General features: G+C 44.0%; 6 protein-coding genes and 1 non-coding gene across 11 annotated transcripts; 3 read left to right on the top strand and 4 right to left on the bottom strand.

The window, feature by feature from the left end:
* The first annotated feature begins 70,443 nt into the window (after window positions 1-70,443).
* Window positions 70,444-132,733, top strand: srrm4 (serine/arginine repetitive matrix 4). Its single transcript, XM_010876031.4, has 12 exons — window positions 70,444-71,554; window positions 113,528-113,674; window positions 119,824-119,916; window positions 120,173-120,259; window positions 120,488-120,565; window positions 121,200-121,289; window positions 124,274-124,445; window positions 127,409-127,731; window positions 128,063-128,266; window positions 128,375-128,476; window positions 128,609-128,767; window positions 129,545-132,733. Exons 4-12 carry the CDS (start codon window positions 120,189-120,191, stop codon window positions 129,831-129,833), a joined length of 1,488 nt encoding a protein of 495 aa, XP_010874333.2. The 5' UTR covers window positions 70,444-71,554; window positions 113,528-113,674; window positions 119,824-119,916; window positions 120,173-120,188; the 3' UTR covers window positions 129,834-132,733.
* A 374-nt stretch (window positions 132,734-133,107) lies between these two features.
* On the top strand, window positions 133,108-140,643 carry hspb8 (heat shock protein b8). The gene is made up of 3 exons (XM_013136582.4): window positions 133,108-133,886; window positions 135,931-135,994; window positions 139,466-140,643. The coding sequence occupies exons 1-3, from the start codon at window positions 133,490-133,492 to the stop codon at window positions 139,641-139,643; spliced, it is 639 nt and encodes a 212-aa protein (XP_012992036.1). The 5' UTR covers window positions 133,108-133,489; the 3' UTR covers window positions 139,644-140,643.
* A 1,001-nt stretch (window positions 140,644-141,644) lies between these two features.
* On the bottom strand, window positions 141,645-145,789 carry si:dkey-1k23.3 (heat shock protein 67B1). The gene is made up of 4 exons (XM_010876047.4): window positions 145,080-145,789; window positions 144,437-144,500; window positions 144,010-144,130; window positions 141,645-142,648 (listed from the first exon to the last, which is right to left on the bottom strand). Exons 1-4 carry the CDS (start codon window positions 145,540-145,542, stop codon window positions 141,977-141,979), a joined length of 1,320 nt encoding a protein of 439 aa, XP_010874349.1. The 5' UTR covers window positions 145,543-145,789; the 3' UTR covers window positions 141,645-141,976.
* A 903-nt stretch (window positions 145,790-146,692) lies between these two features.
* Window positions 146,693-195,017, top strand: LOC105014064 (coiled-coil domain-containing protein 60). 5 transcript variants are annotated; one of them, XM_020052208.3, is made up of 13 exons: window positions 146,693-148,358; window positions 159,861-159,938; window positions 160,427-160,503; window positions 167,798-168,037; window positions 171,778-171,882; window positions 177,546-177,636; window positions 179,770-180,022; window positions 182,652-182,751; window positions 183,657-183,734; window positions 184,100-184,240; window positions 185,592-185,735; window positions 186,218-186,407; window positions 189,521-195,017. In XM_020052208.3, exons 1-13 carry the CDS (start codon window positions 148,065-148,067, stop codon window positions 189,617-189,619), a joined length of 1,890 nt encoding a protein of 629 aa, XP_019907767.3. In that variant the 5' UTR covers window positions 146,693-148,064; the 3' UTR covers window positions 189,620-195,017. The 5 variants fall into 5 exon arrangements, with proteins under 5 accessions (XP_019907767.3, XP_019907768.3, XP_019907769.3 ...); XM_020052209.3 differs by having other exon boundaries at window positions 183,654-183,734; window positions 186,218-186,323; window positions 189,525-195,017; XM_020052210.3 differs by having other exon boundaries at window positions 183,654-183,734; window positions 186,218-186,323.
* trnaw-cca lies at window positions 185,818-185,889 on the bottom strand. Its single transcript has one exon. It is a non-coding gene; the product is annotated as a tRNA-Trp (tRNA).
* A 6,420-nt stretch (window positions 195,018-201,437) lies between the features above and the next one.
* On the bottom strand, window positions 201,438-204,319 carry xbp1 (X-box binding protein 1). The gene is given in 6 exon segments (XM_010876034.5): window positions 201,438-202,676; window positions 202,895-203,002; window positions 203,005-203,061; window positions 203,190-203,309; window positions 203,447-203,543; window positions 203,981-204,319. Coding segments are annotated over 6 exon segments (1,230 nt in total). The 5' UTR covers window positions 204,214-204,319; the 3' UTR covers window positions 201,438-202,061.
* A 12,671-nt stretch (window positions 204,320-216,990) lies between these two features.
* On the bottom strand, window positions 216,991-281,834 carry znrf3 (zinc and ring finger 3). The gene is made up of 8 exons (XM_010876035.5): window positions 281,348-281,834; window positions 242,208-242,330; window positions 225,065-225,139; window positions 223,385-223,516; window positions 222,721-222,831; window positions 221,927-222,094; window positions 220,755-220,857; window positions 216,991-220,534 (listed from the first exon to the last, which is right to left on the bottom strand). Exons 1-8 carry the CDS (start codon window positions 281,576-281,578, stop codon window positions 218,694-218,696), a joined length of 2,784 nt encoding a protein of 927 aa, XP_010874337.2. The 5' UTR covers window positions 281,579-281,834; the 3' UTR covers window positions 216,991-218,693.
* Window positions 281,835-288,358: the final 6,524 nt, after the last annotated feature.

Raw genomic sequence — 288,358 nt, 5'->3', positions numbered from 1 at the left:
GGCCTGATGGGACGTCTGCCGGGTGAGAGGTGGTGCCCGGGATGGGACGAGGTCCGAGCGTATACGGGACAGTGGCAGCCCGGACTCCCGTGGGGACCGAATGCCACTATGTGGAGCTCGTTTAAGTTCCAACGAGATTTCAGCTCCTCCCAGAATCCACTTACCTTGTCTGTTGGAGGTTGGGATACCTCTCCATACAGAGGCGCGGACAAGACATATTTGGTTCTCGGAGTGGAGCATGCAGGGACTGACACCAAAGCGTTTATTAAGATTAACATTAGGGCGCCGACCACTAGCTCTCCAGCTGTGGCAGTCACGGGGACTGTGGACACCTCAGCGGGTAAGGTGCAACCGGGGGAAGTGGTAGGGGTCAACTATACCAAATTGAAACCGTTAGAGGTGATCGAGAAAGCCACGGGGTATCACGAGAGTAATATTTGGCTTGATTGGATATTGCAAAATGCCAAAGAACAAGATTTAGGGGACTGTGTGGCCTGTGCTGCCGCCCGACCTCAGCTATACACTGAGCCGGCTCCTTTGTATTCAGAGGACCCTTGGGGATATCAGTGTATGTTAGCTCTTACACATAGCGCTTCCCCTGTGAATTGCATCACCCTGGCAAGGGTGTTTCCTCCAATAGCTAACGACACCAGGGCGGGACCGTTCACTCCCCATAAAGGGGGAGGGGGATATACCTGTTTCCGCTTCACCAGTCAGAAACCCGTGGTAAACGTTGGCGAGATCCCCTTGCAGTGGTGTAATGTTACGATTCAGAGCAGATCTATTATCGGACCCTGGGCCCGGTCTGGCCTTTATTACTATTGTGGTGGCACCCGACTCCTGGTAAGAATCCCAACAGGCACCCAGGGGGTATGTGCGATGGTACGGTTAGCAGCACCCTTAGTGCTCATAGGTGACCGAGTTAAAGCACTCCAGGCAAAAAGGAGCGATGCCCTTACTCAGCGCCGGCATAGACATGTAACAGGCCGTCGTTCACGTGATACATTCGACCTCACTGTGGACTCCCCAACTTATATAGATGCGATAGAGGGGTCCCCAAAGAATTTAAACTCGCAGACCAAGTCGCGGCAGGATTTGAAAATATTCCTATGCTGTCCGCTTTGTTCCCCGTCACTCCAAACAAGAATGTAGACCGCATTAACTATGTACATTATAATGTCTTACGTCTCTCTAATTTGACCCGTGATGCGGTTGAGGGCCTGTCAGAACAGCTGGGCCCCACCTCGTTGATGGCGGTGCAAAATCGCATAGCCCTCGATATGTTATTGGCAGAGAAGGGCGGGGTGTGTGCGATGTTTGGGGACATGTGTTGTACTTTCATTCCTAACAATACAGCTCCGGACGGGTCGGTTGCTAAGGCGCTGCAGGGCCTTAGGACTCTCTCGCGAACTATGCATGAGCATTCTGGGATAGATAATCCGCTGGAGGAACGGATGATCTCGATGTTCGGCCAGTGGAGAGGTTTGATAATGTCTGTTCTTTTATCGCTTGCTACATTTGGTGCTATAATGGTTACTTGTGGGTGTTGTTGTATCCCATGCATAAGAGGGCTTGCCATGAGAGTGATCTCTACAGCCATTGAGAAGGCTCCAGGATCGCCACCAGGGATGCTGATGCCTCTACTGGAGCAGCATGACCCGGGAGAACTGGAGCTTGGTGAATAGGGGTGATCTCTCTGGGAAGAGATCAAAAGGGGGAATTGTAGATGTAGTGATTGTATGAGTTAGTGAACTGTTGTAAGCTGTTGTTACCAATGTAGAAGTATTGATTGTATAAGTTAGTGAACTGTTATAAGCTGTTGTAACCAATGAAACAAAATATTAAATGTTTGTAGTATGAGCTGAAACTGAAGGAGCAAGTAGGATAAAATAGGAAACCCTGTTCAAGCGGTTGCCGGGGAGAGAAAGATTTAGTACGTCTGTCTTTGGAGAAACAGGACACGGTTAGAGACACACACACATAGTCAGACAGACAAGACAGAAACCAGATGGGGGGGCAAGAAGATGTTTGCATTTACCCTTATAAGGAATAGAACTGGAACTGGACCAATAGCATACTTGCTTTGTGAATTTAACGACTCTACCTTTTGGGGCGTAGTAGAAGTATAAAATGATCTGTTGAATGTTGATCCTTAGACATTGTGCGGCGACACTTGTCTCCAAAAGCTTTTGTAATAAACGGAATATGCGGTATGATAATTGACCTGACTCCTGGTGTTTTATTCTCCTTTCCAACAAACCAAGTTGGGGAAGTGTTAGACTTCAACACCAGGAAGGCGTTCCGGAGGCATCCGAAACAGATGCCCAAGCCACCTCAGCTGACCCCTCTCGATGTGGAGGAGCAGCGGCTCTACTCTGAGCTCCTCCCGGGTGACCGAGCTTCTCACCCTATCTCTAAGGGATCGCCCAGCCACCCTGCGGAGAAAGCTCATTTCGGCCGCCTGTATCCGGGATCTTGTCCTTTCGGTCATGACCCAAAGCTCATGACCATAGGTGAGAGTAGGAACGTAGATTGACTGGTAAATCAAGAGCTTCGCCTTGCGGCTCAGCTCTTTCTTCACCACGACAGACCGATACATCGACTGCATTACTGCAGAAGCTGCACCGATCCGTCTGTCAATCTCCCGTTCCATCCTTCCCTCACTCGTGAAGACCCCTAGATACTTAAACTCCTCCACTTGAGGCAGGCACTCTCCAACAACCTGAAGTGGGCAAGCCTCCCTTTTCCGACTGAGGACCATGGCCTCGGATTTGGAGGTGCTGATTTTCATCCCCACCGCTTCACACTCGGCTGCAAACCGTCCCAGTGCATGCTGAAGGTCCTGGTTAGAAGGGGCCAACACGACAACATCATCTGCAAAGAGCAGAGATGAAATTGTGGGGTCCCCAAACCTGACACCCTCCGGCACCTGGCTGCGCCTAGAAATTCTGTCCATAAAAATTACGAACAGAACCGGCAACAAAGGGCAGCCCTGCCGGAGTCCAACATGCACTGGGAACAAGTCTGACTTACTGCCGGCAATGCGGACCAAGCTCCTGCTTCGGTTGTACAGGGACCTGACAGCCCTTAGTAAAGGACCCAGGACCCCATATTCCCGAAGCACCCTCCACAAGATGCCGCGAGGGACACAGTCGAATGCCTTCTCCAAATCCACAAAACACATATGGATTGGTTGGGCAAACTCCCATGAACCCTCCAACACCCCGTAGAGGGTATAGAGCTGGTCCAGTGTTCCACGGCCCGGACGAAAACCACACTGTTCCTCCTGAATCCGAGGTTCTACTATGCTTAAGATTTTGAGTTCCGTCACGTCGCCCGGTATGGCGCAGCCGGGGCCCCACCCTGGTGCCAGGCCCGGGGTTGGGGCTCGTATGCGAGCGCCTGGTGGCCGGGCCTTTCCCCATGGGGCCCGGCCAGGCTCAGCCCGAAGGGGCCGGTGCGAAGAGGATCGGGCGGCAGTCGAAGGCAGGGGCCTAGACAACCTGATCTCTGGACACGGAAACTGGCTCTAGGGACGTGGAATGTCACCTTCTCCTCTGTGTTTCATGAAACTATTTTGGTTTTATTATTTTTCGTGGCAATCTAAGCTTTACGTATATGGGGTGCCGAATGTAAAAGTTCGGTTACAATTTTTTTGCTGATAGATTTTCAACATTTAGCTCCCTTTCCTCACATTGGCCCTCATTTATCATTCTTGCGTAGAAACGGGCGTATATGTTGGCGTAAGATTTTGCTTACACTCCTCTCATCGCCTGATTTATGAAACTGTGCGTACCTTTAAAATCCAGGTGTACGCAATACCTTCCCTTGATAAATGCCGCGGCTGAAAACGATCGTCATTAGAATAACACGCCCCTATATATTCAAGTCTCCGCTTCCCCCACGCCCTCATTTTACGCCATGGACACACGGAAGACGGCAAAAAAGAGAAACTTCTCTGACGTGGAGATTGAGACGATCACCAGGGAGGTAGAAAGAAATAAAATTGTTTCATTTGGCAGTTTAAAAAGCGGAATAAAAGATGATGATGTGATGTGGAGTACCATTCATTCACATTAATAACTGCATGACAATTTGTAATATTCGTCTTATTATTTCATGATAATTATCAATGACGTTTATTGTTATTTAGAAGAAGAATGTCGTTATTATTATTATTTCTATTATTGTCTAAAAGAAGAAGAATGTCATTTTTATTATTTTGTCAGTCTGAATTATATTTTGGTAATTCAAAGCCTTTTATTACTGAACCCAGTCCATGCGCAACTGCCGGGCCTAACCCTGAAACGTCATGTAAAGCGCACAGGCTCGCATCTGAAGGAATACATATAAGTCAAATGCTTTGGTAAAGTCACACAAATGAAATCTTGAAGTCCATGTTGCACAAAAATAAACACTGAAGTTTGTAATTATGTTGTTGTGTTTTTTTACAGTAGGTCATAATATATCACATCTTTTAGTTTGTCAGTGCGTTAGGATTTTCTTTTCTGCGCTGTTAAGGTTTCATTTCTCTCCGCCATGTCCATGTGCAATATGTTGTTGTCATCCATCCACCAAAGATCACTCCAAATATAACTATTTATACTGTTTTATTTTCAGTTTACATCTCAATGCACTTGCATAACATCTGTGCACGAGGGAACAGCAGCAGCGGCTGAGTATACGGCGACCAATATTTTGCTTGAGACAGGTCAAAATAAAAGTCCCGTCTCTTCACACATGCGCACAATTAACTCTTGCACAATTTTGGGTATACAACAGTCAGTATCATAATTAAACAACATAATATAAATGATGAGAACATATAACTCAACATGCGCATTTCCGCACTAACTCAAAACGTGCGTACACCACCTCCTGAGCTGGCGTAGGTTTTGAGAGTGCCATACGCCAACGTCCATATTGATAAATCTCAAAGTCACCGTGGTTTTGGGTGTACGCCAGGTGTACGCTGGAAATTTGGTGTACGCACTTTTGATAAATGAGGGCCATTTAGCCCATTTTCCTCACATTTGAGACAGAAATTATATATATAATATCTAAATGTTATATCTAAATCTAAATGATAAATATATATCCAAATGTTCAATTTATATCTAAATGTTAAATTTTAAATCTAAATGTGTAAAAGTGTAAAGCTAAATATTTAGAAACCACGCCCTTCAAGGAAACCACGCGGCTTCAAATCGCGCTGCACCACCCCCACCCCATCCCCCTAGAGAACCGTTGCTTTCACCACAGCGTCTTTGTGTGGGAGTGGGAGCGGGGGTGGTGCAGCACAGCACAATTTGAAGCCACTGTAGTGGGCATGGTTTCCTTGGGTTTTCCTGCTCCAACTTTTGTTTACCTGCTCCAACTTTTGTTTACCTGCTCCAACTGTTCCACCAACTCTTAAATGTGCACAATACCTTTCAGCAGGGTTCCACACTGACGTTTAGTTTCACAGTGAGGTATTATGTATAAATATTATAGATTTATTTTATCAACCACTTCCCACACATAATAATGGCAATGCTGTTGGATCATCAGTCCAGACATTTTCTCCTAGTACATAACATATCTTGTAATATACAAGAGCCCCACAAAATATATGTAGCAAAACATTTATACATTTACAGACAAACAAGAAGACTTATGTAATTTAAAAAATATTTTGTTTATCACCCACCTCACACTCCCAAGTTGGTCAACAGCACAGAAATTAAAATCAGAACTATGTGGAACATGATAAAAAGTTATTTTTCTACTAGTAGAGTTCGATCCTTCAATCATTGACAATTTTGTTCCAGCTATCAACTGATCAAATTTAGAAATATCATCAAACTGGCCATTTTACAAATAATTAAAACATAAGAACACAAGCCAATATGAATGCTTTGCTTTCCGTTGGGTTATTTCCTTCTCAAATGGTGAAGAATTGTGAAATGATGAAAATAAGAAAAATGAACGTTAAATTGAAACAAACAATTAATATTATCCAACTGACAAAATACAATCACACAAGCAGATGGACACTTTACTCTTCCTTGTTGTCAGAAATGAGTCAGAGTGGTCTTCAATTCTATCTTCACCTTCCTCTGCCATTGGACTCGCTGCTGCACCTGGACATGAACAATGAAAACGAGTTAAACCAGTATAAAGCATAGCTATCCATCTGCTTTGTGAAAAAGCTAAATACGCTTACCTGAGATTCCTTGTCCAGAAATGCTGTCGGCTTAACGAACAAAACTGATGTTTGTTGAACGTAGTCGTACAGTACCATTTGCTAGCTGAAGTAGCTAGTTAGCCAGGTGTACCTTCAAAGAAAACTTGCCTGCATATACCTGCAGTTAGCTAGGTATATTACAATACTATAATATAGGCTACATGACTAAATTAGAGAATAACTACATTGGAAATTTGCTAGATATGAAAATTAAAGTATGATTATCATCAATGATTATAACATTTCTAAATAGCAATAACCACTAATGTAGGCTAACCACAGTAGCAGAAGAATACTGGTGAAAACTCACAGACATGACTAAATCAGAACATAAATCAGAATTATCTTACACTGGAGTAAAATAAACGTGCTATAGCAACCGACTATGTCTGCTGAGATACTGTAAACATCTGACGACTATTTAGGAGTACAAACTATAACAAACAAGAAATGGCGGGACGCTCAAGCTGTGGCAAATCTGCACGTGCACAGTTTCCAATTTGTGTACGCATTCCTTCTGTGTTGTGGGAGATTATATAGAACTATTTGAATCGGTCTGAATTGCACTGATTGGGGAATTCTTTTGACTCTAAAGATCTTCAGGTGAACTTTGACATATATGGAATACGTGGTTTCCGATTTGGTGGCAGTAATGACATTGTAAGCTAAGTACGTTGTAGCAACAAAAACAAGAGTTAATATTTCCCGGTTATAGTTACGTAAGATCGTTACTGGTACGAAAGTAGTTATATTGACCAATTATGTTGTCATTAATTTCTTTCAGATAACGTTGGAGTTACGTAGGATCGTTACCAAACCGGTACATGAGTAGTTTCCTTGTCAGCAGTATTGTCCAACTCCTCAGTAAGGAAAGTGGCTATTGGCTGTCCTAAAAGTCGCTAGAAGTCGCTAAATGGCATCATCACCTAATTTGCATAATTTCCCATCAGCATCATGATTGGATTATTTATTTTTTTTAACATTCAAAACACTTGTTGGGGAAAAGAATATACATGCGTATTTACAAATGTTGTCCATGTACAAAAAATAATCACCCGAGCAAAAAAACAAAGAACAAATCAAAAAAGGGGGCGCTATTTAAGTCAGAATCAAAAGGCTCTAAACATTAAGAGTGACACACAAGGGGAGATATCATCAGGGTCATGGATTAAGAGAACTGCACCAACTGCATGTGATGGACGCTGCCTGTAGGAGAGGAATAACGTTGTAGAAGAGACAAAAAGTGAGTAAAAACATCCTAAATATGTTTCTTTCTTCTGTCGATTCTTTAAAAAAATAATTAAACCAACCCTCCGTCTTTATCCGGGCTTGGGACCGGCAAAAGTTACCCAAAAGAGACACTCTGGCGGAGCCCATGCGCGATTCATTTTCAGTCTGTATGCGGAGGAGTTAACATCTCCTGCTCTGACTGCAGCTCGTAGGAACTGCTGTGCGAGGACTGGGCCGCCTGTGAGTGCTTTCAGATGGGGGAGGGGCCCACGGCGGCACCCGCTGCTCGTTGAGAAGTGTAAGAACAAGTCTCCAATAACACCACAAAAAGTCGCTAGATTTGAAAAAAAGTCGCTAAGGGGATCTGAAAAGTCTCAAAATCTAGCAACAAAGTCAATAAGTTGGCAACACTGCTTGTCAGTACATCGTGTAATTACGCTCCTGCAACGTGCTAAGGAGGTAAGTAAGATTACCAATTATGTGGTCATGCAATTACCTTCAGATAACGTAGCCACAACATTTTGAGAATCCATTACCAATCAATTACGTGACTTTTGGTCGTGGTTACGTAACGTGTTAGCTGGGCAACTACTGAAAATACAAAAATACACCTCCAAAATAGCTCTAAACATCAATAATAATTATCAATATATGTTATTGATTATTATTGGCTGCCATTCATGAAAATATCTAATATAAGTATACAGTATATAATTAAAAATGTTGAATACATAATATTAAATACAACCCCATTTCCAAAAAAGTAGGGATGCTATGTAAACTGCAAATAAAAACAGAATGCAGTGATGTGCAAACTATTTATTCCTATATTTAATAGAAAATAGTACAAAGACATCTTAGCAAATGTTGAAACTGAGAAAATGTATTGTTTTTAGAAAAATACATTTTGAATTTGAGACCAGCAAAATGTTTCAAATAATTTGGGACAGGACCATGCTTACCTCTGTGTTGCATCACCACTTCTTTTAACCATACTCTGTAAGCGTTAGGGAACTGAGAAGATAAATTGCTGTAGTTTAAAAAGTTTTCTCAGTTTTGCGTGATATAGGATTTCAGCTGCTCAACAGTTAGGGGTCTCATTTGTCTACTTTTCTTTTCATAATGCACCAAATGTTTTCAACGGTTGATAGGTTTGGACTGCAGTCAGTCTCTGTCCCCCCACCTGTTGGCGGTGCAGATTTGGGAATGGGCGCACATGCACCTAAGGGCCTTCACATTCCCAGAGAGCTCAATGTGGGCGTGGACTTGCTGTCCTGGGGAGGTCCCTGGCACGACGAGTGGTGTCTTCATCCCGACATTGTGGCCGTCGCCTGGAGATGCTTCGGGAAGGTGCACGTTGATCCGTTCTCGTCCCGGGAGGACGCGCACTGCCCCCTGTGGTATTCTCTTCGAGCGCAGGACAGGCCCCCGTTGGGCGTGGATGCGTTGGCTCACCGGCCGTGGCTGAGAGTACTGTTGTACGCATTTCCCCCTCTACAGTGCAATCTCCCTGTCATGTCTCGGGTGCGATCAGAGGGGCTGTCGCTCATACTGATCGCCCCTTTTCGCCCGGGTGCCCTGTGGTTTGCAGAGGCGGCCCAGATGGCGGTGGGGACACTGTGGCCGATCCCTTACTGCCACCGGGCGTTGTCACAGGCGAACGGCTCGATCGGGATGTTCCCTGTGCTGGGTCAGCCGATGCGGGCCTGGCTCCTGAGAGGGCCAGGCTGCTGCGCCGGGGACTGACTGAGGAGGTGGTTGCGACCATTCAGGGGACGAGGGCGGCCTTCACATCTGCTAGCTATACTAGTCGTTGGGGTATCTTTGCCTGCTGGTGTGAGGACGTGGGGGTTGACCCCCTCTTTTGTGACGTGGGCAGTGTCCTGTCGTCTATTTGAGCAGCAAAGGTCCCCTGGCACGCTCAAGGTGTACGCATGTGAGATCTCAGCGTGTCATGAGGGGTTCAATGGAGTGTCTGTGTTTAGTCATCCCTTGGTAAAACGGTTTCTGGCCGGGTCCCGCCATCTCTGGCCGGTGTCCCGGCAGACGTTGCCACAGTGGGATTTGGCTTTGGTTCTGGAGGCGCTGTGTGACGTGTCGTTCGAACCGATTAATCAGATACCGTTAAAGATGCTGTCCCTTAAAACTGTACTTTTGTTGGCTCTGACCTCGGCTAATAGGGTCAGTGACCTTTGCACGCTGTCGACGCAGCCTGGCTGTCTCGCCATCAACGGCGATGGTAGCAGGGCTGTGTTGCTCCCTAACCCGGCCTTTCTGCCCAAGGTGATCAAGGCATCGTTTCGTTCCATGAAGATGGTGTTGTGGGCATTTTCTCCTCCTCCCCATGCGGGTGTGAGGGAGGAGAGATTGCTGCATACACGTTGGCTCACTCTGTGCTCAGTGTGGCTGAGTCTGGGGTGTAAGTTGGGTCCGTTGATCTACTAGGACGGTGTATTTGACTTGGGTCTGTCCGATGCTCCGGTGTGCCTGTGCGATTTTGTGTATGACGCTCGCATTGTATGTGCTTGAGCGTCTACTTGTGCGCCAAGTCCGGGTCTCTGTGTGTTTTCTGGGCTGTCCTCGGACGCTCCAATTCAGTCAACGTTGATTGAGGAGGTACCGGTTGGGTTGGTGCCGAAAGTGCATTCGTTTGGGGCTGTTGTCAGTGCGCAAATGTATGTGCTTGGTGTGAGCGGGATGGAAGTGGCTAGGTGTCGTGGTCGGTCCACGCCTGAGCCGTCCTGTTGGCTCTTATCTCGTTAGTGAGGTAGGGGACCGGCAGGGAGTACATCTTGGGCTCGCTCGCTTTGCCCTAAACCAATAGGAGCAAAGCCCCTATGGGCAAAGCTTCACGATATAGAACAATGGTTACTTTCGTAACTCCAGTTCTATGAGTGGAGCGTCGCCACTCATGCCCTGACCGGTCATGCCCTGACTGGTCACTGACTGCTTTTCTCGTGAAGAAAGGTATGTCGGGAGACAGAACAGAGTATGACGACCTCTTTTATAGCCATGGGGCAGATGGCCATGAGAGGTGAGATTTGCATATTTAAATTTTCAGGGCCTGCCTATTGGCAGAGGGGTAAACCAATAGGCGTGAAGTCCCTATGGGCGACGCTCCACTCATAGAACTGAAGTTATGAAAGTAACCATCGATCCCATGGCATGAGGATGCAAAATATGAAATATGACCCTCATAACAACATTGGTAGCTATCATCCCCACCCTCCAATTGGTTCCTTCATCCCCTCCCTTTTTCCCCAGGTCACTGTTCTAAAGGAGAATGTGTTCTCAGTCAACTTACCTAGTAAAACAACAGGTTAAATTACAATCTATTGGCTAATGAAAAAACCTTTCTATTCATTTGTGTTAATTCATCTATATGCCTTTACTGTAGCTTTCCCTCCCATCAGTGACCATATCTATTTGTTTATTCAGATCTCGGATGCTGGAGACTTCCACAGCTGGGTCTTAAAGGAGTTCATATATCTGGGGTGGTGGAAACTATGGATGCATCTATCTTTGAAAGATCTCTGCTCATATAATCTAGTCATGAAGGGTAACAGAGTGTTAGGCTGGTAACTGAGATGTCATTGTTTCAAATTCCCTAGATGATAGGTTCTTAGTTTACCCTTGAGCAAGGCCTGACCTTTATTGCTCCTGTTGGTCTCTCTGTCTCTGAGCACCTGGTAACTCACAAAAATGTAAACATTTGTGAAGAAAGAGGTTATTGAAAGTTGTATGACAGCTAGCGACTTGCAGAAAATCTTGATTAAAGCCCTGAACTACCCAATTTACAATTTAAGGGCTAGACATTTTTAACTCTTCATTTGTGATTGTTGATTTCTTTCTTTGGCAATGTTCATTTAATTGGATCAGGTATGTAAGCAGTTGAGGTCTCCAGACAGACAGGAAAAAACAAGATTTTCTGCACGCCAGTGTATGCAGCGAATCGTCTGCTCAGTATTGTGTTTGCTGTTGCTTTGTTTTCATGTATTTGTTGTTGTAATGTCTCTGCATTATCATTTATGATCACCAAGCTCTTTTTAGCTTCCAAGAGACAGATTACAGATCTCCCGCCCTTCTCATCTAATTTACTTGTAGACCTGTGTCACCTACCCTGTGCTTACTCTCGTAAAAAATATTTTTAGAAATGCCAGAAGAGACTGGAAAAGCGGGGAGGTGTGCTGCCAAGACTAAAAGCTTACCCAATGTCCTCATATGCGACTGATCCTGGCGATGGATGGTACCATATTCCTGCAGTCAGGTGTCTACTGGATTCCAGAGGTCGCTGGATCCGATCTGTCATTCCGTGTCTACTGGCTGAGGCTCCCCCATTACGGCGAACATGGGCCAGCAGAGGTGGCGTGAATCACAGGAACCTTCATCCTCTGAACCGTGCCCCTTTTACTGATCAGTGGGGAGTGTGTGCTGCGCATGGCTCTGATTAATGCTAGATCGCTAGCAAATAAGCTGTTCCTGCTCAATAACTTTTTTACTACTCGTGAGCTGGACTTCTTGTTTTTGACGGAGACCTGACTTCTTCCTCAGGAGTGTAATTTCCTCAGCTCCCCTGGGATTACTGGCAGGGGAGGAGGGCTAGCATCTGTATTAAATTCCACTTCCAAATGCCGGCAGACTCCTTCTGACAGTTAGTTTTGTTAGTTTTGAACTGCAACTGTTTGAATTCAACCATCCTTTTCCCGTACTGTGCGCAGTGTTTTATCATCCACCTAAAGTCAATAAGGACATTTTGGCGGTGATTATGTTGGATTACGATTGTTTTTAATTGTTGGTGATTTTAATATACATGTTTGTCATGAAAATAGGCCTTTGGTCGAGTCTTACAGACTCCTTCAATCTCGTTCAGACAGTGATTAGTCCAACACATGAAAAAGGGCACACACTGGACCTTGTGTTGTCTTACGGTTTGTGTCCATGTGACTGAAATGTATGATATTTGTATATCAGATCACCTGCCTGTTTTGTTCACTGTCACAGTTCTCTGCTCTAAGGCAAAAAATTGTGTTCCGGCACGTAAATTGCGTGCGATAACCCCTTCACTTCGTTGCATTTTTCTAATGCTTTTAATGAGTCTGTTGAGTAATCTAGATGACAGCTGTGCTCTTAGCGCTGATGATTTTACTACTCTCATACATTCCACTTGCACTGATTACTTAAACTCTGTTGCGCCATTCACATCTAAACGTGCAAAGCCATCTTTAGAGCCTTGGCTAAACGACACTTCCTGCAGACTCAAATGTTCACTTAGACGAGCTGAAAGAAAATGCAAGAAGGATAAACTCCAGGTTTCCCTAGGAATGCTACGTGATTGCTGTACTAACTATCAGAGAGCTGCAAAAGCACAATTTATATCAAACCTTGTTTCCAACAATAATTGTAGGCCTCAGGTTCTCTTCAACTCTCTTTACTCTCTGATAAACCCCAGTATTGCAGCTTTTATTGTTCCATCAGCCAAACTGTGTGAGGATTAAAAAAAAATATAATATTGGAAAGATTGCTGCTCTAAAAAAATGACCGTCTTCCTCTGCCCTAGACCCTTCTGCTCCCTCTACTTTTTTAGCCATCTTTGATCAGTTTGAGCCTGTATCACTTTCTTTATTAACAAAGGTAGTTTGTACAATGCACCCCACAAACTGTTCCCTGGATACCATTCCTGCTCATCTTTTAAAATATGTTTTTGATACGGTTCTGATTAATACTTGCCTTATTTCTGGGTGCGTTCTTAGCTGCTTTAAATATGCTGTAGTACAGCCTCTTATTAAAAAAATAAACCTCGTTCCTAATTTTCTTTCAAATTTTAGGCCCATTTCTAAGCTACCTTTTCTCTCTATAGTACAAGAGAGAGTAGTTCTTAACCAATTGACAATGGTTTTAGAAAATCATGATATCCAGGAAAAGTTTCAGTCTGGCTTCAAGCCACGTCATAGTACTGAAACGGCACTCTTAAGAGTTTTTAATGATCTCCTTGTTCTATATCGTGAAGCTTTGCCCATAGGGGCTTCGCTCCTATTGGTTTACCCTCTCTGCCAATCGGCAGTCACTGAAAATTTAAATATGCAAATAGCATTGCTCTAAGCCACCTGCCCCATGGCTATAAAAGCAGTGCACAGACCCCAATCAGCCTCCCTTCTTTCTTCACATGAAAGTTTGATTTATGCATTCCGGTGATTTACTACAGTCTAGGATGACTTCACCGTCTTCCGCCGCTGGAGCGGCTTCTTCTAGGGTGGCACCCCAGCCTCTGACTTCCATGTCTGCCTGCGGCTGTGACGTGTTGGACCCGGCCTTGGACACGCACACTCTGTGTTGTGAGTGTCTGGGGCCGCACCACGCTCGAGAGGGTGCTAAAGAGGAGCCGATATGCACCGCCTGCGCCATTCTCCTGTTGCCGGTGAGGATGGAGCGGCTTGCATTTTTTGCCGAGGAGGTCCCGCTCGCCGACGTCCTCTCTCTCCTCGATGAGGAGGACTCCTTTCAGGAGTTGGGGGCGTCGGCTGAGGGGACCGGCCTGGTGATGGCTCCGCCCACCCCTGGAACTGCTCCCTCCCGCTCGGTTGAGCGGGAGCGTTCCAGTTCCTCCTCTGACTCTTCCTACTCTGAGGAGGAAGAGGAGGTCACCGTCCCTGTGGACAGGGGTACCGACCCCCTGGCGGTGAGGGAAGATTTCTTCGCCGCCATCTCTGCTGCTGCACGGCGCCTGCGCATACCCATGCCGGTGCCCGCGCCAGAGGAGGGGGACAACCTTTTCGAGGCGACACGGGCCCGCCCCCCCGCCCCGGCTGCTGCACCTGAGGTTCCTTCGCTGCGTAAGTACGCAGAGGAGGCATGGAGCGCGCCTTTCACGACCAGAGGGACTGTGAAGTCCCATCTCCCCTTCACTACCATGGAGAGGCGGTTGGAGGCCCTGAATAAGGGCATCCCGCCTCTGGAGACCTCTCTGGCGTCGTCGCTGGTTCCGGGCCTGTGCACCTGGTCGGACAAGCGCCCTGCCCTGCCGTCAGTGAGGGACCGTCTCTCCGCCAGCCTGGCAGAGAAACAGTATGCATTGTCAGTGCAGTCCCTTGCGGCCTGCAACAACGTGGGCCTCCTGGCTGCGGCTGTAGCCAGGATGACGGAGGGCCGCACCTCTCTGTCCGCGGCTGAGGTCAGCGAGGTGGCGCGCACTTCTGCAGCCATACTCAAGCTAACCCAGGCCAACTCCCTATCGGCTGGCAGGGTGATGGCAACTTCTGTGGTGCAGGTCCGGCACCTGTGGCTGGCCCTGACGTCGTTGAAGGAACCAGAGAAGGTGCCCTTCCTGAATGCTCCGCTTCAGGAGGACGCCCTGTTTGGTGCTTCTGTCACCGAGGCCTTGATGCGACAGAAGACGGAGGAGCGTCTCCGTTTGGGGCCCCTCCTGCCCGTCCCCTCCACATCGACGGCCTTCCGGAAGCCGGGGGGGTCGCTTACGTCGCCGAGCTCAGCATCACCGTGCCAAAGCGGCGGGGTCGACTGAGAAGGACGCGACTCGCCCTGCTCAATGAGAGGTGAGGGAGCCTCGCCCCCAGAGGGCGTCCCCTCCTCCTCCTCCACGCAGACAGGCTGATGGGGGTCGTAAGGCGCCGCCGTTCAAGAAGCGGCGAGCATGACTTCTTGAGTGGGAGTGTCCCTCGGATGCTTCCCCACCCTCTGTGTGTTTGGTGGGGTGCTCCTCTGTTTGCGTAAATAAAGCTGTTTGTTCAACTTATTTACCTTTGAGTGAGCCTTCATTGCAGACGGCCGCTGTAGGCCTGGGCATGGTTAGCGAGCGGGCTTCCCCCCCTCAGTCTCTGCCTGGGGACGGGGATGTCCGACTCCATAAGTCTGTGGCCTCTCTCCCGGTCGACCCTGGTGGGACAGACCGGAATGGGGGTCCGGGCAGCCTTCCTTTGAACTGGGCAGACCTCTCTGTCCGTCCTTCGGTTAGGTTGGGTCAACTTGGCTAAGGTACGCCGCCTGCTGGAGCCTCTGTCTCTTTGGTTATGGCTGTAACCGGTGGGAAGACGGACGGCTCGCCTCAGGTGGCGCGTGTGTCGTCCTCTCCCTTTCAAGGTGGCCCCGCCTTGGGCGGGTTGGCTGTTCATGGACGGCCCTCCCGCGGCGGTCGGGGCAGATGACGCGTACAATCAATGGTTGGCTACGGCCCCTCAGCTGCATGCTCGCCCGCTCTCTCTGTTCTACTCAGAGTGGTGTCGGCTATGCACTCTGTCGGGGTGGTTGGACGTGACGCTGAGGAAGGGGTACGCGCTGCAGTTTCACTGTCAGCCTCCCCCGTTCTCGGGGGTCTTGGAGACCGTCATGTGGTCTCCTGTGAAGGTCGCAGCCCTGCAGGGGGAGATTGCGGACCTTCTGGAGAAGGGGGCGGTATCCCTAGTCCCGTTGGGGCAGAGGGAGAGGGGGTTTTACTCCCCATACTTCCTGGTTCCCAAGAAGACGGGAGGCATGCGGCCGATTTTGGACTTGCGCGTTTTGAACAAATGCGTGTCAAAGCGGCCTTTTCGCATGCTCACGACGAAACATCTCCTGGAGTGCGTGCACCCCGGGGATTTTTGCGTCAGCATCGATCTGAAGGATGCTTACTTCCATGTCCCTGTCCTGCCGCGCCAAAGGAAGTTCCTGCGGTTTGCCTTTCAGGGTCAGGCATACGAGTACACAAGGATTCCGTTCAGGTACGCGTTGGCCCCCGCACTTTCACCAAGTGCGTGGAAGCTGCCCTGGGACCATTGAGGGGTCAGGGGGTTAGGGTTCTTTCCTACCTGGACGACCTGTTGGTTCTGGCGCACTCGGCGGAACAGGCCAGGGTTCACACGTTCCGGCTAGTGTCTCAGCTCACTCGCCTGGGCTTTGCGGTGAACAGGGGGAAGAGTGCTCCCCAGCCCTGCCGACTGGTGGTGTTTCTGGGGCTCCAGTTGTCCACAGTATCTATGAGGGCTCGGGTGTCCGAGGCTCGCAGAGAGGCCACTCTGCGGGCCTTGGCACATGTCCAGCCGTCCCACATGGTATCGGTGTTCGCCATCATGTCTCTCTTGGGTCTGATGTCGTCAGCTCACGCGGTGGTCCCGCTGGGGTTGCTGCACATGAGGGATCTTCAACGTTGGTTCGCATCGGTTGGTCAGGGTCCCGGCCCCCTTGGGGCGGGACCTGGCTTTTTGGAGGGACCCACCCACTCTGCTCCGGGGGGTTCCCATGGGCAGGGTGTCGGTTCGGGTTCCAGTCTTCACAGACGCTTCTCTGACAGGCCGGAGCGCCACATCAACTGGCTGGAGTTGGACACGATCCGGCGCGTGTTACTGCACTTCGCGCCGGCCCTATGGGGACGGGACGTGCTAGTGTGGTCAGACAATCGCACGGCGGTCGCCTACGTGAACAGGCAGGGCGGGGTCAGGTCTCTGCCCCTCCACCTGTTGGTGGTGCAGATTTGGGAATGGGCTCACGTGCACCTCAGGTCTCTGAGGGCTCTGCACATTCCCAGAGAGCTCAATGTGGGCGCAGATCTGTTGTCCCGGGGGGGCCCCCGGGACGACGAGTGGCGTCTTCATCCCGACATTGTGGCCGAGCTCTGGAGGCTCTTCGGGAGAGCGCAGGTGGACTTGTTCACGTTCCAGGAGGACGCTCATTGCCCCCTGTGGTACTCTCTTCGAGCGCAGGACAGGCCCCCGTTGGGCGTGGATGCATTGGCTCGCCGGCCGTGGCCGAGAGCCCTATTATACGCTTTTCCCCCTCTGCAGTGCATTCTCCCAGTCATGTCTCGGGTGCGGTCGGAAGGGCTGTCGCTCATCTTGATCGCCCCTTTTCGCCCGGGGGCCCTGTGGTTTGCGGAGGCGGCTCAGATGGCGGTGGGGACGCCGTGGCCGATCCCTTACCGCCACGGGGTGTTGTCACAGGCGAACGGCTCGATAGGGGCATTCCCTGTACTGGGCCAGCTGCTGCGGGCTTGGCTCCTGAGAGGGCCAGACTGCGGCGTCAGGTACTGACTGCGGAGGTGGTCGCGACTATTTAGGGCGTGAGGGCTGCCTTGACGCTGGCTAGTTACTCTAGCCGCTGGGGTGTCTTTGCCCGCTGGTGTGAGGACAGGGGTGTGGATCCCCTCTGTTGTGACATCGGCAGTGTCCTGTCGTTCCTGCAGAGTCTCTTTGAGCAGCAAAGGTCCCCTGGCACGCTGAAGGTGTACCCTTGTGCCATTTCGGCGTGTCATGAGGGTTTCCATGGCGTGTCTGTGTTTAGCCACCCCTTGGTTAAACGGTTTCTGGCCGGGTCCCGCCGTCTTCGGCCAGTGGCCCGGCGGACGTTGCCTCAGTGGGATTTGGCGTTGGTTCTGGAGGCGCTGTGTGACACGCCTTTCGAACCTGTTGACCGGATACCTTTGAAGATGCTTTCGCTTAAGACGGCCCTTTTGTTGGCCCTGACCTCTGCTAAGCGGTTCAGTGACCTTTGTGCGCTGTCGACGCACCCTGACTGTCTCACCATCAATGGTGATGGCAGCAGGGCGGTGTTGCTCCCTAACCCGGCATTTCTGCCCAAGGTGATCAAGGTATCGTTTCATTCCATGAAGATGGTCTTGTGGGCGTTCTCTCCCCCTCCCCATGCGAGTGCGAGGGAGGAGAGGTTGCACCGTCTGTGCCCGGTCCGCGCTTTGGCACAGTATGTGCTACGCACGGCCGCGGTGCGGACCGCGCCACAACTCTTTGTGTGTCACGGTGGCCCTAAGGTGGGTCAGCCGTTGTCGAAACAGCGTCTGTCTCATTGGTTGTGTGAGGTGATTGATCTTGCCTATTTGTCACGTGGTGTCCCTACGCCTGTTGGGTACGGGGCCCACTCCACGCGTGGGGTGGCGGCCTCGGCCGCACTGTTTAAGGGCGTGGGGGTGGAGGACATCTGTGCTGCTGCGTCCTGGGGGACGCCATCGCCGTTTGTCCGATTCTACTTGCGTGACATGGCCACAGGCACGTTGGCCCACTCTGTGCTCAGCGTGGCTGAGTCAGGGGTGTGAGCTGGGGCCGTAGAGCTACTGGGACGGCTCATGGGTATGGGTCCGTTCGCAGCTCCAGTATGCCTGTGCACTTGTGTGTGGGACGCCCGCCTTTGTGGTGCTTGAGCGTCTACTTGGGCGCCAAGTTCGGGTCTCGGCGTGTTCTCTGGGCTGGCCTCGGACGCTCCGATTCAGTAGGGACTGATTGAGGAGGTACCGGTAGGGTTGGTGTTGTGTGTGCATTTGGTTGAGGGCTGTGGTCAGCGCGCAACCGTATGTGCTTAGTGTGGGTCGGATGGAAGCGGCTCCGTGGCGTGGTGTCCACACCTGGGCCGTCTCGTTTGGTACTTATCTCTTAGTGGGGTGGGTGTCAGACAGGGAGTACATCTTGGGCTCGCTCGCTTTGCCCTAAACCAATAGGAGCAAAGCCCCTATGGGCAAAGCTTCACGATATAGAACGATGGTTACTTTTGTAACCCCAGTTCTATGAGTGGAGCGTCGCCCATAGGGTTCGGACCTTGATCTGTCACTGACTGCTTTTCTCGTGAAGAAAGGTATGTCGGGATGCTGATTGGGGTCTGTGCACTGCTTTTATAGCCATGGGGCAGGTGGCTTAGAGCAATGCTATTTGCATATTTAAATTTTCAGTGACTGCCGATTGGCAGAGAGGGTAAACCAATAGGAGCGAATAGAATTGGGGTTACGAAAGTAACCATCGAAACTGTTGACCCAGGGAGCCCCGCTATTCTGGGACTTCTGGACATGTCTGCAGCCTTTGACACAGTGGATCATAGGATTCTCTTGAAACGCCTTGAACAGTCCATGGGAGTTTTTCGGTCCACCTAGCCCAGACTATACACACTTAAGTAATTGCTAAAGACGCACTTTTCTACTCTGCCTTTTAATCTTAGCTGAGTTGGCATTAAATGTCTGTGCTGCTATTTTGTCTGTCTGATGTGTAGCTACAGAATTTCTTACCTGTAAATTTCATATATTTTGTATACTTTGATATTTTGTCCTGTACAGCACTTGGTCAATGACAGTTGTTTTAAATGTGTTTTATAAATAAAGTTGACATTGACAGAGGAGTTTTGACAACCGCTGCTAAAATCCACCCAACATGTAATCTCTAGTCCAGAATCCAAACCAGTAAATCCACAGTATCTTGACTCTGGTAGTAGCTACACGGACATCTGTTAAGACTGAACATTTTATTCCTTGCTGACTTTCTTTTAGTCCTAGACACATGAGGGTGCAGAGGGAAACACACAAGATACCATGAGAGCGGAGGGCCAGACCACTTTCAGAGCATGTCCTCCTGAGTCAGTTTACTGGTCCCAATACCTCTATAGTTCATGCCAATTTCACACAATCTGAAAAATAACTCATTAGTTTGGCACCAAGCTTCACTGGATTCCATAATAGCTAATATTGGCCTTTTTTATCCTTTTTATGAAACAATAACTGTTTTTCCAGTCTGGACGGATGCTGTCCTGTGGTTGGATACAGCTTTCACATATCCACTCAGTCATTACCATAGGCCTTATGGTCTTTGTGTTTGACATACATTTAATGCGTTCCCATATTTAACCAACTTATTATCATTATCAGTGATTCAATATTCATACTAAAATTGTCTCTGAATAATAAATGGTAATGTAAGATATTTCAGGAATTAGACAGGAAGATGTGTAGTATATGACCAATATACAACAAACTAAGGTCTGTTCTTAGGCACAATGTGATGTAGAACGCCTGGATACAGTTCTTTACATTGTACATCAGCCATACACCTGAAACATTCTGCTATACTACTGTTATAAACCTATTACTAACTTGCACCAGATCTTACAGCTAATCAACATTTAGTGTTTGAACAAACCAGTTTATAATTCTATACTTCTACTCAGGTGATATAGAGTGAACAACATTAAGATCTTAATTTCATCACTAATGTAAATAACACATTTCACACTAAGTACTAGTGTTTCATAGATTTTTGCCCGAACCGAGTAAGCGGAGCCGGTCTAGAAGAGCGAATGTCTTACTGAATGACTGACTGACTACCCCTTGGTAAATAGTGTAGTGGTTAGAGACAACAAGTCTCGTGTTTGACTCCTGTCACAGCCCAAACACATAATCCCTTAGGATTTGTTCAGGACAGACAAAAACTTAGCTAGCTACACAATTCTCTCATCTTTTCACTTGACGAAAATGTCAGTTATCGTCACCTATGTTGAAAATTACTGTATCAATGTAATTCACGAATTTGTTCAGGATGGTCAAAAACTTTGCAGGCTACAACCTTCAATAGCTATGTTATAGACCAGACCTGGGCAAGACGGCCCCCGGACCGGATCCGGCCCGTTGAGTCATTATATCCGGCCCACGATTCATCCAAAACGTAAAAAATTATACTAAATAAAACTACTTGACGAGCTCTGCAGATTACTTTACTTTATTTACTCCTGCTATTTATTTTATTTCAAATTCCCGTGCCACTTCCAGTAATAAGTACAGTATATCATACTGTCTATTTTAAATACTTTTAAGTAGAAACAAGCTATTTGCGTTGCTATGATACATAGCTATGGACCAGCACCACAATCCACGTGCGTAAATTATTTGTTCATATACGCAATTGATGGCTAGCGATCTGTGAATGGAAATGAATAGAAATGAGCCTTTCTATGAAAAGTTGATTACAATAGCAGGGTATTTAAAAAGAATGGACAGAAAAATATTTATTTGCAGATGTCACAGTTAAAGCAACATACTTAATATGTAAAGCTAGCGTTGCAGTTTTTAAAGAGTACAATTTGCAGAGGCACTTCCAGGGCAAGCGTGTGGCCAAATACAAAAAACTCACCAGAGGCAAAAATTCAACAAGTCCAAGCACAGATCCAGCCTCATTGACGCACGTTTTGCAGCAGTACTGCATACTGCTTCAACAGAAATGGGTCTGGGCTGCCATTAAAATCATGTAGTACAATATACTGTATGAAGATAGATAACGGCAATTATACCAACATTTGCATTGAGTGAACATCTTAAAAAGGAATTTCATAGACTTATGGCTGCCTTAATAACTGTTGTTAACAATATACCTCATATAATATAGCCTACTCTGTTAAGCTGAAAGTTACGATGCTCTCTGGCATTTTCAGTGTGGCCCCCCAGTGAAGAATACTGCCCACCCCTGTTATAGACCCATTTGGAGTGGACATCATGGTTCTGTCACTGAAGTTTGATGGTTGCAGACAATTGCAGGAACAAGTGTAGGGAAATGGGCAAGATCCTCGGACTAAAGAAAAAAATAATCTTGTTGTGCCGTTGGATGTCAGAATAGGAATGCAAAAAAACATGGCCTTCATTTTTATAGAATACCGTTGTCGAAGCCAACCTTTGAAGCTAAATGCAGACGTTTATGGTTGCAAGCCATTAAACAGACAGACTGGATTGATCTGGTATGCTCGTCTATGCCCTGCTCATTTCATATCAGGCAAAGTTTTGTCCACTGTTTATCACACACAGGCAAAATCAATGATGTACTTATAATAATAACAATGTTAAGCATTGTGTTAAACTGACAAACGCTTCTTATTAAGTTTAACTCCACCACAAATAGCGTCTATGACCTGTATGGCTTTTGCCACTGGCCATTTTAACTGCTTATTAGCCAGTAATAGGCATACTAGTATCTACTTACTTCCCAGGAATAGTCATAAGAATTGCTAGCAAGACTGAAGATGAACTTTTCCCTGCCAAAGCTATTTCATTTCATGGCACAAAAACATTTGTTTTTCTTTCATTCGTGAATGACATTGATACAATAACTATTAATACAGGTGACGATAACTGACTTTCTAGTCAAGTGAAAAGACGAGAGAATCGTGGAAAACCCTACTCATTTACTCCCCAAGGAGTTTTGATAAAGCCTTTCTTACCCTCAAAAGCATGCACACATGCATACTTAAAAAATCCACCAGAATGTCACAATACTGTATAACCATAAACAGTTTTAGTTTACTACAACGTAGCTACTGAATGTTGTAGCCAGCTAAGTTTTTGTCTATCCTGACCCAAAAAGCATTCAGGGATGCGTACTTCTAAAATCCACCAGAAACGGTCGCAATATAACCGTAAACAGTTTTATTTTAAGCTTACTGTTACGTACATCCTGAAGGTTATAACAGCGAAGCTTTTGTCTATCCGGACCAAATCCTAATGCATAATTTGTTTTGACTGTGAGGAGATTCGAATGCGGGACCTATAGTTTGCAGTCCGCTTCACTAACCACAACGCTATTTAACAGAACCTGTATACCACACACTCAAAATGAGTGTGTGGTATACAGGTCCAGGCATTCATGTGGTTGTCATATATAAACAATCTGGACTAGAACATAAAACATTTTGCGGGTTGTGGAGGGCCTGGCTGGTCTTCTGTTTCATCAGACATTCTGACAGGCTGTTGTTGAAGTCTAACACTTCCCCGAGTTGGTTTGTTGGAAAGGAGAATAAAACACCAGGAGTCATGTCAAATACCGTACCGCATATTCTGTTTATTACAAAAGCTTTTGGAGAGAAGTGTCGCCGCACAATGTCTAAACATGAACTGTCATAACAGCATTATTTATACTTCAAACACACCTAAAAAGTGGGGGCGTTAAGGTAGCCAAGCAGTGTGCCATTGATCCAATTTATGTTCTATACCTTATACGTGTACATGCAGCACAAGCGTCATATTTGGGCTTTGTCTTCAGCTTGAAGTTCCTCAGTATGTGTGCGTTGTCAATCTGTATCCTGTTTGCCTAAGACACCCAAGCTAAATCTACTTCCTCTTCCTAGCAACTGTCTAAATAAGATTTCCTGTTTTTCTACTTGCATCTTTCAGTTTCATCATTTTGCTACAGACATTCAACATTTGGCCTTAATGCTTACAAAAGTTTAACAGCTTATACATTCAGTATATCCACAATTCCCCCTTTTGATCTCTCCCCAGAGAAATCACCCCTATTCGCCCAGCTCCAGTTCTCCCGGGTCGTGCTGTTCCAGTAGAGGCAACAGCATCCCCGGTGGCGGTCCTGGAGCCTTCTCAATGGCTGTAGAGATCACTCTCATGGCGAGCCCTCTTATGCATGGGATACAACAACACCCACAAGTAACCATTAAAGCACAAAATGTAGCAAGTGATAAAAGAACAGACATTATCAAACCTTTCCACTGGCCAAACATCGAGGTCATCCATTCATCCAGCGGATTATCTGCCCCAGAATGCTCGTGCAACCCCTTGACATAGTCCAATTCAATGCCCCCAAATTTCCTCAAGCAGGTGTCCTCAGGTGGGGTTGCGAACCTCTTCGCTGGGGGAATGAAGACCCAATGCCAACCTGGGAAACCTGTAACAACATACAACACACATCATTCCACCAATGTCCATGTACCACTTCATTCTATTATCATCTCCCCAGCCCTTTCTCTGTAACCCGGTCATCTTGGTACGAGTGGTAGGACCCACTCGTTGTCCTAAACCCCCTTTTGTTACAGTATTCTTTCGGTTCCTTCCCCTAAAAGTCGATTCCCCTGGCGCCGTCCTTTGTCTCCTTCTCTCGCTCGTAGTCCTGCAGTATCCTGGGGTCCGCTCCAGGCACCGGTCCGGCTGGTTTCGGTCCTCCTTCCGTCCCCACTGGGGCAAGCTCCTCCTTCCCGGTTTGGATGAGGTCCGTCAGTGATCTCACTGGCTCCTGCACTGGTGTACACTTGCTCCAATGGTACCACGTCTCTCCTTTGTCCCTCAGGCGGACCGCATGGCTTGTTCTCTCCACCACCTGATGAGGACCCGTCCACCTTGGCTCCGACCACTTTCATTTGATGACGCTCAGCAGCACCCACCCCGCCTGGGGCAGGTTCTGGTCCAGCGGGTGCAGGTTCCTCCGTTTTCCAACTCTGTTGGTGAATTCTGAAACAAGAGCTTGCAATTCATCAAAATACACTCTGTGATCTTTGGGCCACTTTTCCCCTTCCGGAACCGCAGGCCCAGCGGCTGGTCCTGGAAACTGTCTCCCCGTCAACAGCTCGCCTGAGTGCCTCTATCACTGCTCTTACTTCTGCTCTCTGGGCTGACTGCAGCCCTTGAAGTCTCTCCGCTTTGACTGTGACTAAACCCTCTGGTGTTAGTCTCACTACCGCAAAGGCCGCCCTCAGCCCATCTTGTTCGTGTCTGAAACAACACCCATCAGTAAGGAGGTCCCCTGCCCCTTCTGCCTCCAGATCGGTTTGTGTCTTACTCTCCCTCACTACCTCTCATGTGGTAGCCCCGTCCCCATCCGGTCTGCCATATTTATCCCCTCGTGTGTGAAAGTCAAATTTGGAGCCCTGAGAATTTTGCTTAAGTATTGTTGCCTTAGCGAAGTCATAGTGAACATCTGTGGATTTACATACACCAATACACTGTGTGTTGTAAGTATCGGAAATTGATGTCCCATTACTATGTGTGCGCATTTTTGAATGAGTCTCGCCACCCCCGCTGCATGCTGTGTGCAGGTGGGGTGCCTTTTTTCCCCATTCATGTCTTGTCCTGTTTCAGAAACATCTAGAAAAAAGGGTTTTGTGTAGTCGGGAATTGCCAAATCAGCTGCGGTGGCTAGTTGTTGTTTCAGCATAATGAAGGCCTGGTCGGTCGGGCAAGTCCAATTTAGTGTGGCTTTAAGTTTACGCATTCCCTGCTTATTAACTAGCGCTCTAAGTGGCCCTGTGAGCCCTGAGTAGTTTGGGATGTAATTGCAGCTGTACCCCGTGAGCCCCAAGAATGATAGCATTTCCTGCACTGAAGTGTGCTTGGGATGGTGGAGAATGGTTGTGTGGTGTGCCGGTGAAAGCCCCGCTCCCTTCTGCGAGATTACTGCCCAGAAAGGAGACCTGTGTTCTTACCAGCTGTAGCTTTTCTTTCGACACCTTGAACCCTTTCTCAGCCAGTTTGGTGAGGACCATCATTGTAGCTTGAATGCAGGCGGCCACCGTCGTCTACATACTGGACCAAAGTTACCCCTGTAGGCAGGCAGCATCCCTGCAGCGCTTCTCTCAGTACCTGGTTAAATATGCCAGGGGAAAGCGCAAACCCCTGTGGTAGTCTTGTGTATCGCCATTATCAACCCCTATGTGTGAAAGAAAATATATCACAAAGTTCCTCTGGAGACAGAAAAAAGCATTAGCCAGGTCAATGCAGGTGAACCATTTTTGATCAGGGGTCAAATTAGTGAGTGCTACATACGGGTTAGGTACCGGTATGGTGGGTGTGAGTAAAATGTCATTAATGGCTCTGAGATCATGGGCCATACGGTATTTCCCTGTCCCTTTCTTTTCTACCGGGAGGATAGGTGTGTTCCACACGGAACATGACTCCTCCAACACCCCTGTGGGCCACAAACCATTCAGTGTTACATCCAACCCTTCCTCCGCCTCTGGTTTGTGTGGGTATTGGGGCAGCCATATGGGTTTTCCAGGGCTGATTTTAAAGGTGACTGGTGGGCAATCGGTGAGCCCCACGTCCGTTGGGCCCTTGGACCACAGTGAGTCCGGCAACTCATTAAGTCTTGCCGTGGCTACAGGGTGATCCATCTTTTCCCTCCCATGATCCCAAGTTATCTCCCTTTCGCTCTAAATATACCCAATCAGTCCCTGGTGCCTCTAACCGATACGTCTTACAGCTGGGTGAGTACCACACGTTTGGCACCTGAGTGAGTGTCCAATTAGTGCATTCGACCGCCCTTTTAACCATGGGCCCCAGGTCTTTTGCTTGATGTTTAGGATGCAGGGCCAGTGACACATGCGGGACGGACTCCTCCGCCATCATGTACCACTGTTCCTTCTCGTCTGTCAACTGTACATCTGCCGCAACCCCTTCAGGGCCTACATATATGAATTTAGACCCGACCTGCCACGTGTCCCCACACACTACATCCACAAACCGTTATCGTTTTAAGAGGAAATGTCACTGGCAAAGTCTGTCCCACCCCTTCAAACCCCACACCCTCCACTGTCTGGGAGGATAGTAGTCCTGTGGCGGGAGGGGCGGTGATGGTGGAAAAAGTGCCACCTGTGTCAACCAGAAAGGGGAAGTCCCTCCCGTCGACATTCAGGGACAGCATAGGGTCTACCTTTCCCCCGCTGTCCCCTCCCCTCCCTGTAGACCGTCATTCCTGGTCCCACCCTCCGTCATAAGAGAGTGGGTACTGGCCAGACGCACTAGGTGGTGGGACGGCGTGTGGGTTGGGAACTGGAGCTGCCCCTTGGTTTTGGTATCCTCTGCCTCTTCCGGCATTCTGTTGGCACTCCCTGGACCAGTGGTTCGGGTCCCCACACGTAAAACAGGCTCCGTATGGGACTTGGGCTCCTGGAGCCCCTCTGCCTCTGCCTGTACCCCGCCCCCTCCCCCTACCGTAACCTCCCCTCGGAGTCCCTGGTTGATAGGGCGCGGTGAATGCCCTCCGGCCACCATGAGGTTGGGGTGCCCATGGGGGAACAGGGTATAAATCGGGTATGTCAGGTTCTCCCGAACCTAGGGCTGCCATTTGTCTATCTTTCTTTTTAAACTTGTTTGCCTTTACCTTGGCCTCCCCCAGCTGTAAGCACAGCAGTTTTTTTTTCCGTTCATCTATCTGTTTCTCTTTCTCTATCTCCTCATCTTTAGCCCTCTGTAAATGATGCACTATGTGTCTTTCCCATACGTGTGATTCACTGCCCGGCAAGTCAGGATTTGCCATCATTGCCTCTTTTATTTTCTCTGGAAGTCCCTCTAAGACCGCCCTTCTTAACCACTCCTGCTACAAACCCCCCTTCCCCGGGTGGTGCCCTGTGTGTTTGGCCCATGTGTCTTTACATACTTCTAGATACTGTCTAGGGTGTTGGTCTTTTTCCCAAGGTAACTTGGGCATCGGGGCCCCAGCCGGCAAGGGAAATTGTTTCCTCAGGGCTGTGGCTATACGGCCGACCACCTGATTGAAAGGGGTGTCGTCAGGGCTCCGCCCCTTTTTCTATCTCAGTCATAGCCTGGGCGGACACGGCTCGGGCAGCTACTGCGCTCCAGTCCCCCAATGCCAACATTTGACCAGCTGTGAGTTTATCAAATTGTGCCAACCATAGTCCACCTCCCTCTCCCATCGGGGGTAATTTATCTACCAGCGCTTGTACGTCTCCCAGCCCCAGTGGTTTATACTGTGCCTCGCCGCCTCCCACTCTAAAGAGAGGCATCTGAAACCCAGTGCAACTAGTTTCCCCTGCTTGTGTTTGCGTATACATTTTATGTTGAGTCCTTTGGGCCGATTCTACTGCGTCATGGTGTAGTTTTTGTTCTGGTGGGGGCGAACGCGGCAGAGGTTCTACATCTACGTCTACCTTCCCCCAGTCTCTACTACTGTCCGAGTTGGTGTCTTCGTCTGAGTCAGTCCATCTCCCTACTGATTTCCCCGTGAGTAACACCCTTCCTCTATGTGAATTTCCCTTTTCCTGCTTATTTTTTGTCTTTCTCACTGTGTCACTCCCATCAGACCCCGACCCCGTGTCCTCACCTAACCTGCCTTTAGCACTGCCTAGCCTTTTCTTCCTGATTCTTTGAACCTCACTCTGTTTGTTAAGTTTCTTACTCCTCTCCTGATACGCTCCGTATTCCCTCTCTGCCCTTGCCTTAAACGGTTTCACCTCCTCCTCAGTGTCTGTCTCGCTCTCTAACTCAGCCTTCCTACTCAACTTCCTCTTGTCTTGCTTCCTAGTGAACTGAGGTACAGGCTCGCTGCTCTGTGTGTCTAGGCTTAACGTTCCTTGTTCTATGCGCAGCACTGGATACAGTGGTGCGGGCGGTGCACTAGGCGACACCGGGTCGTCTTCATATGCTGGGGGTTCTATCTCTCCTTCCTTCCTCTCCTCCTTTTTCTCCTTGTTCAAATGCTCTACTCCCTGACACCACACTGCTAACTTACACCATTCTTTTCTATAATTTTCCCATGCCTTTTCCTCATTTTAAATCTCCCTCTCTTGACCAAATTTGCTGTTTCTCTCTTGTCCCTGACTCTATCTCGATTCTTAGTACAATCCTTCTCTTTATCCCACAAAATTACATTTAATGGTCTCCTTTCATCCATCCTTAGTCTTGCCTCACTCACCACTTGTCGCAATTTCTCTTCTATCTTTCCCTTTTCTTTCTGAGTTGGGTTTATCCTGCCTACAACTGTCATTACATTTGCCACCTGTATTCCCAATTTCGTCCATCTCCCAGAACCTGGACCCCACCCATCTTCATCTACTTCTCTCTCAAACTCCCTGTCCATTTCCTTACTAGTGTTTATTTATATGTGAGATCCTATCTCTACCCGTTATGTTCGAGGTGTCCCTATCTCCTCAGGCCGTTCACCCGACTGATTGTCAAGTCCTTTACTTACAATCTCCACCGACCCCGTCGGGAAGTGGTCTGGGATAGTCAACCGGAGAACAAATACCAATTGCCTCAGCCTCCTGAATTTAAACCAGTACCCCACTACGTTTTCATAGCCAATATGCAGATTTAGATATAACAGGCTCTGCTTACCTTTATCATGAGCCGGCTCGGAACCTGTGAATCTCGTATAGGTTGTCTGGACCGGGTCAAATTCCTTCTCCTTTTTCCAATCCCGGACGAGCCCCCAAAATTGTTGAAGTCTAACACTTCCCCGAGTTGGTTTGTTGGAAAGGAGAATAAAACACCAGGAGTCAGGTCAATTATCGTACCACATATTCCGTTTATTACAAAAGCTTTTGGAGACAAGTGTCGCCGCACAATGTCTAAACATGAATTGTCATAACAGCATTATTTATACTTCAAACACACCTAAAAAGTGGGGGCGTTAAGGTAGCCAAGCAGTGTGCCATTGGTCCAATTTATGTTCTACACCTTATATGTGTACATGCAGCACAAGCGTCATATTTGGGCTTTATGTCTTCAGCTTGAAGTTCCTCAGTATGTGTGCGTTGTCAATATGTGTCCTGTTTGCCTAAGACACCCAAGCTAAATCTACTTCCTCTTCCTAGCAACCGTCTAAATAAGATTTCCTGTTTTTCTACTTGCATCTTTCAGTTTCATCATTTTGCTACAGACATTCAACATTTGGCCTTAATGCTTACAAAAGTTTAACAGCTTATACATTCAGTATATCCACACTGTCCACCCAATGGGTGGGTAATAAGTTGTTCCACTCATCCACTGGTGTTTTCTGGTCATCAGATTCATTTTATAGAACCCTTTTTGCATTGGCAGCTGTCTGAGAGTGCATATAAACAAAAATAGATGGTGCACAGTGACTATGAAAAAAACACTAGTAGGAATAGGACCTAGGAAGAAACTTAAAGAGTTACCAGACTTTGAGGGGTCATCTTCGGCTGTGCTGGGTGATATTTATAAGAATACATTACCTTTTTGGGCCAATATTCTGGCATGTTCCAATTACTGGCTGGTCAGTAAATACAGGTGGGCTGAGTCTTTAGGCAGAATCCAGATCAGCTGCACAACCAGGTGGACAAAGACAGTGGTGACCAGGTGGCCTATCATCACTGTGTAGGTCTGCAACACAACCAGGTGGACTTTGAGCAGGGACAACTAGGAGACATCAGGCCAGGTAATCCTAAAACACAGTCCAAGGTTCTCTTAAGATTTAATAGGACACCACAGTTAGCATGGTCATTCCGTAGATCCAAAATAATTCCGACTGACCCTTATTATTATAATTATTATAATTATTATAACTATTGCAGCATAAAAACAAAAGACTGAGACGGGGGTGGTGTTGGGTACTATGTGGTATGCAGTATCCAAATAATATTATGGAATATTTGAATGCACAGATGCATGTTTGGTATTAGTAGAAGGATAAGTGGCATGCTTCTTTGGGGATGTTTAGCCCAGTAATGTTCTTAGCAGTCAGGGCCCACAGTGAAACGACATGATCCAGAACACTGATATACCAGAATTGGACAGAGGGTTGGGCTCCAGGCCAACCTGGAAAGAGGTTGAGATGAAAAATGGCAAAGATTGAGACAGTTGAGTGACAACAAAACTGAAACTGATACTGTACTGTTTGTCTGGTTATTACTTGTTTGTCTGGTTATTACCAAATTTCCTTAAGCAGCAAGGCCCTTTTTATTTGGTGTTCCTCATCCCACCCACCGTTAATCCGTACAAATATTTAAATGTGATTAATTATTCTAGTATACAGAGCAATTTACAATATAATTTAGGATTAGGTACCTTGCTTAAAGGCAGAGACATTTATACCATGACACCTGGAGAATCTTACCTAGCAGACGACTCAAAAAGCCAGCCTACTCTCCTGTTTCCCCCAATTACTAGGAGATGTAAGCTTTCAGTCTGAGTACCAATGCAATGGGCCTTGTCTGTCCTTTGGTAGTCGGCAACATCAGAGCTCTGAAAAAACGAGATAAGACATTTGTGGAGACTGATGTGATGGACAAAAACAGTAAAGAGAAATAGAGCAATTAAGACAGATAAACTAAAGACGTTTTGATAAGTCGGTGAGATTTTTATTATATCTAGCCAGATAAATTGCCTGAGAACAAATTCTAATTTAGAGAATCAACCTGGGAAATAGTTACAAGAGGAGAGAAGATCAACCAGTTGGAAGCTGGGGATGGTTAGGTGGCCATGCAGTTATGAGATGACATTTTGCAATCACACCTCTTCTCTTTTAATCAGTGACATGGGACCTATGGTGACCACAAACAGCAGGGCTGGCGCAAGGATGACATGACTAAGGGTGCATTTTGTATAAATGTTGTGGACATTTCTCTAACCAATGTATTCTCACTGATTAAAGGACTGAGAGCCTAGGGGGCATCTATTGTCTGTCCGGGTTCGGTTGGAACTCTTAGAACTGAAGAAGTTACCTATGGGGGGAAGGAGAGCTTGTCCTTTGTGTGAAGCTTAGGTAGTAACATAACAAAGGGAATGTGTTTTATTGACATAGGACAGCTGGGCAACAACTTACCGCACCTCTTTATACTGTAATAAATACGGACTGTTCATGTGTTAAGTCAGTGACTTATGTTAGTAACGATTATGTTTGTAAGCATTTGACGCGTCTCTCTTATTTGCAAATAATTAATAAACTGTTAAATTGTGCCAATTTCGTCTCTGTACTTCCTTATCAAAGAGTTCTGATCGATGGAATTGCCATCACAATAAATGAGGGGGCATTTCTAATCACCGCATGCAACCCCCCCCCCCCCCCCCTGAGAAGAACAGTTTAGAAACATATCCACATGTAAAGTTGAAACACGTTGATCTGTGATTGTAACGTGTTGACTATGATGATCGAACCGGGTAGAATTCATATACGACCGGCTATGTATATTGGGAAACAAAACTTAGGGGGCACGACTGTCTACCTGAGGTGGTAATGCCCCCTTTTGACCCCTGTGAAACAAGGCCTGACAAACAGTCTGGGCACCCATTTAACCTCCAATCCAAATCACAGCACTCTGTGCAGGACACTTAAGCGACATTTAGTCTTCCACCCCAGGACCGACCAGGCCCGACCTTGTAGTCTCCCATCCCAGGACTGACCAGGCCCGACCTTGTAGTCTCCCATCCCAGGACTGACCAGGCCCGACCTTGTAGTCTCAAATCCCGGGACTGACCAGGCCCGACCTTGTAGTCTCCCATCCCAGGACCGACCAGACCCGACCTTGCTTAGCTTCAGAGGCAAAAGCCAGCAGTGGGATGCAGAGAACTTCCATAGACATATAGACAGTACTTCTTCAGTTTGCCATGCTTGTCATTCTGACTAATATTCACAGAATCATATATTCTACAGTTATTGGTAAAGGAGAATCCAAAACAATGCACTTCTTTACTTCTGCATTACAAACACACCAGTCGAAAGAGGAATTGGAGTCTGGCCTGACATTCTGATCTCTCCCACGAGGCAAACTTTATAATAAAAGCGGTACATATAGTGTAAATTAAGCATACAGGGTCAGCCTCAATTCCTTATACAGAAGGGTTGGTGGTTAAGCAACCTGCTCTGCTGGACATTATTGCCTGTCACAACTCCAACAGTGCCTGTAGACCAGCTGTATTCAAGCAATTAGCTAACCAAGAATCAAGGCAAATTCGTCAATTTAGGCTATATCAGTATCTGAAGCAACTACTGTATGGACTGAATTTAATAAATACATGATTTATTGGTGGCTATGGACCTGTTGCACTTGTTGACCTTGATTAACTACCAAGATACACGTTACTGGTAGCATTTGTTATTAATAACGATTAGGTATGAGACTAACTTAGCAAACATGAGGTTACTGTACTTTTATTTAGCAAAAACAATTGCTAACACACACAAGTAGTAGCTACATTAGGACTGTAGCTAGTTACTGTATCAAACATTCAGCTGTCATTCGTAGCCACACAGTGTCGTCATGTTAATTTGGTTTACATACAACAAACATCTATATAGCTAACATACATATAATACGAAAGTAATGATGTTCACTTTACAAAGCCACTTAACCTAAAGCTCTTACCAGAATGTGCAAGCCAGGATATCTTGGATGAGTCCATACCGCGGCGCCGTCCCATCGAGGCGGTGGGCAGCCTCTCTCAATAATTCTGAGAATCTTTTTTGGGGAATCAGACCTTGCTCGCATCTGAACAATGAGCAACAACGATATTTTATAGCCTACAGTCCTTTCCATCCGTTAGAATTGTTCACTCCCTTCTTGTTTATTAAAATTCAGTGATTCAGTGCTGCTGTTGCTTTGGTCTGAAACTGTGAGATAACCACGCCTCATTAATTTGAATATACCAAATGGAAATGTGTAATTATGAAATAAATGTGTCATTATAAAATAAAAGTACTCTAGAAATAAATAAATTTGGAATTATGATATAAAAGTCCCTTGAAATAAATAAAAGTAGTCTTTTGAAATACATAATTTTGAAACAAAAACCTATTCATTGACATATTCGCTCATTAATATTGATTGCCTCATTTCTTTATTTCAGGATATATTTCATAGCCAAATGTATTTATTTAATAATGACTTAAATGGCATTCCATAAAATCTGACCAGAACACAATAGGAGGGTTATTCATAACAGGCACTTTACTGTTTTTGTGAAATAGCGCCTCACTCAACATGCGAGGAGTGATGCAAAAAGTTTATATTAAGGCAATAGAATGAATACAAATTTTGATTTAGACCAATTTATTTAGACAAATTGTATATTAAGTGTGTGAGTGGAAGTGAATGTAATGTAATGCAATTGTCAAAGGAAGATAAAGAAAAATCAATCAATCAATCAAATGTATTTATAAAGCCCTTTTTAAATCAGCAGTTGTCACAAAGTGCTTTTACAGCATGCAACAATAAAAAAATGCACAACAACAAGCAATGTTCTGGGTATTTATGAAAAGCAGGGTTAACATACTGAGTTTAAATCACAGCTCTGGGTTGACTGACTGAGCTGTCAAACTCATGAGTTGACGGTTTCAGAACAGGTGGTAACTATCAGTTATGTCTACTGTGAGTTTAATCTGAATAAAGCAGTTGCATGAGGAGATCAATAAATCTAATGAATTTATAAAGCCCTTTTTACATCAGCACTTGTCACAAAGAGTTCACAGTGAAGTTCACAGATGATATTCACAATAATGGGCCTGCTAGAGAAACTCACATCATGTAGCTTCTGGAGGTTAAAGTTCACTCCCACCCTGATGACATCATCGCCAAAGCACACAAGCTGTGTGAATGGCTGTAGGAAATAGTTTGCCTAGTGCTGGTTTGGATTGACCAAATTCCGCGGGTTGTTTGGTCACTGTACAGTTTTTAAAAAATCAATGCTACTGCGACCGATTACAAAATGTAGTTTGAAGTGTTTTGGAGTAGTTTATTTTTTTACAGCTTTGCTGTAGTGGGACACACAGTTTGCATTCATGCATATGGACAATGCTAAGAATGCTACGTAAAGCAGGGGACAGAGCTGAATAATGGATGGTTGGAAAAATGACTATGTCCATTCTGGACAAACTTTTGGTAAACAATTTTTTTGGGATTTGATTTTTAGACAAACTATTCCTTTAAGAAGCCAATAGGAAGCTTTATGGACAAAAAAGAGAAGAGAGAAGAAAAAAACTATTGATTATTTGATACACCTTCCTTTTGTCTCTTTGTATCTTTTCCACCTCCACTACAAACACCCATTGAGAACGAGGGTGCTAACCTCTTAGTTTTGTTAATACAGTGCACAGTTATCCATAGAGAGCTTTGAAAAAGAAAGCCTTTCATAATGATTCCTGAATGCAATTACAAAGGATCTCTCAAATCATAAAAAAGCAATACTTCATTGTCATCTGACATTTAAAGATAAGTTTAATTGTGGTTTCAGTTGAGGAATGCACCTTGATGGCTAACCGTTAGTCAGGAGAGCACTATCTAAAGTGAGGTACTGGGTCCCAAATGGCACTGTTTTTCCTGACTAGTGAATTACTTTTGAACAGACCTTTAATACATGGGGCCTGGTCAAAAATAGAGCACTATATGGGGAATAGCCTGACTTTAGGGATGTGTTTTAATGAGTCTGTTCAGCCTCAGGGGGCTATGACCTCTGGACTCACTTGACCCTGTGCCGGTTAACAGGGTCAGTCAATAGCAGCCAACAGTTTTAGTTGGTGAGGTGTATGTGTTTTTACATTTTGATTAAGCAGCTTCTAACCTTAAGCAAATAACTTGTAGATATTACACCAACAATACTAATTCAGGTACAAGGCTCACGCTACCTTTTGTTCAACCTGCCAATATACCATTTGGTCATGCATGCTCTTTTAACGGACTGCAGGCTTTGGACCTAATCCTTAAAAGCCTAGAATGAATAATTTAATTGAAATGGTATCGAGTCATTACCAGTGAATAGGATCACTGCCAACATGAAACCAAAATCTATACCAATGGCCACTCAGTCTAAAATCATTGGTATTCCACTGCTCCTTCCTCTTTCATCAATCGCGTTGATGCAGAGCGGGCGTGACAGGTGGCATGTGGTTTCCCTGTGTCTTACAACTCCACCGGGAGATCCCTGAATGAGCGGATGTTCATTCTGCATGCCGAGGTGTCGGAAAAGTGTGGGATGAGTGGTCCCTATACACTGTTCTTAGTGGCACTTAACCCAGGGAGAATGTCCCCATTGTACTGCAGCGTGACAGAAAGTGTGACAGTGAAAATAAGCCCTCGGAAATACCACCCTATCCTTGCTATAGTGTACGCATTTCAACCGGGTCTCATCATGATCCGAATGTCATTTACAGTGTGATCTGTGGGAGGAGGACTAGCTTTGATTGACATATTGGCAAGCGAAGGCCTGTTTTGTGATTTTGGTAATCGGATAATGCTTATTGCTGTATAATAGACAGTATAAAATAAAATATAAAATATAGCTCTGGATTTTTTTTTTATCACTGCACTTTTTCTTTCCTTTCCAAAAATGTTGAAAAGGAAAGTTCTGAGTGAGGAACAGAAGCGTTCAATTTGCAGTGGTCTCTTAATTTTAACCCTTCTGTTCCTCACTCAAAACATTCTTTTTCGACTTTTCTGTAAAGGAAAGAAAAAGGTGCAGTGGTCAACATTTTTTCCAGAGTTGTACACAAAAGCTTAGCAGGAATAGCAACTAAGTCAGAAAGCTGTAGTATAAAATGGTTTTAAATTAGTTTCACTTTGGAGGGAAGGTTCTTTAAGATGATGGTTGGTAGCCTGATGCAGTGCTGCTGGCTTTGAAACCTCATCGCTGGGCAACTCAGTCGCTCATATGGCATATGTATAGGCTACTATGCAGAAATAAATGTTGAACCGTGTGCAATCCATAGGCCGAAATCATGAGGGCACAGTACGCACTACACTCTTCATGAGTGTAGAACTTCCTGCCTGTTTGGCCCTGTCCGGGGCTTCCCTCAGATAGGGCCACAGTGTCACTGGTCCGTCCTGTCTCAGCCCCAAGGTTTTTACGCTGCTATATTGTTGTGTTGGGGGAGTAGAGTAAGTTCTCCTTCTCCACGGAAAGTTCTTGTAAGCCTAAGGAATGCACTCCTTGTCCCCTGCTCCGTTTAAATTTAGGAGGACATGAGGTCTTGGCCCACATCTCCCGAGTACCAGGCTCTAAAGACTCACTGCTGCCCCTGTCCAAAATCTTCCTGGTTGTACTGCAGATCAATATGATCCCTGACAATTGCAGATGCCACTCTGCTGACCACCCCCTCCTCCCCGGTTGTCCATGTCCATCTAGTCATGCTTCTGATCTGGATTAGGTTTTATAGACTCTGGACACATCCCCAATGCATTTATTTATCACAACTTCTCTTAAAATGTTCACCCGGCACAGCCAGAAGAGGACTGGTCACCCCCCTGAGCATGGTTCCTCTTTAGGTTTCTTCCTAAATTTTGCCCCCTCTTAGGGAGTTTTTCCTAGCCACTGTGTTTCAACACTGTTATTGCTTGCAAGCCAGCCAGCCACATTCACTCTTCTTCGCTGGCTTTTGCTTACGAGGTCTGGCAAAAAGGGCTTTATAAATACATTTGATTGAATTTGATTGATGAAATGGACGGTCAAATTTGGGTTTGTGCTGTTGGTGACGTTGACGCCCAAATTCCGATGTAGTTGTAGGGAAGCGACCAACAATGGTTAAGGGTTAAGATTAAGTAATACTCAAGTAGGGTTGTGGTTAGGGTTAAGGTTAGGTGTTAGACTAAAGAACAAAAACAGTTAAGGTTTGGTATAACCCCAGTGTGGTTAAGAAAAACTAAATAATTTGTACTGTATATCTTGTAATTTGAACTTGCAAGCATTGGGGTATGGGTCAATGGCGTTAGCAAAACTTTACTTCATTTAAAGCTACATGCATGTACCGTAGGCATGAAAAAGACACGGTTTGCACACAGTTTATTTCTGTGCAGTATACATAGCCATATGAGCGACAGCTGCGCTGGGAGAAAAGAGCTCCAATGACAAGTTTTAGCTGGTGTTGGTGAGGAGGTGGATGGTTTGAAAGTAACATTTGCAGTAGGCTACCACTTCAAATAAGAAAACAATTCACAGGTTTGACATATTATACATCCTGAGATTTATGACCATAGGTTGATAGTGTGAGACAACTCATAAATACAGTATATCCATAAGTTATAAAACAGCAATGGTTATAAAAATGCCATGCCTTCTGATATAACATCATGAATAACTTGACAACTTGTTTTGGATAAGAACATAGTTAACTTCAAATATAAATTCCTGCTGTAGACATACAAAAGGAAACACACATTTTATTGTGTCCTACTAAATGAAATGACGCATGCAATCCAGTCAGGCCATCCATATTGATTTAACCTAAGTTGTGTACTACAACAGCTACATAAACGTTTTGAAACTTTCAAGGGAGCCCTGCTCGGCAAAAGCCTGTTAAAGTCTGAAGAAAAGTATCCCTCAAAGAAGAAACTTCAAACAACATTAAACCACTCGTCTGCCTACTTAAAAAGAAAAATTGGAATCAAGATCCAGTTATGATGAACAGCGGGTAACAATGATTATCTTATACATCTGCAAACTGAAATAGCTGCTGTATTATTAATTCCTAAGCAACCATTGGAATCGCTTAAGCGACAAGTACAATTTAATTAGGCTGTCGCCTCAGCAGTGTTCCACCTACACGACAGTCTCAAATCTACAGTGTCATTGTTATTTGATGGAAAAATACAGTATTTTCCTCTGACTGTTTTGATTGATACATTAGACTATAACTCCCGACCAACCAGTTGCCTAATGCCATAACCAACGTGACATTTTAATCGACCAGTGAAAAATTATTATATTTAAGTCATCAATTGTCGTTGGTAATCACATTCTCAAGTGCTGCCAAAATAGATTCATGGATGCAGCCTATTCCTCTTGAAAGCATTCAGAAGGATGCATAAAAACCTTATGTCCTTTGTGAAATATTGTATGAGAACAGTAGTTGTGCTCCATCCAAAAAGGCAGTGAGAGAGAACTGCTCTATTATTCCTGATACATTTGGGTGAAAAGCCTGAGTGATCAGATAGAAGCAGTTTGCCCCTCAGCCAATATTTGAAAAAGACCGTCCTCTGTCAGTATAATACACTTCCGGAGAGCAATTGTCTCCTGCTCTTCTCTTTCTTCCAACCCCCCCCCCCCCCCTTCACCCGCCCCCCCCTCTCTTGCCCTTATTCGTGGTAATGATGAGCTATGGCACACACCGCTGCAGGCTCGGAGATTCGTGAATTAGAGCCGAGTCCCGGTCAAGTTACCCTCCTCAATCTCCCCACTCGTCTGTTGTCTCCACAACGTAACACAGAAAACTGGCACAATGTGTCCTCATAGCCTTACAGGCTGAACTGGAGCACTTGCGTAAGTCTTCTTGGTAAAATCACTTAAGCATGACTGACGTTTATTTTTGAGAAATCTGGTTTGTCTTTTCAGTAGTAGGTGACAAATAGTGGTCAGACTACAGCATTGGGCCAGCAAGCATTGGACAAGTCAAAAATGTAATAAAATCGGTTATTGTGCCCTTCAGCAAAGAACACTCCTGCTTGGAACTTGTGGCTCTAATACACACGACTGTATCTCCTTGGCTACTCCCTGCAATCAAAAAAATGCACAAATCATGTCATAAAAAAAGCGATGTAAACATTTAATTAGTAAAGCATCGTAGCTCAAAACAAACTATTTTATAACCGCCTTCTAAAACCATTTCGGAAGCCACATGTAGTTCATTTTTTTCCTTTCCTTTGCTGGTAGGTATTGGTAATTTAAATGAAACCGTTATTTCTCAGACAAATCTGTACATTCAATTCTCTCTGCATCTTCAGCAGATAGCCGCTCTGTCCCAGTCCACTGTCCATGACCCTGAACATCAGATTTTGTGGTAATTTGTTCTGACTGCTATCTGCAGTGGTGAATATCAGATGGTAACTCTACTGCGCTTGAAAGTCTCTAAATTGTTTTACGGCACCTTCAATACCATCTTTTTATTTAAAAAAGGCTTTTCCAGTCACAATAATTTGCTAATCACTGCTTTAAGGTGTATAAAATTGTATTTTATGCAGTACCTGTGAACAGACACACTTGCATGGTTGCCAAATATTACTTTGTGGAGACACCTTTTATATGCTGCTAGTTGGCATTATTAAATAGTTTAGATTCACATTTAAGTCATTTATCAGACACTCTTATCCGGAGCTTCTTATATTTACTGCATTAATTTAAAGATAGCGAGGGGAGACAACATCATGAAGTCTAAAAGAGGTTTTTAACAATATCAGTTTCGTTTTGTCAGGACATGTTGGTATGAGAAATTCACATTGAGTCATGTATGTTCAAATTATGGCTAGCTAGTTACTTTATACACTGACCACCAAATTTAGGAGTATAAATAGTTAAAGAATAGTTGAGTCGATTGCAGTCTAACACAGATTGAAGAAATGCATGTCACACACCAAAAGATTTCTCAGAAACTGTGACTTGTGAGAAGTTACTTAGTGTAACAAAAATCACAAAAAAAAAAGAAAAAGCACAAAAATCTGTAGAGTTGTGGTAGGCCAAATGTGAGAACGAATGTGACTGATATAGGACTTCAGACATGTCATTATTTAATAAATGTACTCTACGGATGTTCAATCATAAACCTGCAAGTATGAGTCACTGCTTTGATGTTTGCAGAAAAAGAACAAGGTGATTTGCACTATGGGAGGTGGAAACAGGTCAAATGATCTTCCTATGCTGATTAATCATTTGAAAAAGCGTTCCAAATAGTTCAGTGAAAAAGAACTAGTCCCCTGTCAGATCGTTTTGATATTGTTGGCATTGAATGTTAGTAGATTTTCTTTTAACAAAACCTAATATTAGAAAGAAAGGGAACCTGAGTAAACAAACAAAATCAAAAAAGATTCATTTGTTAAAGGAAGTTGTACCACACTCAATGCCCCCATGTGACAAATGAATTGCCCCTGATTTTTGCCTGGGGGTGATTTTATTCATTAGGGAATTCCCAAATTAATTTAAGATAAAAGTAACTGACATTAGCTATGTAGCTATTTAAATTAGCGAAAGTTACTAATATCGTCCAAAGTAAGCTAGCTAGTAGTAACACTTCTCCAAGGATAACTACTAACTAGATAAACTATGAATTCATCACATTACCTCTGTCCGGGATGGGGGCAGTGTTGGGGCAGCCCAGCCCAGAGGGAGAGAGAGTGGTGTCCTACTTCAGTAGGGCTGGAATCAAACTCACAGCAAAAATCTAAGTAAACAGTTAAAATCACAGGCTGTTCCAACTTGTGAATGTTACCATGGCAACTTATTATGTGACTCAGTGTGTATGGCCCCCACGTGCCTGTAAGAACTCCTGACAATGTTTGGACCTGCACCTGATGAGACAGCAGATGGTGTCCCGGTGGAGCTCCTCCCAGACCTGGATAAAGGCATTAGTGAACTCCTGGACAGTCTGTGGTGTTGGATGTTCCCATACGTAACGTCCCAGAGGTTCTCAATTGGATTCAAGACTGGGGAACGTGAGGGCCTGTCAATGGCATTAATACCTTCGTCATCCAGGAAGTGCCTACACACTCTGGCCACATGAGGCCGGGCATTGTTAAGCACCATGAGGAACCCAGGGCCCACTGCACCAGCATACGGTCTGACGATGGGTCTGAGGCTGTACTGGGTGACACAGCAAACATTCTTGCTACGTCACGTATGGATGTGCCATCCTTGAGGAGTTGGACTACCTGTACAACCAGAGTGGGCAGCAGGTCCCACCTCATTCTATCAGTAGTGACAATGATACTAGCAAAACACAAAACTAGAGAATTATCACTCAGGAAGAATAAGGAGAGAGCAATTGTCTGTGGCCACCACCTGCAAAACCATTCCCTTTTTGGGGGTTGTCTTGCTGTTGCCTCTCAGGTGCACCTGTTGTCACTTTCATTTGCACCAAAACACAAAAACATGTATTCACAATCATTTATGCTTCCTAACTGTACAGATTGATATCCCTGACGTTTGATTTGGTGTTATACTGTGATGATTACATGTTCCCAGTGTATGTTACCTAATCAGCTACTAGGTGTTAGTTCACTGAAAAATATTACTGCAAATGAAATGACCCTATCCAGGCCTAGATTTAATAAATATATACAAAATGTCTTTCAGAATATGACCAAAAAGGCTGTGAAGAAATGTAACTGTTTTAGCTTGATCTTACACAAAATAAATCTGTAATGGTTCCAGCCTAACGGGACTATTTCCTTTTAGTCCTGCTCCTTATCCTGTCCTGCCCCACTCTCTTTTGGTCTTCTGTTGTGGTTCATATCCTTATTTGCTTTTTTCCTATTCATTTTATTTGATTAGATTTATTCCATTCACCTGTGTTTCCACTCACCTGAGTCCCGTTTCTTTATTTTCCTGTGTATTTTATTTCTGTCGTTGGTTGGGTTCATGTTCGGTTATTGTTGCTGTATGTGGCACTGTAGTGTGTTTCTGTTTCATTTTCTCATTAGGAAGTCTATGGGTTCATTTTGCCCGGCTGTGAGTTAGGTTTAGCATTGTGTATGCTGTTTAAGTACTTATTGGATTAAACTTACCTATTTTTGGGCATCTCCATTCTGCCTGCACCTATGGAGGACTAAATGTGCCATAATAGGGAATAAATAAATATATAAATAAATAAATGCACATTGCATTTGCATTGTGTACATTTATGCATCGGGTGAAGTTGTGTGTAGTCCAAATGCAATGGGGTGGGACCTCACCCATTTCATAGAGCTGTTCACATTGGACTGCATGTTTTATGCCTGGAACACTGATCAGACATGTGAAAACAAACTAACAGATAAGCGCTGTCAATCAAGTAGCACACGAACGGGTTTCAATGTCTCCTTGTCCATTATGGATACATAATTGAGTAGCTCTGAGAACTATTTAACCAGATAATTTATGTTGTTAGCACGTGGCCTGTTTTCAGTTACTTTCATTGTGGCAACCGCATGATCAGGAGGACCTGAGAAGTGTGTATTGGTTGTGCCAGGCTTTAGCTCAACAGTAGGTGTATGCCTTTACAAGTTATGTAAAGGCATACATTTAACATTCCTAACAACACATTACTACCAACAACCATTAAAACACTGAATAGGCCTGAATGTAGCAGGCAGACTACGCATTGATTTAAGCAATCTGACATGCTGTATCCAAAGCAGCCCTGATGAGATATTAAAATCGTATTTTTCCTTTCTCCATAAGTTGGGCTATGGGTTTGTTGTATTTATTTTGCCATTTATGCAGGGAAAACAAGTGTGCCTGGTTGCCACAATAAGTGTGGTGTGCAGTTCAAATATCATTATCTATTGACAGGTTCCTGCTGATGGTCAGTGGTCAGTGTTGGAAGACAAGGAAAGCTGCCTAATGGATGAGCAACATGCATTATTTTAAGCCTACTGTATTAGGTTCATATGCACCCTTTCTCTAATTGTGTAGCCTCCTAGAAATGGAATGGGCGTAATATTGCAAATGTTTTCTTTCAAATCTCAAAACTAGCCCAATATATAACATTAATTTGTTTAGAAACAGAGCAAGATGTGATTTTTGATTTTAGAAAACTGCCTAGCACTTTTTACTTAGAATTTAATATCAATCATGGCATAATATTGAGTAGGATGAAATTGACCAGTATTTAATATACAGCTCTGGAAAAAATTAAGAGACCACTGCACCTTTTTCTTTCCCTTCCAAAAATGTTGAAAAGGAAGGTTTTGAGTGAGGAACAGAAGCGTTTAATTTGCAGTGGTCTCTTAATTTAAACCCTTCCATTCCTCAATCAAAATCTTCCTTTTCGACTTTTAAGGAAAGGAAAGAAAAAGGTGCAGTTGTCTCTTAATTTTTTCCAGAGCTGTATTTTCATCCAAGTTTATGTTGCCTACAAATTGTACCTAAAACATCATCAATTAAAGTTTTTCTTCCAAAGGAACTGAAAAATTGAGGAAATGTCTTTGTGAGCTCATTGACTAGTGGTAAACTTGAGTTCCAGGTCAGACCATATTGATTTTGCTGTTGATACAGATGGTGTCAAGCAGAGGCACTTCTTAGCCTCCACTGTTGGGATGGAAAGAGATCTAGCTTTGTAGATCGTTGTGGTCTGTCTATCTTTCTGCCTGTCCTCACTCCCATTCTCTCGCTCTCTCTCTCCTTTGTGGGGAACAGATTTACTTAAATCATAAAGTATTATGAAATTAACTTTCTTTTAGGATATAAAAGTGCGATGAATCCCTGACAGGTTGATAATTAATGCTATTAAATATAACTGACTGTATACTCTGGAACATGGAGGATTATTTATTCACACTGAAAACTAATTAAGGCTTTGTTAAACAGCTCTCGTTCGTTGACTTCATATAATATGCATATTTCATTATCTCATATTATTATGTGCATTTGTGAAGGTCATTAGGTGATTTCTGAGAATATGCATACATTTATGCATGCACTTTATATTATACAGTATCAATCTTTCACTGGACACTTGACAATAAAAGAGACTTTGAAACTTGGGAATGTATCCAGCCCAGCATCTTATTTTGAAAGAAAGTGATATTCTATGATGACATACCTATCTAATACAGAGGCATTTTCATTCAGTTCAATACATTATTAAAAACTCAAAGTAGTTTCATGCTCTACAATTGTTTTATCAGGTTGAGTTGAACACTAATCAAGTTCAGTTGATCTTACTTAATAAAGATAAGGAGTAATTCTAATAAAGTGATGGCCTGCTCTAGTCTAAAATCTGCAAGCTATATTTTAATAGTTGTTTTAATTGGAAGGGGCCACACACATTATTATATTTTGCAAAGAGAGGTGATATTTTATTGGACATAATGTTCATATAACCAAGGTACGCTGTACCATTGACAGATATAAGACAATATGTAAAATATTTGTCACATCAGGCCTGACTCAGACTTGAGACTTGTGTAATAAAGGGCCTAGACAGTAATTATCAACTACTTACTCATAGCGATATCAGTTTCAAAAGGTTTGAAATACTTCAAAGGACATTTCAGCCTGGGATGACCTTAGGTGGTGTGTGTAATGTTTGATAGATGTATATGGCAGTGATCAGAAAAATAAATGTTAGAATGATCTGGCTACAAATATGTGTAACCACGGTTGTGCTTGATCAATTGATCCATTGGATGTCTTTCAGCAATGTTTCTATTAGCAGATATGTTGATAAATATTTATGATAAGATATTTGATATACACACAAAACATTTTTTTTCTTTGGCCCAGTCCCTCCCCATGCCTAAGGCGATCTTGGTGATATTGAACCATACATGGAGAATCTACTTACAATATTCTGGTGAAACATGCTCAAATGCAGACTGAAAAATGTATTTACTAATTGCATTTGTACAGTTTTACCAAGACCCAGAAGGAAAACAAGATCATTCTGATTTGTGCCTTGCTTCCTGCAAAACTAACAGTGGCTGTGGGAATTGATTAACTGCTTATATGGGTACTGCAGGTTTAGAAGTTCCAGTTACTACTGAGATCAGTAGCTATCAGTCCTTATGTAAAACACTCTTTATAGATATGGCTATTGCTAAAACTGCACGTTTACTACAAGATTGGATTGTAACTGTGATTAATAGAAATCTGACTGCCTGGATGAAATTAATTTTATTCTAACTAGTTTAACTTTTCATAGAACAAACAGTGGCATTGTTTACAGAACCAACAACCGGATTCAGTGAACAGTTGAGAAAGCATGAATTCTTCTTTCTACTGCTAAAGGTGCGTTAATTGTATTGTTTTTGCCAAGCGTAGGGCACAACCTAAAAACCTTGCTTGCAGGAATTAACTATTGAGATCTGTCGGTAGTAATCTACTGTAAAATGTATAGCATACTATTTTTTAGATGCCGATACTGTTTTTCTGGCTACTGTCTTTTTAGTAGAAAAAATGATGGTATCATTCATAGAATTAACAGGTTTATTTAAGAAAACATGAATTCACTTGTTAAAGCTACACTAGGTAGGATATTACAGCATTTTGCAATTACTCACCAGTCAGAAAGCGGTTCCACACCAATCCCCAATAGAGAATGACGTTCCAAATAATAACATGAAAAATAGAATTACCTGTTCCAAAAAAAAGCCTTGCTAATGTTAGCTTAGGGTTCCTGGATGCTAACTCTTCTTTCACTTCTTTGCAGTTTTCATAGTGTATGCTTTAGTAGACAAGGGAGGAATTGGCAGTTTGTCACCCTGGTCTCTAGCTGCCATTATAGTTGTTCATAGTTTGCTCCCTATGGTGTACTTATGCTATATATATACCAGCGGCTGCTGGTCTTTCAAAGAGGGGAAGCTCATTTTTGGCCTACATTATAACCCTCTGATGGTCTTCATTTGTAGTGACACTCGGGGTCTTTGGGGTCTTTTGGATCCCAGACAATAACAATGAATTATGTAACAGAACAATATTTATTTTATTTTTTTCCAAATATAATTTTACTCTGTTTATTAATGGCTTGGCTAAAATCAGGTCGACAATATTAGCACTGTCTGCCATCGTACGCAGTTTCACCCGCGTACGACGCTAGTCTAGCCTACTACTGTATATGAATTAATGAATGAATGAATTAACTATCTAAAAAAAATATATTAAGCTTTGTAAAACTGAAACAAGGATTGTGGTGTAGCCTATAATTGTGTGAAATGTATGATGCAAATCAGCTAGCAATTTCGCCAAACAAATATCAAGAAATATTGCAGCAGTTTGTCTTTCGAATACACTTGAGAAATCCGTGATGGGACTGAGCGCGAAATAGCTTCTGTGACTTCTTATAGTACAGACTGCTGTCAGTCAAAAGGAGATGCAGTTTGACAGATCGTCAGATTCTCCAATCATCACGCGGAAGCCCGGAGTCCGGGCCAGCCCACTCCTCATTCACCCCCAGAGACGCTGAGCGTCCGTGGGCGGGACATTATCGCAGCATTTATCCAATCACTGTCTACTTTCGGAGCACTGAAAAAAACTGTTCTAAGCAGCCCCATTGAAGTCAATGGACGCTCGGCTTCAACGGGGAAATGCACTGTGACGCTGCGGGATTGTATGAGAAGAAAATCGAGTCAGCCTACCTGTAGCTGATTCTGAACTACTAGTTTTAGAGATGAACGTGTTTTAACACATTTTTTGTCATTAAAATGTTTACACAATAGTACATATTTGACCATTATTTTCATTATAGGAGAAGCCGAGCTTCCCTTGCAGTCTTAAAGAAATCCCCACTGATATATACACTCACCTAAAGGATTATTAGGAACACCATACTAATACTGTGTTTGACCCCCTTTCGCCTTCAGAACTGCCTTAATTCTAAGTGGCATTGATTCAACAAGGTGCTGAAAACATTCTCTAGAAATGTTGGCCCATATTAATAGGATAGCATCTTGCAGTTGATGGAGATTTGTGGGATGCACATCCAGGGCACGAAGCTCCCGTTCCACCACATCCCAAAGATGCTCTATTGGGTTGAGATCTGGTGACTGTGGGGGCCATTTCAGTAGAGTGAACTCATTGTCATGTTCAAGAAACCAATTTGAAATGATTCGAGCTTTGTGACATGGTGCATTATCCTGCTGGAAGTAGCCATCAGAGGATGGGTACATAAAGGGATGGACATGGTCAGAAACAATGCTCAGGTAGGCCGTGGCATTTAAACGATGCCCAGTTGGCACCATCTGAATGTCTCAACAGAAATCGAGACTCATCAGACCAGGCAACATTCTTCCAGTCTTCAACTGTCCAATTTTGGTGAGCTCGTGTAAATTGTAGCCTCTTTTTCCTATTTGTAGTGGAGATGAGTGGTACCCGGTGGGGTCTTCTGCTGTTGTAGCCCATCCGCCTCAAAGTTGTGTGTGTTGTGGCTTCACAAATGCTTTGCTGCATACCTCGGTTGTAACGAGTGGTTATTTCAGTCATTTTCGCCCACAGGACTGCCGCATACTGGATGTTTTTCACTTTTCACACCATTCTTTGTAAACCCTAGAAATGGTTGTGCGTGAAAATCCCAGTAACTGAGTAGGTTGTGAAATACTCAGACCGGCCCGTCTGGCACCAACAACCATGCCACGCTCAAAATTGCTTAAATCACCTTTCCCATTCTGACATTCAGTTTGGAGTTCAGGAGATTGTCTTGACCAGGACCACACCCCTAAATGCATTGAAGCAACTGCCATATGATTGGTTGATTAGATAATTGCATTAATGGGAAATTGAACAGGTGTTCCTAATAATCCTTTAGGTGAGTGTATATATATATATACACAGTACAGGCCAAAAGTTTGGACACAACTTCTTATTCAATGCGTTTCCTTTATTTTCATGACTATTTACATTGTAGATTCTCACTGAAGGCATCAAAACTATGAATGAACACATGTGGAATTATGTACTTAACAAAAAAGTGTGAAATAACTGAAAACATGTCTTATATTCTAGTTTCTTCAAAGTAGCCACCCTTTGCTCTGATTACTGCTTTGCACACTCTTGGCATTCTCTTGATAAGCTTCAAGAGGTAGTCACCTGAAATGGTTTTCCAACAGTCTTGAAGGAGTTCCCAGAGATGCTTAGCACTTGTTGGCCCTTTTGCCTTCACTCTGCGGTCCAGCTCACCCCAAACCATCTCGATTGGGTTTGTAGGGATATTTTCATAAAATGTTATTTCACATTAACCTGATGAAGAGTAGACAGAACGTCTCATGTGATCACTTGCATATTAATTGAGTGTTAATTGATAAAACATTTAACCAGGGCTCATATTATTTTCCCAAACAGTTTAATAGTTAAGAGAGAGTGATGAACTATTGTTCCCATGGTCAGTGCAACGAGTGGTTGTTGTTATCTCATATTGAGGACAGAAGGACCTGTAGCTTGTCCTTGACTGTCTTGGCAAAATCTTGGGAGGATGATTGAGCCCATAGATAAGGAAATCTTCCCATTTCAGAGAATATGCTGAGTCATGAGGAGTAGTGGCTGGGGGAGCGAATCCCAGAGGGTTGTGAAAAACATGATGGAAAATTCGAGAAGGATCCATCCAGAAATTAGCATAATGGGAGGACCTAATATCATTGTATAACCATACTGTATAAAAATGTGCGTTTAAGGTTTGGAAGTCGGTTGTTCTGCAGACCAACATGGCTTGGTTGCTCTGCAGATCAGCACGGCTTTATGACGTCAATAAAGTCTACTTTTGGATTCGAAGGCTCCTGAGTCTTTGCATCTTTTATTGTCTGGAAATCTGAAGTGTTTTCCACGACAGGTTCAGGTCCGGTGACTGTGGAGGCCAGGTCATCTGGCGCAGCACTCCATCACTCTCCTTCTGGGTCAAATAGCCCTTACATAGCCTGGAGGTGTTTTGGGGTCATTGTCCTGTTGAAAAATAAATTATGGTCCAACTAAACGCAAACTGGATGGGATGGCATGTCGCTGCAGGATGCTGTGGTAGCCATGCTGGTTCAGTATACCTTCAATTTTGAATAAATCCCCAACAGTATCACCAGCAAAGCACCCCCACACCATCACACCTCCTCCTCTGTGCTTCACGGTGGGAACCAGGCATGTAGGATCCATCCGTTCACCATGACACAGCGGTTGGAACCTACGATCTCAAATTTTGACTCATCAGACCAAAGCACAGATTTCCACTGGTCTAATGTCCATTCCTTGTGTTTCTTGGCCAAAAACAAATCTCTTCTGCTTGTTGCCTCTCCTTATCAATGGTTTCCTAGCTACTTGACCATGATGGCCTGATTCGCGCAGTCTCCTCTTAACAGTTGTTCTAGAGATGTGTCTGCTGCTAGAACTCTGTGTGGCATTCAGCTGGTCTCTAATCTGAGCTGCTGTTAACCTGCGATTTCTGAGGCTGGTGACACGGATTAACTTAACCTCAGCAGCAGAGGTGACTCTTGGTCTTCCTTTCCTGGTGCGGTCCTCGTGTGAGCCAGTTTTGTTGTAGTGCTTAATGGTTTTTGCGACTGCACTTGGGGAGACATGCAACGTTTTTGCAATTTTCCAGACTGACTGACCTTCATTTGTCAAAGTAATGATGGCCACTCGTTTCTCTTTACTTAGCTGATTGGTTCTTGCCATAATATGAATTCTAACAGTTGTCCAATAGGGCTGTCGCCTGTGTATCAACCTGACTTCTGCACAACACAACTGATGGTCCCAATCCCATTAATAAGGGAAAGAATTCCACTAATTAACCCTAACCCACTAAAGGCACACCTGTGAAGTGAAAACAATTTCAGGTGACAACCTCATGAAGCTCACTGAGAACACCAAGGGTTTGCAGCGCTATCAAAAAAGCAAAAAGTGGCTACTTTGAGGAATCTAAAATATAAGACATCTTTTCAGTTATTTCACACTTTTTTGTTAAGTACATAATTCCATATGTGCTAATTCATAGTTTTGATACCTTCAGTGAGAATCTACAATGTAAACAGTAATGAAAATAAAGAAAATGCATTGAATGAGAATGTGTCCAAACTTTTAGCCTGTACTATATATATATATGTGTGTGTGTGTGTGTATATGTATATGCATATGTATATGTCTACCAGGTAAAATGCACTTTCCCAAAATAGGCCAAAGACGAAGGCCCATCTGACAGAAGGCAGTTGGTTGGAAGGCCCGTCTCACAGAAGGCGATATGCTGTAACGGGATTGCTTTAACAGAATTGACTGGAAAGTAGTGGCACACTTAAAAAAACTTTTGTTAGGGTCAAAACCTTTTTTTTCTGAAAAAATCCTACATATAGAAGTGCAGCTTTAAAATGTAACAAGCACCGAACACCACATAGACATGATCAACTTTCTTGGTTAAAAAATAAGTATTGTTCTAAAAAGAGTTCTATTTTCATCTTCTAAACGTGTCACGGTTGTGGGATGAAGAGGACACAGGCGCAGAGTAGAGGTAGGTAAGGTAATCCATTTAATACAAAATAAAGAATGCAGGACTCCAACAAAACAAAAAGCAGCAACCAGTGACGTGGGTATTCCTTACACAGGATAAACAAAACCAAAATGAACCACGCCTTGGGGCCTACAAACTAAACTTAAATAGGGTCCCCAATTGGAGGCAATGACTAACACCTGCCTCCAATTGGGGAAACCAAAAAAAGGAGTAGAGGTGGCTAAAGGCCACCTCCTGTCCTGTCCTGGCTATGCCCCGAGCCCAGCGCAGAGATGGCTAGGGGCACAGCCAGGACGTGACAGTACCCCCCCCCAAAGGCGCGGGCTCCCGACCGCAAGACCGGGACGACCACACCCGGACCGGCGGAGGCTCAGCGCCCGGAGCCGCCGGCACAGGCCGGGGAGGCGGAGCCGCAGGGACAGGCCAGGGAGGCAGAGGGTCAGGAGACGGGAGAGCCGGCGGAGGGACAGGAACCGGCAGGAGAGCCGGCGGCGGGTCGACAGCCGGCGGAGAAGCAGGAGCCGGGGGAACCGGCGGAGGGTCGACAGCCGGCGGAGGAGCAGGAGCCGGGAGAGCCGGCGGAGGAGCAGGAGATGGGGAAACCGGCGGAGGGTCAGGAGCCGGCGGAAGAGCCGGCGGAGGAGTAGGAGCCGGCGGAGGCGGCGGAGGGTCCGGAGCCGGCGGGAGAGCCGGCGGAGGAGTAGGAGACGGGGGAGCCGGCGGGGGAATAGGAGCCGGCGGAGGAGCAGGAGCCGGGGGAGGCGGCGGAGGGTCCAGAGCCGGCGGAAGAGCCGGCGGAGGAGCAGGAGATGGGGAAACCGGCGGAGGGTCAGGAGCCGGCGGAAGAGCCGGCGGAGGAGTAGGAGCCGGCGGAGGAGCAGGAGACGGGGGAGCCGGCGGGGGAATAGGAGCCGGTGGAGGAGCAGGAGCCGGGGGAGCCGGCGGAGGGTCCGGAGCCGGCGGAAGAGCCGGCGGAGGAGTAGGAGCCGGGGGAGCCGGCGGAGGAGTAGGAGCCGGGGGAGCCGGCGGAGGAATAGGAGACGGGGAAACCGGTGGAGGGTCAGGAGCCGGCGGAAGAGCCGGCGGAGGAGTAGGAGCCGGCGGAGGAGCAGGAGCCGGTGGAGGAGCAGGAGCCGCGGGAGCCGGCGGAGGGTCCGGAACCGGCGGAAGGGCCGGCGGTGGGTCCGGAGCCGGCGGAAGAGTCGGCGGAAGAGCCGGCGGAGGGTCCGGAGCCGGCGGAAGAGCCGGCAGAGGAGTAGGAGCCGGGGGAGCTGGCGGAGGAATAGGAGCAGGCAGAGGAATAGGAGACGGGGGAGCCGGCGGGGGAATAGGAGCCGGTGGAGGAGCAGGAGCCGGGAAAGCCGGCGGAGGGTCCGGAGCCGGCGGGAGAGCCGGCGGAGGAGTAGGAGCCGGTGGAGCCGGCGGAGGAATAGGAGCCGGCAGAGGAATAGGAGACGGGGGAGCCGGCGGAGGAATAGGAGCCGGCGGCAGGTCGGCAGCCGGCGGAGGAGCAGGAGCCGGGGGAGCCGGCGGAGGGTCCGGAGCCGGCGGAAGAGCCGGCGGAGGAGTAGGAGCCGGGGGAGCCGGCGGAGGCATAGGAGACAGGGGAGCCGGCGGAGGAATAGGAGCCGGCAGCAGGTCGGCAGCCGGCGGAGGAGCAGGAGCCGGGGGAGCCGGCGGAGGGTTGACGGCCGGCGGGGGAGCAGGAGCCGGCGGAGGAGCAGGAGACGGGGGAGCCGGCGGGGGAATAGGAGCCGGTGGAGGAGCAGGAGCCGGGGGAGCCGGCGGAGGGTCAGAACCCTGTGGGAGAGCCGGCGAAGGAGCCGGAGACAGGGAAGCCGGCGGAGGTTCAGGGAGAGCCGGGACAGGCGAGGGCGCCGCTGAGGCCGGGACAGGCGAGGGCGCCGCTGAGGCCGGGACAGGCGAGGGCGCCGCTGAGGCCGGGACAGGCGAGGGCGCCGTAGGACGATGCGGGGGCTCCTGGGCAGGTGAAGGCGCTGCGGGACAAGGCGGCCAGTCCACCGCGGGCTCGGGCGGCGGCCAGTCATCCGCGGCCTCGTGCGGCGGCGGCCAGTCATTCGCGGCCTCGGGCGGCCAGTCAACCGCTGGCTCGGGTGGCGGCGGCCAGTCATCCACGGCCCCGGGCGGCGGCGACCAGTCATCCGCTGGCTCGGGCGGCGGCGGCCAGTCATCCGCGGACCCGGGCGGCGGCGGCCAGTCATCCGCGGGCCCGGGCCGCGGCGGCCAGTCATCCGGGCAGCAGGGGGCGCTGGCTGCGGCTCCCAGGCAGCGGGGGGCGCTGGCTGCGGCTCCCAGGCAGCGGGGGGGCGCTGGCGGCGCTGGCTGCGGCTCCCAGGGAGCGGGGAGCGCTGGCTGCGGCTCCCGGGCAGCGGGGGGCGCAGGCTGCGGCTTCCGGGCAGCGGGGGGCGCAGGCTGCGGCTCCCGGGCAGCGGGGGGCGCAGGCTGCGGCTCCCGGGCAGCGGGGGGCGCAGGCTGCGGCTCCCGGGCAGCGGGGGGCGCTGGCTGCGGCTCCCGGGCAGTGTGGGGCGCTGGCGGCGCCGGCTGCGGCTCCCGGGCAGCAGGGGGCGCTGGCTGCGAGAACCGGTACGGCGGGTCCCGATAGCCCCACCAGTCCTCACATCTCCCAACATCAGGGAAAGCCCTCATAGGCCCCCCCGGCGTTGTTGCCCGACGCCTAGGAGCTGGCACCGGGCAGGGCTGGGGCACCTGGACTACCCCACACGTGAGTACGGGTGGCACGGCTGCGTCCTTCCATTCCGCCTGCCCCCACAGCACCCCGCCAAGAAATTCTTGGGGCGGACACACGGAGGTTTGCTTACGTCGCCTCCGTCGACGTCTCCTCCGGGGTGGATGCTGTGGAGGCCCGGTGTGCCGCAGAGGACAGTAGGGGTTCTCCTCCTCCTCGGTGTCGCTGTCCGGCCAACCGAGGAGTTCCCCTACCGTCCATTTCTGCTGTGTCTCTTGGTGGTGGTTCATTCTGTCACGGTTGTGGGATGAAGAGGACACAGGCGCAGAGTAGAGGTAGGTAAGGTAATCCATTTAATACAAAATAAAGAATGCAGGACTCCAACAAAACAAAAAGCAGCAACCAGTGACGTGGGTATTCCTTACACAGGATAAACAAAACCAAAATGAACCACGCCTTGGGGCCTACAAACTAAACTTAAATAGGGTCCCCAATTGGAGGCAATGACTAACACCTGCCTCCAATTGGGGAAACCAAAAAAAGGAGTAGAGGTGGCTAAAGGCCACCTCCTGTCCTGTCCTGGCTATGCCCCGAGCCCAGCGCAGAGATGGCTAGGGGCACAGCCAGGACGTGACAAAACGTTTGTTATGATTTCTTGAAATTGTGGTATTTTATGAAAAGACCAATTCAGAGAAAGTAGATTCTACCACAAAATTTGAATGTGCTTGTATTGGATTGTTTTGAGAATAGTTTTTATGACACAAATGTTACGTTGCTAACATTGGTGATTTGTACCTTAATAATCTACCCGTCATGAACTGTCCATGCTGATCAGCATTGATACAAAAGCTGTTCAGTGTCTGTAAAATCAGTATATTGGAACATACAGAAAATAGTGGCATTCTTCCTGACAAAGAATAACTGTAGTCTGCCAATGTTGCTCAGACCAACCGGTAGCTGTCCATGAAGTGGGCAATGCACAAAGGTTGCACAATGCCTGGGTACAAAGTAAAAAGGCTGAATCTCTCAGAGGAGACGAAGCGGCAGGGAGAGAGCACTGACAGGCAGAATCAATTTCGCCAAAATAAGTGTGGCTGAGGTCAATTACCTTCAACCCAGCTACATGCACTCAAGCACGCGGACAAATGCGCACACACACACACACACACACACATATACACACACGTCCCTTCCTTCCTGAGAATCACAGACAGTCTCATCCCCACAATAGGGAGCAGGTTGTACAGGCTAATGCCAACAGTATATAACTTGAACTCTCATGATGGTGCCTCAGCTCCAAATGAATTGCCGTCAGCAGTTTTTTAAATAAGGACCACAGTGATGCTGAAGTCGATGCCACCGCTGTATAATCAGGATCTGTCCCTTAAAACACTGGCATTCAATTATAGTTCCAAACTTTTTATCCTTACAACATTTGAAATCTGATTTCTTTGACCATAAATACCCAGATGGAATAGAGTTTGTTTGGTTCCTATCGCACATATAGAGGCCAGCATACGCCGCCGTGCCAAAACATTTCCCTGACGATGATGAGCAATAGCCAGTATCTGTCTAGAATGCTGTCCCCTCCGATGACAATGTTTGGAGTGATCATCAGTGCATCTTCAGGGTTGCTGCTCGGCTGCATGGCGTAGTGATCACTGTAGATGAGCATTACTCTGAGTTCCCTGCTCTCTTTCTGTCTTGCTCTTCCCCATCAGCACAGTTAGGCATGACGTATATTCTATCCATCGTCTCATCTGAGCTGATTCATTCTTTCGACTCCTCGTCTCTTCCACCTTGTAGGGAGTTTGTTGCACTTGACTGGCAGTCGCAGATTTAATTTAGGGAGAAGGGAGTTCCCAGGTCTGGTGCCCAGAGAACACTGCCCGTCTGACCCTTTGCTGACCTGACTGCCCGCCTGACCTGGGTTGTAGTGCCATTTGAAAAGGTCCACATTCTTTGATCTTTTGTATGAGCCCAGGTCGGTGAGGTTAGCGGTTTTGAGATTATTTTGACTGGTTCCTTTGCAGCAGTCAAGCTCAATCTAAGGATTCCACTGGTCAAGCTGAACATTTTCAAAAAAAATATCCATTTGGTGATGAAAATATTCCAAGTGGCGCTGAGGTAGATTTATGTACCCTGACTTTTTTTATTGGGAGTCTTTATTGGGATTTTTTAGTTCAGTCTTATAATATTTATACATGGACCTAACAAAGATTAGGCCCTGGAGGGCTGTTGCAGCCATCATGCAATATTTCATGGAGGTAGATTTTTGTCACTTAAAGTTTTGGATAGGATGTCACCTCAGATTTTGCCCCTGGCTACCACTGTTTTATTTATGTTTAATCCAAAGAAAGTCAAATATTTAACTGTAAAAACCCATGACCAATATTTCTTGCCCAGAATCTCCTGAAAACTAATAGGTTTAACACACAGTGTAATGAAGGGAGTACAGAACGAAGCAGGAGAACATGGTTTATGTACCAGTTATGAGTATGCTACATTACATTTCAGTCACTTAGCAGACACTCTTATTCATGGTAATGTGTTCGTATTTTTATACTGGCCCCCTATGGAAATCAGAAGCACAAACACACAGCGCCATCCACTACCAACTGAGCCACATAGGACATAAAATGGGTACTAGAGCTACTTTGCAATGCACACATCAAGAAAAAATTCTCTCCTGCTACAGCTGAACCAGGGGAAATGTCCCAGTCATTGAGGTCAAATGGTTTACAATTGCTGTGGACAATTCTCTCAGGCAGTCAGAACTGTGCCTAGCTCAGGACCTGAAGCTATCAACCGGTTTCATGAACAAACGTGTGACACTTTTGATTTCCGAATTTAAGCTGAATATAATGTTCTGCAATTTGTTTAAATGACATCAGGATGCCTTGGACGTTTGGTTATCACTCTTGATCTAAGAAGGTATACTTCCTACAGCTTACGTCAGTGGAGCCAGTCACAGTAAGACAAAATATTCTCCCTCCTAAAGACATTGTTATAGCATCAAAAGCCCTGGATGTGTACAGGATCAAAAGCTAAATTAAATTAACTTCATAAGGTGAACTGTATATGAAGGGCAGGCAGAAATGGGCCCATGAGCCAGCTCCGTCTGATACTGCACTTGACATATCAGCGTCGCACCAACGCTCCCAACAGTAACAGCAGGTACCTTCCAGAAGATTCTGGAAGCTACTGTACCAGCAGGCCCAGGCCTGTCCCTACACACCTGCCTCCTCTTGGGTTTTCGTCAGAGAAGGCTTTTAAGGCCTCCAAAGTAGCAAAGGGCAGAGGGCAGAAGCAAAGAAAATGCACCAGAGAAGGCTGAACGATAGAGTTGGGGGAAGATAGCCAGGAGACGACGAGTGGCCCACCGGGAAAACATCCCGGAATCGATGCTGCCTCTCCCAAAATGGTTTTCATTTATCCCTCACATCCCTCACACTACTTATTTTTTAATAAAACACCCTCCAGGGCATTGAACATACCCTCCCTTCCCTGTATCTCTCCCTGTTAAAATATATGTATAAGATCTGTAAACATCTATTACCAACTGTGGCCAGTTTGTACAATGACTGCAACAACCTAGAAGAACCATTTCTGCTGTGGCTGACTATAACATTCTGCATTTGGTTATTATGCTAGCTTTTATTGCACATTTTGAAATGGAGGAAATAGCTTATTCCGGTGAGTGTTCTCAATCGACGAATGAATCACAAGGTTGGATAGATGGGCCCAAAACTTCGGGCAGAAAGTGTGCCCAAGCAAAATCAAGTTCCAGCGGAAAGGCAGTGATGTCACTTAAATTCCACTACCAAATATTTTTACAAATTCCTGTTTTCATAGTTCATTTTTTAGACTATAAAATGTGTTGAATTACTGTGGCAATTCAACGATTGCGGTGGTAGCCCTATGGCTTGAGATACTTGCATTTGGTAAATCTGCATTAGGTCCAGATTTTTGGTGGGTTGTATTTTTTCAGTGTACACAAATCTTCTCTCTCTTAATTTAGTGATCTAGGCCTTCTTGTCTTCTGTGTTAAAGTATGTAGGCGTTCTGTTAAACAAGGGACATTTTAGCAGATTTAATTAAGCTATTCTCATTCCCTTGGTATAAAAGTTGTGCTTGCTTACAAAGCAATGGTACATTTGATGTCTTTGTTTGGTCAATGACTATATAGACTGACCAATCCCCAGCTAAATCAGACCATTCCCACTTATTGTGTGTTGCATTTTGGGACGCGTGTAACCGCTGTGTGGTTTCTATGGCAATGAGTGTGGAAAATGTACTCAGGTTGTCTTGTGAGTAAGGTACTCAGGTTGTCTTGTGAGTAAGGTACTCAGGTTGTCTTGTGAGTAAGGTACTCAGGTTGTCTTGTGAGTAAGGGATGATCTGTTTTTATCCCTCTTCAGTAGCTTGAGAGAAGAGAGGGAGGAGGGACAGGGATAAGCTGCAGGGTAATTACGCTGGGAGACTGACTGCTTGGCTGGTTTAACCCAATCATTACACAGGAGTTAAGATACTCTTTTCTCCTCCTCCCCTTGTCCCAATGCCAGTTTCCTTCTGTCCGTATCTCCTCTCCCCATATCTGTGAATGGTGGACACCCTAGGAATGAAAACTGAAGCGGAGAGGATTTTATCATTCATATTATATCTTTCTGAAAACAATGTTAGTACAATCATGTCATGGCTTATATATTACCTGCACTGTACTCTATTTTACTCTGTTCTGATGTACGCTAGTGTACTTTACTGTAATCTAATTTACTGTACTCTGCTCTACTGGGTTCTGCTACCACTGAAGGTATTACATCATGATTGGTCTGATTCTCTTATGATATAGTTACTGGACTCCCCAGAATTGCCAATATTCTGAAATTGTAATTTTTACCTTCTGTACATAAACTGTTTATTAAATACATTTAAAACAGTAAGAGTGAAGACGCACCTGACTTCCTTCAAGGGCCTGAGGTGTTGATCATAATTCTCACAGCTTTCAGACTCGCCAACACCAAATATTCAACACAAAAAATGGAATGTCTTATCATGTCTCTGCGGCTAAAACTGGTGTTCAGCCCAGATTTTCAGTTTGCATTTTAATGGAGGAAAGGAGTAAAACATTAAACCAATTGAAAAGCAGTCGTCCCCTGCCGCTGGCACACCATATAAATAACTCGAGGATGTGTCTATCTAAAATAAATGCATGCTATATGTAGTGTACTATTTTGATCACAGCCCCATGACCTTGGTCAAAAGTAGTGCACTTTATAGGCAATAGGGGGGAATTTGGGATGCTTATAATACTCATGCTGCTGTTTCTCCTGCATCTTGTGCAGGTAATTTATGCATCATAGATTGAAGCTGTATTCTGGTGCTACTTTAAAAGTCATTGCTAGCGCATAATTGAAAGGAGAGCTTTGAAGTTCAGTAGAGGGAATTATTCGACGAGCTGTCAGAAATCTTTAACTTGTCAGGAGAAACGGCTCATAATGAAGTGCATTAGCGATAGGTGAAGGAAATCATGTAGAAAAAATACAGATCCTTATTAAGTAACTTTTTCATTAAAAAAGTTTCACATGGACATTATTTAGCATAATGCTTGTTGACAGTGATCATAAGTGGACATGTTTAAAAGTGTCAAAACTATTGACAGATACACGCAAGAAGAGATTATTGAAATGTAAAAAGAAAATCTATAACTATCTCATTTTGTGTGATTACTGGATTTATGAACACGTTATTCAATATGGTGCACAGGATCTTTATCTGCCTGATGGTGGTCTTTGAAAGCATACAGTATATGATTTTAGACTTCACTGTATAGTAATGTTATGTATGTATAGTTATATGCACCCCATTAATGATGCATTCTGTGACTTTTGCGAAAAACAACAAATTTTTTTAAGCATCCCATTTTGGGCTGGATGTGACATGTGTTGTTTATATATGCATAATATATAAGTAGAATCACTTTGATACCTCAGTTAGCATGGAAATTCCAAGTTCAAAGCTTTTGATGACATGGGGCACAGATCGGCACATACATGACATGGTACTATATTTTCAAGGGCCCGTTTTGGCTTTCCAGTGCCACTTTGACAACCAGTGGCCAAAAGGCCCTGAATACGTCTTAAATTCACTGAATGAGACAATTCAAACAGAATAGCTTTTTGTAGAATGGGACCCTTAGACAGGCCAATTATGTACTTTACTGAAGTCACATTACATGCTAATAGTTTGTTGCTGAAATGCCCTCATGTATATTCAAACAACCATCTCTATAACATGAAATGTTATCAAAATGTGTTGTTAAGAAATTGATCAAATTAGTGAACTACAGTGTAGGTGGGATGGGCCAGGAAGTCTTAGACAATTAATTTACCTGGATTTTGAAACTAATATTCATATGACTAATATTATTGAAACCTGTTTTGTAAGGATAGCATAAGGCCAAAAACATTTGTTATATAAACATGGAAAATGTAAGTCATCCTTTTTGTAAAAAAAAAACTAACATTTGCAGATAGTGTGAAATAATAAATACAATGAAATATAATGAAATAATAAATACAATTAAATATAATGAAACCATGTCACTTCTATATGAAACACCTTTTTTAAGATTTTAGCAGAGTTGCCAAATACTTCTCACTTAATATGAAAATGTGAGGCAGTGTACCACAAAAGCAGTGTACCACAATTGAAACATGCAGCAGGGATTCAGCTAGACATCTGTGATTTGACTTGGGTACAAATACTATTTCCTATGATTTTACTTGGGTTCGATTGAGCTTGTCTACTGTACCAGAAGTAATAGGAAAGTCATACCACTGCCAGATTTACCACCTGGCACTCAAAGAATACAATCAAAGTGTTGAAAGACAGTGAATACCACTTGAACCCAGCTCTGTGGTTTAATTTGACATGGTTGGGTGATTCAGATCCTGCATCCTAAATGTCACCATGTACCCTGCATGAGTGATCTATATGAGCCCTGGTCAGAAGTAGTGCACTATATAGGGAACAGGTGGCTATTTGGGATGCGGCATGCATCTATATCTTTATTCAAAGCACCCTTCATCCTTAAGTGTCTGGTGTTGTCCAACATCAACTTTCATGTTAACGGCTAATGTATGCATTAATCTAACTTAGCATGGCTTTAGTGTGGAGTACCCCATTTCATTCCTATTAGACCAGGCCAGGTCAGGAGATTATGTCCACTTATGACTGAGCCAAAGGGATTCTAGAAAGTAAATACCTGGGGAAAGTCATAGCTAACACCTGTATATGCTAAAAAACGACACACGAAAACGACTGCCCTGCCATTGTGTTTATAGAACTATTTTGTAGACAAGCACAGATCAGGAGATTGTAAGGATGAGATTGTGCTTCACCAAACACTTGTGAGTCATAAAGGGTGGTGAATGTAATGGGTACATGGATTGGGTAATATACTGCTTCTGAATTATTGCATTAATCTCTCATTCCCTTTGTGTAGTTTTGTAGAGGTGTTAAATTCCAGCCTCTAAACCATGTACTGAGAATCTGCAATCTGACGAATCTGCTGCAAATACACAGAAGGGCATTTTTTAAGCCAAATCCAGGAGTAGAAACACATTTAAAATAAAGATTTTCCATTGAGCTTGACTTTTAATTGAGGACTGCGCTTAATCTGTAACTGGAAAACTATAGGCAGAAGTCTAATGACATTTAGTACAGTGGCTGAGCTACCATTAGGACAACAACACTGCTTTCTGAATTGATTCATCCACTGCTCTATACTCTCTCTCAGCCAAAAAGAGAGAGTATACTGGTAAAAGATCACATTTTAAATGAATATACTTCTTGCTTAACTACACACAGAACATTTTCTTTTCAGCAGTAAGTACTTGTTTTTCTGAAAAAATAATTCTGTGATTGCACTCCAATATATTGTGAAAGCCTATTCCAGCTGATGATAAATGATGTGCTAGTCAAGAATTTATCTATATTCTGCATCACACATTTTCACTGTTGTGTTCTCAATTCAACCTGCTTTATTCAGAAATAAGACTCCATGACCAGAAGAACAAAATTATGCATAATATCTGTTGATTAGCTGATTAAATTTTCATCACCCAAATTTGATCCCTGGTCATATACAAATCTTCCATTGTGTGCATAGAATAGCCTCTGATGATAAATGTGAGCAGTAGATTTGTGCTGCAGATCTGAAATTAATTGGTTTCAGTTTTACCTAGTGTTTATCTTCCTGTGAAACATTTCTTGTTTTGATTCAGAAGTTACATTTATTTAAAAAACTGTATAAAATGGTCCCTTTTATTCTCCCTTCCCTAAGATCCATTCTCTTTAAACACTCCCTCTAATGGGTTTTGAGCTGGGTAAACAGGAGGGAGGTGGAAAGGAGTTCTGTGCTTCCCACAAAGTATCACTGCTACAGGGGCTCTCAAAAGTATTTAACCCCCTTGGGCTTAAATACATGAAATCAAATTGGAGTTTTCTGATCAACACACAAAAAGTCCATAATGACAAAGTGGAAAATAAAATATACTAATTGTTCTAAATTAATTACATATACAAAACAGACAATAATTAATTGCATAAGCATTCATCCACTTGAGTCGATATTTGGAAGGGGGACCATTGGTTGCATTTCTCTTCCCACATGTATTCCCATTGTATTCTCAATTGATTTGAGGTCCAGGCTCCAGGACATTGACCGTTTTAAGCCATTCCAGTGCAGCTTTGGCTGTATGTTTGGAGTTATTGTCCTGCTGGAAGATTAATCTTCTCTCAAGTCCCAGATCTCTTGCAGATTTTAGCAGGTTTTCTTCCAGGATTTCTCTGCACTTTGAACAATCTATTTTGCCTGCTGTCTTTACAAGCTTTCCAGGCCCTGATGGAGAGAAACATCCCCACAGAGTGGTGCTGCCACCACCATGCTAGGGATGGTGTTCTCAGGATGATGTGAGGTATTAAGCTTCCGCCAAACATATCACATAGTGTTGAGGCCAGAAGGCTCTATTTTGGTCTCATTGTACAGGGAAAACCAGCTAAGACCGAGGTCTCATTTACAGTGGTGCCCTGTATTACAACAACAAACAATAAAAACATGAATATATTTTAAAACTGATATAAAACAATTAAAAAACAGGTCTCAGAGTCTCCCAGGTGCCTTCTGGCAAACTGAACCGAGAATACATGTGTCATTTTCTTTTTGCCACTCTCCCTGAGTGCTTTGGAATAACCTTAGTACAACCTAGTTTTTTTTAGACTAACCAACTGTGTGACCTCCCAGAGACAGGTGTGTTTTACTTGCAGTCACCTTGATTCCACACAGGTTTTTCATTGTAAAATTATGGAATTTATTTTGTGTTGCTCAGTTGCAAAAACTCCATTGATGTCATGTATTAACAAAATTCCAAAGGGGGTGAATACTTTTGAGAGTGACTGTGGCCAGGGACGACGACAGAAATGACAGGGCCCGAGACAGAATGTAACGATTAGGACCCAAACCACGGGCCATAAAAATATATATATATTAATAGTAATTATATTACTGTCCAAAAAACTGGTCATAAACATTTTATTGTTTCATGTTTTAATTCATAACTAGGCCACATTCAAATCCTTTTGTTTTCAACACAGGTAATTAATTGTCACATCTTTTCAATTCATAACCTATTCAGTCCCAATGAGCCATTACTTAACTGCTACACATATTTAGATGTTCTCTTTTAGATTTGTCCTTCCATTTATGTGCTCCTAATTTTGGTTACATGGTGGCAATGTTTTATCCAGATAACTAGAGTACGGTAGTTAGACAAATGTATTGGTTAAATTCGATTTTTTTTTTATGAGCTGGTCCAGTGTTCCACGGCCTGGACGAAAACCACACTGTTACTCCTGAATCCGAGGTTCTACTATCGGCCGTATTCTCCTCTCCAGAACCCTGGCATAGACTTTCCCGGGGAGGCTGAGAAGTGTGATCCCCCTATAGTTGGAACACACCCTCCGGTCCCCCTTCTTAAAAAGGGGGACCTCTACGGGGTGTTGGAGGGTTCATGGGAGTTTTCCTAACCAATCCACATGTGTTTTGTGGATTTGGAGAAGGCATTCGACTGTGTCCCTCGCAGCATCCTGTGGAGAGTGCTTCATGAATATGGGGTCCTGGGTCCTTTGCTAAGGGCTGTCAGGTCCCTGTACGACCGAAGCAGGAGCTTGGTCCGCATTGCCGGCAGTAAGTCAGACTTGTTCCCAGTGCATGTTGGACTCCGGCAGGGCTGCCCTTTGTCGCCGGTTCTGTTCGTAATTTTTATGGACAGAATTTCTAGGCGCAGCCAGGGGCCGGAGGGTGTCAGGTTTGGGGACCACACGATTTCGTCTCTGCTCTTTGCGGATGATGTTGTCGTGTTGGCCCCTTCAAACCAGGACCTTCAGCATGCACTGGGACGGTTTGCAGCCGAGTGTGAAGCGGTGGGGATGAAAATTAGTACCTCCAAATCCAAGGCCATGGTCCTCAGTCGGGAAAAGGGTGGCTTGCCCACTTCAGGTTGGTGGAGAGTGCCTGCCTCAAGTGGAGGAGTTTAAGTATCTAGGGGTCTTGTTCACGAGTGAGGGAAGGATGGAACGGGAGATTGACAGACGGATCGATGCAGCTTCTGAAGTAATGTGGTCGATGTATCGGTCGGTCGTGGTGAAGAAAGAGCTGAGCCGCAAAGCGAGGCTCTCGATTTACCGGTCAATCTACGTTCCTACTCTCACCTATGGTCATGAGCTTTGGGTCATGACCGAAAGGACAAGATCCCGGATACAGGCGGCCGAAATGAGCTTTCTCCGCAGGGTGGCTGGGCGATCCCTTAGAGATAGGGTGAGAAGCTCGGTCACCCGGGAGGAGCTCAGAGTAGAGCCACTGCTCCTCCACATCGAGAGGGGTCAGCTGAGGTGGCTTGGGCATCTGTTTCGGATGCCTCCGGAACGCCTTCCTGGGAAGGTGTTCCGGTCCCGTCCCACCGGGAGGAGACCCTGGGGAAGACCTAGGACACGCTGGAGGGACTATGTCTCCCGGCTGGCCTGGGAACGCCTCTGTGTCCCCCCGGAAGAGCTGGAGGAAGTGTCTGGGGAGAGGGAAGTCTGGGCGTCCCTGCTTAGACTCCTGCCCCCGCGACCCGGCCCCAGATAAGCGGAAGATGATGGATGGATGGATAGATTAGCTTAGTGTTCCTGGTAGCTAGCTACAAAGAGTTGGTCTAAGTCAGAGGTTCCCAAACTATGGGTTGTGACTCCATGTGGGGTCACCTGATATGAAAATGGGGTCAGGGGAGAATGTTTTACAATTTACTCTCATAGCCGCAAATAAAAAAATAACGTTTATATAATTTTTCTTCACATGGTTGGGTTTGCAAGAATTATTAGATTTCTAAATGGGGTCGTCGACCTAAAATGTTTGGGAACCCCTGGTCTAAGTCATCTTTTGCTTTTCTTTCGTAGTGTATGCTGTAGTAGACAAAAGAGGAATTGACTGTTTATCGTCCTGGTCTCTATCTGCCATTATAGTTTCTTACAGTAAGCAAACTTCACTCCTTACGGAATACTTATGCTATATATAATATCATCCAGGTAAAATGCACGTTCAAAAAATAAGCCAAGGAGGAAAGCCTGCCTCGCAGAAGGTGTTTGGCTGGAACGGGATTGGCTGGGAAGTAGTGGCATGTTCCAGAAATGATAAAATGACATTCCATTGACACTTAACTTTAGTTTTTTTTACTGAATAAATCCTATAGTGCAGCTTTAACAAAGTTATGTTGACGCTGTAGGTGTTAGGATATCACTCTGATTGGCTGTAGGTGTTACGGTATCTAGAACAAAATTTTTTACAGAAAAAGGTTTAATCATAATGCTGTATAAAAAAAAAAAAAACAGCAAAGAGTAAAAAATGTGGACTGACAAATAATAATTATATTTAAGTCAACCAAATGCCCCCCGACACTGGTCTGTGCCTATGATGTCGTTTAACTTTGACGAAAATAATAATATATTTGTTCTTTTTTTATTTGAGGCTATAAGAGTACATTTTAAAACATTCTCCCCTGACCCCATTTTCATATCAGGTGATCCCACATGAGGTCAGAACCCCTAGTTTGGGAACATCTGGACTAGAGTCTTACCATTCCTTGGAAGAGCTGAAAACCGGTCAAAATCAATGTGCAAAAACATTCTAGAAGTTACGTTACCCGTTTGTGGGCACTGATGGCCATTCGATGTTTCTTTTGCGTTATGTTATGCTGGCAGCACTCAGATTTTCATTATCACAATAAAAGCCATTATTTAAATGTATAAGGCAGTATAGTTACGTTATACAAGAATAACATTGGAACGTACATTAGAATGTCCATTCCAATGAACAGACAAGACTAACATTGGAACGAGCATTAAATATCCTGCTGCTAGAAGAACGCTAATGAAGCCGTGAATGGCTATCACTAGGCGCTGGTATGTTTGTTTATCAACCAAAGACAAAGAAAGGTGATAAGATTAGACCGAATGGTCATTTATATTGGCCCGTCTTTTGGACAGATTTGCCATCCTGGGAAAATTATTGTTTGTCCCTCCCCAATATATCACTGTAAACGATATAATTTCAATAACATTTATTACACGGAATGAAAGCACTTGCGCTGATTTTAGACACTTTTTTTAGGTTTCAAAAGATTGCGCCACCCCGCCCTTTGCCTCACAATGGTTCTTGTCCTCAGCAGTGGCACATCATGCAGGTACTACAACTACTATGTATGTGTGGGAATCTGAGGGAGTCAGTTGTTGGTGGCTGTTCAAACTAGTTCAAACAAAGGATACGTTAGACATTTACTTAATGTTCTTTACTTCTACCACTCAATACAATAAGACATATTTATAACCGTCACCAATCTTCATTTGAATTACGCTGCATTGAATTACAGGCACGCTTTGTTAGTGGTTAGCTGACATTTGCTAGCTAGATAAGTAACATCAACCAGTGTTTTCAGCTGTTTGAATTCAAGTCAATGAGAGAAGCTTGCAATGCAATGTATGTTGTTTTCCTTAGCTGGATATTGTGACTGTGTTGGTGTCAACTGTCTGAATGACACTCAATGCACGTAGCTAACGTGGGGTTAATCCAGTCAGTTTGTTTTATGTTGTTAAGGTTCACACACACAATAGCTGAATTTGCAGACCTACGGTAGAGAGCAAACCGATGGTGCAAACTAAAACAGTATTACAGAACTGTGTTTGGTGTCCCCCTCTGGAATTGCTCTTGAGAAAAAATGTAAACTGATCGTATTTGTCCATTACTAAATATCCAAGAATCGGAATTCATATTTTGTCATAAACTTTTGAGAGCTTCTGAATAATTATGTAAATAAATGATTTACACACCACCTATTGCCTGATAGTTTAGTGTATGTTTTATTGATACCACAAGTGAAGTGTGTCAATATCTTTCGCGCCGCAATCTTTTACATTCTTCTGTCAGAGCATTTGCCTTCCACATAGTGCCACATGGCGACCATGTTGAAGTGAGACTAGCCAAACTCCCCTGGTGTTTCTCTCCCATGATCTTGTAGCTTAATCAGCTCAAATCTTAACTTCAGATGGGCCCAGTTAATCTTTTGTCTTTCTGTGGCTTCAACCAGAGGCGTTGCTAGGATCACAATAAATTCAGGGCTTAGCCCCCCCCCCCACCCCACCTAGGACAGAAAGTACAGGGTTTTGAATGTACGTGAGGAAAGATCCGATGTACATGTTAGCGGCCTACAATTCTACATTGTCAGAATGCGTATAGATTAATTATAGATTAATAGATCAGGGGTTTGTTTTTGTGGTCAATTTAAGATTTGGGGACATCCAGGCCTAACAACGCCACTGGCTTCAACCACAACTGAATTAGCTAAATAGCAAATATTTAATTGCAGAACGTTACATATGGTGCCGCTTCAAAGTATGTGAACCCCTTGTGCAATTATAGGTTTTTTGAGTGTTCTGAAATCTGTATTTAATCACAACCAATTAGCCAATTAAAGCAGGGATCTTTAGGAAAGAGTATAGACAAGAAACCTGGTCAATTTGATGTTACCCGTAGGCTACAGGTGAATGCAAAACACACTGTGTTGGGAGGAAAAGAAGGTAGTGAGAGCACATCAGTCTGGGGAGGCTTTTATGCCTCTCAAAAAGAGAATTCCACTGTGAAGCAAATTATTTACAGATGGAGAGCACTTAACAGGATAGCAACTTGTCCTAGAAGTGAACGACCTTCCAAAATATCCCAATGAGCCACAAGAAAAATTATAAATAATGTAAATTGGTCTGCTTTTTTTCCTAAGTTAGTGGGACTAAGATATGCAGTCCATTAACAGTCGTTCATATTTTTTTTCAAGGAGTCATCTGCACTCACTGTGTTTGAAAAAAGATGGATGCCTTTGTTTTCAAAAGGTTCTCCTATGGGATAGCTGAAGATCCCTTCAAAATCCTAGATACAGTAGCACCTTTTGTTCCGAGTTTGCAGGCAGCAGCTACCCTTCCTGTGTAGCTGCAATACATAGGAATGATACATGATCGTTTATTTAATATGCCTAAAAAAAATACTAGAATAAAATACATGGTAATAATCCACAATACACAATACTGTCTGCAATTTGTTCTTTTGTTGTTACTGGCTTGAGTTACCTAGGGCAGCAGAGAGTTTCATTTTGTCATGGCAGGTTCTGTTTTGGACTGGATTGTGAGGACACCTGTGGTTGCATGCCTTGTTTGGTATCGATATGTTGTTCAAACTGTGTACCAACTGGTTGAAAAGAAAGCTTAGACCCATCAAAGCATCAGCACCCTGCAGGAAGATTGCCAGTGATGCAATAAGTTCATGATCCACTCTGGGCAGACACGCATGTGGATGTTCAACATGCCTTAATTTAAGTCCTACCTGTATTGTTTTGAACCAACTTAATTTGACCTTTTAAATTCTTTGCTGCACCTTATTACAAGGCTGAAGAGTTGTCAGTACAGTAAATCCATCAGGGGAGAATGTTTTTTCCATAATTATTTGACTTAAATAGGTTTGCATTTTCATGAACGTGTTTAGACTACTGTTAAATTGGAGTATTATTTTTCCTTTTCTGGTTTGCTTGTTTGTTTTCTGTGCTATCCTTGAAGGCTTATCAGAAGTAGACATGTTCATCTAAATGTGAGCCAGTGGGATTCAGTCAACTGCCCACTGAGTTTGCAGCTGTGTGGCTAATAATGGCATTGTTCATGGGCACAACATTATGACTGACAATACAATACCTCTGGAGGCATGGTATTGTTTGACATGTTTAGAGCTCCTCCCCTGGCAATACTGGCCAATGCATTGCCCATGGGCCACTTGTCAAAAAGCGGCATAGTCAAGACTCCAAACCTGAACTCTGAAATCCAACTGAAAGAGTGCCTTAGACTGTGGCGCCACCAGGTTGGCTTTCCAAGATTTTCAATCTAATGGTGTGGATTATCTGAGCAGGACCCTGACCGCAAATAAACTGCTTTGTTATTATAAGCCTTGAAAACTGGAACATGGTGCTGGCTCCAAGATCAGTTAGATGGACCATGTCATCCTAGTGAAACATCCCTTGCCTTCAAACTGTGTCACTGTTGTCCACAAAAGGTCCAGCAGAGCTGCAGTAGTCCATCGACCAGTTGTGCAATACCAGCAGGTCTTTTGCTGACACTGCCTAGTTATGGCACCGGGCAGATGTAATCAGTCTTTCAGGGCTGATGTGGTATTGAAAACTTTGCTGTAAATCAGAATGTGTTCTTAGTCATATTACTTGGGAAAATAAGGTTAAACAAATTATAGGCTGAACTTTTGAACCAATGTGGGAAAGTATTGTGGGAACACCAATCAAATAAAAACAATAGTATTTCTTTGAAGTGCTTCATAACAACAGTGAAATGCTTACTTACATGCCTGTTAAAAAATTAATTGAAGTAAACAAGATTACATAAAGAAAATAGAAAATGAAGGTGATAACACAAGAAATATACAATGTATACAGAGTGTCTTATCAAAAATAATTGTCAGCCTATACAGGGTATACAGCAATGTTTTAGGGTACAGGTTGTTTAGGTTATATGTACCTGTAAGTAGAGTTAGCAGGGATAGGTCATCAACAATAAAAGTAGCAGGGTATGTGATGTGCATCTTTAAAATCTAGATGCCTAGTATGGCTACTTCACATGGGAAAATCTGAATAACCTAGACGGCGTTGTGCTGTACAGGAGTAAGATTGGTTGGATAAAGCAAAAGTCTCACTGTGATATTTACATTAGTAGAATGTAGAATTTATTTTAAATTCATTAAATGCATGTTGTCTTGGAACAAAATATTTACTTTTCTGAGCAATGAGCAAACATACTCTCCTGTGCCTCAGCTGTGCATGTTCCTTCATGTGTAATGAAGCAATCATAATGGGATGTGTTCATATAGACAAAAAAAAAATCCTCACAGAAATGGTCTTCTCTTCAATCAGATCTGATGTGAAAATATTGGATCTGAGAATAAATATCAGAAATGGGCTGCTTATGATAACATAGGCTACATATAGTTTTCTTTCTTTCTCACTCACAACCAATTACTTTTTTTAATTATATGTTTAAGGCTTTCACTTAAAAACGACTCCAAATGTATTTTTAATTAACAGAAAAAATAGAAATTTCAAATAAATACACTTTACATGCACTGGAGTACGGCTATAGTACAATTATAGTATACGGAAAGACTGGGGTGGGGAAACAATGAACTATTGTACATTATAATTATTATTTAAATGTGTAGCATATTTTAGCACAATTTAGTGTACTGGTACAATAAAGTAGAAACACTTGGGATGTGTTGTCATGGTACTTTGTAATGCGTCGTGTTGTGTGTCGTGAAGTATCGTGTTGACATGGCGTGCTGTTGTGTAGGGACATGCTGGCTGTGTATGGAGAACTAGGCTGGCTGGGGACAACTCTGAGCCCCTGGGGGCATTGTGTCAGCCTAATGCACCGGCTGCTCCTCACAGACCCAGCCCTTTGTTATGCTGATGGTGGCTACCAGCTTGGCCTTTTGTCCAAGACACAGGGGACAGACAGGGGGAGATGGGAAGGAGGGAGGGAGGATAGCATGATGGATGGATGGAAGGACCGAAAGGGAGTAAGTCTCGCAAATGACAGTGAAAGGCATGGGAGGGCATTGAGATGAAATAAGGAGCGGATGAGCAAGAGAGGGAGCGAGAAAAGGACAGAGATAAAGAGAGGGTGAGAGAAGAAGAGGAGCCGGGAGGAGTTCCGACACCCCCTGTCTTGGCCCCAGCCCCCAAATGCAATGCCGGAATCGAGGAGAGACTTAACAAGCCACCAGTCAGCTGGGCAACTCACTCGCTCCCAACACACACATACTCTAAACGGGCACGCACACACTCACACACTAGCACACGCTCCTGCCTGCCCCTCAACCTGGACCTTCACAGTCTGCCGCGCACTTGCCTCGCTTCTTAGACTTCAGCCGTGCTCTGGCTGTGAGTGCATGCTGAGAAACACTCCGTCACACACCCCCCGGCTCCGAACGGGGAGAAGGAGTCTCCTATATCTCTAGTGACTCTCACAGTCAGGAGTCTGAGCTAGAGAGAGACAGGCAGGAACAAGAGACCCGAGCTACGGCTAACCTCAGCGAGAGCAGAGAACAGCATCTGTGACTGAGCAATAGACCCAAACCCCCCTTCAGAGAGAACAACATGCAGCCTGGCGTTGTGGCAGCAGCCTTTGTCTTGTCCTACTCGGTCCGCCAGCCTCCCCCCCATCCGTAGCAGAGGACTGAACAGAGGAGAGGATCTGTGCTGAGACACGCTGACCTACTACTACCGGAGCAGGAAGAACGTTCCGGTTCTACAGTGTGCTACCCTGTTGCTCTTTGCCTGAGTGGATTCAGTACTTGGACAGCTCCAGTGAGCCACTTCGCAGAGTAGCGTGTATCTCGGCCATTTGTTGAGGTGCAGTCTGTGCAAAGTCTCCCTGGTCGCTACTCTCGTCTCCAAAGGCAACCCTGGACCCCCGGACCCCCTTGGCTCTCTCCCTGGCCCCGCACGCCCCTCTCCCCCTTGGGGCGGCGGAAAACACGGCCAGCCTGGAGCACCAGGGGGAGAAGCAGCTGTTTGAGAAGTTCTGGAAGGGGACGTTTAAAGCCGTGGCGAAGCCGAGACCAGAGAGTGTCATCGTGGCCAGCATCACGGCGAGAAGGAGGGTGATCAGGTCAGTTGTTTCTAGAACCTTTACTATGGAGTGTCTCCCCATCTCTCCCTCTGCAACCACAGCTGTCTGAATTTTAAGCCTTGTTTTTATGCTTTGTGTGGCAACCTGGTCTCAGGGATAAACATATCATAGCACAGAATAGAGTGTATTCATGTTGACATGCTGCTAAAGGAATGAACAGCTATGTACTGCTGAAAAAAATATGGATAGTTGTTGTGCTTTTGTTGAATCAAAGGTCAGTGCTCCTATTTACTTGGCGCGGTCAACGTCAAGAAACATAGGAATAAGTTCCCTTTCCATGGCATTTTAAATGTTTTATAATGTTTGTACGTTCTGCCAGGAAAGGATCCTGTTGCATCAAGAGCAGGTTATATTGCAGACATGCCATGAAAAAACAGCAGAGGCTTCATTGTGTGACCCAGCCAGGCTTTTAAAGGTTACGTGCGTGTCATTTCTCTCTCTTCGAGTCGCTGTCCCCGGCTACGTCCCCTCCGGTGGCCATTTGGAACCGTCTCTGTGAAGTGCCACCGTCTTATGTTTTTGTGGCCTGTTTTTTTGTGGCCTGTTTTTTTGTGGCATGTCTTCAAACCCCACGTTTGTGTCTTTTGCCCACCTGCCCGATTCTGTCATGCCTGCTTTCATCAATGCAAAGGTTTTCCTCTGTGCTATCAGCCCTCAGAGCCCAAAGACACAGACAGACAAGGAGAAAAAAAACGACACTGATGGAAACGTGACATCAGCGTTCCGTCATTTATCTATAATTGCCTCTCTCGCTCTTTCTTCTCATCCCGTCCGCCCCAGTTCTCAGCGGTCCCGCACTCATGGCTGAGCACGTTTTCCGATCTTGGACAACTTCATCCCTCATCCCTCTGCCCCACCCTGGCGAGAGAGTTTGTCCAGCCCTAAGGGCTTTTCAAGTTACTGAGCAGAACCGAGTCGAGTCCAACTGACATGTACTTAGCTGATCTATTTAAGCATCGAGAACGGTTTCTGAAGCCATAAAGGACTTGGCAAAATAGTGCGAGATACAATTGGTACAGTATGAATGCTTTGGCAGTGGTTCACAAGTACATGGCTCCAACATATGACTAAACCATGAAAATGTGTTAAAATGTCACAAAGTCAGAATCGTTCTAGAGCCCCAATCACATAAGGCACCAATTTCCTCTAACGACCATTGTGGCATAGTTGCAAATGATCGTTCTGACACTATGAAAAGTAAATAACATATATTTATGTTTGGGTGCATGTAGTACATATATATTTTCTGACATTCTACCATGTTGTTACAAGCTAGGAAAACAAGCAGTTCGCAGCACCTGTTAAATTGTTTACTTTCAGTCCAATTTTGTTTGTAACATGTTGTCGACTGCAATTTCAGGACTGTGGCTTCTATTCAATATTGAGCCACCTGTAAGAAAATTTACATTTGCGTTTCTGTAAATAGCTTTTTATTTTTGGGGTGATCGTCACATCTGCTAAATGGCATAAACGTATTATTGAAATTATGCTATTGTTTTGACAGCCACAATCATCCCTCACATCTGGAGTCACACGGCTGTTGCGCCCCTATTTTAGAACGTCCATAAAAGAAAAAGATGATGATTCAGTTCACCTAGTACACAGCACGTGTGGGTAACAGGCACATCGAACCATGAAATAGGTCATTAATGGGTTTAACTGGATTCTTTTTATAGGCTGTTCGTCGTCGGCTCACAAAATAAGAGTGCCGCTGTATTACTCAAAATGTTTTCTTTGTCCTCCAACACGTGGCTCTATCCATGGCTAGTTCTGTGTGCGTCGGACAATGCAACTGAACAATGTTAACTGTAACGTCTTCCAAGCCGACCGGTTCACTGTCCGTTCTGATAAAAAACTGAGCAAGGGGATCTAGGTAGAGTTCACACCCGAAACGGTCTCCCATACGTACCATTACTCATCTCACGCACACGTTTTTGGAAAGGATACAGTAGGACTACGGTGTATAAAACAGCACAGGGGGACTGTGCAGTTGTCAAGAGGATCTTTGCCTCTCCATTTCTCTCTTCTCTAAGAAAGGCTGCTTCTCGCTGACACTGACACTGATGGCAGTGGCACGGGGAGAGGGGAGATGGCAGTGGCACGGGGAGAGGGGAGATGGCAGTGGCACAGGGAGAGGGGAGATGGCAGTGGCACGGGGAGAGGGGAGATGGCAGTGGCACGGGGAGAGGGGAGATGGCAGTGGCACGGGGAGAGGGGAGATGGCAGTGGCACGGGGAGAGGGGAGATGGCAGTGGCACAGGGAGAGGGGAGATGGCAGTGGCACGGGGAGAGGGGAGATGGCAGTGGCACGGGGAGAGGGGAGATGGCAGTGGCACGGGGAGAGGGGAGATGGCAGTGGCACGGGGAGAGGGGAGATGGCAGTGGCACGGGGAGAGGGGAGAGGGGAGATGGCAGTGGCACGGGGAGAGGGGAGATGGCAGTGGCACGGGGAGAGGGGAGATGGCAGTGGCACGGGGAGAGGGGAGATGGCAGTGGCACGGGGAGAGGGGAGATGGCAGTGGCACGGGGAGAGGGGAGATGGCAGTGGCACGGGGAGAGGGGAGATGGCAGCTTCATTTACAACTAACAGGACAAATGTTGTTACTTCTAATCCCAGTCAGCCACCCAGGTAGAACCCAGCCTGTGAAGCAGCCACATGATACTTGTTTCCTTCTATCTCTCTCCCCCTCTCTCCCTCTCTATTATACATTTCTCAGTCTCTAATTCTCTCTCTCTCTACCTCTGTCCTCTTCACTTTCCCTCTCTCTCTTGTGGAATGTGATGACGGGGCTGGTGAATAATGAGAGAATAAAGAACACTGACAATGCCGGGAGATGGTTGAGGGCTATTTGAACTTCCTTCCTGTGTAGTTAAGCGTTGTGTAGTGAATTGTGCAGTGTTATACTGTGCGGCATTGTGGGTATGCTGACGGTGCTCCGTCGCGTTCTGGCAGTGCCCGGGGAATGCTTAGCCCGACAGAACATAGCCCCAGGCTTAGTTTCTGCCGTGTATTGCGTGCTTCCTCTGTTCCCCCATCTCTCTCTCATTATTTTCTCCGTCTTTTCCTCTCTCTCTCCCTTCCTGTCTCCTTGTCTCCTTACCACTTCCTTACTATTTCACGGCAGGAAGCGTGCTTCTACCTTACTTCCTGCCGTCCTCTCTCTCTCTCTCTCTCTCTATTTCTCACATTTTCCATCGCTTTTCTTATTTCTCTTTCCTTCCGCCCTTTTTCCCTACCTCTCGTTCTCGCTTTCAAATGATAATTGCTTCATTGGTGTGACAAACATTGCGTTAATCTGTCCGAAGCGTCAATGCGCGCAAATATACATTGTGGTCAAATAATAACATTCAGCAGTGGCGCCAACAACACCTCCCACTCTCCCTGTCCCTCTCTTCGTTCATCTCAACCCCCACCCCACTCTCTCTGTCCCTGTCTTCGTTCATCTCAACCCCCACCCTACTCTCCCTGTCCCTGTCTTCGTTCATCTCAACCCCCATCCCACTCTCCCTGTCCCTCTCTTCGTTCATCTCAACCCCCACCCCACTCTCTCTGTCCCTGTCTTCGTTCATCTCAACCCCCACCCCACTCTCTCTGTCCCTCTCTTCGTTCATCTCAACCCCCACCCTACTCTCCCTGTCCCTCTCTTCGTTCATCTCAACCCCCACCCCACTCTCCCTGTCCCTCTCTTCGTTCATCTCAACCCCCACCCCACTCTCTCTGTCCCTGTCTTCGTTCATCTCAACCCCCACCCTACTCTCCCTGTCCCTGTCTTCGTTCATCTCAACCCCCACCCCACTCTCCCTGTCCCTCTCTTCGTTCATCTCAACCCCCACCCCACTCTCTCTGTCCCTGTCTTCGTTCATCTCAACCCCCACCCCACTCTCTCTGTCCCTCTCTTCGTTCATCTCAACCCCCACCCTACTCTCCCTGTCCCTCTGTTCGTTCATCTCAACCCCCACCCCACTCTCTCTGTCCCTGTCTTCGTTCATCTCAACCCCCACCCCACTCTCTCTGTCCCTGTCTTCGTTCATCTCAACCCCCACCCCACTCTCCCTGTCCCTCTCTTCGTTCATCTCAACCCCCACCCCACTTTCTCTGTCCCTGTCTTCGTTCATCTCAACCCCCACCCCACTCTCCCTGTCCCTCTCTTCGTTCATCTCAACCCCCACCCCACTCTCCCTGTCCCTCGCAGAGAAACATCATTATTCACTCAACATAACCGAGGGCCTATGAACAATCCGAGTGAACTGTGGAGCAGTGACAGACAGCGTAGAGCCGACAGAGCAGGGAAGCGGGGAGGGTAGAAACAGAGAGAGATGTTTCAGGTTTAATCAGCGTCTTCCCTTCCTCCTCCTTGCTCTCTCTCATTGTCCTTCTCTTTTCTTGTCCCGGTCTTTTCATTCTCTTGGCATTATTGGAGAGAGTCACAGAGTAGCAATTAGAGCGGCCATTCCTCTTTCTTCTCCCTCTCCCTCCCTCTTAGTAGTTCTCCCTTCTTTTCAAGCAGCTTGGTGGCAGGGGTTGTGTATGAACCAGAGGTGGGTGGGGTGAAGGGATAGCTTGACTAACACTACAGCTGGAGGGTCTGGCCCTCAGCTATTATAGCCCTGCAAGCTGTTTGGCTCAGGGGTACTCTTCATTAAAAATGCAGACCGCTGAGACACAGAGTCGGGGGGTTTTGTGTGTGTGTGTGTGCGTGCGTGCATGACCTGTGTGTGTTTCTGTGTGTTTGTCAGCGCGTGCGCGTGATCCGCCTCTTTGTGTGTGTTTGCAAAGGGTAACAGGGACTTGTCCGGCGTCGAGGCAGATGCTAGGCTGTGAGAAAGCGGCGGGGGGCGAGCCTTTTGCCTCAGACCCGAGCAGATGCTGCTCTAACGAGGGAAGGAAATGGGAGCCTGGGGATCGGGAGCTGTTGCATCTGAAGGCACTGGGGATGTATGGTGCTTCCAAACACACAAAAAACGCAAAACAGGAGCCTGTGCTGTGAGCAGGAATAAACAGTGTTTGTGTCAATTAGTATACTTTTCTCCACAAATTAACGTTGAGAGTTTAGAGACTTAGTAGTCTGAGAATCTAGCGGAACCCACTTCTTTTGCACGGAACAGTACTAAGAGGGAATACACTTTGTCACAGATGTAGATAGAGTAGCCCTGTCTCTCAGAGGTGCTAGTGATCTCCAGAGAGACACTGTTCCTGTCTAAACCACATCACAAAGAGGATTGGAAGATGGATGATGCGGTGGTGCCCCGGTAGAGTTGTGGTATTGGTTTGGCTCTTCTCATGCGATTCTGTCGTTATACAGTGTATTTCACTCTTCTCCTATTCTCTCTCTTTGTCCTATCCCCCCACCTTCATCCCGTGCCCCCCCAGACCCAACCTGCCTGTCAGTTATGGCAGTGTATTCCATTTCACCACTTGTTCTACATCACCTCTTGTCCTCGTGTCCCCAGCCACTAAATTACTGTCTGCTCATCGGACCAGGTGGCTCGGGAAGGTTCATTACTGTCTGCTCATTGGACCAGGTGGCTCGGGAAGGTTCATTACTGTCTGCTCATTGGACCAGGTGGCTCGGGAAGGTTCATTACTGTCTGCTCATTGGACCAGGTGGCTCACAATGTTCATTACTGTCTGCTCATTGGACCAAGCTGGTCAGCCATGTTTGTGCAAGATATGATGACACAGAACCAGCCTTGATTCTCAGGAATCTGTAGATGCCCAATCGACACTACCCTAGTGCACTGTTTATGATCAAACCCTTGGTCCAAATGAGTGTTCCGTGTAGGTAATAATGTGCCATTTGGGACAAACTGTCTATATTACGGTGTGTACTTTTAACAGACTGGAATTGATTCCATTATAGATTTTTACACAGCTGATTACAATGCATCAAATCAGGCATTTCATCCCTGACACATGCTTTATCAAGGCTGTGTATTTGGAGGTTGTTCAGAATTTAATTGAATATCACGCCACACTGAAGCATTTACTGTTAACTGTGCATTTATGTATTATATTACAGTGGTTCTTAAACTTGTCCTTGACAACCCATGTATAGGATGCATTGGAGGTCTTGAAAGCCAGACTTCAGCTTGTAAACCTCCAGGGTGTTCAGGTGAGCCAGTTCACAGCAACAACCAAATGGTAAAACGTCTCGGGGTTCCATGGGAATGGTCATCTTGTACTACAACATTTTACTTTCCAAATGTTTTTTATGTAATACAGATGAATAAAAACAGGCATGGACACATACAGAAGTGTTTTTAGAAGAAGAAAACAATCTACAAAAAAGTATAAACAGCCCCTCCAAAAAAGCTTTGGAGTTTGGAAAAAGGAACATTAAAGGAATGTATTTCAGCTCTGCTCCACGTGTCCTGCCTCAGCGCCACCCTGACAGCCGGTGTGGTTACGGACCCCTCTGTGCGGCATCACTGGTCTGGGTTGGGTTGGTTTCGGGCAGGCTGTTTTGCTATTCTACAGAACTGAACTGAAAAGAGGCTTATTAATTTCTCCTCCAGGGTTCTGTGGACCCTCAGTACCGCCATGCTCACGGTTGAGTCGCTCCGCCACGCCGCTGGAGAGCGGCTGATATGTTGTTCCCCAGGGGGTTCTCTGCAGTTACTCCTCCAAAATCTAACAACATAATTTCACAAGATGAGAAAGAGATCCGTTTAACCTTACACGTCAGGTGTGTTTCTTTTCCTTAAGACTGTATTGCCAGTCCATATCATGTGGTTGATTGCCTTTTGAGTATGAATGGTTATATCCAAGTGTAATTATTATTTGTGTGCGTGTGTGTATATAGATATAGATCATGTTTCCACTTAGCTAGTTTGCCCACTCTTTAGCCAAATTCTTACTTGGCCTTGATTTACCAATATTTGTTCTGCTTCGAGTGGGGCTGCGCTCTCTGGAGCGCTGTGTTTCACTGATACAGTACATACTCGGCTCCAGAGGAAAAAGATTGTCAAGTCTTTGTGTAGTGACTCAGATATCACCAGTGGGGCAGGGTGTTTTCAATAGGCCCTCTGCACTATTTCTGACGAGGCACTGACTTACTGAGGTTGAAGATACAGTATGTAAAAAAGAATTATGGGGCGGTGAGGCAACGATTCGTCAGCTTACACTTCTGTGTAAGAATCTAACACATTGATGTTTAAATTGTCTTGAGGCATTTCAAGGCATTTACATTGAATGGAATGAGTTGTTTTCCACTCTGCACACCCGGCATGGGTACTTTGAAAGACCTGTATCTATTAGTAGGAATTTTATTTAGAGAATGTTCCAGTCAGTCAGCTTCTACAACTCTAAACATAGTTTACAAGATATTAAATCCCTATATGTTATACATATATCCACAAATATATGTATAACACAAATATACAGCTCCGGAAAAAATCAAGAGACCACTGCACCTTTTTCTTTCCTTTCCAAAAAAAGGCAGGTTTTGTGTGAGGAACAGAAGGGTTAAAATTAGAAGACCACTGCATATTGAATGCTTTTGTTCCTCACTCAAAACTTTCCTTTTCAACTTTTATGGAAAGGAAAGAAAAAGGTGAAGTGGTTTCTTAATTTTTTCCAGAGCTGTATACATACAATAATTATTTCCTGATTAATGGTGCTGATACTATATCCTGCAACTGTGTTTAGTATTATTAATGCTGTTGCAATTATTATATTTTTTACTTACTGTATGTTTTTTAAGCATTGAAAGGAATCATTTTGTTGTGGGTTTTGCAGTGTACTGTATATTCTATGCATATGAATACCATTATAACTTTAAACCCTCTGAGCAATTCTCTAGTATTCCTTACGGAAGCCCTGAAGCCCAAGGCAGTAAGATATTTTGGGCCCAGAAGTTTATCTTGACTATTAGAAAAAAATATGTATTTGTTCTGTTTAGTGTGAACATTTTTGTTGATGGGAATCAAAGAATGATTGGCTGTAGCAATTGTTATATGTCGTTCAAACAAGATAAACTTAGTCTCTGGTCCCAAAAACATGTTTTACTGCCTTGGGCTTCAGGGCTTCTGTCAACTTTTTACAATTATTTTTTTGTTTTGTTCAACACTGAACTTCTTGTCATTTTATTCTGTGTTCTCAAGGTCCTCTGTGACAAAGTGAAGATGCTGTCCTCTCAAACAGGATGATGCACACATTAGCAATCCGTAATGAAAAATATGAAGTACAAAGACAAGTCAAGAAATTGGAGTACAGTCAGAAAGGAAAAAGAGAGAATGTGGTAGAGATGGGAGGAAAGGGTACGGAAAAGAGATTTGAAGAGACAAGGGGAACGAGAATACGATGGACAGAGAGGGAGCAAGATGCAAATCAAGCTGGACTTTTAATAAAGTAGCATTGGCAATCAATGTGATTAATGTTCAACATTATGGAGTGGAGTAGGCCACAGGGAGAAGGATAATGAGTGTCAGAGAGAGAGAGAGGAGTGAAGGAGTGAGAGATTAAAAAAGACAGAGAGGGAGGAACCTGGAGAGAGAGAGATAAGAAGAGATAAGGAGAGATAAAGAGAAAGTGGGAGCGAAAGCAAGATAGAGAGAGACACAGGCCTGAGGAGTCAGACCTTAGAGTCTGAAATACTCCTGTTGCTTGAAACAAGATGCGAGTGTTAGCTTTATGGCGTTGTAGTCAATTAAACCTATTCTGAGTGTACCGAGGGAAGCAAGTCATTACGTTGTATTATGCATAAATAAGGTTCCACCTTCGGATGTGAACATCAATCCGTTCTCCTCAGAGGGATGATTTATCATGTTATGGCCTCACAGTGAATTGTGTTCAGTGGAAGGAACATTTAATGAGAGATGAACAGTGTAAGAGAAGGGATGATCTCCATTGTCCTTTCCCGATATTGCATTCTGTTTAAGGTATTCGTCTTTTGCGGGGAAAGAGATTTACCTCTACTGTCGAACCGATCATTATGACCAATTGTGCCAAGGGAAGCTTACATTTACACATCTATCAGTTACAAGGCATGCGTATTGCAAAGGTCTCAGATATAGCAGATAATGACCTAGGGGTCAAAGGGTTTCAGTGTCCCACTCAGGTTCACACGTCATGAGGTGAAAGAGACTTCTTTTATATTCCCTGTAACTACCTTAATGATCATGATTGGGAACGTTTTACGGCCGGTGCTGTAGCGGCCAGAGGACATGTGACTGAAGGTCAGCCCACGGAGGGGGGTGATGGGTAGAGGTCAGAGCATCTGACCAGTAAACAAACGGTTGCTAGATCAAATCCCATAGGCGTCCAGGTGAAAAAGAACAATGGCTAAATAACCGAAAAATACAAAGAAATGTAACGGGAGAGAAACACTACAGTATTGTCTATAGCCTGAGCACTGCTTCCACGGTAACAGTATGGTAACTAATGCACGGTGGTTGGGCATTGGCTGGTATAAATACGCGCCACTTCAACCCCGACAGATGCAACGTATCAATAAATCAGCCCACTCTCCAAAGTCATCTGTCATAATAAAGATCTGAGGCAGTTTTTTTTTCATATGATTGTCAATGAGTCGTTAGGAAACACATTTGCATCAGCCTTCCGTTTGCGATGCAAAGAAAACCAGCACTTTTCATGTCGAATGAGGCAGTATGAAATTGATACGGAGCGACAGGTCTCTGGCGAACTTCTGGGAAAGTGCTTTGGTGCAAACGAGTGCACTTGAAAGGGAATAGGGTTTCATTTGGAACACAGAATTGATATTGCCATATCCAACCGGAACATGCCACGAGGCACAGCGGAACCGTCGTTCATAATAACAGTGTGGTGGAATAACTGACGAAGACACTGAACAGAGACCCAAGACTCATAAAAAATGCATCCACACTGACTTGGCATATTGGCCGGAAAAAAACAACGAATCCTGCATAATAGCCTGACGCTGCCTCTCCCCAGTGGAACATTCAGGTCTGAGGGACTATGGGATGGATGGAAAACCATGGAATGCATCACGAATGACACCGTGTTCACTGTATAGTTCTCTACTCTGAGCAAAGCCCATTGCTGGAAGCGCACTGTGTTCTAAATAGGGTGATATTTGAGACAGACTGTTTTTTACAACCGGTTCAAATACTACAGACATAGAGACAGACTGTGTTTTCTCAGGAACACAGAGCTTGGGATATCAAAAATATTGGTGTCCAAGGTATATGTTGGTCAATTTGCCGACGGGCTACCTGGTCCCTTCTTGCAGATATCTTGCTTGCTCCACACAACATTTTCTTTCTAGTCGCCAAATGGTCCCCTGAAGCAATCGGATAGAGCCATTATTAAAATGCAAACTTATCAAAGTCAAACCCTCGTCACCTAAATTAAATCATTTCAAGCATGACTGGCCTTTTATTCCTTGTCCCGGCACCCCCCCCCCCACACACACACACACACGCCTTCCATCCTTCTCTATCCTCCAGCGGTGTCCATCTTGATTCCAGGAAGACGGTCTGCCATTCATGTGAAATGACTTCCCATTTGCATTTATAACTGATGCCTAGACTGAGATGTGACATGAGCCTATGGCTGTGTCCAAAACGACACCCTATTGACCCTACCGTGCACTACTTTTAACCAGAATCCATAGGCCTCATGTCAAATGTAGTTCACTATATAGAGTATAGCATTTAATTTTTGATTAAATTATAACTCTGGGATGACCGATGTCACAATGCAATTAGAGATGGGAAAAGAGAAGAGAAGGATTTAATTGGCTAGCCATCAAGCGGTTCTCATCACACACTTCTCACCTCAGCAAATGTCTGTTGACATGGAATGCCACCGAATGTCATGGGATGCAAAGGGTTATAGTTAGAATGAAATACACTTCACTGTTTGCTCAGTTGATAGAGTATGGTGCTTACAACGACAGGTTGTTGGTTCATTTTCCATGGGGGGCCAGTACAAAGTTTGCACTCCACAGTATAAGTCACTCTGGATATGTCTGCTAAAGGATTTATAGGTGCACCATGTAGTATTCCCCCTCTAACATCTGCAATGAATTTTAAACAAATGACATGATTTGTCTCCTCTTCCTTTACCCAACGAGACTGGAATAGTATTAGCTAGTCCAGGGTGGTTTAGGGTGGGAGGATAGTACTGAATGCTATAGTATTAGCTAGTCCAGGGTGGTTTAGGGTGGGAGGATAGTACTGAATGCTATAGTATTAGCTAGTCCAGGGTGGTTTAGGGTGGGAGGATAGTACTGAATGCTATAGTATTAGCTAGTCCAGGGTGGTTTAGGGTGGGAGGATAGTACTGTGAGTGTCTAAAGTGAATATAAGTAGTACAAATTCTCGGTTTTGGCATATCAATCAATTCCATATGCCAATCCCACAACAAAATTGATCAAAGATATTTGATAGTACATTCTTGGGTAGTACATTGATTGTTAATTGAAAATAAAATAAAAGCTTAGTAAGTTTGTATGAGGAAATTATTGTTTTGTTAGTGCCATGGGCAAACATTTTTCTTCTCTTTATTTCTATAGATAATGTACTGTCGTCATGGTGCCCTGAGGCAGTCAATATGAAACATCTTCATGAGTTAACATTACACATGACTGCACATTTGGTTGACATAATTCTATGTAAAATTATTTGAATAACCAGTCTCCATACCATGCTGGACCATAGCTTTCTTTGATTAAATTCATTGGCTTCACATGATTCATAGATACACCTTAAACTTTGATAAATCATACAATTTCAGGTACGATTTTATGGATAACATGCAAAATAAATTAAATGCTGTCCCAATCGGGAAGCCACAATGACACCCTACAAAAGGCAAGGTCCCAAATCACTGTCCTGGGTTATTGTGAAAGAACGTCTGCAAGAGGCCACCTTCCTCAATCAAATTCCTGAATAATCTGGTCACCAATGGTTTTTCAATCCATTGTAACGCAACTTCTAAAAAAGTATTATAAAAAATCAGGTAATGTAACTACTTGAGCCTAAACAATCTGGTTTAATTGTAACTTGACTACTTGAGCCTAAAATATCTGGGATTCATTGTAACGTAACTACTTGACCCTAAAACTACTTGACCCTGGTGTCTTCTGATTTGTCTTCTTCAGATTTCTAACATATATATTGCGCAAAGGACATAACATGTGACAGAATTTTAATTGTGCACAGTGTGATGTCACACATAGAGGACTGTGATTTTTCATGGCTTGAGAGCATAACTTTCAAAACCAGTAGCTGGAGTCATCTCAAGCTCTTGATCCTCGGAGTCTTGTAAAGCCTTTGACGATGTTGTCGAGACAGAAATGAAAAATGGGACATGAGTGAGGGTGTATGTAAAGGAAATGTTGTTCTCCAAAGCTGCATATTACAGAGCGACGGGCCTGGCCAAGGCTTTACAGTCTTTCCGTGACTGTTATTCCCGGCGACGCTCCTGAAGCTGGCAGATTGTGCTGAGGATGATTAGGAAGAATGAAGCTGACAGGTTAGCTGTCTTTCCAGGGCTTGCTGAGACACGCCGGGATACTCTGTGGAAAAAACAACCGTAAAGTTTAGGTTATGTAAGAGCATGGGTTCTGTGCAAACGGTTGACCTTTTATTATATGAGTCTATGTGGATCTGATGGGGAATAGGGGATTTGAGGACAGTTAGGCAATTATAGAAAAACGTTTAATTAACACATCTCATATCATTTCTACGGCCTAATCATCATTGCAACTGGGATAGAATGGGACGATGGAGGGACTTCATTTCCAAGCTTCTTAATAGCCTATCTATTTCATTTTGAGTCCACGGGAAAATAATTGGTTATCATGCTTTTTTTTCTCAGTTCATCTGAAAAACATGAAAGCCTTTGCATATAGACCCGTAATTAAACAGTTATTTTAGGGGTTTCAATTTAAAGGTGCCGCTCTGCAGTGTCCTTGTCTTGGAAGAGATGGAATTGCTTTGTCTCAGAACTGTCTTTGACTAGGGTTGGGTTCTACATGGCACCCTTTTCCCTGAGTAGTGCACTATTTTTGAACAGTGCCCAATGACCAGAGCCCTACAAAAGTAGTGCACTTTGAAGTGAAAAGGGAGCGATTTTGAATGACAACAGTTTAAGTGAAACCAGTTGTGGTAAAACCCTGAGATCTGCTTAAGAAGAAAGGCTTTGAATTTAAGTAGCTAGCAGTGATCAGAAGGCGAGGTTCCAGCATCTTTGTCCTATCTAGAAGCAATTCTATATTATTATTCCTCTCACTTTCTCTGTCTCTTTCAGTAGATGTTGAAATATTGAATTAGATGGGGGGGGTTTTCTCCATTCTTTTTTGCCCTTTTTTGAGAACGGCTTTGTGAAATTATATATATATATATAACAAAAGTAGAATAATGTGTAATATATATGCTGTATCATATGTGTTTTAGCCATACATATGGACTGTGATTGCAATACACCCAACCCATCCAATGACAAAGCACAAAATGCATATTTCAGAATGTCAGAACATATACATTTTTAACTGTCAAGTAAAAAGTAAACTGTAAATAAAAAAACAAAACAAAAAAAACAAATGTTAGCTGGGGGTAATGGATTATATGCAGTCATTTCTGATCCTGATCCCACCTCATTGAGTTTAAAATATTCAAACAGTATGGGACGATGGCCTTTAAAGTGATGATGTGGCTAAACTAATGGATTTTGACTGGTGGCATAATTCCACATGAGACTCACACTAGCCAAAGGGCATCTATAATAGACTTAGATATCAAAGTCAAGGATGCGGGGAGTGCACATATTGTTATGGCTAATGTGGCCCTGTGTGTCTCCTGGCGCATGCAATGCTGAAGGTTGTGGGTTGGAGTACCTTTGCAGCTGTCCATGTGTGAAATATATGCATGCTGATTATGTCTCCTAAACATCTGTTAAATGGCATTGATCACTGTAAAAATCAAACTCTAATTATTTATCTAGCAGGCATTTAAGAATGCATCCAGGTACAGAAAGCACACATGCGTGCACACACATGCACACAGACACACACACAGAAACACACACACATAGACACACTCACACAAGCACTAATCGAAACTCCAATTGCGTTTAATTAGTGTTCTGATCTAATTCAGGGCAACAAACTGTTCCGTCGGCATTGACAGTTTCACTGAAAATGCCATTAATTCAGAATAGCCGCTTCAGAAGGGCTAACAAGAGCCGTCATTATTCCTCAGTAGTTAAGCTATGAGAATACAAATAAAGTGTTTTGCAGCAACATACCAGTATTAAGGATTGTAGTTCTGTTGTCAAAGGAGAAGGTATGCTGATAAGACCTTAGCAGAGGTGAAGGACAACGTTTTTGTGGAGATCACCATTAAGGGAATTTTCTGTGAATACCGGCTTCAGTCAGAAATGGCCTTTAAAAGCCAATAACTGACTTTTCAGATTGAATCCTGCCCTTCTAGGTCTTATACTTTTTAACTCCTGCTCCAGCAAAGGTCCTCACTGAGAGACATTTTGACATTATTTTCTCTTTTCTCCCTTTGAGAAGCCTACTTCCCTGTGCGTTCTTTTCCATCTCCAGCTCAGCAGAACCCCATCTCGTCTGTGAATATAGTTTAGGAGAGGCGGAGAAACCAAGATTAGGACTAATATGGACGGGAGAGGACGAGGGCTAATCTAAGAGTAGCGCTATCTTGCGTGTGGCATTCCTATCTCCCTCCGGCTCGGACCCTGCTCTGCAGCACCTCTCCCTGACAGACTGACACTTTTGCTTTTTGTGTGCATGTCTACATGTGCTCGGCCTCAGGGTAGTCTCGTTCTGTCTGAATTAAGATATCCCAGCTCGGCTCAATGTATGTGGTTCGAGGCGCTAGTCCCACAAATCTGATTTATTTTCAGAGCTATACTGGATGCAGCGCTTTTTTTTTGTGCATACAGCATTGGGTTAGTAACGGAAAGGTCACTAGTTCGAATCCCTGTGCCGACCAGGCGGAAAATCTGTCATTGCGCATTTGAGCAAGCGGCTTCCTGTAAGTCGCTCTGTCGACATCTGTCCAAACTAACTCAGATTGTGAACGAAACTTTGAGCTCTTTGATTTGGCGAATCAGGTGAATCAGCACAGTGCAATGACAAAAAACTCAGACACGTCTGGGTGTCCCAGAGGAGAGGTTTGAGAACCACTGGCGCAGAAAAAACACTGCCTTTGACGTGTTTGTCTGTCGATTTCCCTGCGAGATGATTTTAATGATTCCATTAGGTTGTGAGATGATGATGACAAAGTGCTGTCAGATTTGACATTGGATGCAAGAAGACTGGGAGGTTTTCTACTCTTCTGCTTCTTTTCTCTCTCTTTCTCTCTCTTTCCCTCTCTCTCTGCCTTGAGGATGATTTTTTGCATATCTCTCTCATCTGTCTGTGGGAAGAGCTGGCAGGGAGCAGGAAATGAAATATGTAATTTGTGTCATTGTGCCTCACGCTCAGACGGTCACATACGAGGTTGTCACTGTTCAAAGCGCACTCGGCCTGCATGCAGCATACCAATATTCCAGGGCTTTTACTTTGCACTCTCTGAAATGGAGTGAAATTAGCCCAGACGTGGGAGGGTTGGAATGTTGCTTGGCCGGCCTGTCGACCTCACAGTCGTAACAGGCATAAATGTATTGATTAACTTGCACAGCGATGTACTTTTTTTTCGTACAAAAGGTATTGGGGTTCAGGATGGTTAATGTTCCCTAGTGCTTTTATCAAATCCTCCCTTGTTGCCTTGTGACATTTAATCAAAACCAAGAGCACTTTACTTCGACAGAGGTCTTCTGACTCAGCTACTGGTTAGCTCTGTTCTCTCAATGAAACCTCGGATTCCGCCTCAGGATTAAAATTCTGGGGATTCCAAGCACCCAACTTAGCCATATGACTTTGACAGATTCCTTCTGTTCCGAATGTTCTTCTTCTGCATATGCATGAGTGAATCTCACAGTGGAAACGCGTATAGTGAATAAATGCGTCAGGAATCAAAGCTGATGAATCCACCTTTTACATCCACAGGAATTATCACCTAAGAAGGTTTAAACCTCTTTATTTTAGAGACAACTTTTGAATTCAGCAAATTCAGCCAATCAGAGTCACCTGGCTTAGATTTATTTTCAATTAGCTTTTATTACAGTTAGCTGCCACCAAGAACAGCCTGTTCGTTGGGCTTGAAAGTCAATAGCTGCCGTTCATCAGGCCATACACATGTCCCTATGTCCATCTGTGTCCATCGAATGGATTTTATTGGCTGTTCTTTGCTACATAGATGAATTCCATGTAATTTACAATGGAAAAATCCTAGTAACCATAGATGATCCTCTGTGCTATCGATCTATAAATGAAGGACTAAATCTAAAGTTGCTTGGCATTTAGGCCTATCCTTGGATTAAGGGGCATTGACTTGTTAGGAAGTGGTTTAACATACATACATCAATTTCTACACTGAACAAAATTAGAAACGCAACACTTTTGTTTTGGCCCCATTTATCATGAGCTGAACTCAAAGATCTAAGACTTTCTGTATGTACACAAAAGGCCTATTTCTCTCGAATATTGTTCACAAATCTGTCTAAATCTGTGTTTGCCGAGATAATCCATCCACCTTACAGGTGTGGCATATCAAGATGCTGATCAGACAGCATTATTATTGCACAGGTGTGCATTAGGCTGGCCACAATAAAAGGCCACTCTAAAATTTGCAGTTCAATGCCAGAGATGTCGCAAGTTTTGAGGGAGCATGCAATTGACATGCTGACTGCAGAAATGTCCACCAGAGCTGTTGCCCGTGAATTGAATGTTCATTTTTGTACCATAAGCCGTCTCCAAAGGCATTTCAGAGAATTTGGCAGTCTATGCAATCAGCCTCACAAACGCAGACCACGTGTAACCACACCAGCCCAGGACCTCCACATCCAGCATCTTCATCTCCAAGATCATCTGAGACCCACCACCTGGACAGCTGCTTCAACAATCGGTTTGCCAAAACAAAGAATTTCTGCACAAACTCAGGGAAGCTCATCTGCATGCTCGTCGTCCTCATCGGGGTCTCGACCTGACTCCAGTTCGTCGCTGTAACCGACTTGAGTGGACAAATGCTTACATTCGATGGCGTCTGGCACTTTGGAGAGGTACTCTCTTCACGTATGAATCCCGGTTTTCACTGTACAGGGCAGATGGCAGACAACATGTATGGCGTTGTGTGGGTGAGCGGTTTGCAGATGTCAACATTGTGGATCGAGTGGGCCATGGTGGCGGTGGGGTTATGGTATGGGCAGGTTTGTGTTATGGACAACGAACACAGGTGCATTTTATTGGTGGCACAGAGATACCGTGACGAGATCCTGAGGCCCATTGTTGTGCCATTCATCCACAACCATCACCTCATGTTGCAGCATGATAATGCACGGTCCCTTGTTGCAAGGATCTGTACACAATACCTGGAAGCTGAAAACATCCCAGTTCTTTCATAGCCAGCATTCTCACCTATTGAGCATGTTTGGGATGCTCTGGATCGTATACGACAGGTATTCCAGGTCCTGCCAATATCCAGCAACTTCGTACAGCCATTGAAGAGGAGGGGACCAACATTCCACAGGTCACAATCAACAACCTGATCAACTCTATGCAAAGGAGATGTGTTGCACTGCGTGAGGCAAATGGTGGTCACCCCAGATACTGACTGGTTTTAGGACCCCCCCGGACCCCGCCAATACAGTAAAACTGCACATTTTAGAGTGGCCTTTTTTTGCGGCCAGCCTAAGGCACACCTGTGAAGTAATCATGCTGTCTAATCAGCATCTTGATATGCCCAACCTGTGAGGTGGATGGATTATCTCGGCAAAGGAGAAGTGCTCACCAACACCGATTTAGACAGATTTGTGAACATTATTTGTGAGAAATAGGCCTTTTGTGAACATAGAGAAAATCTTAGATCTTTGAAAAAAAAAAGTGTTGCGTTGATAATTTTGTTCAGCGTAGGAATGTTTGTGTCAATATACTATTGTAACTGCACATATACCTATTTTTTGTCTCGCTGCGACAACTTCCAACAAAGATGTAATTTGCACCAAGACAATCAGCTTTTTTTCCATAACCAGGAAGTCATGGGAGTCAACTAGGTGGACACACTCACTCGCCTGGCCACCTCACTGAGCTTTCCAGGTGCTCAAGCCACCAGAGCCGCTGACCAATTGGCATCGTCCACCATCCAAAATGACTGGCTAGCAGCACAGCAAAGGCTCAAATAGGCTATTCTGTCTGTTTGGGTGTTTCTAAAGAAAATCCTAGACCATGAAACCATTATTAACAACATAAACTTGAACCAACTAGCTCATATATTAGTCAAGTGAACTGTATTAGCGAGTTCATTTTAACCCAGAGGACAACAGAGGTCATGTGACAACTGATCCTTCTGCCAAAGGTCTTGGAGTCTTTACCTTCACCACATTAAAGATGACAGAACAGTAATAGAATAATTCATTTGTCCTTGAGCTGACAGACAGACACACACACACCGACACACACAGACACACACACACACAGGCACACACACAGGCAGAGACACAGACACACACACAGACAGACACACACACAGACAGACACACACACACACAGTGCATCCACACACAAGTTCCTACTGGGGCCTCAAGGAAATGTAATGAACCTTCCCAACATAAAAACATTAATAGACTCCCTTTGATGGGCCACTAAATAACATGGAAGGTGGGGAGGAGATGAGCCAATTTATTAAGCTGCGTCCTCAAGACGAGAGATACCCACCCTACTTCAGAGGGAAGTGTCTAGTGTAAAAGGTCACTCATGCATAGATCAACAGTCCCCATAGGGAAATTAGAATTATGTGAACAAACATTATATATTTTGGACATCTCCCACCTAAGCAGATAATCTGTGAAAATTACCCAAGGGATACTGTTTTCTCAGAATCCACTGTTGCTTTTGCATAAATACTATATTATTTATATATTTACTTTTTAGAGATGAAAAACCAAACCCCAAAAAATATCCACTCAAACTGCACTACATTCAATACATGTATGCTGTCCTAATGGAATAATGGAATAAGGGAAGAAAAACATAGAACATGTTTCATTCCATTATCTTGATTGATCACGATTATTCAAGATCTTGGCGTGATCTCAAGGCACATTGACATTGAACGGGAACCATTTTTAGCATGTTCTCCAGGCTTTCGGTGTTTACTCATTTAATGATATAATCAAAACGAATCTTAGCCATTAACAAGCTATGACCCGTATCATTTACATTATGCAGAGAAGAGAGAGAAGGGAGAGGAAATGTCTCGATGGCTTTTGCAGCTGCCTGTCATGCGTACACTCAGTGGTCCTGGGAATTATTGCCATGTCATTGGTCCTTATTATGGTACATCACTAGACTACTCCCCTATGGAAATAACAAGCTACTGCATCTGTAAGAACTAAGACATCACAGGCATCGAAATAGGGAAGTGAGATGGAGAAAGGACAGGGAGAGGGATGTGTGGAGATAGATCAGGCGGTAGAGTTTATAGAGAGCTGGCGTGCTCCTCTGTGCTTCTCATTAAGACGGGGGCTATATCAGGCGCACAGGATCGACATGGGATTGACTTTTCGCTGCGTCTCCATCTGCCCCGGATACGCTACACAGGTGGCCAGGAGACAGCAACTTCCTGTGGGACAGATATAGAAACGGTGCCCTCAGGGTGTGGGAGTGTATTTGTTGGGGTGAGGCACACACACACAGGTAGACACCTGGTGTTTCTTCGCCTGTTCAGACAGACTGTACCGAGTCAGCTTAGCGTGAGACCTGGCACACCGTGTAAGAAAACACAAGCCATCCCAGCACAGGGGGTGTTTTTTGCGTACAACAGAGAGGTTCCCATTCAAAAGCGCTAATTAAGGTTTGTTGGAATGGGTCAATATTGGGAACGCTCATTTAAATTTCATGTACAGGTCTCCAGCTGCAATGTCAGCAGTAAGTAGAAACTTTGTGGTCTAAACAAGAGGAATGGTATGTTTTTGCCGCGTAATCGGAGCCGGCCTAGAAGAGCGAATGTCTCTTACTGAGTGAGTGAGTCCATCACTGACTGACTGACCGATCGTCTGACCGACCAACCCTTGTTAAATAGCGTAGTGGTTAGAGACACAGGCTCCAGAACAACATTCGACTCCAATAACAGTCTAAACCCATTATACCTGAGGTTCAGGGCAGAAAACACTTGGCTGGCTATAAACTAATGTAGCCACATAATAGGCAGCCTAAAATAAAACAGTTCTTGTGGTCATTTGGATTTGTTCAGGATAGACAAACACTTCACTGCCTACATGATTCTCTCGTCTTTTCACTAGACAAAAGTCATTTATTGACACCTATATTGATAGATACTCAATGTAATTAATGAATGGCTAATTAGCTGTTAAAACGGCCAGTGGTAAAAGAGGATTTGTTCAGAAAAGACAAAAACGTTGCTGCCTACAACCCTCTGTAGCTACGGGAAGTATAAAATGAAACTTTACTGTAGTAATGGCCAAACGAGGCTTTCATTAGCGTTATTTTAGCAGCATGATATTATACTGGCAGCACTTAGATTTTCATTATTACAATAAAAACCATAATTGAAAGGTGATATAGTTACCAATCTAGTATGTAAAAAAAACAACAGACAAGAACATTGGAACAGACTTTAAACATACAATTACAGACTAGATTGAAAAACTAGATTGTTAACTATATCGCCTTATATAGTTCAGTGATGACTTTTATTTTGAAAAAATAACATCTGTGTTAGTGCTGCTAGCATAATATCATGCTGCTATAATAATGGCCATCACTTGTTTACTTATATTGCGACAATTTCTGGTGGATTTTCGAATAATGTCTTCAAGATAGTAAAACACTTCGCTGGCTACACGATTCTCTCGTCTTTTCACTTGAAGTAAAAGTCAGTTATTGTCACCTATATTGATACAGTAGTTATTGTATCAATGTAATTCACGAATGGCTAATAAGCTGTTAAAATGGCCAGTGTATGGCAAAAGCCATACAGTTAATAGATGCTATTTGTGCTGGTAGTAAAATTAATAAGAAACGTTAAAAAGTTTAACGCAATGCATGTCTAGCGACATATTACTAGCTAATAAGCTTTTAAAACAGCCATTGGCAAAAGTTATGCAGTTCATAGAGACTATTTTCTATGAGGTAAAACACGATGGTTAATGGTTTCTAACGAAATATTCAAACTTGGTGATGTTAAGGCATGAAAATATCATATAATATCGATATGCTATACTGACACACAGCAAATGATCAGCTCTGTGGCGTATTGGTTTAAGACACAGCCTTTCACTTGGGTGACCAGGGTTCGAATGTCGAGAGGGCAGCCATGATAACTGCTTTTTATTGGGGGCTGGCTGAACTAGGCTTGCCTGGTTTCTTGTTTTTTTTTGCTGGAAGAAGAGCGAATGTCTCTTACTGAGTGAGTGAGTGATTGTCTGAGTGCCCCGTGTTAAATAGCTTAGTGGTTAGAGAAGCGGACTTGTGAACTATAGGTCCAGAGTTCGTATCTCCCTGCAGGTGAAGCGAAGTACGCATTATTCCGTATAGATGAAAAAGTTGCTGGCTAAAACTGTCAATATCTACATTATATTAAGCCTGAAATAATACAGTTAACGATTATAATGCGACTATTTCTGGTGGATTTTCGAAATACGCTGGCTACAACATACAGTAGTTATGTTATAGTAAGCCTTAACTGAAACTATACAGTTATATTGCAACTTCAGTCTCGCTAGCAATTGCTAAATTCTTATAATTATTCCTAGAAAATTAGTAGATACTAGTAAGCCTATTGCTGGCTAATAAGCTGTTAAATCGGCCAGTGGCAAAAGCCATATAATTCAAAGACGGTATGGTGGAGGTAAACTTAATAAAAAACGTCAGTCAGTTTAACACAATCCTCAAAGGAGTCTAGTGACTGCTGGAACGTGTAATGCCGTGGCGTTGTGGTTAAAGACAGTACCTCTCATATGGAAGACCTGAATTCGAATCTATTGAGAGCAACAATGTTTTTTAATTATTGCTGGTAGATTCCACTATTCTCTCGTCTTTTCACTTGATGAATAAGTTAGTTATCGACACCTTTATTGATAGTTATTATATCAATGTCATTCACGAATGAAAGAAAAAAGTATGTTGTTTTGCCATGAAAGAAATAGCTTTGGCAGACTCGCCGGCAACTTCTCAATTCATATTACTATTCCAGTAAGTTAGTAGATACCGGTAAAACTTGTACTGGCTAATATGTTGTTAAAACGGCTAGTGGCAAACGCCATACATAGACGCTATATGTGGTGGAGGTAAATTTAGTAAGAAACTTTAGTCAGTTTAACTGTATCAATGTCATTCACCAATGGCCAATTAAATGGTAAAATGGCCAGTGGCAAAAGAAGATTTGTTCAGGATAGACGCAAGAGGCTATACTGACAGCCAGTTACAGTACAGCTCTGTGGTGTAGTTGTTAATGACATAATCTTTCATGTGGGCGACCCAGGTTAACATTTCGAGGGGGAAACACTTTCTATTACGGGACGGCTGAACTAGGTTTGCCTGGTTTCTTGTTTAATTATACTTTTACAGTATTCATCCAAATTTCATGACGTCCAATTCTTGATTAAGTCCCTGCTTCATCGCAACAACTCCCAGCAGACTTAAGACAGTCGATGTCGTGATACGGGTCATCCGATACACATGTAAGGCCTTTGTGGTTCTTATCCTGGTGCTTGCTCAACTGCTTGTGTTTTTTTTCACCAGCATCCCTATGCACTTCAAGGTAGAAGAAACGCATTCTGTTTTACCTTGATTGAGCTCAAAGGTGCCCAAACCACCATGAGAGGAGTCATTAGATCACAATTGGGACATATTTGATCACCTACACCCAAACCCAGAAGGTGCCAGCCAATTGCACTCCTCTCTGTTGGACCCCAGGGCTAATCCGGAACCAGGATTTGAAGCTTGGTCTCGCAGTGATGCAGCTAACTTACAAGGCAGTGACTTTCACTGCTTCGTCCACTCAGGGGCTTGAGTTTTGTACAGTACCTGTTTAAGGTTTTCTAGGCCCTAAGAATGACTATATGGTGAATCTTTCTGAAAAGTAAAAGCTTAAAGCTGAGTGCTGAAGTGAGGTAGAGGTCTGGGCTCAAGACTCTGGACCACACATGCCTGGAGTGAGGTAGAGGTCTGGGCTCCAGACTCTGGACCACACATGCCTGGAGTGAGGTAGAGGTCTGGGCTCCAGACTCTGGACCACACATGCCTGGAGTGAGGTAGAGGTCTGGGCTCCAGACTCCGGACCACACATGCCTGGAGTGAGGTAGAGGTCTGGGCTCCAGACTCTGGACCACACATGCCTGGAGTGAGGTAGAGGTCTGGGCTCCAGACTCTGGACCAAACATTACTGCATATAAAAAACAACCAATGTGCAAAAAAAACACCACATTGTCTCCTTGTCATGTTATTCAAAGTTCTCGTTGACGCAGCCAGACTGAGCCTCTTTCCGGTTTTGTCGGGTCTTGGGTCCTCCGTAAAAAGTGTGCTTCGTATTTCTTATATGCAGCGCCTATTTGTATTCATGTCACTTTCAATAGTTTTCGAGAGCGACAAAAGGATCCGGTGACGTGTGTTCAGTGGCCGTGGAGAGGACTTGGTGAATAATTCACAGGTCTGTTTTACATATGTAGGCCATTAGTGTTAAGGATGGGGTGGGAAGTGGTACAGGAGAGAGGGGTAGGAGGGTGGAGAGGTGGAGAAATGGAGCAGTGGAAGGATGCAAAGGAGCATGAGGAGCGGGAGGTGGTTAGGAGAGAGATGGGAGTGAGATTAAGTGACAGAAAGCAAGTGAGAGTGAAAGAGAGTGTGTGTGTGTGAGAAATCGAGAGATAGAGAACGGTAGGTTAAAGACTTTTGAAACACGCCAGTCGTTCCTCTCCTTCTTTCCCAACACACAATTCTCCCAAACTAATTAGCTAAGTACGTCCAGCTCCTTGTCAGACTTTCTCTCTCTCTCCATGCAAACAACAATCTACTGGCCCATTAAATGACACTTTCCCCTTTCGCCTTTCCCTGAAAATGCCTCGCTGCAAACCTGATGTGTTTACTGACACAAATTAGCCCATTACCCATGCCGCTCATTACTGTGGAGTTCGGCTGTGTCTGACGCCGATTCCCCATCTTCGTATGTGTGTCTGTGGACATTTTGATGACTGTTGGGGTGTGTATTTACCCACAGTGCATACAAGGAAATGTGATGGGTCATAACTGGAGAAGAATACTGAGAATATTCTAGAAATAGGAGAAGGTCTCTCACTCACATTCTCAATTGTGGTAGATGGACTGTCAAATTGCATTTTAAATTGGGTACTAGAAACTGTTTCTCAAGGTAACACCTATTTATTTCTATCCAGAGGACCTACAGACAGAATGTTACTTGACTAATTTAAGGGGGATCTTTAATCTGGATAGAAATGTCCTATTCTTCTCTGACTGTCCTTTGAACTAATATAAACAGTCTATTATGATGGAGAAACATTCCTTTCTCTCTTTGTGCCTCCTAATTGAAGTATTCTTCCTCAAAGTATTTGTAAAATATATAAGTACTTCCAACCATCCCCAACTTTCTCCCGAGCACCCAAGAAAAGAAAGGAATATAACAGGTTTTTTTTAATGGACATGAAAACTTTTCACAAAGGAGCAGCTGTCAGGCACAGCGGTCCGTTTCAAGCTCCTCCATCTGCCGGCTGTTGAGTCCTAACTCCCAGCCAGAGTAGGACACCAGTGCCTCCCTAGTGCCACGACTGCTTTCTTCTCGCTCCCCATAAACACGCTCCTCCAATCATTCTGAGGGTCCTCTCCTTTGCCAGACAGCTGCCTCTTGGCGTAGCATTGTGGCGTTCGTCTCTGGTGCCGCAGTGTTGTAATTAGAGGCCGGGCAGAGCGGGGAGCAGTGATTGCCACTCGCCTCCACGGACATTAGCATATACCCAAATGTGCATGTAGCCACGCACGCAGGCCCTCACTGATAATCACGACCAGACAGAAAGAGCCAAGAGGAAACGTATCATTGCGAGTTTTAAGCCTGGCTAATTAAACATTGGGAAACCCGCTTCCTCCCTCCTCTCATCTTTTTTTCTGCCCTTCTCCTCTTTCCTTCCCTTGCCTCTTCACTCCCCATCCTGCCATCCTCTCCGCTTCCCTCTGGCTTGGCACAAGGCCTAATCTCTTCTAGCTAAGTTGATTTGGGGGGTGGGACTAATTGACGCAAATTGGGTTTGTAACCAGTGAAAGACCACAAACGTTTCTTTTCGCCATGTTAATGACACCAGCAAAATATTTTTACGTGATAAAGATATTTACGTGATAAAGATATAATGAGTATATTTCATTTTGACCTTGGTGGTAGTGTCAATGTCACAGGGCAAGCGTGGCAAGGCGCCACTGTAACAGACCTCCGTCAACCAGAAAAGCGGTAAATCGGGAAGCTGCACTGTGACCATTGTTTTTAGCTAGAAAGAACCGGTCCTAATTCAGAGGCGATATAATGCCTTTGTTCAGCTGCTTAGAAGCTGGCCATGTCCTTCTGTTGGAATCATTAACTGTCCCTGCCAGAAAATTGGTTTATGGGTTACGGTGGCTTTTATGTGACGCTAACGGGATGTTAGAAGCGACAGAGGCAGCCATTTAGGAGAAGTTGAGATAGGGGCCGTGACGTGAGCTGGCTTTTTGTAGGTCCCATGACACCAAGTTCACCTGTGCTTTAATGTAATTAGGAGCATTTGGGGATATTCTTTCCTTTGCTGACGTCCTGAGTTAGTATGAAGTTCATTTGATTTGCAAAATGGTTGGAGGCTCAAAGTAAAACAGGATGAGATGAATGTGGAAAGTGCAGGTTGTAACAATGTTTCCCAAATCCCATTCCTTTCTGGCGCCTCCTCTCTTGGGCAGTTGTTGTTCTGTTTTATGAGATAGCAGATACAACAGACCTTGTGATGCAATTGCCTATTCTAGTGAATTTAATTTGGTTACCGCGGGGGGCCTCAATTTGACTCCAGCAGAACGTCTCTCAGAGGAACTGACAGGGTTTTGCCCTGTTCTGCTGAAGCCTTGGGACTGTGGTCCATATAGGAATCAGGAAAAATGTAAGATGCCAACAAAAAAATATGATAATAGAACATTTCCAAAAAATATACTGCATCTGTTGAATCTTGTCTTGAAGAGAAACCAATGTTGTGAACAGGTGAGAGGGGGAGTCAAAAGGCTGTGGACAATTCATACATGCAAAGGTTAGGAGCTTCAACATTTAACTCAGTCAGAAGTGCACCGCCATTAATCAAATTTGTTATTTTTGCTTAGGAGTATGAGATACAGGTGAACCCAGTACTAAAGACCCTTGGAAAAGTGTTGTCATTATACAGTGGATATAAAAAATCTACACATCCCTGTTAAAATGACAGGTTTTTGTGAAAAAGAATTCGGAGACCGGGCCGCAGGGGAGTATTCCAACATGATAACGACCCTGCACACCTCCAAGACGACCACTGCCTTGCTAAAGAAGCAGAGGGTAACGGTGATGGACTGGCCAAGCATGTCTCCAGACCTAAACCCTATTGAGCATCTGTGGGGCATCCTCAAACAGAAGGTGGAAGAGCGCAAGGTCTCTAACATCCACCAGCTCCATGAATCTCTGGTGAAATTCATGCCCAAGAGGGTTAAGGCCGTTCTGGAAAATAATGGTGGCCACACAAAATAATTTGTACATTTTTACTTAGGGGTGTATAAAATATATTTAAAAAAAAAACGCACAATAACCTGGTTGCATAAGTGTGCACACCCTTAAACTAATACTTTGTTGAAGCCCCTTTTGATTTTATTACAGCACTCAATCTTTTTGGGTAGGAGTCTATTAGCATGGCACATCTTGACATGGAAATATTTGCCCACTCTTCTTTGCAAAAGCGCTCCAAATCTGTCAGATTGCAAGGACTGCTCCTGTGCACAGCCCTCTTCAGATCACCCTACAGATGTTCAATTGGATTCAGGTCTTGGCTCTGGCCGGGCCATTCCAAAACGTTAATCTTCTTCTGGTGAAGCTTTTGTGAATTTGGATGTGTGCTTTGGGTCATTGTCATGCTGAAAGGTGAACTTCATCTTCAGCTTTCTGACGGAGGCCTGAAGGTTTTGTGCCACAATTGCTTGGTATTTGGAACTGTTCATAATTCCCTCCACCCTGACTAAGGCCCCAGTTCCAGCTGAAGAAAAGCAGCCCACCACTATGCTTCACTGTGGGTATGGTGTTCTTTGGGTGATGTGCAGTGTTGTTTTTGCGCCAAATGTACCTTTTGGAATTATGGCCAAAAAGTTCAACTTTGGTTTCATCAGACCATAACACATTTGTGGTTTTGGGGGACTTAATGTTTGTTTTTTCAAACTTCAGCCGGGATTGGATGTTTTTCTTTGTAAGAAAAGGCTTCCGTCTTGCCACCCTACCCCATAGCCCATTCATATGAAGAATGTAATTGTTGTTACATGTTGCACACAGCCAGTACTTGCCAGAAATTCCTGCAGTTTCTTTAGTGTTGCTGTAGGCCTCTTGGAAGCCTCCCTGGCCAGTTTTCTTCTCGTCTTTTCATACATTTTTGAGGGACGTCCAGTTCTTGGTAATGTCTCTGTTGTGACATATTTTCTCCACTTGATGATGACTGTCTTCACTGTATTCCATGGTATATCTAATGGTTTGGAAATTATTTTGTACCCTTCTCACGACTGATATCTTTCAACATTGAGATCCCTCTGATGCTTTGGAAGCTCTCTGCGGACCATCACTTTTGCTCTGAGATGCAACTAGGAAAATCCTACTGGAACTGCTGATTAATCAGAGTCACTTTAAATGATAGCAGGTGTGTAATGATTTCAATTTAACAAGAGTTTGAATGTGATTGGTTAATTCTGGCCACATCCCCAGTTATAAGGGGGTGTGCTCACTTATGCAACCAGGTTATTGTATGGTTTTTATTTTTCATTATTCCCCCTCAAAGATTTCAGTTCATTTTTCAATTGAATTGTTCACATTATAAGTCACATTAAATATGGAAACATTTCTGACATGATCTATCTTTGTCTCATTCTTTTACATCACAAAAACCTGGCATTTTAACAGGGGTGTGTATATTTTTTATATCCACTGTAGGTTCTTCTGTCCTGGTTGTTGAGACTTGGGGGTTCCAAACGTCTTCCATTTCACAATGAACGTTCCCACTGTGCAGCTTTTCTCTCAATATTTTCTCCTGATCTATGCCTCAACATGGGCTATTGTATGTAGATTGATGGCAGAGACATTTATAACACCACAAATGTGGAAAAAGTGAAAGGGTCTGAATAGTTCCCCAAGGCACCGTACGTGTATATTTTCTAATACTGGCTGAGTTGACGAATTTCTATGTGGCACTGTGACAATGGTTTTAAATTTCAGATTATATTGAGTTGCCAGTGCTGTGATTGAATGTTTGTTTTTCCAACATCATGCCGCACTGTGACAGATGGTTGAACAGCGGTACACTGTCACAAGCTGTCCCAAGCCTTCCTTATAGTTAGTTAAACACAAACTTCTCCATTTAAATCTCTACATCCTCCCTGACTGACCTTAATTTGGCTTACGACGAGGAAAAAACACAGTTCCTGAATAAACAACACTACCATGGCCGGAGGCCTTTGAAGCATGTCGAGGGTCTGAGAAACCCACCTAATTTATTCTGTATAAATAGGGGACGTAATTGCAGGGTGGCTTTCCAAATGTCTCTTTCCCTTCGTAGTGCACACTTTTTAAAGGAGGATAACTATGCCCTAGGTGGCAGCACAGGTGACTGAGAGGGGACAAGGCCTTCCATTATTTGATTGATGTGTGGTTCACTGAGTGGTGGACTTTGTTGTAATTACTCACCGTGCTCGCTGTGATAACGGAAATTAATCAAGCCATTATGTTGCTGAATTTTATCATCAGGCTGGAATAATTGAATAAACCAACCTTGCTTGAAAGTTACTGGACAATCTTTGTTTCAAGGTCTAGAAAGGCCATGCATTTGATGTGGCTGATAGGAAGAGAAAGTGAGAATGTTGGATTTGTTTGTACTCAGAGGCAGCTTCTGAATTACTCTAATCAGTAATCTATAATTACCGGGGTAACAGCAGTTCGCAGATTGAATGAAAACCTGGTGGTTTCATTACATTCCCTTCCCTTTCAGTTCAGCTCTAAGACCCATTATAAACTGGGTGCAGTTCCAGTCCTGAATGCTGATTGGTTGAAAGCCATTGTAGTAAATTAGACCATATGCCACAGGTACGACAAAGACTTCACTTTTTTACTTTTGTAATTGCTTTTGTAATCAGTAAATAATAGGAACAGTTGGGGTTACTTACTAAATGACCAATATACTACAGCGAATAGCCATATCCAGGCACTCAGTGTTGTGTTGTACCTATGAACAGTCCATGGTATATTGGCCATCTGGGAAACCCCCATGCCTTACTGCCTTGTTAAAATGTAATACAATGACTGGACAACGCTGAGGTATAAAGTGCAAATAGCTAATTCAATATATGGCCATTCCAGTGACCATAAAAGCACATGAAATACAAATCACTCAGTTCTTTTCCTGTGATGAATTAATTGAAGAATCAAAAGCCCTTGTGCAGCTTTCTGAATCTCCTCAAAATCCTTTCAGGATTGGAGCTCAAATAGGCTGAGAATAACCTGTGGTTCGACCCCAGGGGCATCTCCTAATTGCATCTGAACGAACATGAAACCCTCATCCACTTCTCTTATTCTACACCCCCCTAATTGGCACTGGCCAATTAGAGCTTGGATCGGCTCCCCGAAAGGGTTTCTGTCCGTCCCTTAGAATCGTGAATCATTCCAGTTGCTTGGAGTGTCAGTGAAAATCCATTACCCGACTATGTTCAATTAGGATTTTCTGTGGAAAAAGTGTCTCCTACAGGAGATGGCCTGGGAGTGTGTGATGGGATTTTTCTCTCCCGGAGACAAATGCAATAAAATAGCCCTTTTCCTGGAACCAACCAAATATTCAAATCTTTACAGAGACTCATAAATGGACGGTTTCAACCGAATGGTGAGGCCACATTCCAAACAAAATTACCATATTTTTCTGTTTATGAGACAAATTCATTAATAAAAAAGCTGTTCTCATTCTTCAATGTCGCATTTTTTCAATTTCCTGGCGCTTGACGCTTTAATGCAAAATCCAAAATCACCACAGGTCCACTTAGAAATGGCACGTGTTTGTGATGACAGTGAGCAGGTGCATAATAAGTTCATGTACTTGCATGTATACTAATGACTGTGGCTCATGGATTTAAATAGGTGTTTAATGACTGGACGCCAGGGCGGAGGCTCCTGCTGGTTTCAGAGAGTGGAGAGACCTCTGTAATCATCCCTGCACCAATCCTCCTACGCGTTTATTCCCATCCACACTGACCTAATTGCCAGCATGTAATTGCTTTCCTCTTTGCTACCTGTGAATCACGACATGCTGCAAAAATTGACCGATATTGTTTTTGAGGGTTTTGTAAGGATGGTTTTTAAAGGGGAATTATCTCAACTTTTTACATTGTAATTTAAGAACATGTCCACAATATATCTAGTGGTACACAAAACATAAAGCAACCGGATGCTCTTCCTGGCCAGAAATCATATTAGATGGCAGAAAACATATCAGAACTACATACATTGAGTTTTTTGTGGGGGGTTTTCTGCTTCATTTGACAGGAAAGTGGTAAAGGTATATATATATATATATACAGTGGGGAGAACAAGTATTTGATACACTGCCGATTTTGCAGGTTTTCCCACTTGTAATTTTTATCATAGGTACTCTTCAACTGTGAGTGAAAAAAATCCAGAACATCACATTGTATGATTTTTAAGTAATGAATTTGCATTTTATTGCATGACATAAGTATTTGATAGATCAGAAAAGCAGAACTTAATATTTGGTACAGAAACCTTTGTTTGAAATTACAGAGATCATACGTTTCCTGTAGTTCTTGACCAGGTTTGCACACACTGCAGCAGGGATTTTGGCCCCCTCCTCCATACAGACCTTCTCCAGATCCTATAGGTTTCGGGGCTGTCGCTGGGCAATACGGACTTTCAGCTCCCTCCAAAGATTTTCTATTGGGTTCAGGTCTGGAGACTGGCTAGGCCACTCCAGGACCTTGAGATGCTTCTTACGAAGCCACGCCTTAGTTGCCCTGGCTGTGTGTTTCGGGTCGTTGTCATGCTGGAAGACCCAGCCACGACCCATTTTCAATGCTTTTACAGAGGGAAGGAGGTTGTTGGTCAAGATCTTATGATACATGGCCCCATCCATCCTCCCCTCAATACAGAGCAGTTGTCCTGTCCCCTTTGCAGAAAGCATCCCCAAAGAATGATGTTTCCACCTCCATGCTTCACGGTTGGTATGGTGTTCTTGGGGTTGTACTCATCCATCTTCTTCCTCCAAACACGGGGAGTTTAGACCAAAAAGCTTTTTGTCTCATCAGACCACATGACCTTCTCCCATTCCTCCTCTGGATCATCCAGATGGTCATTGGCAAACTTCAGACGGGCCTGGACATGCGCTGGCTTGAGCAGGGGGACCTTGCGTGTGCTGCAGGATTTTAATCCCTAACGGCGTAGTGTGTTACTAATGGTTTTCTTTGAGACTGTGGTCCCAGCTCTCTTCAGGTCATTGATCAGGTCCTGCCGTGTAGTTCTGGGCTGATCCCTCACCTCCCTCATGATCATTGATGCCCCACGAGATATATATATATATATAATGTGTTTGCATAATTAGGAGAAACACAGAGAATGCTTCCCAAATGGCATCCTACTCTGTAATTAATCTCTGCTTTTTGACCAGGTCAGGGCTCTGTAAGGCCTCAAGCCAACCTGTTCCCTTTTTTTTATTCCCACTGAGCTGAACAGAAGAGCTCATCGTGTCATGGTCATCCATCCACCATACAGACTTTTCAATATGACAAATTCTTCTCATCAATCTAAGCACATGAAAAGCCTGTACACTATATGTTCATTATCATCCATTGTAATCACTTTGTTAATATAATTGCCATCTAGGATAATCTTTGGATGATAATGAAGTTCTCCCTAACTAGAATTTGAAACTTAGACCAACAAAGTGCCTCGGGAGCGCTCCTTTATCGGGTGGTAATTACGGTACTAGATCATGTCTCTTGCACTAATTATCAGGACTATCACTGTCTATGATAAAGATTCTCCATTATTCCTCCTAGCTTTGACAGGGGTAATGAACAGCCTATTTGCCTTGCTGAACTTTAGAGGAGTGGCTAGGATCAGAAAGCACTGTCAAATCACCCATGGCAACTTGGAAAGAATTATCCTACACACATACACACTTCACTTTGACTACGTCCATATACATTAGTCACAGTATGCCACTCAATATGAAACAATGTACTGAAGTTTTATGATAAAGTGGTATGTATTTTGGTTGTGGGTATATTCCTAGGGCACTAATGCCACTTGTAGAGATTATTTTACAGATGCGTTCCATACTGCCTATACTCATTGAGGGACTTAACAGGCGCTATTGTTCCGCTTAATTATGTCTACAGTATTGCTCATCTGCCCAGGTTGATAGATTCATAAGTGGTCAAATTAAGGATTCAGAAGCAGGTGAAAACTATAACTCCTTGGTGTCTTCTATTAAGGTGCCAAACACCAGTAAAAACTTTCAAAACGGATGCTATGTTTTATGTTTATCCCTTTAAAATACTTATTCAGGCAGCTATTCATAGTTTTCACATGACGTCACGATACACGAGAACACCTATTGAGGCGGGCAAAACAAAGTCTCCTTCCATTGCCCACCAGGGACAACTTTTGCTAGTTATACTTGCAATCACATCTACGTAATCAGTGTAATGAATGACATGGTCTGTTTTCGTCTGCACTGATGCAACCAACTTCACCAACTTAGCTAACTTTAGAGAGACTAGCAAAACCTCACTTGTTAAACAAATAGCGTTAGCTAAATTAATAACAAAGTTAATACAGGAGAAAATCGCACCAACCCGCCTTTTCCACAGCAACCCAAGCTGTCAATGGTGGGTCATTAAACAATAGGAATGGTTTACTTGACATTGGGATATCGTATATTATTATCGGTACATTTGTCATTCTGTGTTATACTGGATACACTACACAACTCGGACTACCCATAGAACCAACAGTAGTTTAGGTAAATTAGCAATCAACTTCGCCTTGCCAATTAATAATTTCTCCTCTTTCACTTCCCAAACAATTGTACTATTGACCCAACCTGATCGAATGTACAGATAGCTGTCTGTACTTTTGTACGCTTTCGTTTTGGTAGCAGTGTAAGGGGATGAATTCTCCACAAGGTATATGTACACATCCCCAAAGTTCAGCTCCAGCAGGGATTTCACTGTTTTTAACGATGTTAATAACGCACCGGGTTCTGTACATGGGTCACAAGTGCCTAAGACTTGCAGAGTGTTTGCATACCTTTGTTTTGTAAGGTGACCTAAACACTCATGGGCTGTTGATGTAGAAAAATTGCCCGGCTTGTGCTGTAGCTCCATAGAATTCACGTAGTGTTAGCCACCATGTTTTAACAATGTTTTGCTCGCTAGGCTTTCAAAGCAACCACGTGACTGAAAACAATCAATATCTTTGTCCAGCGAGTAACAACACACCAACGAAGGAGTTTCAGTACATTTTCAACAAAACAGTTTTACTTCTGTCGGCAACCAAATGGCTTTTAAAACACTGGTGTTTTGCTTCACTTCACATTAACTGTGGCGGTAGTGACCACTCACTGCATCCATCAGTATTGTGTTTATGTGACCACATCTTGAACTAAGACTCCCCCACAGATTTTTGACACGCCTGGCATGCCTGCATAATGTTTTCAGGATGCGTTCCTGTCTCGCCATGTTTGTCCTCCTGCTGTATTGACTGGGTGACCTATGTAGGCTATGTCAATGTCAAGGGGAATTATAATCCAGGTGTTGGGATTTGGGGCCAGGCTTTGGAAAGGGATGGCATGTTGCCCTCTCCGACCATCTATTGAAACGTTGTTTCATTTAATGATCCCCCATTTTTTGCCTCCTCTTCTTGTTTTGGGGCTAAGTGTATAGATTCTTCTTCTTCCTCTAAGCTTATTTGGTGTGTGTGTGTGCCACAGCCCCTGGGTGTTTTTGTATGTATGAGCGTTATATGGCAATACTGACCAAAATGACCCACGTCTCCACAAAACTGAAAACACATCCGGTCACAGTGACAGAAGCTAGAGAAAAGGACAGAATGGAATCTTCCACCCACGATTCCCATCCTCACACCCTATTAGAAAGCTGTAAGCCCAAAAAACAACATATACCTTCCTCAGAGTGCCTGACTGGCGTCAAGCTGGTGTGAAGTTCAACTGTAAGATCCTACCAAGTCACAGCAGGGCATTAATAAGTAAAAGGGATGGAACTTAAAAGGCTGCTCTATAATCAGAATCTCTTTTTTGCATGTCCACAGAGAATCCAGCTTCCATTCAACATTTCACAACACGCTTCTTCCATCGACTATCTCCATCTCCCTGGGCGGTCTGCCATCAAATCACATGCAAAAATCTCCCGGTTAATTGTGTTACTTTTTCACACCGTCGATAAAGGCGCTGTGTGTGTGCGTTCGTGCGTCGAGTGCCAATTACACCATGACATTCAGGACGTTGGCTACAGTGGGCCTAAAATCATGCATGTGCAAGCTTATGTCTGAGACTACGTCCATATTAACGCCTCACTTTATTGGCTGTTGCTGCTTCATGCTATGTACAGTACTTGTACATGACAACTGTAGACGGCCTGCTTGGCCTCTGACCAGCCGAACATTCCCTAAAGGAGGTGGTGCAGGACGGTGAAATACGTCTTACGTCAAAGTCATTCAACGGTCTCTCTTAGACGATGTATCTTATGCTTATGTTTCCCTTCTCTGCTGACCGGTCGCTCTTGCTGGGATCAAACCCACTTCCAGCACAGTGCATTACCGACTGACCTATGGGGAGCCTCGCAGGGCCTGGGTGGTGAATGATGATGTGTTAGGAAGCGCTGCTAGTATCACATGAGTAGCAGACGTCCAGATTGTTCATCTGTTAAAGTGAACAATGGGGTTTTTTGGATTTATTTAATGTGGATTTATTTTTCATTACCATGAACACACACATTAATGTGAGGGAATGGACAGAGGCACCCTGGCTTAAACACTCTTTTAGCCCCTCTCTCATTGTTTGTCGTAGATTCTGTTCCATCTGTTGTTTGCTGTGTGCAAGTGTGTATGTCCGTGCATGTGCGTGTGTGTCTTCATGTGTGCATAGGTGTGTGAGTTGCTTCCTCTGTGCCAGAGGGCATGAGTCACTCTGACGAACACACTGTCAAGGCCTGGTTAAACTCCTGTTGTATCCACTATTAAAGCCCCAGAACTGCAGAGAATGCCTCAGATTACACAAAACATAATTACACAATGGCTTTTTTAGTAATATAGGATGTCAAACAAATAATGGGGGACTGTGTCTGTTTCCAAAGGTGTTGTATTAAGGGAATTTACAGAATGACTTAAAGGAATGCATTTCTCAATGTCCTTTGTAACAACTATACAAAACCAAATCCGTATATCTTTTTTGTCCTGAATGTGGGTCATGGTGGATGTCTGCTGTTTCTTTTCACGTTTTCTCATCTCAGTGCATCACGCTTCCATTTAAATTTCCCCTTATGTAGACAATTCAGGATTCAAGGTGGAATTTTTGTATTATTGTGAAATTAAATGATAAACACTAGGTACAGGCTGGTCACATTATCAACGCATTGGAAATACCAAGCTCGTCCAAAAAAACTTTGTCTCAGACATGTCACCACCACAATCCCAGTCACCTTGTCTCAGACATGTCACCACCACAATCCCAGTCACCTTGTCTCAGAAATGTCACCACCAAAATCCCAGTCACCTTGTCTCAGACATGTCACCACCACAATCCCAGTCACCTTGTCTCAGACATGTCACCACCACAATCCCAGTCACCTTATCTCTGACATGTCACCACCACAATCCCAGTCACCTTGTCTCAGACATGTCACCACCACAATCCCAGTCACCTTGTCTCAGACATGTCACCACCAAAATCCCAGTCACCTTGTCTCAGACATGTCACCACCACAATCCCAGTCACCTTGTCTCAGACATGTCACCACCACAATCCTAGTCACCTTATCTCTGACATGTCACCACCACAATCCCAGTCACCTTGTCTCAGACATGTCACCACCACAATCCCAGTCACCTTGTCTCAGACATGTCACCACCACAATCCCAGTCACCTTGTCTCTGACGTGTCACCACAACAATCCCAGTCAACCTGAGGTTCCACTGTGCAGCAGGTCATAGGGGGGGTGCGGTGTGCATTCTCTCACTTTTTTAAGAGGTTAGAACTCTTATCTTCTAAACCAATGATTAGTTTGCAAGGCGGTACAGTTGGAAATAGCCGTCGTCTGAACGCTTCACGGCAGTGCCCCTTTAAAAATGCAAAACTTAAATGTCATAAATTGCATCATTTGAAGTAATGAAACTGAGACACTGGAATGAAAAAATTTCAAGGCGGGGGGTTAAGATGTTTTATAGGCACCTGTATAATAACCAGTGGCATATTTTTGGGGTGAATTGATCATGTTATATTCCCACTCAGTGCACGTTCTGATTGACTGCTGGCCAGTGTGTGACTTGTTTAACATGTCTACTACCTGTCTCTAGGGAAACAAATCCGGGTTCTACCAGAATTCCTCAGGATTACTGCAACCATAATTCCTTCTGATCAAGTACTTTCACTTTCACAAGTACTTAATCCCTTTTCTGTCACTGTTCATTTTGAAGTATTGTTTGTGAGTGTCAGCCCTACAGCGTTCAATTCTGTACCATTGTTCTGTCTCAATTAAAGTACCGGAATTACTGGACGCATCAAACAAACAAAAATAAACAACCTGTAAAATGCCCAAACCAGACCTTTGATTGTGCCAGTGTCAAAACAGAAATGATTGAACCATGATTTAAACAGTATCCATTTATTAACTATGCAATGTTCTGAGGCAGTAGGAACATGATCTGACATTTGACAACAGGTAAGCAATACTTATTCAACTTATTCTAACATAATTTTATGACCTTTGTAAGATTATCAAACATTTGGCTCTACACTGGATAGAATTGCTTGATTTGCACACTACATCATCATCACACACTGCTTTTTATCAGAAATAATTCAGTTTAGTGGAAACACACACCGGAGGGAAAACGCGGATGTGTATTCTTTTTTTTCCTTTACATATTTCAGAACACTTGCCAGTTGGATGAAATCTTGTGAAAAGCAAATCATGTATAAACGCTCTGTGTGAAAGTGTGTAAGTCAATTCGGAAAAGACATTACATTCCTACCCTTCGGAATAAAAATGGGTTTATCTATAGAATAGATAAGCAGTCTGCTCTATCTCGCAGCAGAATAAACATAGGAGTTAATCATTGTCTTGTTCGTATTGAAATATTCCTCTCCTCTATCAACATCAGCCTCTTCCCCTTGATCATGTTAATCGCCAAGCGCAGTGAGTATTAGCTGTCTTCATTTCACCCATCACCTTTAAGATGAACCACCATGTTAGACCTCCCAGCTTGCACTTTCCTATTATTAGTTTGACACTGCAAGCCGTATATGGAACCTCTATGTGTGTCTGCATGTTTGTTTTTGTGCACGTCTGTGTGTACATGCATTCATGTATGCTCCCTCATGTCACTCTGTGTGTGTGTGTGTGTGTGTGTGTGTGTGTGTGTGTGTGGTCCTTAGTCTATCACGCCGAGGTGGGAGAGAAAACAGAAAGCCCTGAGCATCTGACTCTTTAGCAGAGGGGGAGGATGAGGCAATCAAGTCATAATCTCAGCTCCTGATTATCTTCTCATTACAATCAGACGGAGATGTTCCGAAGGAGGAGGATGCAAAATTACTGTTGAATTTCCCGTTACTATAACACAGTATGGTAATAAGGAAGGGGCGCAGAGAATGGGAGGACGCTTCCCAAATAGCACCCTGTTACTTTTTAGGTCCACGAGGCTCCTGGAGGAAGAAGTGCACTGTATATTATATAGGACGCCGTTTGGAACATGCGTACCAGGGTGATACACAGAGGGCACAGAGACAGTTTAGTTAGTCATTAGTTTTGACGGCCGACAGTCATATTCAATCAACAGGTCTGACAGGGCAGTGAAGCGTAGTCTGTAGGAGTCAAAGGAAAAATGGCAAACTCATTTCACATAGGGTTATCCTATAAAATTGTGTAGGAATCATACAGTGCCGTAGTTTTGTGTCCAAGGTAAAGCCATAGCTAAAACGGCATTGCTAAAATGCTAAGTCCTTATAGGTGTTTTTATTTTCATGTAACACTGCTTTCCAGGCGCGATGTATGGACAATGAATTCATACGTCGTAGAGTGATCGTGGATTGTAATAATATGAAGAGAAATGTAAATTCATTGATTTAGCATTTTGGTTTGTTAGATGCATTCCAGGATGTTGTGCATATTACCAATTCATTTGTGACATATCTTGTGAATTATTACAATAAAGCTTGTAACATACTTTATCATAGGAAATGGGTGATTTAGTGTTATATATTAGATGGTGTGTCACCCAAAACATGGGTACTTGTTTTGTCTGGAGAGCAACACTCAGCAACACACAACTACTGTCTGGAATTATAGAAAAAAACTTTTCTTAACCATTGAACTCATTCTACTTGCCAAGCATCCCCATTGCTACGCCTGCCAACCTCAAAACCTCCAGATGTCGAGAAATACTTTCTGAGGATGCCAGGGTAACTGAAGCATGTTAATAAGTGAATATCAACTGACAGCTCATTTGAATGGGGAATAGCTGACCTCTGGTGTTTAATCCCAAACTGCACCCTATGAATTATGTCCTGTGGGGAACTACTTTTGACTGGGGCTCATAGAGGTCGGGTTACAAGGACTATACTAGAGAGGGAGTAGCAGCCGTCACCTGAAATGCAGAGAAACAGGAGCACCGCTTTGGCATGTTGCGGTCAGAGAAGTGGGGTGTACCTTAGAGCTGACAAAAATAAGGTATTTACAGTATAAAGGCCTATAATCTTAACAAACATCCAAGGGACACTTTCATGTGACACTATAAAAAGACATTATTAGTTGCATGACAGAGGTAAAGAAAAACACAGACACGTTGCGACTACCTGGCTTTCCGCAGGGTGGATGATACACCTCACAAACAAGTGAACCTAATGAGAAAATGAAGGCCTGTTGACAATACCGACCAATCAAAAAAACTGAAGAGTGAGTAAGATAATGAAGCAGAAAATAACAAAACCAGACTGATTACTACTGGTGCCGGTGAAATTACAGAGAATATTAAGTATTTTCACCCCATTTTGTCAATGCGTTTCTGAAATTAACTAAGTTACTGAAAAAGCAAATAAACTGTTCCTTTCTTTGGATTTTCAGAACAAATAGTCAATTTCACAGCTCAATTAGTAGACATGTAATATTCTAAACGGGACACCTGCTGTCATAATCAAGTACTAAAAGTATTTGAGTGTGTATATACAGTGGGGAGAACAAGTATTTGATACACTGCCGATTTGGCAGGTTTTCCTACTTACAAAGCATGTAGAGGTCTCTAATTTTTATCATAGGTACACTTCAACTGTGAGAGACAGAATCTAAAACAAAAATCCAGAAAATCATGTTGTATGATTTTTAAATAATTAATTTGCATTTTATTGCATGACATAAGTATTTGATCACCTACCAACCAGTAAGAATTTCGGCTCTCACAGACCTGTTAGTTTTTCTTTAAGAAGCCCTCCTCTTCTCCACTCATTACCTGTATTAACGGCACCTGTTTGAACTCGTTACCTGTATAAAAGACACCTCTCCACACACTCAATCAAACAGACGCCAACCTCTCCACAATGGCCAAGACCAGAGAGCTGTGTAAGGACATCAGGGATAAAATTGAAGACCTGCACAAGGCTGGGATGGGTTACAGGACAATGGGCAAGCAGCTTGGTGAGAAGGCAACAACTGTTGGCGCAATTATTAGAAAATGGAAGAAGTTCAAGATGACAGACAATCTACCTCGGTCTGAGACTCCATGCAAGATCTCACCTCATCAATGATCATGAGGAAGGTGAGGGATCAGCCCAGAACTACACGGCAGGACCTGGTCAATGACCTGAAGAGAGCTGGGACCACAGTCTCAAAGAAAACCATTAGTAACACACTACACCGTCATGGATTAAAATCCTGCAGCGCACGCAAGGTCCCCCTGCTCAAGCCAGCTCATGTCCAGGCCCATCTGAAGTTTGCCAATGACCATCTGGATGATCCAGAGGAGGAATGGGAGAAGGTCATGTGGTCTGATGAGACAAAACATTTTTGGGCTAAACTCCACTCGCTGTGTTTGGAGGAAGAAGATGGATGAGTACAACCCCAAGAACACCATCCCAACCGTGAAGCATGGAGGTGGAAACATTCTTTGGGGATGCTTTCTGCAAAGGGGACAGGACGACTGCACCGTATTGCGGGGAGGATGGATGGGGCCATGTATCGCGAGATCTTGGCCAACAACCTCATTCCCTCAGTAAGAGCATTGAAGATGGGTCGTGGCTGGGTCTTCCAGCATGACAATGACCCGAAACACACAGCCAGGGCAACTAAGGAGTGACTCCGTAAGAAGCATCTCAAGGTCCTGGAGTGGCCTAGCCAGTCTCCAGACCTGAACCCAATAGAAATTCTTTGGAGGGAGCTGAAAGTCCATATTGCCCAGCGACAGCCCCGAAACCTGAAGGATCTGGAGAAGGTCTGTATGGAGGAGTGGGCCAAAATCCCTGCTGCAGTGTGTGCAAACCTGGCCAAGAACCAAAGGAAACATATGATCCCTGTAATTGCAAACAAAGGTTTCTGTACCAAATATTTAGTTCTGCTTTTCTGATGTATCAAATATTTATGTCATGCAATAAAATGCAAATTAATTACTTAAAAATAATACAATGTGATTTTCTGGATTTACAGACTTCTACATGCTTTGTAAGTGGGAAAACCTGCTAAATCGGCAGTGTATCAAATACTTGTTCTCCCCACTGTATGTATGTTTTATAAATATTATAAGAATATTAAGAATGCATCAGGTCGTTTTTGTCAATTCATTTAGGAATTCAACAATGGGATATTTAAACAAAAGGTTGAAAAAAAGTATTTAATTTGTCCCAGGAGGTACAGTAGCTTTGAGTGTGTACATTCAGAAAGTTTCTCTTATCAATGTGAGCAGTTGGTTAAGCCTTTTGATGCGCTAGTAGGTCTGGATAGCCAATAAGTTTCAACTGGGTTGAGGTGACAACGGGTCTGTTTGTCCCATAAAGTTGGCCATTGTCTGGTTTGGAGATTCTTTTAAATTACAGAGGAAAATGCAGAGCTTGTGTAACGCACTGACTATCGAAAGAGATATAGTATAGGCCCTACTTGCAGAATGTTTGACAGAGTGATGCTTTAATGCATTTCAACTGGTATGATGGAAATTGTTAATATTATAGAGTCATTCTGAGAATGTTTCAGTTAGATTGTATTCCAATGGTTTCTCCTGTAGCTAGAGACCACTAGAGAGACAGAAACAGAGAAAAACAGAGAGAAAAAAAAGAGAGAAAGAAACACAGAAAAAATAAACAAAGTGAGCGAACCAGGCATAAAGAGTGTGAAAATCAAGAACTAAACCCAAAACAACTCTATCTCTCTACAGCACAAACACAGCAGCCTGCCAGACACTCAAAGCTGATGAGAGAAAAGTGGAGGTGGCAAACACAGAGGTGGACACTGCCACAGACAGGAACGGATACATCAGAGGAAAGAGACGACACAAACATGCCAGCTATCATCGGACACGGAGGTGAGTGCCACTGTCTCGCAGTCGTAGTTCCACCAGATAAATGAAAGAGTGAATTGTACCAGCAATTCATTTTCATTTCCAGGCCCGGCCACTTTGGAGACAGCATTTCAAATGCATGAAAGTCTTTGAAGGTGATCAAACTCTATATGATAAAGAGGACTGAAAATTAAAACATTTACCTTCCACTTTTCACAGTGTCTCTTCTAACAAAACACGTCCAAGTTTTCTTTGGCACAACTGTTTGTGCAGACCTGTTTGTGATCAATGTTGCATGGAGAGCTCCCAGTACCTAGAATACACCTTGAGGGTTTGTCTCCCAGGGTACATCCAAAAGGCCACCCTATTCACTACAGTAGTGCACTACGTTTGACCAGAGCACTGGTCAGAATTAGTGCACTATAAAGGGAATAGCAAGCCATTCAGGACATAGTTCCTACCTCTCTAAAACAGAGGTAATCTCAGCTTCCTCATGCTTCTTGGTGAGGAAAACATAAACAGTGTTATCAGCCCCAGCACAGAGTAGAACACAAAGGTGTTGTGAAATATTTCCAAACCAGCCCCTTTCATGAACAGTCCAGACCTCTACCCACCACGGCCCACCACCATACATCCATTAACCTTACTTTTTTCCCCTTTACACCTCAGACTCAATTCCCAAATGATCCCCTATTTCCTAAATAGTGGCCTATGTTTGACTGGAGACCAATAACCTTTAGTCAAAAGTAGCTATCTCTATAGGGAATATGGTTCCATTTGGAAAGAAGGAAAAATAATTCTTTGCTATGTCATTTTTAGGTGAGAAAATCTATTTAGTCAGATCTTTTAAAGCTGGTATAAGTCTCTTGGCACCTTCAAAGCCGAGCCGGCGCTGTGACACAGCAGGAGGCGGCGATCGATATGTAAAACACGAGAAGACATCTTAAGTGTTGCCAGGATCATAAGCAGTGGAAATCATTCGCTGGTTGAACTTTAAAGAACAGAGCGCCTGTTGCTGGTTTAAAGCTTAGAGCAGAGAGATATTGGGAGAGAACAAACAAAGCCACATGAATCACAGTCTCTGATGTGCTTCTGACGATTATCGTCCCACCTTCTGAAACCCCATCACTTTGTGGGACTCTGCTTTAAACATTAGATTTTCATAGAAAAAGAAAAATTGTTTTGGATACTGACTAGGGTCGGGAGTTTTTTGTATTTTTTTTTGGGGTGGGGGCACAAAGACAGTAAAAACTTCTGAATCTAGCAAATGCTTGATAAAAAAGGGATAATGTTAACTTGATTCTGTGCTGAGTTTTCATTGGACACCCTGGTGAAGCTAAGGGGGAGGTGTGGAGAGGGAACATCCGTAAACCTCCCTCAGTCTGTGGGCATCAGCACCTGACAGTTAGAAGTAATGGCCTCCATCAGAGGCCTGTTTATCACGGCGGTACCCTGAAGGTCAGAGAGCTGAGGGAGAGAGGACAGCAGCCGAAACCAGCCCTGACACCGCGTCATTATAGTCCCACCGCACCAGAAGGAAACACACCACAAAGCCGCGCGGTTCAGACCTGGAACTCATGTGCTGCTTCACTGACAGAAAAGAAAAACGCTGACTGACATCGACCGACCCACCTCTCGGATGTAGCTGTTGTAACAGAGACTGTCTGTGGAGATGAGTTGGTGTGGTTGTTTTCTAACTGCGAGCAAACAGTCAAAGAATAACTCCAAATATCTGTATTCGTATTATGAGATATTTGTGCCTTAAATATACAAATATACAACCCAATTTCCAAAAAATATTTTCCCATTCTTGTTTGATACAGAATTTCAGCTGTTCAACAGTATGGGTTCTCCTTTGTCATATTTTTCATTTCATAATGTGCCAAAGGTCTGGACTGCAGGCAGGCCAGTTTAGCACCCGGATTACAAAAAAATTCAAGTAGCTCGGCTTTGTTTGATTGCTTGTGACCATCCATCTTCCTCTTGATCAAATCAAATTCCAGAGGTTTTCAATTGGGTTCAGGTCTGGAGATTGGGCTGGCCATGACAGGGTCATGATCTGGTGGTCCTCCATCCACACCTTGATTGACCAGGCTGTGTGGCATGGAGCATTGTCCTGTTGGAAAAAAAACATCTCAGAGTTGGGGACATTGTCAGAGCTGAAGGAAGCAGGTGTTCTTCCAGGATAACCTTGTATTTGGCTTAATTCATATGTCCTTCACAAAGACAAATCTGCCTGACTCCAGCCTTGCTGAAGCATCCCCAGATCATCACCGATCCTCCACCAAATTTCACAGTGGGTGTGAGACACTGTGGCTTGTAGGCCTCTCCAGGTCTCTGTCTAAACATTAGACGACCAGGTGTTTGGCAAAACTGAGAATTTGACTTCAGCCTTGCCCGTAGGAGCCTGTTTTGAACCGTCCTCACCGTGCACTTCACTCCAGCTGCTGTTTGCCATTATTTTTGTAGGTCACTCGATGTCATCCTGCAGTTGTTGAGTGCCATTCGAATGAGTTGACGGTCATCTCGGTCAGTGGACAGTCGTTTTCACACTCTGCCAGTCTGTAGCTTTGTTGTCCCAAATTTCTGTTGCTTGACCTTGTTCTTATGAACCGTCGAAATGTTTAGGATGAAATCAACCGGACGCTTACTGTATCCCTCTTCTAGTAAAGCCAGAATTGAACCCTTCTTTTCCTCACTCAAAGCTTTTCTTTTTAAATCTTTTGTATTGCTGAATAGTTCTTGTTTTATTCAAATTACCTTTGAGGTACTACTGTTTTTGCCATCCAGCTGGTCCAATGTGTATAGAAAAACCAAATAGCCACTGAATATCCATTATAAAACATACTTTACCTCCCTGTATTGGGCAGAGTTGGTTTGAATGGAAACGGTTGTTGGTGCAATTCAGCTTCTACTTGGAGAATTCAATCTACATAGTGATCCTACAGATTTAAAATGATATTACCAGAACCCATTTCAAAACATAGCCTCTATTGTGAAGGATAGTACATCAGTGGTGAACCCCTCACAACATAAACAACACCGTCCTTCTCATAAAGAAAGAGTTTACTTCTGAGCAGGAAGCAAATGGCTTGATTCTATTGAAGGGCCTGAGTTAGTGGGTGGAAGAGTTAATGAATGACAAAGCTTTATCATTACAGAGCAAGTACTTTAGAGCCTTCTCTAAATTCAACCCTAAACGCATTTCAGCAGCTAATGCTTAATGTTATCCAGCCTCGAACCTGCATCGTCTGTTATAAGCAGACCATCTGACAAGTTCAATTTACATATAATCGTGTGTGTGTGTGTGTGTGAGTGTGTGTAAGATGAACGGACATGGCAAGTCAACCTTGGAGGGAGGGACACAAAAATGTTAAGCCTTACGTTTTCATCCGAGGGAAAGAATGACATAGAGGACAGAATCCACACAAACACCAACACAACATGCTGTCATCAGATGTAATGGGTTTTCTGCTGGAGTTAGAGTTTGTGTCTATATCATATTACTCAGTTGCTCGCTGTGGACTCTGTTGCGTAGCAATATGCTTGATGCCTTTGGTAATGTTGTTAGAGTCCGTGAGTTTTCCCTATTCAGTAGCAGGCAAAAGGGCGCTCATTTCTAAATAAAAATTTTCACAGCTCTGATCAGCTCACCACTAGCTTGGATAAATAAACACGCCCAACAAGACATCTAAGTCAAAAACACCAAGAGCCCAGGGATTAACTGTATGAAATGTATGAAAGTACTGTTCCAGAGTACAGCATGAAAAAGAAAAGAATGATACACTGAATGTCACAGAATACACATGGATTTAATTAAACTTGCAAAACAATGTGCGAAAATAGAAACATTTTAGCACTAATGATGTGCAGTTTTAAAAACCATTTGTTATTTTTTGAACTACCTTGTTTTTACTGAGTCAATAATCATGACAGTTTTTTGAGTGACATATTCAAATTAGTCCTTAGTTTCACTGACAGCAGTAAGTTCTACAGCTGTAGGATTTAGACGTGATTGGTTGGTGACAGCATTTCAAAGGCATGAAAGACTTAACATGTAGTTTTAACATGTAAAAAGTAAAACAGTAAGCAGCTGTCAACATGCAAGAAAAAGACATTGAACTAATGCTTTGTTGCATAATGAAAGAATGTATGCAATTAACTGAGTGTTCAATATTAGACTTTGTAGAACCAAAACAGACAGCTCCGCTTAACAAACTACACCAGTGTAATCTGGTTGCGGACACAACTCAACCTAATTTTAAATGCCTATCAAAAATACTCTTTATTTGTATGCCTAGCAAAAAGGGCCAGGAATAAGCCTCCTATGTTGAACAAGCTATGAATGAGAGGCTTGTACAAATTTGGGTACAAATCTGACCTATTGTTCATTCAGTAAAAACCTCTTTCCACAGTTTAAAATGACTGAAGAAAATAATAATATTAACTAGATGAACCCCTGAGACAGCAGTTGTACAGGTCAGACATAAGCAGAGGTAAGCATGTTCAGAATAGAAGTGTTTCAATGTATTGTCTGTCGGTGGCTCAGTGTTATTGCTAGAAATCCCACTAACATTGATCAGAGATTTCATTCAACTGTAGTAATGTACTTCATTAAATTACCAGCTGATGCACTCAGTTTATTCAATGTCATTTGAGCTGCTTAGCCTACTGCTATATAGCTACATTTTTGATAGGCTATTTGCATTTTCTTTCAATATTTTTTAAAAGCTTTTATTGTGCACAGCACATTGTAAGCACAGGAAAAGCCTGGACAAGCTATTGACCTCCCTTGTCTCATTTATGTTGAAAAGCTTTATGCAGCATCATATGTCTGCTGATAAGCCAAAACATTACCAAACATATATGGGCTCTGCCACTAGCGCTGAAAACGTGCAGCCCGGCCTTCTTAATTCAGGGCATCTCATTTTATCTCCTCCAGACAACCTCTCCGATATTCCTGATAACACAAATTTTTCACCCACCTCATTACTGAAGCCAAGGCGGCCAGGCTGCCCAAGTGAATTGCAGCTAAAGGCCCTTTCCAAGACAGCTCTGTCTCTCTCCTCGCTCTCTCCATCAGCCTCCAACACTAATGTCCCCACCCTGTTCTCCCATTCTTTCTCTCACTCCCTCCCTCTCTCTCTCTATTTTTCACACATACACCCCCCCCCCCACACACAAACACAACAACCCGTCCCTCTATTTATACCTGAAAGACCCATGTAATGAATTCACCAGCCATTTGCAGAGAGCAAATGAAGTGGACCTTTCGGGGAAACTTCATCCTGAGGGGCAGATGGGCTCTGACAAGAGTTCCATCTCTTTAATGACAAATTAAAATCCTCTGGATGGAAAGGCAATGTCTGGAAGTGAGCGTCAACAGAAGAGAAAAACTAGTTGGCTGGTGATTAAGGAAGAGCGAAGCACAGAGATGAACCTGTTCTATGCCAGTAAGGCCGTGCTTATGATTAAGCTGACTAAGAACACATTTTCATTAACAGCAACATCCTCAGGAACAGTTACAGCGGGAAGAGAGGGGATCCATGAGCCAATTGGAAGCTTTGGATGATTTGGTGGCCATGAATGTATGAGGGCCATATTGGACACGTAGCCAGGACAAAGTTTTACAATACTGCATCGCATCTGAAAGATTTCAAACCAACGCAGTGCAATGTCCCTTTCTCTCCCCTGGGAGTTTATTTTTACAACAGAGATACAGTAAGAGTGCCCCCTGCTGGTTCTCCAAAATCACTTCCAGCAGTACGTGGTCTCCCTTCCAGCGAGTGTTTCTATGCTGTTGTCTATGCAGAAATGCACAGTCAATAAAGTATACATAGGTATTACTCTGGCGGTTGTCAAGATGTACCATACAACCATTTTCTTAAATTTGCACTTACGCCACTGGTTTTGAATGCTAAAATGTAGTATGGCTATAACCAATTATACCAACATATTTTGCTACTGTTTTACCGTTATTTTAACAAAAGGTTATACTGAAACCAAGGTTCTTTTTATTTTATTTCTACAAACAAGCGCTGTTTACAGGTGCGACCAAATCAAAAGATTTTCTTTACAGAGTTTCTGTACACTGTGAATCCCAATCATGAGAAACATTAGCAATACTGTTCAAAAATATTTATTAACCGGTCTGTCACGGTCTCCTGTTTCAGTGTGTCATTTGATGATGATCTCTCCCCTCGGCCCCACACTCCCAAGGGTAAGAAGAAGAAGAGGAAATCACAACGAAAGAGGAAGAGGAAAAGGTCAGTTGATAAAAGGCAACGGCACTCAGATGGCCCTTGCTCCGGGTCTATTGTTGGACAGAATTCGGAGGAAATTGAATTTGCAGAGACGCACAGAAAGAGTGCATGTGTGTGAGAAAGAGAGAGACAGAGAGAGAGAAAGAGAGAGAGGGAGGCATTACCTAGTTCAGAACAGGAGATAGATGGTGTAGAAAATGGTGTGTGTGTTTGTGTGTGTGTGTGTGTGTGTGGTTATGACACTTTGTCTGTTTCATAGGTCTCCATCATACAGCATGTCTCCAGTGAGGAAGAGGAAGAAGAAGAAGAAGAACAAGAAGAGCTCTAAAAAAAGCAAACGGCACAGGTAGCAGCTTCCTGCATCGCAAAGCTAACGACATTGTTGATCTTTTGTTGAAACAAGTTCTTTAGGCAATCATCTTTTTCTGACAGCTTTTGAGTCTGGCTGGCAACATTGCCTCGGCAAACATTTCAAAGTCATGTACATTCTGAGTTAAGTGGCAGTTTCAATAGAATACCTAATAACATATCAAGTGTTCGAAAACAACATTTTGAATGTCTTGCTTTACTACAGGTACACCTCTAAAAAAACAAAGCACAGCTCTTCAAGCTTAAAACGTAAGAGGAGGGATGATCGAAAGCACAAGAAAAGGTTGGTCGATGGGATTTTCTGAATAAAATACATCTTTCATTACTGTACATCTTCTTTAGCCCAATCCGTCTTCTGGCTGTGAATCAGCCATGCTTCCACAAGGATCTGTGAGACAATTTTCATAATATTCTTTAGAAATGTTTTCGTATAGATCCATATTGACAAGCAGCCAGTAGGGGAAGACAATGACACAGCCTTAGTCTGAAAGCACCATGAAATTCTCCACTCTTTGAGTGGAAAAAAAGACGAGAAATACAATGAATGTGAAAAAAGGCACCAAAAGGAGAGTAGGAGAAACCAATTTCACGCTGTGAAACGACAACATTTATTCTTCTGTGAGCAGGGTAGAGCTTCGTAAGGTTCAGACGGCGTGACTGCTACAGAATGTCAGACAACTGGCTTTTAAAAAATAAATATAAATCTTCACTCTTTCTTCTCTCTTTTCTCTGGTTGTCAGTCAACACTCATCTCTTGACTTTCTTCTTTTCATGAAGTGATTAGACTTTCCCTCAGAGTGGTAGCACTGAGGAACAGACTAGATCAATATCCCTCACTGAAGTGTTTAGGCATTTCTTCCTCAGTTAGAAGATATTTATCCATTGATCTCTCATTCTCCTTTCATTTCCTGATCCAGCTCACGGGGTCACACCCACCGCAGACGACACTACCAGAGGTCTGAGTCAGAAGAGAGTTCTGCCTGCCGCTCCTCAAGCGTGGAAAGCAGGTTAGACCGACGCACACACACATACTGTGACTGAACCCCACTCCTTTGTCTCATGACTCCCAGGCATCCATACCTCCGTATTTGACCTCTTTTAGTGGTCTGATTTAATCTCATCTGGTTTGATCTAATCTGATTTGGTTTGATCTAATCTGATTTGGTTTGCTCTACACTGGTTTGGTCTTGTCTGCTCTTTTCTGGTTTAGTCTGATCTTGTTGGGTCTGGTCCGGTCTGATGGTCTGGTTTGGTCTGCTCTGATTGGGTCTGGTCCAGTCTGGTCTAGTGGTCTGGTTTGGTCTGCTCTGGTTGGGTCTGGTCTGGTCTAGTGGTCTGGTTTGGTCTGCTCTGGTTGGGTCTGGTCCGGTCTGGTCTAGTGGTCTGGTGTGGTCTGCTCTGGTTGAGTCTGGTCCGGTCTGGTCTAGTGGTCTGGTGTGGTTAGCTATAGTCTTGTGACCATCAGTTTGGCAGAGGTGACTCTGTGATAACAGGAAGGAGTGACGACTGTAGCGGTAGCCTCCTTATCACAGCTTCACAGGGATTGACCGGATAACGGCATTCACAGATCAATGCGCACTCAATTAGAATGACACTGCCAGATCTGATCTCTGGGGTGGCACTGCGCTGGCACTGATAGAGTTGGTATTTGGTATTGGTATTTTATTGGGATCTCCATCAGCCACAGCCAAATTAATGGTTATTCCTCCTGAGGTCAAAGAGAAACAAAAATACATTCTAAAATACATACAAACATGTAAACAACATTGTAAATAATAAACAATAGCAAAGTCAAAATAAAATACAAAATATGATTAAGGCAGACAGTGTCTTAAAATAGTGGCAAATAGTGACTAAATAGGCAGATAGTGACTAAATAGTGTCTTTACGTCGCTTCACAGTCCTAACAGATAATGTTTTATCACATGTTATCTTTAAATCCGATCTCCTGGCTACCTTGAGAACCCGGGGTTGTAGAGAGTTTTATATAGTCATGTCTCTTTTTAGTACTGTACAGCGCCCAGCTTCTGTTCCGGATTTGAGGACTGTGCAGAGAGCTCCGGTGGCATGTCTTATGAGCTATTGATGGGTGTCAGAGACAGTTCAGTACCTTTAACACATCAACACTTCTTACAAAGACCAGTCGTGTTGCAGTCAGTCTCTCCGCTACTCTAAACCGGGAGAGGTTGACGTGCATGCTACTGACATCCACTCTCACTGTCATTTGAGGGCTTTATGGCCTCCGTCCAGTGCCAACTGCAGTTAGCCTTGTTCCTTTTTTGCAGCCCTTGACCTTATAACTGGGCTGTAGTCCAGGTAAAACTAGGACCTGTAGGAAAACATTCTATGGAGATTTCATCCATGTTACAATCTTATTGTTTGTTCTTTGGGGTTTTAGGCTAGTTGTTTGTATATGCCCTTTTGGATGGTTGTTGGTGGAAAAAAAGGGCTTTATAAGATCAATTTGATTTTTCGATCGAGGAAATACTTATCGTAGCAGATTTGACTAAGGATCAGTTAAGTCTACTCAACCAGCTCAGTTTCTGGTGGAATAATAATGTAGTCGCTCTGGGCTAGAAAAGGTTAGGATTAGGTTAGGGTTAGTTTTTGCTTTGGTTAGGGTTAGGTAGTGTCAATAACCCAACTCTAAAATGTAATTTGTCTGCAGTCAATACATGTAACCAGTGTAGACAATGTAGTCTGACAACTTCCATTTGCTGTCACCTCCACCCAGCACTACAACAACTGACTTATCACAGGACATCATTTACTCATTCATACGCACACCGCTCATTCATTCACCCTCTCATTCCATCAGTCATTTCTCATTCATTTTCCCACTGGCACCGTTAACAGGGGGAGACGGAATTGAGAGCTCAAGGTTTCGAATGGAAGTAATCTTAAAGCAGAGATGATTGCTTTTAAATCCCTTCTGGATCGCTCCATTATTGGGGGGTTCCCTGGGATATTCAGCAGAGGAAATCATTACTGAAATTGAACAGTGGCAAGGTTTTATCCCGACCCGAAGACAGCGCTTCGCTGAGAATGTGCCGAAAGCCTGCCTCTATCCCAAATGGCACCCTACACCCTCGTAGCGCCATGTCAACCCTGGTCAAAGAAGTACGCTTAGGGAATAGGGGGCCATTTGGATTGCACCTGTGGCTAGTAGAGAGACAACATGAGTAGGAAGTAGAATCATTTTCAATACCAGGGGATTCCATATCAACTGTCCCCTGGAAAATGATTTTACACCAATTGTAGCCGGATATAATCATTCTAGAAATGCATAATCGTCAAGTCTACCCATATAAACCCATTTAGTTCTCCCGGATCGTGTTCACAGCTCAAGTTCGAAATGTGAAACGCTTTTCTCCGGCTTAGAGAGGCTGGTTGGCAGTATCTGTCTGATGGTTGGGCTATATTTTGAGCTGGTTTGTCTAAGCTCTATCGAAGACAACATGCATACATACACATCTACACCCACACACACACACACACACACACACACATGCACACACATACACACACACAGCTGCTCTGCTGCGGCAGTCATTCGTCGGTAAACAGCAGAGCATTGATCCCAGTTCAGCTGTACATCCCCTTGAATATGAGGTGGCTGAGTGATGCTTCTCCTTCCAGTCTGTGATAGATCCTAAAGTGGACCTACGGTACATCAACTTGTCCCTCAGCAGCAGGCCACCGCTAAGTTATATCCAGTTAAAAAGCCATTTTGGTCGATTGGTTAAACAACTCAATCAAATACAAGTGTTCGGATAAACTTGCTCAGTAAACACTGCCCTAGTGATATCCAAATGTGTATTCTTTCAGCTGCACACCGAGCTGAGCACCATTTGGAGTCAATTGGTCGGTAATGTATCAACGGCTGTGGGCCAGAAAAATCTCTCAGCCGGGGAAGCAGGATTAAGTTTGGACTGAACCATAAACGATGAAGTGTTGACATGTTGACTCCTTGTTCTCCTTGTTTACGCAGGCATCATCTGCATAAATCTGCGGATAAGCACTCTTCGTTGGGATACCTGTCAGCGTGGAGGGAGGACCCCGGTACAACACGCCCAGACCGCAGAGGGTTTGAGTGGGGGTCCGCGATCAAGTCAGTCTGTAAAACGACTCAGATCTTTCACTCCATCCTTTCTGCTGGCACCGTAAGTGTTCCTCGGGTCTCAGCCTTCATTTCTAGAACGGCGGTTTTGTTTTACTACTCCATTGAGGCCATGTGAAACTGCATCAACGGTGTTCGGAGAAGCTTTCTTTTTCATATGTAACAACTGTCAGAGTGTATTTACTTAAGATATTCATTTGTTGATAAAGCAATTGGACCCTATCCCTTGCTAAGCTAAAAAAATATTTTAAATAAATATTGTGCTGTATATAAACACTTCTTCTTAGCACTGATATGAATAGCTTTTGGGGGGAATAGGGTCTTTCAAATTAAATATAGCTCTGGATGAATTCCAATGACTTCTGAATCAAACAAATTTTACATGGCCTGGATGACTTGTGTGTTTCCTGACCTGCTTTCTATTACCTCCTCATTTAGCAGTAATGTCATCTGTTATTGTTTTTCCGTTTTTATCTAACACCATCAAATAAATACAAAGTTAGCAGAAACAGCACCCGGGGAACTTGCTGGTGGTAGACATCTAATGATAATATGCGGAGGTTGCATTCAAGCTGCGGGTTGAAAAGCTAATGGGGCAAGAATGAGTTGAATTTATCAGGGCAATGATAGTAGCAAAAGGCTCTATGGCAGCAGGGCTATTTTCTAGAGTTTGTCTGTATTTCTTGAGTTCTTTCACATTAAATGCGAAGTATTTTACTTCTAGTTGTCAACAAAACAACACTCTTATTGAATTTAGGAATTGCCATTGACTCCGTGGTACAGCGGTATTAAAGTGTTTTTGTCTTTGTCGACACAATTAATCAAATATCCGAAATAGGTGCAAATTCTGAAATATTTGCAGGACTTAGCAGGATGGCAACATTTAACTTCAGCATGTGGCGTTTCTTTCTATGTGACTTGGAACTGGATTTGAAACTCAGCAGCTCTGTCCGCTCGTTGACTCATTGTCTCATGCTCGCTGAGGCATGAAATACATTTAATTTCTCTCCAGTGATCATTAAATTATGCTAATTACACCCCAGATGTTTTTTAATCACAGACCACAGGGTTTGTAATCGAAATGCAATAAACTATACAGGCCGATGGTGACGCATGCTTTTTATTATGAAGCCAAACCATTTTCTGGAGAGTTTTTTTTTTTTCTACAATTGGTTACCTAAGCGGTAATTCTACCATATCATGTTTTTGTTGTTATTTATAGTCTTTAATTTAAGGCATTTTCTTTTTCAGTAACTGATTGAAAACAACAATTTCCTAGTTTCAAACAATTTCCCAGCTAAGTTTTGTGCTAATGGTACTTATTTTTACAGGTTATAAGTTAATTAACTATCAGTAAAAGTGCATGTAGTTTAGTCATTCCTGTAGACATACAACAAATAAGAAACTATTTCATTATTGTTCTAACAAATTCATTAGTTAGGTATGTTTAATATTTCCTAATCAAAGCATGCCATAAATGAAAAGGTAGGTATGAATACATAACATATACACTGATGAACTCCAAGTTGGTATGAATGCTGAGTATGTGGCGGATATTTGCAATAGCAGTTTCTAAACGGCTACATTTTGTCAGATGGACCTAATATGGAATGGTTAGGGGTGCCTTTAGTGGAACATGTGGTTAGTTGGGTTAACTAAGTTTGACAGAAGGACACTAAGTGATTGTTAGGTAGGTACTTGAGGAATATTTAACTAGATTGATGAACATTAGTCAATCGCTTTTGATGGATGGTTTTGATCTTTTCCCTGAGGTTATCACTCTCAAGGCTGGTCAGATGTTGTAAGACAGGAATGGATGATTCTTTAATGGATAACTTCTTTAATGGATTATCAGAATCCCTTATTTAATGGAATATCAGAATACCTTCTTTAATGGATTATCAGAATCCCTTCTTTAATGGATTATCAGAATACCTTCTTTAATGGATTATCAGAATACCTTCTTTAATGGATTATGAGAATACCTTGTTTAATGGGTTATTAGAATACAGTGAGGGTGATTCTAATCTTTTAGGAAGATGTTAAGGTTAGATTTAGTTTACAAAGCAAGTTTCAAATCCTGCCATACTTATATTCAGTTTGTAATAAAACACTCTTATAGACGTGTAACAAATCATGATTGAGTACACAATAAAAATCATGACATGGGCTTTTAACCCTTTAGAAAACCCCTAAACAATCACACTTAAGTGAAGAAAAAGGAACATGCCAATAACAGTCTAACTGGCTCAGGGTTTGAAGAGAGGGTTATTGTCTTTTTCTTGCAATTTACGACTCTAATGATGCACTTATGTTGCCCGCTCTTCCCTTTTTCTTACACCTTACCTACTTAAGGAGGAAATCTTGATTGGTAAGTCGATGCTATCCGCAGACTTAGGGATTTACTGTATTTAGGGTTCGCTGCAGGGTAATTATTTTCTTCTTGCAGGGAAAAAGCACAATCATCTGTCCTATTCTGAGGGCTTTCTTAGTTAGACTGATGGGATTTCTCTTTGTCTGCAATATTTTTTTTATTTCTACATAATACCCATTCCGTGATGTTTGTTCAATGTTCTTTTAAACAGGCTTTGTAATGGGGCTATTGTTTTTCCTTCTTTTATTTTTTTTCCTTCTATCTTTTTCTCTCACTCGGCTTAAACCGTTTGGTAGTTTTGTTCACACACTAGTTTTTCCTCTTTTCTGTTTCTTTCTCCTTACTTTCATATGTTGATTTTTGTTACTAGCTAATTTTCCTTTAAACCTTTTTTTGTTCATTATAAGTTTAATTACTCCTTTGTTTTCTTTTTTGCATGCCACAAATTTGCATGATATCTTAATCTTTTCAAGTTCTCTGTCCCCCCCCACCAAAAATAATTTCTTCTCTGTGTTTCGAGGGGAAATACGTGCCTTTGTAGAGTATTTTCAGTGCATCATGAAGGTAGTTGCTTTAATCTATCCAAAACACCTCTAGAAGTAAAGCAACACCCTCTTTCTGTTTGTTTACAGGTCTTGCAGTCAAAACCTGGCGGTGAGGTTTTAAACACAACAGCGGTTCACCATCACACTCTGACCAATCAGAGCAAAGGACCCCAGGATTATGATTCCGGGAATGACACATCTTCACCACCGTCAACTAAAACTGGTGTTTCGAGGTCGAACATCAGCGGCGAGAATAAGGTCCAAGCACCGGCTTCCCCTGAAAAGCATAAGTTTACAGACGGGGACAACGCGTCTGATTCTGGGAACTCCGTGACCAGCTACGCGTCCCTGTGTAAACCTCTGCATGTGGACGGCTTGCCTGCTCCCATTTACAACGTCATCTGCAAGAGGTAAGATTTCCATTGTTGAGGACTATCATGCTGTAGATCAGGCTCTAGCCTTTTTGGGGCCCTAAGCAAAATTTGGGGGCCCCTCCCAAAGCAGTCCCTAGTGGTCGGGCCCTGAAGTGGTTGGGGCCCCTTAGCAGTTGGGGGCCCTAAGTGACTGCTTATGTCGCTAATGCCTAGAACCGGCCCTGCTGTAGATAAAAAAATAAATCTTCAAGTCAAAGATTACTTTTCTTACCTCTGCATTTAAGCCAGCCAAATGCCAATGCTGTACAGAAATGTTACAGCTGATATGGTTAGCACTATAAGTGTAGTTCCACTGTTATCGTTGTAGTGAGCCCGTAATAACCTCAGGAGATGGGGCCAGGTTGGGGAGCACTCAGAAGGCTGTCTCTTCCATTGCTCCTTTGACGGCGGTGACAACTTCGCGTAAGTGGACAAAAGCCAACTCGTCCAGCAGCAGAAGCAGGAGCAGATCATCAGCCAGCTCCAGACGCTCCAGACGCTACAGTCGAAGCCAGTCACGGTCATCTGCCAGGTTTGTTTTCCTTCAGGTTCCAATTTGCTTTGGTGACACATTAAGGTCACTTGAAATATGAGGCCTTTGCTTGAGCTCTTGAAGTGAATCTGTTATGCTTCTCTAAAGGTCCTACTCACGTTCATCAAGTTGCTCGGCTGGTTGGAGAAAGAAAGGAAGTGTTGACAGTGTGATGTCTAGAGGAAGCTATTCAAGATACAGTAAAGACAGGTAAAAAAAAATAATTAAAAAACATTTGCTCAAACTACCACTTCGCTTACTGATAACCTAATGATAGCAAGATGCGCAGATGTGGTGGGTTTAAAATAACAATCACTGTGCCTCTTTTGACATTTGGCATAGAATTCAAGAGAGGAAGAGAGACCCCATCTCTTGTGAGAAAGGATTGAAACACAGCAGTCGGAAGCGAAGCGGGAAGAGATGCAGGCGCAGATCATATTCTCCCATGAGGAAAAGGAGGAGAGATTCGCCAAGTCACCTGGAAGCAAGGAGGATAACCAGGTATTCTTTCCCTTTTCTCATCCTGTCAAGATACACTTTCACATTACATGCATTTTGTTTCTGGGCACCGTAATGTTTTCATTTAAAGGGATACTTCAGGATTTGGCAATTATTTTCTCACTGCACAGCAGGAAGGATGTTTATTTTGCAAATCAATGCTAGCTAGCATAGTGAAAGGACCAGAATATACAAACGCTACTTGGCAAGTCTCTTCAAACTGCAACATAGTTCTACTCATTTTCGTTTACAATTCATCTGACTCTGGGGAAATAGATGAAGTAACAAAATATAAATTCAAAACCATCCCTTTTACTTTGTATACATATTTTAACACAGATACAATGGTTTCCCGGTAAAACAGTTCCTCTCCTTTCAATCCTTGACACAACCTTCAGTTTGTCTCAGAGATGTTATCAGACTGGGCTGTAAAAGGAAGGCAATTTATCAGATTTATTGTTTACTGGCATTACCGATCTGCAATGGATCAAACTAGACAGCAAAATTAAACCTTTGTGCTCATGATTATGCATTTATTTCATTATTGAGAAGGTAACAACACTCCAGAAATGAATATTCCGGCATTAAATGCCACTTCTTGAAAATACAGGAATCAGTTCTTCAGTATGTTGAAAATGAGTTTGGCATTCATGTCCAATTCTGAATAACACTGCAATGCATTTGTATTGAAATCCTTTACAATTAATTGAAATGTCACCTAATCTGCTTGATTAGCCGCCTCTCTGTTATGCTGATCATGTCGACCCTGATTACTCCCAGTGCCAGGAAGAGACCAATACCCTACTTCCGGCCCAGCCCTTCATCCAGCAGTCGCTCTACCAGCATATCGTCCTGGAGCAGCATCTTCACACGGAGCCGAAGCCCGAGCCCCAGTCCCGGCTTCTTCCTCAGTCGTTCCAGAAGTAGAAGCAGACGAAGAAGCAGGAGCTACTCCTCGTGCCGGAGCTACAGTCGAAGCTCGTCTTGTAACTCCACCTTTGGCAGCAGGAGCCGCAGTCGGAGCTATGACTCGCCGGACAGTTACGGCAAGGGCAAGAAACGGCACTGATATGTCAGCAGGCCGAGGAGGATGTAATTTCCCTAGTCCACGGGGGGACAGCAGAACTGTAGGGTAGCCTCATTTCTTTTCATCTCTTTGCATATTTCTCTGTGAATCGCCTGAGCCAAACCTTTTAAGCTAGTGTTTTCTTTTTGCCTTTGCTGGTATTCCTTGCCCGATTAATTATTTGAATTCCTTGTACATCTTGAATTAAGGCAGTGCTTTTCACATTGCTTAGAAAACAATGGAAAAGATTGATTCAGTGTTTACTTGGGTAAAAAAAAAAAATCCATCCGCTGTGTCCTCAACATCTATGAATTACATTGGCCTGAGACTGTTTCTCCTAGTGATACTTTTCCTCAGATGTCACTGAAACAAAGGATGAAGGAGCACCACACATTTTTACCCTCTGATGAACTCTTCATTTTGGAACCATATTTCTGACAATTTCCTTTCTTATCTGCGACAAGTAGGTGTTTTGGGGACCATGCAGGAGTTTTGTAAACGTGTGTGTTTTCAAACAGCCTAAGAGGAAGTGTTTTTAGGAGAGTAGGGAAAGGTGTATTGCGCCTCTGATCTCAGCACAAACATACCTCCCCTAAGAAATGGAGGAGGAACAGGAGAAAAAAGTCTCGATGGAAAACAAACCGCCTGTCAGCTCAAATGCCAGATTTATTTATCCTCTGATTAAGTGGAAAACAATTGAAATGTCATTCCTAGTAAGATGATGTTGAAAGATCAAACCACTGCCCTGAGGCCAGACATGACAAAGGACATTTTTATACAGAAATCTGAAGAAAATGCCCAGTAAAGCATTTCCCCCAAAAATCCCTATTAATGCTGAATCTTTGGGATATTTCATTGGGTGTTGTTTAATTTACAATTATTTTATTATAATACGTTTATTATTTGTGTTGATATATTTATTAATTGGTTACTGTATTTATTAATGTATTTATCTATTCATTTAATTTTATTGAAACTTGAAAAGGAACAATTAGTTGTTGTTTTTTTCATTTCTTGAAAGATAAGAGATTCAGCATCTTATTAATCTGTTATCAAATATTGTGTAGCGGTCCCAAATAGCACTGTTACGTCCTTTGAATTGAATTGATGTGGTATTTAAGATGCAGAACCAAACACATACCTCATCTGTGGTGTTTACATTTAAATTTAAGCATGTTTATTGCCTCTCAGTTACATATACGCTTCAATCCTATGCAACGCCATGATGTCACTGGGATTCAATAATTTTTGCATTAAATTGCTATAAAATCAATGACCCAAATGAAAAAAGGTTTAAATTCAAACCCCCAATGAACAGTCCGTTTGTGCTCTTATTCCAACTCATTGCCATCCATCAAAAGTATGGCAAGACAACATGCAGATCTGGAATCAGACTAGTTTGTCTCTACACAATAAACCATATAATAGCATATTGATTCAAACATGTTACTTAAAGATGCATTCCTTAATTCCTGGCCACTGGTTAGAAAAGTGGCACAGTTCAGCCAAACTCAATTGAAAAAAAATGGGGTCTTATTTTTTGTATGTGCAGATATGTGACAAAACCAATTATTTATAAATATGTAATTTGATGGCTAATTGTGGAATGACATGACGTTCTACTTTTAGATTATGCACTTATAAATAATGTATTACACAGTTTCAAAATGTGGTTGTTACTTGCAAAAGTCACAGAATGCATATTTAACTTAACACAACACAAACTATACCCCTCTTCACTTCTGGAGAAAGTGTTTCCATCAGAGGCTATTGAACATGCTATAAACAGCCACAACAGTAATGACAAAAAAAAGAGTAGAAAAGTACCAAAAAACTGTTTGGCAGAAACAATTAACCCACCTATGACTTTTAGCTTCAGTGAAGCTGAAATATATGTACTCCTTCAATGAGTTCTATGTGGGTGGGTTAAGCACTAATATTTGAATACATTAGCATTTAGAATGACAGTCTTTTCCCATATATCATTGAAATGGGTTTATTTCTCCATTAGTTTCAATCTATCACCATGTGCCATTTACTATAGGCTCTAGATATAAGGTTCTGCTCTCTATGCATTGTATATATTCTAGTCTGAGGTTCTTTCTCAGAATGTCTCCATGACCTCTTCAAAAGTTTAAAGAGATTTCATGATGGATGACAAGAAGAACTTGACATATTTTGACATAAGCTAATGATGACATGCTTTTGAGGTAAACCATTCTCCTGTGTGACCCTGCTACCTTTTCATGATGTATGTACACTGTATAAATGAATATGAAAATGTAATTATTGTGGTTGTAAATATGCATCTGCACTGTATGTATTAATGATATGAGGGATGTGGTGTAACTCCTTCAGGTTTTGAGGAATAATCAATCAAAGGATCAATGCAAAGTGATACACTATATGGTTTCTCATGGCTTTTGTAGATACTTGCCTAATTGTTGTTAACTTAGCTGTAAACTCTGATTTTACATCAACATTAATAGGCTATAAAGATGTGTTTCTATAATAGCCATTAACTTCAACTAAAACAAAACTCAAGAAACGGTGGGGACATATTGGAATTTATGGGTTTTAGATGTGTTTGTGCTAGAACTCCCAATTAAATCATATTTGATTTAAAAGGTTCAACAAAAAAGATGCGTGCGAAGACTGATAATCCAGTCTGTTGTGAAATTATCCGCATTCATTCTCCCGTTTTCCATATGAAAAGACAATAACGCGGAGCCTGCAGAGACCGGATGCGTTTTCCTTCTGACACGCATCACATCCCAGCATCAGTGCGAGCTTGGCTTGTTATAATGTGTCAGCTGAAATTGTAGCTTCCCTTGAACCCTTCCTCTATCTTGTGAGTCTGTAAATCCATGTCGAATCCCGAATAAAACTGTATTTCAATCATTGCCGAGAGGGATTAGTTGCCTCTTATTTATTTCAATACAAAAAGCCCTCGCTTTTACATTGAGATAGATCTATAATAAGTAGATGTACATGCCGTACATGCAGAAGAACCAATTACATATTGGTTTTAGCTATATGGCGACATCAGTGTGATTGCAACTTGTCCTCTGTCTCTCCACCATTCCCTCAGGCCCCGCTTGAAGCCATGCGTTATATTCTATTAAAAAGTTAATGAGTCACCAAGAGAGAGATGGTTTCAACCGACACGATTTTTGGACTATTGACACACCAGCTGCTATGGCTAAAGTTGGACCGAGGGGGAGGGTCTTCTGCGGTCAGCTGTTGCGTCTCGCCTGGTGGCGTCCCGAAGCACTAGGCACTTTCTGGACATTGTTGTGCAAACTCAACGTCAGGGATTGAGAATCCAGTAGCCATATAAAACACTCGAAAAGTCGGTATTAGGTCAGTTCAACTCTTGGATCGTATTCTACTTCGAGTGAAGTATCTGGAGGGGTGGTTGTACGTCAGTGTAATTGTGTTCGAAACCGTTATTTTTGGTCAACTAATGCATAACTGTCATGACCGCAACACTGGATGAAAAGCGATAAACTATTGTTTTTAGTCAAATATCCTCAAAGACATATTTCATAGGTTGCAGTAATACAATTCGTGGAGGTGTCAGTTCAGCGAGAGTAAACTTGGACTGTAAAAAAAAACGTTTTCTTACTTTTTTAATTTGGATTAGCGTCGGGTTGAACATGGCAGAAGGAGACTTCTACACGCTTGGAAGTAGGCAGAGGGCACCCCGAGATCCGTTCAGAGAGAGTCCGTCTCTCGCTTCCCGGTTTATGGACGATGACTTTGGAATGTCCACTTTTCCCGAAGACTTGTCAATGGACTGGCCTGGTTGGGCTCGGCCTAGTCGGCTTAGCTCGCGGCTTTCCGCGCCGTTTACGGGCTCTCTGCGCACTGGGTTTCCACCAACGCGCGCATCGACCGGGCAGCCGCAGGTATACAGCACGAGATACAGCGAGTCTCCCCGCAGCTCTCCGACCCAGACACCTGGAGAGCCATGGAAAGTCTGCGTAAACGTCCATAGCTTCAAACCAGAGGAACTTAACGTCAAAACCAAAGATGGTTTTGTAGAAGTATCAGGTAAGGATTTTTTGTTGTTGATGTAAACATATTTAGGAATATCCTTTTAGAGAAGGCCAACCATAATTACCCACGTAAAACGAGTTGTTACTAACAGTACCTTTGTAAATCCAGTCCAACCCAATGAATACTACCAGATCTGCTGGGGCAAGAGAAGGGTCAACTTTGTCATTTGAAGTTTCACTTGAAAAACCTGTATTATATGATTAAGCAACAGGTCCAAGTGGCTGATGTACAATATGGCCAATATACCATGGGTATGTGCTCTTATGTGCGATATAGGATGCAATGCAGTGCCCGTATACAGCCCTGGGCCGTTGTATATTGCGAAATTGCACAAACACTCGAGATACCTCATTGCAATCAACCACCCTATTTATAACAATCACCATCATACAATTATTAAAGTTCCACATCAAACATAAATGTTCATGATACTTCACATCTTAGGAATGTTTTGATGACAGTAGCCTATGTAGGGCAGTAAGAACCATGACTTGCATATTGCCAGCCTAGTTCATCCAACCCAGGCACCTGTTCACATTCCTCCATAATCACTCACTCATAAGCCAGATATAGATTTAAGTGAGGAAGGCCCATGACAACAGTCTCTGTCCAGAGGAAGACAAGTGACACACTGCTGTTAGTGTTAACACCAAAGAGAGAATGTTCTGGAACTATTCTGCCTGGTGATAGCTGACTAGACCCTTCATTATTTATTGAATCATATTAGATTGTTGTGCTGTGAGTTGCCCTGTTCCTTGGTGCTGAAAAACATTCACAATGTCTAGGTTCTGGAAGTATTTTTCAATGTATTATTTTATTTTCAGTAATGGCTGCCAAAAATCATTCAATATTTAGTCAGTAATCTGTCATTTTTGAGCACTTGTGTTACCATAGACTGAACTGATTAACTGAACCAAACAGAACTGCCCTGATAGTGGAACCAAATCATTTTAATGGCTCAATAACCACCCTGTCCAGGATGTTGAGATTGTATTACCAAGTCCTGACTGTACATCTGAATGAGTGCAAAACCCTATTAAAAGCTGTCCGTGATTTCTTTAGATTGTCAACGATAAATATAGAGAACAACGGAAGAAGGCCAGGGATCCCCAGCAAGCAGGAGGGAGAAGAGACCAGGGGCCCATGCAGAGCTTTTTATAAACACATTGTTGGCATGCCAGTTGGGTTATACAGTCAGCTAATTCCATGGAGCTGAGGCCTGCACGCCTGCCGGCATCTGTGGCGGCTCACGTCTGTGACTTGACCTCCTTCTAAAAGTGTGCCCACGCGAGCGCCTCACAAGCATGTTCACGCCTCATGTCCCGGTTCGAGAAAAGCAAACGTCAACCTATCTTCGGCAGTGGTTTCGCCCCCTTATGGTATCCAAGCTATACGAAGCACTGTGTCCTTCAGGCTGCCCCCAAAAAGACACATTTAATGGGGGGTGTAGCCGGTTGGTGTGTTCGCAATTAAGACACAAATGTTATCTGACAAGCTCGGCCTGACTGCTACTGGGGAAGTGTGGAATGTGACAACTGAATCATGAGGGCCTGGGGAGGAGACAGTTTCAGGGAGACTGAGAGGGAGGCTGCCATTGTGTTTTTTCACTTACCTCAGGTGTAGGTGTCACACAGCCAAAGGTTACCTAAGGTTGCATAGCCACTAGTGTAGAGTGGCACTGACATTATAGCATTGAGAGCAGCTGCACAAGACCCAAGTAATTTACCAAAATGTATTAAGATGAGTCCTTCATTTGGTGGGCAGGGGATAACCAGTCTCTCTTCTGTCTCTCTTACTGTCCTCTCTTTCCACCTGCCTTTGTTAGAATATATGTGGCTTGGTGAGGTTATACTTTGAGAAAGAGATTTAAGGAGTTTTTTATCGTTCCTGGGAACGAATGAGACACTCTAACATCCAGGACAACGTGTATTGCGATCATGTACAGTCCATTCCCACCATGGGAATCAACAAAGAAATGCTTCCAGAAAATGTTTCAGCCAAACAAATGTGTCACACCAATGTTGTTTTCTGTCCGCAGGGAAACACGAAGAGAAGCAGGAAGAAGGAGGAATAGTGACAAAGAACTTCACAAAAAAGATACAGTAAGTAGCCAGAGTCGCCAGGAACATTAACAACAACAGCTATGTCCCTATGATAACATATCAAAATGGCTGCTAGTTCACAGAAGCCCGTAACAAATAACATAAAATGTTTTAAACAGTTGCTCCTTCAGGATTACTCACTGTCTCGACACAGGTAATCCGTCGGGGGTTTGAAATGCCTTTTGTGTGAAAGCATTGTGCTTCAAAATGGCCGCTAATTCACAGACGCCCATAACAATAACAGCAACGACCGATGAACAGTTGCTCCTTCAGGATTACTTACTGTCTCCCCACAGAAAATCCATCAGGCGTCATGTGATCTCATATCCAAATGTCAGCTAAATGGCCCACTAACTCTAGGCAACATGGGAGCGGATTGGGACACAGGCCCTGTCTTACAGGCCTGTTGGAGTCGGCATCACTTTAATGTTGTTCATTTCCTCTTGGCTAATTAGGCAGCTGGTCTAAACCGGCCTCAGCACTGTTTTCTCCCCCCTCCCCGCTACCGAGCCCTGTAATTGGAATACCTCAGATCACAAACACACTCACACACAAACTCACATTGTGCTACAGCGTAACTCAAAGAGAAAGTCAGATTGTGGCAAGATAGTTGGTATGTAAACGACTGTCCTCAATATTCAAGTATTCCGGCTGTGTGGCCCAGTGCTCTGTGGGGAGAGAGAGATATACCCGGTACAGCCTAGTCCACTGGGTATATGTGCATGAGAAACAGATTGTTGTGCGTCTTTGGTCAGTCGACAGCCTTTAACTGTACCGTGTTCACAATATAACGCGGCCCTCTTGAGCCTTTATTGGCTACTGAACTTATAATGAACTTATTGAACTTCCCGAGAGATAATCGTAGAGAGAGGAATGTGTAGGTATCATTAATCTGAGAAGACTATTTTCTCTGAATTTTCCATGGTGAAGGTACAGTGCTTCGCCAAATTTAACTGCTTCTATTTTTTCAATGGCAAACACTGTTACTGATGTCTGTCTCTGGAATGTTCTGTATTGTAATTCCTGTGTGATTCACTGTGAGGTTCTCTCCGTGGGTTAGCTATTGACTTTTTCGGGCTGTGGGCCTGTTGTCACCGTCACTTCGGCGCCTGTTTCTAGCTGTCTTGGAGTTATTATAATAGTACCGGACTGCTTCAGATTGACTCAGTCTATCATCCAGGCTCATCTGCATGCATGCAGGCACACACACACACACACAACCACTCACTCTCTGTATTTCTCTCTGTCTTTGTCACCCCCCCCCCCTCGCTCTGTCATCCTCGTTGCATTCTCTCTCCCCCGAAGCGATTTCACTGCCTCTGAAAAATATTGAACAGTTTTTGGCAGCCATACAGAATCAATACGGAGGATAAAACGCAGTGTAGCCAGAGGTAAATACAATCCCCAGCCGGACAGATAAGATTCTGCAGCCCGGTGTGTCCAGTAATAAGCCAGCTGAGTGATTTGACTTTGTCGGTAGAAGCACGCAACTTTTATTCTGCTGCATATGGCTCTATGAAAACGGGGGGAGTGTGACTTGCAGCCTTCAAGTCGGGGTGATTCATTCATTCAATCGGGGCTCACTTTCCACACTCGAGTGTTTCCGTTATATCTCTTTCCCCTTTTATGTGACACTCCTTCCCCTTACCCCATGAACTCATGTTTTGGAGCCCTCGGACAGGCTATTGTCTGTTGTGTGTGAAGACGGCGCAGTGACTGTAGCGGGCTTATGATAATGAAATGGAGGGTGGACTGGAGTCTGTGAGGCTCGGTTGTTTGTTGAAGCGCCCAGGAACTCTTGGCAGCTCAGACGGAAACTCCAGCTACAAACGGAGGGCTTTATTTGGCCATATGGCTTGACAAAGACCAGAGACATCTTTGTCTGAGGTCCCCCCCCACTCTCTCTCTGTCTCTCTGTCTGTAGATTGTTCTAGATCTCTCTCTTTCTCTCTGTCTCTGGTATGTTCTCAATCTTTCTCTTTCTCTCTGTCTCTGGTATGTTGTAGATCTCTCTCTCTTCCTCTCTGTCTCGGGTATGTTGTAGATCTCTCTCTCTTCCTCCCTGTCTCTGGTATGTTGCAGATCTCTGTCTCTGGTATGTTGCAGATCTCTCTCTTTATCTCCTCTGGTATGTTGTAGATCTCTCTTTCTCTCTGTCTCTGGTATGTTCTAGATCTCAGTCTCTTGCTCTTCCTTCCTGCTTGGAATCTGTCTGGTTGACACAGTTTTTACGTATGTACGCACATTTTTTACAGTGTCGAGTCATTAAAAAATGTACAGGACAAATTTCCTGCTACTGGTGTCTTAGATTAGACTCGATAGAGCTCAGGAAAGGTTAATTATATGCTGACATTTGTGAGAGAAGGTCAGGTTCCAGTATGTGGCAACAGCAGGGCACTAAGGCCTCTACATAGAGCTTTGTGTTTGTCTCTGGGATGTATACTTCAAGGAGTTGTCCTTTGTAGCCACCAAGGTCATCTTTTAATCTCTGTTTCATATTGGTCCAGTCATAGCAGTCTTTCTCTCCCTGTTTTGCAGAGTCCTCCTAAACATTTTGACAGGCAGTAATAATATCTCACTTTCATTCCTGTCAACACTGAATTAATCTGTCTCTCTTTATATATACTCTTTCTTTCCACCTTTCTTTCATTCCCTCTCTTGATATACATTTATGAGGAAGCCATATTTACTAATATAGTCATAAACATATCACATTTGCTGTATAAGAAAATGGCAGAGATAAACGACATGAGAAAACCTCTTCTGTCTGACGTGAAATTGTTTGTTACCAGTCTGTCTGGCTGGCCATCAAGATGAACTGATAAGAAAAGCATACAGATGGATATTTCAGATGATAATGTACTTAGCGTCAGACAGCCTTTTTAATAATTTGGATTATGTGTTTGTAATGAGCAAACAGGGAGAGCGTTTTCTCCTCACAGACTATTAAAACCTTAGAATCAGAGACTGTTATAAATATAGAAAATCTGCCAATCAAATCTGTTTGTTAGCACCCAACACTATTTGCAGCACTTCTGAGGTGATTGAGAAATGTTTAAAGCTCAGCACAGTGGTGTTCACATAATGCTCAGTACAGTGGTGTACATGTAATGCTCAGCACAGTGGTGTACATGTAATGCTCAGCACAGTGGTGTACATGTAATGCTCAGCACAGTGGTGTACATGTAATGCTCAGCACAGTGGTGTACATGTAATGCTCAGCACAGTGGTGTACATGTAATGCTCAGCACAGTGGTGTACATGTAATGCTCAGCACAGTGGTGTACATGTAATGCTCAGCACAGTGGTGTACATGTAATGCTCAGCACAGTGGTGTACATTTAATGCTCAGCACAGTGGTGTACATGTAATGCTCAGCACAGTGGTGTACATTTAATGCTCAGCACAGTGGTGTACATGTAATCATTCTTGTTCTTTCCTTCAATCCTGCACCCCCCCCACCCCCCCCAGGATTCCAACTGATGTGGACCCTCTGACAGTCTTCGCCTCCTTGTCGCCAGAGGGGGTGTTGATTATCGAGGCGCGGCAGAGTCCCCCCTACTACCTCTTCAGTAACGAAAGTCCCCAGGCAGAGATGGATGCCAGTCAAAGCCAGGAGGCCAGGCCCCAGGAAGCCACCATGGTCTAGGACAAAGCCCAGGACCGAGCTCTCTTCCCTGGGGAGAAACAGGCTCAGCTCGGGCACCCCTCAGGATGATATTGAGCGGAGTAGTGGAGGGGTAAAACAAGATCAATACCCTAGAGACCCTCAGTATCATTTTGTAGAGATTACTCCAAAAAGACACCCTAATCCCAGATAGTTCACTGCATAGATACTAGGGTGCCAAAGAAGCACCCCAATTTTCCTTCTGAGTGTTAAGTAATCACTCAACCACACCCTTAAAAAAAAGATGACATGATGTTAGTGTATTTCTCGGGAGGAACACAGATTACTTCACTAATTAAATAAAAATGCCCGAATTAGATCAATTCCTATGTCTTATAGAAGAGTTGTTATAAACAGCATCCTGTCTTGCAATAGTGAACTGACTCCAGATACTAAACTAAGCGGGCTAGAAGTAGGCTGGGGCCCTGTTCTGCTTCTTTCATCAGGCTGCATCTTCATTTTCTAGATAACAAAAACCATTAGACAGTTGTTCATTTACAGAGTATGACAATGCAGTGTGTTTTCTATGTAATTTCTAGTTTTTTTTGTTCAATCAAATTATGCTGAATGCCTAAACGGAAGAAGCACGTTTAAATGGATATGCAAATAAAGTCATCCTGTGGCTTCTTTTCTGAGTGGGAAAACTTAATCAAAGGGCTGTTCCTAATACTACTGTGTGTATCCATGTACGTCTATGATGAAACTGTTCTACCCTAATGTAAGCCAATGGTCTGTAAATAAACTGTACGTGTTGGTACGTGACTACTCTTTAGACACATAATGTTCGAGTGCCATGGTTCCTTTATCTAGAGGTCTTACAAAACAATGTTCTTAGATTTTTTTTTTGTACGTGATGAAATCGAACTTCCCGTCTCTTCTCCTCCCTCCCTCTTCTCCTGTCCTCCTTTTTTCTCCTCCTCCCCGATTTCTTTGTATTTGTTTATGCAATAAAACCTCCCGTCGATCCAGGCGTGTGCGTTCACATCTGTGGATTTTGTTATGCCGACCCGAGCCATGTACGATATGGGCCCGAATCCAAGACGTCCGGCCAAAAATGCCGAACGACAGTAATTGGGTAACAGCTTAGGACACATCCCAAACCTTGGCCTATTTTCTTTATAGTGCACTACTTTTGGTCCATAGGACTTTGATTAAAAGCAGGGCACACTGAAGGGAATGGGCTTGCCATTTTGGTCGCATGTTTAGGATTAATACAGAAGAGTGTGGTGTTGCCAATAACCCCACATCGTGAGGGCAACTAGGGGGCAATGCTAGATTAGTCATTATTTACCTAATCAGGGTAAAGCATTGGAGGATTGTGTGGCCTGCGGTGTCATACGAAATTGTGTTGTTTTGGGATTAAGGTGCTTGGAAGCATTCAAATTCAAATTGGGAGAATGTGCAGAGAATGGGCATCTGGTTTTTGAATTCACATACAGCTCCGGAAAAAATTAAGAGACCACTGCACTTTTTTCTTTCAAGGGTTTGAGTGAGGAACAGAAATGTTAAAATTAAGAGACCACTGCAAATTGAACGCTTCTGTTCCTCACTCAAAACCTTCCTTTTCAACTTTGTTGGAAAGGAAAGAAAAAGGTGCAGTGGTCCCTTAATTTTTTCCGGAGCTGTATATTTCACATGAATAATTCTCACATATGGTTACTACTATTATATTTACTGCATGTAAAAGCCCTGAGTTGTGATTTCAGGCTTTTGGCAATTGTAGCTATGAGCAGTTAATGGCTGTGACCTTGGTTCTTGGAGTCCTGAGTTGCCTCATGTAATGAATATCTACTAAATCTCTAGGATCTTTGATAGTTCAGTTGGCCATATCATGATAATCATCATGAAAAAGTCATTTTGAGGTCAGCTTGTCAATACGATCACAGAAAGAATACCAAAAATAAATAGAATATTGATTGTATGTCGCACCATAAATGATTACACACTACATGACTAAAATGTAAATTAATGTGACACTGACAGTTTTTCATTTTAATTTGCTATTGGTTTATTGGAGCTCCAAACGTTGCATGATTACAGTGTAAGTATCTGGCTGTTCACTTGCAAAAAGTCTGTGAGAATGAAGTTATGAAAGCTTTCGCTGCTAGCTGATGAGGAAGTAGGATAGGTTTGTGCTGTCTTGCCAACTCCCTTTGGTCATTATCGGCAGTGGGCAGAACACATCGAGACCCCTAAAACCAGGCTAGTCATCATAAGATGGATGTCTGCAGAATGTAGGCGCAATGCGATGGGTGTTGATTTGTAGGGAATGCCTGATGGGATGATAACATGTTCTCCATGACTCTTTCACTTGTTTACTTGACGTGTTCCTGTTGTTCCACGTCAGTTTGCTCAGGGACCTCCAGCTCTTTGGTTTGGGCCCCGCCTTCTGGTGCACTTATCCCTGGTTGGGCCTCCTGGGGGAGCAGGGGGAGATCCTCTACCTCCCCTGTTCCCCCAATGTGCTGGAGCTCTCTGCTGAGGTCATGGGCCTGCTCTTCGTGTTCCCCCTGGTCAGACGGTACTGTGTCAGTGCTTTCGGAGGTCTCCAGGTGCTCAAAGGTCTCCGTGGGACTGGGAAGACCTTCTACTTCCCTGGCGTCGTCACCGGACAAGGAGGGATGGCTCTCTGTCCCCCCATCCTGTTCTGTAGGAGTCCTCTTGTCCATTTCTTCTTGCAACTTCTCTTGACTATACGATATGGCTGCAGAGGTGTCAGGATGAGACTCTGGGTGAGCCTCTTCTCCAGGGACTCTGCGTGGGACCTCGTTGGTGGGCTCGGGTGCCTCTTCGGGGGGTTGCATGCCAGGTTCCGTGGAGGGGAGGTCCGGGGCCTCCAGGGGCACAGGGGCCACAGCAGCGGCAGGAGCAGATGGCTGGGGGTCAAATGTCTCACTGTCTTCTTCGGTGGTATCTTCTGTTTCAGTGGTCTCTTCTGCCATGGCACCGCCCTCCTCACCCTCTAGTTTAAAGGTCTCCTTCTCAACCTACAAAGAATAAAATATCAGTCAAGAACATTCATCTAATTGTTGTTTTGTAGGATGACAAGCTGTACCACAAATAAATAGTAATAGGGCTCATGATTAATGATTATGGGCCTTACATTGACATGTGAAAGTAAATTTCATTTTCAAAGCGATATATACAGTGATAGAAAAAATGATTTTATCCCCTGCTGATTTGCCCACTGAAAAATAAATTATTTGTCTATAATTTAATGGTAGGTATATTTGAACAGTGAGAGACAGAATAACAAAAAAGAAATCCAGAAAAACTCATGTCAGAAATGTTATAAATTGATTTGCATTTTAATGAGTGAAATAAATATTTGATCCCCTCTCAATCAGAAAAATTTCTGGCTCCCAGGTGTCTTTCATACAGGTAACAAACTGATATTAGGAGCAAATTCTTAAAGGGAGTGCTCCTAATCTCAGCTTGTTATCTGTATAAAAGACACCCATCCACTCTCTCCACCATGGCCAAGACCAAAGAGCTGTCCAAGGATGTCAGGGACAAGATTGTAGACCTACACAAGGCTGGAATGGGCTATAAGACCATCGCCAAGGACCATCTCCATTCTTGGTGAGAAGGTGACAACAGTTGGTGCGATTATTCGCAAATGGAAGAAACACAAAAAAACTGTCAATCTCCTTCGGTCTGGGGCTCCATGCAAGATCTCACCTCATTGAGTTGCAATGATCATGAAAACGGCTAGGAATCAGCCCAGAACTACACAGGAGGATCTTGTCAAAAAACCTGGTGGCCAACTACAAGAAACGTCTGACCTCTGTGATTGCCAACAAGGGTTTTGCCACCAAGTACTAAGTCATGTTTAGCAGTGGGGTCAAATACCTATTTCACTCATTAAAATGCAAATCAATTCATAAAATGTTTGACACGCGTTTTTCTGGATTTTTTTGTGGTTATTCTGTCTCTCACTGTTCTAATAAACCTACCATTAAAAGTATGGACTGATCATTTCTTTGTCAGTGGGCAAACACAAAATCAGCAGGGGATCAAATACTTTTTTCCTTCACTATATACTTTTTTTTCAATTCATAATGTGTCGTCCATGTAAAGTCTACATATCTCAAGTCTAAATTAGGCTTGATCTGTCTGTTTGTGTTTGTTCTTGTATCGTACTTGACAGGTAGCGATAAAACACACATGGACATACACTGATGCAGTTCTGTGATTACAATAAATTAGGCAATACTTCCAATGACACTTCTCATTCTGTGACATACATTCTTTCAGGTCTCCAAGGCCAGGACTGGACAAAAACAGGCAATAAGTACTTAATAATACTGGTGAATGGTCTGGTTCTCAACTGCAGTTAATAGTTCACCTGAATTGAAATGTTGACATTAGCGGGGATGCTGGGATCAGGAAGTGAAGCCTCTACAGTCAGGATGCCATCTCCATAAAGAGAAGAGCGGATGGTCTGAAGATCAATACCTATTGGGAGCCTGGGATACACAATTATGTTATAATACACAATGCAACCAATATTCCAATACATAATACTCCAAATGTATACGAACAAATACAATCCTTTCTAAATATGTATCATGCATGTGATTAACAGTAACACGATTGAAGAGACCTGCTCTAAAATTTGGATAACTCTTCCAAAATCTCTTCCATCTCTTCAGTAAAACATTTTAAAGATTTTTTCCAGCTAATATTTACATTATCAAGCGGTGAAGCATAAACAAATCTGTCCAAACGAGTCCCTTTGTTGATTATCAATAGCTTTTCTTATGGAAACGTACGTGTATTTCCTGGTGAAGCATCTGGTAATAAAGCCTTGCTCGTCTGGCCGCTCTTCGTGTTTCCCTGAGGATAAGATATCAATTATTTCAGCAACATGAATCACCACAGTGGAGCTATACATCAACACCGGTTGCAATCCACACAGCACACTAGTGTCTTCTCAGTGCACTGATTTTGACCAAGGTCCATAGGGTTAGTGTGTTAGGGGAAAGTGTTGCATTTAGGGCTCACTTGAGAGGCAGCATCACATTAAAAAAGGTATTGCTGTGTACCATCCAAGCTCTGCTCTTTTAATTTCCCTGAACACTTGTTATCGGACTAACTTACTCAAACTCTTTCCTGCGGGCATCCAGACTAAAAGCCAAGCTATTTCTGACTTGATTGTTTAGAGAGATGCTTCTTTATACATCTTTACAACATTAAAGCGTATCGGCTTCGGTTCAAACTATGACACAAATGGATCATTCAGTTGGTTTAAATGGTTATTACAGACAGCATAGCCTTAGGGGATATGAAATTAGATTTGAACTTCTCAATTTTTTTTACAACAAAGCAACATTTCAGTTTCATTATCTTCACTGGTTTTAACGAGTCTAGTGCATCTTCGCTAAATCAATGCAGTACACGGATCAATAGACCTACCTTTGATTTCCAGGAATCCTCCCAGGGTTCTGAGAGTGATCTCTGTGGGGGAGAAGTGACTGACGTCCAGGCTGATCCTCCATTTGTAGCCGTCCATCCTGACCTCCGACACACCCTGCAGCCCTGCGGACTCAGCCCTGCTCAGTCTGGGGCCCGACTGCTGCACGGAGGAGGCAGAAGCCACGTCGGAGGGCATCAGAATGGGGAGAGAGGGGATGTACCCAGGCCAGGAGCTGGCTGCCAGGTGTCTGTAGATTTTATCAATCCAGCAAATTTCACGGAGGTCCCTGACCTCCAGGAAAGGTGGCATGCCGAATTCCTGGTTGGGGAGCAGGCGACTGGGGCTGGGGTTCTGCCCCCAGTTCCGGAGTGGGGACCAGAATGTGTCCCGGGAGTAGTGGGGACGGAATGGCGCCCCAGGCGCTGATGGGGCTCCGTTGAACTCTTTGGTCTGCTCAGTCATGGCTCAGAAAAATGTCACAGGAGTTGCAGAAAGACAAATGAAAAAGGGTCAAAATCGAAACGGAGTATGGTCCCTTTTGATTACAGTCTTTAGTTTCTTTTCAAGTCCAGTGACAGTTCGCCCCACAGGAAATGAAAAAGGTTTTGACCAGGGTGGAGTCCCAGGTGGAATAGTGTTAGTAATTAATACTAAAGGAGAGACAGGCTTGCAGGTGAAAAGAAGCACTGTGCAGCAAAGACGGAGAAGTCTCTGGGGTTCTTTATATACCCTCCCTCTCTGTTTTAGCACTTATTAAGCACTAATGGCTATCCTATAAGAGGAGAATGTGAGGAGGTGATGGGTGCGCCTCAGAGACGAGCTGCTACCCCTTTGTAGATGAGGCCAGGGGAAAGTTGGCATTCATGGAGTGTGTCCTAATTGGCACACTGTTCCCTTTATGGCATACTAATTTTGGGTGCTTGTCCAAAGACCTTGGTCAAAAGTAGGGTGCCACAGAGAATAGGCTGCCATTTGAATGCAGAAAAAAATAGAACTAATTAGATGTTATTTATAACTGTGAGGGAGAAATGGCAAATAGCTGCTGCATGACTCCAGACGAGGTGGAGGAGCGTGGTCCTGCCCAAGTTGTGACAGCGTCAGACCATCTTCTCACGTCCCAGTTAGTGTGTGTGTGCGTGGGCAACATAGAGTATCTTCCAGGCCCAGCCCTAGCCAATTTTGTCATATCCCAGTGATCTTTATTATCTCCATGGTACCTGGCGACACTATGCTCTGTGGTGAAGGGTGTATGAGTCAGGCCCTTTTCAAATAATTCCTTGCTCCCTTCTATCCATCCTTTCTACCTTCCCTGAAGAAATCCTTGAAAGCTATAGTATATGATAGAGTTTAAAGATTTTGGTCGCTGGCCAGCGAGACTAGAAGAGCTTTCTACAACCTGTCACAATATCTACCTGTGTCACGTCCTGGCTATGCCCCTAGCCATCTCTGCACTGGGCTGGGGCCATAGTCAGGACAGAACGGAAGGTGGTGCCTCTAGCCACCTCTGATCCTTTTGGTCTCCCCAATTGGAGGCAGGTGTAGATTGTTGCCTCCAATTGGGGACCCTATTCATGTTTTCTGTGTGGCCACACCTGGTGTGGTTCATTTTGGTTTTGTTACTACTGGATACCCTACGTTGCTGCGTCGCTTCCTTTTTGATTAAATATGGATTATTTCCATCATTTTGATTCTGTGCCTGTGTCCTACCACAACCTGATCAAAATTACAAGTATTAGCCACTAGCTTTATTTTCATTCATCAATGAGTCATCTCTGTCGCCTATGTGTTGCTATAGCATGGGTTTAAATCCAATCCACTGCTCTTGAGAGAGACAGAGTTAGAAGGCCATAGAAGAGGCCATATGATCACTTCAAGGTAGGGAAGAAGAAAGGATCCATTTCCTAGAGGACATCATTGTGTTTCCACAGAGTTCAACAGCATTCAACATGTGTCTGAAGACTGGGTCTAAAATGCAGTTGTTGCCAGTTCACACGGCAGTTTGTTTTGAAAAATAAATGGCCTCCTGTGGTCTTTTGGGATTGGAAATCTTCTGTGTCATCTGAAATGTTTTGGTGGAATGTGTGTGTGTTTTTGCTGTTTCACTGTGTGCGTTTGTGTTAACTTGTATGTATGTATGTGTGTGGGGGGGTCCTCTTTATTTGTCTCTGCAGTTTTCACTGCGGTTATTAGCTTTACCATCTTTTATCAGCTGTGACAGTTTTGTCAGTGTGTCATCTGTGAGACGCTGTGTCCTGAGATACTGACACACTGTCCATTGGAGCACAAAACTAATTGAACAGATGTTTCTGTCATTCAGTGAGATGTACTAGCGTCACTTTTTACTTGAAGCATCAGGCGAGAGGCTGTTCACCGAGGTGATTGGAGTTTTGTGGAAGAAGGTCCCCAGTAATTTGTGTTGACAATTCCCCCTGCACTCATGACCAAAATAACCTCTCGACAGGATTGAGCGTGTGCGTAGGAAAGTTGTGGATAATGTCATCAAAATCAAGAGTTATGGATTTCCAGTAGAGATAGGCCTAGTATGTGCATCGGTTCTACTTACAGACAGAATAGGTGATTTAAATAAATGAAGAAACAAAGACATTGACAGGAATACCGTGCAAGAATACCATTGTTATTGTGTCTTTGAGGCAGACCAGTTTGTCCTTCCCCTAAAATGTATCACCTTTCTTCTTGTGTGTGGGCTGTGTTCCTCGGTAACCACGGGAGACAGTTCCTACAACAAAAGTGGCTGTGCTTCAATCAATGTAGACGCCTGCGACAACGTCTAGATAGACATTTTGCCATTTTCCCTTTATTTTTCTTAGAAATAGTTGTTCAACTTCAGTAAAAAAAAAAAAAAAAAACTTGGAGGGCGATTAAATAGTTTCATAGTGCCCAATGCTTTGTTCTACAGCTTGCATGCTGTCGAAACTTACTTCGTTTTGTTTTGTTTGTAACAGTTGGCAAATGCTGTAATAAAAATGACGACTCATCAAGATGGAACTTTGGACCCGCGTCAATTTGTTATAATCAAACCACTTTCGATTCTTAAACCTTCGGGAGAAAAGATCCTGGCCCGGAGTAGCACGGTGTGGGCTGCCTGTCACCCGACCAGGGAGCAGGTGTTTTGGGATAATTATTACAGACGACAGCGGCAGCTCAGCCGACAGGGTTACAGAGCAGCCCCTTGGAGGCCGTATGAGGAGGTCGGACAACCACTCTACCTGGAACCAAAGAGACTCGTACTCGAGTCACTGGGACAACCTGTGGAAGAGGTAATTGTTTCCCCCCACATTAAGCCTGTGTCTGGAGACTTAATAAGTAAGCTTCTGAGTTGCTGTGACACTTCATGATAGGCTGCCTCAGTTACTAAGCTTAGAGAGGAAATGACGGCTTCTACTCTGAGCTCAAGATCCTCCAGTATAATATACCATTAGCCACCTCAGTAGACTTTACGTCAAAACCGAGCAAGCGTTTTCCTCTAGTCTACAGGGTAACTTGGGGCAAAACGCATCCCTTAAGGAAAGTCAGTATTTGTTTGGTCAGATACATGAACATATTGACTATAGTCAGACAAATACATTTAGAAAAAAATAATTGAGCAAAATGCTTCTATTTTATTGCAAGTTAATGAAATGCCAAACCATCTTGGTATAAGGGCCAGATTGCACAATTAGAAACTGGGGTTGACACCCTTACTTTAACAAACAATGCCCATGCAAACTTTAGTCATAACAGGAAACCCCTTTACTGCCGGATCTTAAAGATGGCACCCTACACAGTGCAATGTTCCTGTTGCCATGGGGCCGTTTGCCTTCAGAATGAAGGGAAGAGTGCTCCATACTGCCCCTCCAACCCCAATGTTCCCACTGCCATGAGGCCGTTTGTCTTCAGAATGAAGGGAAGAGTGCTCCATACTGCCCCTCCAACCCCAATGTTCCCACTGCCATGAGGCCGTTTGTCTTCAGAATTTAGGGAAGAGTGCTCCATATTGCCCATCTAACCCCAATGTTCCCACTACCATGAGGCCGTTTGTCTTCAGAATGAAGGGAAGAGTGCTCCATATTGCCCATCAAACCCCAATGTTCCCACTGCCATGAGGCCGTTTGGGAAGAGTGCTCCATTGCCCCTCCAACTCCAATTCCAGCATCATGTGGTCTCCCATCCAGGGACCAACCAGCACCGATTCTTCTTAGCTTCAAAGTCAAACCAGTAGTGGGATGCAAGATGCTATAAAAAGGAATAATAATAAAAGAAAAAAGTTAATGTCACTGGTTAGGTATGTACTCCCTTTACTTAGTCAGTTAATATCACTGGTTAGGTATGTACTCCCTTTACTTAGTAAGTTAATATCACTGGTTATGTGAAATCCATGTACATTTTTCGCTGGCGCTACCCGAGCTGGCTATGTACTCCGGTAAGAGAGTCGCTGCAACCTTCGGTTTTAATTCAACAGATTTATTGACCTCCAATTCCAGCAGGTGAATACAGTGCTTGTTGCTTGCAATAGTATGTGTTTGTGTGTGGGTGTGGTTTTCTGTAAAATAAGGAAATACAGAATATGTAAATATAACCTGTACATAATGAATGCACATATACAGGTGCTGGTCATAAAATTAGAATATCATCAAAAAGTTGATTTATTTCAGTAATTCCATTCAAAAAGTGAAACTTGTATATTACATTCATTCATTACACACACACTGATATATTTCAAATGTTTATTTCTTTTAATTGTAATGATTTTAAATGACAACTAATGAAAATCCCAAATTCAGTATTTCAGAAAATTTGAATATTTCTTAAGACCAATACAGAAAAAGGATTTTTAGAAATGTTGGCCAACTGAAAAGTATGAACATGAAAAGTATGAGCATGTACAGCACTCAATACTTAGTTGGGGCTCAGGTTGCTCTGATAGTGGCCTTCAGCACTTCTGCATTGTTGGGTCTGGTGTATCGCATCTTCCTCTTCACAGTACTCCATAGATTTTCTATAGGGTTAAGGTCAGGCGAGTTTGCTGGCCTATAAAGAACAGGGATACCATGGTCCTTAAACCAGGTACTGGTAGCTTTGGCACTGTATGCAGGTGCCAAGTCCTGTTGGAAAATGAAATCTGCATCTCCCTAAAGTTGGTGAGCAACAGGAAGCATGAAGTGCTCCTGGTAGACGGCTGTGTTGACCTTGGACCTCAGAAAACACAGTGGACCAACACCAGCAGATGACATGGCACCCCAAACCATCACTGACTGTGGAAACTTTACACTGGACTTCAAGCAACGTGGATTCTGTGCCTTTCCTCTCTTCCTCCAGAATCTGGGACCTTGATATCCAAAGGAAATGCAAAATGTACTTTCATCAGAAAACATAACTCAGCAGCAGTCCAGTCCTTTTTGTCTTTAGCCCAGGCAGTGTCTTGTTCAAGAGTGGCTTTACACAAGGAATGCGACAGCTGAAACCCATGTCTTGCATACGTCTGTGCGTGGTGGTTCTTGAAACACTGACTCCAGCTGCAGTCCACTCTTTGTGAATCTCCACCACATTTTTGAATGGATTTTGTTTCACAATTCTCTCCAGGGTGCGGTTATCCCTATTGCTTGTACACTTTTTTCTACCACATCTTTCCTTCCCTTCGTCTCTCTATTAATGTGCTTGGAAACAGAGCTCTGTGAACAGCCAGCCTCTTTAGCTATGACCTTTTGTGTCTTGCCCTCTTTGTGCAAGGTGTCAATGGTCGTCTTTTGGACAGCTGTCAAGTCAGCAGTCTTCCCCATGATTGTGTTGCCTACAGAACTAGACTGAGAGACCATTTAAAGGCCTTTGCAGGTGTTTTGGGTTAATTAGTTGATTAGAGTGTGGCACCAGGTGTCTTCAATATTGAACCTTTTCACAATATTCAAATCTTTTGAGATACTGAATTTGGGGTTTTCATTAGTTGTCAGTTATAATGATCAAAATTTTAAAATAAACACTTGAAATATATCATTCTGTGTGGAATGAATGTATACGTTATACAAGTTTCACATTTTGAATGGAATTACTGAAATAAATCAACTTTTTGAAGATATTTAAATTTTATGACCAGCACCTGTACAGTGGCGAGAACAAGTATTTGATACACTACCTATTTTGCAGGTTTTCCTACTTACAAAGCATGTAGAGGTCTGTAATTTTTATCATGTGAGAGACAGAATCTAACACAAAAATAAAGAAAATCACATTGTATTATTTTTGAATAATTATTTAGCATTTTATTGCATGACATAAGTATTTGATCACCTACCAACCAGCAGATTTCCGGCTCTCGCAGACCTGTTAGTTTTTCTTTAAGAAGCCCTCATGTTCTCCACTCATTACCTGTATTAACTGCACCTGTTTGAACTCGTTACCTGTATAAAAGACACCTGTCCACACACTCAATCAAACAGACTCCAACCTCTCCACAATGGCCAAGACCAGAGAGCTGTGTAAGGATATCAGGGATAAAATTGTAGACCTGCACAAGGTTGGGATTGGCTACAGGACAATATGCAAGCAGCTTGGTGAGAAGGCAACAACTGTTGGCACAATTATTAGAAAATGGAAGAAGTTCAAGACGACAGTCAGTCTCCCTCGGTCTGAGGCTCCATGCAAGATCTTACCTCGTGGGGCATCAATGATCATGAGGAAGGTGAGGGATCAGCTCAAAACTACACGGCAGGACCTGGTCAATGACCTGAATAGAGCTGGGTCCACAGTCTCAAAGAAAACCATTAGTAATACACTACGCCGTCATGGATTAAAATCCTGCAGCGCACGCAAGGTCCCCCTGCTCAAGCCAGCGCATGTCCAGGCCCGTCTGAAGTTTGCCAATGACCATCTGGATGATCCAGAGGAGGAATGGGAGAAGGTCATGTGGTCTGATGAGACAAAAATAGAGCTTTTTGGTCTAAACTCCACTCGCAGTGTTTGGAGGAAGAAGAAGGATGAGTACAACCCCAAGAACACCATCCCAACCGTGAAGCATGGAGGTGGAAACATAATTCTTTGGGGATGCTTTTCTGCGTCTTGCCTTTTCAATAACAAGACTGGGTCCTCTGACCCTGTACAGTTTTTCTAAGGTTTTGATCAGTAACCATGGTCAGATTCTTTACTAGGGCCAGATAGCACTGAGTTTTACTCTGTATCTATCTTGCTATTGTCAAAAGATGTCCCCTTAGGAGGAACCATGACTTCTACACCACACAGATTACTTCATTCCTGGCACACAACTCTGGTCGTTGGGGGATTGAAATGGTTCACTCTGGAAGCGTCCAGAAAGCTGGGTATGGGCAAGGTCGCACATTGTTCCATTGGATGGTTTTCACCACCCCCACCCCCGGTCAGATACAAAGGACCAGCAGTCCCTGCTGCGAATGATAAATGGTTGTGGTTGCTATCGGGGCCAGCTTATCCGATTCCCATAGCCTAAAGTTCCGCAAAAGCATTTGTTCACCCCTCCGGTTAAAGGGAGCTCCCTTGCCCCCTTGTCATACCACTGCTTGTCTCATTCCTGCTGCTACCGGGTTCTCCCCTCAACTTGACTGTAGACTTAAGCAGCTGGTCATGATGGTACTTCACACTCCCTCCAAGGTCCATCCGTGACTTTGGGGCATGGACACCTGTAATCAAATCCACATTGTGACAGCATGCTTGCAACACATTACGAAGAACAGGACAAGCCAGTGCTGCTATGTTCTGTGTTATTATACACCTGGAGGAGCATCTGTATTTCCTCTGGCCAATGTATCTTGTCTTCCTGAGCTAGCAACCCAAGGAGATGTCTTACTAAAACATTCACAGGCACCATTACCCTGTGGCCTGTAGAGGGTCATCCAAATCTTGGCACACCCATACAGCTGACAAAACTGTGCAACAAGTGTACCTTCAAAAGTCACTCCCTGGCCCTACAATGCTTGTTTAAAAATAAACGCCAATGTTGCACCATAGCTGCTGAAATAGCTCTTACAGTAGTTTACATGCTGGTCTTTAGTTGGGACACACCTGACATTCCTGGTGAATAGATCGGTCATAACAAGTAGATATTGGTAAGTATCCTGAGGGTGACCTAGGGATGAATAATAAATAGCCAAGATCTCTAAGGTGTAGCCAGTAGTGATTGGCACTAGGTGTGCTCTTATCTCTGGTACCGGCTTACACTGCACACACTGAGGGCATTCCCAGACCCACTGTCACACATTATCTCTGAACCCTGGTCAGTAGAACCCTGGTTGCAAGGCTGCTTCTGTACGGTCAGCCCCAGATGTCTAAGAGTGATTTGATACCTCTCCCACAAACCTTTGGCCTTGCCAGGCACCAGGATCTGATTCCTCTGCTTCCTCTCCCTGGTCACTGGGGGAGAAGGGCATTCTTCCAGGCATTTCTGCCCTGCATCTTCTTTCCATTGACACCCTCGGTTAAAGATCAAAGGTGCGGTTCCTCATATTGGGCTCTACCCCAGTTGGATCCTGTATCAACAATCTGCTTACCGCCATTGTGCCTCCCGTGACTCAGGCACACCTTCCCTTCAGAGCCAATTAAATCAGCATTTTGGTTAGAGAATTGTGCCTCCAAGCACTGCTCTACTGCCTTGAGTTTGGCAGTGTCGATCTAGACCAGGGGGTTGTTGTCTGCAAACCCAAGGAACAAACATACTTAGTAATTCTTTAGTCATTTCTGGTTGGGGCCAGTCATACTGCTATCTTCTCAGGGTCTTTGGACACTCCCTCTTTATTCACCACATGGCCCAGATAAACCACCACCCTATGCAGGCACCCAATGTGTTCCAGATGGGTCTTGAAGGGTTTACTTCCACTTGCCAATAACCGTTGGAAAGGTTTTGGGTCAAATACCAGGACGTTTCTTTAGGGTAGGTGAGGGAATCCTCAGTGCGGGGGAGACTGTACACATCTTTATGTATCACGGGAGTTGAGTATGCAGTAATCCATGTAAAACCTCCAGGTGCCATCTTTCTTTTTCACCAGGACTATGGGCACAATCGAACTGTCCTTAACTACCCCGGAATCCAACGTATCAACCTATTACTCTCGGAACTCGGCATACAGGCTCGGCGGGAAGGGTTGATAACAATCTTTGCTGCTGGCCCAGTTCAATACCCTCTACTGTGGGAATTGATCTTGAGGGGGGCCCACCTGGCTGCAACTGGACCTCCTTGACATCCACTTCTTTCCTCACCTGTTGTCTGGGCATGTAGGATCAGGTCTCACTGAGGGTGGAGTAATGGTGGCTACTTGCCGTTTCCTTGGGAGCTATCCTTCATCCTTGTACTCTCATAGTAGTGTTGTCTATGTACCACTCAGCACCAGCTTCTTCACTAAGGCTTAATAGTCCATGGAGGGGCTCCCACCAACCACTCTAGCCCATGACAACTTGGGCTATGACATTCATCCCTAGAATCCCCTGGACTACTCCTAGACAATCATACTTTACTATCACCAACCGTTTTGCTGGGATCTTCAACTCCTACTACAAAATCAACAATAGCATAACCAATATAGAGGATATTTAAGCCATTAGCTGCCTTCAATGTGAGCCAGTGGAGTCCTGATGAGTCTTGAATAGGCAGGTGGCCATGCCATTTCTGAAAGAAACTATGGCTGAACATGGTCACCGGCAACCCTATTTCTAACATGCATGGTATATATATCCCACTCCTAGAATGGCAGACTTCTCAGGGGTTTTGGTCCCTGCTTCCCCCACCAACAAACAGTGGTTCCTGTTTAACAGGGGCCCGTTCTTCCCTCTGGCTGGGGCAGAAATCATTGAATGTGACCAGGGCGTCCACGCTCCAAACAAATCGGCCTGCCACTGTAGTTGTGATCTACCAGTAGAAGTTGGAACCTCCATGTCCCTTCGGGTCCTCTCCTGGCAGCGGAGGAGCAGTTGACTAACTTGTTTGTTGCCTGACTTCCTTTACCAGGGTTTCTGCAATAACACCTCATTTCCTGCCTTACTTCAGAGCGCGTATGCAAAGCACAAAAACCAGGTCATTGCCATAGTAATAATCCCTGATGAACTTGGGTTCTCTCCCTGCTATACCCTATCTTCTACACCTGAAATAGATATGGTAACTCTATAGGAGATGTGTGCTACGGAAGATTCTGCAGACAACGCCAAATGTCAAAAGATGCCCCCATATGAGCAACCCTGAATTCTCCACCACATAGATTATTTGATTCCCGGCACCGAATTCCAATACAGAGAACAATGACAAATTAATGGCATTATACATAGTATGGGGTCCCACACTTGGCCTTACTCTATCCTGCTCATCCTTCCAAAGTGACACTCTTTAGATGAGGGGATAACACAGGGAGCAACCAGACAAACAGTAGGTTCTCGTTGGCAGCTGAGAACCAAATCGCCACAAAATAAATGTCACTGTCTGGATGGTATTGTCAGTGCTCCCTCCTCTGCACTAGATGGGAGGTGGAAAACGACAGGCATCCTGCCAACTGAAATGGACTTTTAGTGATGGCAGAATAAGAAAGTTCTAGCAAAAACCACATCCCTTATGTGGTGGAGCTAATGCCCCCAGACCACGCCATTTCAATCATTTTATCTCTGGCACAGGTCCTTCACCGTTCCTCCCAAACACCAGCTCTGCCGTCGTGTTTATCCACTTTAGTTTTGAATCTTCTGTCGTCTCCATCAATCCTTCAACACAGTCACAGCAACCAGATAGTGACACCTACACATACAACATGTTGCGCCCCTGGAAACAACGCTACGAAATATTAACACTTTGGCAACCACCCATAGTTTCCCTGTCAGTATGCCAGAAAACCAAATGAGCCTTTTCCTCTCCTCAGTCACAACACCAGCTTTATATCCTGACAAAGCCACTTCTTAAACTACCTCCCTGGTTTCTAACAGGCTACAGGTGCATCTAATCGTTCCCTCCATTTTACACTCACAACCCATGACACTCTCTTTCTCTCTCTCGCCTCTCTCATTCTCTCTCTCTCTATCTCCATCCATGTTGACAGCTAGGTGATATCAAATAGCATCGTTTACCACTCCTTTTCTTCCCTTGAACTTGGTTGGCCCGAATGTGAGTGGTGGGTGTATTTTTGTCTTTGTGTGTGTGTGTGTGTGCGTGCACACTCACATGGCAGATCATCTATCTCACCATTTATCAGTCCTGTCCCCTTGGACCGACCAGGCAGATCAGCCTATCTCTCTGTCTCACACACACACAGACACACACACATACAAGCGATCGCCCAGCCACGTCTCTCAATTCACTTTTAATGGACAGTGATCCTCTGCACTGAACAGATCAGTGACATTGAGTGTGTGTCTGCTTTCACAAATCGAATGTTCTCCAGCTACAGCTCTCGCTCCTCAAATTGCATTATTCCCAAAACACTCTCTGAACTCCCACTGCAGGAGGGTCCAGAGAGATGCAGACTCGCCTGTTTACTTCCCCCACCCCTGTCCTTGTAGGATTCCTCCAAATTTATTTTGCAAAGGAGCGAGCCTGGGCTAAAACACACTGCCGTACCACTTGGGAGATATTTCCCCTTTAGTATTACACAGACCTCCTGGCTGTAGAGTGAGTCTTTCATTTCCTGTTTAGATAATGCATAGACAGGGAGGGCATATTGTTTCTCTCAACCCCCTGTCTCCCTGGTTCCAAATGCATCTGATTTAAGACGTACTGTACCAGAAGGACTGACAGCCATCCTTAATTAGGCGATTACACCTGCTGCTTTAAGCTGGCAGCAGAGGCCATGGTGGCCAATCGGTAGGCTTTAAATAGCAACAGCAGATACATGGGGCATTGGCGCCGAATGCTTCATCAGAGAGTGTCAAATGGCTGGTTTATTCCTGTGGACATAGCATTCATCATAGTTATTGGGGGGGCGTGTTCGGTTGCTGAGGGACCTAGCGTAGCAGAAGCGAGATACCCATGTTAAAAGTGGCAGCATTCAAATGGAAGAGGAGGCTTCCGTTATTGAATGTCGGGCACTCGTTATCCTCCCACTATCTCTTTCTTTCTCTTTTCATCTCTGTCTCTCTCTGTCTCTTTGTGTGTTTGGATTCATCTTAGACAAGCAGTGTCAGCAGGCACAAACAGGAGACATCAGGGATATAATAATCTATTTGTTCATTGTGTTGCATCTCTTCTGTTAGAGAAGGCTCGGCCATGTGAACAATTGTTACCAAGGTTCTCTATTAAACGTTATACAAGTACACCAACAATTGTAAATCATAAAAAAATAAATAAAAGAGTTGCTGTTCTAAAATTTGATATAACTAGCACTTTTCATTCAGACTGTGACAAATATAAAAGATAACTAGGGCCCATGCTTGAAGGACGATCGCATGTGTAAAGAAAATGTTGGTTTCTGGCACAATGGAGAAGCTTGTTTTGCAGCAGCTAGTGAGCCAGAGGAAATCATAAAACATCACAATACCAAAAAGGCTGTGGCTCGTGGCGTTTGCCTGAAGGGCAGCTGCGTAGAGAAAATAGTTTAGAAAAGCAGGATCGTTAGATTGCGGTTACGTCGTGTCGTGTATCCAGTGAGGCGGACGAAAACGAAACGCAAACAACAGCACTACAGTGTCCCAGTTCAACTGTTAGAGATTTACTGCAAATGAGATCATCCATCAGCAAAGCTAGGGTGGGACTGTGTGTGTGTCTCTGCGTGCAAGCGCATAAGAGGCCTCTCAAGGGCAAGCCAGAGTCAGATCCAGGAGGGAGAGGTCTGCGACATGGCTCACCATGACGGATCAACAAACTGCCAACACCCCCTCTCTTAAACCCCTCATCAGCTAGAGTTTGCCAGGTGGCTTTATGATTTATTGAGTTTGGTAGAGTAATGGCATGTTTTGGGTTTTGGTTTTAGGGTTAAACATTTACACGTACAGTGGATATAATAAGTCTACACACCCATTTAAAAATGCCAGGTTTTTGTGATGTAAATGAATGAGACAAAGATAAATCTTGTGAGAACTTTTTCTGCCTTTAATGTAACCTATAATGTGAACAATTTAATTGAAAAACAAACTGAAATCTTCGAGGGGTAAAAATGAAAAATAAAAACCTTACAATAACCTGGTTGCATAAGTGAGCACACCCCCTTATAACTGGGGATGTGGCCAGAATTAACCAATCACATTCAAACTCATGTTAAATAGAAGTCATTACACACCTGCCATCATTTAAAGTGACTCTGATTAATCACAAATAAAGTTCAGCTGTTCTAGTTGGATCTTCCTGACATTTTCTTAGTTGCATCTCCGAGCAAAAGCCATGGTCCGCAGAGAGCTTCCAAAGCATCAGAGGGATCTCATTGTTGAAAGATATCAGTCAGGAGAAAGATACAAAATAATTTCCAAACCATTAGATATACCATGGAACACAGTGAAGACAGTCATCATCAAGTGGAGAAAATATGGCACACCAGAGACTTTACCAAGAACTGGATGTCCCTCCAAAATTGATGAAAAGACGAGAAGAAAACTGGCTAGGGAGGCTTCCAAAAGGCCTACAGCAACATTAAAGAAACTGCAGGAATTTCTGGCTGTGTGCTACATGTAACAACAATCTCCCATATTCTTCATATGAATGGGCTATGGGGTAGGGTGGCAAGATGGAAGCCTTTTCTTACAAAGAAAAACATCCATGCAAAAACAAACATCAAGTCCCCCAAAAGCACGTGAGAAAATGTGTTATGGTCTGATGAAACCAAGGTTGAACTTTTTGGCCATAATTCCAAAAGGTATGTTTGGCGCAAAAACAACACTGCACATCACCCAAAGAACACCATACCCACAGTGAAGCATGGTGGTGGCAGCATCATGCTTTGGGGCTGCTTTTCTTCAGCTGGAACAGGGGCCTTATTCAGGGTGGAGGGAATTATGAACAGTTCCAAATACCAAGCAATTTTGGTACAAAACCTAAAGGCGTCCGTTAGAAAGCTGAAGATAAAGAGGAAGTTCACCTTTCAGCAAGACAATGACCCAAACCACACATCCAAATCCACAAAAGCATGGCTTCACCAGAAGAAGATTAACGTTTTGGAATGGCCCAGCCAGAGCCCAGACCTGAATCCAAATGAATATCTGTGTGGTGATCTGAAGAGGGCTGTGCACAGGAGATGTCCTCGAAATCTGACAGATTTGGAGTGCTTTTGCAAAGAAGTTTGGGCAAATATTGCCATGTCAAGATGTACCATGCTAATAGACTCCTACCCAAAAATACCATGTGTAAAGTGGTGAAATAATATCAAAAGGTGCTTCAACAAAGTATTAGTTTAAGGGTGTGCACCAGGTTATTGTGATTTTTTTTTTTCCTCAAAGATTTCAGTTTGTTTTTCCATTGAATTGTTCACGTTATAGGTCACATTAAAGGTGGAAAAAGTTCTGATTTATCTTTGTCTCATTCTTTTACATCACTAGAACCTGGCATTTTAACAGGGGTGTGTAGACTTTTTATATCCACTGTACGCATCCTATGCATAACTCTGCTATGCGAGTTGTGTGTGTGTGTGTGTGTGTGTGTAAGTGAGTGAATGACTCTTTGTTTGATCTCTAATAAGCTGTGTGCTGGGAAGTGGCCAACAGTAAATATTGTGTGGAAATGAACGAAAGATAATCACAATTAATCCCTCTGCATTTTATGGGAGCCAACCGAGCAGCGTTTTTAATCATTTTCAGGAGCTGCTCTACCTATTTTCTTGTAATTAGCAGAAAGTATTTGCCCATCCCTCGTGTTTGTTTTATTCCAGGACTCAAAGACTGATCTCTTACCAGAAGAGGATGTGTCTATTTGCACCCCACCATCAGATTCCCCAGGAGCAAACAAGGTGTGTGTTCCTGTGTGTGTGTGTGTGTGTGTGTGTGCATGAAGGAAGCAAGGTGTGACTGTTAATCTCTATTTTTGTGTCCCCATATATTTTTACAACGGTGAATATTGTGTATTCAGTAGCTTATGGTATTTATCTATTAATTTGCTATGAGTCGGTAGGTAAAAAATAATATAAAATGATATAAAATAAAATGTTGCTTGATTCTGTTCCATAAAATTCAGATAGAATGACTGTGATTATTTGTCATGTCCATAAGCAATGTTGCATTAGCAATACAATATTTAGTCCTGGCCCACTGCCCGGATCACAGCCAATTAGAAATCAGTCACACGTACCAACACACCCACACACACACACACACACAAATACACATGCACACTAGTTGACTCCCCTGGGGCTTTTTATTGTACTTGAGGAAGGAATGTTCAGCGCTGAAGGTAAAAACTGTCTGCTTGTCCTGTTGTCTGTTTGTTGTTGTTTTCTAGAGCCTGACGTTCCGCTGCTCCCAGGCTGGGAGAAGAGAGGATGCCGTTTCCCTTAGAAAGCATCTTGGGAACACCCGGTAAATGTATGGGTGTGTGTGTGTTTCTCAACTGTTTTGGGACGGAAATGTCCCCAAACTGTGGTTGAAAATAAAATAAAAGTTAACTATTTCCCATTTTGAAAAAGGCAATTTATGGGCATAACTGTTGGATTTAGGGCAAAAGTTACAATTGGGGTTTAAAATTAGGTTTGAAATTAGGGTTAGAATTAGGCATTGCCATCCTGTACAAATAACTTATTTGTACAGGATAGTCCCATTAAGGCCACGGTGTTATTTACAAGGGCACGCTGTTAAGTTTAAGCATAAATGTTAGGTTGACCTTAAGGTTAGGGTTAGTTTTTGGGTTAAGATTTCAGATGCACTGATATATCAGCCAGAAATCAGTATGGGCCGTTGACTTTAAATTATTTTAGATTATTTCAGACCGATTGTGTCTGATTGGACCAATATGCCATGTGTCCTATTTTTTTAATATTGTTATTCATCTTTCTCTGTTGCCGTTTAAAATGCTATTTAATATATTTATACCCAGGCATTGAATAATGTACAATTAGAGAAAGAGAGTAAATATTCACACAGATATGGAAATCTCAAAACATTGGTATCAGAGGATTGTGGTTAATGAATATTGGTTATTGAAAACAAGAAACAAGGCCCACAATAAAAAAAACAAGAAGCCTAGTTTAGCAGGCCCGCAATAAAAACTACTGATCATTGTTGCCCTCCCTAGATTCAAACCTGGATCTCCCACGTGAAAGCCTACACATCTTCTGAGTGTCTGTATAGCCTCTTGACATTATATAATTCTGTCACACATTAACATCACGTCAAGTTTGAATATTTCTCTAGACACTATTAACCATTGTGTTAAACTGAGTAACATTTCTTATTAAGTTTTCCTCCACCACAAATAGCATCTATGAACTGTATGGGTTTTGCCACTGGCCTTTATAACAGCTTATTAGCCATTCATGAATGACATTGATACAGTATCTATCAATACAGGTGACTATAACAGACTTTTTCGTCAAGTGAAAATATGAGAGAATCGTGAAACAGTCGCAATACTGTATAACCGTAAACAGTATTAGTTGAGGCTTACTATAGCTACTGAATTTTGTAGCCAGCTAAGTTTTTGTCTATCCTGGCCCAAAAAGCATGCCTGGATGCGTACTTCGAAAATCCACAGGAATCGTCACAGTATAACCGAACAGTTGTATTGCAGCCTGCAATTGAAATCATTAAATGTCATCATCACTGGATATAAAAACTTGCGTCTCCCACGTGATTGGCACTGTCTTTAACCACTACGCGAAGGCTCTACACGTTTTAATAGTCGCTAGACACCATTCATCATTGTGCTAAACTGACTAACATTTCTTAAGTTTCCCTCCACAAATAGCGTCTTTGAACTATGGCTGTTTTAACAGCTTATTAGCCTGTAATATGCTTACTAGTATCTATTAACTTCCAAGGAATAGTCATAAGCATTGAGCAACTGCTAGCCAGACTGAAGATTAACTTTTCCCTGCCAAAGCTATTTCATTTCATGGCACAAAAACATTTGTTTTTCTTTCATTCATGTTACAAAGGTGACAATAACTGACTTTCTCCTCAAGTGAAAAGACAAGAGAATCATGGAAACCCCACTCCTTTACTACCCAAGGTATTTTGATAAAGCCTTTATTACCCCCAATAGCATGCACAGATGCATACCTTTGAAAATCCACCAGAAACAGTCACAATATAACCGTACACTTTTTTATTTTAAGCTTACTATAACGTAGATACTGAAGGTTATAGCCAGCAAAGTTTTTCTCTGTCCGGAACAAATCTGAACCCATACTTTGTTATGACTGTGAGGAGATTCGATCGCGGAACCTATAGCTTGCAGGTCCACTTCTCACTCACTCCATCAGTCAGTCTGTAAGACACATTCGCTCTTATAGGCCGGCTCCACTTACGCGGTCCGGCAAAAAGGTTTAGTTATCTGTCCATCCCTAGTTAGAATTAGTAAAAGTTGGATTAAACATTGGTGTCCTCATGTAGATATCTAAGTAAATGTGTTTTTGACCATATAGGAGTGTGTGTGTGTGCTTTTGTGTACACGTGTATTTTTCTTGCAAGCATCTGGACCAAAGTTCTCTAACGTTGCAGTCGTGAAAAAACTCCTAAAACCAGCTACCTCAGACACTGGCCTGGACAAGAACCCCCAAAAACTGTTAGGGTGTTTTACATCTGCTCTGTTCAACCAATCAGAGGCGTCGCTAGGATCACAATACTTTCAGGAGTTAGCCCACCCCCCCCACCCCACCCGGTAACAGAAAGTACAGAGTTTTGGATCTACACACGGAAGATTTCGATGTACACGCTAGCGACCTACATGTCTGCATTGTCATAATGCGTGATTGGATTTGTAGATGAATAGATATGGGGATCTTTTTTTAAATATATTTTTTTGCTCCATTTGAGATCCGGGGCTATTCATAAAAGACCTGGGGATATAGCCCCGGACACCCAGGCCTAATGGCGCCACTACAACCAATACAGTACACTTGTAGGAGGAATTGGAAAAAAAAGTTTGTAGAAAGTCTCTTAACACTGCTTAGCCGAGGTTAAAATTCACATTTTACTGCCCACGCGTGTCAATATGTCGCATTTTCCCTAGATAAGCCATGAAATTACTCATAAACAGAATAATTTCTATTTAAGTTGACACATCTCTACATTAGATAGATAGATGCCATGGACTGGGTGATCGTAAAACCACTCTCTCACACCAACAGCTGGCCAATGGGCTGTTTAACTAGTCCGCTACAGAAAAATAAATTGGATCATGTTTAATTCATCGGGGGATGTAAATGAGGTTGGGTGAAGGGGCTTGAGCAGGCGACAATAAGGCATGCGTTCCAATTGGCTTTCCATTGCGTACACCCTGCCTTTGTTGTATCCCATCTCAATCTATTGAATACGTTTTACTTAGCCGGGAGGGAAAAGCCTGTCATCAGGGTTGCTGGTGGGCTATCTGTTTAGTATCATGTGCAGTGAAACACGTTTTCACAGCAAACTGCTGTGGCATTTGAGGAACAATGATGTATGATGTGTCACGAGAGGCACATGGCAGGTCACGTGAACAATATGTTGCATGACTGGGTCATCCGCGTGAGAATATATACCGGATTATAAACCAGGTGGTTTGAATCCTGAATGCTGATACGAGGAATACGAGGGCGTGTGCGCATGTGCGCTTATCCGTGGTATGTTGGCAATATTACAAATCCTTGGGATGTGTAATTACCGTTACGAACTGGTTACCTGCAATTAGAGCAGGAAATGTGACGTCATACCTGTGTCTCATGTACCACAGCTATCTGTCAACCCGAACTGAGGATTAAAGTAAACAGTAAGGCATGAGGAGGTGTGGTATATTGCCAATATACCACGGCTAAGAGCTGTTCTTAGGCATGATGCATTGCTGAGTACCTGAACACGGAACTTGGATGGCAATATCACAGACACCCGGCATAACTTATTGCGTTTATAAACCGGTTACCAACTCAATCAGCTATCAGCCAATCGACATTCATGATTCAAACCATCTGGTTTAAAAGATACTGTGTACCACTTGTCCATGGTAGCGCTGTTTTGAGGGTATAAAGTGGTCATTTGGGAAACACTTTTGCTGATATTGTGTTATATTACATTTTAGAACAACAATTAATGTAGTTTACACTCAGTATATATTATGTTTAAAATACTGCCGTACAAAAATGGGGTATGAAATCTCCTCAAATACTAAGAAAATGGAAAAAGCTACTTCCAGACTGTAACTTGTATTTATTATCCACACAGAGGTAAAAGAGACACTGTTCTCTCATTAGCTGTTTCTATGTTTTTTCTCTCCTTTTGAAATGGCAACCTTTCCTCTCCTCATACACCTCAATGAATTATTCAATAACCTGGGTTTTATCAGAAGCTGTCAGAATGTCAACCATTTGGGTTATGCCCTTGGATACCCTGAGAGGGAGTTGTCTGTCTGCACACCCTGTGGTCAGGAGGGAGAGAGTTGTTATATATACACGCCCTTACGTGCATACACATGCACACGGACACACACACAAATGCCACATCTGGTCTGTGCAAGTTATGTGTTGCCCGCACCACATCTTAAAAACTGCAGTATTTCTAAACAACAATGATAGAATAGCGGTAACTCTAGGTCAAATACATTTTAAATAAGCTACCAGAACCCAAAAAGTAACATGCTGTGTTTGAATAGGTACTTTGTTAACCTGGGCTAAGGAATCGTTATAAGCTGAAAACAATGGAAAAATAACAGTAAATTCTAGAATTGGGATCAATTGCATTTTCCTCTGGACTTTACATTTCTCGTTAGCACTGCAATTTAAGCCCTTTCCCGTAATTATGGATCTAGCTCAGAGTGTTGTTTTCTGAGGGAAGAATGGTGTTTTAAGTGGCTTCTTTTTCATATTTCCCTATTGTTCACGTAGAACCAATTTGGATTGACCTTCTCTGTGTAAAAAGCGTTGCGGATCACTGTGTCACTCCTTACCTAGCGATGCCATGGGACTATTATGCTGGGAGTTGCCTAGCAACAGGCTAACTGCCACCCAAGAGCTCCTCTGGTCTGAACTGTTGAAGAAATCAAATCACCTCAAGTCAAGGAGGAGTAAGGGTACTCATTTACCAACTGAACATAGCGAAGTATTGAGCAGCTCTTTCCCTAACCACATACTATTGGCTTATCAACTTCATTATTTACAAAAAATGTCTGGAACGTTTTGGTTGGTATTTCAAACGGCAATGCTCTCTTTTATTAGCTTTATTTTTTATTGTTCCCCTCCACATCCTACCCTGTTTTTTATCCCCTTCCCATTTCGTGAAGCAACATTCACAGTCATGCCCTTTCCTCATTGCTGGAGTTAAAGACCGGTGTCTTCGGAAGCACATGATTTGCTCAATCAGCACATACATACTGGGGGAAGAAGAACACATTCACCAACTAACAACCAACATTTTGCTTGCAGGCGACCTCCCACAAGGCAACCATTTCCATCACCACCCATCCTGGCCTCACCCGAGGCCGCTGGGCATTCCTAGTTTCCCAGTCGTCTAGGATTTGAACTCTTTGCCTCTATGATGCTGTTCTACGCGTGGCAGTGACCTAGACCACATTCAAGACCCCCTTTATATCTGTTATTGATTTGTGCATTCTATCAGGTATAGATATGGATCAGTTGGTAGAGTCACGTACTGTATTTGAAGTATGCAAATATGGAAGAGAACTCAACGTCAGCTCACATTCAAAGCGTTTTGAGTCTGAAATGAAAGCAAATTAACAGCCGGAAGCTCAAACAAAGATGCCCACCAAGAGAGCTTGTTTATTCATTTTTACCTGCTACCAATGCGCCTGTGTGGATGTGCTTATGAACAGTGATGCTCTCAGAGTCTTTTGTCCGTCTGGCTCTACTCCTGGGTGAAGTATTACCAGCCAGCTGCTCACTAGATAAGGAATAATGATTCACCCAGCAGAGGGCTTGAACATGGGCATAAGCCTTTTGTTTATTCGCTGTCCTTTCTGACCAAAGGCTTGACAGAGACAACTCTGCGGTGGTGTCAGACAGGCTGTTGACGATGACAAGAGATATCTCCGGTTCAGAATTAGTCTCTACGAGCTATGGATTTGGAAAATGACACTTTCATTCTTGCTTTAAGACACACCAATGTGTATAGACCACATAATTGGTCTGCTACTGTAGTAATAAACGATACCACCCTGTTAGCGGATTATTAGGAAAGCAGTCCTCTTGGCACACGACCAAGTCTCCATAATTAGGTGTAATGACTAAGAAACACGCCGTATTACCACTAGTTTCACCGGCAATGTCAAACTCTTTCTGAGACTTTTCTGAGAGTGTGTGTGTGCGCGTCTGAGTATGTGTCACAGTGTGTGTGCATGAGCATCTACATGTGCACCCGTGTGTGTTTGCATGCCTGCGTTCCTGTGTTTTCATTTCCACCGGCACATTAATGCAAGGTAATGACGCGTGCTGTCAAGCTGTGAAAACAAGCTGACAAACGGATTGGAAATGTTATTGACCGGTGCTAAATCACTGTTATGAAACCATTAGTCTGGCACATGTCACATTGTATTTCTCCTATAACTCTCTATGTAGGGTTATAATATCACCTGCGGGTGCTGGGATGCATTTTGATTGGTGTGATTTAGAGAACTGGTCCTTTCTAATTGGTGTGATATAGAGAACTGGTCCTTTCTAATTGGTGTGATATAGAGAACTGGTCCTTTCTACTTGGTGTGATATTTAGAGCTGGTCCTTTCTAATTAGTGTGATTTAGAGAACTGGTCCTTTCTAATTGGTGTGATTTAGAGAACTGGTCCTTTCTAATTGGTGTGATTTAGAGAACTGGTCCTTTCTAATTGGTGTGATATTGAGAGCTGGTCCTTTCTACTTGGTGTGATATTGAGAGCTGGTCCTTTCTAATTGGTGTGATTTAGAGAACTGGTCCTTTCTAATTGGTGTGATTTAGGGAGCTGGTCCTTTCTAATTGGTGTGATTTAGAGAACTGGTCCTTTCTAATTGGTGTGATATTGAGAGCTGGTCCTTTCTAATTGGTGTTATTTAGAGAACTGGTCCTTTCTAATTGGTGTGATTTAGAGAACTTGTCCTTTCTAATTGGTGTGATTTAGGGAGCTGGTCCTTTCTAATTGGTGTGCTTCAGAAATTGGATTGATTCTGATTGTTGTGATTTAGATCTGATCCACTGTCATTGGTCTGACTTAAAGACCTTGTCCACTGATGGGTGAGTTTTAAAGTGCAGGTACAGGGCCTTCCTAGATTGGAGTGGTAAACCAAATCTCTCATGACGTAACCCCCTAATGATTTGGACCTGAATCAGTCTGTCAAATGCCGGAGGATGACCTCAGGAGGAGGCACGACACTGATGAATGTGGGAAAAGCTTTGGTTTGTAGAACTGGAACTAAGACCACCTGAAACCGAGAAATTGAACATTATTACCTTGTTTCATGTCAGCCTCTTGCCATCAAGAGGGGCTTTAAAAAAACAAGGAACCTCTGTAGTAGACCAACCTCAATCCCAGCTAATCAAGTACGGTACCTATATGCACAGGATCCAAACTCTTCCTGTTTGTGTGTTTGTTTGTGTACAGTATCTCACAAAAGTGAGTACACCCCTCACATTTTTGTAAATATTTGATTATATCTGTTCATGTGACAACACTTCATGTGTGTGTTGTATGTCTTCTCTCCAGGCGTTTGGTGTCAGCAGTCCGGTATGGCCGGGGTTACTTCCAGCTCCTCCAGAAGGAGAAGGATCAGGAGGAGGCGCTGCAGTGGGAGCAGAAGAGGAGAGAGGAGTGGCAACGTTCCCAACCGCGTCCTCCTTGCGTGGACTCCGACAACGACCCATGGAGAAAGAAGGCCCAGTCAGTACGACCTTTCACCCCAATTCACCACTCCCTGACCTCCTCTCCAGTCCCTGAGACACCGCGGTGAGTCCCTGCACAGTAATTCATGTTGGCTAATATAGTGATCATTACTTACGTATTATATTACAAAAATATTATCTCAGTACATTTCCATGTACTGTAAAGGATTATAATATTCAAGAGTGATGTGTAGCAGACGTGCATAGTACAGCCCTATAGCATATGAGAACTAACTTATGTAACAATTTTTAGTTTTTTCAGAAGCGCTTGTTTTGTTTTATTACTCGGTTAAGAAAGTTGGTTGTAAAAGTTCAGCGAAGGCCAGGGTTTGTCCACAGTCATTAATGTTTGGGAAGATTTCGGCTTGTGTAATTAGACTCCTGAGAAAACTGCAGTGGTTCATTAGCTTTGAATTAGAAAAAACAAAGCTTTTGATATCTAGGAATGTCTGCACCTTGAAAACCTTCCTCTTTGGTTCTGTATCTGTTTGTTTAGTGTCAAACAAAACTATATCTGCCTTTCAGTCTTGTCAGATATCCTTGTTAGTTGTTACTATAAGAAGAATGGCTCCAACTGAACAAATTGTCAACAGAACATGTTGAATAGTTAATGTGCCAGTGTCTAGCAATTGTCTTGACTCTATTCCTGGTTTTGGTCTTTCTGATTTATTTCATCTTTCTGATTTTCCTCTCATAACAAATTCCTTTGGTATTGCAGCTGAATCGGAGTTTGACATTTTGAAAAGGTGTCAGGTTTCTTCACAGACAAATCCTTCTGGTTATGTGCGTGGGCATGGCTGACAGCACTGGGATGAATTTACACAAACAACATCTGCACTGTAGATAGTGATCCTTTTACAATGGCAGCTTTATGAGACGACCTTAGCTACTTTAATTTAGTAGTACCTCTCTTTTGCAATTTCATGTTGTATTACTTTTTTCGTTGTTATTATTATCAAGAAACATTCACTACCGTTCAAAAGTTTGGGGTCACCTAGAAATGTCCCTGTTTTCGAAAGAAAACAATTTTGCCAATTAAAATAATATTGATCAGAAATACAGTGTATACATTATTAATGCTGTAAATGACTATTGTAGCTAGAACTGGCAGATCTTTGATGGAAAACCTACATGGGCGTACAGAGGCCCATTATCAGCAACCATCACTCCTGTGTTCCAATGGCACGTTGTGTTTGCTAATGCAAGTTTATAAACCCCTTGCAATTATGTTAGCACACCTGAAAACTGTTGTGCTGATTGAAGAACCAATAAAAGTGTCCTTCTTTAGACTATTTGAGTCAGCATTTGTGAGTTTGATTACACGCTCAATAACTTTCTTCTGAAACGTGTCAGTCTATTCTTGTTCTGAGAAACAAAGGCTATTCCATGCGAGAAATTGCCAAGAAACTGTTATACGTATATATTTAGTAATAAATGTAAAATATAAATGTAAAATAACAAAAATAAGAACAGAACAGATATTTTGGAGCATCATCACTGATAATGTCAGATATCAGATAATGGCCAATTATTAAGATAACAAGCACATGTTACACATATGATCTCAATCAAGGCATCACTCTGGCCAGTTTAGAATGGGTTATGTAGACCAAATGAATCAAAACGTGACTCACACTTCCAAGGGTCATACCAGAGCTTTTCAAATGGTCAACAGTCCACATTCTATGTAGGGAGGGATTAAATACCCAAAACAGGAGAATACATTTATTCATATTTTCCTGCAGAGCAATTAGTAGATGTGGTCATCCGGTTTCAAACCCATGTTTTGTATAGCAGTGTGTGTATAGATGACCAGAATCTGTATAACTCTACAGTACTGGAGAAATGTCATTTTTCATTCCATGGAGTCTTACTGGGATTTAATACGATTCGTGCAATGATTTGTAATTCAATTCTATCATTTTTACATTAGCTGAGGGACAGTATACCATGTCACATATATCCAGTTATAACTCATTGCTGACAGTTGGGCAGAAATCCTTCTTCCAGATTGTTATATTATAATGCAGGTTATTAAGATAGTAAAGGAGAAGCTTGCTTTCTCTGAGCCTGTAGATGTGAGAGATGTTGCTTTTGATGGATTGTGCTGTAACAAGAAGGGTCTCAATGTTATTGAGCTGGACTGTAAAGCTCCCTTTAGCAGTGAATGAGGAAATGAAGTGTCTAACTTCAAGTTATTTGAAAAAGTTGGATGTTGGCTCATTGCTCGTTTCAGTGCTGATGTATCCGGATAAAACAGGTTTGAAAAGGTCCCGATTCCTGGAGCAGCCACAGATGGAGGCTGTCATCAATGAGAGCTCTGGGCAAGGCTGGGTTGCAAATTATAGGCGGTTGAGAGCATATGGGAGGAAATGCCAAGATATTTCTTGCAGTCCCTCCATGCTGTTTGCGAGTCGTAAATCACCAAAGCTTGGTTTAGTTTACCCAGTGACTTACAGCAATGGCAGAGCTCCTTTTAAAAAGAAGTGTTGACAGTAATATAGAGAATAAACAGCAAAGGTGAGCTCTGAGAACAGGCAGAGTGTTACTGGTGATCGGTACTACAGTTCTGAATGGCTGTTGAGGCGAAGAGAATAAGGAGAACCAGCCTATCCCTGGACTCTTCTCCTCTTCGGGCACACTGTCACGCCTCAAGCCAGTAGTACTCTGTCACTCTGACACCTTCACGCCTCAAGGCCTTATGACCACACTTACAACGCTGATGTCTCCTCACACATCAGGTTCAGTGTGGCCACCGGTCTCTCTCCCCTCCATCGCTCTGTCTGTCTCCCTTGTTTCTTGCTCCTCTCCATCTCTCTGACTCTCTCTCCTCCATGTCTCTCTCCTCCCAATATCTCCTTTTGTCATCTTTCTTTTTCTGTCTCTCTGCCACTTTATTGCATTTCTGGGAGGGAGTGGACAGGGTTATAGTTTCCGCTCACTGCCATCTGACAAAAAGGTTTGTGTCTTAAACGATGAAGAGATGAGCGTTTGGAGGCAGCTACAGGTGAAGGATGAGCCGAAGACTAGCTTTCTCAGCATAACTGATAAGAGGGTGTTCCTTCTTGGTTAACAGGAGCATAGTTAAAGTCCGCCTACTCCTGAGCCCTATAAAATACTAGCCATGGACATAAGTCGTAAATACTTATCTGATGTGTGACAATGCTCTTCCTTTACAACAATTCGATCAGATCTATGGAAAAGTATTAAATCCAATTCTCTAAAATTATAAAGTTATAATTCCAAAATACATGAAACTCTCTGGGAAAATATGAATTATAGCATATTAAAAAGTAGTGTAAATATGTATTTCAAGAAATTCTGCCCATCATACTGCCTCGACTAGACTCTTTATATTCAACTCTGAACCCCAAGAAGAGTTCTCAGCTTCAATTCATCAGATAAAGACAGGAAACTAAGAGGCTGTGAATCTCACCAGTTTGTATCCCGTTGTCTTTTATCACCCAATCCAGAGTTTATTTTTAAAGCAGAATGCCCTAGATCTGGTAGGGCAGTGTGTTTTCAAAACTCTCCTTAAGACCCCCAGCAATTCCAAATGTGTGATCTATTATATAGCTACCTTAAATAGGTGAATCAGTTGAGCTAGTTCAGAGCAACAACAAAACTGTGAAACGGAAGACGGTCTCAGAACCTCAGGAAACGTTGTGATGCAGTGACTCATATTGACCAGTAGGTGGGGCACTCTACTAATTATGTCTATTTGATGACATTGGGTATATAAACTTAGTAATAGTGTGCTCTGACTTTTACATGCGATGTAAAAAAATCTTGTTCTTCTTTCAGAGAGCCCATATTCCGCCAGCTGTGCTGTCTGAACTGGATTCTTGAAGCTCTGATTCTGGACAGGACTGGAAGACCTGGACCCGTCACCTCATGCTGGGACCCAAAGTAAGTCACAGGTCAGAGGTCATTTTGTGAACCCAAAGCATCTTGGGTTAGCTATTATGTAACTGGAGGCAGAGGCCCTGACATTCATCTAACATAATCAACACAGTGTTGGCTTACCAACACTGTGACCCTTTGACCCGAGCCAAAGCAGAGCTAGCCTGCAGCCGTTGTTATTCAGAAAAAGGATTCAGTCACAATGACCGTATTATCTTTGGGTAATCATTATGAGTTTGGGTAAACAAGATGTGGTATATCTTATGCAAAACTATTTCCATGATGTAAACTTCCTGATTTTCTGTCTGATCACTTCCTGGTTTAAACCAATAATGCACTTAGAAATCCGCATATAGGTATTGAAAGAGGTGCTCAGAGATGAATGCCGTTCATATTATAGGACCCAGCATGGACACATAGAGATAAGTGTTCACACAGCAATGCTGGGGGCCAAGGCAGACAGTGGTAGATGAACTATAAGCCAAACCCCCCTAGAGGGAGGCAAGCGGGGAGTGGGGGGTGTAGAGAGGGGAGATTGCATTCCTCCATCTCCCCATGTCCCCTGAGGTTCACTATGCCCAACACCCCCTTCACCCGTCACAGACATAGAGAGAGATAAAGACAGAGAAACCCCCACACCCAGACAGTTACATAACTACAACTCCATCAAACCTGCGTAGCCATTCCTTTCCATGACATTTCTATCTCCATGACACTGATATATACTTGCGTGTTGCCCCTCAACATCTTGACACTTTATTTCTCTCTCTTTTTTTGTTATTCGTTCTTCTCTGTCTCGCCCACTGCCTCCATTGCACCTTTCTCCTCTACCTCACTCCAGTTCCCACTTTTACTCCCTTTATTTATCTATCCCCGTAGTCTAATATGGAGATGGCACTGAGGATCCTTTGCTTCTGAACGTGTCAGATGAGACACCGGGAGGCAGAAGTGATGGTCACGTGAAGTTCATGAAGTGCTCTCTGCTGTCACAATGACACCTAGCAGAATGTAACGGAAGATGACTACCCATTTCCCTCCCAAAGGGTTGGTGGAGTGGTGAAGGGAGGGGGGTGAGGGGCTCTTTATTGTTCTTTATTGTTAGAGTTACAGTCCTCACTGGCTCTCCTCTGAATCCAATCTCCTATCAGTTCTTAAGCTTTCTGAAGAACACAATACAGCAGACGCAGAAACATTATGACATCGTTATTAACTGTTTATATTTTTATCACCAGGGTGTTTATATTGTATGTGGTACATTTTAACAACTTTAAGCTGTACAAAAACAAAATACGCCAATCATCTTTTCAGCAAATTTAAAAGTTACTGGGTTTTTTATCAGACAAGAGGCACAAATCAGCAACTGCGTGAGATAGTACACCATTTTTGGCTCAACAGTGCCCCTTTTACAACCAGCGGCCAAAACGCCCAGGACACATGTTTAATCCGTGTTTCATTTTGAATTACTGTAAATATTTTACGTTGCTATACAGCAGATAATGATCATATTGAATTACATTTCACAGTGCAATTCTCACGTTAGTTTTCATAGAATTCTCTTCACTCTTGTTAAAATACAACAACCTATGGATTTTACAGTCAACAGGTTTGTCTGCTACAGAGGCTGCTCTATATCTGTGAAATACCACCATGATACGCTGATATACCGTTAATAAAATAAATGCATCTCTTATTCTGTACTATACTGTATAATCTGTACTCTATCAAAAGGAAGTTGCTGGCATCATTTAATGTTCCAATAAATTAGCTTTCTTTGGATCTAACAGTATGTGCTTGATGTATTTTGCACAGTGTGTTTGAGACCATTATAATGTTTATTCACAGCAATTGGACATACTGGCAGCTCTGCAACATGCTTTTTCTAAGCTTACCTCACTGGTGAATGTTGGCATACAGGTGCTGGTCATAAAATTAGAATATCATCAAAAAGTTGATTTATTCCAGTAATTCCATTCCAAAAGTGAAACTTGTATATTATATTCATTCATTCCACACAGACTGATATATCTCAAATGTTTATTTATTTTAATTGTGATGATTATAAATGACAACTAATAAAAATCCCAAATTCAGTATCTCTGAAAATTAGAATATGACTTAAGACCAATACAAAAAAAGGATATTTAGAAATGTAGGCCAACTGAAAAGTATGAACATGAAAAGTATGAGCATGTACAGCACTCGATACTTAGTTGGTGCTCCTTTTGCCTGAATTACTGCAGCAGTGCGGCGTGGCATGGAGTCGATCAGTCTGTGGCACTGCTCAAGTGTTATGAGAGCCCAGGTTGCTCTGATAGTGGCCTTCAGCTCTTCTGCATTGTTGGGTCTGGCGTATCGCATCTTCACAATACCACATATATTTTCTATAGGGTTAAGGTCAGGTGAGTTTTCTAGCCAATTAAGAACAGGGATACCATGGTCCTTAAACCAGGTACTGGTAGCTTTGGCACTGTGTGCAGGTGCCAAGTCCTGTTGGAAAATGAAATCTGCATCTCCATAAAGTTGGTCATGAAGCATGAAGTGCTCTAAAAGTTCCTGGTAGACGGCTGCGTTGACCTTGGACCTCAAAAAACACAGTGGACCAACACCAGCAGATGACATGGCACACCATCACTGACTGTGGAAATGTTACACTGGACTTCAAGCAACGTGGATTCTCTGCCTCTCCTCTCTTCCTCCAGACTCTGGGACCTTGATTTCCAAAGGAAATGCAAAATGTACTTTCATCAGAGAACATAACTCTGCAGCAGTTCAGTCCTTTTTGTCTTTAGCCCAGGCGAGCCCGTGTCTTGTTCAAGAGTTGCTTGACACAAGGAATGCGACAGCTGAAACCCATGTCTTGCATACGTCTGTGCGTGGTGGTTCTTGAAGCACCTGACTCCAGCTGCAGTCCACTCTTTGTGAATCTCCCCCACATTTTTTAATGGGTTTTGTTTCACAATCCTCTCCAGAGTGCGGTTATCCCTATTGCTTGTACACTTTTTTCTACCAAATCTTTTTCTTCCCTTCGCCTCTCTATTAATGTGCTTGGACACAGAGCTCTGTGAACAACCAGCGTCTTTAGCTATGACCTTTTGTGTCTTGCCCTCCTTGTGCAAGGTGTCAATGGTCGTCTTTTGGACAGCTGTCAAGTCAGCAGTCTTCCCCATAATTGTGTTGCCTACAGAACTAGGCTGAGAGACCATTTAAAGGCCTTTGCAGGTGTTTTGGGTTAATTAGCTGATTAGAGTGTGGCACCAGGTGTCTTCAATATTGAACCTTTTCACAATATTCAAATTTTCTGAGATACTAAATTTGGGGTTTTCATTAGTTGTCAGTTATAATCATCAAAATTAAAAGAAATGAACACTTGAAATATATCAGTCTGTGTGGAATTAATTTATACATTAAGTTTCACTTTTTGAATGGAATTACTGAAATAAATCAACTTTTTGATGATATTCTAATTTTATGACCAGCACCTGTATATTGGTGTATATTACTCTTATATTTTTGAGACTGCAATGATGCAGCTCTCCACCAGAGGGGGCACAACTATGCTTTTTCTACATAAACTTTTTTTTTTGGCATTCTGAGAGCTACTTTATGTTGTAATATCTAAACATGTGGGGGTTTTTTCACAATGATTGTGAAAGATGTTTTTAGTGATGAAATCTTAAATAGGATGGATAATATTCAGATTGTTTAAATAGGTAGGCCAAATGTATTGCAAAATGCGAGAACAGTGCAATGTACTGTTTCATAGTACAATCAAAGGATCATTTTGAAACCTGTCATGCATTTTTTGCCATTTGATTAACTGGTTGTTTAAATATATAAATTGAGGATATATATCATTGATCTCTTTCAGCCAGGAATTATGAGATCATTGCAGTATATTACCTGAAAATAATAATTGAGTGTTCATATTGTTTTCTTTTGTATAGTCAGATTTTTACCCCATTGTTGACATCATGCATATTTTATATAGACATTTCTGTAGACAGGAAATCTGAGAGGTGGGAGGCATTTAATGAGGCCTATTCTGTGATGTCACCCAGCATTGTTAAGACAATATATAAGGTTTTTACTGTACTACTAGCGTGAATACAAGCATACATGACCAGTAGACATGTAAAGTTAATGCTTTAAGTTAATGTTTCATATAATGTTTTCTATGGAGTTGTTTCGAGGTCTTCATTTAAACTTTCTCGCCAGTCCGTCGACCCATTTGCATTGACTTGAAGTTTCCTCATACTCACTTTAGACACTCACAGTACTACCCCCCTCCCTAAACCACCCGGTCTCGTTCTGTAAGTGAAGAGGCAAGTTGTGTTGTTGTTTAGACACTCACAGTACTACCCCCCCTCCATAAACCACCCGGTCTCGTTCTGTAAGTGAAGAGGCAAGTTGTGTTGTTGTTTAGACACTCACAGTACTACCCCCCCTCTCTAAACCACCCGGTCTCGTTCTGTAAGGGAAGAGGCAAGTTGTGTTGTTGTTTAGACACTCACAGTACTACCCCCCCTCTCTAAACCACCCGGTCTCGTTCTGTAAGGGAAGAGGCAAGTTGTGTTGTTGTTTAGACACTCACAGTACTACCCCCCCTCCATAAACCACCCGGTCTCGTTCTGTAAGGGAAGAGGCAAGTTGTGTTGTTGTTTAGACACTCACAGTACTACCCCCCCTCCATAAACCACCCGGTCTCGTTCTGTAAGGGAAGAGGCAAGTTGTGTTGTTGTTTAGACACTCACAGTAATACCCCCCCTCCATAAACCACCCGGTCTCGTTCTGTAAGGGAAGAGGCAAGTTGTGTTGTTGTTTAGACACTCACAGTACTACCCCCCCTCCATAAACCACCCGGTCTCGTTCTGTAAGGGAAGAGGCAAGTTGTGTTGTTGTTTAGACACTCACAGTACTACCCCCCTCCCTAAACCACCCGGTCTCGTTCTGTAAGGGAAGAGGCAAGTTGTGTTGTTGTTTAGTCACTCACAGTACTGCCCCCCCTCCATAAACCACCTGGTCTCGTTCTGTAAGTGAAGAGGCAAGTTGTGTTGTTGTTTAAAATTCAGTCTTGGGAATGTTAGAATTCTTTGTCTTAGTTGTATGATTTTACATCGAGCTAAGCTGTTGTGCATCAGTGGTCAGCAGTTATGTAGTTTAACTAGTTTGATGTCAGCTAAAAGCCCTACAAACAATCACTAGGTCAGTTGTCAAAAACAAATACTGGCTTTCTTACAGACATCAAGGTCCCAGATTTTAACTGGCAAATTATTTACAGCATGGTAAAATTGACCTCATTTTGGCTTGATATGAAAACTCCTAAAAGTGTGGTTAACATCATTATTGTGAGGCATTGTGTGAGGATTGACCCCAGATTATTTAATCAATTCTAAATGAGGTCTAGGACACAACACCATGTGAAGAAAGTGACGGGGTCTGAATCATTTTGCCCTGTGTTGAGGGTGTCTGCACTGCCGAGGCTGGGAGGAGTGAAACAGGTGTGTGCTTACAAGCCTCTGTGCCTTTGGAGGGGACTCTCACCTCCAAGGCTGGGTGGAGTGTCACATTGGGTTACAGTGTGATCAATGTGTCTCAACACACACACGCACGCACAATTACACAACCAAACACGCAACACAGCTCAATGCCTGTTATTTCCTGTTACCCAGAGACCCTGGAAGAGGCAGAACCACCATAAAGACCCTGAATAGAGAAAAAGCCATTGAGACCAAATGGGAGCAGTTTGTGTCTCAGCCAAAGGTATTCTATTTCTTCTGTTATTCCCCTAGCCACGTCTTTTTCCTTTCATCTGTCTCTTTATCCGCCACCTGAGATTCCTTCAGGGATTGTGTCCTTTAAAGCGCTGTCTCGTAAAGTCCCTTAGTAGGACAATGCAGCGGTACAACAGGATTGTTTTATGTACACATTGCACTCACACCCACATACCATGTCCTAATGCAAACACTCTGAGGGGTACATTATTACTAAACACTGAGGGGCACTGTATTACTAAATTAACAGAGGGGTACTGCATTACTAAACACACTGAGGGGTACTACATTACTAAACACACTGAGGGGCACTGTATTACTAAACACACTGAGTGGTACTACATTACTAAACACACTGAGGGGTATTACTAAACACTCTGAGGGGTACATTATTACTAAACACTGACAGGCACTGTATTACTAAATTAACAGAGGGGTACTGCATTACTAAACACACTGAGGGGTACTACATTACTAAACTCACTGAGGGGCACTGTATTACTAAATAAACAGAGGGGTACTGCATTACTAAACACACGGAGGGGTACTACATTACTAAACACACTGAGTGGTACTACATTACTAAACACACTGAGGGGTACTACATTACTAAACACACTGAGGGGCACTGTATTACTAAATAAACAGAGGGGTACTGCATTACTAAACACACTGAGGGGTACTACATTACTAAACACACTGAGTGGTACTACATTACTAAACACACTGAGGGGTACTACATTACTAAACACACTGAGTGGTACTACATTACTAAACACACTGAAGGGTATTACTTAACTTGTGGGACTTTATTTTGTGGAACAAGTTGATTAATATCTGAATTCCCTAACCCCAAACCATCTGGCATTTACATTTTTGCCAATTATTCAGAGAAACCTGCAGAAGCAATTAGGGTTTTGTATCTGCTCAAGGGCACGTCATCAGGGGTTTCATCTTGTCAGCACGACTCAGAACAGAAACATTTCTTCTGTAACCGTTGCCTAACCCCTAACCTAGCTCTAACCTCAAAGGGAAATTTCACTGCCGTTTAATTTATATTAGATATTTCCTTATATTCCCATTAGTATGTTATTAACATATCATATTATGTGGTACAAATAGGAGAGTTTCTGCATTTCACTGGCATTTCACTACTTTTTCAGGTTGTAAGAAAACCACACTATCCAGATTTCATAGCGATGTCCAGCTCTTATTGCCATGAGGAATCATGAGAAGCAGCCCTTGTTTTGGAATCTGAAAAGTGTAGCTTGCAATTAAGTTTTGATATTCCACCTTCGAGGGTGGGAACACAATCAGACAAGGAAGGCTGTAGTCTTTACTAAACCATAGAATATTTGTCAATCTGTCTGTCCTGCAATTTTGTGGTCAAAGTGAATGTTTTTCAGACCAAGTTAAGCCCAACGGCTGAAATGCATGACGTCATTGGTCTTGCAAACTTGTTTAATATACTGCTGTGATGCATCATTGTCTCAAACACCTCTAATCACTCAAAACTATTTAAAGAGACTGAAAAAACACCCCAAATAGTGTCTAGTGGTAGATATTCCCTTTAAACCTGAACCGTATTCATAAACCTAACCACTAAAAATATTTCCACACCAAATCCTAAACCCTGTCTCAGCCTACAAATGCCCTTTTTGTCAGTGATGAAACGGTTTGTTTTTATTCAGTTACTCAAGTAGAGCTCAAGAACTCCAGCTCCCTCCCTCACACCCACACACCTCTCAAAGCCCGACCGTTCACAATCCCTGGGGTGGGTTGTCTGTCTGGCTCTGTGATGGTAGAGGACGTTAGAAGACCTGAGTGTTGCGGAAGTATTGTGCTTCTCCTCTGGTCTCGTAATTGGCCTGATGGGAGTCTCTCACACACAAACACACGCGCACACACAATCCCAGCTTGACAGCCTGTGACCAACATAGGAGCTAGGATGGAGGAGATAATGGGAGGAGAGGGGGTGACATGACCATGTCCTCTGCGGATCCTCTATATGCTCCTCAGCCAAGGAGTGTCTGTGTGTGTGTGTGTGTGTGTGTCTCCGTTCATGCCTTATGCAACTCTAATGGCATCCTCCTTCATGTCTTTCCTCACCTCCGTCCCCTAGCCACGCAGAGCAGTCCATAGGCCCTCCCGGTCCTTGTCCGGTCGCCTGCACTCGCTGAAGGACTCCTCCCTTAGCGTCGCCTCGTCCTCAGCCCTCGGCAGTCCCATGCCACTGGACAGCCTGTTCTCCTCGGGCCCCACTGGGACAGAGGAGTCTGTGGCACCAGGAGCTACCGTGACCGGAGCGAGCCAGGATGGCGCGGCGCAACCCGGAGCGGCGGGGGACTCTGAGACAGGGCCGTCCATGTCAGAGTGTAAGGAAACGGGCTCATGTGTGCTTCATGTACACGGTCGTACGGGCTGTCAGGGCCCTTGGGATGGCCAACACTCTAAGGCGCTCGTCCATATAACTGAGGTGACCACCGGGGTCTCGGTTTGAGCAGTCGCTGTGACTCGATTGGCCGGTATCACCCGGGGAGAGGTAAGGTGTCATCGCCTGGCATCCCCGGCAAAGTGAATTGAGGTTGTCTGGTTAATGAGCGCGTGCACACACGTTGACCTTTGTGCCTTTCTCGTTGAATAAGGAAAAGCAGAATGGCCTGGTGCAGATATCTATAAGAAAGGACTGTCTTGATTTTCGACTCTCCTGAATCTGTCAGAAGATGTTCCAGTGAGACAGGCAAATATGCATGTTAAAAAAAAAAAAAAAGATGGATGTAATACTGATTCTCAGGCATTTTACATCTTCAGGCATTTCATTCTTCATTGGACAGAAAAGTAATGAAAGACACAAGAGTGTTTTTGCTGAAAGAGCAGTAGGCCAGATCTGAACCCCGTCGCAGCTGTGCATGTGCCCTGGAGTCAGTGGCTTCGGCCGCTAGACCGCCCAAAGCAACATGGCCAATCCCAAGAGATCTAATGGGGGCATTTTATGGGTCGCGTTTTTTTACTGAATTTTTCAACCATTTGTGGCTGAGGAAAGATAGAGGATAGGGTTTTTACATATAGAGCAGTGCACGCTGCATCTTAGAACACCTCATTCAAATCATTTTCTCTGGATGTTATATGCTGGCTGCTCTTTGGACCTCTCAGTGTCGGCTCGGAAAGTGTGTGTATCCAGATATGGGGGTATACGTGTGTGTTTCTGAGCATGGGAGTGGGTGTTGTTGGGGCCTGCGCGCTACTGTGTTTCATCTGGTTCCTGCTTTTTGGAGCGCAGAATGAACCCTCTGTTTACTGTCAGGCTGGTCTCTTTGCAGTAACATCTGCAGTACGCACACAGAACCCATCCCTACCTCTCCTTCAATATTTCTCTTCATGTTTTTCCCTCAAACAACATAACTTCTGATCCACTTGCCCACAGAGCATTGCTTTGGGTTTTGGGGGGGGTTTCTTTCTGTTCTGACAAAACAGCACTGCTGCTCTTTGACCTGGTCATTGTAGTTGGGTCGCTAAAGGTTTAAGCCTTCCCTTTGGCTCTGGCCTCCCAGAGTGATTTGCATCAAAGCTAGAGGATATTTGCCAACTGGTCTACCCTGGAGAGATTAGAGCCTTCGTTACATTATCACATTCTGACGAAAGACAGAACAGACAGAGAGGAAGCTGGAGTTATCATTAGCTCATTTTCTTCTCTACCCCCGCTCCTCTCCCCTTCCTACTCACAAAGAAACGAGAGCTGAAATCAAAGAACTTATTCATCCTCATTGGTTAAAGCTATTAACTGCTGTTCTCCATAATCCTCAGAGTTATTTCTCAAATCCAGAAATTGGGCACCCGAGATATTTCAGCTAAACTTCCTTGTCCGAAGAAAGAATAACCGCCTGCGTCCTCAATGGCACCCTACCCCGTATTTAGTGCACTACTTGTAGAAATGAAGGGTGACGGAAAGGACTTTCTTTGCCTCAGTTTAACATGGAGTTTGGGAAACACTTTGATGTGAAATGAATCAACATTTGAGCACTCATTATTTCATCAAAGCTCATATAATTAGATATGTCTATCTGCAATTGAATATCCTGCTACAATTTCCAAGTCGATATTTAATCCTGGGAATCCATTTCGTAAATGGAGCTAAATACAAAATTATTATTAAATTTAGCTGGGGCAATTTATTGGGACAATTTGTTCAAGTTATTCGCTAATATAGTTTTTAGACTAGTCGCTTTATGGTGGGGTTTCCTATGAGGAATAATAATAAATGATTTGTTTCACCCAAGTGATTAGTTTGGTCACAGCTAATAGAAATTGTGTAGTTTCGGTCTGTCTATTTTAATGTTTTGAATGTATCCCATTCAATTCGAGTGCCTTAGCGCAGTGACCATTTTGTGCTTTAGTGCAGTGAAGATTTAGTGCAATGAATATTTAGTGCAGTGTCGTTGTATCGTGGTTGCCCCTTATGTTTCTTTCTACTATAGTGTTTCCAAGATTTCTTGGACTGTAGCCAGCTGTCTGTTCATCTAGACCACAGGTGTCAAACCGGTTCCACGGAGGGCCGAGTGTCTGCAGGTTTTCGCTCTCACCTTGTACCTGATTGATTAATTAGTTCACTAATTGGTTAATTTCTACCCCCACCTGGTTGTTCAGGTCTGACCTGGGAACCAATTTAAAGGAAAACCCAAAGACCTGCAGACACATGGCCCTCCGTGGAACCGGTTTGACACCCCTGATCTAGAATTTGGCTCATATAAGAATCTGAACAGCAGAGGGCGCTCTGCGATCATTATGATCTAGTTGAACTACTCGTCCTTCCATCACGGTATACTAAGCTTAGGGACATTGTGGATTGACTAACAAGGAAAAAATGAATGTAAAAGTGTTTTAGTGAAAATCAAATCGCGGCGTCATTAAAGCGGTTCAAAGCATCTCGCTCTGAGATGGTGGTCCTCCGGAGACACGGGATGAGTAACATACTGTCATCAATGTTAACTGCCTCTCCATCCACAGACCTTCAGAAGCTCCTGGATGAGGTCCACCAGAGTGTTACCAAAGAATTCAGCAGCACCGCGCAGAACCATGACAATGGGCATTTGACTGACAGGCGCAGGTAGCATTCCATTTAGGCCCAGCCCTTTCTCGGTGTCCCGGGCCAACTACCACACCCCATTATTGCCGTACTACTCCTCTCCTGACTATTTTGGGAGAGGTGTCTGATATCCCTGTGCAGTGGTTCTCAAACTTGTTATACTGCGAACCACCTCAGAAAATATTTCACTGAATATACATTCACTAAAACGAGCACCACATATCACCAGCAGCAGTACCACCAATAGTTCTCAAACTTGTTACACCACGTACCACCTCAGAAAATATTTCACTGAATATACATTCACTAAAAGGAGCACCACATACCACCAGCAGCAGTACCACCAGTGGTTCTCAAACTTGTTACACCACGTACCACCTCAGAAAATATTTCACTGAATTTACATTCACTAAAAGGAGCACCACATACCACCAGCAGCAGTACCACCAGTGGTTCGCGTGCTGTAGTTTGAGAACCAGTGGTCTAGCGGTTAAGCATTTCAGGCCATGGAAGAAAGGTTGCAGGTTTGAACCCACCACCCTCCCTGAGGGCCAGGGATTGAAAGGTTTCTAGATTTAATTCCCCCCAAACAATGGATATTTTGTCCTTGAGCAAGGCAGCTAACTTAATGCTCTCTATGTGCCCAATCTGACAGCAAAGATATCTGGACTTTTCTGTCTTTTCTGGATTTAGCCCATTATGAAATGGCTGTGTATGTAGAGATAAGAGTTTGTTGCTAACACATTTCAAGGGCTCATCATGATGACTCAAGGGTGATCAGGCTAACAATTCAGCATTTGCATTTACACGTAAATGTACAGTCCCTTGTTAACTAATGACCCCAGGTAGAAATGGGGAATCCAATAGGATGTAAATAAACATTCTAACTAAATATTTACTGATTTAACCGATGTTTCAACCAGCAGGACGTCTATCCACCCCCCCCCTCAGGAAGAGGAAAGCCCAATACGGCCCAAGAACAAAGACCCACCAAGACCCAAAAGGTTGGCCTGCTGTACCCAAACTACTGCTATTAGAAACACTACTACTAATAATATTACTACTACAAGTACTATCACTACTAATAATAATAACAGTAATAATGCCATCACTATTAATACTACCACTACTACTACTTATAATAATACCCCCACTTCTGCTACTAGTAGTACTGGTACTACTATCATTACTACTAGTACTTCTACTATTAACACTATCACTAAAACGACCTTCCCCCACAAAACATTTAAATTAATATGTCAATGAAATTATCCTATATTTTATTCTGTAGACATTATAGACTATATAATATGGTTTGTAAAAATATATATACATAAATAAAGTGAATTGCCTGTGTCACTCTGTGTAGTTGCCCTGCCAAGACTCTGTCAGACACCAATGATTTGATCAGAAGTACCAGATCCATGCGGCGGGATATGAGGACAGCCCATGAGGAGAGGGTAGTGGAGTTGGCCCAGAGCTTCAGTGACCGTCTGGACCACAGTGCCAGGTGACCGTTCCCTCTCTGACCACATAGCTCATGTCAGAACTCACCTACACTCATATCACTCCAATTTGCCTATAGTGCTTTTTGCCCAGGGGTTGGGCCTGACTGTGTCAGACTTTTAAGTTATCATCCAGTCAGAGTCATCGGGAGGGATCAGCTGATGAAGCTGGTCAATGTGGTCAGAGACTTGGTACAGTTACAGGGATACGTCCTACTGTAATCAATATCTGACATTGTATTTGTTTCGAAGTGATCTCGGCTCTGAGCAGGCACAATGTTTTGTCACAAAAAACGTTAAACCCCGAAGTGATTTGAACGCACAGCCTTTTGATCTGGTTAGTGTCTCCCAATGACATAGGCCTCTGGAGACATTCCGCAGGTTGAGCTTAATCCCAGAAAGAAGACAAGCAGGTGCTACTAGTCAAAATGACTGATACTTTCATGTGACTTAGGACCCTCTGACTCAATGAGTCAGACTCTTCTATCAGAAGTTCATGGGTTCAAATTGGGGTCAACGCTTTGGAGAATGCCAACTGGGCCTTCTCTGACCAGAGGCAGGGGAAGAAGTGGCCCTTGAATAAACATGTCAACTGGTCATGGGTAACTACCCAGGAGCTGCGCAACCATTTAATTCTATTTCTTTCTCCTTCAACTGCCTTAAAATTGCTTCAACGCAATGTACAGTACTGTAGTAATAAATGGATCTTGTTTTACATGAAGAGTGAAGACAGCTTGTTTATTCATTCCTAAGTGAATGACGGATTGTTGGTTGATCAAATCAATCAAAATTACATTTGGTTCACTACAAGTTGCAATGAGAAGACGCAACAAGCACACTAGCAGAGAAAATATGTAGCTGGATTTTCTGGTCAGGCCTTAATCCTAATCAGACAAAAACAAATGTTCTCTAAACCACAAGAGCCTTTTTGGAGCCAAAACAAAAGGCAGTGACTTTGTTGGCTGCTCAGCAATGTCGTCAACACAACAATGAATAATCTGTGTTTGTCCTCGGGTCAGTTCCTTGTAATTTAGAGTTCTCGTCAATCACAAAGAACCATCCACAGCATTCAGCTTTGATTCTACAGACACATAGAAAATTCCATTCCTTGGCCTTAAAAAGAAGACTAGAAACTGCAAATATTACAGAAATGGCAAAAAATGCTTTCCAAACTAACGATAAACCTCAGATGTTTTAAATGTTTCCTGCTAGCCTCTTTAATGCCATGCTGTTTTTGTTAAATGAAGGCAGCGGTGGACATTCCAATAACCTTCCTGTATGCATTTGATTAAAGTATATCCTCTGCCTAACTCTGCTCTTCCCCCTCTCCTGTCTAACTCTCTTCTGCATTTGCAGGAAGCGGTTGGACTTTGGCCTGCAGAGGTTCCAGTCCCTGGGACACTTGACCTACTCCCAACGCGTCCCTCGTCACACAACCCGGTCGGTAACCAAGGCGAAAAACCTTGAGACAGAGAAGGCCTGCAACAACAACAACATGTGGTATGACATCTGTGATATCTCTTCTGAGAACTGGAAAGTCAGAATGTCTTTGTTTAGTCGCGGTTGGAGCATTCAAAAGCATTGACCCCGACGTGATTTGAACACGCAACCTTCTGATCTGGAGTCAGACGCGCTACCGTTGCGCCACGAAGTCCTGTTAATTATCCTGTGTGATTGAAGCTTTTTCTTGAATGTGCCATGGAAAGTCTACCAGAGGTCCATTTTATGGGAGTTCATAAAAGGCACACTGTGCAATTGCTGGCCAGCAATTTGAGAGCCTGTATCACGAAGAGTGCTGTTTGCCCTAAATCTATACGGTTCATTGTTTGTGTTACAATTTAACCATTTGCACACAGGTTTGCAATTTGTCAGAAACCAAATCTATTTTCCTACATTATTACTCCGTTCATCCATTTTCCATCCATCTCTCATTCCATCCATTCATCCCTTTATTCATCCCTCCATCCCCTTCATACACCCAGGCTGTCCTCTCTGCTGAGCAGTCTACCCGCAGAAGTGTCCCAGGACAGAAGGGTGAGCCGGGTCGTGGAGAAACTCAGACGTTTCACAGACGAACAGAATCCCAAGGTGCGATCCCAGCTGTTCCTCAAGGTGCTGGGTGACCTGCAGCCGTGGGAGCTCTGTCTCCCAGACCTCTGTGTTGCCATAGAGGTAGTGACACATCCCTTAATAACAGATCCATTATTAACGTTAGATTGATAATAAAAAAAAAAATTTTGTTGCTTTATTTGTTGATCAGTGATGAAGGACACATTTCTACGTAATGAAGTGCATAATTTCCTGGCAGATTAGTTGATTTGAACAAGCTCAAAAAGAGTTAACCCCGCCGTCAGCACAGTTTGAACACGCAACCTACTTTTCTGGGGTCAGATGTGAAGCAGCTGTGCTTCTAGGTCTTTGTGCTGTACATCAGTGTCTCACAGGTTTTCAGCAACCTTTATTGTTTTCCTGGGAAAGCATGTTTGTGATAAAAGGTGTTGTCACAAGAAACTGACCACTTAGTACCACCCAGAACTACTAGGTCCTGGAAAGCATGAGCTATAGACCAATGCTTCTCTAAAGTTTTTTCTCAGGGACACAAATTTGACAATGACAATTAATTCACAACCCTAATTTGTACATTATGGATTGTATTTCGATTAACATTTTTTAAATGTTGTATTGTTTGGTGCGGGCTTATATCAAAACATTGTGTCTCAATGGGCTTTTTTTCCGGTGAAATAAAAGAAAATATATATATATATAAAAATAGTCTATAGATAATCTATAGTAGCTATACTGTTTTTAAAGGCAACCCTTGACAGCCATTCGCTATAAATAAAAAATATTATCCATTCAAGAGAATTATAAATGTATTTGGATCAAATAACAGTCTCAGCAACGTATTGCTTATATATGTATCTATAGCCCTTCAAAAATAAATGTTGTATGCAAAATTGGTCCACAAAGCACCGGTTGAGAAACACTGCTGTAACCTCTCTGACCTTGTGGCGCAATGGTAGCGTGTCTGACTCCAGATCAGAAGGTTGCGTGTTCAAATCAGGCTCAATGCTCTTGAGCTTGACTGATAACTGAGACAGTTCTAAACTCTCCTTGACTTATTATGTGAACAGAAATGGAGCCTTAAGTTTATCCAAAAACAGAAGATAGCGTGTGATAATTAGCAGCATTAGTTTCAAAGCCTGAGACAAATCCCAAATGTATTGTTGTTTGCTTCCTTTGAACTGCTGGAAATGCTCAAAGAGGTCGGGTGTCACTCTTCTTTCTGGTTTTGATCTCATATCTTAACACAAATGGACCCAGAATTTAGTTGAGCATGTGATTTACACAACACTTTAGTTCAGGGTTAACCTCGATTTTGCACCACCCTGACCAGACAAGAGGTTAGTTGCCAAGTGTGTAAAGACATTTTCTGGGACAATGTCACCATTGGTGCAAGCTACAGGATGTGAGCATCAAAACAGTCCGTTGTTCAAATCCTCACTCAGGCCGCAAGTTATACTGTCAATTTGAAGAAAAACGTCAGTTGAATTAACCATCCACTGTAGGTATTCATCCCCCACCTGGGGGATGCAGGCAGACTATTTGAAAGGAATAATGACACCTGACAGCACAGCCCACTCCAGACCACCATCTGACCAAACATGTCGAGACTAGAACAGACTCCTCCACACAAATAACCACGCAACCACACAGAAGGTTACAGAGAAAGAGGTTAACAGAATCAGAATCAGAGGGAGAAGAAATAGTAATAAAAGTGTGTGAGAAGAAGAATAGAGAGAAAAGAAACACAGAGGAATGACGAGAGCAAGCAAAAGAGCGAGAGAGAGAAGAGGCAGAACAGGATTGTGAACAATCACACATTCAGACGTACACTCCCCTGGTCATGAAGAATGATTACAGCCCTCATGACTCAAGGCCTCAGGGCAGAGCAGGATGGAATTAGTTAATTACAGGAACTCCACAGACTGGGGTGGGCTATGAGTGTGTGAATGTGGACATAAATATACACTCACCTAAAGGATTATTAGGAACACCATACTAATACTGTGTTTGACCCCCTTTCGCCTTCAGAACTGCCTTAATTCTACGTGGCATTGATTCAACAAAGTGCTGAAAGCATTCTTTAGAAATGTTGGCCCATATTGATAGGATAGCATCTTGCAGTTGATGGAGATTTGTGGGATGCACATCCAGGGCACGAAGCTCCCGTTCCACCACATCCCAAAGATGCTCTATTGGGTTGAGTTCTGGTAACTGTGGGGGCCATTTCAGTACAGTGAACTCATTGTCATGTTCAAGAAACCAATTTGAAATGATTCGAGCTTTGTGACATGGTGCATTATCCTGCTGGAAGTAGCCATCAGAGGATGGGTACATGGTGGTCATAAAGGGATGGACATGGTCAGAAACAATGCTCAGGTAGGCCGTGGCATTTAAACGATGCCCAATTGGCACTAAGTGTGCCAAGAAAACATCCCCCACACCATTACACCACCACCACCAGCCTGCACAGTGGTAACAAGGCATGATGGATCCATGTTCTCATTCTGTTTACGCCAAATCCTGACTCTACCATCTGAATGTCTCAACAGAAATTGAGACTCATCAGACCAGGCAACATTCTTCAAGTCTTCAACTGTCCAATTTTGGTGAGCTCGTGCAAATTGTAGCCTCCTATTTGTAGTGGAGATGAGTGGTACCCGGTGGGGTCTTCTGCTGTTGTAGCCCATCCGCCTCAAGGTTGTGCGTGTTGTGGCTTCACAAATGCTTTGCTGCATACCTCGGTTGTAACAAGTGGTTATTTCAGTCAAAGTTGCTCTTCTATCAGCTTGAATCAGTCGGCCCTTTCTCCTCTGACCTCTAGCATCAACAAGACATTTTCGCCCACAGGACTGCCGCATACTGGATGTTTTTCCCTTTTCACACCATACTTTGTAAACCCTAGAAATGGTTGTGCGTGAAAATCCCAGTAACTGGCACCAACAACCATGCTTAGCTCAAAATTGCTTAAATCACCTTTCTTTCCCATTCTGACATTCAGTTTGGAGTTCAGGAGATTGTCTTGACCAGGACCACACCCCTAAATGCATTGAAGCAACTGCCATATGATTGTTTGATTAGATAATTGCATTAATGAGAAATTGAACAGGTGTTCCTAATAATCCTTTAGGTGAGTGTATATGCAGTATATAATATTATACATACTATTTGCACTCTACTTTAGGACATTGTGTGGTAACTCTCTCCCACTTTTGTTTCAGATAGCCAGGGAGAATGTTGTGCAGATGTCCAGAGAGGATTATGACTCCTGGCTCCTCACCAGGGTCACTCTGCCCAAACAGCATGGACACAGACCGTGAAGCAAGAAAATGTTGCTGAAAAAGCAGTTGGATGTATTCAAACCCATGCTGTAGCAGTACATGTGCATGGCAACAGCAGTCTAGACCTCTGGACCACTCGTAGGCTGATAGTTTTATCATTCAAAGTCTCTACATACCGACAGACAGTTATAGTGAGACACAGGGCTGTTGTAGTGAGACACAGGGCTGTTGTAGTGAGACACAGGGCTGTTATAGTGAGACACAGGGCTGTTATAGTGAGACACAGGGCTGTTGCTCCCCCTGCTTGTGGAATTAAGGAATCAAGTTCAACGATGACCCACACATTATTTTAACACACTAAATACATATTACCCAATCCATTGACACACATTTTTACATTTGAGTCATTTAGCGAAACATCTTGTGCTCTCTTATGTATGCAAATGTAAATATACAATCGGACACAAATTTACTCAAATAATAGCATGTAGTCTCTGACCTGATTTAAACGTAAGTTTTAAGTTCAGCACATTCAACATATGTGTTTAGAGCAACGTGCTAGTAACTGGTTGCTGCTTTGTTGTTGTGCCCTTGAGGAAGGCTCTCAGAATAAGAGCATCTGCTAAATGACATAACTGTATGATTCCACGGGTGACTGTGAGCCAATGTCATTATGGTTCCCAGAGGGGCTGGCGTTCGCCAGCGTCAACACTCTTCGTCTCTTGTTATACCTGAGACACTTGGGCAGAACTGCAGCAACGGCAGTGAGGTCCGGCAACACACTCTTCTTTTACTCAGCACTTCGGGCCTACTTGCTACGCCGATGAACGAGTGGAAATGTGGACTCGTTTCATACGACTTGGACTCGAGTACGACTCAAGTCACATGTTTTGCAACCTGAGACTTGACTTGTTAAAAAGAGAAAACACTCGCAACTCGACTTCAGCGTGATGCCTGTGACTCGTGACTTAACTTGGACTTGAGCTGTATGACTTGAGAGACTTTGTTCAGATTTCCCAAGTACCTTCCTCTCATCCTCTTTCACTCCCGTCTGCTGGCACTGCCCCACACTCACAGACCAGTGTTCCATGTTCTCAACGTGTGGGTTTGGGGTGGACTGCACAATAATACTTAACTCTAATTAGATTTTTCTCAGTGTCACTCAAACTAGCCCTAGCGTTGAGATGTCAACGTTAGGTCATCAATTCAGACATCATTGATAACTAGCTATCATGGCGTCTGTATCTGAAAATCATTACATTTGTATTTAAGGACTATCTGGTGGGGAGGCAAATGACAGCAGTACACGAAACATGCTATATTAAATGTACTGATGCGATAGCCACAGCATCTATCCTCGTGAGACACCTGAAATCCTACAAAGACATGTAAAAATTAAATTACAGCTGTGCTGCACCTAGCTAGCTATAATGTCAGAAAGGGAAACTAAATTCTACTCTAGGAATTTTCTGGCTATTAGCAACTGTCTGATTCATGGAGGGTTATACAGTGAGTTCCTCCATTCTCAATAAAATTTCCATGGCATTTCCTAATTTCTTTAGCTAAATATTTCTGGTAATATTCTCAAATGTACTAGCATGGGGGTGGCTACCCCTAGCATTTTTTAAACATCTTTAGTAGGCATTACAATGACTGTTTTTTAAATGTTAAAACATAAAGACAATTGACAACATATAAATGCATAAAGACAACCTACTGAATAATAGTAGGTTCCTGTAAGCTAATTCAGGAATTCAACGGCAAATAAATATTTCTTCATCTCCATCGGACACAATTGTTCCTAACCATTGACTTGAGGACTTGAAACAAAAATGTAGGGACTTGTGACTTGACGCAATCTCAGCTGTGAGACTTGGACTTGCGTCTTCTATTGAGACTTGCCCATTGTTACTTGGGATTTGACTTAGGACTTGCAAAAATATGACTTGGTCCTATGTCTGTGAACTAGAGGTTATGTGATAGTACCTATAACCCAAACGAAGATGAGCTTCACGTACTGAGCCGCCTCTGTGTAATCTCCTGCCCTGAGTATATAACTGTCCCATCCTCTCCTCATCATGCCTTCTCCCCTCAGTCACTCAAGGACTTATCGGCTTGTTAATCATATGTAATTACATTCTAGGTGTGACATTACACATACAAATGATGGCCCTGTCCATCCCCCTTAATTTAACCTTTTCTCCTTTTCTCATTTCCCACAAGCACCGCCCTTCCCTTTCCAACAAATGTCCCCAGCAGCAATAAAAAAATGTTTTGTTGTTGTGGTCTGTTATTGCAATCGGACCGTGCCACGCCCAGCAGCTTGGCCTTTACCCCTTATCCCGTCAACCCGGCTTGTCATGTCTTGTAGATAATCCTTTCATGGATGTATAAAAAGCTTGAGCCTTGTGATTTTTTCATCCTGTTTGATAAAGATAATGAACCCTACCTGGTAAGAATTGAGGTTGAGAGCTAATCCAAAATGTTGTTTTGTTTTTTGAAACTGTCTGTAGAGTGAAGCAAATTTCACAAAATCGTAGCAGTAATTCTGTCTGTGGCTTTATGTGTAGTGTCTCAAATACAAGTAGCCTGGCCTGCATGATTGCATGACTGCATGATCACAAAATCATGTCAGTAATTCTGTCTGTGGCTTTATTTGTAATGTCTCAAATACAAGTAGCCTGGCCTGCATGACTGCATGATCACAAAATCATGTCAGTAATTCTGTCTGTGGCTTTATTTGTAATGTCTCAAATACAAGTAGCCTGGCCTGCATGACTGCATGATCATAATGTGTGTTTTTCCTATGTTTGTGGTCAGGAGGGAACTTTATAGCATTCTTATCATCTGTGATAAGCTGTGTTTGTTCTCTCTTAGATGGATAGTGAGAGCTGGAGAATACACACCATCGCCAGGCCCCATGTGCCCCTGGTAGGGTGTGTGTGGGAGGTTGAGAGTCAAAGGCCTTGTAGACATCTAGAGGGTGAAAGTTCTGTGAGCCAGGGGGGAGAGCAGGAGAGGGGGGATGGGGTAGATAGGGCGAAAGGGGGAGAAGAACGGGAATGGGCGTCGATCACACATTTCAGGAATGCCACAATGTCTGAGTTTAAACACTAGGGGCCGGCTAGTGGAGGGGGAGGGGAAGATCCGCTCCTTCCAGCCTCTCATTCCGGGTCAGAGTACCCAGTCCAAACCACACTTGCAGGGTCAGGCAACGTCCTGTCTTTTCTGATCCCATCTAGGCTGATGAGAGGTCTAGAACAGGAAAACAAACAGAAAAGCTACGTGTTATTTGTGCTGGTTTGAGCCCTTGGTAATCTATCTGAGTTACTGGAGAATGGACCATTTTGCACAGTTCTCCCCCGTCTTTGTCCTTGTGCCTTTTAATTATCTCTCGGTATCAATAGCTCAACAACTGTCGGCCACTGAAAATACAATATTTACTCTACAATTACCGGCAGCCCTCTCTGCTCCTGCTTAGTTGTGAAACTGGACTTGGCAGAAAAGGGGAGAGAGGCATGTTTTTACAGAGTGGAGAGTTTATGAAATCAAAAGGCTGGAGTCTAGTCAGACGTAATGCTGAGTAAAATATGTTTTACCACAAACTATTACTCTTTGGTTAAAAAATTTGCTCTAAAAATTTGAATGTTGAGCAAATGTTAGAACTGTTAGATAAATAAAATTGCTGTTCACACGTTAACAAGACAGCGCTTTGGTTCATTTATTGTTTCTGTAAAGTTATTCAGCTTGTGTTGCTGCCTTTGTTCATTATATTGACGTAAATATTTTTGAGAGTGCTAGTACTGAAAGAAAAAAGGTTCCACTTCACCAGAACCATTTACAAAGCTAGTCTTTCTCTTATCTCCCCTTCGAGTCACCTTGCACTGGCCACTCACGTATTTACACACTGGCTGTGCATGTGCTCCCTGCCAACTAATCTAAGCATGTTTTCCACTAACTCCTAATTAAAGAAACAGTGTTGGAAGTGTTAAAAATGTGGTTAAAAGAGTGTGACACACTAAATAATGTCAGAAATGTCACTGTTCAGTTTTAGTGACATGTGACTCACTCAGCCAGTCACCACTGACCTGCTGAAGGCTGTCTTCACAGCTAGGAGATGGAAATAGACTTGTTAAATGTGAACTACACGTCTGTGCCGTATTACAGCTGAGAGTGTAAGAGGGCCACACTACAGAGTACATATTGATTTCTGGAAAATGTTCTGGGCTCTGTACTCCAGCACTGTGATAGCACCTGGGTAGAATAAACAGTAAATCTAAATATGGATAAAACTACCTTCAAATTGAATATGATAGTCTACACTTACCCTACCGTTGTTGTATTGTTTCAAATTGAAAGTGCTGGAGTACAGAGTCAAAAGTGACTGTGTTCACATACTTTTAAAGTTCACCGTAGACAGTGTAAAAACAGTAGTGTCTTTGTTCTTGCGCAATATTTTATTCTCATCAATCAAACAGATCTGAAAGCCAAAGAGAAAAACCTATTGATTCTGTAAGATTGTTGGATATTGCAACATTTCATTTCTGTTTTTACACAGTGTAGCAGCACAAACTGGGACACATTGAACTGGCACTCGCCTCGACAGGTCAGGATGTCTTGTCATGTCGGTGGGTGGGCTCAAAGAAGTGAAGAAATATGGGGCAAGCAAATATCCTTGAAGGTAATAGTGCTCTGTAAAGACTGATTCTTACCATCCTAGCGAGCCCAGACAGGTACTTAAAAGCAAGACACAGTGAGTTTGCTGCTCAGTGAACGAAAATGAAAAAAATAAACTGTGACCCCCTCTCTGTCCTCTCGTTCTTCTTGGTCAATTACTTTACAACCCAGTGTTGGTCAAACAATTTTTTTTGCCTAGAGGAAAGGATATTTTCCTAGATTAAAATGAAATTTTCGTAGATAAAAAACCTAGAATTTGAATTGTGATCGGATAGTGTGGCACTTGACAGTTGGGGTTTGACAGTTAGTGTAGAGACTGGGGGTTGTTACCGAGTTAAAAACTGTTTAGAACAAAATGTATTTAGGTGTTTAGATATGTGGTTTGTATCCTCATTGACAGAAGATACTGATGCAGTGTTCTGTGTTCCTTATGCGGTTTTGGCTTTTATGTGGGTTTCCTCAGTAGAATTATAGAGATGGGTTTACCAGAGTGACTCTGCTGTACTGTGGCTTTTGAAGGGAGGCTGACATGGGGAAGTTTGGCTTTTTTAGGAGAGATTCGGTATGTTTCCAACAGACAGGCAGGCTTTCTAGCAAAGTTGACTTGCCACATGTACAGGAAGTGTAACCATGGCAATGCAGGAGTGTGTAATCGATGACGTACATGCGCTTGCTCCCTGCCCACCAGTCACAGCTTTTATTCACAGCAGTAGACTGGAGGAAGTGCTATGACCCCATTAATATATTTATATCTAATGTACATTTCACGCTTGTTCTCTATATTCTTCTTTTTTCTTCCTCTGTCAATTTATTAAAGGGCTTTACTAAAATGTTTAAAAATGATAAGTAGCCTAAACACACAGGTTTAAAAAACTATATGGGCATTTTAAATGTTAGCTACAGTATGTACATTGTGGTAACAAAGGGCAAGTAGTTATGAGTATAAATTACAAGGAAAAAATAAGTAAAAAGATTTGTTACTTTTACAATGCTGTTTGTACACCACTGGTTGCCATTTAAGGCACCAGTATCTAAATTGCACTCTGCAGTATTTTGCCTAACTGATATTTGAGTTAATTAATGTTTTATTTGGTTTCAAAGTAGTCATGTTTCTTCTTTGTAATTGTAAGCTTTCATTGGTCACCCGCTACAGTGTTTGCTTTTGCTGAGCTCCCCAGCATGTTTTTACTAATGTACACAATATGTATAAAAGCAGCTTAACTGTTAAGAAATGTTGTGGGCATATACCGGTCTTGAAAAAAAGAGTATATGCTGATTGGCCAGCGCATCTTTCTCTAGACTGCTAGGATTTTTTAAGTGTTTTTTTTTCTCTATAATTGAATCTTTGACCACAATTAAGAGTTAGTCAACAGCATTAATTGGGTATGTAAACCTAATTACATTTTACTGGACAGTTACTTCAACAGTCTTTGTACAAAACAGTACAACCTCTCAGAACGACACCATTCTTCATTTATTAATCCATTTTCTTATCCACTGTAGTGTATAATTAGCAATGACCCTGAATACAAATGGTTAAAACTGTGAGTGGCCTCATTGTTGCTAGGGGTAACGGTGGCAATTGTCTAGGTTGCTGTTTCAGGGTTGGAGTGTCTGCCACCATGTTGAGTGGTCTGTTCCACAAGAAATACACACGTAGAATCTTCGGAAAGAATTTAGATCCCTTCACTTTCTCTATATTTTGTTGTGATATAGACATATTTTTTAATAGATTGAATTAACAAAAAATTGCTATTCATCTACAAACAATACCCACAATGACAAAGGGAAAACACGTTTTTAGAAATGTCTGCCAATTTAATGAAAAAGAAGAAACACAAGAATTCAGACCCTTTATTCAGTAATTTGTAGGTGTCTTCACAGCACTGAATCTTCTTTGGTCTGTTTTTACCAGCTTTGCACTCTTATTGTCATTTTATTTTTATTTTGGTCTAATCAGACCAGAGAATCTTTTTCCTCATACTTTCAGTGTCCTTCAGGCCACATATTATATGGCTTTTGTCTGGGATCACCTCCCTATCACCACGTTAGTGACTTAGTATAGACTGCTTCTTTAGGCCAGCTGTAGGAAGAGTCTTGGTGACTCCAAACCATTTCACAGGGATGAGCCCACTTTGCTCCAGGGAACTTACCTTGACACAATTCTATCTCAGGGGTCCAAAGAGATTTCTTTTTCGTGCCTTTTTGATCTGACAAGTACGTTGAACTGTGGGCCACCTACAATATACACAGGTGTGAGCCTTTCTAAATCATGTTCACTTAATTAAAATGTGTCACAGGTGGACCCCAATGTTCTAGAGACAACAAGGTTGACACAGGATGCATCTGAGTTAATTTTGAACTGTCAGGGCAATGGGTCTGAATACTTACGTAATTGAGATGTTTCAGTTTTAAAAAATGTTCATTATAAAAATGTAATCAATAATAATAAATAATAATAATAATAATAATAAAGAGTTCCGGAAAAAAATTAAGAGACCACTGCACTTTTTTCTTTCCTTTCCAAAAAAGTTGAAAAGCAAGGTTTTGAGTGAGGAACAGAAGCTTTTGCAATTTGCAGTGGTCTCTTAATTTTAACCCTTCTGTTCCTCACTTAAAACCTTCCTTTTCGACTTTTTTAGAAAGCAAGTTGGTGCAGTGGTCTCTTAATTTTTTCCGTAGCTGTATATTATCACTCCAAAATGTGGAGAAAGTGAAGGGGTCTGAATACTTTCCGAAGCTACTTAGTACACAAACGCTGTCTCATCATCGTGGGAGAGGAGAGGTAATGGGCAGAGAGAGGGGGCCTGTGTCGGAAGACCTCATCGTTATGAGTCCACGACCAGACCCACTTATCTTAGTCCTTTCCACGTACTCACCCTCTGTCTGACGCAATGGAAACAATACAGTAGGAAACAGTGTTTTGGGGGGGATAAAGGCTGTTCTGTGTAGCTCACTGAAAAACATCCAGCTTAGACCAGGTTATGTTCCAAGATGGTCTAAGCAGGTTTTATATGGGTAATGCTGTTCCTGGTCCAAGCTGGCCAGTTCTGGGTTTTATTTTGGTCAAGTTGGTAAATGACAACACTGATGCTGATCACCAGCTAAAACCAGCATGAAAGTGTTCAAGTGATCACCTTTATCTGATCAGCAGAAAAAACGCACTAAAATTATTTTAGCATGACCAGGTCAAGCCGGTCCCATGCTTAACTAGCATATCTGATGAGTTTATTCGTCAGGGTGTGCTTTACCTGTAACGCATTGAATGGTCTTGCAAAATGCTTTCCGGCGACTTTGATCATACTGATGAAATACGCTATAGTTGATGATAATGTTTTTTCCTGCAACTATCCACCATTTCTTTGCTATTCCACAGGCTGGATAAAGCACTCCTTATTTTTTCTGAACTGTCACTAAATGCAGCACTGCCTCCAATAAGGTCACCCTGTTTGCATGCATGAGTCATTTATGCATTTAATGGAGGTTTGATGAGTTTTGTTCCACAACAACAAGAGCTGACCACAAGACAGATGGACGTATGTTGCTGTGAGCCATTGAAGACAGACAGTGTTTTTCCAGTTTGAATTATTCATAATGTGGACTAATACTGAACCTGCTTGGCTTTCAACCAATGAAAATCTTGTCACCTTTTATTTTGGAAAGGTCAAAGGGGATCAGGACTTATAGAGTGATTTTCACCCCCACTCACTCTCTCTCTCTCATTCTCTCTCTCTCTCTTTCTCTTTCTCTCTCTCTTTCTCTCTCATTAAGGTTAGAACGATGATACTTGCACCTTTTTGGTCCGACCTCATAGTTTACTGAATTCAGAGAAGCACGCACACACACACACACCACCCACATTGGGGAATTGAGCGTCACATGATTTCTGTCCCTCCCAGGCTATTCTGACCCACTTAAAGATTAGCCACTCTTTGATCCCTTCTTCCTCCTTTGAATTGAAAACCTTGTTTTCTTTCTGCCCTGCCCATGTTCTGAGAAATCCTAGCTATGAATGTGGCCAAACGGCTTGATTCATTTCCTCAACATGGTTGGATGTTTCAGAATCTAATTTTCGGAGAACACTGAAACAAGGTTTGAAATTGTTGCCTAAAAAAGTAATTGGGTCTTGAATGCTAACCTTAGAGAATGGTGACAGTTATTTATCCCTGTTTGGCAGCTGAGCAGTGTAGGCCTAGAACCTACTCTGGCCATTCTCCTTATAGAACACACACACCACTCACTCTGCAGAAACATGAGCCCTACTAAAGGATTTATCCAAATCCAAGCGAAGGTGACAACAGTGTCATATTAACCGGTCGAATCAGTATAGATTCTAATTTAAGCGTGACCTTTTTACATAAAGCAGTTTATGACATCATACTGTACATTGAAAGACTTCCACTGCGTATACGCCTTGAAACTGAGCTACATTGGGTGCAGTAAGGTCCATTTAAATTTTTTTACAGAGCATGCAGGTGTCAGGGGCATATTGGGTCTCAACACTAATTATTCCTACATGTCATTAATTGTTTTACCTAGCAGAGTCAGGACATGTTGTTAATAATTTCACTAACAGATATTCCGCAAGCTGACAACTTTGGTTTCACCACAAGAAAAGTTAGTGAAAGCGAGAATTGGAAGTTGTTTTTGTCTTCAATTTCAGGGGACCAGCTGGGAGCTAGTTTTGATCTCTGTTGTGGTTGAGAGTTGTAGAGGGGAAATGTGCTCTGCTTCTGCTGCTAACCACACTGTTCATAGGAAGTTCACAGTCACTTGGTGTCGAAAGCACTACGGGCAGTTCCTCACTGCAGGTTAAGGTTGCTCACAAAATAAACAAAGTTCTGTGCCTTGAGGCAGACGAGCAGGCTAAGCTGCTGCCTCTGATGCCTAGCTGGACTGCCTGCATCTAGCCCACTGCTGAGACAGAAACTCTCCATCATTCTTCACTATCCTGTTGAAAAGACAGATATGCTTGAATAATAAACATCTTCAAAATGTCAGAGTTCAGAAAAGTTTAGAATTAGTTTTTGTAACGTCTGCCTCAATTTATTCTAGTATCATAGTTGTTTAGTGAAGATATCGGGGTGAAGACTGCACAGGGTTCATATGCTCAGGTGCACATCAAGGATGAGATGATCTTTCACAAATCTTTACCTTGGGGGGAAAATGCTGAACATACCAATCCAACAAACTTAATCCCTGGAGTAGCACATCTTGTCTTTGCCTCAACCTTGTTCAAAAGCAGCAGGGGCCAAAGCAAACAAACTTCGGGAAATAGACACTAAATAGTTAAGTTCAATTACATCAGCGGTGCTGCAGAGTAGCTGATCTAATCAGGTTGTACAGAGATACGATCTTACTGTCAGTAAGTAAAGGCACACCTTCCCATACGTATAGCCTACTATTGACATCCCTAGGTCCTTTGGCAGGCATTGTCCCCAGTCCTCAGGCAAAGAAACACACGCAGGCTCTGACCCCACCCACAACCACAATGGCCCCATTTACACCTGCTGCTACACCTTTGTCCTGATCTTGTCTCTATTCATGTTTAGACAGACGACAGGATTTTATATAAAGGACTGTTAACTGATTGGGATCAGATCTGTAAATGATGAGGCTTCTTAGAAAGGACAGAAAGAGAGGGATGGTTGTAATACCAATGGGGAGAAATGAAATGCCTAGAGCCGCAAAGGCCTAGCTGCCCACCTGAAAGAGAACGGGGCTACTAAGTCTTCGGTGTCATTCTCAGGAACCTCCCAGTTCTCGTTAAATAAGGAAAGCGATGACATTTACACATTTTTTGTTTATTTTACCTTTCATTTTCCACATTAGCCCCATTTAGAGGGAAACTGAAATTTCAAAAAAAGGCTTGGCCAAAGAATCAGCACACAGCTTAAATAAAAACCCAACAAAACTGTCAAACAAAAAAAAGTGTTTCAGATTAAGGCGTACATTTACAGATCAGTGTCGGCCGCTGCTGAGTTGCCGCAGTGAGTGGCATCACAAAATTAGAGAAAACAGGGCTGCAGAGGAACATGAAGCCTGAACACTGCAGGCTCAGAAGACCCGATCCCCAAACTTCATCAATCCCACTGGCTTCTTGCGCCTGAACTTGAGAAGGGATGGAGGTGTAATTATAAACCCACAGGCGCTGACAACTAGGTGGCTCAACTTAAAATTAACACTCATACCTCATCGACAGCATTACCAGTAACGCCCACCAATCCTCTTACCTTCTCTTCTTTGGCCTCCAGGGTGTCCAACCCAAGCCTGTCTTAGTTCCTCGTTCTTGTTCAGCAGGCTGCACGTCTTTGGATCTCAAAATTGAATTGGGAGTAAAATTGGGATCAGCCTGATTACAAATAAACTTTCAAAATATTTTGACAATATTGACAGACCCCCACTGTTTGACCATCTTAGTTTTAACTCTAACTTTAAACTTGTTCAGAGTCAAGCTCCCATGATGTCATGCCCTCACTACTACGCAATAGCTGGGATTTGCATGCTTGACAGGTAAAACAGGAGCTGTCTGGTGTAATTTAAATGTGGGCTTGTACTACTATGTGAGAATGTAAACATTTGCAACACATGATGGCTTCCCACAAGCATCTAATCTACTTGACCTTTTACCTTTACAGCACAGTACAATCATTCACATGTAAATTATACAGCAGTTGTATGCCTGCTATCTTATCTACTCTTGAAAACATGCCTGTCCCAGATGGCAAAGTCCCATGAATGATGGCATGCATTTTTGAAGATATGGCAATGCTTTGCTAGCCGAAAAGACGGACAAACAAGCAGTTTAGAAACACTGAGCTGCATTTAGCTTAGTCAGTAGCCATTCTGGCACTGCAACACTACAGTCAGGGATTAATTCCCATGAAGAAACTTTCCCTAAAAGTAATTCTGGCTATGGAACAAGGAGTCAGGCCATGTACCTAGCATTACAATAACCACACTAGACTAAATCAAGATATTTACTTCCTGGAAAAACAATGGCTCGACAGTTCCAATTAAACATCATATTGGCATTCTCAGAATATTTTGATACATCTCCACTCAAAAGACAGTTTGCACTTTAAGAGTATCAATGGTGAAGAGGTTATTATGCCCTCCTGCACTGAGGAAAAACTTAACCAGTTAAAGGAACAACTAGTGAAACCAAGAGACAGCAGGATGCAATGCAACATTTTTAATGCAGTAATTTAGATCTACAAGGAAAGCGTTGAACAGACTTCAGAGGTAAAGAAAGCATTTTTACATGCCAAAACAGATTACATACAGAAGACTCCAGAGCAGAATACACGAATAAATAGTGTCTTTAGAACAGTCCATTCCCATCCCCCAGAGAAAGACATTGTACAGAAATACTGGATGATCGCACCCACTGTTTATCTCCAAAGCCAAAAAAGAAAGATTAGACCAATCTTATAAAAATACACTACCAATCAATTAGTGACATCAAATTTATGTGTCAAGAACTTAATCTCCCACAAGCCAATGCAGGATTGCCCTATTGTACAGACCTGCTGTAATAAAGGAGAGTATGTGCTTAACTTTGGTTTGAATCCTCAAGGTGAGGTTTGCTATGGTATTAGCCTGGTCTTAAATCAGTTTGTGATATATAACCAGGGCTAGATAGCAATGCCTATATAATAAAAAGCACTCCAGCTCCCGGCTACTGCTCGTCTGCTTATGAATTAATATTTAACATAATACTATAGTCGCTTTACACAAAAAGCAGGGCGATCATGATATATTAGAATTGATAATTGGGTCAAGGGGAATATTGGGGATCAGATCAGACGCTGATCAGCTGGGGGAACAGTTCATTAGCAAACACGTCATCCCAGGATCCCTCCGAACAGAGGGGGGAGGACATGTCGCTGAATGGGGAAGGGGACCGTTCATATCCGGAGTCACTGTAGGCATCTGTCAGGTACGCCCCGGTCTTCTCTAGCCTGCCCAGGGCCAGGTCAGAGGTTGGCGAGGCCGGGGACAGGAAGTCATCCAGCACCCCACGACTTTCAGGGATGATGACGGCTTCCTCTGGCTCGTCTTTGACGCACACGTCGCTCTCCACCTCCACCTCGCCGACCTCTCCCTCGGTCACAGAGAAGACCGCCACCTCCTCAGTCTTTCTCTCGTCCACGCTCTCCTCATAATTCACTCCCTGCTGCCCGAGGACACACGCCACTTCATCCACGGGCTTGGTGTAGATGTGGTCAAAGTGGATCAGTTCATTAAGGGCCTCCAGCTTAACTGGTGTGGCCCCCATAGGTGCAGGTGGGGGGGCAGGTACTCCTCCCCCCCCTCCGACCAGCAGCACCGCCTGCTCCTGGACCTCCTGCTCATCACACTCCCTGAGGAACAGCTCTGGGTCAAGGATGTCCAGAATGCCCAGCAAGAGATCAGACTGGAGGAAACAGACAGAACAGAGGGTTACAGCTACAAACAGGCACAGAAGACCAACCTGGAAACAGTTAGCAATGAGAAACCCCGGGAACATCATAAAAAAACTGAATCACCATATATTATCAGAATACTTGAAACAGAAAGTCCTCATGTCAAACGTCATCATAGAAACACGTTGATCCCAACTGGGAGTAGCAGACAAAATGGCAGTCATCTCACCTCAGAGTCTGTAGGGTCAGGACTATTTGTATCCATTGGGAAATCTTCAGATTTGAGATATGCTGGGCCTGCGCCTGCTGCGGAGGCACACGTAGCCTGAGTACTGCAGACTCAGAAGACCCGATCCCCAAAACTGCATCAATCCCACTGGCTTCCAACACCTGAACCTGAGAAAGGATGGAGGCGTTATAATAAACCCACAAGCGCTGACAACCAGGTTGCTCAACTTAAAAAAAAAAAAAAAAACGCTCATCCCATCAACTGCATTACCAGTAACCCCCACCAATCCGCTTACCTTCTCTTCTTTGGCCTCTAGGGTGTCCAACCCCAGCCTCTGTCTTAGTTCCTCGTTCTCGTTCACCAGACCGCACGTCTTCTGCCGTAACAGCCTGTTCTCTACATGAAGTTTCTGGTTCTGGAAAAAGGCGAGAACAACATTTACAACATTTGCATTTTAACTGCATACAGTAGTCAGTGTGTAAATAATTCCAGGAATTAGTAACCCCTTATACCATGACAATTTATATACAGATGATCAATAAAATATATAACCTCCAGCTCCAACGCCAAAACTTGCTCTTCTAATTCGCCCATTTTGGCTTTTTTTCTGTCCCTGGCAGTCTGGGCAGCAACTCTGTTCTTGAGTTTCCTGATGACAAAAAGGGGAAACAAGAATGAAACCTTCTTTTGAATGGCTGCGAAAGCAAAATTACTGACAGGAACTGAGTAGTTCTTGTTTATTGCGCAAACAGTCGCCATGTTCCTGCCACGCAGGCAGTACGGGCTCTGATCCAAATATGTAAAACTGGGTGGGACCAGTTGCTAAATGAATCTGGTTGAAATCGACATTCCGATTTGCCGGCTAAATGCTGGTGTACCCTTCATTCTAAGTGGTTAGCAGTCATGGAAATAACGCACAATATAATTCATTCTAAACTGTTCATTCGTGTGGCCTACACTCCGTAGGACAAGGAATTCACATAACTATAGTTCTCCGTTGGATGTCACAATATATGATCGCGTGTGACTGAGATAATTATTAACCAACATACCCGTGATAATAAATACACAATATGTTCCACTAACCTGCGAAGTTGCTTCTCTTCTGGACTCAAGTGGGTGAGTCTTTGTCTTTTACGCAGGGGTGGCCCAGTTGTCGAATTTGAGTCGGAATCCGACGAATTTGCTTGGTTTGAGGACGATGGCAAAACGACTGAAATTGACCGGCTGTATCCCTGTGTTGAGCTGGATGAGCCATTCTGTTTGCCAGATATCAAGAGGACTTTATGCCCCCCTGTCCCCGCAGTCACCACGACCATCTTTTGTATCCTTATGGACGTATATAATTTAGAAATACTTGGGTACTTATTTTCAAAGAAACAAGGTTTCTTTCGGTCTTCTTGTCCCCGTCAAATATGAAATAGGAGTTCCGCTTCCAATCTATTTCTACAGTCGTGGTGAAATATGATAGGCTACCAGAGGCTGTGATGCGTTCGCAATACGCTCCTTGATTGGCTAAAGGGATGACGCAATTTGCATTTAAAGTTTCATCCTTGCTTGCGCTGTAATCCCCCGGTACTATCAGGTGTAAATTCCCGTGTGGTCTAAAACTTGATGTCAAAACCAAACACGTTTTATATTTCCGATTAAAAGTTTATTCCCAACTGCTCTAATATTTTCTCTTTCTGATTAAGTGAAGTTTCTGGTTGTAAATAGCTCAAACGTTTGCTTTACTTCTGAACGGTTTATCACAAACTTTTATAAGCTTTTTTATGCTAGCTTCACATTATATTAATCTCACAATATGGTTCAAACTAAAAGTTTAGCCTCTGTGAAATAACAATTGTGAAATAAGAAACAATTGTAGTGTAAACGCTATTAACTATTTTATTGTTGTTTGTATAAGAACAGTCATTACAGAAGGTTTCATCATTTGTTTACAACACTGTCCCCGAATCCCCCCATCCACTAGTTCTCTTCTGTTGAGTCAACACAGCTTGTAAATGCGTATTGAATTGTCACCGCCTGTCGTGTTTAGTGGATGGCATTCATTTCAAAATAATAGTATATTACTATTATGTGATAAATATGATTTTCTTCAAGCATGCCTAGAGGGATTGTAATAGATTATTTGTTATTGTCCCCCAGTCCTTGTTTATGTGCAGGATATTTTCCTGCTGTGTTATGTTGTGTTTAAGTTATGCCACTGATGTAATATGATAGTCTAGACAACAGAAAACGTCCTTCTATGAAGAAGATGTCGCTCGGAATTCAACGTATCACAAGCACATGCATGCCTGCACACAAACAACCATACATACAAACGCACATACGTGATCACACACTCACACTCTTGCGTAAAAATTTCATCATCCGCTCTCTAAACATTTCACCCTTGTTGGTGGAATCAGGTAGTTATTGGTCCTTCTTGAGAATTTGTTCCCTTGTCCCAGTCTAATGCTATGCTAGACTGGGACAACGTTGAATAATGGCTTGTTGTGAAAAATGACTCTACGGGCCATTAAAAACAACTTGAAGTAAGCATTATTTCTCCCAAATATGAGCATTGTTTGAAATATTCCTTTAACATCCAGGACTGGGTTAATGTACTACAGAAATAGGCATTGGGAGAAACCTTGTCAACAGTTATACTGGTAACCCACCCTGTAGGTCCCAAACTAAACCAGGCCCACCCTATAAAAGCCTAGCCTATAATCACCAGGTACAAAGCAGAGAGGGAGGGAGACCCCAAAGCTTCCCTGGCCGAACATACAGTCTGCCTCTATGATTAGGAGTCTGCCTCTGAATTATAGACCTCTGTTCATACATAGAGTTTTTGCGATCCACCATAAGAACCCTCATACAGAAAGAGTGAGAGACAGAGAGGACAGGGAATTTACGTTCAGTTATAACCCAGAGAGACCACAAGGCACACATCATTGTTCATTTTAATTCCCAGACACTTATAGTTTCTGATGTAACTGTAATGCAATGTACTCCCTCATTGCTCAGGGCAGCTTAATATGTGAGTGAAATGCTATGGTAAAAACCATCAAGGTTTTGTGTGTATGGAAAATAACTGAATGTTAATTGAAATGTGTTATGGTAAACATACACTCACCTAAAGGATTATTAGGAACACCTGTTCAATTTCTCATTAATGCAATTATCTAATCAACCAATCACATGGCAGTTGCTTCAATGCATTTAGGGGTGTGGCCCTGGTCAAGACAATCTCCTGAACTCCAAACTGAATGTCAGAATGGGAAAGAAAGGTGATTTAAGCAATTTTGAGCATGGCATGGTTGTTGAGTATTTCACAATCTGCTCAGTTACTGGGATTTTCACGCACAACCATTTCTAGGGTTTACAAAGAATGGTGTGAAAAGAATTTGTTCCCTTGTGATGATATTTGCCATCCTTTTAAAGTATTTTTTAAGTATAGTCTCCATTAAACATACCTTGTGGTTTATTTTTATTGTTGTGTGATCCTACAGTACAAACTCGATTCCAAAGTAGTTGAGACACTGTACAAATTGTGAGTAAAAAAGGAATGGAATAATTTACAAATCTCATGAACTTATATTTAATTCACAATAGAATATAGATAACATATCGAATGTTGAAAGTGAGACATTTTGTAATGTCATGCCAAATATTGGCTCATTTTGGATTTCATGAGAGCTACACATTCCAAAAAAGTTGGGACAGGTAGCAATAAGAGGCCGGAAAAGTTAAATGTACAGATAAGGAACAGCTGGAGGATCAATTTGCAACTTATTATGTCAATTGGCAACATGATTGGGTATAAAAAGAGCCTCAGAGTGGCAGTGTCTCTCAGAAGTCAAGATAGGCAGAGGATCACCAATTCCCCCAATGCTGAGGCGGAAAATAGTGGAGCAATATCAGAAAGGAGTTTCTCAGAGAAAAATTGCAAAGAGTTTGAAGTTATCATCATCTACAGTGCATAATATCATCCAAAGATTCAGAGAATCTGGAACAATCTCTGTGCGTAAGGGTCAAGGCCGGAAAACCATACTGGATGCCTGTGATATTTCGGGCCCTCAGATGGCACTGCATCACATACAGGAATGATACTGTAATGGAAATCACAACATGGGCTCAGGAATACTTCCAGAAAACATTGTCGGTGAACACAATCCACCGTGCCATTTGCCGTTGCTGGCTGAAACTCTATAGGTCAAAAAAGAAGCCGTATCTAAACAGGATCCAGAAGCGCAGGCGTTTTCTATGAGCCAAGGATCATTTAAAATGGACTGTGGCAAAGTGGAAAAGTGTTCTGTGGTCAGACGAATCAAAATTTGAAGTTCATTTTGGAAAACTGGGACGCCATGTCATCTGGACCAAAGAGGACAAGGACAACCCAAGTTGTTATCAGCGCTCAGTTCAGAAGCCTTCTGTTTTTATTCACAATTGTACAGTGTCCCAACTTTTTTGGAATCGGGTTTGTATATTCATTTTCATAAATCTCATGAAATATTCTTAGCAAAAACGCAACCCTCTATATATTTCAATTAATTATTTAAAAAGGTAATACCTTCACATTTAAATTCAATATCCAGACATATTGGCACAATGTGTTAATATTGTTGATTTTGCCATGGGGTGGATGGAGAATATTTCCATTAAAACACACTTTCCCATTGTGTTGAATTGGACAGTTAGGGTTGAGGCAGTTGAGGTAGCCTCACACTTTGATATCAGTGAATTATGACAGCCTGCTGAGAATAAGTCCCACGACAGTGGTGAACAAGTTTAAAGGAATTCTCAGTACCATTTTATATTTCTCTAACTACTTACTGTATTTGACTTCAAACAATAAGGGATTTGTATCCATCAGAACCATGTCTAATAGCTAAGGGGTTTACAATGGTTCTACCCTCTAGTCTGCCACCTTCTCAATTTGTACTTTCAACAGAAGCTGTTCGAATAAACAAAAGCCGTTTGCATTGCTTTTCCACCTACGGTAGAATCAACATCTGAAACAGTGGTTGTCGTCAGTAGAGCAAACCCTTCTTTGGTATTTTCATGTTTACTCATCGTGTGTGGAAAGGAAGCAAATTGATGCGCTAACTTCTGTTACTCAGGAAGTACGTAGAAATAGTTATTACTCGGTTCTCCATTTGAATGCTGGATTGCTCGCTATAGTCTATTGTAACACAGGATCAGATTGTATACATTAGCAAATGTGTTGTAGCCATGAAGGGACTGCTACTGCACTATAAAGTGTAGCAATGTAAACACACAAGAGGGTGTTTTTCTATCGGAGTACATAGGACAACATAGTAAATAAGCTTGGTCTGAGGTAGAATGCGCTACATGGCAGGAGCTGCTATCACCCATATCTGTAGCTTGAGGGAGTTTAATGTACAAGTATAAATCTAACCCCAAGACAGGACGCTATAGTGTGAGATCATTGTGCCGGAACCAAAGATAAGTTGAACCGCCAAAGGCCTGGGTGCATCTAATGAATATACAATAAATCCTCCATTGGATATCCTGCTGCTTAGCCCCATCAAAACCATAGGCACATACCAGGGGCATCTCAGACAGTTTGGAAAGTCAATAATGATTTAAGCAAATGTTCAGATAAGGGAAAACCTATGGGCAGAGAGTTCCAGCCAAGAGTATTTCTAAAAGTACAGGTAAAGTAAAGGTAATATGATATATTTGAGCAAGAAGGCCAATAGGGTGTGTGGTATATGGCCAATATAGCACTGCTAAGAGCAGTTCACAGCTCTGTTCACACTTAGCAGTGGTATATTGGCAATGCTCTATTACTATTATAAACTGGTTACCAAGACAATTATTATAGCAAAACGTTATGTCTTCAGCCAATCAGTATTCAAGATTTGATTAACCTGTTTTATAATTCCTCATTGATCATTATTTTATATTCAGGAACAATTTGATATGTGTGTTTGTAACAAATGTAACATTTACCTGCTAGTTTACTTGGATAATAAATTCCTAACTAATAAAGAAAGTGCAGTGTGGTCAGGAGATTGATGGCATGTACAGAGGTTAGCCCTCATAGGCTGATATGTTACACTGAAGTCATTGTAGGTGTTAATCATTAAAGTGATAGTTTGACCTAGATTCATTCTTGGGTGAAATAACGCTTAGGCTACCCTGAGGGGTTCTTCAACACCCATGGAGTCATTTTTCACAAGCTTTTATTTACCTCTGTCCTAGCCTGAAATTAGCATTATCATTGTCTAATAGTATTGTCCAAATTGCTTAATATAAAGGGTGTATCCAGAGCTACAAAAGCTGCATTGCTGGTGCACACTTTAAACTGAATTCAGTATTCTGTCACACAAGCATAGATTACTTTTGACTGCACACTGATGAAACAGCTAGTGAACATTTGTCCCTTTAAACTTTAGAAACTATTTTCTCAAGGCACCACACACCACGTGGTCAATCAAGTGCATTGAAGCTTTGTAAAACACTGGTTGAAACCATTGTGAACAAAACTGCCCGGTAAAAATAGTATCAGTTCAGTTGAAAATTTGATTTATGTAGCGAAAATGTTCACAATAGAATATTGTGTAGCTCAAGACGCATGTTTCAATTCATGAATTTGGACAATGCTGATAATGCTATGCTAGACTGGGACAACGTTGAATAATGGCTTGTTGTGAAAAATGACTCTACGTGCCATTAAAAACAACTTGAAGTAAGCATTATTTCTCCCAAATATGAGCATTGTTTGAAATATTCCTTTAACATCCAGGACTGGGTTAATGTACTACAGAAATAGGCATTGGGAGAAACCTTGTCAACAGTTATACTGGTAACCCACCCTGTAGGTCCCAAACTAAACCAGGCCCACCCTATAAAAGCCTAGCCTATAATCACCAGGTACAAAGCAGAGAGGGAGGGAGACCCCAAAGCTTCCCTGGCCGAACATACAGTCTGCCTCTATGATTAGGAGTCTGCCTCTGAATTATAGACCTCTGTTCATACATAGAGTTTTTGCGATCCACCATAAGAACCCTCATACAGAAAGAGTGAGAGACAGAGAGGACAGGGAATTTACGTTCAGTTATAACCCAGAGAGACCACAAGGCACACATCATTGTTCATTTTAATTCCCAGACACTTTAAGTTTCTGATGTAACTGTAATGCAATGTACTCCCTCATTGCTCAGGGCAGCTTAATATGTGAGTGAAATGCTATGGTAAAAACCATCAAGGTTTTGTGTGTATGGAAAATAACTGAATGTTAATTGAAATGTGTTATGGTAAACATACACTCACCTAAAGGATTATTAGGAACACCTGTTCAATTTCTCATTAATGCAATTATCTAATCAACCAATCACATGGCAGTTGCTTCAATGCATTTAGGGGTGTGGCCCTGGTCAAGACAATCTCCTGAACTCCAAACTGAATGTCAGAATGGGAAAGAAAGGTGATTTAAGCAATTTTGAGCGTGGCATGGTTGTTGAGTATTTCACAATCTGCTCAGTTACTGGGATTTTCACGCACAACCATTTCTAGGGTTTACAAAGAATGGTGTGAAAAGGGAAAAACATCCAGTATGCGGCAGTCCTGTGGGCGAAAATGCCTTGTTGATCTCCACTACAAATAGGAAAAAGAGGCTACAATTTGCACAAGCTCATTAAAATTGGACAGTTGAATACTGGAAGAATGTTGCCTGGTCTGATGAGTCTCGATTTCTGTTGAGACATTCAGATGGTAGAGTCAGAATTTGGCGTAAACAGAATGTGAACATGGATCCATCATGCCTTGTTACCACTGTGCAGGCTGGTGGTGGTGGTGTAATGGTGTGGGGGATGTTTTCTTGGCACACTTTAGGCCCCTTAGTGCCAATTGGGCATTGTTTAAATGCCACGGCCTACCTGAGCATTGTTTCTGACCATGTCCATCCCTTTATGACCACCATGTACCCATCCTCTGATGGCTCCTTCCAGCAGGATAATGAACCATGTCACAAAGCTCTAATAATTCTCTGTACTGAAATTGCCCCCACAGTCACCAGATCTCAACCCAATAGAGCATCTTTGGGATGTGGTGGAACGGGAGCTTTGTGCCCTGGATGTGCATCCCACAAATCTCCATAAACTGCAAGATGCTATCCTATCAATATGGGCCAACATTTCTAAAGAATGCATTCAGCACCTTGTTGAATCAATGCCACATAGAATTAAGGCAGTTCTGAAGGCGAAAGGGGGTCAAACACAGTATTAGTATGGTGTTCCTAATAATCCTCTAGGTGAGTGTATAGGGTTTAAAACATAATTTGAAACAAATAGGTTTGTGAAACCCTTTTGAGGTAGCAGTGCATGTAAAAGGCAGTTTCGGCTAATATAAAAGGGACTTTCTGTATGTAAAGAAATGCTAATTGTTTATAACATAATATATACATTTTGTATTAAGTTAACCTTTTTTCTTTTGTAAAGGCTCCAGTTCACAGACAGATGAAGATATTAATAAAGGGCACCAACAGACTCCAAAGAAGTATGAAATAAATGCCTTATTACTAATATAAACTGGTTAACAACTCAATTAAAACAGTAAAATGTAATATGATGTCATACCCACGGTGTCCATGGTCAGCCAATCAGCATTCATGCGGTCTGCCCCCAACCCATGTTGGTTGCCTGCTCAATGGATTGAGCTGGCAAATGAACAGATTTATAAATCATTGTTCAACATGAAGACACTCGACAAGCAGTGATCTGAAACCCCATAATTGTGTTTAGAAGGTTTAATGACAAGAACGAACAAAAGGCACCAAAAGACTGGAAATGTTGTGTAATGCTAAAAAACTTGGTGGAATATCACACAACTACTTAGGTCAATTGGCAACAAGTCAGTAATACGAGTATGACTGGTGCATGCATAGAGAAAAAGATTCATATTATTTCACCCAAATATGAATCTAGGTCAAACTATTTCTTAACATTCAGGACAGGGTTAATTACTTATAGCGATTTATGACAAATTGTAGCTAGTTGTCATTATTCCTATTATTCCTATTTACGGTATAATCTTTTTCAAGTTGGCGGCAGCTCAGCAGCCACATGTTTTGATATAACTAAGAACTTGGTTTTAACAATTCAATAGGATAAAGTAATTGGAGGCAACAGGATGTTCAGTATAAATGGTAAATATTGACGCCCCTGTGTGCCTAGCAGGGCGGGCCAATGGAGCAGCACTGTTAACTGTCCCTGTGTTAGATCGAGATGATCAGGGTGACACCCTGGCCTAACTCTGGGACAGTGGCCAGGTGTGGGGGGCTGTGAGGGAGGACATCATGTTTACTTACCTCGTCATCCCACTCAGCACTAAAAACAGGACCAGCCCTACTATTATGTTGATGCTAGCTGTGGCCTTCCGAGCCATCTATGTGTATTTGCTGTCTTTTTCTTTTTATTTCTGACTGATTCTGTCTTTCTGACTGTTTCATTGTCTTTCTAAATGTATTTTCTGTCTTTCTGACTTCTTTGCTCTTTGACTGTTTTTCTGACAGATTGTTTTGTCTTAGTGAGTGTATTTCTCTGGGTTTCTGAATATTTTTAGATCTTTCTGTTTCGCTGTCTTTCTGGCAGATGTTTTTATTTTTTGGACTTACTGACTGTATTTCCGTCTTCATGAATGTATTCATTTCTGCCTTGCTCATTGTTTCTCGCTCTCTCTTTCTGTCTGTATTTCTTTCAGTCTCTCTGTCAACCCCCCCCATTTTCTTTTGCAACACTTTCTGTGTGGTGAAATGTAATAACTGACACACCCCTGGACACACTGTGTGTTATAATTTCAATTGAATGCTTAATATATGAGTGTTTGGGAAATCAGGGATACTTGCCATGTTGTTCTGATCCCTTCGTATCCCTTAATTGCACAGCAAAAAAAGTAAACTGATACAGATGAACAATATGTTTCATTATTATGGACTAAATCAATCCATCTGTAGGGGATTTTTTGTCAGTTACAGACTTCACAAGCCACTAAGAAAGTTAATAATTTATATTCAAAACAGATATTCAGCTCTGGAAAAAAATACATTTCCTTTCTCAAAATGTTGAAAAGGAAAGTTTTGAGTGAGGAACAGAAGCATTCAATTTTCAGTGGTCTCTTAATTTGAACCCTTCCGTTCCTCACTCAAATCCTTGCTTTCCAACTTTTTGGAAAGGAAAGAAAAAGGTGCAGTGGTAATTTTTTCCGGAGCTGTATTTTCCTTGGCCTTCTTTAGACTAGTTGAGTGTCTGGAGAATCAGCATTTGTGGGTTCAATTACAGGCTCCAAATGGTCAGAAACAAAGACGTTGCTTCTGAAACTTGTCAGTCTATTCTTGTTCTGAGAAATGAAGACTATTCATTAAAGAAATTGCCAAGAAACTGAAGATCTCACACAACAATGTGTACTACCCCCTTCACAGAACAGCACCAACTGGCTCTAATCAGATTAGAAAGAGGAGTGGGAGGCCTGGTGCACAACTGAGCAAGAGGACAAATAAATCAGAGTGTCTACTTTTAGAAACAGACACCTCACAGGTCCTCAACTGGCAGCTTCATTAAATAGTACCCGCAAAACACCAGTCTCAACTTCAACAGTGAAGAGGCGACTCTGGTATGCTGGCCTTCTAGGCAGAGTTGCAAAGAAAAAGACATATCTCAGACTGATCAATAAAAAGAAAAGATTATAATGGGCAAAAGAACACAGACACTGGACACAGGATGATTGGAATAAAGTAAAACTGGACAGATTATTCTAAGTTTGAGGTGTTTGGAACACAGAAGAACATTCATCAAATGCAGACCAAATGAAAAGATGCTTTGAGGAATAAATGACACCATCTGTCAAGCATGGTGGAGGCAATGTGATGGTCTTGGAGTGTTTTGGAGGTGGTACAGTGGGAGATTTGTAAAGGGTAAAAGGGATCTTGAACAAGGAAGGCTATCACTCCATTTTGCAACACCATGCCATACCCTGTGGATGGTGCTTGATTGGAGCCAATTTCCTCTTACAACAGGACAATGACACAAAGCACAGCTCCAAACTATGCAAGAACCATTTAGGGGAAGTAGCAGTAAGCTGGCATTCTGTTTAAAATGGAGAGGCCAGCACAGTCACCGGATCTCAACCCTATTGAGCTGTTGTGGGAGCAGCTTGACTGTATGATAAGTAAAAAGTGCCCATCATTTCCTATTAATGTTGCTATATTTCCTATTCAAACTTATTTCATGTATGTTTGCATCGAAAACACGGACATTTCTAAGTGATCCCAAACTTGCTCAATCCTGATTAGTTAAGATTTCACAAAAATATGAAAGAAACCAACCAAATCATCAAAAACAACCAATTTGAAAAGAATCACAAAACACCCAAACAGCTATTTTTACATCGTATATAAATCCCCTAAATGGATTGTATCATAATTTTTACGTTAACATTTATACTTCCTGCCAAACAAGGTTTTCAAGATTTTCTGCTGTATGACGTAACATGCATGTATACTGGTGTAACCCAATTTCTGAAAATAACCTCCAAAGTATATGTCATATTGGACTCAATCACTGTTTTTGTATGTTAATATTATGGTTAAAATATGGGCCTGTAACTACAGATTATCGGGTGGCAACGTAGTTTCATGTGAATGAGCTGAACCATGTCATTACATAGCAGTTCCTTTACAAGTTCCTATGCAAGTATAATGTTGTTGCTACACTTATTACAGTGTAGTTGCCAATTCATGTTACAGCAGAAGAACCATTTGGCAAAACTTATGGCCAGCGGATTGGCCACATGACCTGTAGGATTTGGAGGGGTGTTTGAGTGTCATGCTTATCTCCTCTCATACTGTGTATTCCCATCCACTGTACAAGATAGGGGTTCACCGTAAACAATATTGAGGTTTGTGAACCAACGGATTCAATAGTTCTTAATACTGCTAATAGGTAGCTATAATAAGCCTGGGAACACTTATTAGGGGTCTAAGCAGAAATGAAAAAGATTATAAAGGCCTATTTACTGTCATCCACAGTTGCTAAATAAAGCCTTCAGCGTCTATTTGTCAAATAGTTTCTGGTCAATTATCACATTTTTTGTAGTTAATTAAGCAACTAACTGTTGGAGAAAAGTAACACCTTTGAGCCAAAACAATGTTCTGTGTAAATTGACCTAAATCCCACCAGTAGAATAGTTTTCATTGTGAACCCCTCATAAATGTCTTGGGGTCTCTGTCAGGACATTGTTAGCCGGTTAAGCTGTGCTTTTGTTCACTGCAGAGCTGACGTTGCCCTTGTTTTGTTCCTGTGCTCCATCATTTAACCCTCCCTCGGCGTAGCTGCATGCTGTCTGCATCAAAAACAACCAAAACAACATGGACCCTAAAACAACAATGTTTAGACGGTGTTGGGTGAGAAGCCGAGGTCACTTTAGGGTCTCTGCGTCACATCAGTACAAGTACAGGGCGTCACTAGGCCATCTAGGGCTCAATGAGAGTTAACAGAATGTAAATATGTTATTGAACATGTTATGTTTTTGTATTCTGCTGTTACGTTTTCTTCTGCTGTAAACCAATGGGAGAAAAGGTTCATGCAACATTGAAAACTGTGGGCCTTCACATAACACACTCATACTATAATCGCGGGATGTTTCGGAGTAGTAATTTGGATAGATAGAGCTGATTACCTCAAGCAAGCCTGGGAATACCCTCCTGCATTTAATATTTATGTACCAATAATTGGAAAGTAAATCTTGCTGAAAGTGTCAAAACCAGTTCTAATAACTGTTAGACAAGAGCAGTTGATATAAGCTACATTTAAGGTGACAATGTGCCCTGGTCACAAGCTGTACATTAAACAGGAGACATATGGCCATTCATCTTCTACTTGCTCCCTAGTTGGATTGACCCTTTAGAAAGAATGGTTCAATAGAGTGCTTTAAGTGACCCCTGGTGGTTTCAAGAGTGAATTACTGTCAGTTTACGCCTTTTGGGATTCATTCATCACTAGCGCCCTCTCTTGAAGCATCTCAAAAAGAAGCACCTCTCTTGAAGCATCTTTTCTTCCAACGCACATTGGTATTTTCCTACAATAAGGTTTGCAAGGAGTCATGGATAACAAAATGGATACACTGCTGTTTTCTCTGTTTTGTATTACTAGTTTCTACTATATTTTTTGACATATGTTTTTGTAAAATGCTACACTTGTGAAGGGAAAGATAGTGTGCTGTATCAACATATGACTGCATTTGACAAATATACTTTAATTTGAAATGATTTTGGATCACGGATCCCTTTAGCATGCTGCTCATCCCCAACAAGATGGGGACATATAACAAGCACAGTTCAACTTCTCCAAAATATTCTAGCGAACGTAACAAATACCATATACATTTTAACCTAGGTCAGGTTTATGTAAAGCCACCGAACAACAGTGATTTACGTTTAAATGCTGGTTGTCAAGCCAACAAAAAGCAGAATGTACTCCTTAAATCTTGGCCTTAACGGTAGACTATAATTAAGTTGTGTGCCTTGAAATATTCCACATAGATGCTTTCCTTCCAAAGTTGTCTTCACAAAAGAAATGTTTTTCAGATTTTAGAAATGTACATACATTTTTCAAATTTTCGTTGTGACTTAAAATAACATTCAGTGTAAGAGGGTAAAAATGATACGACAAGTGATTTACTTGAATAAAACTGTATATTTTACAGATCTTTGTACACTTTAATTACAAAACTGTATGGTACTACATTTTTTAAATCAGTTTTTGGTCAGAGAATATTTAATCGTCTTGTGTGCAATTATCATGTATTTACAAAGTCTCATGTTAGTGATTTCTCAAGGAAAGCAACCAAATAACAACTCCAAAACGTTCATACACTCTCAACATAAGACATGGCTTAAAGATAAATATATTAGTAAATAAATATTCAGAGAACATATTTCCATTTATGAAATGTGCTGCTATACAGATACAGAAATATACAGATTGATTTCTAGCCTTTTTAAACATTTGTAAAATGATAATGACAGAGAAAATTATATTCTTAAAAAAATTAAAAAATATTATTTTTTTGTACACATTTTCTTTTTATACAATCTTCTTAAGTGCTACAAACAAACAAAAAATTAAATAGTGACTCTTGTACCCCAAAATGTTAATTTGCAATACATATCTATATGCAAAGGCAAGATTAGATTCTCAACATCTTCCATTGATTAGGGATCTGTGTTAGCATATAAATATGGTTATTTCAAAACGATTGCCTCTGTGTACAGAATGGGTACATTTCATAGAAACAGTAGAACACAGTCTGTAAAAAAACAAACAGAAAGAAACCATGAATAAACAAGGTCAATATTGTTTTTGAGCATGATGTGTGTTTTGTTAATTAATAAAAGAAAATAAAGACTGAATTAGATACACTTTTTTGTAACTGTTGTACAATAGCACCTAGCCACAGTATAAAAGGGATCTCTTCTGAATTATACTATTTTTCCTTTGGCCTTTAGAGACACACAATTGTCATGTAGAACCATTCATGTAAGAGCTATTTCAAAACAAAATAGTCTTATAGAACCATTTCTCTTAGAGCTCTTTTAAAACAAAATAGTCTTATGGAATATTTACCTTAGAGCTCTTTTTGGACACAATAGTAAAACCATTTCTGTAGGAGTATACATTTTGACAAGGCTAGATGTGTAACTAGTAAAATACAAGAGCTTCTTCTAGAAATGATATAAAACCAATCCTTTAAACATTTCCAAATGTCTTTCTAAGAACGCAGAGTAACCCTGTCACTAAGTGGACCTCTATTTAACTAAAAAGTGACACAGTCCTGCCTGAAATAGTAAGGATGGCTCGCTGGCCTAAGGCTTAGTGTTGGTCTGGTGCGTGTTCTAAAAGGCACAATGTTCTGAACACTGCAGATAGAAATGTGAAATGCAGAACAAGCAGTACAGTAACATCTCTATTATGTAAAACAAACAGAGTCTACGTTTCTGTCTGCACTGTTCTAGAATGTTGCGCCCCAATAAGTGAGGATACCATCAACAGAGAAAGAGCTGTGATCTAGTTTGTGTAGCTTAGTTCGTCTTTTCCGTGAGAGTGTGTGTCTGACTAGGACCCTGGAACTCCTCCAACTAGCAAAGATCCCATTCGTCACCCTACCCCCTAAAAATAAAACAAATAAAAATAGACCGTGTTTTATGTTTTGGTATTCTTCCATAACATTTCATCTGAGTTGGTGGTATGATGAAGCTTGTTATCCAAGCTGTAAAACTATTTTCCTTCTTAAAAAAATATTATTATAATGAAGGAAAACAACGCCAAATCTCACAAACACGGTTAGTTTATTTCCTAATGGGCCCTGTGATCCGGGCTGGGCCTGGCTGGCACCAATGGCATAGGATTGTATCCTACATGTTACGCTGTGCCCCTGCCACGCTAACCACTGTTAGAACCAAACCACTGTGAACTTTTACCCTGATGCTGTGGCCTCATACTCTATCTCAGCCTGCGCAAACTGCTGGCGAAGCGCCTCGTGGCCATGGTGTGGGTCGAGTTGCTGGTGGCCACAGGAATGAACTGGATATGTCTGGATACGCCAGGTATATCTTTTTCAGTAGAAATCCACACAGTTACCAATCTAGGGTGATAACATTTCGAGCTCGGCTCGCGAGCAAAGGTTTAGAACAAGGCAACCGAGGGTCTGTTGACTGACTGAACAACTGACTGGCTGGCTAGGCACCAAAGAGGTTGTTTTTTAATTCCATTTCCTTAGGTTCCACACCCCCTTATACTCCCAGCCCCTCGTTTGTAGGCGTACTGTTTACCAAAGCATTGTTTGTAGTTAAGTTCTGCGGGTGAAACAGGGCCCTGGACTCTTCCTCTTGGTTGGGGTAGGTTTTACTTCTGAACTGTCCCGAGGAAAAGTAGCCCCCCTCGCCTGGCTCCGCCTGCCCCCAAATCCCTGGCCATGCCTCTCCCCCCTGCCCCTCCCCTACAGCAAGGCTGGCTGGCAGTAGGCCGCCCTGAGTCTTTGCCCCCGAGCCCAACTCACAGTCGGTGTCCTCATGAATTATTGGTATTCTCTGGCTGAGCTCGCCGCAGCAGGCCGGTCCCGAGAACGCATCCGAGTCAGTGGGGTGGTGCGTGTTATACTGCACGTTCACGGCAAAGTCCTCGCTGTAGCGCCCTCCGGTGGCCCGGTGGATGTTCATCTCCTTGTAGAAACAGCAGGGCAGCCCCTCGTAGCCCCCCTGCTCCGACGGGCCAGGCAGGCGCTCCCCGGGGCTGTAAAAGTTCTGCTGCGGCTGGGTGGTAGAGCTCTGCTGATGGCTCTCTGACCCCCTGTGACAGCCGACCCCCGAGGAGGCCAGAGGCCCCGCCCTCTCCAAGTCCTGTTGCCCCGGCTGCCCGCGGCACTCCGCATTGGGTTGGAGACCCCCCACCTCAAAACAGCAGCTACACGTCCCTCCCCCTCCCCCCGGGCCGTGCTCCCCGAAGATCCGCCCCCCCTTTCCCGTGTCCGTGCCGCCCTCCTGAGGGCTGGCTGAGGTAGTGCTAGTGGTGCCGGCCTCCCCAGGCTGTTCCGACGAAACGCCATCGCTGCCACTGGCCTCGGGGCTGCGTCCGGAGACCTGGTCCCCGGGGACAAACCCTGAGGGCCCCGACGGGGCCGGGGTTAGGGAGTCCTCCGCGGTGGAGGGGCATGCGGCCGAGGCCCCCGATGAGGCGTGCCCCGGCTCCCCCTGCGAGCCCCGGCACGGGCTCTTACTGCGGTAGACGTAGGGGTCATAGTCGGAGCTCAGGGAGCTGCGGAAGGTGGAGCACGAGCCGTACACGCCCTGGTTGCTGACCTCGGTGCAGTCCAGCATGGAATCACTGGACGAACAGTGGCACTGGCCGGAACTGCTACTGCTGCTGTCGCTGCCCGGGCAGTCTGCCAGATAGCCGCTGCACACTGACCGGTGGCCGTGGTAGCATCCGAGGCCAGACGGCCCGCCGCCCGCCTCGCCCCCGGCTGCCCTGGAACCCGGGGCCATGTGGATCACGGTGGGGTAGAGCAGGCCCCCCTGGAAGGCCCGGCTGTGGTGGGCCTTGTGGGGGCCGGTAGGCCCGGCCGCCCCCCCGGCCCCCTGGGCCAGCTCGCCTTGCTGGGGGAAAGTCAGGCCCTGGAAGTAGTAGTGTTGGTACATGGTCTCGTACTGGGAGTAGCAGGCAGCCCGCGAGTAGTTGCGCCCGTGGAACTTGGGTCTCTTGAAGGCCCCGTGGTGGGGGGCCGGCGCCTGGTGCTGGGGGTAGGTGGGGGGGTTGAGGCCCAGACAGTGGTGGGGGTTGAGGGAGTGGTCCAGGTGAACGGCGGCGGCGTGGGGGTGGTAGCCCCGGAGGAAGGCCCCGGCGTGGGTGGACTGCGGAGGGAAGAGGCCCTGGGGGTCCGGGTGCTGGTCTACAGTGAGCACCGTGATGGGGTTGCCGTGGGGGTCCATGGAGGTGCGGGTGGGGTAGGCCGTCACCTGCCCGGTACGCTGCACCCTGCCTGGGTAGTGAACAGGCAGGACAACCCTCTGCTGGCGGCCGTGGAGGGGGTTGCCTGGGTCCATGCACAGAGGGCCCTGGTTCCCCTTCTTTTGCTCTGAGAAGAAGGGAGAGTTTGGTTATCTTACAAAGGTAATTAGTTACAGTCTATGTAAACTTCATTACTTTTAACTGTTCCTTGTGGTATATTGAAAGTTTATTTGCATAAAGGAAAAAGTACGCCGGCCGACACGTGTCAAATGGTACACATTTTCCCCATGCGGGTTGCTGCCTTTAACCAGGGTGCTTAGAGAATCAGGGGTCTTTTGGATTCTCACCAATGATGTTGTGTCTGCAGTGAGGACAGGTATGGTGCTGGAGGAGCCAGGGGTCCACACATTTCTTATGGAACCTGTGGGCACAGGGGATGACCCGCAGCTCCTGTCAAAGGGAGAAGACAGGGAGGGGAGCAAGGGAGGTGGAGGAAGAAGGGAGGTTGGGGAGTTGAGGTTAGCGCAGGCAAACGCCATCGTTGTGGTTTAACAGGTGATTGGCCAACAGGCAAGTAGCGTTCACTTCCGCAGGGTGCTCGCGCACAGCGCCTAGTGCTAGCGTCGCAGAACAACCTTAAAGATCAATCCCAAAGACACTTGCCATGCCGGGACAAAGCCAGGGAGCAACACCGGGGTGGCCATGTTGTCAGCCCGAATCTGATGGAGCCTTTCAACCAGTTTCTGCTTGGTCTAACAACATGTCTGTGGGTAGTTAGTTATGGACAGTTCTAATTGTCAAGACAATTGTAGACTATTAGAACTCTTGGGGCCTTGTTACTGTGTACAGGCACGTTGTTAGACAGAGCCAGCCTTCAGACAGGACAAAGGGTCTCCAGGACCCAGTCACACAAAGGCACGCTGGTACTCAGTTCTCGTACACAGAACACTTTCTCAGTCTCTCTCTCTCCTTTTCTCTCTGCTTTTTCCCTCTTCCTCTCTCATTGTGCCCCTGTCTCTCTCCCCCACCTCCTCTCCCTTTTCCTCCCCTCCCGCTCTGTGCCTCCTGTCATGAGTCATCTCCTCTTCAGAGTCTCTCCCATCATTTGTGTTTTACTTCACTGCTCCAAAAACATGCTTTGATGCCATTCTCCCTTTCATGTCACCACTTCCTCGCCGCCATCCGGTACTGCCACTGCATTTTCTTATCCCCTGCTTTATCGAGACGACACATAACCACATAAAGACACTCTGACTGGGACTGGCTGGGTACTGCAGGATCCTCGGGCACTGGGGTTGGGCGCCTGATGGCTACCGAGCGATGGGTCATAATGAGCAAAGCATTTGCTGTTAATCTTCAAAGGCCCCACTCATATTTCTACGGTGACTTCAGATGCAAAATCAGATGAAATCTATTTGTTGACCACCGCTATCTGCCTAGAGATAACCGGTTTAAAATACCACTATCTGAAGACAAAGAACGGAACTAGCATGCACCTGAAGACCAGTCAGTCCCTTACCTCTCCGTCAATGTACTTCTCCAGGCAGATGGCGCAGTCGGAGGTGGAGCTACTGCTCAGCGAATCGGATGCCCCACAGCTGCTTTCACGCTGACCTTTGATCTTGGCTTTGAACTTCCTCGTCTCCATCTTTTCCAGGGCCTGGATGGCCATCCTGTTCATAGAACTCTGGAAAAGGGAAAGACAGAAATTCTAAGATTTACAGGGTTTACCCGGGGGGGGGGGGGGGAGAACTAAAGCTCATATTCAGACAGGGTGAACAATATCCAGTAAATAAAAGGTCATTGTTTCTAATCCCTGAGGTGAAAAGGTACAAACAAAATCTGTGATCATGCCCTTATGCAAGGCACTTAACCACAATTGCTCCTGTTGCTTAGGAGTGCCTGCTAATTGACTAAAATGTAAATGTAGGTTTATCGCATATTGAATGCTATGGGACATTACTGTGTTTGTGTGTGGGCTACACTCTACAAATAGATGGTTATGTGCTCAGAACAGTGTCCTTGGCCCGCCTTTCTGAACTGAAAGGACTTTGAGTAATGTGTGGTAATCTACCTCCCCCAGTGACAACTGCCATTTTAATTGCTGCCTTGAGGAAATCGACGTCTGCTCATCAGCGACCTCGCTCGTCGGGAATGCACGGAGCAACAGAAAGACGCTGCGCACACCAGGGCGAGCACGTGCGCACAGAATGCACTGTGAGTCAGATCTCCAAGCGTCGGTTAATGTGGCGAAGCGCAGGGCCCGTCTGTCTCTGTACGTGTGTGCGTGTGTGTCACTTTGCGTATCGTCACCTGGCTTCTCCTCTGTTTTAACTTGATCTTGATGAGCAGTATGAGGCAAACCAACGACACCACCACGAAGAAGGCCAGGAAGATGCCCATGTCGAAGTACTCCGTAGGCTGCTATAAGGCAAAGAGGAGACAGAATGTTAAAGAAGACCGACACGCTGAGAAGAGAGCAACTACGGTCCATTCCATTCACGCCTCAAAAGTACCCCACACGCCAGCCACACATCGCTTCACTCAGCCCCTCGAGACCGGGGATTCAGCACCCTTCTAGATTTGCGCCCGTCTTCCTGTTTCCAACAACGTTTTGAGTGTGACACAATTCTGTTTTATAAAGCTAAGAATAATCTAAAAATAAGCGCGCTTGCACAGCAAAGAATAGAGAAGCAGAACCGCTGGTACCATCTGGTGATAAACTGACTGTGTGGAAATGGCAGTTTGATATAATTAAGAGGACAGACAGATTCAGGCATACAGTCAGAATAGAGGGTTAGATCTCTCAGTATGAAATTCTTCCCGTGTCTTTAACTAGCTGTGGGGCTATTCTGAGTAGATTGCTTTGTGAAATGAGTGCTAGTACACAAACAAAAGCAAACACACACACACACACACACACACACACAACACAAGTCTCTCTGTAGTAGGTCTGGTGTGGCTTGGAGTCTCTTACCCTTGGCGGTCGGTGCTGTATACGGGCGCGGGCCATTTTCTGCTTGTTGACTATGTTCATCAGCTTTACAGCATCTGCCCCCTTCACATAAACCACTGGCCTCTTGAGTGGGTCCTCAGATACCTGGTTCAGCTGTGTCCGAGGGAAACACACACACACACACACACAATCTGTCAGCTGTGTAGGGGAGCACACCCACATGTGGCTAGCCAGCTTCCACATTTTACCCACGTCAAATCGACCTTCAGCATGGAGGACAAGAACAGTAGGAAATGTGCCGTCGGGCAATCTCTAGTTAGCTGAGAAAATATTACACAGGTGAGACAGAGAGAGAGACAGACAGATGATAAAACTGAGGCCGTTCTCAAATGGCAGGACAAATGGATGGAGGGAAGACGGAGGCCTGTCAGAGTCTGTCCGCCACCGCCTCTCCCTCCCTGTAGACCTAGTATGTCATTTGCCAAAGCCCAGGGGAAATACCAGCGAAGTTTACTTTTTCAATTTCACCCCCTGTCGTTGTGTTACAGACTGAAATATGCTCTCTCCGGGTTAGAAGTATAGAGTACTGCAATTTCCCACGTCTGCCTCGGCTCGCGTGAATCTCGACCCTCAAAACAGCCAACGCTGCTTGCGTTGATTTCAAGGTGCGGACGGAGAACAAAGTGCACTTTAAAAGGTCAAGACGCTCAACCACTCCTGTCAAATGGAACTACAGTTGAGTGCTTCACTGTCCTCCAGAATGGGGTGCATTTACATCAGCGTTACAAGCCTTAGTATTAGCTTTAAACTTAGTAGACAGGTTGCCTGAACCGAGTGCTAAAAAACGGGCCAAAAACATTAGCCTCCTTTCACGATTCCACCCGTTGAACGTTCCCTATTCCCCACTCATCCTCGGTGCCCCTCAGCCTTAGTGGGTCGCGACTATGCCGGCTGGGAGGCTGCAACTGGAAGCCGTCTAGGGGGAATGTAACCCTGCGGGCCACGCTGCCTTTCATGTGGTCCCTTAGCGAGCCTTTTTTTTCTCAGCGAAGATTCTAACGCTACTGCTTGCGGCCTGAACGCAGCGAAACCTGCATGTCCGGGCTTGGTGTCGTGGCCCCTGGCTTCTGGAATACCACAGTAGAATTCTCCTCTCGAACAACGCCGCTGGTCACACCACACCAGCGGAGGGCTCACCCCGAAAGAGACACGAAGTAGCTCAGGTGGAACGGCAGCAGGAGAGAGAACGAGAGAGCAAGCAAGAGAGAAGAAAGGCAAAAGAAGGAAGGAGAAGAGAGAGAAAGCCAGGATTAACCCTCAAGAGTTCTCCTAAAATGGCACCCTACACCTCGGATAGTGTGAACTTTTGTCCAGTACACCGCAGGGAATCATGTGAATTTTGGGAAGCCTCGTTAGACAAGACTCAAAGCCACTGGTGGGTTCAATGAGCCAGTTTCATGAGACGGAAACAAAGGCTGTTGTTGGGCAAACACACAGCCTGCTTGTAACAGCGGGGTCCATCTCAGTCGGTTCAGGCAGTTCCCTGAAGGTCAAGCGAAGAATTTGGAATTTCCGAAACATTTGAAAGAAGGGAAACTTTTAGCCTTAAACAAAACCTAGAAGCTAAGTTATCAAATTCCAAGAGGCAGATTTGAAGTATGTGTGTTCACGTGCACATGCGTGTGTGGGGCGTATCCTGACCTGATCGATGGCATCAGGGTTTTCGGACACATCAAAGATGACAGCAGTCGCCCCTCTCTGAACCGCACGCTTCGCCTGCAGGAAAAAAGGAGAAAAATCGGAATCCTTAGACATGGATAACACAACCGAGAAGATAAAACATTGTTACTCTTTCCTTAACTTTTATCATAAACAACATATTGAACTCAGAACACAGAAATTAGTATCCAGAAAGTCTTGCTACTGAAAATTTCAGTTGCTATATAAGGTTGATCACTGCTGTCAGATTTCACTTTCACTCCGAGCCACTAGAGGGGGTTGAAAGACTTCCAATGTCCTGGTTGTACCAGCAGAGAGACACACAGACAGACAGACAGGCAAAGAGGGGGAAACAGAGAGAATGACAGAGAGAGAGAACAGAGAGAGAACAGAAAGAGAGATCGGTCTCTCCCTGAAATCTATTTGATCATACATGATATACAGTACCAAGAGACCAGCATTCAGTGGTGTAACTACATCATCATAAGCCCCAGCGCAATTTGGGACCCTAGTCAAAATGTGCTTTAGAACCTGTGTTCAGGTAACAGAGCCCAGGGTTCGCAATGCAAAGTCGCAGGCACAATGTGCAATGTTATTAATTACAGAGACTGGTGTGTAACAGCATGCAAGCCGTTGTCTACAAATATCAAGGGGGCCCATCAAGCAAGTCCCTGACTACAAATATCAAGGGGGCCCATCAAGCAAGTCCCTGACTACAAATATCAAGGGGGCCCATCAAGCAAGTCCCTGACTACAAATATCAAGGGGGCCCATCAAGCAAGTCCCTGACTACAAATATCAAGGGGGCCCAGTATGCAAGACCCTGTTTGCAAACATCTAGGAGGGCCCATTTAAATCTTGACATTCAGTCAATGTGTGCCCCATAGTCATGGGACCCCTAAACATTTGGTTGCATCCTAACTGCCTATATAGGGAAGTGCTTAACAGAAGGGCCCTCAGAAAGGACTATGGTACCATTCAGGGCACTACAGGGGAGCGACATCTGATTGATATTACACTGAATAGCGCAATCTGATTCATACTGTATATAGACTACACACAGCATCTCGTGTTACAATCCCATAAGTACAGCACGATGACAAGCACCATTAAAGTTGGTGACAGACAGTTATGAACGCCGTAATTCAACGTCAGGGTTCTTCATTCTAATACCAACTGTTCTCAGAGATACTTTAAGGTGAAGGGTAGAGAGAGGGGATTAGCAGAACTGTCAGACGAGGTCTTTTGATGGGGTTTCTGTTCAAGGCCAGAGATAAGGGGAAACTGTGGATTCAGCAAAACCAAGAATATCTCTTTGCTGAATCCAAATTGACTTCCCCTCAGTTAGGGGGACTTTTTTCCTAAATCTCATGATAAAAGGGCAATCCGCAGATGGGACAAACCATTTTGGACTTGTACATTTAGTTCCTTTCTATGATTCTAGAAGAGTACAACATAAATGCCACAATAACTTAGTTCAACACAGCAAATGTAAACCATCATGATATAGACATAAAATATAGTCACTCTTTTCACCTCTAGCTGTGTCTCAGTATTTGAGAGAGAACAAACACATTTCTCCAGCCCCATCCTTTAGCTTTGAACAGAAAAACAGTGGCGGGGAGTTGAGTTGTTAATGTTTCAACTGCTGATTGGCCGTTTAACTACTTTCCCTAACCGACATATTCTGTCGGAGCTCAGTTGATTCATGGTGCCCTATTTAGTAGTGTTTTGAAGTCTGAACTATGTGATCTAAAATAGCGCAGTCAGGATCACATCCTGGCATTATCACGGAGGCCGGCTGGTTCCCTGCCAGATAGCAGACATCCAGCGCTCTTCATTTAACTAGGGGAGGGCAACCAGATCAAAGGGACAGGGCTGTGCCTCACTTCTGCTCTGTTGTCGAGTGGCTGTAAAGTGTCATAGCTGAGCTCTAGTCTAGAGACACGAGAAAGAGAGAAAACTGGAGAGAGAGAGAGAGAGAGAGACAGAGAGCTGGAGAGAGATAGAAAAAGGCTCAGCTACTTTCGCAACAAGCCATGCTAAATTTAGGTAGTGTTCAGTAATGTGTGGTATCATTGAGCAACTCGAACAAAACAAAAAACTGTTGTTGGCTTTTCCAATCTACACTTTTGCCCAAACAAGACAAAGGCAGAGAATGTGCTGCGAACGCCAACGGGGTTTAGATCTATTGATATTTGAAAGATTTAAAGATTACAGGCCGTCCAACGTTAAATCGACGTTAAATCGAGTGTCCGAGTGAGCATCTGAGTATTCGGACACGCTGCTCATCCTCCCCGCGTCCATGTGTTTGTGTGTGTGTGAGCCATAAAATGTACTAATGACGTCCTGTGTTTAAAGATAAATGTTAATTTGCCTATTGAGTCCAGGGCAGAAGGGTGAGGCCAACGGCCCAAGGTCTACCCCAAATAGTTCTTCAAATAGTTGAGGAACCATTTAAAAATGGGTTCTTTCAAGGACATCGTGAAATTATAGGAGGGACTTATAAGAGTTCCCCCAGAGTTTCAGTGTGAAGAACCCCTAAAGCACCCTTTAAACCAGGGGTGGGCAATATTTTTCACTGGGGGGACACACTGAAAATGCCAGAGAGCATCGTGGGCCAGATAACTTTTTTAACCAACATGCCTAAATAACACACAACACAGCTAACTCTGTAAACTTGCATATTATATGTATGCATATTTATTTTCCATGCAACACCGTTTTCATAAATTGAACTTAATTCACTCTAACAATATTATTATTTTTTTTTTTCTGTTAACAACTGTTATTATGGCAGGCAAAGGCCTAAAAAAAATCTATTTCTAGGGTTATTACACATACTTGCCTTAAAACTTAACTTTCGACTCAACAGAGTAAGCTACATTACATAAGGTATAGTATATAACAGGTATATAGGTATAATAGTTATTAGGGCAGACATAAGTCTATGAAATCACTTTTCTTAGGCTCATTTCCAGAGATCGCTAGCCATTATTGCGTATAGTACGTACAAATGATAACTTCCGCGCGTGGATTGTGGTGCTGGTCCCTACGTATCATAGCAACGCAAATACTTTTTTTCAGCTTAAAGGTAATTTAAACAGACTGCTTTAAACCAAGACCAATTTGTTTCTGGTCAAAGGTAGAGCACTATAAAGGGAATAGGGGGTCTTTCGGGAGGTCAAACATAGTGTGTCTGATCCCTTCCTCTCTATTTCGTCATGTGTTTATCTGAACAGGCCTGGCTGACTGGCGTTCCTCCAAGTCCGGCCACATTCACCTCTGTGTTAACTGGAGGAGGTGTAAGGTGAACTCGCACTCTGAGTGTGTATGTTTGTGGACAGGGATGATTGATTCACTAATGCTCCACTGAAGAGCAACAAGAAAGCAGTGCTCTACGCGTGGAATGCGGAGATCAACAATGGGGTTAAATACTACACTGTTGTCTACGGCAACGGCCGCTTAATAGAAGCAAACGCGTTTCTTCTTTTCCCAACCGCATTCAAGCGATTGGATTTGATAAGAGCAACGTGTCTTATTTTTGTTCTTTTGAGCCTTTCCTTCTCACCCAGTTGTATCTCTCCACTACCAGACTCCGGCTGCAGTCCATTTAATTCAGCCGCTTTGATGTTAGCTATCCACGTTAATAATTAATAGCTCTTGGTAAGACGCTTTGAGAAGAAAGAGATCCCGGCTAAAGAATCTCTATTTGGGCAGGCGATGCAATGTAGGGGCTTGTCTGCCTGACCACAACAAAAATGTACCTACAGGCAAGCTCCTTCTCTTTTAACCTGACGCGCACACGCACACTCGCGCGCACACGTTGAAAGGAAGAAGAAAGGATGGGGTCGTTTACATCTCCAACAAACTATTTCCTCCGAGCGGAGCAGAAAGGAGCAGCAGTGTGGGCTTGTCCCTTTGAAGAGAGAAAAGCCGTCACACTACTTAACAGCTGCATATTTCTCGTCACACTGTAACATAGGCGTCCTGCTCTTTCACACTTGGTTCGAGGGTTGTTTTTATGAAGGAAACAAATAACATGGTGTGGTGTTGCACATGGTAAAAACAAGAAGAACGCGTTGTACAGGAAAACAAGAATAAATAAATAACCCCATATTGTCGACATAGTTCACTAGTTGCGAACAGAGACACGTGATTCTTACTGGGACCAAGCCAACGACTTTAAGCTCGAGCTGCAGCCCAACCGCTGTCTCAACAGACTCCACATTGGCTCCGAGCATGAGAAAGAGAGGTACAATCCAAACTAAGTGGCCAGAAACCGCAGCCTACAGCGCGGAGAAGACTCGAGCCTCGCGTCTAGACACAGCGAGTGAGAAGCGGGCTATGTTTAGAACGGCCAAGCACTTTTGCCAGCTTGTAAGGTTTAGGGGAAAGATTTCCCCTGTGCTGTTATGGAAAGGTTCTCTCAGGGAAGGCACTCTGCGAAAAACACTCAGTCTAACTGCCGTACACCCTAACGACCGTAATCTGTTCAGCTTCTCTCTGTCCGGATCGCGCGGTGCATGAACCCGTGCCCGAGAGCGCGTCCGTTAATACACCTGTAGCCTGTGTACTGAGATATTTACAAGAGAGCCACTCTCCCTTTCTCGCTCTCCCCATTTCCCCGCTCCTCTCGTTTTTCTTCGCGCTTTCTCTCCCGCTCTGCTCTCCCTCTTTCTCACTCTGCACCCCCTCCCCCCACTGTCCCTCTCCTCAGTGCTATAATTAAGTGAATTAGGTCTTCAGAAGGCTCTCCTCTGCACTGCTATTATATAGTAATTTCATGTAGCCTCCTGGCTTCTCCTCCTTTTATTAAAAGATAAAGGCATACTTTTCTCCCATGGATTTTCTTATATGTGGTCGGCTTCTTTCCCCCACATCTTTCTCTTTGGAGTGTGTGCCAGGGCATTATTGACATACTGCTAAAATAAAATGAAACGTTTCAGCCGGCGACGTCGCCATGTAACTGGTGATTAAAAGCTAAGCATTCTGGAGAGGAAATGAACATTCATGTGAAACATTTTTCCCATGAAGCCTTGTTCTCTGAATGATTCTTCACCCAATGCACGCTGTGATGTTTGTCAAGGGCATTCAAACTAAATAACTACTAAACACTAATTTAACTATAAAATGACACAGAAACTTAGCAAACTATGTATACACCCAACAGAAGACAAAACGATCCTCAAACACAAAGTAATTTGTGTTACCACAATAATTTAACTCAGAAAAACTGTGTGAGTTGGTTTAGGCTACTAGTTTGGCGAGGAGCTTCAATGGCACACTTGACTTATGTTTACTTTCAAAGCCACAGTCCCACAAAGGCAGAGTAAAATCCAAATAGCCCTACTCACCTCAATACTTACGCCGTTGATTAAACCTGCCCTGCTAAATCACTGCAAAGTCATTCTCTTTTACGAAGCACATCAAAAGCCCCAATTGCTGCCGCAAGACCCCTCTCCTTAAGTCCTTGACTGTCTCCCAAATCTTCCCCTATACGCCTGGTCAAAATGAGGGCACTATATAGGGACCAGGGTGGCACTTGGGAGACAGGCCTTGTGTAAACCAGCAGTTTACTGAATGTAAATACGAACATGAGATCACTTGAACCACTCTGGGAGCCACGGCGACAACCATTCATAACCCTGTCCCCGACATGAGGTACACCGAGAAGAACTTTGTTCTTTCTATCTCTCCTTCCTTCCTTTAGCTCCATCTCTTCCGTCCTTCCTTCCATTTGTCCTTCCTTTCGTATTTGGAGTATTTACTGATCTTAAACAAACTCGAAGGAGTTGGTCGATGTTCAGTAATGTTTTAGTCTATTTTGTCTATTTGAAACAAATCAGTGATCACTTCAATTTACAAACATGTGTTGTGAAAAGGGGCTCTGCCTCTTGAAAGGAATCTAACATGCACAGGCTAGCGGCTAGGCCCAGACAGACTCCTATATTGTGACCCAGTTTGGTGAGGAACCATTCCCCTGATCACTGTATTCCTGGCAGAAAAAGACAGATGAGAAAGAGACACACATGGAAGAAAGAGAGGGAGGGAGAGAGAAAGACAAGAGAGACACAGAGGGAGACTGAGAATGGCAGAGAGGGATAGAGAGACAGAGAGAGAAAGGGACAAAGGAAGAGAGCAACATGGAGAGAATGGCAGAAAGAGACAAAAGGAGACAGAGAAAGGGTGAAATAGATGGCCAGTGTTGCTGTAGGCAGAGGAGCCATGTCACCGAGTTGTACCACCCTGCTGCCTAGATGAATCTGTGACAGTCCAGTCGGAGATGTGACGCGTCACGGCTAAAATCATTAGGTAGCGTACAGACCTAAACGGACTGAATCCAACTGTTTTTCCTGTACCTGAACGTAACTACTCAAAAATCACTTGCGTTCTCCATTGCGTATAGTTGTTTTTAATGTTTTTTTTCTTTTTACTATGGTAATGAATTACTTCTTTCGTCTGCATAGTCCAACTGGAAGTGAGTCAAAGAGGCGATTCCTGCTTGACTAACAACAACATCCTCAGTAAAGATTCTGGTAAATAAGCCTGACAAATTACCAATTACAGTACGTGGTTTCTTGTCCTCTGTTGGGGAGGTGGGCTATGCCTGATGTCCTCAGAAAAATATTGCTAGAGCCTAGGTGCTACAGGTAAGTGCTATGCTATGTACTGCTAGGTGCTAACGCTAAGTGCTAACACCGTCCAAAGTCCATCTGGTTGTTTTGCTAATCTAGATGCTATCACCACCGACAGCCTACCTGTCCCCACCTGCAAATTTTGACCCCATAGTCATCTAACTATATGTAAATATAGTGATAAATGATGTAGCCTCAAAAGGTAATCAAAAGGTAATGTTGTCATAATCTCTACGAGCAACAGCCAGAAGATTAGCATCAGAGCTCGGCTCCTTGCTTGATCTTTACCTAGGTTATGACTTCAAATGCAGTTTTTCCTAGTCACTGTCCTTCATCATCGAAAAAAGGCTTGCCTTTTAGAATTTTAGACTTGGTATGTTTATATGCAATTGTAATAAGCTAATGCTAATGTAATAAGGCTATAAAAATAAATTTGACTGATTGATAGTTGCTACTGCATGATACTATTGACAGTTATTGGTCAAGATCTATACTAACAGCAGGTTCCAAATCTAGGTGCCCCATTCTCCCACTCGCATTCCTCTACAACCACTTCCGACTACTTCTGAAGTACTCTGGGAGCTAATAGAGGTCCTACCATTCATTCTCAGTCCCAATCTCTCTCCCAAACCTCTTTTCCCTACACTTCTCCCTCTCTCTCTCTCTCTCTCTTCTCCCCTGCTAAACCTTACCTCTCCTCTCCCCCTCCCTATCTCTCCTGAGACCTCTCTCGGTTGCCCCGGTCTCTCCCCTCTCTTTTCCTGTTTCTCTGCTTTAGCGCTCAATGCGGGGTGGCAATTCAGCCGGCATTGCGTAACCCAAATTATACAATTGAGTTGTACTGTGAGTATGCATGCAGGTGCCTGAATGCCTGTGTGTGTCTGTCTGCATATATGCACTAAGTGAGTGTGTGTTTGAGAGGAGGCACCTCAGCTTAGGGCTAACCAGAGCGGTGTGACTTGGCAAAGCCCATTTTGGCCTGCAGTACTGCTGGAGATTGCTTTTTTTTTATCAGACAGACAACAGACTAGAGAAGTATAGAATATAAGCACACAGAAACATACACACTCACACACACTAGACTCTACCCAAACAATCACACATATTTACACTCCAACATGCAAAACCACACACGAACACCTACATCACATACAAAAATCCACTCATTTTAAATGCACACTGTTTTTATTACCCATCTGCATCTAGACCTATGTACGTTCACTTGGTAATGTAAATCATCCTGTAAATAGCCAGGTTTATATTGACTTGTATCTCTTGTTCACTATACTGTTGGAAAAGGGCCCCTCAACAAAGCATTTCACTGTCAGTCTGTTGTTTAGGTAGCAATGTTTTCAAAAATATGTATCAAGTCTCTTGCAGTTTCTACCTTTCAACATCTCTCCCTGCCGGCTCTATTAGCCACTCACAGCTGTGCCTTGTGTGTGTGTGTGTGTGTGTGTGTGTGTGTGTGTGCACGTGAGTGTGTGTGTATGCGTGCATGAGTGAGTGTGTTCTCTGCCCTGTGGAGACCAAAACGGCCATGGAATGGACAACCGCTAATTAAATATCCTCCACTTTTCCCTCGACTTGCTCCCTCAGGTTTTCTTTTCATACCGATTTACTTTTCCAGCCTTTGTGATCCACAGGAAAATAAGCAACCCGACTGCTTAAAGGGGAGTCGAACTCCGGAATGCTGCTGCCTTCCTGACCAACCAATCAACCAAAAAAAACTCACCAACCAACCTACCAAGAAACTACTAAACTAGCAAACTGAAGAAGTACTGCCAAAAAAAAACTATAGGGAACACAAGGTAAGAGAATTATTGATTTATAGAAGTTCTAAAAATACTGTCTGCCTCATGTCTCCAGGGAGATACCTCAGCGCTGCATTTATTATTGACGAAAATGTACTTCCGCGTCGGGCTGACACTGCGCTAAAACAAGGGAATCACATGATTAAACACTGGGACTATACCAACATGAAGATAACACAAGAGCAGCGCAGCTTCGTGTGACCTCAGTACAACAAGCTTCTCTCAAAAGCGTAATCCTCGCCACTCTCAAAACCCATTGGAGGATGATGTCAGAGGGGGTGGGTCCTCTGGCATCCTCATCCATATGTTTTTTGATAGAGACGGAGGAGGTGAGGAGAATCAAATGAAATAAGGCCCAGGACTGCATGAGATCAGAGGGACTATGCATTATCACAGGGCATTAAATCTTCAACGTGTCCCCCAGTGTCACTGTGTACAGTCTAGCTAGCACAGTAACACCCATTTGCTGTGTCTCATAGTAACGGAGAATGAAACCATTTTTAAGTGTGTCTGAGGCCTCTGCTTTGGTACATATGATTTATGAATAGATCTTTTTTTTTTTTATAAACCCTGTCACAACCATTCATATCATCCTAGGATCTCATCCAAACTAACCAACAGCGGCCATCTTTGTCTACCTGCAGTGTTTGGCCCATAGGGCTCCTCAGTTCCCTGCTCTCCCTTTCCTTCCCCACGCCCCTTCGCTCCCCATAATCCCTCTACCTCTCTCCCTCCGAAGCCACGCCCACCACGGAAGCCTCTTCAATGAGCCCCAGTAAGAGTGATAAACCTCCCTCTCTGCTGGCAGCCCCTTCAGAGGAGTAACAATAACTTGATGTAACTTAGCCCTCACCCTCCCTAAACCTCCCCCAAACCCCCCTCTCCTTAGTTACAGGCTCACATAAAAGAACTCCCAGTCAGTCTTTCATAGGCTCTCTGTGTCTCCATGGCTCCTGCCAGGTGTGTCTCACGCGCACAGGCACACAAACACACAGGCGTGCGCACACCACCACCACCTTCAACCAGTGTTTTTTCTCTTCAATTTTTCAAGGGCTCTTCCTCCATTAGCTCTACCTCTCAGGGCATAGTTAGCTCCAGTGGCATATATCTCTTTCTCTCTAGCGTTTCGGTACGTGCGGGCGCACACAGACACTACAAACACACACACACTGGAAGGCTAACCAAATCCCAACTCTCTGTGAAGCATAATAGCAGGATTAAACCTCTGGACGTTCTCTCACACAGACAGAAAGAGGATATATACCCCCCCCCCCCACATCTCTGACCATGGAGAGGATTGAGAATGTGTGCGTGTGAAGCAGAGAGAGGCCCTTGGCTGCATGGGGCCCAGATCTGGCGCGTTGGGCCTCTGGCCCAAGGCAGCTTAGGCTCCTCAAAGAGACCTGGGCTGTCTTACACACAAAGCAGCATTGCATGGAGAAACTGTCGCACGGACTGAGAAACACGCACACAGCCTTAGTTTAGCTAGGGGAGGACTGGGAGGCAGAATAAAAGACAGTTTTTGGTGTGGCAGCCATGTCCAATCATATCCAATGTTCTGATCGTTTCAAGCACTTTAGATTTTGCTGGAAACAACCCAGAAGATCCCAGGCGATAAAGGTTGGCAAGTTGAAGAAAACGAACAACCATTTTCAACCACATGCATGACTTCGGGAGGGTCGAATAATTCATCCCAAACGAACCAAAAGACTCCCTCTTCCTGCTAAACAGAGGTACTCAGCCCACTTTTCCCTCCCTTCCATTTCCCCTCCCCTCTCTCATTCCCTCCCAGCTCTCTCTCTCTCTCTCTCTCTCTTTTCTCCTGCTCCCTCTCTTTGGTCTTAAGTTTCCGGGGCCCCTTTATTCTGCTCTTTAAATAGGGGCCCCGACCAGGGCTGTGAAGTGTAATAATGGTCATTTTGCCTCTCCATTCAGCAGAGGGTAATTCCACCCAGGGACGGCTCACTTTGAGCCGCATCACACAAGAAGCTTCCCAGTGACCATGGCAACGCGCTCAGTGGGATCCCGGAGGCCGTGAAGCAGTGATTTGGGGAGGGGGGGGGGTGTACGCTGGGGTGTTAGGGCGTCCGGGGTTGCTGGGCCATGCAGAGGAGGAACAAATAAATGCCATCCGAAATTGAGAGAAGAAAGAGAGGAAAGAAGAGAGACAGGGAAAGAAACATAAAGAGATAGAAAGACAGAGAGAGTGAAATCAAGAGAGACTGTGTGAGGGATGGAGAGTGAGAGAGACCCAGGCTGGGTGTAAAGAGAGGGTGTGAGAGAGACCCAGGCTGGGTGTAAAGAGAGAGTGAGAGAGAGATCCAGGCTGGGTGTAAAGAGAGAGTGAGAGAGAGACCCAGGCTGGGTGTAAAGAGAGAGTGAGAGAGAGACCCAGGCTGGGTGTAAAGAGAGAATGAGAGAGAGACCCAGGCTGGGTGTAAAGAGAGAGTGAGAGAGAGACCCAGGATGGGTGTAAAGAGAGAGTGAGAGAGAGACCCAGGATGGGTGTAAAGAGAGAGTGAGAGAGAGACCCAGGATGGGTGTAAAGAGAGAGTGAGAGAGAGACCCAGGATGGGTGTAAAGAGAGAGTGAGAGAGAGACCCAGGCTGGGTGTAAAGAGAGAACCTCCCAGTGAGCGACACCCCACCAGGAAGAGAAGCCAAGATAATATCAGCAAGTTGAGGCATACACAAACATGAAAGGAGAGCCCAAGAGGCAGGCCTCCCTCATGGTTCAGGCAACTCTACGCTTCGCAGGGACCCCGCCCCCACGCCCCTCACTCCGGAAGTGCTTGTGTGATGTGGGGTGGAGGGAGGGAACCGGGGTGGCATGTGTTTCGTTGTTGAAGAAGTCTACAGATGACCTGATACTCATTGATCCAAAAGAAAGGATCCGTAGCCTGCTGTCCAAGGAAATTCACAGGGAATTTCTTCCTCAGTGGCCCTCTGATCGTGTCTTTCAGGGTGGCATCTAACGGCTCTACTGCTTCAAATCCACCTGACTGACATTAATATGTTGTGTTGTTCACAGGTTCATACGCCCTGAAAAGAAATAGGCCCTTAACTCCACTTGGAGCAAAGCACTCCTCCCTCTGATCTGAGAGAAAATGGTCCCATCGACCCTCTGTCTACTCCTTTTAGAAAGCAGCGCTCCATAAACGCTGTGCAGTTATCCTGCAAGAAATACAGTTGCCGCTGTGTCTCAAAACACAAAGGCCGTTATAGATAATCAATCCCTATTATATTCCATCAATCTGGGAAAGAACTGGGCAAAACCACATGGCCATCGAAACATCTTGCTCTCCCTACTTGAATAAGAACAGGAGAAAGGATGAGATAGAAAAAGAAAAATAGGGACAGTGAGAGACAGAACGAGAGACAAAGCGCACCAAAACTCTGGGTCCTTGGATTCTTCCTCTACAGAGAGGTAAATACAGTCTGCGCTTACATAACCCACACACACACCAGTTTTTAGGAGACATTTTCATCCATCAATATTCTTGCCCATAACAGACATCAAATCACCTACAGTACAGAACATCACAACATGAAAGGTCCAAAACAGCCCTGTAGAACAACACAGCACTGCAAGGTCTGACGTGGCTCAGTTTCAGCACTGCCCCAAAAGTGCCAGGGCGGCAGGTTCACTTCCACTACTGGAAAGGTCTAGAAATGTATGGAATCAGTACCGTAAGTGTCGGCTACCTGACTAAAATGGTGTCCGAAAATAGTACCATTTCAATGACACCCTGGGGCCCACTAGATAGTGAGGCAGACCCACAGACAGGGAGACACAGAGAGAAAGACAGACAGAGACACCTTGCCCAGGTCAGCTGGAGGGCATGGTGTCCTGGGTTTACACAGCCAGAGGTGGGAAGAACGGTTAACCTAACACAGGCCCGGGGCCAGACTGTGTGTGTGTCCAGCCGCCTCACACTCATCCGTCTGTCTGTTGCCATCATTCCCTTTCATGCAGGTCTTCCTCTCTCTCTCTTTCTCTCCACACAAACACACACTCCCTCTTTTTCCACACTTACACCAGCTCGCTCTCCCTCGCCACACACACACACAATCTCTCCACATCCACACACTCTTCCACTCTCTCGCTCTCTGGCTGAGATGCCAGACATGGTAACCATCCAAATGCCACTTAGCAGCAGTAAGAAGATGCAGCTGTTTGCTGAGCTCCATGTGGCCTGAGCCAACTGGCCCGTATTTGAGCGGGGTGGAGAGAGAGACAGACAGGGTAGGTGTTGCTTGCCAGGCACCCAACACACACTATTCAGAATCCCTACCAGGGTTATTCAAATACCATCCGGTCTAACGCATCGCCGGGGTTGCAAAGGTCCGGTAGGATATCGGCCTGGTAACATTAGATTTATACACGTTATGCCACACAGTGAAAGAAAACCATTGCGGTTTCCTTGCATTCCTTGCATTTGCACACGCTGTCTTATGTGTTGGGAGTGGAATCCAATAAGGTTTATGTACAATTTAGCCACTTTCAGTTCTCGATTTTTCCATATTTTTGTCCCAACATTTTCATGCATTTTGGCAAACTTTCGTTTACTTTAATCAAGAAACACACATGCCTACATCATAATGGCTGAAAGGCAATGCATTCCAGATTACGAAATAACCTTGTCAACACCCAGACCTAAGCGTAGGCCAGACCTAAGGCCACAAAACAAAGAGTTGATGCTGAAAAATCTACAAATGTGAGTTAAAGCTGTTTCTGCATGAAGAGTGGGCCAAAATTCCCTCACAGTGAGACTGGTCAACAACTACAGGAAATGTTTGGTTGCAGTTACTACACATACCAACTTATTAAATGTTAGGGGGCAATTATATTTTTACAGGGGTCTTGCATAACTTTGTTAATTAAGTATGTAGACCTGGCTTTGTTCATTCAGGTTCCCTTTATTTTATAATCGGATTCATTTGAAGATCTAAAGCATTCAGTGACAAAACTAAGCGAAAACAGTTTGCGTGCGCGCGGTGAGAGAACATGCTGCAACGGGAATATCAGACTGCCTCATTCCCAGACATGAAACCCCTCTCGACCCATCCAACACCTCCTCGCCCCTGAAACAACCCCTCCTTCCTCTTCCCGTGTAGGGGGTGATGTCATGCCACTGGATGGAGGGGTAAGGACGGGAGGATGAAAGGGAGAGCGGGAAAGCCTTCATACCGGTCTGGGCCCAAGAGGCCGTTGACGCGGCAACATGAAAGGGGGAGGTATCACGCTGGCATGGCGACAAAAGAGCAGAGCAGAGCCACCAAAGCCCGGGCATGATTACATGTTCCACAGAAGACGCCAAACATCCCACTGAGAGACAGACCAAACCAGAGACAGACAGGGAGAAAGACAGTCAGACAGAGATAAACAGAGAACGAGATGGACAGAGAAAAAGACAGAGGGACAGAGTAACAAAAAGAAAGAGAAAAAGAAAGTGAGAGGGAGAGAACTAGTAGAGGAGGGGGGGACTACCAGGAAGTTGTTTCCACAGTAAGGACAGCTAAGACAGAAATACACCACCCAAACAAAGACACTGTACAACAGTGTACTAACAGAACATGATAATGTCTGGATAGGCACTAAGTCAACTTCCTGGGCTTCAACTCACTCCCCCAATAATACATACAGACTCCGCTTCTAAAGAGTGCTGAACCCTAACAGAAAATAAGACGCAGAAGTAGAAAAAAGTTTGCGGCCAAACTGAAAAGGAATTGTTTCAGGAAAAGTGGTTACCTGTGAACTGCTACGGAAACAACAGTCCAATGCTGGCATGCAGCTAGCCTGCAACCTAATCTTACCACACCGCCTTGTTTCCCAATCGGCCACGGGGCTCTGCTATGCGCACGGCATGCACAAGGGCGGTGGGGTGGAGGGTGGGGGGCTGGGGGGGTTGGGTCATAGGCCAACAGCCCTGGGACTCTCATGGGAACCAGACAGGAAGAGCCGGAAAAAACTGTGTACATATACATGACACGGTCCTCCCGCTCTGCTTCGCCAGGCTAGCATTAACCCTCACCACCCCCACGCCCCCCAATCTTACTAGCTTGTACCGCCTGGCTGGCTTTCTTTCTTGAGCAGGAGAGGGAAAAAGACAAAGCCTTATTTACAACAGATAGTATTACAAAAAGCTTTGACGCAAATGGGATATTCAGGGAGCCCGGCACGGCTTCGGCTGAGATTTAGATAACAGCCTCCAATAGCCAATCGCAGTCCAGACAGGGGGCAGGCTTAGCGTGGTGGCATAGAAGGACGGGGGTGGTGGTGGGGGGGGGGGGGGTATGTAGGCCGGGTCGGGGCCTAGCGAGGACATCGGTCTGCGGGCACTGGGGCAGTTGGGGGGGCATGAAATCTGGCGAGGGCACCCGGGGGCCGTCTGGTCTGTTGTCGAGTTGGCCAGTCTGGGTCTGGAAACACTGCAGGCCCCCAGCTGTGCCCGGGCCAACGCGGGCTGGGTCTGGTCTGTCAAGATGGGCCGACGTGACAATACAGAGTCCCCCCCCCGAACCCCCCGGCACGCACACACACACTCCTCTCTCACCACTAATTATAGACCAGCAGAGTCCCACTGTCCCCTCAAAACAACCTGGGGAGAAGGGCCAAACAAGACAACCAAAAATCATCCTCAATCGCCGTGATCACAACGCTACGTCCGCTACGGATGATCTGGCCGTCTCAGGACAAGACAAACCTATCGTCCCGTGTGTCCTATTCACAGCGTCCTTCCAGTGTTTTCGTGGGCTTTCCTTACGGCACTGCCATTGGCTTAGTTTCTGGATCAGGGGCGTGGCGTGCTCCCCACCATCCTGCTGCAAGCGTTGAGTGCGAACCGGCGCCTCCGGAGAAAGCGCCTCATCCATTAACATGCCTTTATGGCTGCGAGGAGTTCTCCTTCAATTATAAATGGCTGCCCTCTTTCTATCACGCAGAAGGGAACACCAGACGTGCATTGGATGAATGAAACGATAGCCTCCCCCTTCGTCCCTCAGGGACCAGTTCTATGTTCTATTAGGAAGGACACTTCATTAAAACCATGATAAAACCCTACTCCGGACTTCAGACTGGTGGATCGGTTTGAGATGGGGAGGGGCCGGGGAGGGTGACTTAGGTCCTCTCTTCTTCTCCGAACGAAGGAGGGTGAAGAGGAGAAGTGACAAATCCCATCCAAAAAAAACATCCCACCGTGAACGAATGGTTCCCTTGACAACAAGGCGTTCAGAGATAACTAATGCTGACAATGTTTTAATTACATTGGAGAACACAGGGTGTCTCCACCTCCCCGGCTCACCGTCTGTCTCTGTGTCTCTATTCGTCTCACTGTCCGTCTCTGTGTCTCTATCGGTCTCACTGTCCGTCTCTGTGTCTCTATCGATCTCACTGTCTGTCTCCATGTGTCTCTATCGGTCTCACTGTCTGTTTCCATATGTCTCTATCGGTCTCACTGTCTGTCTCTGTGTCTCTATCGGTCTCACTGTCTGTATCGCTGTCAATATCGATCTCACTGTCTGTCTCTGTGTCTCTATCGGTCTCACTGTCTGGCTCCAAGTGTCTCTATCGGTCTCACTGTCTGTCTTAGTGTCTCTATTTGTCTCACTGTCTGTCTCCATGTGTCTCTATCGTTCTCACTGTCTGTCTCCATGTGTCTCTATCGTTCTCACTGTCTGTCTCCATGTGTCTCTATCGGCCTCACTGTCTGTCTCCATGTGTCTCTATCGGTCTCACTGTCTGTCTCCATGTGTCTCTATCGGCCTCACTGTCTGTCTCCATGTGTCTCTATCGGTCTCACCGTCTGTCTCTGTGTCTCTATTCGTCTCACTGTCCGTCTCTGTGTCTCTATCGGTCTCACTGTCCGTCTCTGTGTCTCTATCGATCTCACTGTCTGTCTCCATGTGTCTCTATCGGTCTCACTGTCTGTTTCCATATGTCTCTATCGGTCTCACTGTCTGTCTCTGTGTCTCTATCGGTCTCACTGTCTGTATCGCTGTCAATATCGATCTCACTGTCTGTCTCTGTGTCTCTATCGGTCTCACTGTCTGGCTCCAAGTGTCTCTATCGGTCTCACTGTCTGTCTTAGTGTCTCTATTTGTCTCACTGTCTGTCTCCATGTGTCTCTATCGTTCTCACTGTCTGTCTCCATGTGTCTCTATCGTTCTCACTGTCTGTCTCCATGTGTCTCTATCGGCCTCACTGTCTGTCTCCATGTGTCTCTATCGGTCTCACTGTCTGTCTCCATGTGTCTCTATCGGTCTCACTGTCTGTCTCCATGTGTCTCTATCGGTCTCACTGTCTGTCTCCATGTGTCTCTATCGGTCTCACTGTCTGTCTCTGTGTCTCTATCTGTCTCACTGTCTTCCCCTGTGTGTGTTTCTCAGTCCACAAGTCTGTCTCTGTTTCTCTCAGCCCTCCTGTCGGTCTGTCACTTTCCATTTTCTATATCCCTCTAACTGTCTCATTGCCTCGGTCTCTATCTGTCTCTGTCTCGATTTGCTGCTGTCAATCAGTCTATATTTCTTTTGGCCTCTCGCTGTCTTGATCTGTTGCCGTGGTTCTCTCTCTTTGTCCCCCTCTGTCCATCTCAGAAGCAGGATAGATAGACAGACAGATAGAGGTGTCTGGTTGAATATCAGGTCTGTGGAGGTGTTTGGCGGTGTGTTTTACCTTCCCCAGTACAGTGAGGCAGCTGGGGTCCAGCTCAGGCTGCTCCAGCTTCACCACCCCCACCCAGCCGTACTCGTACTGGTCCTCCTCATCGTTATTGTTGCACAGCCCGAGCGGGTGCATCTGGAAATGGGGGGGCAGAAACAAAGGACATTGGGTTAACACCTGCCACTTGTAAAACAGTGCACCTGTGCAAGAGGAATTGCTGAGTTGTCAAATCAGTCGATTATTTTCATGGAGTTGATTGTCAGTTACTGCGTGAGGTGCAAGTTAGTGAAAGATGAAGGTTTTTGTGCGTTTGTGGGGTCGGGCTCCATGTTATTTGAGCGCGATTAATACACTGCACCTAGGAGCTGAGCACAAGCACCAAGACAGCCAGACCATATACTCATACAGTAAGTGACTTTAATTGGAAAAAGTAAATAACTTCCACATCACTGCACATTACTTAATTGGGTCCTCGATTATCTTAAATGCCGCTAAATCACCCTGGGGCTTTAACGCTCCAGCCGCCCAGAGCGTAGAAATTGAATGACTAGAAGGAAAACCCATCCCGCCCTTCAGACTGTAAAAACACTGAGGTCAAACGTATTGTGTCTAGGCCCAAGTCGCTCTGGATACATTTCTGTTCAGTGGACATACGACATAGGCATTAAACATATGTGAAGGCCATGTCTGTTCTATGTCATTGTGTTTCTATGTCCCGGGGCAGAGAGAGCATGTCTGCGGAATAGATCAGCCCAGAGGAATAAGCGTTGGAGAGTAGATGTGACAGAGGCTGACTGTGTGCGCGTACGAGCGTACACACTAGGCATGCCTGTGTAATTACAGTCTAATGTCTTATGATGCGTTCAACTCAGAAAGCTCTTTAGCTACTTCCTATATTCCCTATGTAGCGCACAAGTTTTGTCCAGAACCAGAAGGGAATACAGTACCATTTGGGAACCCTGCCTATGCCAGAAAACTGTGGAGAATCACCACAGAAGTCAGGGGTTTTCTTCATTTCACTAGTTCAGTTTCTTCCCAGCTGTCTGGTTTGGTGGCCTAATGAGATATTTCACCATCAAACAGATCCCACAATGTGAACTCAAAAAAGTTAAAAACACAAACCACCCAAAAAATAAATAAACAACACAGAATTAAAGGAAACTACTTAAAGGATTCTGACTTCAAGGAGCCAAATTACTATTACCCAGAATGATTTGAGTATTGCATCAGTTTTTCCATTTGTGATGACACTGACTTCTGCAGAGTGTTCTGAAGGTGATAATAATTATTCTCCTTATATGAGTTACTCTGGATAAGAGCATTTGATAAATGACTACACTCAGATCGGAAACCTAACATTTTTTTTCTTTCACAACTAGAAGCAGCTTTCTCTGATGTGGGTCCTCATCCTGGCCTTGCTCATCAGAATTAAAAGTCCAGGCAGACAGGTAGACATTGACCTTATTTTAAGGTCATGTGGTCGGCCATTACACTAACATGAATCCGACAATCACAAAAAAGGTATAAAAAAGCCAGAGCTAAAAATCAACAGAGAAGGCAATATCACTTTCAGATGACCCAAAATCTATTTTAACCCCTTTAAAAACTAGAGGTGGAGAACTGGGGTCCTTAATTTAAGGAAGCCCCACCCCCCACCGTGACCTGTGACCAATAATAACCCAGCATTAGGAGCTTAGTGGCACCTAGTAGAGCCCTGTGGCCCCCCACACTGGTGCCCACCACCCTCAGGGTCCGAGGATGACCCCAGATACCTTCTCCCTCCCTCCTCTGACCCTTGACCTATGACCTTTACCATCACTTCATCACTTTTGGGGCAAGAGCTGCCTTACTGGTTGGGGTTAAGCAGGCGGAGGGACCTTTGAAAGGGTATATTCCAGAGAGTGGGATTGTTACTCCATCGTAGTATGGCCAGGGGTCAGCCCATTGACCCTGAGGGATTTTGGAGGGGTGGGTTTGTGTGTGTGTGTGGAGTGGGGGGTTGGAGTTGGGCGGTTAAAAGCTAATAGCCCAACATGGCCGTTGCGTCATCGGAATGGAATGCTGACAAAAGTGTGCCTCTTCAGTTCACTCTTTCTAACTTTCCTGAAGGAGGTCATGTGATGAGAGACGCTGGATTCTTAACACAAATCACTCTCATCTCTATGTCTTTCTCCCTCTGTCCATCCACTATTCAGTTTTTTCTTTCTCTCTTTCCCTTCATCTCTCCATCCATCCCACCATCCCCCAGACATTTATGTGCACATACATACACACACTGAATGGTAGAAATGCAAACACACACTGTGTATGACAAAAACACATTCCTGTAGCTACATGTACACAGACACACACACACACAGTATGTTAGTGTTGTATTTCAGGTAACTTAAAGTTCAAAGCAGAGAGGGCCTTCAGGCTGCATCTTCAGAGGAACACGTCTCTGAGTAGAACAGCAGCTAGCCACATTGTTACTAGGAAACAGGACAAGAAATAGGTGTTCCGGACGGGTCAACAAAGAAAGAGAGAAGGATAAAGAGAGAAACAGAGAGACAGAAAGAGAGGGGGAAAAACAGACTAAAAAGAAGAAACAGAGAGCGAGAAACAGAGAGACAGGGAGAGATAAAATGTAAAATACTGTGTCACTTTGGACACATCATCTTTGGTATTCACTGAGCATTCTCTATTCCCTGGGTCTCTGCTGTGAGCAAGAAGCCGAGCAGTGTGGAAAGACTCAGCCTTCCATCCTAGCACAGATGGCTGCATGGTAGATGGGTGGGTAGCAAGATATGACTGTTGGTAGGAGTAGAGAAAACCCAGGTCCTTCTACACAACACGGTTGGTATGGAGTGGGGCGACAGAGAGACGGCCCTATGTTCTGCATGGCTGCGTAATGCAGGCAAAAACTTAAACTTGTCAGTGAACTTAAATCAACCGGATAAAGATTCCTTCATCTTCGCCTAGGTGTTCCTGCGTTGGACAAGGTGGGTGAAGGCTACGGGACTTGGAAAGTTAATTTATGAACAGGGAAAGGGAGGGAGAGATATGAGGGGAGGGAGAGTGTGGGAGAAGGAGCGGTGGGGGAGGGAATGATCCCTGGCAAAAGCCCTCCCTCCCAGGCCCAGAGTCTGGAACACTGTTCCATTGTTTTGCTCCTCCTCTGCCAGCGCTCCCAAGGACCTTCTGTTGTGTTGGTTGTACTTCAGAGACCAGACATCGCTGGTCACCATTACCTCAGTGTGGGCCACCGCTCCAATTTTAAAAAAGACCTCCTTGGTTGTAAAAGGACGTTCGGGTGGACAGAGACTGAACTACAGATGTAGAGGGGCGTGTTCAGGTGGACAGAGACAACTACGGATGTAGAGGGGCGTGTTCGGGTGGACAGAGACTGAACTACGGATGTAGAGGGGCGTGTTCAGGTGGACAGAGACTGAACTACGGATGTAGAGGGGCGTGTTCGGGTGGATAGAGACAACTACGGATGTAGAGGGGCGTGTTTGGGTGGACAGAGACTGAACTACGGATGTAGAGGGGCGTGTTGGGGTGGATAGAGACAAATACGGATTTAGAGGGGCGTGTTCGGGTGGACAGAGACAACTACGGATGTAGAGGGGCGTGTTCGGGTGGACAGAGACTGAACTACGGATGTAGAGGGGCGTGTTCAGGAGGACAGAGACTGAACTACGGATGTAGAGGGGCGTGTTCGGGTGGATAGAGACAACTACGGATTTAGAGGGGCGTGTTCCGGTGGACAGAGACTGAACTACGGATGTAGAGGGGTGTGTTCAGGTGGACAGAGACAACTATGGATGTAGAGGGGCGTGTTCGGGTGGACATAGACTGAACTACGGATGTAGAGGGGCGTGTTCAGGTGGACAGAGACTGAACTACAGATGTAGAGGGGCGTGTTCGGGTGGACAGAGACAACTACGGATGTAGAGGGACGTTCAGGTGGACAGAAATTGAACTACGGATGTAGGGGGGCGTGTTCGGGTGGACAGAGACAACTACGGATGTAGAGGGGCGTGTTCGGGTGGACAGAGACAACTACGGATGTAGAGGGGCGTGTTCGGGTGGACAGAGACAACTACGGATATAGAGGGGCGTGTTCGGGTGGACAGAGACAACTACGGATATAGAAGGGCGTGTTCAGGTGGACAGAGACAACTACGGATATAGAGGGGCGTGTTCGGGTGGACAGAGACAACTACGGATGTAGAGGGGCGTGTTCGGGTGGACAGAGAGAACTACGGATGTAGAGGGGTGTGTTCGGGTGGACAGAGACAACTACGGATGTTGAGGGGCATGTTCGGGTGGACAGAGACAACTACGGATGTTGAGGGGCGTGTTTGGCTGCACAGAGACTGAACTACGGATGTAGAGGGGCATGTTCGGCTGCACACGTGCGGTCCGAAAACAACGGAGCGTGTCATGCACTGCGGCGGCCAATGCCCAGCGGGGGCCCCACAGCCAGGCACCGGGACACTCCACTGGTCCACTCTGCTGCGCTCCTCTCCTCCCCTTTGTTCCACTCTTTTGATCTCCTCTCCTCACCCCCCACCCCCCACCGCCTCCAGTCTCATCTCTCCTCCTCTAGAGGGCGTCTCAGTGTCTGCCCTGCACCCGCCCCTAGGGAAGACAGTCATTCACATGGGTATCACCTTACAGAGCCGACACTCTTAATGAAATCATGGCACTGATCTGAACCCCCACCCCCAGGGTCCCACCACAGCCAACCAAAAAAAAACAAAAAACGAACGACTGGTCTTTTTTTACTAGGCGCTTAATGGACTGAAACGGGGAGGGGCTTCCTGAACTCGGCCAATGAGAAGCCCTAGTAAGAGAAACGCTAGCGGTGGGGTTGAGCTTCCCGAACTAATGTTCACACACTTCAACCAGTGTGGGACACTATGGGATGATGTTGAGCCGTTGTCTAAGATGATGTTGAGCCGTTGTCTGGGATGACGTCAAGCCGTTGTATGGGATGATGTCGAGCCGTTGTCTGGGATGATGTCGAGCCATTGTATGGGATGATGTCGAGCCATTGTCTGGGATGATGTCGAGCCGGTGTCTGTAGCAAGTTGTTATTCAAATCTCAGGCTTATGGTTTGACAGGTGAATTATGCCTGTTAGCATATTCTTTATCTTTACTGTTTTTTTTAAAGTGTTTCACATAGTAGATATAACATTACGTGCAAACTCAGTCTAAATACTAATGATATTTCACATATGCAAATTTTATGCTACATATACTAATGTTATATATACCAACCAGGTCAAGCGGCTGACCATTGAAAGCATTGTTTTGGCTTTTTCATCTGGGGACTGCATCTGTGTGACTCGCCTGGTACGATATTCAACTGCATCATGGATTGAGTTTGAGGAGATGATGACAGAGGAAGCCAGGATAGACTCTCTCCCTCTACACGATTTGTGTGGTACGATTCGTGTCGTAATGGTTTCGAAACAGGGCCTCATAGGAGTCTTTCTAGTCCTCCTCTCTAAGGAAATCGAAATGAGAGTCACATCATCCATTCCATTCTTCACTGTCGGAGACACAATGCCCCTTTGATCATCCGATGACAACAACCCCCACCCCCCAAGATCTGCCCCTCTAGCCCTTGCTTTTCAACATTGCCCTGGCGCCCCCGGTTACATCCCTACGCCTCCCCCCTTCTCTCCAAAACTCCCAGAATTCACCTCTCACCTGGTTTTGTGGCGCAGCGTTACATACCTCCTGGCCTGAAATAACATGACAGAGTATGAAGTGAGGAACTGCAGTAGGAGGAGAGCAGAAGGAGGAAGAACAGAAGCAGGAGGAGAAGCAGGAGGAGGCGCGCCATAAATAAAAACATATCTACCGTGGCTCTGACACATTCTTCTTCCATACATCGCAGGCACTTTCGGTACCGTCATACCCCAACCAAATGCAGCATCTGCACTTAAAGTGGACGGGTGGCCGCAGTTTTGGTGTGAATTGTTCAAAGGAGTCCCTTGTGCAAAGTGCTGCACGGATTGCTAAACTCATTTTTGAAAGTGAAAAAGTCTCTGCGTGACTCCGTTTACCGTGGAATCGCCCAGAGAAACACACTCCGGGACGTCAACTTCAAAAGAGTAGGCAGATTTGAGGAAGACGATGATTCCTCAGCTAAAATAGCAAGTGGGCAAGGGAGAGAGTAAGCAAGGGAGCAAATGAGAAAGCTACCGAAGTGGGGGCGGGGGGGGGGGTTTACACAAGGATAATACAAAATGTGGTCCTTGAGGTGGAGCTTTGCACACTAACAGGCTAAAACCGTCGGAAATGAGCCACTGTTTCATTCTCTAATCCCTGAATGAAAATTAAATATAGTTAGGCCCCAGAAAACCATGTTTTCGACAATGTGAAATAGCCAAAACCAAGTCCACTGCCATGTCACAGAGACTCCTGGCACACGGACAGCATCCCAAACCAATATAGGCTTATTGTCTGACTGACTGAGGAAATAAAACCTATTGCTTCCTCCATGGCCAGAAAGAGAATGCTCTAGGCTTAGGGACACATCACTCCCTTTGTCTCCGGTCTAAAGTAATGCACTAGATTAGGAATAGGGTGTAGGGCACATGGAAGATGTGACTATCCATCCTCTGTGGGGTCAGGGACAACTGGATATTCCTGTTTAGTAGGGACAATGGTAAGAGAGAGCTTCTGACTCCATGTTAGCTCCTCCACAGCTACTGGACTGGCTAAACAGAGTAAAAGGAAACCTGCCCTAAACACATAGACATGCCATACCACATAGCCATGCCACATTTGATGCCTGAACAAACCCAAACCCTATGCAATCAACACTGAGCTACCCCAAACACAGAGCTGAACTACCCCAAACACCATGCCATACCAAAGACTGAGCTACCCCAAACACAGAGCTGAACTACCCTAAACACCATGCCATACCAAAGACTGAGCTACCCCAAACACAGAGCTGAACTACCACAAACACTATGCCATACCAAAGACTGAGCTACCCCAAACACCATGCCATACCAAACCCAGTGTCACCACAGAAACGCTTTTACGTGTAGTGTGCCATCACAAACAGTGCAATCCCAGACTAAGCCTTTAAAAGACCATGATCGAAAGAAGAATCAACATTAAAGAATCCTGGCAAAAACAACCATCAAATGAGAGACAATCACAAATCTGTGCCATCAATTGCAGTGCCATCACCTAGTAGGTTTCCCTAGACTAATGTGGTCAAGCTCAATGATTAACCTCACCAGAACGGTTGCTTTAGGTTTCTTTCCTTGTTTTGGAAAGAAGAGCTGCCACTGGGAACCAAGCCGGGACTTTCCTTTCCCCGACCCACCTTGGTTGGGCTATAGGTGTGTGTGTGTGTAAAAGGGAGTGTTAGTGAGTGTGTGATAGAGTGTGTGTGTTTTTGTAGACCTGAGTTATTGAAAGAGTAAGAGACAAAGAGAGAGAAAGGATGGATGGATGTGTGTGTGTAGGTGTGTGTGCCCGTGCCCGTTGAGAACTGAGCAACACAACCTCTCAAGGGATGACACCAGTAGTGGTGACGCTAAGAGCGCGTCATTTCTACCCAAAAGCCGCCAGCCTCCGTGACTCAATGAGCCCACTTCACCAACCTCAGAGTCTATTCAGTCATTTTGGGGATATTCAAGCAGCTATTACTGCAACCGCTGTCATTTGCCTAACCAATATCTCTCCTCTGAAATTCTGTGACCGTCACAGCCCTCATTACAGCCTGTCGTGATCCTAAGGAATTACAACACATATGTCATCAGACGGCTCACACAGGGTGTGTGTGAGCCGTCTTTAGGGTGTGTGTGTGTGTGTGTGTGTGTGTGTGTGTGTGCACGTGTACATAGGGGACTATGAGTCTACGAGAGAAAGCCCACGCACCCAAGAGAACCACACTGGCATAAACCAGCCCTGCTTCTCATAGCGTTGTGAAGTCACAGTTCATCATAGTGAATCAATTGAATCGCTCAACACTGAGTGAAAGCCAAAGCCTGATGTTTTCGTAGGAAAGAGCCTGACAGGTCTGCATCATGTTTTTACAAATACAGACACAGTGAAACTGTGAAAGCAGAGTATATGAACTTTGTCTAATCATTCCACACACATTCCTAATCGTTAGTATGGAGAACGCAAGCGATCTTTCCAGTACAGACCGGACCTGATACAAGAATGGGGACCTTGTTATTAGTATTTAAGTGTTTTCCCAAACAACTAATACCCAGGGGCCACCAGGGGGTCAGCACCTACTACTGAATGACAGTCAGGAACACAATAGTACATCAACCTCAAAGTCTGAATGATCAGCACTAATACATAGAAATATCTGACTGTGTCTTTTCCACATTAGCATTTACATTTCATGAGTGTTGCTCATACAGTCAATTCATAGGAAGCTCCTAACCTGAGAGGTTGAAAATGAATTAGATCAGTGTGTTTGGTAGATGGAATTCATGACCAACGCTTTAACATTTGTACCACACGTGCACCCTGTTATCGTCCCGGCCTGAGTTGTGTCGTATTTCTCCGGGGAACATCAACGGTGGTTTCCCATGCCGACGAAACCCTTTAAATTGATAAAGAGTGATGAAGACAGACTCAGATATAAAGACAGATACAAAAAGACAGAGGAACAGAGAGACTGAGATCCCATTACAGAAGTAGAAGCTAGGCGGAGCTACAGGCGACCCCCCCCCCCCCCCCCCCCCCCCCCGTAACCTTATCTCAGTAAAGGATCCCACTTCTCAAATAAAGAAGACTTCCTCCTTTTTGTCTGCTTCTGTCCACAGATGAGGGGGGACGGCGCTTATAGCCTGATCAACTTTATACCGTTCCTGAGAACTCTGTAGGCCATTGTTCAGTCACTGGAGACATTTAAAGTGTGTGTCCCTGTGTGTTTGTGTGTAGAAGAGTGAGTCAGAGAGAGTATGCTGGCGTGAATTAAGGAATCCAGCTCCTGATTGGGCCGCCTTGCTTCTTGAGCTAAGCGGAGTCGGTGCCACTGGGTCCCTGAATGGTCTAATGATCAAATCCCAACCCCCAGGGACACAGATAAGTAAAGTGCCCTGCGTTGGTCGCCGTCTTACGGATAAGACATTAAACAGGTGTCCTGACTCTGTGCGGTCGCTAGCAGTCCCGTGGCGCTTAGCGTAAGTGTAGGGGTGTTTACCACATTATCCTGGCTACATTCCCATGTTGGCCACCTTATCGTCCGACTCCTTCCTAATCGGACTGTATCACGCGGGAGGTCCTGATACGCACTTACGGACGTTTCTCCACGAATGAAATAGATACTTGCGTTCTCTGAAGGTCCGCAGCCACAATTATACTAATGGGTTTTCAGTCAGGACACACGTGCACGCTCGCACCCACGCACACACACCTACACGTACACACACACACACACACACACACACACACACACACACACCTCTAGCTGGCAAGGCCGCGAGATAAACCGTGCTGTGTTACGAGCCAAACACTTCGCCATCCCAACCTCCACACGTCTCCATTCTCTCCACCAACCTCACTAAACACCACCTTCACCCTCACGACCGTCATACAACCACGATCATAGCAACGGGGAAGGCAAACAGGTGTGGTGTTTTGAGTGTGTGTGGTGGGAGAGGGGGTGTCAGTAGAGGACATCTAATATCTTGTCAATATTTGGATATGTGGCGCAGGGCTCTGTGGCTGACAGCTTTAACATTGGGAGAGAGGCCTCGCTGGTCACTCTATTAGCTTAGCAGGGCTGGACGTCATTGTGGTGGGTGTGTGTGTGTGTGTGTGTCCACATGTGCTCCAAAATCCCTCCACTTTCAAGCTCTTCAGTGGTCAAACGGGGGAGTGACGCGAACAAAGGTCAGGCCAGCAAAGGTCATGGGTCAAAGTTGTGTCGGATGGCACCATTTCAGGGAGTAGCAAGGACACGTAGGCCCACACCGGCACGCACGCACACACACACGCACGCACCTCCTAGAGAGCAGCAGAGACTCAATGCATGTTCAGAGAAATAGTGTGACTGTGACGCTGACAGGTGGGCGAGCTGAGTGCTTGTCAATTATTCACAACCTCAAGGTGTTTCAGTGACTTCGTTAACGTATCTTACATACCGAATTGCTTGCACAAACAATGGAGGATATTAATATATATATACTAACGTTTTGAAGCTAAGAGCCCTTGATAGAAACCCAACTGGAACTCTGGAACCAGACGTTGTTAAAACATGCTACCGGCACTGCCACCTCGGTTATATAACAGGCTGAAGCCGTGGTTAAGCCCGGCATCACTTTTCACAATCGTTCGGATTTCTCCTTCTGCTGCAACTCCGACAACAGGCGTCTGTTCGCCATGGTGAGAAAAACACAATAGTGTCACCCAAGTCATGATTCCCGGGCCGCAAACCGCCGTGAAATGTCCCGGCAGTGGTACATACCCAAGCTGCCACATGCCATTGTCTGAACGTCTATCTGGGAGAAAAGAGGGGAGCACACAGCGGGGCTAAAAGTGGACCGGGGGTGGATCGCGGTCATCAACACCTAGCCATCGCGTGGCCTTTGAAGTGGCTGTAGGCCTTTGATGCCCTGGCCGTTTCGGTCGAGAGGGAGGGGGATGGGGGAGGAATCTGCGGCGCTCTGCTCACCCCTCCTCTTGGAAAGCCCCCAGAGTTGTGGAATGCCGAGCGCGAAGCGGGCAGAGCTACGGCTGCTGGTCGACCAGCACACCAACCGGGACAGAGCCTGCTGGAATAGGATTAAAGCAGACAGCAGGCTTGCGATCAGGCAGGCCTCCCCCTCTCTCCTGTTCAGTGACTCTCGCTCTCTCTCGTTCACTGAGTCTCTCTCCCGTTCAGTGACTCTCTCACTCTAGCTCTCTCGTTCACTGACTGCCTCTCTCGTTCACAGAATTTTTCGCCGTCTCCCATTTTCTTGTGAACTTACGTCATGTTAATTTGCAATTTCGTTCACAAAACTCTCCCACTCTCTCTTTCCCTCCCTCTCCCACTCTCGCTTGATCACAGAGTTAATAGAGAGTTTCAATTACCTTTTCCCCCCTTTTTCTTGCGTACTGGTGGTCAAGATGACTAGTACATTGGGGTCCGGACAGAGTCAGCGAACGAGAGCAACCAATCAGAGAGAGCTAAACTGGTCAGATAGAGACTGTGTGTAGAATGTAATATTGCTACAGGAGCTGGTCCCACAGTGATAAAATATGGTCTCATCTTTGTATGTCTGCCATTACAGCACCGTTCCAGTATGGGCAGCAACGTAGAGGTAATTAGTTGGCTGATTAATCGGCCGGAGTTGACCATCATCATCAGGTGGGTTGGACACATGAAGTTGGGATTCCCACTCAGCTGACTCCATTAAAATGGTGTAGCATAGGCCTTAATTGCCATTTTGCAATTTAAAGCAAGTTTATTCCCATGCATGTCCTCTAACCATCTCTAGGACTGGGTTTGTAGATTTAAAGCATGTTTTTTCCCCATTCATGTCCTCTAACCATCTCTAGGACTGGGTTTGTAGATTTAAAGCATGTTTTTTCCCCATTCATGTCCTCTAACCATCTCTAGGACTGGGTTTGTAGAATAGAGAGCAAATCCATGAAGTATTTTAAGAAGTGCTTCACGCATCAGGGGTCTGCTTCCCTTCTCCTCTGTCAACTTTCACTCTTCTATATAGAAATGGAATGTTCAAAACCTCCCACGTTGCACCAAGCTGACCACCACATTCTGGGTTCAAGCATTGACTGTGCCGCTAGCTGAGTGGCAGGTAAACCCTGTCGGTTATTGTCCAGCATTACCGGGGGAAGGGGCGGCATCGTCAGCAGGGATTTTCCGATTTCAATGCTCTCTTGCAACTACCTCAGACGGGCTCAGGCCCCTACGAAGCTAATTGAGATGGTCAGGGAAATGAAAGGGCCCCTCGGCGTGGGAAAAAGCATACAGGGCTTGGTACACCCTCCAATGAGCAAGGCTTGCCGCCATCTTCAACTCCATTGGGGATTGTTGCAATGACAAAAGTTGCGTTCAAAAGAAATAAACAAAATCAGAAACAGCCCTCGTTTAACCAAACAATTGCACTCAAGCTTGTCATTTTCGCTATCAAAACAACAATTCACCAGCTTCAACGGACGACTTTTAACCTATAACAAGATTCCATTCAAGGGCAGTCAATCTTACGTGACATTTCAATATTTACGAGAGACAGAGAGAGAGGAGAGAGAGAATTGCAACATGTGAGCCGAGATCAAAGCGCTTCGTCTGTCCTTCATCAAACGCCACAGAAGCCCAACCCGACCCGATGACTGAGATACCAGACATACCAGTCCCTGCACCGCTTTAGGCATGCGTCTCAAATGGCCACCTATTTGCTCAATAGTGCACTCCTTTTAACCACAGGGTTCTCATAGAAAGTCGAGCACTACATTGGGTTGTGGCGTGGGAGAGGCTGCCTGGAAGACTAAAACCACCTGCTAATCATTAATTCCCTTCTGACATCAGTGTCCCGTGTTAAATGAATCAATCACATGTGGCGTCTTTGCGTTCCCAATCACGCCAGTCCAGTTGCCTATCAATGTGTGTGTGTGTGTGTGCCTGCCTGCCTATCTGTGGCAACCTCATGGTCTGCACAGGCTGTTCCGAGTTGATTAGCAGAAGTTGATCCGGAGTTGACTACTCCACAGACGAGCAAGAAAGCCACAGATAACCACAGTTAAAGGTCAAACCATTGGATCCTTTATGACACTCCCCCACCCCAACAGTCTTTCCACATCTCTTTGCCTCTAGAGACGGAGCAGCGCAGACAGTGAGTGACCTTCTCCACAACAACTGCCCAAACACCATCAGGGCAGCAGTGCACTTATCGACCACTAGGTCTTCCGCAGAGGCTAGGCTGAATATGAAATCCAGTCAATTGCGGAGGTACACTGGAATGACAAAAACGTCTAACCGGGTATGGTAATTTTGGGAATCCTTCCGGAACCGGCACAGAAGTGGAATCAAACCCACCCAGGGTTAGGAGAAGTGCTGGACTCAGACTTGTGCATGAAGCCAACCGCAATAACCGGAGGGACATATTTTTGGATGCTTGTATCTTTCGATGCCAGTACTTATCATGAGGTCCCAGGAGATATTGGATATTAAGGTGGCGTTACTCGAGTGGTAGGGCAAGGCGGTGCTGAGGACCTGGCTCTGATGTTTACAGAGGCGGGGCAAACCAAGCTGCCAGTTTATGATGTAGCGCTAAGTGGCTTCCACTGGCAGTGAGAGCCTTCGGGGAAATCGTGATTTTAACCTAATCAGTGCGAACACAATGTGTCCTCACACACACACACACACACACACACACAACAGAGCATGTGCTCATGTGCTGGCCGGGCAACGGTCAAGATTAAATGTTTGCCAAAATGTTTTGCACATCCTCCGAGCCCTGTTTTTAATCCAGGCACGGCCAGGGGTTGCTCTTGTTCAGTCCCACACAGCTCTGGTTTCCCCTGAGGTGGGTTGGGAAGGGGGGGGGGTTCAAGGTGAGGCAGATGGAGAGAGGAAAGGGAGGGGAAAGAAGAGGTTGGCGGTATTAGTGCTGGCCTCAGGTTGCGCCCGCCTCACTTTTGTTGTCTTTAGGAAACCCCAACTGGTGCTCACACTACACCGAGAGGATGCGCTCGCCAACTTCACTTCCGGGTCACACGGTTGAGGTCGAGCCAACCCTCCTGGGAGGAAGAGGGTTCTGGGGTGAGGTAGGGATCTTGCTCTTTCGCAAATGGCAGCAGGCCAAAGCCCATTGGCGGAGCTATCACCTTTCAAGACAACCCGGCAAGGGAAACGGTTAGGAGGCAGTCGGGTCAGGAGAGGCCTGATCCATCATCCGAGAGGCAGGCACAACGGCAGGCGCTCCAACTCCGTTTAACGATATTCCTGAGGAAATGAGAAATTGAACAAACAAGACCCAAGCCATTTCCTGGGAAGAACGTGGAGAGATTGAGAGAGAGGGATGGGGTGAGACAGAGAGATTTACAGAGAGGGACGGTGTGAGAAAAAGATCACGGGAGAGAGGGACGGGGTGAGAAAAAAGATCACAGGAGAGAGGGACAGGGTGAGAGAGAGATCACAGGAGAGAGGGAGGAGGTGAGAGAGAGAGCAAGAGAGAGGGATGGGGTGAGAGGGAGCGAGAGAGGGACAGAGTGAGAGAGATAGCGAGAGAGAGGGAGGGGGTGAGAGAGAGCGAGAGAGGGAGGGGGTGAGAGAGAGCGAGAGAGGGAGGGGGTGAGAGAGAGGGAGAGAGAGGGAGGGGGTGAGAGAGAGCGAGAGAGAGGGAGGGGATGAGAGAGAGCGAGAGAGAGGGAGGGGATGAGAGAGAGCGAGAGAGAGAGAGGGAGGGGGTGAGAGAGAGCGAGAGAGAGAGAGGGAGGGGGTGAGAGAGAGAGCGAGAATGCGGGAGAGAGACAGAGAAAAAGGAAGCCAAGAGAGACATAGCCGGGACCCTTTCAGGTCTCTGGTTCTATTCCTTGGGGGAAGAACCTTGGACGACACGCACAGGAGCACCGGAAGGCATTTGGAAGCACTTCAAACTCGACTTCTGTCTCCTTGCCATGGATTGAGGGAATAGGAGAGGACCGGAGTGACTGTGTGTGTGTCTGTTGCATTAAAAAAATACAAAAACTCAGCCATGACTTGGCATGTGTAACGTCCCAGACAGCAAACAGAGGAAGACAACTCATCGCAGCCAAACAAATATCAACCAGAACACACCGCAAACACCTAGAAGTGCCATGTGCTGCTATGATGCTGTAGTTCCTCTCAGTGTGTGTTTACTGGGGTTTCAGATTTTCCAGGATTCCCAACATGCCCTCTAACCCGAGGACAGAGGAGCCCCTTTACAACAGAACTGGAACTTCCAACCAACGTCATGTTTCACAACCCAACTTCAAAAGACAGTAAAGCCCAGTGCCAATTCTACGATTCAAGTACTCTCTGGTGGACAGATTAAACAGCGAGAATCTGTCAAGGCCCAGAAAAAGTTATGTGATTTCAAGCAGCAGCAGTTCTTGGTTTTGGGTTTTTGCCATCGATTATTTGGCCAAATCAAAATTGGGCACAAGGAGCTTAAACTAGGACGCAGATACCTGTGTGCTGAATTTAAAACATTTCCAACCAATTCCTCAACTTATGCCATTACATAAAAACTATATATACTTTTTTTTCAGCCACGACAAACATGCATAAAGACTATATATACTTTTTTTTTCAGCCACGACAAACAAGGCATCGTTGAAACAAACTATATGTACCTAAGACACCATTTTTTTCTCTATTTCTCAAGAGATGTGATGATTTATGAAGGGGCAAATCTCCAACATGGTTGATGAGACAGAAACTACATGCAGATGAAGCAAATGGGGAGAGAGGTTTACCGCTGAACAGAAGCCATGGATCTATCAGCTTTCAGATGAAAGACATGTCCAAAATGGAACTCTGTTCCCTATATGGACCCTGGTTGGTAGCACCAAACTGGTAATAGGGGATGCATCTGGAGCACAACCTGAGAGCCTCTCTCCTCAACGATCAGGTTAGACTAGTCCTCCATTCACCGCTATACTGATACCTCCCCAGAGGAGAAAAAAAGGAGTGAGGGAGCGAAGGTGAGATAGGAAGAAAAAGGGGGAAAGAGAGAGGGAGAGAAAGAGGGAATGAGAGAGAGAAATCCTATCTGAGAGATTAACTGGCAGCACCCAGCCGGGTGTGTCTGTCTCTGTGTGTGTTGTGTATGTGTGTTTGTGTGATGTGTGTGTGCATGTGCTGGATTCACAGACTCCCTCCCTCGCCCCTATCTTACCCACTCGTCTCTTCTGAAGCAAAGCACGTTCCGTCCCAATCGACACTCTATTCCCTATACTGGGCACTACTTCTGACCGGCCGCCACCGGGACTTTGTAGGGAATAGGGTGCCGTTTGGAATGGGGCCCATGTCTTTGATACTTGACTAGGAGGAATCTGGAGGCGTTGCAGGTTTCTTTTGTACTTAGCGCTTGCTGCGCTGCACAGAGAATCTGTGTGTGTGTGTGTGTGCCAAGGCAGGGATTTCTTTCTTTTCTTCTTTTCTTTAGCCCTCTTCTATTCCCTCCTTCCCCCCTCCCTCTTTCATCTCCATCCTTAACCCACCCCCCCATCTCAAGCACAAAACCACTGAATCAGAAACTGTACTTCCTTTCATTTTGAGTGTCAAACTTTCTTTTACTCCAAGGCCTGACATTAGTGAACGTCCAGCTCCGAAAGCCCAGCATGACCCTACGACCCTGCAGTAGTGTGGTGCTCGGCGCGGCCATATTTGCGGGGATGACCAAAGAGGCACTTCCAAAAAGGGGTTTTGGGAGGTGGGCAGCGTGCAGGGGAAAGGGGAGGGCCAGGGGGATATTTCGGACGATGGGGACGGCGTAGATTTGACTCCACTTGGAGAGTTTCTTAAACCCATTACATCAGCTTTTTCCTGCTTCATGGACTCCGAGGCCTTGGCCTTTGTGAGGGGAGCGAATGACCTAAGCTGACAATCTGAAGGGGTTGTGGTTGATTGGTCAGGGAGAAATAAAAAGGACATTCCCCAAGCACGCTAACGCTGTGGAACATCCTGGCTATTTAGTATGAGCACCTTCCTTTTTCAGACAATAAAATGTTCTGACTAAATGAACCTGAAATGACATTCTTGAGGATGACCCAGGAAAACTCTATTTCTGAGTAAGGTGGACCTTATGCATGGGTTTCTCACTGTTTGTGTTCTCTTGCCAATTCCTTATGCAGTCATCCTGCCAAACAGCTTGACAATGACAACGAAGTAAGCCTTTCACACAAACAGACATTCCACACACAGACCTTCCACACAAACAGACCTTCCACACAAACAGACCTTCCACACAAACAGACCTTCCGCCAGTCGAGTAACAAGCCTTCCACACGAACAGACCTTCCACACAAACAGACCTTCCGCCAGTCAAGTAACAAGCCTTCCACACAAACAGACCTTCCGCCAGTCGAGTAACAAGCCTTCCACACGAACAGACCTTCCACACAAACAGACCTTCCACCAGTCTGGTAACAAGCCTTCCACACAAACAGACCTTCTGCCAGTCGAGTAACAAGCCTTCCACACGAACAGACCTTCCACACAAACAGACCTTCCACCAGTCTAGTAACTGATCGTCCAGACAAACAGACCTTCCACACAAACAGACCTTCCACCAGTCTAGTAACAAGCCTTTCACACACACAGACCTTCCACCCAAACAGACCTTCCACCAGTCTAGTAACAAGCCTTTCACACACACAGACCTTCCACCAGTCGAGTAACAAGCCTTCCACACAAACAGACCTTCCACACAAACAGACCTTCCACACAAACAGACCTTCTACCAGTCTAGTAACAACAGGCAGCCTCAGTTTCAACACCAGATTAACAAAAAAGACCCCTTACACCTTAAAAACGTGTTCCCCGCTAATGCTGGCATTTGCAGCCACGCTGACGAGTTAAAAAAAAACATTTTTTACTTGGAGTTGAAGACACAAGGGATTTCAAATAAGAAATGGATCAAAAGAGAGAAAAGCAAGTAAAGACAGAGAGGGAGCTTAAATGTCTTGAGGCCAGTGTCCAAATCTCAGCACGGCATTGTGGCAACGTTTATTTGAGAATGCTCTGCCTCAGGAGAGACTATTTGATCTGTGTCACATGGCTGTGGGAGAGAGCAAGGGAGCTCTGCTGGTGCCAGAAAAACTGATGGTCACTAAGCAGACAGTTTCAAAAGACCCTGCGAGACTCAACGCTACCACTCTCTCTCCCCTACTGTGATCAAAAGTACACTTTACAGAGAGGAGAGATGGAGAGAAAGCGGGAGAGGGTGCGTATACCAGAGAAAGAGAGATGGAAATAAAATGAGACAGAGAGCTTTTCATATCATATGAAAGAAACAAACCAACCCCACAAGCCAGCCACCAGCATTAAACACAAAACACCCAACAGAAAAGCAGGGAAAGAGAAAGTGAAAGAAAGAGAAAAAATGAAAGAGGGGGAAAAAGTAAGATGAAAGAAAGGGAGAGAGAGAAAGAAAGAAAGAAAGAAAGAGAGAGAGAGAGAGAAGACGAGAAAGAAAGGGTCCATGGGTAAACAGTGAGGGGTAAGGCGTTGGGACAAAAGGGCCCAGCGTTGCCTTGGAGATGGGAACCCGCGACCCAAACAATGACCACACCAAGGCCCGACGGGGAGGGCCACAGCCAAGGCCGCAGTCGGGGGAGACCAGACCCCAGCAGAGGTAAGGTATGGTCCCCCAGCCTCCCTGGAGAACCATAAACAGGGGTCAGAGGCTGGACAAAGGCTGGAACGGAACAGCCCTGCCCCGGAAAGCAGCTGGAGTGCTGGGCCTGCCTACCCACCTGCCCTGAGGAGAATACGCTTTGAGGGAAGAAGCGCTGAGAAGGGGAGTGAAGGAGTGAGTGTGCTCACAAAATCATCCTTTTTTAGAACGCACCAGACTCTGACACTTTTCAACGTTTTAGCCACTGTAGACTTCCAAACCATACTCTCCCTCTCCACAACTATGCAAACACACGTCGATAAAGGAGGGGAAAGGGCTGGTTGGTGGTCAAACAAACACTGTTCTTGGAACTATGCCGAGGGAAGTCGTTGTGCAGCCTTGCAGTAAAGAGACCTCTTCAACCTTTTTGTTGGCCCGATAAAAAAACAACAACTAGAAATCAGCTTTAAACAACTACCACAACCCACTGGGTTTTTCCATCACATCGAAGTTCGCCCTGTGTGGTGCTAACTTCTACTCCACATGGTTATGCAAAGCGCGTAAGAAAGATTTTTAGAATTTGGCCTTAGTGAAAGCGAATAAATCATTCTATGGCAGTGAACTTACATACTAAACCATTTTCATCTTTTGATTTAAGCTAATTTAGATAGTGGGAGGTGTGGCACCTAATGGAGATGCATTTTTAAATTTTTTTTCCATGACATCCATTCCAGCGTGAAAATTGCTCTCTAGAGAAGACTGTGTCGCACAGTGCACACCAAATGAAGTGGAAACAGAGCTGCACTTCCTAACCTACCAAATGTATGACCACATTAGCCACGCATATTTCCCACAGATTACGGAGACTCAAGAAAAGTGGGAAAACAAATCAAAAGATAACTTTCCGTTGACCCGTTGCCATGAGAAAAGGGCAACCAGTAGAGCAAACAACACTGTGTACAGAATGGAAATGTATCGGTTTATTTTTCTCCCCCTTTGCCATTCATACTTAAACTATTTGCATATTGTTAGAACCTTGTACACAGATAATCATGAAACATTTAAAGTGCTCTATACTAGAGAAATGTGATTATGCATAGTTTTTACATGGTTCTGTGTTCATGGCTTACTTTGAATTAGAGATAGAGAGACTAAGACAGCTGGCTATACAGACTATAGGCCATTATTTCAATCAACCACCCTATATGCAGTGTGTGTGTATGTGTTTTTGTGTGTGTGTGGTAAAACGCATATTTTCAGATGAACATGAGAACAGGTCAGGTCATGGAATAGAGAGAGACAAAAGAGACATGGTTCATGGTCTTAATATTCTCTTTTCAAGTGTTTTGGATTTTTAGGACATCCAATATTTTGCACAATTGGCCATCAATTTCTTTTTTGAAAAACAGTGTCAAAAACCAACAAAACTTTAAAACAAAAACACACCAAATCCATGCAAACAGATGGCATATTGTTTGGATCAGGTAAAATGCCTCTATATGTGCTGGTTTACAAGTGTTATCAACTTGTCTGTTCAAAATCTCTCTGTGGCCTAGAGCAGTCCAGCAGTCCGAGTTGCTGCCTCCAGACACACGGACCCACACACGCACGCTCGCACTGATGCAGCATGAATCCATTTGAAGCCAGCACGCTGCTTTTTCAGCAAACACCCTTGTCTCCATCGCTCCCCACCGTCTAGGTCAATAAAGCATTTAAATGTCTAAAAAACATCGTACAAACAAATTAAACAAACCAAACATCAGGGCACACCAAATGCATGCAGACGTCCTGTCCAAGGAACCGGGGGAACAGCCAAGTCTAAACACATCTCCGCCCGACAGAACTGCTCTGACCAACTGAATGTTTCGTTCCTTAGCTCCGACAGTAAACAGTCTCCATGTGGGCAAGCAAGAGGAGAGAAAAGTCTACTTTTATTGGCGTGGAAATAATTCCATTACCATACAGTCTCCCCCCATAAAAGGCAATGTGTTCTTTTGATCGAGCTGTGTGATGGGACAGTCCCGGCCTGTGCCCGCCGCCCAGGGGGCTAGGCCACTCCACACACCAGAATTCTTCCTAACATTAGTTTAGCAGCAGGGCGAACGAAGAGCAACGCACAAACGCATTATTGTTCCATCTCTCTCCTCTCTCTGTGCCACACTGCACTGCCGGAGTCAAGAGCCGCCTGACAGAGTTAGGAAGAGAGACGGGGAGAAACAGTGATGGGAAAAGGAGAGTTAAACGTCCGTCCTATTCAACATACGAACACTGGCTCTTATGACCCACTGTGGCCGTTTGCTATTGGCCAGATAGTTTCTAAAGTCTGCTCGCTTCACAGTGCCATTTGCCTGTTGGCGAGCGGTAGGTGACGCTTTCTTACTGCCCTCTCCCCTCGCCACGATGTAGCCAATCTAACATGCATTGCTCCAACTAAAATACCCGGTAGAAAAAAGAAAGACCCTCCCTCCACTTTTTGCACATTACATAGGGAATAGGCCATTTGTGGCGCAAGCCTTTTTCCCCGACGAGGACATTTGAGAAAGTTGGCTGCAACTTGGGTTATCTGCTCTGAGAGTTCATGACTCCAGGGATCCACAGTTATTTAATTTGTTTTTTATTTGAAACAAGGAACCACTTAGCAGGCTGTAGACTCTGGGGCATATTGGCCCGGCTTCTGACAGAAAAGAAAGACCTTCCACTTCACTGTTGCTCCATGTCCTTTTTCCCCCAAAGCACTTTGAAAATAGGGACAGGATGGCGTAGACAACAGACACAGCCTGCTAACCTTAGTTTGAGATGAGAAAGGAGAAGGAAGCATGCGGTCGCAGTATGCCACGCAAATTAAGAGTGGATGCAACCATAACCTGAATTTAATTTTATGTTTTAGAGAATACTATTATTAAAAGTTGTACAAAACAAAACATTGTTTAAAAAACAGGTATAGTGCATGTTAATAATGACGACATAGCTATACAAAAAATAAATAATGTCAGTAAAATCGTATAGACCAAAAATCTTATATCATGATGTAAGCTTTGGGCCATATCACCGAGCCCTGGTGTTATAACTTACAAGGAAATAATTGCAATATAGGCAGATTTTTGGCCTTATCCCCAAGCCTTAACTAGAAAGGAAAAGTCTCCTCATAAGTGTCTCATATAAGCCTTATTATGATCACCATCGGCCATCTGAACTGACCTGTTCGGTGCCAACACAGAAGCCCACACTAAAAGTTAGAAATTTGTCAGATGGAAGAAGTTTCCGCGATGCAGCGAAGACTACAGCGAAGACCTCATGCAGGCACTTATCTGAACCGCTGTTGTTTCACTGTAGCCACACCGATGAACGGCTACGGCAAGATAAAGTGGCCAGCAGGTGGTCTTTGAAAAACAGCAGAATACTGCAGGGGTCAGAGGTTCAAGGTCAGGCCCAGCTGCTGGAGCGGAAAACCTCAGATCCTCACGATGCCTAATTTCTGACGCCGCTCAAGGATGCCTTGTAGATGAATACTAAATGCTGAGCATTGTGAATATCAATGAGGGCTCATATCTTGTATGCAACCCAAGCTCAGACACTCTACATAGTATTTGCATTCGAACTACAAGCTAGGAAGCCTTGGTCATATTCATTACACCACATCATAGCAAAACGTCACACAACAAAAGCGCTGTTTCATACTGGAAATGCTCAGATAATCATGTACCTGTTTCAGTCCACTATTTCCCATTTGGTCCTTAATGAACACTAACCCGGATGGAGGCAAACCGCGGCTGTCTGGACAGATTACTGAACAGCCACGCTCTTCATTTATTTTTCCTTAAGGGCCCCTGAGTGGTGTCGTGGTTCAAGTTGCTCTGCAGTAACAGCTGAGGTCAGGTGTTTGAATTCTGCTCCGTGGCATATCGACAGGGCCTGGGGTCCAGCATACCGACAGGGCCTGGGGTCCAGCAGACCGTCAGAGCCTGGGGTCCAGCAGACCGACAGGGCCTGGGGTCCAGCAGACCGACAGGGCCTGGGGTCCAGCAGACCGACAGGGCCTGGGGTCCAGCAGACCGACAGGGCCTGGGGTCCAGCAGACCGACAGGGCCTGGGGTCCAGCAGACCGACAGGGCCTGGGGTCCAGCAAACCGACAGGGCCTGGGGTCCAGCATACCGACAGGGCCTGGGGTCCAGCATACCGACAGGGCCTGGGGTCCAGCATACCGACAGGGCCTGGGGTCAAGTATTCTTAGCACTTAAAATAAATCATCTTTCTATCAGTCATTGGGAAATAAGAATATGTACTGCTCAACTCCCTCCAATAGGACTGATGGCTTCACCTCAATTCAGAACTAAAGAAAGTTAAGAAACATTTAAGAACTCAGGGCCAAAGGAATCCCTTGACTTGGCTCTGTTGCTGACCTGTGAGTGAATGAGAGAACGAAAGAGAGCAAAGAGAGACAGACACAGCATCTTCCTCCCCCTCTACCCGAGTGGCTAACAGGTTTTCCTTGTTTTATTAATATTTTAAAACGGAAAGAGGCCGGGTCGCCACAAAACAGCGTTTGAATTCCCAGCGGCGGGCATTAGCTGACATGTCCGCAGCAGGTTACACAACCCAGTGAGCACCGCTCTGCATTTACCTTGCCATTTGCACTGAGCTGCGCTGGAGACTTGATGAAACTGCTTCTGACGGCCACAACGGTTCCCTTCCCCCTGCTCAAACTGTCTGTTTGCACTTGACTAGGTTAACATGACAGCATGGTTGGTTGAGATTGGGTGATGTATCCTTAGGGAGGTCTGTCTGCTCTCAGCCTCCCTCCATCTTTCTCTCCCTCCGATCTCCCTCCCCCCATTCCTCCAGGGCTACAGGTACTGTCGGATTTAGTTCCAGCTGAACAACTGAGCTGATTGATTGTTTTAGTAGTTGCCTAAATCAAATCAAATGTTTTTCTTTCCCCACGCTAGGTTTGATAACGACCGGTGTCGGCTAATGGTGAGACGTTTACTTCGGGAACCTTTTCTCAAGAAAGTCCAAAAATCCTGACCTTCAACCAAAACAATGTAGGTGTCTAACATTACTCTGTGTTTAGTATCAAAGGGGCAAAGTATCTTAGACCCACCGACAACTATGAACCAACAGACCCGAGATCATGACACAGATTGGTACGTTGCAATCCAAGAAACTGCTTGGTTCCAAAATTGTTATGGTATTTGGTGCTTAAAAAAACTGTTATATTGTAACGGCTAATATCATCCATGTTTCAACACGGCCCATTCCGAAAACGAGGTGCAACAGCCTACGTAAGACCCAGACAAACACGCCACTCACCACCAAAAACCCATGCTCACACCCTCTTCATCCCTGGCACTTCCCACCAAACAGCTGTGGCCCATGCTAATGATGCCATCATTCCACTCCACTTGAGATTCAGACTAAAGACCCATTCAGGACACAGGCCTAAAATCAGCTGGGTGTGTGTGCGGCATCTGCCTGGCAGCGCGGTGGGTTAAACATTTCCCCCTGAAATTGGCCGGCGCTGTCGTGTACCTGGCATGTCACAACAGCAGAAGTACAAACAGAGTGTCTTTTGTAGTCAAGGCACCGGGACCAGCACGCAGACTCCCGCCAGCCCCTAGCGAAGTCAAACCCCCTCCCCGCCCCTATGAGCGCCACTACACGTCCGCCCCAGATCCCTGGCCATAGAAATAGTCATCCTAGAACCGACATCCCTGTTTAACTCCGTTGATGGTCGGGCGGACGTGGAAGGATATGAGCCGCGTTGTGAGGACCCGTTAACAGGATTCCATTTCTATGGTGTTCCCGGGGCCCACGGTGCTCCAGCCCTGCCCAGACCGGCCCGCCTGGCTGTCAACACTGCCACAGAGGCCTCTATTCATCCTGGGAAAAGACAAAGCCCAAAGTGTACAGCAGCCATGCTTGGTATCCCTGGCATTCTGATAGCCACCAGCGATATCATTTTAGGCTTTTGTGTGTCCGTGCTTTGGTTCCCTCTCTCTTCGACCGCTTTCTTCACGGACCCCTGCCATCACTTCTTCTCATCCGCTCTCGTTTGCCCTTCCCCTTCTCCGTTCCATCTGACATAGTCACATATTCCAAGGTGTGGTTCGAGGAGGAGGAAGAGGAATGCCTCAGTCGGCGTCTTCTTCAATTTGGCGTCTTTCCTGTGGTGCGCCACCCGCGCTGAGAGTGCTATCTGGCCCGCACACATGCCCCTCTTGGTTAGCCCTCCTCTGGACACTGGAACCCAACAGTGGACAAACATCCAACTGTTAGATAGCATCAGCATCCCCCCCCCACCCACCTCCCACCAATCCTCTCCAACTGTACGCTATGTGTGCCGGCCACTGATAAATAAGGTGGAGATCAGAGGAAACACAAGCTGTGATGATCAACATCTTGCTGTCTGAATAGCACTGAGGTGCCAGGAAGATGCGAAGAAGAGGAGGGGGAGAGGGAAAAAGAGTTAAAAAGAGAGTTAGAGATTGATGAGTAGAGAGAGAGAGAAAGAGGGAGAGAGAACAAGATGGAGAGAGACAAGATGGAGAGAAAGAAATACTAGGGGTCAAGATCTAGAGGAAGAGTGTTTGAGAGAGAGGAAGATGGAGTGAGGGGGGCAGGGAAATGCATAGACGGAAAGCTGAAGCAGAGAGTACAGTGGAGTGAGAGAATGAGCATTTGGAGGACAGCGAATCGAAGAAGGATCAAAGAAGGATTGAAAAAGGATGAAAGAAGGAGCAAAGAAGGGGGGAATGGGACAGCTTCTTGGCGTCTGAGTTGCCCCAGGAAAAAAGTAGACTGGGACATAAAGAAAACAGAACAATTAAAAATGTAAAGCTCTGAGAGTCAAAGGAGATAATATTCCAGAATGGACATTCCACTTCTATCTAGACTTGCTAATACTTGAAATATGGATATGCATTAGGGACTGTAGACTAGCTACTGTATATACATGCTGCACTTCACCTAAACCACATCATTTGTTTCTTCTTTGTCACTATTCATTCAGTTAAAATGCCTCATTCCAAAGGGGTGGAATGGTGACTCTAAGATTCCGGTGGACTTCCCTACTACAGAGGGGAATGTTGATAAATCTACACTAGCGCTGCACCATTTTGACAAGTTGGAGTTGAGACTGGAAGGGACAGGTGCCATTGATACCCTGGTGGCCTCCACAGTCCAAGGGACGTATGCTTGCCATCATGCATCCCATAGAGCTGTGGTTTCCTCTTACAAGATGGACGCCACACTAGGGGATAAACTGGATCAGGCTGAGTGCCATGTCGTGGTGGGGTGGTGAAAGAACATATCATAGAAAGTGGCCCACGCCACACACCACAGACTAATCTGGTAGAAATGTTTCCGAGCAGATATGGCATTGGGTGTCGGTCTTCATGTTATATTTCGATTCAACAACGCTGTTTATTATGAAGGGGCCACAACTTATTTTCAATGTGTAAGACGAAGAACACGACAAACATGGACAATAAAACATACACCTAATACAGACAAACATAGCATGTGGCTCAGCGACAAAGAAAGCACCCTGTTAATCCAATCCAACAGTTGTCTGTTCTGGTCCCTCTGAAAGTCACCCCTGACAGAACGCTCCGGAGATGTCTCAAATGGCACCCTATTCCATATTTAGTGGACTACTTTTGACCAAAGGCCACAGGGAAAAGGGTGCCAATGAAACATACCTGACAAGGCTAGCCTGTAGCGCCCAGCCAATCATCAAGCTCCGGAATCTCCCGGCTCTTTGGTCTCTACATACCGGCCCCCCGGATATCCTTTAGTTAAGGAGGCCCCTAAGCTAGCGCCATGTGTTCTCTGAGCTAGGGGCCGGATGGGGGGGAGATTGGGGGGTCGTCCGGAACACTGGTGATGCTTAAAAAGCTTTGGGGGTGACATCAGCATCACACTGAGACGTGTGAGTGTCTGCTAACATAAAAGATGAGGCTATTGAAAGGCAAGGCCTTGTGGAAACCAATAATTTTGCTGTTACTAGATCTCTGAAACTCCTAGACCTCTGAAGCTGTGTGTGTGTGTGTGTATGTGTGTGTGTGTGTTCGTTCCTCTGGGTTGTGTGTGCAGTTGCTCCCGCAGTAAGCTCCTGGATCTGTGAATCTATTCTGTGAATGGCTTTTGTTGCTCACTTATACACATACGCTCACGCACGAATGTAGGATGAGGGTGCTCAGGTTGCTACTTCCCTCCTGGTATTGGCCTTGCTATTGTCTAATTATTCCAGTAAACATTTACACAGCATGTGTGGTCTCCCCTCCCTCTGAATTCACCCGCCGCAGCCCAGGGACAACTCTAAAATATATGTGCGCGTGCGTTCTGACATCATCTTCCCATTCGCTACTATGTTTTTTAATCCGAGCGCGAAGGTATGACATCTTGAAAGTATAAATGGCATAAGTTTACCATTGTGTTTCAAAAGACTATGTTTGAAAATCGGAAAACAACTCATATTTGTAATGAGCCAGCACTTTCTCCTTTAGATTCCTTAAAAAGCTTTTTTTCTTGCGTTGTTGCCATGGGTGACCATTCTAACTACACAAAGTAGGTATTATGTCTGCTACTCACCATGGGCAATGGGCAGACATGTAGCTCGCCACTACTCACCCAAATCATCAGTCCATAAGCTGAGATAATACAAATCTGTCTGACCTAAATCGAGTACATAGGCTTTGTTTAATGTCATAAAAATGACCCCAGACAACTAAAGTGTACATAGATAGGACCTCACCTAATGTAGACAGATTTCAACCCCCAGAAAAAAAGAGTGACTGACTCAACTGTGGAATTCATTCAAATCAAAACACTAGCATGCAGCGACAGAGAGCTACACTGCTAAGCCTGAGAACCCAGATGGCAGGCAAATCTCTAAAGCCATCGATACCAAATCCACCAGTGTGTTGTTTTGGCCAGCGCTATATACCCACAGCCTGATAGTAGATGCTTGTTTTGGCCAGTCATCCCACCTCAGACCCCACCTAGCATCCAGCCTCTGTCAATTCAGCTACAGCGCCAAACAGATGTCAGTTTGGTTTGTCTAACCACCGCGCACTGTACCGTGGGCCCTTCCAAGTGAATGTGATGTGATAAGGCCGGCGACAGAGTCCCGAACCTTATCACATCACTCCGGGGATGAGAAACCGACGTAGTCCACGTCTCCGCTCTGACTGAACTGGTTGAGTCCAACATGATGCTCAATTCCTGACCAGCTCCGGTCAGAAAAAAGTGGAAAAGATAGGAAAAGTGTGACCTTTGGGAGGTGGATACCCTCTTTTTAGCTGTCAATTAAGTTGACAGAATAACAGAGAGGTCACGGACTCAGTCAATATTCAGGGCATCTAGGGTTGAAAAGGTTGATCTGCGCAACAAAGGCATCTTTAGAACATCTTCATGTCAAGACCTGTTTGATAAAAGCAAAATCATACTACATAACACACTTTCTTAGAAAAGAGAGAGAAAAGATCCTTTCAATCTAAGCACGATCGGGACAAAACACACATCTCAGAAATGAAAAAGATGAGCAATTGAGAGGAAAGAAGCAGAGAAAGAGAAAAAAGCTGTGAGAATGAGAAAGAAGGAGAAAGAGACAGAGAGAAAGAAGTCCTTTAACGTCTTGCTGAGGCCAGTGTCCAAATCTCAGCATGGCATTGTGGCAACGTTTATTTGGAAATGCTCTGCCTCAGGAGAGACTGCTTGATCTGTGTCACATGGCTGTGAGAAGGGGGATGATACACACTAGGTCATTTATTCTGTTCTCTCAATCTATTTGACCATTATTTTATCTCTCGCTTTTAGCATCCCAGTTAGCATCTCTGTTGGCATCCCAGAGGCATTGAACTTTCTCTTACATAAATCATGTTCATCTATGAAGTGTGCACTGTAAAGCTTGAATCCAGGGGCAACAGATTGACTTCTGCGATTCATTTTTGCATAACTGATGTCACATTCATAGGTCGCCTTCCTGTAATAACATAGCCTACATTTAGTGTGGAAATGTACTACCTTTAGTTGTACTGCCTTTATTTAAGACGAAAAACTTTCTCTGACACTGACAGAAACAAACAGTGAAAATACAGAGGGATAGATGACACTAGATAAAGGAATCGGGAAATTTTTCCCTGAAGAGACATCAGAGAGACAGATATAAACGATTGGAGACTGCTGTGATTGTCGTGACCTTCCTGTCCATACACACTGAGCTCCAGGCGTGCATACAGAGACAGGCAATCAGTGGTCAGTGGATACAATCAAGGCTGCATAGAGGAAAATATCACAGCCATTACCAAATAACTGGGGTCAGTACCCGTGGGAATCGTTTTGTTGTCTCTAGTCCCCTTTTCTCCCTCTTACTGTTCCCTCACTCGATCAATCACCCACTCTGACTTGAAACAAAAGCTTCTCTCAATACGGTCAATTGAATCACAGTGATCCTTATGGAAAAATGCGCTTATTCTTACGCAGGTCTGAGTGCTACTCAAGTTTGGGGATTCCAGAACTAGATGGTCATTTTATGACCTGGTGTCATGCTCCACATATTGTGGGAAAGGCGGTAGGTCTATTTTTTCAATAGCAACTACTCACAATTCCATGGCTCATAACATCCATGGGAGTTACACAGCATTTGGCAAGAGCAAGGAGTTTGGCTAGCCAGGCAAACCTGATCCTAGACCAGCTCTACTCGTCTGAGACGCTATGTGAACACAGGCCCTGGACACAAAGGTTACAAAGAAGGCTTCGAACTCTGCGTGAACTCTGAACAGAAAAGTAACAGAGGTTTTACAGCATGTCGACATCAAAAGGGACTGCGAGACACACTATCTGGAAACACAAAGAAAGGAGCTTTAGACTTCAATCAATAGCATGTAAATAACCCAAGTGAACCACATCAACAACGCAAAGGCTCTGTTATTCCAGTGCACTGTAAACAAGGGAGGCACTTCTCAAATGGAGTACTGATTCCCTACTTGGAGCACTTCTTTTAGCCTGGGAGCTTAGTCTAACGGTGGGTACTGTGTAGGCAAAAGGGCGTCATTTGGGGCGAGTGTCCAACTGTCACGGGAGCTGTCAATGAGTTATCTGTCTGGTGATCTTGGCAGCATTTCTGAAAGGGTCTACAGTCACACTAAAAAAGCCTGTACCGTCAGACACAGCAACACAAGAATGTGAACACACCGGCAAACACTAAAACATCCAGACGCACAAACAGGAAAACACAAACACACACAAACACAGGCAAAACCGAACACACAGGCAAACTAACACACACCAAGCAGGCCTTGCATTAACTTAACAAAGAACGTAGCTGAATGTGTTCCCACCGTAGAGCACTCTGGGAACGCCCATTGGATAGAACTCTTTGTTAAATAAAATAAAAACCATTCTGTAAGATCCTCCAACTGTCTCACCAGGTCCCAGGCTTTCATTATTTACCTGTCTGGATTTCACTTATTAGATGAGAAAAGCATTGAAGTATGCTTTTCAAGTATAGACTTGAACTGAGATTCCTGTTCTATCCATTCTATTTCTATGCTGCCCACCCTATCTGGTAGCCGAAATCCAAATTTAAATGAAAACAGACCCAGAGCTTTTGCAGTGATCACCTCAGTTCAAAACCCAAACTAAAACGTCAGGTATTTAAAGCCTGTTTCGGACAGAGAACATCTAAGGCTAAAAATATCCACAGCCCTCCTCCCCCTCAAATGTTGTTGGGCCTCAAACGAAATTTCGCCACTCACCAGAAGTATTTCCCCCTCTGCTTGAGCAGCAGGCAGAGTGAACACCTACACCTTTATTTTGTAGGGGAGAGGAGCGGATGAATTTAGCCCTGGGCTTGACATTACATCATCGTGTGGTTTCTCAGCAGGGCGGAGCGGCATATCAGGGGCCGGCATTACTCACAGAACTCCTTTGAAGAGCTAAGCCTGGCTTCTCACTACCTCGCTCCCTCGTCCTCTATATTACGATGCGCCTTTCTCTACATCTTTTGGTCGCACTCTCCCCCTCTTATGCCTCCCTCTCTCTCTCTATGTCATTTATTCTGTATTCTGTGTCGTTCTCTCTCACTCACTTTCTTCTGTTGGTTCATTTATCTCCCCTTCTCTCACTCCCTCTCTCCCTCAGAGCGGCAGGTCCTTTGATGTTAGTCCTGTGAGATGTGTTGCGCGTCGCGGGTTGCCAGCCCTCCCCTCCCTGCCGAGCCCGGCCTGATACTATCTGCTCCGACGGCACATTCATGTGGTTCATGCCGTCAGCACAGTACAACTGTAGTAGCAGTTTGCCCTATCAACCTGCCGAAGGCCCTGCCCAGTTCAGGGTCCAAAAACTGGAAAGGATTGCAGGCGGTGCGAAAAGAATTTTCTCACAAAAGCAGGGCTTATTTCTCCGGATGATTAGCCCTATTCCTCACTACTAAGTCATGAGCTCCTATGAGGAGTTGGTCTAGGAGGAGTAGTTGATGGGGGACAGGAGATGATGCATCATGCTCATGTACACCGGGAGACAAAGGGCAACTGCTCTTCTTCGTCGGGAAAACAAATTAGCCTGAGCTTCCAGCCAACCCTACCCAGCCTGCTCCAACCAGCCAGCCCCAATCCATCATATTTCAGACCCCACTGTGGAGGAGCCTCTCTGGCTGGCTGGGCCTCATTACCGGGACGGCCAGCAACCTCCAGCCCAGAAAACATGCTCCTGTATGAGGGCAGCGAGAGGCTGGCGGGGCTGTATGGTGGAGGTCAGGGATTCCACCTCAGCCAAATTATCCCAGACAAGCTATTTTTCTCCATCGGCAGCCTTGTAAATTACCCGTCCCAGGGTAATGTCTGTTGGTAATCCATTTGAAGAAACCGTGGAGCTGGCAGACAGAGGAATGGCCAGGCGTTGCCAGAAGAAATGTCCCTGTTGTGGTTTACTGTGTAGTAAGCCCCAATAACACTAAGGAGACGTGTGTGTCTAGGGAAGGTCGGAGGCGCCAAAACCAATGATGTCTTTCACGGAATGATAGCGATATAAAGCTAATAAGCCTTGAACACTGAGAAAGCATCAGGGGGACATCCTTTAGCCAAACTGGCTTGCTATAATGCAGCATTATTAAACGATTGAGATATGGGTTTCACAGAAGCTGTAATAATGCATTTCCGAAGCAGGGGAGCGGGGATTTACACAGATCGGAGGCGGTGATGAAAAAGGCTGAGGTGAATTCTACAACGGTGTGGTCTACCCTAAGAGAGAGGCCTGTAAGACAGGTGTTCTCAAATCGAGAACACTGGACACATTCATGACGAAGCTCCTCAAACCCAGGCACGTGCACCGTGTGTCTTGCATTGTGTGTTGTACTGTGTGTTGTACTGTGTGTTGTACTGTGTGTTGCATTGTGTGTTGTACTGTGTGTTGTACTGTGTGTTGTACTGTGTGTTGCATTGTGTGTTGTACTGTGTGTCGTACTGTGTGTCGTACTGTGTGTTGCATTGTGTGTTGTACTGTGTGTTGCATTGTGTGTTGTACTGTGTGTTGTACTGTGTGTTGCATTGTGTGTTGTACTGTGTGTTGCATTGTGTGTTGTACTGTGTGTTGTACTGTGTGTTGTACTGTGTGTTGCATTGTGTGTTGTACTGTGTGTTGTACTGTGTGTTGTACTGTGTGTTGTACTGTGTGTTGCATTGTGTGTTGTACTGTGTGTTGTACTGTGTGCTGCATTGTGTGTTGTACTGTGTGCTCACAAAACCAGCAAACATGTGTTTGTGCATGGAGTGAGTCAGCCAGAGCGCAGTGTAAAAGGACTCGAGGCCACGCAGGCACCTAGCTACCTTCCAATCATCCCAATCTATCTGTGAATAGAAGCGCAACCAAAGGGGGCTTGGAGTTTTATACCCTCCTCTGTTGGTCAGCACATTCCAGGTTTGACAACAACGCCCGCCTCTGCCCGGACCAGCGACAGGGGAGAGTGCGCATTGTCACCACATAAACCTAATCCTAGCCCCCACATTGACCTGGGTCCTTTTGTTTTCCAGTTGGTCTAAAAGGGATGGAAATGCTGGCCCACCAAGGTCAGGCGTTGACCTGGCCCATATCAAAATGGCAGCCATCAAAGAGGGGTCTTCAATCGTGAGGTTGTTTCAGAAGTTCGAGCAGCACCCCCCCCCCCTCCCCCGATCAGCGTAACTCAGACTGAGAAACACATTTTTAAATATCACAAAAGCAGGGGTGCTCCGAGATGCACACATATTTGCATTTTTATTGTCAACGCAGCAAGATTGGTTGTCACTGTTGATTATTTAGCTCTTATGACTGTGTTATTCGCATGAGCGTCTCCAATCCAGATGGCGTATCCAAAAGCGGAACGCTATCAATTTACTGTGGCTAATTCGTTGGTCTCTAAATCACAGCGCATTTCTCCTTCTTCACACCACCTGGCCCAGGCATAAACAGCTCCTCATCACAGAACTAGGACCAATAATTGATCGGATTTCAAGAAAATTGGAACGCAGAAAATTAGAGACCACTAACCAGTGGAGTACTGGGTAGGCTACAGAGAGGGTGAATGCCTGAGAGAGAGCGAGAGTGTAAGAAAATGTGTGTGTGACAGAGGGAGAGAGGGAGAGTGAAAGCGAGAGATAGAGAAGCTGGAGATGCCTGGTAATCTCTCAGAGGAACATCAATCTTTCTTTCTCCCCCTCAATCACTCTAACTCAGACAAACTGTAAAGTAACATAGCTGCTGGGGCTGCCAGTACCAACATGCACGTTTGCACAAAAACACACACACACACACAAACAGAAAGAAAAAGGTTAACAGAGAAAGTAAGAGAGACAGAGAGAGTGCGTGTGTCGGCAGATGAAAGACAGAAAGACAGGTAACAGCGCACCAAATAGGAAATGAGCTGTTGGACTGATTTAGAATGTCATAACACCTCTGACACCCATCACAGGCTCGCTGTGCATTGGGAAAGACCCTGATGCAATGTACAGATGAGTGATAGTTTGTAGTGGCACAAGTTGGTTGTGACGGAAAAGCTACCATAGAGCCTAGTTCCTCGTCTCCTTCCCTCTCTTTCTCTCTGTGCGTCAACTCCCAGTCATATACATGTGTATACGCTCTACAGAACCTGACACATTTTTCTGCCAGGCTCAAATGAGGATTAGACAGCAAGGAAAAGACGAACACCAAAGAGAGAGAGGGAGATAGAGAGAGAAGGAGAGAAAGGCAGGGAGATAGAGTGAGAGAGATAGAGAGTATGAGGGAACAAGAGAGATGGAGAACTGAGGAAAAACAGTTTAGTCTGGTCTATTCCAAAGACGACGGAGAAAAAAGTCAACCTCAAATTACTTTGGCTGGGACTTGAAAGAGGAGCGAGGACGCGGTCAAAGACGATAGCACTTAAAATACAGCTGCCGCCCGCCAAACCAATAAATGGAAAAAAGTAGGCAAGCTGGGCACCAGTAACCTTTTAAACCCTCCACACGGCACTTGTACGCAGGCCACTATTGCTTGGCTGCAGGCGGGCATGGGCTAGGCGGGGCGGTGGGTGGCGCTGGCCTGGGAGGGGTCCTGTTCCGGGTACCTCCGGTCTTGTCTCGGGCTGGCCCATTTTGGTCTCCTCTCTTGGGGTTTCCAGCTTGTGGCCTCGCAAGGGACAGAGAGGAAGGGAAACAGAGAAAGAGAGAGAAAGAGTGTGCGTGTGCAAGAGAGCCGCCTGGATCCCTCGACCATACCAAGCTGTCATTATAGTCTAAATGCAGCGGGACATAACTCCTGCCTGCCTGTCCCGCTCGCTTTCTCTGAGACGAAAGGAGCGGTGGTGTAGCCAGGCTGCAGCATATAAGCTGAGGACTGGGATCAGGGGTCGGCTCCGTTGCCAAGTGGCTGGATTGCCGGGACGGTAACCCAAAGGTTGTGTTTGAGTCCCTCCACCGACTAGGCATTAAGCCTTTCTGCAAGGCATTTGACCGTAACTTCCCCCGCAGGTTGCTCTGGATAAGAGCATCTGCTTAATTACTACAATATAAATGTCTGACTTACTATGAGCAGTCGTTCTGCTCTGCTTCTACGAACGTCACCAGTCATAACAAAGCTACCACATAGATTGTCCTCTTCTAAAGAAAGGACTCCAAGGAAATTCCACAGAACTACCCTACTAGAGACAAGGGTACAAAACCTACTACTTTAAACAAAGGTCTTTTAGAGGCTTGGCTGGCTCGCTTTCCTGTCACTTCATTTTAATAGGAAGTGTGGATGATTCAGAAAAGGAAGTGAGACAACAAGTCACAATCTTTCTGGTTCACATCTGAGGAGCCCATTTGTCCCATCTGGGACCGGCAGCTTCTGCCATTAACACTGCATCAGACTCTGCCTCGTCCCAGTCCCTGCCTCAGTCCTGCCTCAGCTAGGTCCTTATGCATGCCGCTAACATCCCAGCCCCTCTGCAGGGAAATCAGAGGCAGATGTGTGCTCTGCTCCGGCCATCAGATGAGATGGGATGCTGGCAGCTTCCCTTCGCTGGGCAGGAGGAACAGGGAGTCAACACAATGGAAGGGATGAGAAGGAAATTCAACCTCCTCCACACCAAGGACGGAGAAACCAATGGTCACACTAGTAACAGCGATTATAATGCATTACGATGCAGCTCGGTTAATGCATAGTCATTTTTGTCATAAGCATGTATGACCCTGTCAATAATATTTGAATATCATTTCGGAATTAAGTGTAGGTTTTCTCTTCATGCTACTGTACTTGTTGGTTGATACTGTGATGTTTACCACGGCTCTCTATCAACATATGTGTTTTTCTACCCTGTTACTTTCCCCAATTTCATGATATCCAAATTGTGATTAAGATCCTGCTTCATCACAGAAACTCCTAGGAGATTCGAGACAGTGGATGTTAAGATGTTCCTCCAAAGGTTATCCAACGCTGTTCCTGTTTGTATCACGCTGCTCAACCATGAAGATTATGCTGGAATCCCTAGACACCGGAATGGGTCTTGACTGACCCCAAGCCGCCCCAAGGCCTCACTAGAGTGCGACAAGGCAAGTAAAACCTATTTGATTGGTAACCCCCAAAACCGAGAGCCCTGGCCTGACCCACGAGCAGGATTCAAACTCCGGTTTCACAATGATGCAGCAAACTCCAAGGCAGCCATTATGTGTTCTGTCTTTGAACCCAAACCATCCGTCCAATCACACAACACAAATGTATTTGCGTTTTCATGCTAAATTGGTCGGGGAGGGAGTCGAATTCAGATCCATTGTGGAAATATAACGTAGTACAGGCGTGGCTTTCAGCCAGAGCAATCAGTCTGGGTAGCCAGGCAACTTGACGAGCACAGTCCATGGAGAACAGGGTGCTGTGTGTGCAGCAGCTCAGGTGTCAATGACGGATGACACCATCTGTGTCAACATGGGTTGGCACGGTGATCCTCAACCTCCGACACCCAGATCAGGTGGTACCGCCAGGGCCTGGCGTCACAGTCTTTACCAGTGCCAACATTGCAGTGCGATCGGAGGCGTTGAAACGACACGCTACCTGTTGTTTATACCGGACCGGGGCGTGCGGTTATATGTTTAGCGTTTTTATACTCACATTTATGCCACCGCTTATAGAGGGACTTGGAGTTAAGCTGACACACTGACACTCTACTCTCACAACACAGACGACGACAGTTAAGATGGCCGTTGCGAATTAGTCAAAACCACAAAGCGCCCCAAAAAATGATAATGATACAACAATGCCACAGAGATGTTGCAGTGCATTGTAGATCGCTGACTGGCTAAAGCACTTCACCCCAGTATTTTTTACATTTACTGAGTGACACTAAATATTACAATTCTACGTTCCACTTTCTAAAAGTAGGCAGGCTGTCAAAGGGTAGTCTGGAATGGTTTGCCTGCAGAAAGAATACCCACATGCAGTTTGGACTCCCCTCGAGGAGAAAGTGATTAAAAGAGACATTGATTACCTCCCTATTATGTAGTTAAATTGTAGGCAATCAGGGACCTGGGAAATGGCCTCGCTGGCTGAGAGAGAGGGAAGCTGAGCGTTTCGGGTTCTGGCGTCTTGTCCAAATCGAGTCATCTCACTTCCCACTTAGCGGTGCGGAGCAAGTAGCAAATTGACTTAATTTATTATTTTTGGCCCTGCCGCACATGCCGCCCCCCCATCCCCAGTCCGCGGGCCAAGCTCAGAGGGCTGTTCGCTTTGGAGTGCGGGGGAGAGAACGTGGAGGTGGCGGTTCGTACACCTCTTTGCTCAGGAACCGCGCCAGGCCCCCCATCCCCCTTTCAAAGCTCTGCCCACTGAAGTCTGGAAGACCACTGTACATAAGCGGTAGAGCTAACCTCCCTGGGGCCTACTCAAACAGCTGGGGCTCACTGCCGAGGCCTGCCATGCCTGCCCTGGCCGACTGTTCCTTGGAAACCACCAGTCAGATACAGACGCCGCCGGGCCAAGTCGATGCCACCGTTTACACCAACGTGGGGATGGCCTAAGGCCCAAAACAAAGACAGCCTGTGGATGGGGTCAGCAGAAAGGCTAGAGAGAGGGGCGGTGTGGGAAATGCTGCAAATGTTTTGCCGGTATACTTGTATCAAGTCTTACAGTGAGGTTATAACTCCATTATAATGCATTAGACGTGTTGTCAATTGTGATTTTAAAAATAAATCAGGCCTGAGGAATAGAAAGAATGCCCCCATTTGACACACTGTGAGAGGACATAGCCAGTTACTAATGCATTATAACAATCACTTTTGAAATTCCATTACTGTACAGTTTCAAAAACGCAGTAATAAAAGATGCAATTTCTCTTACAGAGGGAACAAAAACGTGGACGTGGTAATTTTGTCCATCCTGGAAAAAGGGTCCACCATCTTTACATGGAAGCGGAAAGGTTACGAGCTTCCATGGAGTGGTCAGAAAACTATGTTTGCAAAGAAAGCAACCCTAAATAGATGTGGCTTTCAATGTAAAGCTGAGGTCCCACATTTCAGTGTGGTTAGCAAGCAAAGCCAAAATGGCCAACAAACGCTATATGTGAAGCAATGGTATCCATTTCTGGGGGAAATACTTCCATCCTGACAGTCCCTCAAAACGTTCTATGTTCATAGCAAAAAATGACAAATGTTTGCTATTTGCAGTAACATATGTGAGTTCACACTCACAAGTATACACACAAAGCACACATTTAAGTTCAAATCAGGAATGTGAATTTTGTGGCCATGTTCTGTAAATACACAATTTCTGTAAGAATGCGTCAATAAATGAGTAATAGACATCGCTTACAGATTCCTCAGAAAATCCTAACAAGTACCAGGGCAAACAACACGTTTTTTAACATTTAAGTTAGAAGACGAAAGTAACCCTTAAGTCATCTTCGAAATCAGGGATTTTCTACCAAATAAAGGCCATGTGTAGCCTTCTTCGGCTACTGTAGTGGTGTTAAACAAGACAAGAAGGACAGCAGGCTCACACTATTAAACTGCTCCTAGTTCAATGTTTAACATGTTTCAAAACAAACCTTATGAAGAAAGTAAATAGTATTTATAAGAAGTTTATCTTGTTTTCTGTATTTAAAAAAACATCAAGAAAAAACGTTAACTTTATTCCATAATTACAAAACAGTAATTGTCCCCTCCCACTTTGAACACTGACCAGAGAATGAGGGTCTCAGTACATTCTTTACCCAGTGGGGTTTTAGGCCAACGGGTCGACATTGACAAATCTCCCCAGCGCTAGCCTGTTCAAACTTCAAGTCACAGCACGTTCACCAGTTAACTTCTCCAGGCCAAAAAGCTCAAAAGCAGGACCGACAGTAATAGACCACATTGTCCCCGGTTTCATGTAGGCTACAGCGGGGTTAGAGGGGGCCGTGGCGTGGGCCGTCCACAAGGCTGCAGCTTGGACAGCAATCAAAGGATTTTGTACACTTGCCCGATGGCGCTTACGGGAAATGATTACGCACATGTTTAGTGAAGTAGGACTGTAGAACGGCCCTACAAAAAATAACTAACAAGTTGGTAAACTAGAATCTATCCATGCGATTACATTACGCTCAAAGTTCTACACGAGAAATCGCCCAGTTTCAGTTTGTTCAAGTATTTTACGTTTTTAATCATTACAAAATATCCGCATACAATCACTAGTCTAGGTCTACTTCTAAGGACTAAGTGAGTGCAATATTGATTCGATGTAGCACAACTTAACATCAAGAGCTGCGACAGTGGGAGCTTGAGCTTGTTTGTTGAAACTTAATTATAGAAGTCAATTAGGAAGAAAAAAAAAACTTTCCACAAACGAATTAATTCGGAAATGAACTATAGCCTATACTGATTTATCAAATTGTGTTTATTATTAAGCAGAACATTTCTTAAGCTCCAGAACACAGAACTTTTCATATGGCTTTGTGATCAACTATGTATCTAACTCTGATCAGGTCACTTAGAACCACTTGTAAACTATGATTTTCCAGTGATGGTTTACATGTGCAGTAGATTTAAAAGGGATAGGCTTATCGGAGGAAAGTTGCTCAGAAGATATGCGGTGAATCTAAAACGATATCCAGAAAAGTACCTGCAATGTACATGTTTCACTGGATAAGTTCCACAAGATAGAAGCCATCTTGTAATCACATATGCTACCAACCAGGCTAGAACCATCCTAGACACACTACACACCACACACACACAGAGCAACCCAACTCACTCACCCCCGCCCCCCTCTAAAAAGTTTTAGAGTAAACTCAGTAGAACAACACAGTAGAATGAAAGCCCAGGCTCGATCGAAAAGCAAACATCCGTGGCAACACTGTGGACATGTCATTCCCACAAGTGAATGGAGTTTTACATACTTGAACGATCTCGCCCTCCGCACTGATAGTGGCTCCTGCCTTTGAGAATCGTCCTTGCAACCCGGTCGTGTATGTGGTATAATCTCCATTTGGACTTGACTCAAACAGCACTACTTCCACAAAAGCCGTATCCTTGGCGAAAACCGTTCCAAGAGAAGTGGTGACCACGAAGATCACCAATACTACCGAATCGGCTACACAATCTAACCTTCTCCTTGGTAAAATCATCATCTTGCCGGTTGGATATGCGCCGATCGGAACATAATTTCCAAGGGTGATTAGGTGATGGTGCTGAAATGCTGGAAATCGAATTGGAAGCTATATCGATGCGTCAAAAAAAAGAGCGCCGTGTTTTCGCAATTGTGCAACAAAACCGTGCGTTGGCCGAGCGTGTTTATTTCACCATTGCAGCCTTGTCAATTACGTTACTTGCTTGCTAACGCTCCCTCTCTTTCTCTCTTCCTCCCTCTCTCACTCGCTCACTCCCCCTCTGCCCCCCCCCCCCCCCCCCCCAAGCTCTACAAAGCGGATCTCCTTTGATCTCCAAACACGTGATTTTTTATTTTTTTTTCTCCCAAAAGGGTTATCCCCACCCACCAATCTTCCTTACCCTCTACTTTCCACTCCCCACTCTCGAGTGCCAGCACTCTGTTAAGGACGCACGGCGCATTCACCGTTAACACTTGGGGTTAGGAGCTCATAGGTCGAGAAGTAGGCTATACCTTGAATTAAAACCACCCATTCTAACAAACGTGGAACAATAATGTTGAGAAATCCTAATACAGATCTAGTTTAGCTATGGACATTTGATTATTTATCCAATATAGCTAAACTGTGTATAAAACAAACGTGTTTGGTTGTCTCTTTTTGAAGGAGGGATACGCTTAGGTTCGAAGCCCTTCAAAATAGGAACGACCTTAAAACAAACATAGCCTTTTCAAAACACTTCATTATTTTACCCGGCTAATTTTTCAATCTCCCTTCAGATATGTTTGCCTCAGCTATCTATCTGTATCACCAGACATTAATGATAACTTTTCTAAAGTAATCCTCTAGTTGCCAGTTGTTTTTTTGAGAAGAATGCATAATGCCTAAAGCATGTATTGGTGTAAGTCTTTAGAAATAAAAATCTTAGTATTCACTATAGTTACACATTTAATTAAAAAGGCCCATTATAAATGGCTTATGAATAATTAATAAATACTGTTTTATGAAGTATTCATAAAAAGTTTTCTACATTTTTTCAGGCACATTTTAACATGCTTGTAGTGTAGACTGACAACATTTAAATTGTTCTGGTATTATTAACATAATATGCCATACAAGTTGTCAAATGCCCATGTCACTGTTTTGTTTATCTGAATTCCTCTCATCTTCAAACGGATCTTACCCTCATTTTCAAGATGGAGGCATGACAGGCTAATTGCACATAATTTCAGTAATTCTTAGAAACAGCTGTCACAGGTGTTTAAAGCATCACACGTTATTTTCATTTAGCAATGAAAATACATAATCACTGGCTTTGGCACAGGAGAGAATGATGCAAACATTATATGGGATTTCAGCAATATGAACAAAATGAGGATAACCAATATGCATATTAAGTATTATACAAAAATAGACCAACATAAATATGTTGTATTTTGTCAACAATCAACCAGCCTGACAGATTGAATTAAAGAGTATATTGTAAAATTAATTTTTCACCAGACAGTTATATCATTGTGGATCATATAATGGAGCTGCGTTAGGTTAGAGGATAAGTAATCGTTCAATGCCATGTCTTGAATCCTTTATCTAAGGTTTGTGTGTGTGTGTGTGTGTATGTGCATGTGAGAGAAAGAGTTTGTTTGTGTACTGTGTGGAGCTTGGCAGTGCCTGGCTGCTGGAGATACAGCCTGGGTCACCCGTTCAGTCCACTTTTTCCTATTGTGAGGGATCATGTAGGTCTCTGGTCAAATGTAGTGCACTAAAAAGAAGATAAAGTGCCATTTGGAACACAGTCTTTGACTGAGGAAGGGAGTTTTGTTTCGAAAAAGGACAAATATTTTTTTCAACGCATTAAACAAAACAGCTTCATAGAAAACTTGTCACATAAAGATCTTGGTGTTCCATTAAATAAGCCAATTTAATTCAGTGAGATTTAAGGCTTTAAGTATCCACTACTATCTTGTAAACAGCTTTTTGATCATTGCCCGATTTCTCATTTCCAGCTTCAAGTGTTACAAGGGCTTTTTCATCAAGTTGTATGACGTGAGAATACAACACTGCGAAATGTACTTAATAATAAGCTGCCCTGATTATCCACACCCATCCACAGTGCTAGATGTATACATTTATTTCTCAAATATTTCAGCTAAGAAACAGGGTGATTATGAGAACCAAATGCATGAGAGAGTGAGAGGCCTTTTTAGGTCAAGAATGCAGCAGCCTTCGGAAAAGCTGCTTGATGGTCAACATGTGTTTTGATCCAACGGCGGCGATGCAGAGGAAGCAAATGAATTCAAAGGAGTTGAAGCTAGCTAGCTGAATAATAAGATGTTTTTCTTCCTCTTACGCTGCAAGCATGACAATTATTTACAGATCCCATTTTGCCTGATGGTGATGTCACCAGAGAAGTCCACATGTGGCATCTATCTGTCCTGTAACACATAAGGACACATATCCACTCCCACACACACTCTCACACACACACAGACAGAGAGAAACAAAAATACACACACATTTATTTCTCCATTCTTGTGGGGACCAGAAAAACATACCCTTAATCCTAACCCTAAATGTACCCTAAATAACCTAACGTGCATGTCAAATCTCAGTCTAGCCCTAACACCATGCACTAACCCATAATGCCTGAAATTAACCCGATTCCAACAATAACCCCAATCCTAAATTTGCACTAAACCTTTGTGGGGATCATTCGGTCAGATGGCTTACTATCTTGGTGGGTTCCCCAAATGTGTTGTTAGATTTTAATAACACACACAAACACACACACGTACACATTGTATTTATTTTTTAATTATTCAGATCATTTGGAAATGCAAACAATGTAAACTAAATGTAAATGAATGGTAAACAAATGAACCAACACAACATAGATTGAAAAGCTGGCAAGGTAACTTTAGTCGACTGTCATTTACCTTTCAGGCAGGTACATTTCTCTGACAATGAATCCTTTGTAACTAACCTGCCAGCTAGGTCATTGATGCCCAAAACAACTTCGAAATCTCTATTCTATTATGTCAGAGCTTTGAAGACGACTGTAACACACAAGATCCGACTAGTAAAAATAGTTTTGAATGGTCAACCAACTCAGAGTTCCAAATTGAAAACGTAGGCAATATCTTAGATCTGTGACCTTCTGACCTAAAGATCACTGACATATGACATTAGACAATGACCAGTATGCAAATATACCATTCTGTTGTTGGGGTCCGACAACACCAATCCGACCAAGATTTTTTTGTTTTTATAACATGATATATGACACGATAATCTTCTCATCAAACCCTTCAACAAATAATGGCAGACTCAACATACTAAAAATTTTAGCAAATTTGTAAATGTCTGTGAAAAATCTTCAAAATTTCAAAACACTAAAAGGTTAAAAAAGGAACTATTTGCAATGCGGAAGTTAGTTTTATAATGAAATTTCATTTAATTTGCTAATTTTACAAATCACTTTGGTAATATTTATTTTGAAATGTATGGTAAACATTAATGATGAAACGTTTTTGGAATCAAGTCCAAAAACGGTTGTCATGAAGTTAGGGTGCAATAGTACTTGCAGGCTGTCTACTCTATTTATGATTTTTGTCTCACAAAATACTTTTTCAGATGCATACAAATTAAGAAATTCAAGTTAATAATACCTTGCAAGAAGTTGTACAGTGTTTTCCGCTTGGTGCCGAAGACATGTATAGAGTCTACACTAGAGTAAGTTGTGTATATAGAAATAACATGAAAGATGAATAAATCTAGGTATGTATGGCTGACAACACATGTTCAGCAACAACCTGGAAGAAATATGGGATAACAGCCATTGCTTAGGAACAGTCCAACAGATCTTTCTATTTTCCAGCTCACGGGTATGATCTGGAAAACGTTCACGTACTGGATCAGTTGGTTTAACAGCTACGCTAACCTGCAGCCCCAGATACAAGATACAGTATATCATGCTATCAGACAGGTATATACATAAGGATCTGGAGAAAAACACTTCTAAAAGGCTACATTTTCTGTTCAACATCTACAAGTGCACTTGGAATAATGTAAACTCTAGCAAATTCTTAGATAGTTATGGAAGCAATGATTGATCATCCATGAGTTTAAAATAATATCCCAGATCAACCCTTTAATTCCAGAGGGCAAAGATTGAAGTTATTTAAGTCATGAAGCATATCCTAAAGCGTACCCCCACATATTAAACATGAAATAACATTTGTTTGATGGGTACACAGTTTGCAAGCAAGAAGTATTAGGCTACCGACAGTTTTTTACATAGATTGTCATATAGATATGTATTCTTCACTTCAACACTATTGAAAATTAAAGTGAACTTTCATCAAATGGCACTAAAAGATTATCAACAGAAATCTGTTTTCACAGTGCAGAAAAAATAAGTATACCCTTAGCTTAAATATTTCAGCCTCTTTGGCTGAAATAACTTCATGTAGGCTGAAATAACTTCTCTGTCGTTTGATGGCCTTTCCTACGTGCACAGCCCACTTCAAGTACCTCCATTGCATTTTGATAGGATTTAGATCTGGGTGTTGATTATGCCATTCCACAACCCTCTATTTGTTCTTTTTAAGCTATTCTATTGTAGTGTTGCTTCTGTGTTTTGGATCATTGTCCTGTCGCAAGATCCATGTTCGGCCAAACAACTCCACCTTTGAATCATCTGTCCAGAGCACATTGTTCCAGTAGTTTTGGACTTTTCCTAGGAGTTTTCTGGCAAAAGTCAGTCATGTCTTGATGTTCTTTTTTGAGAGATAAGCCACTTCCTTCCTAACCTCCCAAGTAGGCCACATTTGTGCAGTCTCTTTCTGAAGGTTGACTCATGCACTTCAACACTGATTGTGGCAAGAGATGCCTGTAGTTACCTTGATGTTCCCCTTAGAGACTTTTATGAACATATTTATGTCAGATCTTGGACTGAATTTGGCAGGATGACTTGTTGTATGTTGATTGCCAGTGGTTTGGACTATTCACCATTCATACATGATTCATTGTGGAATGATGTACTATGAATTGTTTGGTTTTGTAACCACTCCCAGAATCATCAGCATCAGTAATCGTTCTTCTTAGGGCCTCAGTTTTTATGATATTATGTTAGTCATAATTAACTTAAAAAAACTGATCCACACAAGCCATTTAACAGCTAAATTGGAGAACTAGTTACCTGGCCCAATTTTACTTCTGAACATAGCAAGCTAAAATCATTTTAGAAACCAGATAGAATATGTCAGCTAATAAACAAGCAGTTAAACCTGTAAATTGTTATAAGTTAACTATTGAATCTGCTTTATCACAACACGCATATACACTCACCTAAAGGATTATTAGGAACACCATACTAATACTGTGTTTGACCCCCTTTCACCTTCAGAACTGCATTAATTCTATGTGGCATTGATTAAACTAGGTGCTGAAAGCATTCTTTAGAAATGTTGGCCCATATTGATAGGATAGCATCTTGCAGTTGATGGAGATTTGTGGGATGCACATCCAGGGCACGAAGCTCCCGTTCCACCACATCCCAAAGATGCTCTATTGGGTTGAGATCTCGTGACTATGGGGGCCATTTCAGTACAGTGAACTCATTGTCATGTTCAATAAACCAATTTGAAATGATTCAAGCTTTGTGACATGATGCATTATCCTGCTGGAAGGAGCCATCAGAGGATGAGTACATGGTGGTCATAAAGGGATGGACATGGTCAGAAACAATGCTCAGGTAGGCTGTGGCATTTAAACGATTCCCAAATCACTAAGGGGCCTAAAGTGTGCCAAGAAAACATCCCCCACACCATTACACCACCACCACCAGCCTGCACAGTGGTAACAAGGCATGATGGATCCATGTTCTCATTCTGTTCATGCCAAATTCTGACTCTACCATCTGAATGTCTCAAAAGAAATTGAGACTCATCAGACCAGGCAACATTCTTCCAGTCTTCAACTGTCCAATTTTGGTGAGCTCGTGCAAATTGTAGCCTCTTTTTCCAATTTGTAGTGGAGATGAGTGGTACCTGGTGGGGTTTTCTGCTGTTGTAGCCCATCCGCCTCAAGGTTGTGCGTGTTGTGGCTTCACAAATGCTTTGCTGCATACCTCGGTTGTAACAAGTGGTTATTTCAGTCAAAGTTGCTCTTCTATCAGCTTGAATCAGTCGGCCCATTCTCCTCTGACCTCTAGCATCAACAGGGCATTTTCACCCACAGGACTGCCGCATACTGGATGTTTTTCCCTTTTCAGGAGATTGTCTTGACCAGGACCACACCCCTAAATGCATGGAAGCAACTGTCATGTGATTGGTTGATTAGATAATTGCATTAATGAGAAATTTAACAGGTGTTCCTAATAATCCTTTAGGTGAGTGTATATTCAAAATGTTCCTTCTCTGACACTGCAAGTTATGCTGTCCACTCTTGCTTATTTGATAATGTAAAGGAGACAATATCTCATCTAGTGAAAATAAATCACATTATTGACAGAAAGTGGCTTTTAACCTTTTTATAATATACATTTTAAATTGCACACCAATTTATTCGATTTTGGTGGTGGCACGCTGTATGCCATTAAAATGATCAGCTGTCATGCCATTTGTGGAAGATAGGATTTTATTTCTGTGTAATTGGAAGGTTAACTTCAATTTAGGCTTTAATATCATATCATGACACAGAGAAAACACTGATGTTATGTCATAAAAAGGATGTTATTTGCACTTTCAAATATTATTTTGAAGGAATTTAGAAATGTAATGTATGCAAATTTCACTATTTATG

The sequence above is a fragment of the Esox lucius genome, chromosome 13, assembly GCF_011004845.1.
Source record: "Esox lucius isolate fEsoLuc1 chromosome 13, fEsoLuc1.pri, whole genome shotgun sequence".
NCBI lineage: Eukaryota > Metazoa > Chordata > Actinopteri > Esociformes > Esocidae > Esox > Esox lucius.
This window is presented reverse-complemented; position numbering and strand designations above follow the sequence as displayed.

Bases quoted from the DNA above. Each gene is read 5' to 3' on its own strand.
- srrm4 (XM_010876031.4), top strand. From the start codon at position 120,189: ATGTCTCCAGTGAGGAAGAGGAAGAAGAAGAAGAAGAACAAGAAGAGC. The intron at 120,260-120,487 runs GTAGCAGCTTCC...GCTTTACTACAG, and splicing joins AAAAAAAGCAAACGGCACAG to GTACACCTCTAAAAAAACAA. The intron at 127,732-128,062 runs GTAAGATTTCCA...TTATCGTTGTAG, and splicing joins TACAACGTCATCTGCAAGAG to TGAGCCCGTAATAACCTCAG.
- si:dkey-1k23.3 (XM_010876047.4), bottom strand. From the start codon at position 145,542: ATGACTGAGCAGACCAAAGAGTTCAACGGAGCCCCATCAGCGCCTGGG. The intron at 144,501-145,079 runs GTAGGTCTATTG...TCTTATCCTCAG, and splicing joins AGGATTCCTGGAAATCAAAG to GGAAACACGAAGAGCGGCCA. The intron at 142,649-144,009 runs GTGAACTATTAA...TATTCTTTGTAG, and splicing joins ATGTCAACATTTCAATTCAG to GTTGAGAAGGAGACCTTTAA.
- znrf3 (XM_010876035.5), bottom strand. From the start codon at position 281,578: ATGATGATTTTACCAAGGAGAAGGTTAGATTGTGTAGCCGATTCGGTA. The intron at 222,095-222,720 runs GTGACGATACGC...TCCCTTTTCCAG, and splicing joins TAAAACAGAGGAGAAGCCAG to AGTTCTATGAACAGGATGGC. The intron at 220,858-221,926 runs GTAAGGGACTGA...TCCCTTTGACAG, and splicing joins AGAAGTACATTGACGGAGAG to GAGCTGCGGGTCATCCCCTG.
- hspb8 (XM_013136582.4), top strand. From the start codon at position 133,490: ATGGCAGAAGGAGACTTCTACACGCTTGGAAGTAGGCAGAGGGCACCC. The intron at 133,887-135,930 runs GTAAGGATTTTT...TTCTGTCCGCAG, and splicing joins TGGTTTTGTAGAAGTATCAG to GGAAACACGAAGAGAAGCAG. The intron at 135,995-139,465 runs GTAAGTAGCCAG...CACCCCCCCCAG, and splicing joins AACTTCACAAAAAAGATACA to GATTCCAACTGATGTGGACC.
- LOC105014064 (XM_010876048.5), top strand. From the start codon at position 148,065: ATGACGACTCATCAAGATGGAACTTTGGACCCGCGTCAATTTGTTATA. The intron at 159,939-160,426 runs GTGTGTGTTCCT...GTTGTTTTCTAG, and splicing joins ATTCCCCAGGAGCAAACAAG to AGCCTGACGTTCCGCTGCTC. The intron at 184,241-185,591 runs GTGACCGTTCCC...CTGCATTTGCAG, and splicing joins CGTCTGGACCACAGTGCCAG to GAAGCGGTTGGACTTTGGCC.